The sequence below is a fragment of the Onychomys torridus genome, chromosome 7, assembly GCF_903995425.1.
Source record: "Onychomys torridus chromosome 7, mOncTor1.1, whole genome shotgun sequence".
NCBI classification, from domain to species: Eukaryota; Metazoa; Chordata; class Mammalia; order Rodentia; family Cricetidae; genus Onychomys; species Onychomys torridus.
The window spans coordinates 27,083,902-27,359,842 of NC_050449.1; the positions used below are offsets into that span (position 1 = coordinate 27,083,902).

Genomic DNA, 275,941 nt, shown 5'->3' on the forward strand with positions numbered 1-275,941 from the left:
AAAATTAAAAAAAAAAAATCACAAATGATACCTTGCTCTGGCAGTGACTTTGCTGGGGATAAATGGATATTTATTTCTTCCTTGACATTCTGGATCCTTCTCTCTCACTTGGACTACAAATATTCTGTCTGTGGGATGACACTTCATGTATTACCCATGAACTAATAAAAAATTTACACATACTCCCTAACTCCATGCAGATATAGGTTAGATACAGCAGTGATCACTTTAAATATTCTTACATTTCTGGTGGTTTTCAAACACTAAAAATGTTTCACAGCAACAGATATCAGAAATACAACTTCCTTTTGGTATCAACAATATTTTGGCACTAAAAAAAATTAAAACTTCTGCTATACATTGAAAATTTATGACCTCTTTTCCCCCTATAATTCATGTGTTGAAACCTTAATCCCTAATGTGTGGCTATTTGGAGATGGGCCTTTTGGGAGGTGACTAAGTCTAAATGAGGAGTTCTCATGCATAAGAGTAATACTCCATATAAAAAAGACCCCAGAGATCTGTTTGGTACCTGGAAACGTGTGTGTGTGTGTGTGTGTGTGTGTGTGTGTGTGTGTGTGTGTGTGTGTGTGTGAGAGAGAGAGTACAGTGGTCCCCCACCCCACCCCCATGAATCAGGAACGGACAGTGAGTTCTTCCTACACCAAATCTAATGCACGTCCGTCCTCTAGAACTGTGAACACTGTGTTTATGTTTGTAAGTCACCCAGCCCGCAATTGTTTGTTGCATCTTTTCAAGTGGACTAAGACATCCACCTGCTCGGAAGGGCTGTGGACAGGTTGGTAACTGAGATGGGAGGGAGGAGGATCTGTTTCCATTAGAACCCCTCACAGTTGCTGACCCCATTTATCAGTTGTTACAATGTTACAGTTGCTCATGGCACAGGTGCAGACCAGTGGAAACACTGGATTAGCAGCCGAGATGACAAAAATACCTGTTTGTTGTAGGCCACAATTTAGCTGAATGTCTGTGAGCTAGCTGAGAACTTTAAATCTGGGCATTGCAGGAATTAAATGCCAGTCCTCCTCCAGCGAGTGCTTGTAAGGACAAAAGAGCTCTGGACCAGCTTTTGGAATGTGAAATGAACTGCTGTGTGAGATTCTGAGGGCATAAGACTGAGCTAAAGTGTTGGAGCTTTGTATAGGAAACCAATCTCTTCAGAGGGCTAACTAGGGCCTGGAGAAATGGCTCAGGACTGAAAACCACTTGCTCTCACAGAAGACACAGGTGCATACATGTCAGGCAGATCATATGGCAGTAGGCTCATAACTGCCTTTAACTTGAGTTTCAGGGGGTCCTATTCCCTCTTCGGACGTCTCTGGGTACTAGCACACATTTGATACATGTACATACATACAAGTGTATACACACATACACATAAATAATTTTTTTCCAAAGGGGTGAATGAACAGTGGGAGTATCCTGTTCTTACAGAAACTGGGCAGGCATGTATGCCTCCTTGTTTTTCCTAATAGTACTTTGTATATTTGAAAACGTATGTGAGAACTTTCTAGTTGATTATTTATAAACACACCTAGTTTTTCTCATTTCTTTCTCTATGCTTGGGCCACTAATGCCAAGTCTTCTTCACTCTTTTCTGTTAGAAGGCACCAGGAAATTTATATAAGTATATATATCTTATTTCACTAATCGTCACTGTTTCTGTTTTGAATGTTGATAGGGGAATGATACAATATTTAAAAAAAAGAAAACAGAACATCAGCTTTCATGAATTTTTATATCACCTTCTAAAATTTTGTCTTTTTGTTCATAACAAATAATTAATCTTATTTTTCCCTGGATAGCATGGAAGACAGATTACAGGACCATTTGAAGACATAAAAATCCATGGACACCCAAATCCCTTATTTAAAGGACACAGTATTTATGTGCATATCCTCTTAATAGCCTTTAAATCATATCTAGATAGTATATAATACCAAATGCAAAGATAAACACTATGTAATTAGTTGTTATAATACATTATTAGGTAAAAATGACAATAAAAGTATCTGTATATGTTCAAGAAAGACACAGTTATTTATTTTTATTTATGTGTATGGATGTGTGTGTGTATGTAAATGTATTCTATGTGTGTGCAGGTGTCTGAAGAGGCCAGAAGGGCATCAGATTCTTGGGAGCTAGAATTATAGGCAGTTGTGAGTCCCCCAAAATGAGTGCTGGGCACCCAACCTGGGTCATCCACAGGAACAGCAATTGCTCTTAACCTCTGGCTATGTCTCCTCCCTACAATTTAAAAGTTTCTGAGTATTTTCAGTTATGGTTGGAGGAATCTACAAATGTATATCTATGTTGTAACAGTTTGTCTATGCAACAGGCAAATCAGTATATATATATATATATATATATATATATATATATATATATCAATGTTTTTTATAATGTAGGATGCAAGTATAAAAAGTTGGAAATCAGTGTTCAGAACTCATCTCCTTTTCTTCAGGTAGACCAGGTAGACAAGCTCCTTTAAGGAGTTTCTAGAGTTGCTAATACTGTGAGAGTCCCTGCAACAACAAGGGCTTTTTCTAGCCTTACTCATCTCCATTATAAAATAGAGGAACAAACTTCCTAACAGTGAAGCCACCTGAAGCAAGCTTCTCTAGTGGGCAAAAAATAGAGCTGGAAAGTCTACACAAAACTATCCTGTGGGGCTTGAATGAAGCTAGACCCCTTGTTCTCCATTGCAGTAGGCCACCTTTTCGGGTAGAGGAGAGTCAAGTATACCGGGCAAGGTCCTGGAGAGGGCTGCTGCTGTAGTTCCTTGGGTACAGTTTACCCATGACCCTGTCTCCCGCTTACAAATGCCTTAGAAAATGTTGAAAACATCCTCAGCAACAGTTTCAAACCTTGCTGATACTGTGCCTTCCACTGTGCTGCAGTGTGTGTGTTTGGAAATTTATTGATGGTATAAGAAACAAGTAGGCAGTTTTTCCTTGGGGCCAATGAGGTACCACAGTGGATAAAAGTGTGATGTGCAAGCCTGATAACCTGAGTTTGATTCCTAGGATCCATGCAAAAAAACCTGGCATGGAGGTGTGCACCTAATAGAGCTGCAGGGAAGCTTGTGGATCAGCTTGTGGATCAGCTAACATGAAGTCCACAGGGTGTTAGAAATATGAAGATAGATTCTGCCTTAAAAAAACAAGGTGAAAGGAGAGAATCAACTCATGAAGGTTGTCCTCTGACACCTGTGTGATAGCATATGTGTACACACACACACACACACACACCAACAGTAATAAAGATAATTTCCCTGTGGGAAAGCCTTTGATCTGGCAGTTAATAAGAAAACAATGTCTTCAGTTCTGAGAGGAGAAGAAGGCACAATTTATTTCAAATTATTTTACAACATAGTCTTCATTGGACAGTTGTCAGCTTAACACTTAACATAGTTTAAAAAGTCACGATTACTTGAAAAATTATATATACTTTTTCATCTAAAAATATATTGCATATATGGAGTAGGAGAAGCCCTCGTGTCCACGAGGCAGAGTTTGTTCTTTTCGGGTTATTGCGTCTCTGTTATTTACAAACATTTCTAAAGCAGATCTAAACACATCTTTTCTTTTGCCCGGGCATTCCTGTTAAATAACTGTACCACGGCTTTTCTTCGTAAGAACACAGTGACTTTAAACGCCCTGTTTCTTTTCATCAATAGTCACATTATGCTTATTAAAAAAAAAACCCAGCTATAAAAACGTACAAATAGCCCAAATGTACAGATTGACAAAAGATGTACAAATTATATTTAAAAAAATAACAATGATTGATTTGATAGTAAAACTGCATTTGTGACCGAGGTCAACTCGTTTATTTACTCTTTTTAATTTTTAATTATTCATTTTTAATACTGTGAGATATAGGAAAATAACTCTGCATAATTTATACAGTAAGTTGCCTTCTGATTGGTTGCCTGTGGTCAGGTGGTCCAACAAGCGCACAGCGCTTGCAAATCTGAGTTTAGAGATCCCTATGACTTCTCAAAGTTCTGGGACTCACTGTCACTACAAAAATAGTTATTTAATCCTCTGTCCTTCAGGAGTGTCTGTGTCTGTGTCAAACCCTCTCACTTCATATTCTGACTCTTTCTGGAGAGAATGCTTAGCCAAGTGCATATTGCCCATTGAGAGGGATTTTTGTGATACCCATGGCTTCTTAAATACACACATACACACATATCTTTCTTTTAAATTCCAGTTGGGCGAAAACTTCACTGGCCTCAAAGCCAGTGTTCCAGTTGCCATCCGCTGAATTAAGTCCTCCTAAGATAAGATTATAAACATCCTGACTTGATTTTCACTAAGTCTCAAACTAGACCGTTACTGGTCAAGTCCGTGATTCCTATGGAATCCTACAATGAGACCCGTGTGTTGATAAGAAAATGCTTTGGTCATAAAAAATACCAAGAAAATTTATACTTCTTTCTCAGAACCATGGTATAACCATTCCAGTAACCTAAATATTTAACTCATTAGATGATAGGAGGTTGAGAATCCAAACTGGTGTACTGGCCCATGGAATGATTCACTTTTTTTTTCAGGTAGAGGAAGCAAAAGTTTTTTTTTTTTTAACATAAAAATAATCATTTAAAAGAACAAATGCAAAAATCTCATCCAAAAGAAAGAATGTCCAGTTTTCTTGTCTGTTCTGGGCCACTTATGTCCTTTAGAGTCCAGAGTATCCAGGAAAAGCGAGGGCTTGAACTCCAGCCAGAAGGTCACTGGTGTTAAGTTTTAGTAGTAGCTGCCTAAGTGTGAAGGCACATGGGTGTTAGGATGGCGGGGGACACTAGGGTTGGGGTAGATCCCGGCAGTCGGAGAGGTCCAGTATTGTGATGCTGCTCCAAAGAAGCTGGAGGAGGTGACAGGCATGGAGGATGGGTGGGGAGGGACAAAGTTCACCTTCTGTTGATGGGTGTGGTAGGAAGGCATGTAGGAGATATCAGAAGGGTACTTGTACATGGATGACTCGGTTGGATGTGGCTGCAGGGCCTGGGCAATGCCGTGGAAGTCAAATTTGTAGGCATACCTTTTGCCATGCACTTTGGTCATAATGTTTTTATCATAGTAATATCGGAGTGCCCTGCTCAGCTTGTCATAATTCATGTTGGGCTTGCTCTTCCGCTCTCCCCAGCGCCTGGCCACCTCATCGGGGTCCGTCATTTTGAACTCCCCGTTGGTCCCCTCCCAGGTGATACAGCTGGCATTGGCACTGTCAGACAGTAGCTCCAGGAGGAACTGCCACAGCTGGATCTGCCCACTTCCTGCAGGCAGTGAGGAAACAGAAGAGAACGGTCTCAGTCCTGCTTAAACATGGCAATTTTCATCCTTCCTAAGAAACCCTTTATTTCCTCTTATGTCAGAATCATGGGGGCAACCCTGTCCTTTAGAAAACAGAAATAGACACATAAGAGTGGTACACATTTACAGGGCATAGGATGAGAGTTTGGCATGTGTACACAGTGACCGATGATGAAAGTGTGGTAATTAGCATGCTCATCATTTCAAATGCTGGATCATCATTAAAGATCCTCTTATCCAGCTAGTTTGAAAGGTACAATAAATACTGTGAACTCTACTGCTTGCCACTGGGATTAGCTTATTAAGCAAGGTTAGATCTTAAGACAAATGGGCACAAAGGTTGGTAATGAAGTGTTGGCTTTGTCTGTTTGAGTAAGCTGTTATGACTCAGGGAAGCCAAGTCCACTCATCCTTTTGTTAAGATTATTGACTCTTTCCTTCTACCTAGCCCAGAATCACTATCTAATATCTACTTAGTATCAAAGTCCCTCAAACCACTTTCCTGTCAGCCTTAAAGAGTGTCCAGCATCCCAGAACCCCTTGGATGTGGCTGTGGGGAGTAGCAGGGAGAGGGTATCTCATGGACTTAAGGGTTCACTAAGTGGACTGTCTTCCAGCAGAGTTCTAGTGAGTGGATTTTAGTGTTAAGTTCTGCACCAAAGAATGTGAGTAGAGGTAAAAGTAACGGGAAGGGATGCTGGATAGTCTTTATCTTTTGGACAAGAATGGTTATAAAGAGCAGGGAAGAGGCCCGTCCACAGCTTGTGTTTCCTGGAGTGTGGCAGGGGCAGTAGGCATGTAGGCCTGGATGTTGATGCCTCCAACTCCCAATTTCCAAGAACACATTTGAGAGTTATTTTTAATAGCAAATCCTTAACACATTGTCGAGTTCACTTGATGTGCAACTCTTTAGGGACACATTTCTTTTGAAATGACCAGATAACTGCAGAACTCAAACCAAAACACACAAGCGCCATATGAGGAGTAACTGGGAGCATCTGTCCTCACTGCAACATCTACTTGGGTCATTGACCACGAACATAAACATCTGTGCAGAGGTGCAGTGTGAATACCTTTGTTCTCCAGAAGCACCTGTAGTCAGTGGACACCGCTACCCACTAACAAGTGCCGGACTGCTGTCTGTGCACAACTGAACATTTGACTAAGGAAGCATGGACAGCTTCCCAGACAGGTCTGGACTTAGGACTAAGATTGCTGTGACCTTACAGATACAGAGAATATTCTGGAAAGAAAGGGTTGCCAGCCAAGGTTAACTCACCAGGGTTGGCTAGGCGGCTGCTGGTTGGGCCCAGGATCTGATAGGGATCTAAGGAAACAACAAGAGAAGAAGTCCGTTTCACTTCTTATCAAACAAATTGACAGCAGCATCACAATGAAGAAACCTCAACAGTTCCCACTTTATCTGAGGGTCATAGGCAAGCTTGATCAAAGACCTTGGTCACAGTTCCGGCCGAATCATATGGAATAGAAACAGCACCATTTCTTCACATTTGGTTTCTAAACTTTTAGATTATGTTGTTGTTACCCCTTCCCCAATCACCCACAGGTTTGCAAAGGAGCTGGCTAATATTCTGTCACATAGTGAATAAACTGAAGGATTGTTTATTAAAAGGTCCCAAGGTGATGACTAACTGGTAATACTCTTTCTAATGCTGAAGACATTACATGTCTGAGTTTTCTGATGGACCATAAATACCACCCGGCAGCCTGGGTTTTAGTCCCAGCTACGTCATGAACTCAATCATGTTTTGGACAACCTCTGGGTATCAGTTTTCTCAGCTAAGAAGGGTGGGTTGGGATCCTGGCCACAGTTCCCTTCTACCAAAACACTCTGTGATTTTAAGCTTGGAAATGTCAGCCCTAACCAGAATTTGTATTTTAGCTATGAAATAACTTTTTTCCAGTTATAATTGTAATTATTAACAAATTAATGTAGCTTCTTCTTAAAAATTTAAATTAACTCAAACTTTCTTAAAGCCTTTTAGTCCCCCTTCCTTTTTATTAACTTTTAATATTTATTTAAACAACATTGAAATAGTTTGGGCAGATGATATTGGATTTTTTTCCCCCCGGAACTTTTAAATGTGCTCCACCTGACTTAGTTTTAACTTGAATTTCACCTTTTATTCACTTTCTGTATCTGGGGTGGAATGTTTGCCCTTCCCAAAGCAAATGGCTTGTTCAGATCTGAGCAATGGCTGTCTTCAGATCTATGAAGGGCCTTTGTGTGGACCTTTCCCCAGAAGACAAGGTGGCCAGAGGGGAAGCTGAACAGAGGATGCTGGCTTAGAAAAGAACTGAGCCAAGGTAGGCTTGTCAACTTTCTGTTCATTGTAAGCATGCAAGCACAGGGGTGGGGGTGGCATGCCACAGGAGGTCATGCTGTAGAGGGTATTATAGATTGCACTCTCTACATCATTTCAGCAGTAAGAGTCTCTAGGTTCACGGCTTCAAAGTTCCTCTGCCTTAACTGCTAAGAAGATCCATCCTTAGGTGAGGACATCTCTAAAGTACGGTTTAGTGAAGTGTAAAAGGCTTGGACGGGAAGCGGGGACTCTGGAGCTTCAGCTCCACTTGTCTTTTAACAATTCCTTTGCCCACCTGGGCCTCTGCTCCCTTCTTCTACAAAATAAGGCATCAGGCCATTTCAGCTCGAAGTCCCTTTTCTGTCTGATATTTAACAAATATTTTCCTGGGTCCAGTACTTGCTACTTCATTCCAGATACTTCATTAGAAAGAAGAGACAATGTGGGAAGCAGAGTTGCCCCTTGGTATACATAGGGCATTGGTCCTAAGTCCCATCAAGGCTGTTAAAATCTGTGGCTGCTCAAGTTCTTTACAGACAACAGGGTATTTGGATATAATCTACGCATATCCTTCCATGTTCTTTAAATCATCCCTAGATTACCAATAGCATACAAATGCTATTGTATTGTGTTGTTGAAGGAATAATGAAAGACTGCAAGTCTGTATCCATTCAGTGCAGATGCAAATCCTTTCCTGAGTGTTATCGGTCGGTCTGTGGTTGGTTAGATCCCTAGACATAGAACCCACAGATGTGGAGGGTCTACTGAACACTGTCTCACTCCTCCATTGACTGTGGAATCCACAGTTGCATAGCACACAAGGGAAAGGCTGCACATCTGAGCCAGGTACCTGGCTGGGGCCGTTGCTCAGCATTCTTGCCCATGGTCTGTGCTCCTCCAAGGGGAGGACCTGTGGAGAAGAAGGCAAAGGTGATGAGTGGAGATTCCTCATGGGCAGGAAATGTTCTTGTCTTATTCCCCTAGAAGGAGGGCACGTAACTGCTGTCTACCCACTCTCTCATTGACTCATGAGTTCATTTTATTGTGAATACTTACCATGTTGCTATGTTGGCACTGGTCTCCAGGCAGGAAATTTAGCAACAGAGTTATATATTTTAATAGGAGAGACAACATGAAACAATACCTGCTGATTTGGGGTTGTAAAGTTCATTTGAAAAGTGGGACCTTGACCTGGGAGAGTGGATAAAACTGTTTGCTGGAGAAGCATGGGGACATGAGTCCAGATCCTGAGCATCCACATAAAAAAGTGTGGTGTGGCTGCACACATGCCAGCCTCGCTGGGAAACGGTGAGCTCCAGGTTTAGAGAGAAACCTTGTCTCAAGGGACAAGACAGAGCGACGGACCAATGTCTTCCTTTGGTCTCCATGTGCATGCACGGGTATGTGCCCACACATGCTCCCCCCCTCAATGCCCACACGTGTGTCCTCCCAATGAACACACATGTGTCTCCCCATGCAAACAGATAAGTTTAAAAAAAAAAAACACAACAGGATCTACATAGGCATCTCTCCTGAGGAAGTGACATTTGAGCAAAGATGACCTATTTTCTGTGATTCTGCATTTTGTGAGGGCCCCTCCATGGTGTCTCACACATGCCCTCTCCATTCCTCTCTGGCTTCCCCATTTTGAATGTGTGCTGCTTTTGTGTGGTCTGTGGCTGTCTTCCTCACACCACTCTGTCTTCCCATTGACACATTATTCTGTTGAGTACTTCAGTGACTTGTTTCGACTGAAGAGTTAAGGTCTGTTCACAGCACCATTCACAGGCCCTTTCTTACCTTTTGTCCACCACACATCCTAAACTCCAAGAGTCTGGAGTTCTCACTGCCAGACATGCTACCATGGTCTTCTCTGACCTCCACCTCTCCGGGCTCACCTGTCTTCTCTCGCTCCCTAGACTTAATCCTGGCCTGTCCTTGTAGCACTAACTCAAATGGTAGCAGGTGCACAGGCATTGCTTATGCTGATTAAAAATGTTGTGTGTGTACCTGATTTCTCTCCTCTGCCTAACTCTCTGGTCTGTGCCTGGCTCATTTTTGAGAGTCCCCCAGAGCCACATGCTGTATGCAGAATGAACAAATAATACACACTCATAAATGAGATGGACCCTGGTTATCACTTGTACAATTGCAGCCTCATTATCAAAATAATTTGCTTTATGTCCCTTCCATTTCCCAGCAGTTTTACTTCTTGGAGACAGTAATATGGACACATTGGTGGAGGAGTGACTCATTCTCTTTCATCACCCCTTGATGGAAGATACGGGGTGGGTTTCAACAAACCATCACCTCATCACTGTAGGACAAACTAATGTTTGTGACACACAGCATCTCCTCATACGTGCCAGTCTCTCTAACTGGGGTTAGGAACATTGGCATGACTAAGCCCTGTCAAGTGGAGAATCCAAGTCCTAGAGATTCACTGTCCCGTCTGAAATAACAAAATCTGGCCAGTCATTTATCTTTTATAAATCAACTTGTCCCAAGAAACCTTCAAACTTTATAAGTTCTAAAACCAAGCCAAATGCAGCAAAACAAACCTCAAAAGTATGAATCGCCCCTGAAAATTCATATTGATATCTAATCCAGACAGCATGGAGACAAATGCTTGTTCCTAGTGAGTGTCTCACAACCCTGTTCCCCCTTCCCAACTTCCGGCTTCCAGAACATATTGCTGTCTCAAAGAATGGTCGCTATTTACTTACTTTTGTTGAGGCTAGAGTTCATATTATTGCTCCATCCTCCTCTCCTGACTGAGTCATAAGAAGGATCTGTTGAGAAATAACAAATGGGGGCACGTTAGCTTTGTTTGGCAATATGAAGATGCTCTCTTGGTGATCAGAGGAGGTTAAAATTATTTCAGCAATAGTTAGCTAAGCACCACTAAATTCCCAAAGTATCCTATTCCCTGAGGGCTGTGGGGTAGGGTGATGGAAACACATTAACTCTAATTTTGGGATTGTCTCATCGGGGAGGTGAAGCAGTAGGAAGGATCCTGAACTTGAAGTTGGAGGATTGGCTCAAATTCTGTCCCTGTCACTATTTGTTGTGAGTTGTGGGATGGATCATAAGACTTCCCCGATCCTTGTCTTTATAGAAGGAAATTTTGTATGAACTGTCTACCTTATAGGGTTATGCTAATGATCAAGCGAGAATACCTGTGAGCTACCTTGTAAGGTTTTCTAAAAATATAAACTACCATAAAGTAAGGGGGAAACACCTATTCAAAGATGACTAGCAAGGGTCTTGGTCAGCTCTGAAGAGCTGCGGAGTGGTGTCTGGATGAAAGGTCCCCTGGGCAGAGCATCTCAAAGTCCAGGCCTATGATACTCCCTACAAGGCCAACTCAAGCATCACCTCCTGGCACCGGTGCTGTGGGATGACAGTCAGAGGTGTGCCCATACTGTAGGCTGTCCAAGGCCTCCCAGACATTTCTGTAGGCAGGAAAGAGCTTCGTCTGATAACCACACAGAAAGAGGAAAGGCCAGAGAGATGGTTGGAACTAAGGCTGAACAAGGAATGAGCAGACAGAGATGTTCCAGCTAGGCAGGCTGGTACTATATGGACCCTGAACTTTGTGGTACTCAACTTTTCTGTTTCCACAATCATGTTCAGAAACTGCTTAAGCAACTGTCTAGAAATGGTCCTCATTTCCTTTTGCATTGTGTGACTACCATTGAGACATGGTACAGACCCACCAGAAGGGTAATGATACAGAATTATGACTCTCAAAGTCTTTCCCTGAACAACAAAGGAACCATAAAAACCGTCTGAATAGACGGAACACAAACCTCATCAAACAACTGTCTCATGGGGTGCAGCAGAAACCATCGCCATTGGGCTGTTCTGAGCCTCCAAAAAATTAGAATAACAGCCAGAGAATGGATGGATGGATGGATGGATAGATGGATGGATGGATGGATGGATGGATGAACGGATGGATGGATGCATACATGTATGCATTCATCTGATTGCCTGGCTTCACTATTACTGGTTAAGATGAACCAAAAGACAGGAAGTGTCCTTGTGGAAAAATCCATGTGCACACGCACATTCCTCATGGCTCTGGAAAAGTCAGTTCAGTTTTTAAAATTATAGTCTTTAGCAATTGGCACAAAAAGCAAAACAGAGCGCAGGGCGGGGGTGCGGCCGGAGAGGGAGACAGGGAACAGGACAAGGAGTCACAGCTCAACTCCTTTAAGTTGTATGTTTTTATTTTTGACCTATTTTTCCTTTATTTCCTGAAAACAGACTCTTCTTGCTTAAAAACAAGCAAATGGTAAGCCAAGAAGCAATGGTTATGAGCTTGGAATGAGGTTGATGACTTTATGGACACTTTTTGAAGGGGTCTGTGGAGCCCCACAGAGTGCATGTAGCTTTAAGATAAGCCACAGGCAAGGGGAGAGTCAACTAAGTTTTTCTTTGGTCAGGAACAGGTTGCTAGTTTGGCCTCCCATCACTGGTCACTGATTTGGGACCAACTTTCTGTACTGTGTTATGTACATGAAATGCCATACAAAACAAGGTCCTTACATTTAGACATGACGCAGTCCCCAAGATAGTCAGGTTTTGCCATGTGCCAAAGACATTGCTGAGATGTCAGTGACTTACTGGAGACTAAGGAGGAAAAGGTAAGTAGCATTGGGGGCCTGTAGGACTTGAGTGGGACCTAACTGGAGGATAGAGAGTGAGCCATGCTGCCAGGAACAGAGATGGGTGGTGTGGTGCTCTGGCAATGCTGGCATAGAGGGATGTAGAGGGAGAGAAGAAAAGGACCAGGGTTGAGTGGCCATTCAAGACCTTGTGGGAGCTAAAGCTAGCATCTTTGTGGCCTTCATGATTAAGACAATAGGGCCAGAGGAGGTTCCCAGTGTGTAGCAACTCCAAGAAGGCCAAGTGTGAAGGACTCATGCATCCCAGATGCTGTGGGGAAAGCACAGAGGACCTAAGGGGGTGGAAGCCATTCTCGCAGGACAGAACAGAAAGTAGAATTGAAAGTGATGAATGTAAGTGTCTGTTTTAGGGTTGCTACTGCTGCAATGAAACACCATGACCAAAACCACCTGGGGAGGAAAGGGTTTATTTCAGCTTACATTTCCAGGTAATAGTACATCACTGAAAGTCAGGACAGGAACTCAGACAGGGCAGGAACCTGGAGGCAGAAGCTGATGTAGAGGCTATGGAGAGGGTACTGCTTACTGGCTTGTTCAAAATGGCTTGCTCAGCCTGCTTTCTTATAGAACCCAGGACCACCAGCCCAGGGGTGGCACCACCCATAGTGGCTGGACCTCCCTCATGGATCACTAATTAAGAAAATACTTTACAGCTGGATATTAAATAGGCATTTTCTCAACCCAGAGTCCCTTCTTTTAGATGACTCTAGCTTGTGTCAAGTTGACATAAAACTAGCCAGCACAGTATGTGAAAAGGAGGGGACCCCATTAAGTTCCAGGAATTGGTGTATGACATCTGAAGTCTGAGGCACCCCTAAGATGTCTTAAAGTTCCCAACTTACACCTGTCTCAGAAAGCACTTCTATAACTGTTCAGAACAGTTGCTTAGGACTCAGTTACCATTGACTTCTTGTTATCTTTCCTTCTATTATTTTATTCTGGCTCTCAGGACAGAGCAGGTGTATGAAAGTTCCAGAAGGTAGGAATGAATTTCCTAGGTAGTCACCAGATTCTTTGGTAGCTAAGTGTTTTGAAGTTGGAGTTTGAGGAAGAGTGTGACAGCCCATCTTTGCTAAGATTCAGCAGACCCCAGGGGCGGAGGAGGCTGAACTTCATAGGCAGATGCTCCCACAAGTATATCTTGTGTCAAAGGCTAGCAAGTCATCCACCCATTCAGCCCTCCCATGGGTGAAAATAGAAGTGTTGTAGACAGAGGCTGTTCCACAATCAGTCTGTGCAGTGTTCTTATTTTGAAGTTCACAGAGCAATAAATGGCCAATGCCATCAGCAGGCATCTTCAGCCAACGTGTGGCCCATTCAGTGGAATTAGACATGGAAAACATGGACTTCCTTCATATTAGTCTTCTTGTTCCTCTCTACATACATGGAAATCCTTTCTCTGGCCCCTAAGTCTGAAAAGCACAGCCAATGCCTACTTACTGTACAATCTAGTGAGTACATCATGAAGGGGCTGGGATGCAGGAGACAACTCTGTCATGTAAGACTGAATTAAAACCAGTGTTTGAGAATGAAGTCTCAAGGCGGGAAAGGCCAAAGCCAAGGTCGTCTATCTGCCTTGCACATTTGAAGACTAGAGAGCCTTGGAGCTGAAATGAAACGTTCAAGTCAACACAGCACAGGGACCAGCATGACCCACATTAAAGAAATATCACCAGTCCTAAGACCTGCACCATTGCCACACATATGAAAAGTACTCGGAGCAGAAACATGCCGACCAGTTTGTCAAATGCACCCCTTTCTGCTCCTCTCCATCCTTCTCACCCTCCTTTCCCATTTTCTTACCTATTACCTCATCATTCATTAATTCGTGTTACAGTCCTCACAGGCGGACTGCTTTTATGGTTTGGAGTATGCGACAACACTGAGAACAGTGCCTCGCATATGGTGAGTACACAAAAAATACACTTGGAACACATGAATGACTGGATAGACAATGTCTTCTCCTTGTTAAATACACACAAACCCTGCTGTCATCCACCTGCAGAAAAGAATCCAAGACTCTTACCCTCCTGAACTAGGTCTCTAGCTACTTTAGGCCTGTGGTGTGGGATTATACACTAGGTCAACACTGTCTGGGCAGCGGTCCACCTATTTTGAAGTGGAAGCTGAAAGCATGATCCTTCAGGGAGGTCAGGAGCTGGGTACCGCTCATTTATGTGCCTGGATCAGCAGGAGATAGCACACAGGATGGTGGTCCCTTAAGGTTGTATCATCTTGTGATGCCATCACCACCAAAGTACATTCTGATGTTTATACAGGTATAAAAATAACCTGAAATGATATTTATCAGAACTGGTCCCATTGTTAAACAGGATAATGTCATCACTAAAATGAGGGATTGTTTTTCTCCTACTAAATGTCCCCCAAGTGAAAACTTAGTAATGTGGTCAGCTCTAGCACCAGACACATGGACAGACATATCTGCAACCAACGTGGAAAAGCTGGAGCAGGGGGCAAGCGTGCTGCACAAATTCCTACAAACACCCTGGCTCCAGAGCCTGATGCTGCCTGGTGATGGCCAGGGTCAGCCTGTGCACCCACAGGCTGTGGTGGCTCCGAGCAGCTGAGTGCACACATACCGACACTCCACATGTGGTGTATGGCGTCTGCCTCTTGACAGCTTGCTTTGGAGAAGAAAAGTTTGGGATGGCCAAAACTCAGTGTCAAAAATGTGGCAGTTCAGGCCAGCGCCCAAGGTGACACTCTCAGGCCTTCTCTGTAGTGGCAGATGGCTTTATCAGCAGAAAATTATGGCCCGATTCTGACAAACTCTCTTTCTACTCCAGGGAAGGCTGACACCCGCTGGCTTTACGGAGTACTAAGATGACAAATCCTATTGTGATCCCTTTACTGAGCAACCACCAGTGGGCTTTGCCTACGGTTTCTGGTTTCAGGCAGTCCTGAGGTCAGTTTTCGCCAAAGCAAAGAGACCTGGGCCTCATGCCGGGGGTTCTGGACTTTGCCAGCCATTGTGGATAATTTAGCTTCCCATCTATGGCGCCCTGAACAGTTTCTCCATTATGCAATGCTCAGTGTGGCTTAATGCGACACTAAATGGCCTCTTAGATTCCAAGACAGCCTCCCAGGGTAGAGTAATATGAGCTGTGAGCTCTGCTGGAAGGGGAAGGCTTTTGCTGGCTGTGACCATGGCATAGACACACCAGTGTTAAATCAGCCCTGGAAATATGGCATTCATCTCTGGAAAGACCTTGTTTTCTACTCTGATGCCTTCAGTCAACTGTCTGAGGCCCAGGTGCATCAGCCTCGACACAGCTCTTGATTTTGTTGTGACATCATCCTTCAGCCATCAGCAGCACACAGAAGCCTCTCTTTTGGTCCCTTACTACCCTGGGCCCTGCTCTCCATGACTTGGTGGAAAAAGATGCACTTTCCTTGAAACTTCTCATTGAATTTCTGGGTTTTTTTGTTGGGCAGGCTGGCAGCCTGTGCTATTTGTGCTTGGAAAACCTGGGTCTGCTTGCCAATCAATCTTTCATGGTACTCAGTGAACCCAGTAGGTAAAGCTTGGTCTTTGTTTGGGGGCAGTCAGATGTATTAGGGCATGTGTCTTTCACTGTGACTTTCTCAGCTGATTTTCTGTTTGAGGTCCTGTGCTTCTAGTAGGTTCTATCTCCGTAGATGTGGCTTTTCTGACCACTGACCTGACTGGGATTCTCTGCTTTGGGCTCCTTTGGGCTGAACCCCTTCTGCAAAAGCCAACTCTGCTTCCTGAATCCCTAGTTCACAACTCTGGACCAGCATCTCATCTGCAGTCATTTCTATGATGGCCCTGTTTACATCAGTCATGAGTTGCTCTTGTCTGACCTGCTGGCCTGAATCCTACTTTAAATACAGGGCAAAAGTCACTAACCCAGAAAATGGGCAGTCTAAGCAGAGTTTGGGGCTTTGTCCTGGTGATGCCCTTTCTTGCTAGAGTCTCATGGTGATTTCAGCTGCTACACATGACCCTGGGATCAAGTAGAGTCTAATTCCAACTCTGTCTTATTCATCTTAGTCCTTTGGTTGTGTTATTCTGTCTTTTTGAACTTCAACTTTTGCTTCTCTGAAAAGCAGAATAATAAGCCTGATGGTGGTGGCACACACCTTTAATTAGAGTACTCAGGAGTCAGAGGCAGGGGAATCTCTGGTCCATAGAATGAGTTCTAGGACAGACAGGGCTACACAGAGAACCCTTGTCTGATGGTGGTGATGGTCAGGAAAGCAAGATAACAAATGCCTTAGAAACTTGCTAAGAGGGTCATCCATGTTTTCCATAAACAGGAATTTTAAAATGTATATGACACATAGTATGTTCCATCTTGCTTTTCCCTCTACAGTAAAAGGAGGCCACACAGCTCATTCAGGAAGGCCTTGAGAAGGAGCAGGAGCCCAAGAGTCCCAAAGGGCCAGCTCTACTCTGGGGCCCTTGGACAGAGATTCCAAGATGTGAGTTTCTTCCAAAGGAGGAGATGGATCAGCTGGAACCCTGGTTTGAGAAACACGGTCTCAGAAGACAGAGAGGAGCAGTGGCGAGGCATGGCCGGCCTTTGTTTCCTCCATGACTGTGGACTGCTCAGGTTCCTGTTTAACTGGTCCTGAGGCTCAGGATGAGTCTCCACATCATTTAATCCATTCTCTAAGGCTCACTCAGCCTCCCCTCCCATGGCATATTTGTTCCACAGAGCTACAGAAGATCTTGGCATCCCCCAAAACTGCAGGAGGAAGGAATTAAAAAGGGGAGTCTTTGCTCTAGCTTGGAACTCATAGACGCAAGAGAAAACATCCTGGTTCACATTTCCTTTTCTCAAAGATATTGTCCTGGAATCCAAACAGCCCCTGAGACTCAGGACCAGTCCCGCTGCATAGAGCACAATGGAGGTAGTGTTTAAGGTAGTCTATGTGCGGAAGGAAAAGAAGACACAAGAGGAAAATGCTGGAAAGAAATGGTGGCTTTGAAATATGAAAAGTTTGACGACGTAAGAGCTGGTTCTGGGCACAGCCTTGCCACCATCCCACAAGGCTCCCTGTAGAGCCTGGGTCCTCCTTTCTGTCTGCCCTGTGGGCTTTCTCTCCAAATGGCACAGATGTCTGAATGGACTATTTATTTTGATAAGGCCTCAAAGTGGGGCGTGGGGGCACATGCAGAAACGGAATTCAGATTAACTAGATGAATTGGGTGTTTGCCAAAATTCCCCTCCACACTGGGTTGTGTAGACACAACTAAATTCATACTTCTTTGGTCCGATGGACCTCAGGATTAAGAGCATTCTAGCCAGGAAAAAGGAAAATGTAACGGCTCACTTAGGTAATGCAGCGTTGTTTACGTTTGGCCCCCTGGCCCTGCAGACAGAGAGCGCACTTTGCCGACAAGATGTCCTCCTTTGCCATGAGCATGGAATCCTACATCTGCCTCACAGTTCAACTTTTTCATACCTTTCTTCCAAGTCCTTCAGGTCATGACTCACTGGTCACTTGTTTCATGTTTACTGTTCTTGTGTGCTCAGCTGACCAGTGTCATTCTTAAGTATGACACCTTGCTGGCTAGGTGATCTTCTCTGCAGTAGAGGGACTGGATCTTAGTCACCTTTGTCCCTGCCTGCCCCACCCCTGTACTAGCTTATTGGATTGGGCAGACACATCCCACTACATAGTCATTCATTCAACAAAGTTTTACTGAATGCCTGCTCTGTTGCCAGACACATTTATGTGCCTAGAACACAACATTGGCTAGGCAAACACCCTTCCTCTGTGGAAGTTAATTCAAAACAAATAGTAAACTGTGCAGTAGACTAGAAGGTGCTGAATGGGATGGAGCAAAGCAAGCTGGGAGAGGGAGTAGGCAGGGCTGGGTACGAGGGCCTCACTGAAAACATATAATTTGAGCAAAGATTTGGACCGTCTGACGTGATTTAAATGGAGCTCTCTGTAGCACCATCGTTTCCCTCTGACAAGCACTTGGATTGTCCTGGGTTGAGAGCAAAGACGTTCAGGACAGTCAGCTCCTTTTTGTCAGTTCACATCTAGTGGGAGCTGCTTGATGCTGGAGGACAGTAAGATCCAAAGCTCTACAGGGTCTTTCCACTGTTTGGATGAGGGTCAGAAAAGGGTGAGCAGGCCCAGTAGTTAAACAGCCAGCTGATTTCTGCTTATTTAGACTCGGGCCCATTCCCCAATCTGTGACTTAAGACGGTCTATTCAATGTTTCCTGAGACTGGCCTTCTGACAGACAGCTGAAAAGCTGAAATGGTTTCCAGGGAAGGACTTACCTTTGGAGTCATCATGGGGGAGGTGGACAGGTGCAGTCAAACTAAAGGAAACTACTTTGCTTTGCTCTGGCCTGGCAGGTGAGTAGGCCATGTCGAACCTGGAAACTTACTCCTGAGTTTCTGAGAAAAGGTCCCAGTTTTGGTAGCAGAATATGGTCCCACTCTATCACAGAATGGGAGGCCCTATTTCAGACTTCGAGGGCCCCCAGACATGATCTAAGCCAGACATGCAAATGAGTGTAGGACTCAAGGTCCAAAGCTGGGAGACAGCATATGTGGCCACGTAAGAATTTTAATAGAAATTGAAAATATGACTCAGAGTATCAGAACTGACTTTCTTTAAACTGATCTAAGCTATTGGGCAGGACTGGTGAATAACTATGTGGGAAAGCCAAAGCTTTTTAAGTTTGCAGATTTTTCAAAACTATACAAGAACAGTTTTTTGTCTCTTTGGCAAAATGATAACAGAATCTTACCAAGCACTGGACTGTGTTGGAGCGTCATTTAATGCTTTAAAGATATTTTTTTGGGGAAACAACCTCACTGTTTCCAAAGAGTAAAACCATTCACTGCAAAGGAAAGAACTCAGGATTTGGAGGTTCCCACTCTGTACCCCAATCCCCATCTCATCATCCATGTGCTGTGTGAACCTTGGCAAGTGACTTCACCTCTCTGACCTCAGTTCATGAAAGGTATATTCTTGTGGAAAACAACTGATTAGTTGTAAAATTCAGACTTCCTAAGAGCTAACAGTATATTTAATCCTCACAAAGATCTTTGGAGAACAGAAGAGATCATGAATACAAAGAGGCTTCACATACTCCAAAGTATCCTACAGAATTCTAGTTAGTTATATTCCAGTTAGTGTTTGGGTGTGTGTGTACACATGCATGTGTATGTGCTGGTCCGCTCACCTTGGTGTGTACATGTGGAGGCCACAGGTAGGCTTTGAGTACACGCCTCTATTGTTCTCTACATTATAATTATCGTTCAGTAGTAAGAGCGTTGCTGTTTTGAGAGGAGGTCCTTCACTGGCCTTCTGACAGACAGCTGAAGAGCTGAAGTGCTTTCCCGGGAAGGACTTACCTTTGGAGTCATCATGAGGAGGGGGACAGGTGAAGTCGAACTAAAGGAAACTACTTTGCTTTGCTCTGGCCTGGCAGGTGAGTAGGCCATATCAAACCTGGAAGCTTACCCCTGAGTTTCTGAGAAAATGGTCCCAGTTTTGGTAGCAGAATATGGTCCCACTCTATCATGGAACGGGAGGCCTGTTCACAGAATCTGAGGTTCACTGTTTTGGTCAGTGTCTGACTGGCCAGTGACCCCTCAGTTCTCAGCTCTCTTTATTCCCAGGCTGGAATTACAGATACCTGCCACCTGGCCTGTGTTTGTTTTTTTGAATGTGAGTACTTGGGACCTGAACTCAGGTCCTCATCTTTGTGCAGCACGTTACACAGGGAGCCATTTCCCCGGACCCTCCTTTTAGGTGTTATTCATAGGAGAGAAGGAATTCATTTTTCTTATGCTAGCTAAGCTAATTTCTTCTGGTTCTTTCTCTAGTGGAGGAAGACTGAGTAAATATTTAACTCAACTGAAAAAGATTAGCATTTCTTTCCCAGTGAATCCATCAATTGTCGATGTTATTTACTGAAAATCTACAGGGTGGGAGGAAAGAATACCGGGCAAAACTCACAATTAAAGATGACAAGGTAATCTGTAATTAGGTCCAGAAATAGCTTATGGATATGGGACTCAGGGAAGAGACTCAGTTTGTAGAGGCAAGGTAAACACACTCTGAGCCAGGTATGATTGATTTGGGCTTTGAAGATTTGTTGGATTTTGACATATAAGTAATTATCCTACTTAATGTTATTATTCTCTCTTTAGCTTATGCCTGACAGGAATTCAAACAGCACTGAAGAGACAGAAGAAGCCTCTCAGTCTTCACTCGTGGGATCTGCTGATCCCCGAGAGAGAGGAAAAGCTCCTCACACTTCTATTCCAGCCCCAGAGTTTCTTCCTCAGAGACTTTACCTTCTTTCCATGGGGTTTCTTCAGGAGAAATGCGCTTTGTGATCTTAAATGAAGGCTTCTCCGAAGAGAGGAAGCTGTTACATCTGTAAACATGCTCAGGAAAGGTTTTCATATGAAAATTACAAACTATGCTACTTAAAGTGCTTGTTAACCAGGAGATGGATTTTTTTCATCTGGCTCAGGAGGAGCTTCTCTGACTCCATTTCTCTTTTTCCTCTCCATATGGAGAAAAAGATCTATTCCTTTCTGTGTGTGGATAGATAGATAGATGATATACAGATAGATATTAGATAGAAAGAAGCATGCAGAGAGTTAGGGTTTTTGTAAGTATAGTCTTTTCTTTGTACTTGAGGGGACTGGTTTCAGAGTCTCTATTACACACCAAGACCCACAGATAGTCAAATTCTTTATTTTGGTTATGAGCCTAGCCTTTAATGGCTGAGCCATCTCTCCACCCTGCAAATTTTTTATAAAATGATGCCGTACTATAATAGAACCCGTGCTTTTCCTCCCATAGACTGCCAGTCATTTCTGGATCACTTACAATGCCTCACAACTTGGGTACCACCTCCATGCATGCATACTGCTGTATAAGTAAAGCGCAATAACTCATTGTACCACTGGAGGAGTATCTAAGATCACTTATAATACCTAACACAATGTAACTCATTGCTATCCTGTGTTGTTTAGGGAATATCAGTAAACTCATTTGTTCAATAGGTTGCACTTTCATCCATCAACAGTTGGTTGAAGCTGCCAGTGTCAGAGCCCTGGATGTGAAAGGCTAGCTGCACTTTCCGGTGGCCCCTGCCCCTAAACAAGTCTCCTGTCCTGGAATATCTAAATCAGTATATTGGACAAAACACATGCCTCTGGCTACTCTGTGCAGAGATTGCCACCAGCGGGCATCGAAACCATTTGTTGACAGTCTTCCTTTTCTTGACCTTTCTCCTTCAAACAGCCAATGGGCCCACTTGTAGTTTCCATCACAAACCAGACCACATGGTGAAGGTGTTAATCAACTAAGGTCAATTTCATTCTGACTTTCAGCTTCATTGTGTGGAGTGAGACAGATCTCAAAGTCAAAGAGGAATTGGGTAGAGACATCAGGACTAATAATATAGGAACTGCCAGGCCAGTCAAGCCTAGCAAGAAAATTTGTGTCAGGGGTGGAGCTTCAGCCTCAGAGCACCACAGTCAGAAGGCCCCTGCCCGCCCAGGTGGGAGAAGCAGGAGGAAGCTGAGTCAGGATTGGAAAGCTACCCAGGATGTCATTACCCACAAATACTCTCCCACAACCTTGTACCTTTGCCCTTCTACCTTCAAGTGTTTACAGGAATCGTGTTCCTTTATCAAAATGCACCAGGGCACACACATTCCCTGTCCTGTCACCATTATTAGCATTGCAGGATATATGGGCATCAGCAGCCTCCTTTATTTCTCCAGGAAGGATCTAAGAACAGCTCTGGTAGGCATAAAAGCCAAGACAGGCACAAGGAAGGCAGGCTGGTCTAAATGAGAACTTCTGAGGAGTCAGAATGGTCAGAGGGGGGTGGTGTCTCTTGGCTCAGGGACAAGAAGTAAGCCCTGTGGTGTAAACCAAGAAGGTACAGTTGTCATTAAGTGTAGGGATAACATATGGGCTCTTACAGTGAGGGTGGACAGTAGTGCAGGTACAATGGAAGCCTCCAGTTCTAAGGACCCATCACTCAGCCCCAACTTCCTTCCTATGTTCCCCAACACAGGTAGGCTCAAAGGCATGGAGGGAGCTTAGGTGAAGTAGCATCCTGGCGGGTCTTGCTGATGTGCACCTCATCCAAGGAGAGCATTACAACAACCTGACTTCCTGGACTACTGTCCATGTCCCACTCTCATTTTTCAGATTAAATTGATATTAATTGATAGGTAATGATGTTATTCAATATAATGCATCTTTTACTAAAGCTCATTGTCTTTTCATTTCTCTTGAGTGTAATATTCAGCTCAAAAGGCTGTAGGTATCATTATGTAAATTATAAAGTGTGGGCTCTGAAGGTGAGGGCAGAGTGGGGATAATGCTGCAGAAACAGTGGAAGGTTCCAGTTCTAAGGGCTCAGCTACAGAAAGATTTGTGAGACAAACTAATACACCTCTTGAACACAGATAAAATTGAGAAGTTATAGACCATTGCAAGAATCAGTAAAGTCATATGGATTTAATAAGCAGACAACATCAGCTTCCTGAAGGAAATGGGTCTTCTGGCATCCTGTGATGGTTAATAATGTCAAGTTGACATGATCAAGGAGATATCACAGGCCAGGCCTGTGAGGAACTACCTTGATTCAGTTGATTGAGATAGAAGTGGGTGGCGCCATTCCCTAGGTTTGGATCCTGGACTGGACTGAAAAGAGAAAGGTAGCTGAGCAGACCCATCCTTATTCTCTGCTTCCTGACTGGGGGTGCAACGTGACCAGTTGTCCAAGCTCCTACCTCCAGGACTGTCCCACCATGACAGATACTAAAGTGTGATCCCAAAGAAGCCCTTTCTTCCTCAAGTTGTTTTTGTCAAGGCATCTAATCACTGCACCAACAGTAACTGAGACATAGTTGAATGGGAATGCAAGAGGAAATTTTAGAACCTGTCCTCTACCCTGGCTGGGGGAAGGGGATGTGAGAACAGATCTGCCTCGCTTCAAATGAGCATGGTGGGCTTCTCATATATAAAATGGGATTAGTGATAGTATTAAGTTAATACGGTTTTATGCCATAGATAGAAAAGTTGCTGCACAAGAAGGTATTTAATAAATCCGTGTTATAATTGTTGTAAAGGGGAGAGTATAAAAAAGATAGAAACAGGAAAGTTGAGGAGAAGAAGAAAAGCATTTTTCCTGGAGGGCCACTTTTTCTTGGCTCCCTTCTGAGCGGCCATGCTTGGAGCGGGGTTAGTTGATAAAACAGCATGTAGCATCTGGGCCCAAAGGATGAAAGGCCACTAGTCCATTTGCACATTGAGACTTCCTCCCTTTTTGCTGTGGGATGGGATGGATCACAGCTTCAGAGTGGATCACATGAAGTGGAAGTCAAGGTTATGTGAGAGGAGGGGAGGAGAGGGGAGGGGAGGGAAGAGGGAAGAGGGGGGGAGAGGGAGGGGTGAAGAGGAGAGGGAAGGGGAGGGGAGGAGAGGGGTGGAGAGGAGAGAGGTGGAGAGGAGAGGGGTGGAGAGGGGAGGAGAGGGGAGGGGAGGGGAGGAGAGGGAAGAGGGAAGGGGGGGGGGAGAGGGGTGGAGAGGAGAGGGGTGGAGAGGGGAGGAGAGGGGAGGGGAGGAAAAGGGAAGGGAGGAGAGGGAAGGGTGGAGAGGGGAGGGGTGAAGAGGAGATGGGTAGAGAGGGGAGGGTGGAGAAGAAAGGAGAGGGGTGGAGAGGAGAGGGGAGGGGAGGGAAGAAGGAAGGGAGGGGTGGAGAGGGGAGGGGTAAAGAGGGGAGGGGTGAAGAGGAGAGGGGTAGAGAGGGGAGGAGAGGGAAGGGTGGAGAGGAGAGGAGAGGAGAGGGGAGGGGAGGGGAGGGGTGGAGAGGAGAGGGGTGGGGAAGAGAGGAGAGGAGAAGAGGGGAGAGGGTACACCCCACAGTTCCCACAGGAGACAAATCCAAACAACTGGCTGCCAATGATCCTAGGGGGGTGGTGAAGGCCTACTCTTCACCTGCCTGTCCAATGGTTCCTGTCTCTAGCATGCTTTAGTCACCGGAGAGGAAAAACATCCTCTGGAATCTGTCGAGCACTAAGTTGAAAAAACAAACAGTAGATACAACAAAACACCTGGAAAAGGGGGCAGAGGAGACTAGAACAGGTAAAGTCATGGGGCTCAGGCCTCTGAAGGTACAAGTGGGGTAGGCTGGGAAAGCAATCCAAACCTTGATTAAAGACATACTAGGTAGAAATCCATTCAGACCCGAGTGAGTAAACGTGTTCTAGGTGGCAAAACTGTCCCGCCTCTGAGCTCCACAGCTTTCCAGAGGTGCTGGCATGCAAACCTGCATGGGCCCCACAGTGATGAATCTGGATTTCAAATATGAACACACTGGACGAGCAGGTGACTGCTGTGCAGTTTCTCATAATAAATGTCAGCATTCCAAAGGACCCAGCATGGCCTTGCTTCCAGGGACCGCAGGGTTCCTCTGAACTCTAAGCAGTCACCTCTCACATGCCAGCCCGCAGCTCAAGGTTGACATGAATGTGTATGTGAGTCCCTTCCTTGGTAAGTGGAATAGTGAGATACTCAAATTTATGCTGAGGACCATGGTCAGTGGGGGATAGTTGTATGTGTGTTACAAAGAAATTCACATAAGAATAATGTATATTAGGGCCTGGAGAGATGGCTCAGCAGTTAAGAGCACTGGCTGCTCTTCCAGAGGACCCGGGTTCAATTCCCAGCACCCACACGGCAGCTCACAGCTATCTGTAATTCAAGTTTCAGTGGATCTGACTCCCTTACAAAGACATGCAGGTCTAACACCAATATATATGTATTAAAAAAAGAATAACATGTACATACTCAACACCAGGACAAAGCCACCCCCTGCCTCACCAGCCCAAATGTACCTACTTCTCATGAGGGGGAGGGGGCTGGGGCGGATACTTCAGATTTTTTGCTCATTAGCCTGGAACAAATTTACACTTGTCTTAGGAAACATAGAAACTGTTTCCAGTAATTTGGAGAAACTGTGTGCTCCTCACCGTATGGCCACACGTGTGCAATAACAGAGCACACAGCACACCCGTGGAAGGGAATAACAGTTCTTTTACTTAGAGAAAGGAAGGATAATGGTTACTTAGAAAGTGTCCCAGACAAGCTGTCAAATTGAATTCAGAGAGTTGGAGTCTGACTCCAGGGCCGGGCTGGCTGGCTGAACTCCCCTGAGATTGGGGTTTCCTGCCTGCCAGGGCTTAGAGACAACGATTCTTTGTTTCCAGTCTCTCTCTCTCTCTCTCTCTCTCTCTCTCTCTCTCTCTCTCTCTCTCTCCCCTGTCTCTCAAAAATAAATAAACAAAAACAAAAATAAAAAAGCCAACACATCTCTGAAAGAGGGTCAGATAGGAAACAGACAAAACATCAACTCTGGAATTTCAAAGAAAACAGTTTTAAAAAAAAACGGAGAGAAAGCTACTGTTTACCCATAATAACCATATCACAAATCTTACCTCTGGACCAAAAAAAAAAAAAAAAAAAAAAAAAGAGCTAGGAAATACACATCTGCACCCTCACCCACACACCAGCATTCTCTCTCTCTCTCTCTCTCTCTCTCTCTCTCTCTCTCACACACACACACACACACACACACACACACACACACACACACACACACCTCATGCCCATGGTTTCTATGCTTACTTACCCTCCCCACGCATAAACTCACAATTTGAATGCTGGGCTTCCCAGAGTGTGGATCTAATAGCACATCATCCTCATCCACTGTATGTGTGTGATGAACAAAGACTCTCTACTCATTTAGATTTTCCCCATCCATACAAAACTTACCTGCATCTTTAAAGTCATGGAAACTTCCTAAGATATGTCAAAGAGAAAAGTCTAATGAAGCCTGCCTCCATTACTCTGCCTGCACATTATGAATCCATGGTTTATCTCAGTTCGGCCTGACCCTACCCCTGGGCCTGAGAATTTGTGAGCCAAGCTCCTGGTTCCTGTTTCCGGTTCCATACCTGAGCTCTGGTCTCACCATGAAATGCCTGAGTACACTGTCTCCCAGGTCTGTGGAAGCCACTACTAGAGACTTACCCAGGGATCCCTCCCTCACACATGTCACCCACTGACACTTCGTTCATTTGTTTAGGGACTTAACCTTTTTTAAAAATACAACCTAGCACACCCAGGGCCCCATGGGACAGTGCCGACGCAAATACCCCAGACTCATAACTACATCATTTCTATAGCTAGCTCCAGCTCTTCCAGAGGCCTCCATATTTCACCAAAACATCTCCAATGATAACATCCAGAACACCTCTGGGGAGGCTGTGTGCAGGGGGCAGCAGGAAGACTTTCTGAGGCCATACTATTTATCTCTCATGTTTGGTTGATGTTTGAATGGCATCTCTTGGCTATCATATTCCCATCATTCAGGAAGGTATACTGTACGGAACAAAGTCTCCAAAAGTGAAGGAGTCAACGAATGACTGGGAGAGGAGAGAAGGCATTTGAGTCCGCTCCTCACTAAGGTACTGACCATCTACATCATTTTCATGAGTATACAGGGTCAGCAAGATGGCTTGATGGGTGAAGGCACTTGCTGCTAAGCCTGAAGATCTGAGTTCAAATCTTAGAACTTACATGGCAGAAGGAACTAACTCCATTTGGGTTGTCTCCGACCTCCACATTCAAGCTATAGCACATGTAAACAACCATACCACACACAAAATAAATTAGTGTAATTAAAACATTAAAATAAAAAAAATAATCTTATACAGGTTGAATCTCTCATACAAAATGCTTGTGGTCAGAGGTGTTTCTGATCATGGACTTTTTAGGTTAGTGTGTGACTTTGGCTGGGCCCACATAATTTTATGGCCTCCGATTTCTTGCCATCTAAAAGGTATCCAGTGGCTTTTCAGTTGTAGTACTTCTTAACTTTTGGTTCCTTTCTTACTCTCAGAGATCTTGAATGTGGCACTCGACTTTGATTTGTAGATATGGTCTTATGGCATTTCTTGGCATTTCATAGGAAATTTTTGAGCAACTCAACTGTCTTGGCTATGGTAGAGGCTGCACAGTGCTGTATACCCCATTAGAGCACAATGTCTGCATATCAGTAGCAGCTGGTGACCCTCAAATATATTGGAACATTTCCCCAACAATAATGTTAATTACTATTATAATTTTTCTCATAAATCATAATAATGTACGGTTATTAATATAATTTTATCAAGCGTTTTTGGCACGTCAGACATCATGCTGGCTTATGAGGGCATGGCAATTATCCTCATTTTATACATGAGGAAATGGAGTGTTGTGGCTTAATCGGAAATGTCTCCCACAGGCTCATGTTTTGGATGCTTGCTCCCTAGTGGGTGGTATGATTTCGTGGAAATCTTTAAGACATAGAGTCTGGCTGGAGGAAGTGGATCCCTAGGGGTAGACCATTGAAGGGTATAGCTTAACACTCCATCTCTGTCTAGCTCTTGGCCTCCTGGCCTCCTGGTCCACCACCATGTGAATGCCTGCTACCACATGTCCTCCTCATCGTCATCACACATCCCTACGCCCATGGTTTCTTCACCATGATGCATGGAAGCCTCTCTCAAACCACAAAGTTTCTAAGTTTCCCTGTGGAGTTGTTTCTGCTGGGTATTGACAACAATGCAAATACCACAGTGAGACAGAAAAGAGCAAACCCTTGCCCACAGTCGAACTGTAGTCTCATCAGTGTAACACTGGAATAGGAGGTGGGTGTCTACCTCAGCTGAACAGAAAACATTTGTCAACAAATGCTTCAGATGCCGAGATTAAAATGTGGGAAGCAGCCCCCAAGGGAGCACAGAAAACCTATGCTGGGTTGATTCTTATTCTGTCCCCACACAGGGGTGTCATCTAAGGAAGGCTATGAGCTCTTGGCCTTATTGCCCTTATCTGCAGAATGGGGACAGAAGATAACAGACCTGCAGTCTCATAGCGATGGTGTGAGGCACAAATGGATAATGGATGTGAAAACGTTTGGTAAATACTAAAAGGCTACAGAGAAGGATTGCTCTTCCATGCTGGGCCCTTGTCCTTGATGTTCTTGAGAGGAGACGCTCTCTTAAGCATGGTCCATAAATATTAGTTGAGCATTCTGCGTATGGGACACAGAGGTGATTTAGTCCCTCTCTTCTCAATCCTTGGCAAGTAAGAAGAAAGATTTTTTTTTTAATCCATCAGTCAAGGTAACGGCCAGTGATGGAGCCTTCTGCAGACCATCCAACCTTGGCAGCCAGGGCTGTGTTGGTGGTTTTCAGTTTACACATTGGGCATCAGGTCTCAAAGGTTCCAGGTGGGGGCTAGAAGCTCAGCGCTCCTCCAGTCCTTGGCAGCCAGGAGTTAAGGAACAAGGAGCTCAATATCCTCTGCCTTTTGGAGAGCTAGAGGTATTTAGGCAGATGCAGGATAAGGGTTAAGGAAATGAGGACTTAGGCATGCAGAGGGGCTTGAAGACAGTGGCTCACTCTTGCCCATGGTGAGGCCAGTGGGGACACAGCAGGGGACCCTGCGGCAGGAGCTGCCCAGAGAAACAAAGAGGAGCTGGGACCTTAGACCTACAACCTAGGATCTGCAGTCCCATTCTGGATTGCTGCATGCAGGACAGGGAAAGGGAGAGAGGAGACAAGCTTGGCTCTAGAATGCTTGCATGGGAAGGCCACTTAGCTTCTAAATCTTCATTGTTCTCCCATAAACTCAAGTTAGCAACACCTGATCTTCCCTTAGAGGGCCCAATGAGGACACAGAAGCAGGGGGCTTCCGGGATGTGAAATGATATACTCATACTCGATGTCAGTAACAGTTATGACATCATCAGTGGTGAGAGTCCTTTCACTCACCTATGCTTACAATCAATATATCCACAGGTCTTTGTCTAGGATGACCTGGGGACAGGCAAGGTCAGAAGGAGCCAGAAAGACCTGGAGTGGCCCTGAGATGTTGTGCTGGTTACTCTCCTTCTGTACTGTGAAACAGGGTTTGTCAAGCTAGGTAGCAGGCCAGGAGAAGCCTGGAGAACTTAAGGGGAAAAAAATTCTTGGGCCTTGTAGGCACCCAGTAGAGATTTGGAATTAACCCATTGTATTTGGGCCAGACATCAGTATTTGTTTTCATTTTTGCATTTACATTTTTTGAATAAAAGTTACCACTTGGACCACTTTTAAGTGTGGAACTCAGTGGCACTCTGCACACTCAGAGGCGGTGGGTGAGGTTGTCACCAGCTCCCGTCTCCAGTGCCCTTTCTACCTTCAGGCAACCCAAGTCCTTCTCCCTGCCTGCAGTCTCGGGGGGGGGGGTCAGCCCTCATCCCATCCGGTGGGTGCCAGGGCTCCAGTGAGGGGAGTCAAGTCATAGAGGACCTGTCCCAGGACATGAGTGTGTTACAAACTCTACAAGGGACTGACTCTCTGTGCAGTCAGGACCAAGGGGTCTGGCCAAGGGGGCGCTGTGTATGAACTCATTTCTGGAAAGAGAAGAGGGATGTAGCTGGAGGCAGCAGAGAAACCTACAGGGACAGAGAGAAATGTTGCAAAAATTTGAATTTCTGCACCAAATTACATTTAGGAAAAGACAGCCAGAAGGAAAAGACTGTATTTCTGAGGAGGAACTTTGGCAATGAGTGTCATTAAATTATACATATTTTTACAAATACATAATGTTCATGTACATACTCTGGGAGCTCAGCGTGATATTACAAAGTATATATGCAATGTGTGACAACCAAGTCAAACACACTGGCGTATCCTTCACTTCATAAATTTAATCCCTGGGGCTAGGGAGATGGCTCACTTGGTAAGGTGCCCGTGGATCAAGCATGGAAATCCGAATTTGGATCCCTGGCACCCATTATTAGCCTGCTGCTGTGTGGGTCTGTGATCCCAAAGCTGAGGAGGTAGGGGTGGGGAGAGTTCTGGGGTTTACTAGACAGCCAGCAGAGCTCAATGGATGAGTTCCAGGTTCAGTGAGAGACTATGTCTCAAAAAATCAGAGTGGGAAGCAACCAAGGGAAACTCCTGATGTCAGTCTCTAGTCTCCACACGCGTTTGTACAGATGCATCCACACACACACATGCACACATCCTTAAACACGCAGTCACACACATGCAATTGTTTTTATTGGTGATATCCAAAATCCTCCTACTGGCTGTTTTGAAAGAGCGAATCAGCTGTTGTAAACCAGTTTTCCTACTGTGCTCTAGAAGCTTTCCCTGGGTTCCAACCACACCACTGTCTCCACCAGCCACGTCCTCTCTCATTCCACTCATGTCCTTCCCAGCCTCTAGGAACAGCCACATCTCTCTCCTGTGACAGAGACTTTTAGTGAAAAGGGGACTTTCTTACTATACACCTAGGAGCTACCAAGCCCTCCAGGGAGCCACTTTCCTCTTGCCCCACCTTTCTTTACAGAGTGGAAACAATAACAGCCAATTCTCAGAAAGGTGCAAAGCTAAAAAGCAAAGTATGCGCACATGCCTGGCACACTCCAAAAACCTGCAAAAGGGACAGTCATGGCTGCTGCGGAAGTGGGTCGCCATAACTTCTGTCCTCGTTTATTTTTTAAGTACATTAAATTTGGCAGCTAAAGGCAGAGAATGCTCAACAGTTCCATCTGGGTTCATCCGAGACTCTCAACATGTCTCAAGACCTAAAGATCTGTGGAAGTCAATTTTTGAAATATCACCGTACTTTTCTGCATAAAATAACCCTTCGATATCTGCAGTCAGTTTTCCAGGAGATGCGCTAAAAGGATGATCATGCCGTTCTGAACTAAAACAGCATTCTGGCTGCTAAGTACCAGGAAGACACACTGACAGACATCATCTCCTCTTTCCTTTGTGCCTGATGCCAGCCAGCACCTGCCCTCTGCGGAGCTGGGAGCAGAGGCACTCATGGGCACACGCCCAGCTCTGATTTGAGTGCTGTGTGTGCCTCTTATTTAAAAAAAAAAAAAAAAAAAAGACGGAGTCAAGGTGGCATTGATGCCTTCTATTTCTTTTTCCATTTAATATTAAAAAAATAAAGATAGCTATTAGTGAAGGAGAGAGGCAGGGAGGTGGGAAGAGGGTGAAAGGGAGAGGGGAGTTTGTTAGCTTTGTATTGCTAATGTACTTTGTTTTGTGGCAGGCTGGGTTGTTCAGCCAGACTACCTCGAAAGGCGGAGGCAGCCGCTTAAGTGGAGAGCTTTCCTGGGGACAAAAGACGCACCTGCAAGGCACAGGCTTAATCGTCTCTAGAGGCCAGGGCCGAGGCTGGGAGATAAATGCCCCGCACCACCTGAATGGGCAGCCGGTCCGTTTGCCTGGATGCTCCAGTCAATTCATTTCAGAAGAGGGTTGCTGCCCAGTAGGAGCTGGCGGCTCCTGCTTGCAGCCTGAATGAGGCAGCAGCGAGACAAATGCACTCTCCACACAAAAGGGCCAGCGGAGGAGGGGCTCGGGCTGGCAGGTAGAGGGCAGAGGGCTGGGGCTGCGCCAGACTTCTCAGCAGGAAGGAGTTGGTTAGCAACACATTTCAATGTCGCTAAGCCAGTTTTTCTGCCTAAACCTGTATTTTAACCCACTATGAACAAATAGCCTATTGGCTTTATCCAGCCCAACATCTCATTGGTTTATTCTGATGGTACCAGCATGCTGTACACTAAGTCCTAATTCAGTAGTTCAAAAGCTTGCCTTCCCTTCCCTTTCCTTCCCTCGTGTTCTTCCCTCCTGTTTCTTCCTCTCCTCTCTTTAACTCTTCCTCCTTGGTCGTTCCTCCTTGCTGTCCTTCTCTTTCTCCCTCTCTTCAGGGCCACCTGCCCTTCTTTCTTTCCAAGCCTGCAAGCTGTGCCTCCATCCTCAGCCATCTCAGAAGCCAAGAGCTCTAGAGTCAGCCCCTGACCCTCCTTACAACTCTGCACCTCACCTGAGTCTGTGGACCTGGATGTGATGAAGCCAAGTGACTGGACCTCACTGGATTTGTCATGAAAACAAATATTCTCTGCTACGGACATGTGGGACATGATGTTACATACAGGAGGTCGTCAGGCTTGTAGACAGAGTGGGCAGAGCTTAGCTCTCATGATGACCAAGTATCTGATTTGGACAATGAGTGACCAAACAAGACTAGGTGGGTAATAGAGCAGGAAGGAAGGAAAAAGAAAAACACCTAAAAGCAGAATCATTATGTTGTATAATCCTGCCATTAAAGGTCCTGGTCATAATCAAGTCATTCACTGTTAGCAGCAAACACAGAGTCCTGTGTGATTGAAGGTGTGATCTGGAGTGAGACATGTGGGGATGTTTGGGTCTCTGTTCCTTCCCTACTCCATGAGAATTTGGAACCTAATGTTGTCTTTCCAGAGAAGAACCTGCAGCGGTGCTGAACCCTTTTGTCTCTGTCCAATTTTGTAATGCGTATAGGTCAAGAAAGACTGGGACTGGAGAGTGTCCAGGAAGAGAGATGCCTGACAGACTAGTACCATCCTGCCAGCTGTACTCCAAAGATTTCATCCGGGGACTGCCCCTCCTCCACTGCTGTGGGGAAGATTGCTTTTCACTCTTTCTTTGGTTTCTAGTAATTATTTGCTTTCATTTTTCTCCATTAATTAAGCAGATATCATAAACTAGTCATCCATTTAAATGCTAAAATCAGACAGTATCTGGTCCAATTCTACAATATTATAATCTCATAAATAAATGAGTGTGCTCCCCGTGTGTGTGTGTGTGTGTGTGTGTGTGTGTGTGTGTGTGATATGCTGGTTCAAACCCAAGGCTTCACCCATTCTGAACAAGCATTCTACCAACAAGCATGAGCTCCAGCCCCTGCTGACTATGAAATGCTACTTTAACGTTCACGAAAACCATTTTTTTGAGATAGTTTTCTTTCTTTTTGACCAAAACTAGATGAAATCAAATGAACAGTTTGATGAAACCAACCCAAACTAGACTATACCAACCTATACTAGACCAAATCTTCAAACTACTACTTGAAACATGAATTGACAAAGATAAAAGTTTTTCAGAAGAAACCCCTCAAAATGAAACTTTACAAGGTAGACAGACACACAATCTATTATCTTCACCAGTAGAGCCCCCAAGTGCCAGCTTGGAAAGTTAGCAGAGCCCATTGTTCTCAAGAGGGAACACCCTTTTCTTTCAGGGGTGATGTCTTTAAATTATGTCCTTGTGGTGTTTTTATGAGAGACTTCAAAGCTTCTCTTGTAGTTTTGAAACTTGTGGCAGAAGGAGGGAAAACATCTTTTAGATTTTTTTCTAACTTTTGTGTACTAGAAAAATAGTTTCCTGAGCAAGCAGTTGGTGTCCAGACCTGGCATTTTCCACCTGTCTGAACAGTATGAAGCTGTGCTGTGTCTGGTAGTAGAGGGAGTCTGGGTGTACGAGGGGCAGACTTACCTTCCTTGACACTCAGCCGTGAGGACTGGTCTGTGTGGGAGGTTGTATTGTAGGCCAGCAGTGAACCTGAAATAAAAGTAAAAACTAAATGTCATGCTCCAGTTTAGATCTAGGATGTTCCCCAAAGGTCTGTGTGTTAAAGCCAGGGTTCCCAGCATGTTGGTATTAAGTAGAGGAAACTTTAGAGATGGGGCTGAGTCGGAGACCTACTGATTGTTGAGTGGAACCCCACTTCTGGGGTGGTGATGCTGTAACAGGAACTTTCCCCCAGTGTCAAGGACAGCAGAACTCAACGTACTCACAGAGTGGCACATTGACTCTTCAGGCATCTTAGAGTGTTGATGTATGGCCTTCTAATGTGAAGCTCTGGTGTAAACATCTCTGCATCAGGCACCAGTGAAACCATTCAGAATGGATAGTTGGTTTTTGGTTGTCATTGCATGTAAAACACATGCTCCCTTCTTTTCCAAAACTAGATTTGTCCCTTTGTTTAAAGTGAACCCAAGAGTTTTTATTTTGTAAAATGGAGGCATTTTGGGGATTCTTCACATGATTCTCCTGGGGACATTTTGAAAAGCCATCAAAACTAGGGCTGGGATCTGCTTTTACAAAGGACACCATGAGCTTAACACATGTGTTTGAGGCTAAGAAAGCCTTTCTAAAACAACTCTTTTCCCTGGGGCATGTGGCTAAGGGGACTAAGGGGAAGCCAGGCTGGAAATGGTTTGATGGTTTGTCAGTTGGTCTCTTCTTAGCCTTCAGTCAAGGAGGCTCAGGAGCAGAGTGGTGTGAGCTCTGCCCCTCCCCCCACTATGAATGAGTGTTCCGGTTGAGCATCCATAGAAAATATGGGTCCTACCAGGGCAACCAAGGACTCCTCCTGGGACATAAGACTCCTGTCTTAGGTACCTATCCTTTCTAGCGCTGTAATAGTTCCCAGATGAGAATCAGAAGGAGATAGACGGATGACATTTAGAGATTACTGTATGCTGAAGTGCAGATATGTGGATAGAATTTTTTTCTAAGTGACACATCTGCCCCAATGCAGATGCAACATTCAGTTTTCAAGTACACCAGTGAACAAGCAACAGATTCATTTGAGTTTAAGCTATCATACTTCAAAGTGACAAGTTCATCTGAGTACAGGTCTATCAGCATAGCTCCTCTGGGTCACGTGACCCTCATCTGTGCTGGGCGAAGAGTTACACCTACTGAATGGGGATTGTGGCTGTGGGGTTTCTATAAAACCAAGCCTGGATGGTGTGCAGCACAGAGCCTCACTTGTTTTCAGCATTCAGTCGAAGCTAACAGTTATCATGACTGCTTTTAGTTACAGAGAATGGAAACCCTTTACACAAGAGCTTGCGGGCACTGGCCTTGCCGTCTGGAATTCCAGCTAGGAATGGGTTCTGCCGCAATGAGAAATAATCCTCCGTGACTGGACAGAGCTTCAGAAATGGAACCAAACGTTCCAAGAGAATACCCAAAACCTCTCAGGGGTAAGACCAAGAATGTCTGTACCTCTGTCCCAGGCACTTTCTCCCTTGGGCAGAAACTCACTGCTACAGCAAATAAAGAAAAATGATGGTCTCTGAGCAGTGAGTCATTAGTACGAAGTTAGGCCAGAGACGGGGCTCAGATAAACCATATTTATTAAATTTCCCCATGGTCAGAGTTCCTCTCTGAGCACACGTGAAGCCACAGGAAACTCCCAGAATGCCAAGAGAAAGGGTTGCCTGACCTCCACAAAGCCTGCATGAAATACATATTTCATGGTAACCTAGGGGAGAGATTTTGCCCCAAGACTGTCTTGGTTCAAGTTTCACTGAAGGAGAGGAAACCTCCATGGGGGAGGGGTTGGCCTCTCCCCAGGGGTACAAGTTTTCTTTTCACTGGTTTTTATTTTACCAGGTCCTCAGGCTACCAAGGAGGCACCCTGCATACTTTGTTTTAAAGGCAATTTGTCCAGTTGCTGGAAAGTCCTTCCTGGAGTCTGGCCTCCAGTTTGGTGGCTTCGGGTTTTTTCTTCCTGCTTTGAGGATCTGAGCAAGCAGTCTTAGTACTCCTGAGTCCTGTGGAGTTTCCCCAATACCACTAGCCCTAGTCAATGGCTAGATAGGGCAGTGCTCCTGAACCACATCTGCACTGCCAGGCACTCGTGTGTGTGTGTGTGTGTGTGTGTGTGTGTGTGTGTGTGAGAGAGAGAGAGAGAGAGAGAGAGAGAGAGAGAGAGAGAGAGAGAGAGATCTGGGGCCAGCTGATTAGGCCAGGCTGGCTGGCCAGCAAGGGGGGGGGGGGGGGGAGGGTGCAGATATCCACCTGTCTCCACTTCTGCAGAGCTGGGCCAACAAGGGTATCCTGTCATCACTGGCTTTTCTATATGGGTTCTGGGATCCCAATCAGGTCTTCAGGCTAGCATGGCAGGTGCTGTCTCGACTAAGCCATCTCCACATTCTCCCATACACCATCACTTAGTCCTTGTAGGAGCCTTGCAAAGCCAGGCATAGTCTCCTTCCACCGCTGGGACCAGCATTCAGAGAAGTGAAGCCAGAGGCTTAGGGTCACACAGCCAGAGGTGCAGGAGACAGGATGACTGACTGGCTGCTCTGTAAGACCTGCCCTCAGTCCAGAAGCTGCAGCAGCCTCCAGGTTGAATCAGCATAGCTAAGACAGGCAAGAAAGTGTGTGTGCTTATTCCAACACTCCAGAGGCTAAGGCAAGAGGGTCATTGAAAGTGCAGTAGCTGAGATTCACAGAGAGACTGTCTCAGAAAGATAGCAATCAACCAATCAATCAATCAATCAAAAACCAACAAAATAAATAGAGAAATGAAGCTGGTAAAGATGGAAGGGAGGGAGGGAGGGAGGGAGGAGGGAGGGAGGAGGGAGGGAGAGAGGAGGGAGGGAGGGAGGGAGAGAGGAGGGAGGGAGGGAGGGAGAGAGGAGGGAGGGAGGGAGGGAGGGAGACAAACGGTACTGGAAGGCAGATGCAGGTACCTTGAGGCTAGTTGTACATTGAAGTTTTCGTAACTCCCTGCATGGTATGCTTTCATTTAAACTGTGGTCCACTCAGGTATTTCTGTCTGTGTGACAGGATACACACATATGCATGTATAAGTATCTGTTTGAGGTAGATCATTGAATCTACTCTGAGAAAAAAGATAAATAATAGGATAAATGGGTAGATCATTGAATCTCTAAAAAAAGGGGGGGGGAAGATATAAAAATGACAAAAGGTAGATTATTGGATCTATTATGAAAAGAAAAAAGAGAGAATACGGATATGATAAGATAAAAAGGGAGATGATTGAATCTACTTTTTAAAGGGAACTACTTGTTTTAAATAGTATAAGTAATAAATTTTTTGTCTGAGTTTATCAAATGTTACTGGACTGGACAGTGTTAATATATAAATAATGGAATTTTTTGTCTGAATTTGTCAAATGTTAATGGATTGGACATTGTTATATATTAATGGAGTTTTCTGTCTGAATCTGTCAAATGTTAATAGACTAGACATCGCTAATGTAATTCTTGACTGTTTATATTGTATATACTTATTGGATATAGTTTTCCTTGTATTAGTTATAAGCTTTTTTAATTTTAGACAAAAAAGGGGGAAATGTGGTGATATTGTGTTCCCCAAAATATTGTGCACCCTAATAAACTTATCTGTGGTCAGAGAACAGAACAGCCACTAGATATAGAGGCCAGAAAATGGTGGCACACATGCCTTTAATCCTATCACTTGGGAGGCAGAGATCCAGATGGATCTCTGTGAGTTTAAAGCCACACTGGAAACAACCAGGCATGGTGACTCACGCCTTTAATCCCAGGAAGTGATGGCAGGGGGCAAAGATGTATATAAGGTGTGAGGACCAGGAACTAGAGCTGGTTAAGCTTTCAGGCTTTCGAGAAGCAGTTCATCTGAGACCCATTTGGGTGAGGACTCAGAGGCTTCTAGTCTGAGGAAACAGGATCAGCTGAGAAACTGGCGAGGTGAGGTAGCTATGGATTGTTTTGCTTCTCTGATCTTCCAGAGTTCACCCCAATACCTGGCTCCAGGTTTGTTTTTATTCATAAGAACTTTGAAGAATCATGCTACATCTGTTGATTTGAGACACATTTGCTCTAAAATGCTTGAAGCTGGAGCTGCTGGGAGTGAAGTGTCCTTCCAAGGCAAGAGCCTGAGGACAAGACTAATTTTGTTTTTCCCTCTTCCTTCTCCCCACTCCTTTTCTACCATTCCTTCTCCTCCTCTTCTTCCTCCTCTTTTTTCTTCATTGAGACAGGTTCTCCTGTATCCCAGGCTGGCTTGACATTTGTGATATAGCTCATAATATTCTTAAATTTCTGATCCTCTGGCTTCCACCTCTCAAGCGCTAGAGGTTACAGACACTGGCCACCACACCCAGTTTATAGGGTGCACAGGATCGAACCCAGAGTGTCCTGCATACTAGGTAAACACTCATCCACCTAAGCTACAACCTCAGCCCAACAAGGGCATTTTCCATTCGGGTCCATTCTAAACTGGACTTCTGAGATCTGAAAGGAAGCAGGTAGGGGAAGATGGGAAGGGGCTTCGCAGGCGTGAGGCTCTTTGCTTCCTTCAGCTCTGTGGTCTCTCTAACTTGCTTTTCATCTGGGACACCTGGAGCAGTGGAGGCAAGGGACCCGGTGCAGATCCTTTGTCTCTGCCTCCTTCAGTGTTACTACAGAGCCCAGGAGCATCGACCTCCCCAAGCCCAGCCAGCAGATTCCTGGCTTCCTTTCTCTATGCTTCAGCCAGCAACAGCCCTGAATGAACACTGGGAAGACAGAGGAACGGAGTTGACTTCTATACATTGAATAACAGGTCAGCTTCTAGTGAGTCTGAGGCCACCAGCCCTTTATCTTGTTGGAGTCCTGCCTTCCTTTCCTGGCCAGAGCCAGCCAGAGGCTTAACACTTCCTCAACTTAATGACTGGGCCGTCACCTTTGCTGCCATCTGAGGTTGCAGGTGGGAATACCACAGAATGCAAAATGTGTTTTCCATTACGTTTAAATTAAAAATGGGAATCAAGATTAATACCTTTTCTGGGGTGTCCCTGTCACTTGATGTATTTCCTCCTCGGGGGCTGCCACTGTTTGAAAATGCGGTTTCTTAGTATGTTTCCCCGGTCAGACCCAGATGGCCATTTCACCCAGTTCTTTTGAGAACGAAAAGGGTCAACCACAAAACCCCCTTTCTTCTGCTCTGGCCCTTCAGCCCAAGAGCTTTTGGGCTCCTAAACAACCCCAAACTCCCCCCAGTGGCCCTGTGGCTGAACTGTCAGTTAGGGACAGCTGACCCTCTTTCCCCAAGGTCAGTCTCATTGCTCTTGGCCTGGGAGGAGACAGATCTCACTTGCCACATTCTTGGCTGTTAAACAGTGTCTCTGCCCAGTGGGCATGTCTGGAAGATTCTGGCGGAGCTGTGAATCACACCCAGAGTTTGGAGAAGAGAGGAGGTCAGCGTGAGAGAGGATGAGTTTAGTTTAATGGGCATCATTCCAGGAGGTTCCAGAGGAGTTTTGGAAAGCATATATCTGTTGGTACATTGACAAGTGGGAAGCTTTGTGGGGACGTTGGTTTGGCTCTCAAGGCAGAGGCTGGAGATGAGATTAGCCTGGGAGATGAGAAGGGAGCCAAATGGGGTGCAGGTTTGCCTATGTACACATCCTAATTCATACATGTTCAAGCATATTGCCCCAAAGTTGGCAGATCCTCTACAGCAGTGACCTTAGCTCAGGCTGAAAGCTTCAGTGCCCAAAATCTCAGAGGTCAGGATAGGGGCTTTGCATAAGCCAGATCCTTTGGACGGACTCCTGAGGCTGGTGTGCCTCAGTTGCTTTGACCATGAAACAGAGATCATAGTTGTGCCCATGGTGTCCACAAGAGGGTGTCCTTTCTATATGTAGTGAATGACACTTGGGCTGGTGCCTGCCTGAGCGGGTGTTCCCTCAGACATTTCAGCTTGACTCCAATAACTGTGGGTTCCCTAGTCAGTGCCAGCCCCTCCATCTTCCTCCTGATGTCACACAGGTGCTCCCTCTGGAACAGCTGAAATGCCCAGGCGTGAAGATCTGGTACGTTTTTAGGCTCATCCATCCTGCCAGTGTGGAGGGGCTCAGGATGCGATTATTTCCTCCTTATCATGGGAAACTTGTCTTTAATTTATAATTAAGCTTTGAAAACTTAAGGTATAGCTTTCTTCCTAGACAACAAGAATAGTCAACTGTTTCTTGTGAAAGCAGATTTGATGCCACAATGTCTGGCCCTACAAATGCGTCTTTCCCCATTGAACCAGCTCACTGGTCTGACTTCCAACAGTCCATGCTTTGGCTCCTCCCAGGTTCCTCTGCACTGACATCACTCTACTCTGTGTCCTCCATCTGTGGTAAGGGTCTCAGATCTTTTCCTTCTACCTCTTGCCAAAAGGGAGCAAAGTCTGAGTCCCAGCTGCTCCCCAACATGATGATGCCCAACCTTGGGCCAAGCCATGGCTTCTCTTATACATGAAACAGCCCTTGCAAATCAGTCTGGGAAAACCATAAGGGTTTGGAGGCATGTTGTCTAGCAGGAAAAATTTTCAGCCACCAGAGAGGTGACTGTGTCTGATAAATGGCCTCCTATACGGTCTATGCAGACAACTAGTACCGATAACCAGGGGGTTCTAGAGGCTGGAACCCCAAAGGAGAAGGTAGATTTAAAAAGAAAAGATAAACAAATCATAAAATTTCCATGTAGATCATTTTCAATCTAAATGCCTTGGATGATTATTACAATCTCTGTTATGTTTCAAGAAAATTTAAATTTAATACAGCTTTTATAATTTTTGGTTTGGTACACAGACATAGATTCCCGCTCAACTCTGTGTCACCAGCACATCTCTCTCCTGTTTCACCACAGTAACCAGCTTAGTACAAGAAGAGCTGTCCCTGCAGACCTACTACTGTTATCACCATCCTCTAGATCCAGGAAGTGTGCCCTGTGCCTGAAAGGCTTTCCACCTCTTCTCAACTCTGAAACCCTCTGACAGCAGGCCCCTGTCCGGAACTTGGCTGTATGGCGCCTTCCATGATGTTGACATGTATTCTTAGGAGGAGAGAAGCCACAGTTTTTCTTGCTCTGTTCTCTCCTCCAAACACCAGACTCTGCTCCCTGCTTCCTCTCCAGCTGCTCACGCCTTCACCGCCTCTTATCTGCCCAAGTCCAGTAAGCAGCCTCCCATGGATGATGGTGAGCACTGACTGATTCACTGTGTTCCTGGACCTTCTGAGCAGCAGCTATTTGTCTTATGTCTGTATTTGTGGCTCAGCTTCTTTGGTGACAGAAAGAAGAAGTGGACTGTTTATGGGTGGGTCAGAAATCCAGGCCTGGAGGTCACATGGTCTGAATGTGCTTCCCTCTCACAGAGTCCAAATATTTTTGAACATGTTCCTCACAGGCATCCACCATGAAAACCAATATTATTGGGTCTTCTGTGTGGAGCTCACTGAGGCCTCTGTCGTGTCTTTTTCCTTGAGGATCACTCAACCTCCTTCACAGTGGATGCTGGAGGAGCTTAGGAGTCAGGCTTGGCTGTGCTCTGTGGGGCTGGCCTCTGCTTCCCGTGTGCACACTCTCTCCCGTCTCCCCTGCTCCGTGTGGATCATGGCAGAACTCTGTTCAAAGAGCCTTTGTTTTTGTTTTTGTTCCCTTTCATCAAGCATTTAAAGGCTGAGGAATACAGATCGTTATTAAACTAGTCATCCCAAAGTCAGAGAAGACTAGGTAGAAAACGGCCCTCTTTTAAAATTGTTATTTCTTGGACTGACCTCATATTGCAGCAACTCAGACATGAGGTCATGGCTGTGGAGCTAGCATACCCTCCCTCAGCATTACCAGCTGCCTTTGAGAGGTGGCTGGATAGTGCAGAGGAACCAGTGGAAACTTCCAAATGCATTTATTTTTATTTTGAGTTTTCCAACCAGCGTGTGTTGTCCCTGCTCTTCACAGCACTCTCTTACACTGAGACCATGGATTGCAACGATAGCCACTAAGCATGCAATGGAGATCCAACAGAGGGTAGACCCATGTGACCTTGACAAGGTTCCGATAGTAAGGATGCTGCTCCTTGTCATGTGTCTGGTATAATGTACCCATCTCCTTCCCCTGGGTTGGCTCTTGGGGACCTGGCAGGAGCTCCCCCATGCCCTGTGAGCACACGGTTCACTTACTTTCCCTGAGGTAGCTGAGATGTGACAGCAGTACTTCAGTGTTGTAGAGGGAGGTGGCTCGGAGGAAGTCCTCCTTGTTCATCTTACACAGCTCCTTGCCATCCATGTGTTGGAAGAAGGAGGTGTCGATCTCCATCAAGCCATATTCCTTTATGGCCCACTCCAGCCACTGTCGAACGTGCTCCTCTGTCCACAGTGTTGGGTCTGCAGAGGAGAGAGGCAAACTGTCAGCACGGACGCTGCCTCCAGCAGCCAGGCTACCTTTTACCATCCCTTCTCCATCTCCTGCTGTCTGCCTCTCTCCGATGTCCCCTCTCTCTCCCTGGACCTCTCTTTCCTCTTCCTCTCCCTTCTTCTCTCTCTCTCTCTGCTAGCTCCCCTCTTTTCTTCTTCCTCCCTTCCTCATCTGTTTTTCCCCTTCTTTCCCCCTAGTCACTGTATCTTTATTTTTCCCCTTGCCTTCTCCTCTTGTACCTCTCTCTTTTCTCCCCGTCCCTCGCCTCCCTCCCAGATGGTCCCCCACAGAACACCCCATCTGCCTCCATGGCATCTGGCAACGCCTGAACCGTTTAGCACTGGGAAAGGTTCTTAGCTGCCTCAACATATACCCTGACAGGATGCTAGTTAAAGATTTTGGAGGGCAATTGAACCCTTGGCCTGAGAAGTAGTGGAATCAAAATGAAAAGAAGCGATCCCACAGGCCCAGTGACCAACGTCTCTGGAAAGGGGAGCCGTCTGTATCTTAAGAATATTAGCGAGTGCAAGGAGGCAGGCACACTGATCCTTCAGATGCCTGTAGAAGAGGAAATATACACACGCATGCTTTTCCAGCAATTCCAGCTGGGCAGCTGGAAAACCCAATGATGTTACTATCCGACATAAATCTACTCTGGGTTTCCTCCTTGCAGGGCAGAGCTGTGTTAAGATTTCTAGCAGGCCATCCCTAAATATTTTTGGGATATTTGAATACTTAAAGATGATAAATGGTGCTATAGACAGAAGCCTCTTTAATTGTGAATGCACGTGAACAACACAGGAACAACACAGGAGCAACACAGGAACAACACAGGAGCAACACAGGAGCAACACAGGAACAACACAGGAGCAACACAGGAGCAACACAGGAACAACACAGGAACAACACAGGAACAACACAGGAACAACACAGGAACAAGGCCTCTGTTCTCACTTGCCTTTTTCCTTCCCTCTTTCTCATCACTTCCTGAAGTAGCTTCTCAGTCTAAGGTGGGAGATATTACAAGTGACAGGCTCCCACAGACATGGCGGCACGTACCAGTAACCCCAGCATTTGGGAAGCTGAGACCTGAGGGTTGTGCATTTGAGGCACCCTAGGCTACAGAGTCTCTCTCTCTCTCTCTCTCTCTCTCTCTCTCTCTCTCTCTCTCTCTCTCTCACACACACACACACACACACACACACACACACACACACATACACAAAGCACACAGATCCATCACCATGAAAATGTAGGCATCAAAGCACTAAGAAATGAGTTCATGCTGGTAGTTCAAGGAGCCTTGAACTCCTTGAACAAGGGGCTAGGGTGGATTTGGAGAGTCCTGAGAGGCTTCCTGGAGAAGAGATGGTATTTTATTGCAGGGAAGCTGGTAGCTCCCGACTTCTGCTTTTCTGCTTGGTCTGTTTCATTTAGCATGCTTATTTAGCAGGGAAATGTGCTCCTTTCTAACCAACTCACATTCCTCTCCTTCTAGAGCCCGCAGAAGCTCTAGGCACAAGAGGACTGGGGTCCAAATGGTCAGCAACAGCAGTGGGGAGGAAGCCAGGTGCTGTGATCTCTAGGGGTTATAAAGAAACCCTTGAGAGGTTGAGAGGGAGCACAGAAAAAAGCCTGGAGGTCACATGCCACAGCTCCTGTATGCATTCTGTCATACCAAGAATCCAGGATGTACCTACCTAGTGATGGCTCAACTGTGAGATCCCACCACAAGCCAGCTCTCTATGTGTCCCATTTTTTCTGTCAAGAGAATCTACAAAATGTGTTTTGTTTATACCCATTTTATAGATGGATAGGGAATCATGGAGGTTTTGCCTTAGGAACAACTGCTGGGGTTCCTATAGAACCCTTCAAAAGATGTCACATAGTTGAGGAAGCAGGTCTCCTGAGATCCCTCAGTCCTGTTTCATCAGGATCCAGCCTTGACTCATTTGGAACTGCAAAACCTTGGGCCAGAACCCAGAATTTCTCTGTCCCAAGCCTCCTTGGGTAAGTGTGTATTTGCTTTCTTCAGATAAACTTCTGGTTTAGTTTTTATCCCTTTACTTTTCAAATCAAGCAAGGGCTGTGGGCAAATGGAAATCTCAGAATTCTAAAGAAAGCTATCCCAGAGGGAGTTGGATGATGTAGCATATTATTTCATCCATAGTTTCTCCTAACTCCTTACTTGTAGAATCCGAGACTGCATATTCAATTTTATGCTCTATATTTTATTTATTTTATTATTTCCTTTTTTTGCTTTGGGATCTATCACAATGCTAATTCTCTCCTTCACCAGCACCATGAATTATAAATCTTCCACTCACGATCTTGCTAAACTCTTCCAAATGTATTTCCTGGACGATTTAGCCCTTGCTCCTTCCCTTTTCGATGTGGAAATGGTGATTAACTAGGGCCTTCATTTATACTTGTCTTAAAATCCCATCATAAATTCAATCGGTTCCTCCACTAATGTTTTATTGCCTTGATTTGTGGGCTTGCCCAGAGGAGACTTTCCCTTGTGTCCAGGATGCTGACCTGGAGGAAGCCAGACTGCGTAAGGGTAATGCCTACAGATCCAGCCAGTAAGAGAACAGCCGAGCAGGTCTGGGCTCATGAATTCATTGTGCCAAATGCTTTGAAACAGCTTGGTAAGAATTTATGCCATTTTCTTTTTTACTGCCATGGTTAAGTCAGTCCACCAAAGACCAACCTTTTGCCAATCCCCTTGAAAGCATTTCAACACAATTTAAAGAGAGTCAGCCAAGCAGTCCGGCCCTTCTTCCTTCTTCCCACAATGCCCTTCCTTACGACAACCAAAGCAAGATGGTTACAATAGCCTGGTTCTGAGGTAATCTCTAAGCTCCTGATGGTTCATCCCTCAAGAGTTCCTTCCTGTGCTGTGAAGTTGGAGCAGGAGATTTTGATAGCAAAGGCCTGCCTGGCCTTGTGGTATGGAGACATTTCCTACCATGTCTGTTTCAATATGATTTTATGCTCTGAAAGTATGGAGAAGACCCCCTGGGCTAGCCATCACCAGCTGATGTACTGGGTGTGGTGACAAAGCAGTTGGACGATATGATAACGCATCAGAGAAAGCTATTGGCATTATACTGGCACCTGCGGAACCCTGCTCAATGAAGCGCTTCTGGCTAGGCACAGGTGGCACACATCTGTAGTTAGTCCCAGGTCTCAGGAGGCAGGAGCAAGAGGACTGCTGCAAGGTCCTGCCTGGCTCACACAGTGAGTTCTAGGATAGCCTGTGCTACAACAGTGAACTCCTATTTCAAACAACCCAAACAAACAGACAGACAAATAAAACAGGTGACACCCTCCTTGCCATCAGCCCCTGTGTTGGAAGAAGATTCAGCCCAAGCAGCATTTCATTCTATGAACTGCAGAACAACACCCAGGAGCCCGTCTTTCTCTGCATTTATTCCAGCATCTTCTACGCCCTCTGCCATGTGGAATTTAGCCTAGAACTCAGAAACGTAGCTGCCACTCTAGGAGAGTACACACAACTTCCTATAGAAACAATCACCCATGACAGAGGAAGGCTATGCCTGTCACAAAATCATCCTTCAGACCAGTAGACAAATCCCTCCAAACTCCCTTGGAAACAGTTAATCATTCTAAGACACAACTGTGTCTACAGGTTTACAGATGGAGGGAGCCAGCCTCTCTGGTGAAGTTATTTCGGTTAGGTAAGTTTGAGCCCTTGCCTTGTAATTCAGTTTGTTCAGGCTCTGGACATTCTGCCCCTTCCACCTGGCACCCACCCTAAATTGGCAGTTTTTGAATTTCCTCCATGTCCAGGCAACAGAGTATACTGGGGGTGGCCCAGGTAGCATCCATCCAATAGACTGGAGAATTTAACAATAGACCCGCGCCCCTGTAACCAACAGCACCAATACCTAGGAAAAGGAGGCTATTTCTACATAATGACATAACTTGTGGCACACACATGGAGGCGTTCCATTTGTTAAATATAGTTATTTCTATTTTAAAACTGAAAGAGCTGGCTGTAATTTTGGGAAGGTGGAACCTAGTGGAGGCCAGGAAGCACATGCCTGAGGGAAGGGTGGACACGGAGAGCTGCACTCCTTACAGGAAGGAATGGTGGTGTGAGGCAGCCTTGCCTCCGCTCTCTGAGTAGGTTTCATCCTGGAGTACCAGGCCACTCATAGAAAATCTGCCTGGTCCTATGCCTGAGAGTGGGGCTTCTGGAATCTGCATGCCAGGGTTGTGGTGGCATTTGAGATCCTGCCTTGGATGGTAGCTAGGGAGTCAGGGAGGATGTGCAACGTTTCCTGGTTTGCATTCCTTGAAGACTAGGGAGCTGGGTAGGGTTTCCATGTTCCAAGGGACAGGCCTACCCTTCCACTACAGACCCCCTAGATAATGGAAATGTGGGCACTGGCCAGGCAGCTGGTTTCCAAGGTACCTGCAGGCACAATGACTCTCCGTTCGTTGGTGGTCATGTTGGGAGGAGGGGGGCCATTCTTCTCGTCCATGTAGCTATTATAGTTCATGGGGTTGGTGTCACCTCCGCCCACCAGCTTGTTGCACTTGCTGACACTGCAGTCCACAGGAGACTCCCTGGAGCGAGAGGAGACAAAGATAAACAAATGATCACTGTGGGAACATCTCACCCCAGCTTCAGCAGGGCTGGCCAGTCCCTTAGACACCCATGGGAGAGGGATGACAGTGACGATGAGCTCTTACTGCCCCCCTCCATGAAGAACCCAGCCTGACTCTGTCATAAGCACTGTGCCTCCTGGCTGAATGCATTTCAGGGTCCTGCAGCCCTCCCAGTCTGTCTGCAGGGTCCAGTTTCAGGCAAATTGCCAACTCCTTCCATGTTCACTAGTCATTTTCTTAAACAGGCCTTCACCACAGTCCTATAGCACTTTACGTCTTCCTCTGTTACAGGTCTGATCACAGCATGAGATGTGACCTGTCATTGACATTTGTTGAGACAGTGTCATCACTCAAGCTGGTCCAGTTATTTCTATTGCACACGTACCATGTTAGTGCATTTTTCATACACTGTTTGCTTTATCCGACTTTCCCAATAACCCTTGCAGATAGGTGGAGCAAGGGTTAAGGGTTACTACATCCCCTTTATGTTACCAGAATGGGAAGATGTGCTGACTGGCAGAACCATATAGTTAGTAAAGGTGGATATAGGACTCAGGTCCCCAGTGTTGATCTTCTCAATTAAAGTCCACGTACAGAAGAGCTGGGTGAAGCAAGGAAGAGGGATAGCACCCAGGACTGCCGTCCTGACCTGTAATGACTCTGGTAGCATTTAACAGCCCTGAACAGTAAGTTCACAACATGGACATGCGTAAGGGAGAAAGCACATTGCCCATCTTGGACTCAAACAACACAGCCCCGTTAGCATCTGATGTTTGCAGCATCTGGCACTGAGCCATGGGCTGAGGAGGTAGACTGACACACACCCTTGTGGTCAGCTGAGGCAGCTGAGTACACACAGAATACTCTACCCATCCCCAGTGACCATCAGCATAACATCATGGCACTCTCAGCATGCCAGGAGAGGTGCCATGCCGCCTTGCCCAGCTTTTCTCAGTCCTTCCAAGAAGCAGAACCAGAGCAGACTCCTAGAAGGTGCAGTGGGGGCTCTGGTATGGTAACACCAGGCAGCAAGCAGCATCCAGGCAGCCTGGGAGATGGCCAGTTCTCTTGAGAGTGCCAAACTTGGCCTTCAAACCAAGGAGATCAGACAACGTCTAGATTATAGTCTGCCAGCTTGGCATGCTAACCTTTCCCTAGCTCCCTAGCCTAACTGCAGTCTCCAGTCACTCTGCTGTCTGTCTTCTGCAATAGGCATGAACAGATTGAGAGCCCTTAAGGAGTGAGTGCTGGGGAGCCACCCATTCCCACAACCAGGAGAGCAGTCACCAGCCCAGGAGGAGGGGGAACAGTCCAGGACTCCTGAGAGTCAGGCAGAGTGGGGAGGCCGGAGCACATTCAATAAAGAAAATTAAATGAATTTGTTTCTTAATCTGAAAGGAAAAAAATATTGCAGATCACTTATCATGGCCGCGAGATAAATGCTCCACTGAGATATTAGAAGTCAGACGGTAATTTTTTCCTGATGTCTTACCGAGGAGAACATGGGCTGAAAATGAAAATAAGATGTATAACTTACACATGTTAGAATTTAAGGTTTTACTATTTGCCTACTGTTTTTCCAGGCAGAGAACCAAGAACCAGCCGTCAGAGTCCCAGATTGTTGAAGGTTTAATGTCCCCATGGCAGTCGGAGGGGAGGCGGTAGCATGTCGGGACTTTTCACCAGCGCTCGGCCCTTTGGCTTCTGCTATTGAACGACTTGGCGTGAGATGAAGCAGGCCCAGTCAGACCCGGGTGCCTGTGTCTAAGCTGCGCTGGCCCGAGCACTCTGCCCCACCCCCCAGGAAAACTATGCATGTGTGTGCATACACACTCACACGTCCATTTCATCACACACTGCACACATATACATAATGAAAATATTCAGACTCTAACTTTACTATATATGTACACACACACACACACACATACACACACAATTCGCTATACTCTACAAATTTTCCACACACATCACATACCCAATGCTAACTAACACACATGACATATCCACATACTTCATCACATATATACATTTTCATACATATGCACACATACATGCTACTTTGCACAGTACATGCACACGCACATATACCAATATCCATGCCCCATCATATACCTGTATACACAATATAAATGTGTACACATGCATTCTGTACACACATTCATACAGCCATACATACTCTATCATATACAACACATGTATACACTTTATTATATGCATGCACACAATCATAGGCTATCACACACATGTGATTAGATAAATGCACACCCTCCATCAGAGATATGCACGTATATGCTAACACACACACACACACACACACACACACACACACACACACACACATGCTGGAGCTCAGACCACCATAATCTTGTCTTCCCCAGATTCTTGTCAGATGAAAAACCATCCAAATGCCAGAGAAGCTTGGAGAATTAAGTTGGCCTGTAACCAAGATAGTGGGGTTTTCACGGGCTGGCAGGGGGTGGGACTGGGGATGGTGGACAGCACACACACATACACACACACACACACACACACACACACACACACACACACACACACACACACACACACACTTCCTATGCAGGGCTCCCAGAGCCAGTTAGCCAGATTCAGCGGCAGCAGAAGAGATGCCTATTTCTAGGCCTCCCTTCAATAATCTATGATTATGGGGGAGAAGAATTTTAAAATCTTTTTCATAGGAGTTGAGCTTTGGGATTTCTGTATTTAAAACTGGCTTCTTGCCAGGCAGAGGTTAGAACCTCAGAAGTGTCCAAATTAGTGGCCTTTATGGTTTGGAGCTGTGCACAGTGGGCAATGGGTGGCAAGGTTATCCCCACGTTGCAGAGAAAAAAAAGAGAGAGACACACAAAACAAAGCTTGCCTGGGAATGACCAATGACAAGGGTGCCCTGGGCACAGGCAGGAAGCAGGTGCAGAAGAGCAAGGCTCTCCTAGACTGCAGCAGCGTCTAGCTGACTGGTGAGTGGCACTCCATTCACTAGCTCACAGAAATCCTAGCTGCCACCCCTCCTCCAGCCTTCTTCTGGCTGTACCCTAGAGGCCTGTTACCTGCCTGGCTGCCCCTCCCTGGCCTTCTTTGGGAAAAGGCCCCTTTCTTGGTCCCAGAGAGTTGCCATCAAGGCCTGCAAAAGGCCTTTCTTAGAAAAAAGGCCTGACACCCACCCAAACCCTTTGCCTCCCCGCAGAGCTGGCCTGCAGTCCTACTCTGGTTCAGGGTGAGACAGAAGGAAACCGTACCTTCGGGCTTGCGCACTTGCCTGCCAGATTCTCCTCCATCCTCTGTGCCTCAGCCAGACGGCACAGCCATGGGCCTGGTGACCACTGCCTGTCCAGGTGAAGCCTAGCATAAAGGCTGCTCTTTAATGAGGCAGCTGGCGCCTGTGAAGAGGGCTTGAGGAAAACAAGAGAGAGGGGAGGCGGGAGCCCCGGAGGGGGAAGAGATTTGGCCATTCATTTTGCCCATACGGCTGCTGCTAATTTGTATTGAGACCTGTACTTAGAGCAAGCAAAGGGTTGGGGCCCACAGTCAGCTGACCGTACTGGGGCAGGTGACAAGAGGGCTTGAGGCTGCCACAACAGTGCAGGGAGGAAGTGATGGCTTGAGAGTGTAGCTCTGAGCATCTCCACCTCAGGCCTGGGGAAGGCCACAGACAGCGGGCCACAGCAGTATGACATAAACCTCTGAGGCAGAAGCTTCTATTCCTGTGTGTTTATTGAACACTGCTTTAAAAAGACTGCCAGTGATTCACAAAAGTGCCTTTAGCCTCTTAAGCAGTATAAAACAATGTGAAATCCTCAGAGGAGGGAAAGGGATCATAGACTTCCCATTTCACTCAGAGCTCTTGGACACATGGTATATCGTCAGATCACAGATCTGCTGACAGTCAAGGGGCACCCAATGCCCACAAAGCCTGCAGGGCTCCCTGGCCACATGGTTGCATTAGAGTCTCTCCGTGTGTCTTTCATGTAGCATGCACATTGCACACCTGAGGAATCTGGGCTGCTTTTAGGGTTTCTGTGAGATCCATGTTTGGAGGTGATTCATTGCTTTTGGTAAGGAAGTGTAATCTCAAGAGAAGAAACAAAAGCAACACCACACACAAAACCCCCACCACCCTGGCTTTCAACACAGGTGGTGTGTGGGTCCTACCTATCTCCCTGTGCAAGGTTTAGAATTTAGAAATGTAGGAAGGTGTCAGGGAGGCACAAGTGACAGAGTGAAGGAGGCTCATTTTTTGGGTGTGGAACAGGATTCTCGGGGTGTTCAGTGCCTCCTGATGATGCTGGCCAGTCCAAGATATGTCAGAGCAAGCGATGCTGACTTCCGATCCTGAGCGCCAGGTACCTAAAACTAGTTGTTAGGTTTTCTCCCTCTCAAACTGATAGTGTTTCCTTCAGGCACTATTTTCTCCAATTCCCATGGTTGAGATGGGATACAGCTGAGAGTTATTTGCAGACCACAGCTTGGATCAAGTTTCTGAAGTTTATATCCAACACAGAACCTATGGGCCAGGCTGTTTGGAGGGCAACCAGAGAACCAGATTCAACCACAACAGGAAGATGGGAAGGGAGACAGGGTAAGCCTCCCACAACTCAGGCAACCCAGACTATCTCTGATGCCTCAGATCTCAGTCCCTCTGCATGACCGTTTGACCCTGGTCCAGACAGCTTGCTGCTATGATGAAAGGCAAGAGGGTATTGCAGTTTGAGAGACACGGAGTACCTCCTTCCTCTCAAAGACACAAACATCTATGGAGCTTCCAATAAGCATGAAGAAGTAACCCAGAAACCCATAATTCTCAAAGAACATGGTAGGGATGCCCTGTGAATCACTGGGCAAAACATTCTGCCCCAGCACGGTTCAATCCAGGACCACGTGGTGACTCACAACCATCTATAACTCCAGTTCCAGGGGATCCGATGCCCTCTTCTGACCTCCACAGGCACCAGGCACGCACATGGTGCACATATACAAATGCAAACACTCATGCACATAAGTGAATAAATGAATCTAAGAAGGTGAAATGAATTGGAATAATAGAGTAAATGCATTGTTATATTAATATAGCCACAGATGATTGTTTCAGCAGAATCAACAGTCACCTAGATGCTCTGCATTTTATCACACTGAGACTTTGAAATATCCCTTGTGTGTAATTACGTCACAGCACATCTCAGTCCCAGTTTAGGCACAGTGTCAGCTCTCAGCAGCACGGGGCTAGTTAGTGAATACTGCATGAGAGCACCAGGGGACACAAACCTAACCCATAAGCCAAGAACCCCCAAGTTGTCTGCCCTGCTTTGTTTCCTTGTTTGAATTTTAGAAGAATTTCTACATCCTCCTCTACGTTTAAAAATGTACTTTGTATGCTCGTGCATGTATATATATACACATGTGTGGACATACATATGCCATGGCATGGGTATGGAAATCAGAGGACAACTCGAAGGAGTTGGTTCTCTCATTCTACCATGTACATTCTGGGGGATGGAACGCGGGTCTTCAGGTATGGTGGCAGGTACTTTTATCCACTAAACAATCTCACTGGCCTTCCCCTGCAGTTTGTATTACAATAAGTGGACTTTCTGAAAATTATCAAATCGTATACAAATCTTGGTACACACCAGAAATAGAAGGCATGACCCAAATGCTAAACATGCCACATGTTTTGGTCACAGGACACAAAGAAATAGAGCTAGAACTGAATTGAGAATTTCTTCCCTACTGGCTGGTATTTGTGGTGCTAGAAGGCTCTATGCATGCTCTTGGGGGAGAGCATGTATCAGTGCTCTCCTTCCGCTATAAATAATACTGACCTGTCAGGCACTATATACCCATTGATACAAGTGTCGCATGACTGTATGGTGGGTAACCAGCTACTCTGTGATTGGAAGCCTACTGCATCCCTTCTGGTACCATAAACCTGGTCAAAAGCCTGTGGCTTGTGGGATCATGAAACCAATAAGAACATAAGACTGTTGCTTCCCCACATGGACATGTTGTCAGATTTAAATATTTATGTTTATTTCCATAGACTAGGGTTACTCTCAGTCTAGAACAGAAAAGCTTTTTACAGAGAGTGACAGTTAGTGCAGAGACTCATACCTCATAAAATGCTGAGCTCTCAGCTTTAAGTGGGACATCTATTCACTGATAGAGAAAGACAGAGCCTTCAACATCCATTCACTGATAGAGGAGGTGCCCATGAGACACCGTCCCTTCTGGAGGAGATGTTGACTGTTAGTTGCTGCAGATGGGAGTGTTATTTCCTTCCTGGGAGACCAGTTGGCAAGAGGAAGGAATTCAGAGGGAAAGCAAATGGGATAATAGAGGATGATGGGGCTAAATATAGTCACAATACACTGCATATACATATGAAACTATAAATATTTAAAAAACATGCAACTAACCAAGCATTATTAATGGTGTTACTCAGAAAATAAGGGAAGTGTACTGTTCAGGATGGGTAATTTAAATGAGCTGTCATCTATGTATTCATCTAATTTCTTGCACTCTCTCTGTGTGTGTATATATGTGTGTGTGTGTGTGTGTGTGTGTGTGTGTGTGTGTGTGTGTGTGTATTGTGTGCATTTGTACATGCATGTGTTAATGTGCTACTGTGTATGCCTCTGGAGACCAAAGGACAACGTTGGGTGTCGTTCCTCAGGAGCCATTTACCTTTTTCCTTAACTCTAGACCTTGGACAGGTGGCCAAGGCTCCATTTCCTGGTTTTAGTTAATGGAATAGTAGTGTGGCAGGGTTGAGGGCTCTGGAAGGCAGCTCAGAGACAGCTGCAAAGAGGAACTCCCTCCCAGCAGCCCGGACAGCCTTGACCCTCCTTCTTCTCTCTCAGGACTAGTCTCCAGGACTCCCTTTCACAGTTAAGCCTCCTGGAGATGATACCTAAGCTCCAATTCCAGCCCCAAATCCTATTGGCTTTGGTTTTCAAACCCAGGAGACATTCTAATCTAGAGGCTGTACCACTTGTTCACAGAGGATCCTAAAGGACACAGTGACATCCTCCCCAAGGCACCGTCTCTCCCCACTTGCCTGTGGCTGCTGGCTACATCCACCTCCCAAATATTCAGACTCAGCAGCCCAGTTCTTTTCTCCTACCTGCTTTGCCTCGACTTTAATTAAGCCTAAGCTCTTGTAATTGCCCCTCCGATATGCCCTCCATGAGTTTCTCCTGGGTTTCTGTAACCATTGCTGTTACCCTGCCCCAGAACTTTGACTTCTAATCTGGGCTATTTTAGTAGCTTCTTACTCTTTCTTCCTCTCCTGTCCCCAGGCCTTGCAGACAATGATTGTCACCTTATCAGCCTTGACTCATGGCTCTGATGCTGTTCGGTGTCCTGTCAGTACTGAAGGTCAGCCTCAGCCTATGGAATAGGCTCCTTTCTTACCCTACCAACCAAGGTCTTGTCTTTTAAATTTTCATGTCCTTTTGCTTCAGGCTGAGTGGATTACCTGGGAATCCATTGGGAATTATCAGGTAATGAATAATGCTAAAGTGTTCCCCTTTGGGTCTCTGTGTATAGCTGGTCACTGACACTGTTGGGCACTTTGGAGTCACAGACACTATCCTGGGTCCTTTCCCTATGGTTAGCACACTCACTGAACCTGCTAAAAAGCAGGTTTTCTGGCTCTGGCTTAGACAAGATGAAACTGGTACTCAGATGGATTTAGACAGTTTAGGCAAAATGTGGAGGCAGGCCCTGAAGCCTAGGCTCCATGTGCATGGTTTTGGGGTTCTCACTGTATTGCTCTCTCTATCCCTAGATTCTCCTCCCCAGATCAAATACGTGAAGGTGTACCTGGCCCAAACACCTTTCCCAAGGCCCTTCCCACACACTTCCCACATACGAGGCTCATTTCCTGCACACCGTCCATCTTTCTCACCACATCTCTATTTCTACTTGAAGAATGGTTGGGTCATCTTTGCTGTAGCGAGTCCCACCCAGGGAGGTTACACATCCTCAGTGGCAGAGGAAGGGCACCTTGCTGCTCAGTTATTTCCCCAGAGGGGCTGGATCTGGGCCAGAGCCTGACACCAAACACACATTCCTGAGTGTCTGCAATGGGGTCTTGGGGACTGACCCCAACTTGGCTTCTGTGGGCTACACCTGGACCCTGAGAGCCAGGTGGGCTTCCTGATCCTATTGAACTCACAGCCTTCAGTTCTGTAGACCTCACTTGCCACAACTGACTAGAAAATGACACACACTCCCAGCTCAGCCCAGAGTGCCATCTGCTACTTTGTGCAGATCTGTTTGCCAGGGTAGCCCTAGGAATAATTGTGTTTGCGCTTCCCCAGCCTCATTAAGATCAGCTCTGGCAGACTTACCTCGATCCATTCATGTGGTCATACTCCCGCTTGACGTTGACCCTCACTGGCTGGTTGATCCACTCCTGCTGTGGTGGCAGGGGGTTGATTTTGTGGGGCTGCCCGTAGTCAGGACTCCCCGAAGCAGTCATGTCTGCCTTGGGGAGATGGGCTGCCGCTCCGTATGCTGAATCGAAGAGGGACTGGTCGTCACTCACCACCGACAGAGCCTCCTGCAAGCATGGGGAAGAGACAAAGTTCAGTGACACTTGTCACTCAGGCTAATGGCACCCCTACTTTAAGATGTCACAGTGACATGGGGCTGCCCAGTCAGGAAGTTGCAATTGTCCATGTTTAATCGATTCACAGTGTTAGGGGCAGGCTTACACTTGTGTAACTTTAAAGAATTCATTCTAGGTTGACCCTGGGAAGACAGACATCTGAGCAGTGCAATGGAAGAACCCTAGAAATAATGGGTGCTCTTGCTGAGTGTGCAGACTAGGAGTCTCCTAAAGGAGATGGGAGGCTGAACACAGTGGTGGAACAGATGGCCCAGGGGCTGGTTCTGGTTCCAGACATAAGCAGCACATTTTACTAGCTGTGTGGGGTAGTCAAGCTGCTAGTGGAGATGAAAATGAGCACTTTTTCCCCATGAATGAGGCTGTGGAGAGTCTCAAGAGAGGTGGTCTAGATCTGTTCCACACAAGGAATCGGGGAACACAGAACTTCAGCTAGGTCAATTTCAGTGTCCTCATAGATAAGCGAGAATATCTCCTTTCCTGAAAGAACACAGTGGAATGCTGAGGGCTGGCTATCAGGTGTGAGTATGTCCTGTAGGATCTTAGTGATGATGGTTCAGCCCGATAATTCAGGAGGAAGCTCAGATATATAGAAGAGGCGGCCAGTGTGAAGTCTCCATAAGAGAGTGTGCTCCTCCAGTTCACACTGTCCCATCTCCTGCTTCAGGTGAGGCTTTTGGTAGTGGGTTGAGGCAACCGTACTCTTCCGAGACTGTGTGCTGATCAAAGCATAGGGATAAGATCCCCCATCACTCCAAATCACGTTTAGCCACAGGGATGCAAGGCCATGGTCTGGAGTACAACATTCACCAGAGCCAAGAAAGGCACAAACAAAAGCTGATTATGTTCCAGCAGAAATGGTAGCCATCTATAATTGCCTCATGATCTGCACATTCTATTACATGCAATCCAGTTGTGAAAGAAAGAGAGGATAATATATGGGAAATAGTTATAGCAACATCAAGCATAGAGCAATACTCCAGAGATACTAGCAATGATGACCATTAGTATTCAGATAAAGGTTCTGCTGGGTTCTTGTTCCATGCTAAATTCTTCTCCCTCTTAAGTTCACATGTCAAAGCCCTAACTGACCCCCTTAGATTGTAATTCTACTTGGGCATGAGGCCTTTGAGGATATGATAAAGTTGAAAAGAGAATGTGAAGGTGGGCTCTAAGCCCAATAGACTCTCTCATTATAAGACATTTGGACACACAAAGGCCCCAAGGAAGGCTGTGTGCCGAGGACTGACCATACAAGAGATGTAGGGAAAATTACTATCTGCACAGCACAGCGAAGCCTCAGAGAAAGCCTGCTGCCGCTCTGGCCTTGAATTTCCAGTTTTCAGAACTGTGAGCAAATACATGTATGTTGTTCAAGCCACTCAGCTTGTAGTGTGTTGCTATGGCAACCCTCCCTTTACTTAAGAACAGAATAATAGATGATGAGACCTTTTTAAGTCTTCAGATTTGCCCACTTTCCCCACATAATTCAATCTCTGCCTGGAAGGTGTTCTCTAAGACAAACACCCTTGGTATGTCTGGTTGTCCTTTGTGCAGACCTAACGTATGCTGGGACTCTTGTGTTCCACCTGCTACCCCTCTATAATGTTCAGGTGAAGGCTGTGGCTCTGGAGACTTTTTGTATTTTGGTTATTAGATCCTCTCTTCATTTCAGTTAAGGATCTGCTCTGGCTTCGTGTCCCAAACAAATTTAAACTTCTACCTGGGCACCTAAGGTATAGCTCCAAGTTGAAGAAAATGTACTTATGGCCTTTCAGAGGGCTGAGCATGGATCTTTGACATGACTTGGGTGCCACCCAAGGTGCCTCAGTCTCCTTTTGACAACAAAATTTGCAGACTACTCCCCAGCTCTGTTGTAGGAAGAGATGCTATCTAAGCAGGTGTCTGCTGTGGGGAGCAGTCTACACCCTGGTCAATCACTCCTTAGTCTTGGGAGTTCCAGCAGAATCCTGGAGATCTTGGAGGCAGAAGCTGACATGGGGATGCTCAGGTGAAGAGCAGATGGTCCCTGTCATTACTGCCATAAAAACAGGGAGGTCAAAAGCAGGAAAAGGCAGGATTGCTGAGTCCAAGGGGACGGACACACAGATGGTGTGACCTGGACACACAGCCAAGAGGTTGCACTAGGGAACCAATGGGGGAGCGAAGGCTTGGTAGGCAGGACTTTCAGACACTTCTTAAGGAAGTGAGCTGTGCAGGAAATAAGACACACCTTCCCCCACATCAGGAGTCAGGGCGCAAGAGCAGAAAGGGCACCAAACCAGTTTGAATTCATTTTAGATTAAAAATTTCCTTTAAAATACAGCTTCAATCAAAGGCGACTTTAGTCTAGAGGCAATGTCACAGGAAGAGAGTGAGTGCCCTGATTCACCCCCAAATGCCCCATACTTCTAACCCCTGTGCCCAGCCAGGTACATACAGATCTGTCTTCTCTCACAGTGCTTTTACCCTCTCTCCTCCCCCATCCCCAGTGCCGATTATCCAGTTCCTCCCAAAGGCTGTGACTACGGCTTGTACCCAGACAGTCTTCCTCCAAGAACTTACTATATTTCTACCATGGAAAATCTATGCTCAATCTCTTACTTTTCAAGAACTCTGCCTTGCCCTATATGTCATACCATTTGTGATTTCTCACTACAGCCTCTGTAGTTCCAACGGCTTTCAATGGGGCCTTTTGTACTCAATGTAAACCTTCCTGAAAATGTCCTGAGTTTCTGAGCTTTAAACATAAACTGAAACACAGACAGACACACAGAAGCACAGACACGCACAGACACACAGATACTCCACATGTACGTGTGCACACACATACTTGGAGGACTGATTCTATTTACAGTCATTGACAGACAAAGGGTTTTCTCCCCATAGCAGTGTGGAGAACAGACTCTATAGATGAATGAGGTTAGAAAGAGAGAGAATGAAGGAAAAAGGTTTGTTTCCTGTCTGGCTTTTGGACTGAATCTGAAAATCTGGAAGTTGCCAACAGCAATACAGTAAAATATTTGGGAAGATGGATTGCCAAACAAGCTGATTCAGGGCCAACATGAAAAATTACAGTTGTGTAGGACATTCTTGCCATGTCTGCAAGGAAACAGCATTCCTTTGTCTCTCAAGCCAGAGACCATGCCCTCAGTGCCCTGCCACTTCCATGAGGGACAGTGACAGCGAGGAGCCCTCTCCAAACGGCTTTGGGGATAATGGGCATCGGTGATGGAGATGGGAGACAGGGAGAGTGCAAAGAAAGGAATTGGTGCTGGGTGACGGTGGCAGACCTTTGTGTTACAACTGGAGATGGACAGGAGTCAATGGGTAATGAGATGTGGGAGCAGGTACCAAGGTGCAGCAGCTGCAGCAAGCAGGTTAAGAGTACGGTGCCAGGGCATTTCCATTCTCCCTTGTAGCCCTGCCTCATCAGCAGATGACGCTACTTACTGTGCTCTCTAGAAAGATCTTTAGTTGGACTTTAAAGCTTTTAATGTTTAAACTCAAAACTCTTACATGTACTTCAAACTCTTTAAAGAAATAAGCATCATGCTGTGGTGAGATGCTGGGAACCCCTATCTTTGGTCCAGCAGAATGGATATAATAAGAACATCAGTGGAGGAGTTCACTAACATTTGGGGGGAGTTCACCACCATTCTTGGTTTCTAATGAATTTGCTTCTCCTATGGACTTGGGACAATGATGATTACATTCAGAAAAGAATGTATTCTTGGAAAGACTTGTTGGGTCCGTCCATGTTGCTTAAAAATGGGTTCTCTACCCTGTGTGATGCTGAGCTCTGAGATTTCTTATCACCCCAATAGTGGTCACTAGAAGGAAGCCCCGGACAGGCTCAGGAGCTGGTTCCTTAGATGCAATTTTGCGTTCTATAGTCAGGATGGACTGGTACCTCGGTTCCAGAGCTGTAGACCCAGAAGGTGGCATCTGCTCCCTGCTCCAAGCTGCTAAGTGCTCTAGAACACTGGAAGCTTTTGGTGTCCCCTTCCCCTAGAGTTCTTTCAGAGGTACTGCTGAGGTAGTGGGCTGAGCTCTGAGCCAAAGCAGTGGAGTAGCAGATAGCCTGCTTTTGCCCAGAGAAACTCCCTTCCTACAATCCCTTGGTTCAGGGAGCCAGCAAATGTGTAGCACCAATGACTGATACATATGCTCTGATGAAGACTGCCTTCCTTACCTAGTATGGATAAAATAAGTTCCTATAAGACTTCTAATAAACCTAGTCTTAAATTAGAAAAATAAATAGAATCAGAAGACAATAAGCAAAGCTCTTACAAATTGCAAAATTATGTTTACATAAAACACCTAATTCAGTCCTCCCAGCAATATAATGAGAGCTGTATCTATTTTAACCTCTTTTTTAATTCAGGTAATAAAATGGATATTCCAAGAAGTGAAGTGACTTCTGAGGATGATGTGGGATTTCAACCCAGGACTTCTGCTTGGGCACATAAGCACAGCCACTCCCTGGTTCCTTGGTGAGAACCTTTGTTTGTCCAGTTAGACAATTGGACCTTCGAAAGTGACTTTTATAACTTCAGTCTTTGGAGTCAGAGAAGGTCTAAATACCAATCCACGTGTCATTGCTGTTCCTTGAGTTCTCGGTGGCATGTCTTTATACTGTAGGAAACTTGTTTTCTCACCTGTAGCTTGGGGGTTTCAACAAGTTCTACACGGTAGGTTGTAAACGAAAACAAAATGACATAATCTGAGTAAACTGCCTAATTATTTCTTCAGTGTTCTTGGAACACTGTAAATGCTTACACACTTAGTTTTAAAGCTGGTACCAAGAGATGGCCAGAGAATATTTGCAATGGAGATAGGGTAGGCAGATGGAGCCTGAGCAATGCCTCCTTCTCCCCTGTGTGTTTCCTCAAAAAACTGATAGCTCAAGGAGAGAGGCCAATTTTCTTGGTGTCTTTTTTATTTTAAAGTCTTGGACAACCATCCTTTTTCTGACCTTTGACATCAAAGCCCTGAATGTGGCCTTGGGACACTGGGCTTGCAGTAGCTGCACTTGGGCTTCTAGGATCAGCCACAGCACTCACTCCCCTGGATCTCCAGCTTGCAGATGGGACATTTTGAAAGTGCCAAGCCTCCATGACCATGTGAGATCATTCTCCCAATAAGCCTTTCTTATATTTTTGTACATTTATAATCTACCCATCAATCCATCGCTCCCATTGGTCCTGCTTCTCTGGAAATCCTAATTCAGGTGGACAGCTGGCTCCAGAGTCTCAGGCAAAATTCCTGCCCAAACAATGCAGACTACGCCAGGTCTTGGAGATGCTGTCATCTATTCCAGGAAATAGGTGGTATTTTATATATTCACCTATATACTCCCTATATAACCTCAAAATCCCTTCTGTTTTTCTTTGACCACAGTCTGTCTGAAACCTACATTAGCCCTCAATGTACCTTTCAGTACTGGGCATTTTGTCCCCACTTGGAGAAGCATTCTCTGACGCTTTCAGGTGGGACAGTCCCCCTATGAAGCTGCCATCATCCTGTATCCCCAAAAGGTGCTTCATACCAGACTGCTACAGTCACAAACCATCACAGCCCATGGGCTCAGGAGCTTATTTACTTTCTGATTATTACATTTAAACCCAGAGGTGACATGACAATGTCCCATTCACATCTTCCCTCCTGTACCTAGAGTGGCATCTGGTACTAAGTACATGTCTCTGAATGAGTCATTGAGAGAGAGAGTGGACTGATGAATGAGAAATCATTTGACTGTTATTGACCACCTTTCATCTAACTGTACCTTTTCAGTTGTTCCAACTCCATGTAGGAATTAGGATGGGAGTGCCACGAGAGCATGCACATTTTGTCTGGTTACCAGGGTGGCCTCGGAATCCTGACAGGGCCCAGCATGTTAAGAATTCAATGCATGCTTGTTGGATGAGTGGACTCAGTAGAAGGTATTTGAGGGAAGCTCAGCAGCCTGTTTGAGAGGCAAGCAGCTAAATCCAAACCTTATGTAACTCCTTGACCACAGATGGCCATTTTCCAAGTGCTGTCCACAATTCTTATGCTATCGTTTATATCCCTTAAGAAGAAAAATCTACATGAAGAAATCAGGCGGTCTTTTGGGATGGGGTGTGGACCTCTGCTTTGTCCTCTTCCTACCTCATTGGTGCTCTCTGGAGTAAAGGACTTGATCGTCTAAAGGTCTAATTCTAAACAAATCTTTCTTTCCTTCTTGCCATGATGGTCTTTTGCTTCTCTAATAGCACCTGCCCTTCTGAACAGTGCCCTCTCTCTGTGTGTCTGTCTCTATTTGTCTGTCTCTGTCTCTCTCTCTCTGTCTCTGTCCCTCTGTTTCTCTCTGTCTCTCTATCTCTCCCTTGTCTCTGTCTCTGACTGGCTCGGGCCCTATCATGTTCATGCCCCACCTCTCACAATGCTGACCAGGAAGCTCCTGGAAAACTCTGCTTTGGCTCTGGCTGAGGCAAAGGAGAAGGAGGCACCCTATGAACCCCAGCACAGATGTTGGAAAAACTCTCACTAAGTCTTGCATGCTCCGGAGCCATTGGAAGTAAGGACTGGCACCCTGTTTTTTGTTTGTCTATAAACTGGCATGAAGCAAAAGGTCCTGTTTCAAAGATTAAAGATCTGGCAGGTTGGCCATAATTGTTACAGTCTGAAACAAGCATAGACTGATCTTCTAAACACTTTGTTTCCCTAATCTGCATTTCCATTCCTCCTTCCAAGTGAAGGGTGTTGTTACCTTGGAGGCTCTGCCTTCTCCATCTCTCCAGCCTGAGGTCAGGCCTCTGGGTGGCAAAGACAAGGCTCTTTCAATAGCTTCACAGCCAGGAGAGGGGGTATCCATGGCCAAAGCAACAGAGAGGGTGGTGCTAGCACATGCTTGCACTCACACTGTTTACACAGCACAGACTCACTGAATACCAGAAGGAGCCATGCAGGCATTTGATTCACTAGTAAAATGTCACTTATTTTGGAATTTGTCACATATATTCACATACACGTGCTCATCTATGTATACATACACACATTTATTCCTCTTACATTCACAAATGTACCTTCTAACTTTTGTTTTCCCTAGTTAAGTCACTGGTTGCTTTCCATGTCAGTTGAATGATGGAGGTCATGGACAGAGTATTGTCATAGGATGAATGATGAGCCAAGTCCGTCCGTCCCCAAACAGCTTAGTGGAAGGAGACACGGAAAAGTCTGTACAGAGGCAAGGAAAGATACCCAGAGTGCCAGGAGGTCTCCACACTCTATTCAGGACCATTCCAAAGAAATTTTCATTACACATCATCCTATGATCAGGAGGACTGAGATAAGATTCACAGTTCCCTGTGCTGAAGAGAAATTCCAGATGCCTTTCCCATTTTTATCTACGTTAAGCTGAGTTCCCATTTCTAAGGGAGAGAAGGGCATAAGACATGGGGCAAAGAGGCAGTAATTTCCCACCAACTCATCCCTCTCCTTCCCATGTCCCACTTTGGATCTTGTAATGGAGCTTTCAGTGGCTGATGAACTTTGCTGGAGGTGAAGGGGAAAATGGAATGTCAAATTCCCTGTTGCTACCCCTGTTCAGTAGGTCCACAGAGCTGATCCCCAACTGGTGCTCTGCAAAGCTAATCTCTGGCATATCCGCTACTCAGGGTCATGGTGGGGGAACACAGGAGGTTTGGCATTTTATTGCATTCTTTGCATAATGACATGAATTTCCTTTTCTTGTCAACCCGAGGGCATGCAAAATGCTGACAACTCTCTTAGGAGCAGAGCTGCCTTTCTTTGCTTTGGGAACTGCTCTGCATCAGGAGAAACACCAGCCTGCAGTGGAACTCTCCAACGCACAGTGAAGTTCCAGAGGGGGACCTGCTGTGCTCTAGGGCAAGCCTTCTGTTTCCCTCTCCTCGTTAGTGACTAGCCATGTGCCCACTCCTTGCCCATTATTTCCCTCCCTAGAGGCCCAAAGGGGAGGGGAATAAAAAGATAATTTAATGGGGAAGAGGATAAGGATGAAGTGGGAAACACCTGTCAGCCACCCACACCCATGCTAGTATGCCTCAGTGTTATTTTACCCCAAAATGGCCATATCAATATGTCCAGTCTTGTCTCTTCCATGAAGAGCCAGAGTCTACTTTTTCCTCTTCTATTAGCAGTCTATCAGCTACTTTTCTCACTTCTGTAATCAAAATAGCTGACAAGAAGCAAATTAAAAGGAAAAGGGTTTATTCTGACTTAGAGTTTGAGGTGATCCCATTCATCATGGTGGGGAAGGTATGGTGGCTGAAAAATGAGGTGGCTGGTCACATGGCACTCCTGGTAAGGACGCAAAGAAAGACAAATGCTAATGTTCAGGTTGCTTGGTCCTCTGGGATCCCAGCCCATGGGATGGTGCCACCCACATTCAAGTAGATCTTCCTTTATCAGTTAAACCTTTCTGGAAACATCCTCACCGACAGACAGACCCAGAGACGCATTTCCATGGAGACTCTACATCAACCAAATGACATGACAATGAAGATTAACCATTACACCCCTGGAGCCAGAAGGAACTTAGTGGCATCAGAGAAGTGGTCTTGCTTAACCTCAGAGACTAGATGATAAACAGCAATAATACTTCCACCCCCTTCGCATTCGTCCTGGGGAGTTATCACCACGCTACAAGGACAGCCAAAGTGGTTCAAGAATCTGTGGGGAAAGGACTCTATACCTAAACAGTGAGGTGTTGAGGTCACCAGCCACCAGCCAGAATGGGCCTCCAGACTGGAAGTGACAATGAGCCATTAAATAGAGTGTGTGGAGCTCCTGAGCACTGTAGCTGATTTGGCACTCATTTTTTATGTAGCCATGGTGACTGGAAATGTTCTACAGCTAATTGGTGTATAGATAAACCATACTCAGAGAATATAGGGGGTGATTGAGTATCCTTTTACTGTGGCTTTTGACACAGCAGAAATTAGCACCATGACTGACAGGATGGAGAAACTGAGGCACAGAGAATAAATAACCATTCTAGGTTCGTACAGTGAAAGGGAATCAATGTTGGGATAAGCTCCCCCAATGACTGTGTTGTAGAGCAGCTCTTCATCAGGTAGGATGCAGCGGTGGCTGTTGCTCAGAAGAACGGTGCTCACATAAGATGGTGCATCCCTGGGTTTATCTCCAGTACCATGAAGCAAAGCACCAAACAGACAAGGACCACATCTTTAGACTAGATGGGTTAAAGAGCTAGGTGTGGTGGCTCACACCTGCATCCCGACACTTGGACCCTAAGGTTAGTAGGACCCAAAATTCGAGGAGCCAGCCTAGCTTACTTAGTGAGATCTGTCTTTAAAAAGTACAACTAGAATAGGTATCATTTGATTATATTTCCAAGAGACTTTTGCAACCACGGCCGTTTAAGATGTGATGTGGGATTCTCAAGGAACACAAGGAAAAGGAACCCAAGGCTTAGGGGACACATGACTTGTCTGAGGTTCCTCAACTCTGGAATTCCTGCTCTAGTTCCAGACCATAGGGATCATAGGCTCTTCAGCCATTTCCAATGTGCCCTCTCTTATCCCAGGCTGCACACACCGCTGGACCCTTCTCAGAGCCTTGGGAAGCCTGGCTTGCCTTGAGTAACTTTCTTGCTCCCTCCTCCCCTGCTTCAGAGACCTTTCTCTTCAGCCATGGTTTGAACGAGTCTCCTGTAGTTCTTGCCTGCAGGAATGGATCATTGTCACTATCATAGGGGAAGATTAGTCACAAGGGCACCCAGTTCAGGTCCCTCTTCCTCACAAGTACTTCTCTCTCTCTCTCTCTCTCTCTCTCTCTCTCTCTCTCTCTCTCTCTCTCTCTTGTCTTCTACTCCTGTTCTCCGCCCTCTCATTTTTTTTCCTTTCTGTCTCTCACCATGTGAGAATAGTATAAGAAGCCCTCGCCAGAGATGAGGTGATATAATATATTTTCCAGTTTGCAGAACCCATGAGCCAAATAAAGATCTTTTAATTAGAATTGCCAACTTGTGGTGTTATGCTAGAACAGCACAAAACACACAAAGACACCCTCCCTATCTCAAATTGCTCCTTCTGCAGTGGATGGCCCAAAGAAAGCTGGTCCACTGAGACTCTGGTGACAGTGAGATTTCTTGTAGATGAAAGGATTGTTCGGATTAATAAATTAAGATGGGTGTAAGTGGGTTTGGAGGACAGGATCTCTGAGACCTCTCAGAGCACACCACACAGTGGGACCCAGAGCCCAGGCCATCGACTAACTGTGCCTCCCATTAGATGCTTCTCCAGGGCTGTCATGGGTGGGTGTGTGCCTTTGCCTGTTCACGTTGCGTTTCCACCATCACTTTTTTGACTGTAACCACATTTAAAGGGCATTTCGAAAGATCAAAGGTGAGCTTTCCTCCCACAGAGGAGATAATACTGCTGAAAAGAAAAAAGTGCTGAATGTGGGAACTCACAGGAAGGGGGAGACAAGGCTTTTCTGTGTTCCAAGAAGAGAATATTACACACTACGGTTTTACTTTCTGTCCCCTGCCCCACTCTGTCTGTCTGTCTCTATCTCTCTGTCCCTACCTCCCTCTATCCCTCCCCCTCTCTTTATCTCCCTCTCTCTGTTGTATGTATGTGTGTTGATGTGTGTACATATGTGGAGGTCAAAGGTTGCCATCAGGTATCGTCCTTGTTCATCCTCATTTTTTAAAATATTTTTTTCATATAATATATTTTAATCATATTACCCCCCCCCCAGTTTTTTGGTCTGGCACTCACCAATGTGGAAAGACTGGGTAGCTAGTGAGCTCCAGGAATCTTCCTCCTCTCTAGACTTAGGGCTCTAGACCACATGCTTCCTCATCTGGTTTTTACGTGGGTGCTGGCGAACTGAACTTGGGTCCTCATGCTGGCAAAGCAATCTGGTATTGACTAAGCTATCTTCCTAGTCCCTGCCTTCTATTTCATCTCAATGACTCTGACTATATTGAAATCTGCTTTTTCTAGAGGACAGTGGAGACAGGGTTCTTGGTAAAGATCTGTGGAGCTAATATCCTCCCATCTGACCACCTGGGACTAGTCTCTTGAGATAACAAAGTGGAGGTGACCTAAAGTGAACCCCATGTTGTCACAGGACTGGGTAGAGTGGAGGTAGACTGTTGACTGAGTGCAATTAAGAGCTTTGCAGGTCTTCCCTATTCTGCCAGATCTGATACCAGGCTGGGTTAAAAAACTCTGAGTGCCACAGGAGGAGCTGGTGGTAAAAGGGTATGCTCAGGTAGGAGCAGAACCAGGGGCCATAGGTCAGTCCAGCTCAGGTGAGCTGCCCTTGGGAGGCTACCGAGACACAGCAGAAGACATGGTTTCTATTTGGCGGTGAGACTCTGTTCTGCCTGATTTCTGCAGGTGGCAGTGCCGGTCACATGAAATACTGGAGTGCTGGTTGTCACCATCCAAACTCATGCTGAAACTTGACCCCAAGTTTGAATGGCTTTTGGAGGCAAGGGGTCTGAGGAGCAGTCTGGAGTACATGAGGCCTTGAGGTGGGGCCGTTGTGATTGGGTTAACGATTTTTATCCGTAGAGGAAGAGAGACTCAAGTCAGGGAGCTTGCTCTGTCTCATTAGGATGCCCACACCAACTCATAACTGCAGAGCTCCCAGCAGCGAGAAGGTTCTCAGCAGATCCCAGTGGATGCTGATAGCATGCTCTCTGGTGCAAAAGCCTCTAGCACCATGAGGAAAGTAAACCTCTATTGTTTATAAATCACCCAGTCCTGGTTTTTAGTCATAGCTGTGGAAAAGACTAAGACATGTTCCCCCAGTTGAGCCCTACACTCTCAGTCCCATCCCAGAGAACTGAGAATCTTCTAGAACTTTGCTCCAAAACCAAGGGCAGTGTTTGGGTGCCTGTGTCAACTGGGCACCATAGATGTGAATGTGTCCCTGACCTGGAGAATAGTCTTCTGACACCAGAGGTAGGCTGAGGATGGGGAAAGTGAGCCAGGTGCAGCTTATCTCCTGCATAGCAGCCCTGTCCATGCTTGCTATCGTCAAGGTTAAGGAGAAGGAGCAAGGAAGTATGTTCTGTATTCCTCTCCTGGTTTTGTTGACTGTTGTTTTTAAAATGTATTCTAACAAAAGGTACCAGCTACCAGCTGGATCAGTGTAGAACTGTATTGGCTGAGGGGCTTTGGGCAGGTTACCTGTTCTCTTGGTTTCTGGACATTGTGAGCTATCTTCATGTACTTCCATGATGTCAAATGCTCCGATTTCCCTGACCATACAAAACTGAAACTCAGAAGAGAGACTGCAGAGCTTCTCATATCATAGAGTTTGAATTTCTCTGACCTTGGAGACAACAGAGCAGCCTCGAGCCAGGAGAGAAGTCCTGAGCTTCTCTGCCCCTTCCCTTGAGAGTCAGGCCTTTAAGAAGTCACCCTGAGGCTTAGTTGGTAAAAGTTTTACCTGGAAACTGGACCAGAACCTCCACCAAGGCCTGAAGAGGTAACTGAAGACCCCGAATGACTATAGAAGGAGATGAGAAGGCCATGAAAATCAATTGGAAAGCCTGCTCCCTCCCCAGGGGCAGTCAGATGCTTGTCCTTAAGGGAAGTGACATTCTTTCTGCCAGTTTGCCTAAGCATTGGGGAGAGGAAAAGCCATAGGTGGCTGGTGCCCTGGGGTATTTCTTTGACTCCTGGGGTTATAGGAGTTTTTTGTTTGTTTGTTTTCTTTCTCATATACTGATTCTGAATCACCTCCCTGAAGAGAAGGGCAATACCAGCTTCTCTCTTCTGCTTTTCCCTCAGTTGCTTGAGCACTTCCCAGCATCTGGTTGATATACAACCTATTATTCTGATGAATACAAACTGCAGAGAATGATGGGAAAGGCAGAGACAGGTTCTTGCTCACCCAACACTTCTCTCATAGACTGACGTCTTGCCTTCTGTACTTTAAGCATGTTTCCGGAAGCCTTGACCATTACTCTCCATCCCTGCCTGGTCCTCTCTTTCAAAGCCAGCCACATCCCATGGCTGTTCCTAATGCAAAGCCACTGAGTGCTCTTGCCAAACAACAATTTGTCTTTTTCTTAGAAGCCACAACCTGATCCTCCAGTTTTCTCATGTGACAGTTACCATGGCAAGCAGAGTCCACAGAATCACCAGAAGCCCTGGAGGAGAAACACACAGATGGCGTCCCTCTGCTCTCATCCCTCCCTCCACCAACCCTTGAGGAACCACCTACAACAGCAATTCTCAACCTGTTGGTCTTAACCCCAACCAGGGTGGCATATCAGATATTTACAGTGCCATTTATAACAGTGGCAAAACTATAGTCATGAAGTAGCAATGGAATAATTTTATGGTTGGGGGCCACCACAACATGAAGAACTGTATTAAAGGGTCACAACGTTAGGAAGCCTGAGAACCACTGATCTAGAAGGCAGAGGCAGCCCCATGACGCAAGGCCTCCTGCTCACATTAACTTATAGGGAGGTCCAAGCCAATAGGCTCAGCTGGTACTGTTCTAGGAGACTGCCATTTCAACTTGATGGGCAGAGCATGCATAACACCAGAGACTCCATGTTACTTCATTTCCTCCTGAGGTGTGGAGATGAGAGATCCCTGAAGCCACTTCCCAGGTCTTCATGGCTGTTTCCTCTCTATGATTCACGACTGGGAGGCAGGCTTGGTGACCTCATGCCCATCAAGTGGGGAGGCAGCTCAGCCTTGAGTCCTGAGGGTGCAGTATTTCTAGCTAGCACATCTGGATGAACCATTCTATCCAAGGTGTTTAGTTTTTCTGTGGCCCCGGGGCATATGGTTACCATATTGTTACGGCAACATGTGGCCAAAACCTTGTGGATGGGAGGAAGGGAAGGAGGTGGTGTCTGAGAGGGCCATTTTCTGGACTGGCTCAACAGCTCAGGGCCTCTGCCCGTCTCCTGTGTTGTTTGTCCTGGACCTTTTTAGCATCCTCTGTGCCTTCTCCCATCTGCCTTCACTCCTGCCCTGTGGCTCCCCTTCTTCTCCTCCTGTTTCTTTTGCATCCTGATGTCCAGTTTGAGACTCTCTCTTCTCACAGGCCAGACCTCCCTGCCCCTTTGCTGTCACTTGTCACCTTTAGATGAACGTCTGACACATTGTTTGCTCTTTGGGTACTTGTGAGTACTAAGGTAGATCCAGCCTTCCCCTCATATAGCTGCCTTCTCCATCCCCTCTGCCGACTCAGAGCCCACCCACTCACAAACTGCTCATCTCCTCTTGAAAGCTTCCCTGCCCACGACATGCCACTGTACTAACCTCTCACATGGCCTGGGGGCTGCCACATGCTAGACTTCCACCAACAATTTGGTGCTTTATCACTGCATGTCACACTCTTTTCCTTTTTTGTTAATCTCCAAGTTGTGTTTTTCATTGTGGGATTTCATGCACTTCCATTCTACCTCACTATCTAGATCGAAAGTGCTCCAGGGATAGATTTTGTTTACACTTTTCTAACACACATCATTACCACTTACTACCTATGGGCCTTGCTCTGTCATCCATAAAATGGGCACAATTTTAGATGATAGGAGATCATCTAAAGGACTGTCTTGAGTTAAGGTGTCTAAAGGGTCCTTGCTGTCCTGGCTGCTAGAGTGGACAGCCCAATTGCTGTCTCAAATGTTGCCCACAGGGCCAGACAGTCAGAATCTGAATTCTGCACCTACTGGATGAAAATTCTGTGACCGTATACAAGTTCTTTAATCTGTCTGTGCCTGGGTTTCCTTTTTGGTAAAATAAGTTTAGTATGTTACCAAAGAGTAATATCTAGTAATAGTTTCCTAACTCTTGTGTGTCACACTGTAAGCACACAATCTTACTGTGCTTTGTGAGTCCTGCTATGGGAAAAACACCTGATCTGTCTGGGTTCACTTCTTGACCTATAACATTAAAAGACCAAGGTTTTCAAACTTGCTCCCAAGGTTTTGAAGCCAAAGTCTGTTAGTGTAGTGATCCTACAACCCAGTTTGCCTGGAGCATTCCACTTCATGCCTGCTGGTCTCGAAAATGCTTTGTATCACTGCCCCCTTTAACTCTCAACATTACATCTCAACTGAGATGACATGTTGTATAGCCATTCAGTCTACTTGCAAACATGGCTATTTCTGTGCGTGTCAGCTCTGTGAGTGCATCAGCAGCCATCCTTGCTCTCTACTCCAGAGGGAAGGTAAGGGGAACCGAGGACAGCCTGGTGTGTACAAGAGAAGCCAAGTGTCCTCTCATCATGGGGCTCAGACATCATCTCCGGTGCACAGCTGGTCTCTCAGCTGGCAGCCACCCTCAAAGCTGTCACCCACTGAGTTGGCCTTCATCCTTGTTTTACTCAAGTGCCAAACCTATTCAGTCTGGCACCAGGGCCTCCTGTCTCTCGGCATCCATCTATAGGAAAAGCAGATATTTTGTGAACAGGCCCTGCCATGGCTCGCCAATGAAAACACCAAAGTAGGACTGTGTGGAGGGACCATTTTTGTCAGCCTCAATAAAGTTGTTTGAACAGCTACTCTGGTTGAAACTCGCTGATGGGTCCTAGGGACTTGCGACTGGTCTAGTTACTCCACAGAAGGCACTGAGTGTTCTCCTCTTGGAAACTTCTAGAGTTAGCAGCCTTGCCCAGCAGAAGCCATACCTGTCTGTCAGTCTCAAGGACAGGTGTTATGGTAGCAGTGAGGCTCTCGACACTTCACATTCCAAAGTTTTATGGGAATTAATTACAAGATGAAGATGAGGCGGCCAAGCCTCATTAAAAGTTTCTTAGCTCTTTTGCCCTGCTCTGACTTCTGTCACTTTGGCTCCCGATGTCAAAGGCTAACATATTCTCATATTGCCACTGCTGCTTAGTTTCTACATGCTTGCCATCTCCCATACTTAGGATGCTCTTGCTGATTTCTCAGAGAAGACCAGTCAATGGTAGCAATTTTCTCAAAGGTGGGAGCAAACTCCCCATGGGGTACTATATGTTCTTTTTCCTTCTAATCCTTAGCCAAGAAAGGTTGGACAAACTTCTGTTTATTAGCTCTGGGTCTTCTAGAGATTATATTTGTTGATCTTTCCCGGAATCTGTGTCATGTTTTAGATGTTATCAAGACTTCTCCAGCCATTCAAGCAGACATGGCATCTCAGAGAACAACCAGATAGTTGACCCTCAGCCTCAGGAGAAGGTGGCAAAGTGTGAGGTAAAGGGACTACCAAGGAGGGGGATTCCAGAGGACAAGAAAGCAACAAGCCGAGCAGGAATGTGAATGTGAACACTTCACTGATCAAGGGACTTTCCTGGTCACAAATAGCTAACAAGGGCCTTGGGTGAGTATGTCATCTCACCCTCTACAATATACATGGCAGAGAGAGTTGGATCTTCATGGCTTGACTATTTCTTCCCAAAGTTCACGTGTTGACAACATACGACCCATGGTATCTGGAGGAGAATCTTCCGGGGAGTGATTACAATGGATTCAGGAGAGCAGAGCACCAATGGCTTTACAAGAAAAAGGAGAGACCCACCTCAGCACACTTTATGGCTCCCCATGTGATGCCCTCTTCCATACTATGATCTATCAAGATGGCTTTTCCCAGATGCAAGGCTCTTAGATTTACCAACCCTCAGAACTATAAGAGACAAACATTTCTTCTTCATAAATTATTTCATCTGTGTCATTTTGTTAGCAATAGAACATGGACTAAGACAGGCTAAGGCTTACCATTATCAAAGGCTTATCTCTAAGGCACTTCTATGAAATAAAGTGCTGTGGCTCTGGGCTCAAGGGATTTAGAAGGTAAGACCCCACAGTCATGTGGCACTGGGTTCTGATGGGCTGGTGACTGGAGCCCTAAAGCTGGAGTCTTAGTGGTCTGAATAAATATAGTTGACACTAGAGACTGTGGCTTGGGGCTGTAGGTAGTATAACACACGATGGTGCTTCTTAAAGGTGAAGCCTTTAGGAAAGCAGCAGCTTTGACTTGTTCGGCTTGGGAACCGGCAGGCCATGTCTGGTAGTACTTCCTTTCTCCTTTTGGGTTAACAATGCTTGCTAGAAAACAGTATCTGTGCTGCTGCACATCCTCTCTTCCTCCGTCTTCACCTGCTGTCCTTTTCAGTGACCTCATCCGACTCCATCCTTAGATGTTGCCCCAACATCACCTAGGTAACCACCCCACACATGCCCAGCTCTAGCAAGTGCAGGATGCTCTAGGCTGCCCTGACCCTCTGGAAAGAAGACTATGTAGTACTAACTCCCAAGATCCAGCCATCAACATTGATTTAACAGGGGAAAGATCCATCTAAAAAATTGATCTTCTCCTGGAACTCAAAGGGATGACTGGACCAGAGTCCAGTGGTAATAGAGGGGGGTGGGGGCTTCTCCCTCCCTCTCATGGCAGATTAGCCCATGCTCAATGCTTTAAATTTAAGTGAATGTTTAAGTGTCTGCCTTTGATATTCATGTAGAGAATGATGTGGGTTAAGTGAGAGAAGAGGGTTTAGTGTGTGAGGGGAACTAGAGCAGGTTGTTCTAGAAGATGAGGCTGAGCATGTTTATGCTCTTTGATGGCCCAACAGTGACCAAGGACTTCGCTGATCTAATATGTGGATTTTCATGGACTCTGACTTTTGAAATCACCAATAAATAACTGAATGAATGAATGAATAAAACAAACAAACAAACAAATAAATAAAGGGAAGGCCAAAGGAAGAATCACATAGGTAGCTCAGGTGCTGTCTCTGGGTGCCACTGTTTGCTGTGACGTAGGAGAATCTCTCTCAGTCCCATTCAGGGTGCTCCCAAGCTCTACGGAGCACCCCTTGCATTCTAGAGCCAGAAAAACGTGATCATTCTCTGTCCACTCATTCACATGTATACATTCCTAATTAGAAGGATTCCCCACCCTGGTTTTCTACTTTCCAGTACTATGAAATCCACACACATTCAGTGGAAACCACACTTTGAGTTTTGATCTTTTCCAGGGCTAGGGGTTTGGGGTACAATCCTCTCTAAAGATGCTGACAGCAGCAGGGAGCCATAGCTACCAGAAAGCCACATGATAGCTGGCTTTTCTTCTCTACTACACACAGGTCTTGGAAGGTTGGTCCTTGCATGTATAGGATACAGACAAGAAGTCAAAGTTGGTGACAAGGAGGCATCTGGTCCTTTATAATATCAGGGTAAGAGAGTCAAGACTCATGCTCCCTTATAGGTAGGGGTGAGAGGCCCAGCCAGAGTGGCTGGCTGTGGTTCAACCAAGGCCCTCTGTTCTGCAGCAAGAGGAAAATCCTGTCAGAATGGCTTAACGATCTTCTAATATTCCCATGCAATTAAGGCCACATCTGTCTCCCAGGCCCCTGCACTCCTTTGCAAGCCCACAGACAGGAACCAAACAGTCTGTCTTGTCGATCTGGAAGGTAACAAAGAGCTCCATTCATAACTGGAGGCACTTTCACCATTTTTTTTTCAAAGTAAAATAGAGTTTTCACTTTGAGAGTAACCTGTGTGGCAAGAAAGCGAAGGATTTTTCCCCCCTAATAAATCAAATTCAACAGCCTAATAAAATGCTGGCTCCCCTTCCCCCATCCTCCCCTTCCCCCTCCCATCCCCTGTTGCACTCTGCCAGCAATCCTGGGACTAGAGAGGAGTGGGCGAGCCAAGGAGACAGGGGAATGTGAGCAGAGAGTGGAGGGAACTTCAGGTTCAGGACTAGAATTTCTGAGGATGAGACTGTGTGTGTGTGTGTGTGGTGGGGGTATGTAAGAAGTAGGAGTGGGGGCACAGAGTGGGTAGACAGCTTGCCTTTCCCTCCCCTACTTTACCTACTTTTGGAGTTTGCTTCCTCTGCCCATCCCCAAACGTAAAGCCAAGCCCCTGCATCTTTCTTCCCCACCCCCAAGGGGGCAAGTGACCCCAGTTGGAAACCTGGTTGGGGAGACGTGGGGTAAGGAAGGGCTCTTGGGCTACACCTGTAGCTGGAAACCCAGCATGAGCTGGTGCATCTCTCAGAGCAAGGCTGTGAGCTCTCCCCTGCCTTTGAAGCCTCCAGAGAGTGAGTTTGCAGGAGATAAATGCTGATAAGCAGTTGAGCTGGTGCTTACCCGCAGAAAACACAATCTTTTGAGGTTCTTTCTGCACTTGCTGGCAGGGGATACACTCTATCAGAAAACATCAGGAAAAATACAAAACCCAGCGGCACTGGCTGCTGCCTTTTTCTTTTGTTTTGTTTCAGTTTGCACACTGGAGAGCCCCTCACAGATACTGTCTGTCATACAGGACTTGAAAGCAGATTACTGCCAAGGCTTTGCTTTATTTTTTTATTGTTGTTATTTTTGTGATGTGTGTGTGTGTGTGTGTGTGTGTGTGTGTGTGTGTTTTGTTTGTTTTGTTTTTGTTTTTTGTTTTGGTATGGACATCAGTGGATGAAATATTTTCAATCCTGGACCTAAAAAAGAATAAAAGAGCCAAACATTGATAACAATTATATCAATGTTGTTGTTCAAAGCGCTTTTACAGTCTTGGCATTATCTGACCCTCAGGACAACTCTCTAATGCAGGCTGGACAGATGGTTTACAAGTGTCAGAGTTAGGATGTATAACATCCTCAATGCTCTACATCTTGAAGTGGGGTGCCAGGAGTACAAACCAGAACTTTCCAGCTATCAAGATGGGTTCTGCTCATTCTCTCCCATGCAGAGGCTCAGCAATTAGATTACTAGAAGTGAGAGTGGCCTTGAACTTCAGGGGACCACCTGGAAGCATTTGGGAAGCCTCGGCGGCAGTGGATGGAGTCTCTCTGAGCTTTGCATCTTTCAGTAATGAACTTCAGCTGCCCTGTATTTCAATGCACTAGCTCCATGTTATTTCTTGGGGTAGGCTATTAGTAAGAAGCAGATGCTGAAGAGGTCTGCACTAGTGGAAAGAGTCTGTAGCTCTGCCTTCTGATCAACTATGGGCTTTTGAACAAGCATCATTCCTCAGAATTTCATGTTTTCTTTCTGTAATGAAAGCTATGTCACCTAGTCAGGAGAATGTTTGGGAAAGGGAGGAAAGGAAGAGAGTGTCTGATCCCCTGTGAGAGAATTTCTAAATGAATCCTCTGAAAATTGAGCTACGATAACATCAAGCTTCATGTAAAGGGTGCCACTATTGAAGACTAAGATGAGAAGACCAGTGGTAGAGCTTGGGTATCCTCGCCCATCCCTCCCAGTTCCAGTGTTGCTGACGTGGGAGCCTGACTCAAAGAACCATTGCTGGCTCTATAGATCCATAAAGATGATAGGTGATTTCCAGGCCAGTTTTGATGAAACAGAAAGATCCCGATGGCTGAGTCCTCAATTGTATATAAAATACATGTCAGGAACCCATTGCATTTAGATAGAGTAGACAGTAAACTTCACCAGCATGGGGGCCAAAGGGCCTGGGACTGGCCTGAATGAAAGTTTCTGGAGGTAAGAATGTGATTTATGGTTCAAGGGAGTCATCTTAAGCTCCTCAATATACCCTTGGCAGAGGCCCGTAGCAGCTCGGAAAAGATGGGACTCATGATGAGTCAACAAGGCTTTCCCTCACTCTCTCTGAATCTTTTACAGGAATATATTTATGTGTTCCTTATTTTTTTCAATTTATTTTATGAGTGGAGAGATGGCTCACTCAGTCAGTCAAGCTTAGGATTCTGAGTTTAAACCCACAGAAGCCATTATGAGCTGGACATGGTCATGTACATCTATTCCCCTAGGGCAGGGGCAAAGGGGCAGAGACAGATGGGTCCCCAGAGGTCACTGGCCAATCACTGAGTGCTACATTCAGTGAGAGACACTCTCTTAAAAAAAAGGTATGGTACAATCAAATAAGTAAGACATAGGACATTGACCTCCAGCCTTCCCATGCACCCATATGTGTGAGATGCATCCACCATACACTGTGTATGCACTCGAGCACACACACACACCACATGCATGTGCAAGTGTGCACACATGTGTGCCTGCACATGCACACATACAAATTTAAAAAATAAATTTAAAAGATGGAAAAAATGCTCATAGATATGTTCATGCTTTGGGAGAAAGGATTAAGTTCTCACAGATGGATTATTTAAGTTCCTGTATTTCTTTCCGGTGGTACTTGGCATCACATCTGGAACTTCATTTGTACTACACCACTGAGCTACATCCCCAGCCCTTGGTGTTCACTTTACTTTGGGTACTTTGGCCAGTTTCCTTGCTTTACTATTTGTTTCGGTTTTTTTGAGAAGGGTCTCCCTGTGTTGCTCAGGTTGATCCACCTCATATGCTCAAGTCATCTTCCCACTGAAGTCCCCCAACTGACTGGGACTACAGGTGTGTGCTACCACATCTGGCTCACTGAACTTCTCAGATTTTGATGGAAGAGGAAAACATCATGCTGCCCAAAGTGTGTGATCTGGCCTAGGGGAGGTTATCTATGGAGAAAGGCAACACCAGTTCTTTGGTAAAGCCTTCCTTTGGGCTCCATACTTTCATCAGTGGCCAGTGGAGGTGGTTGTGTTCATTTTTTTTTCAGGGGAGGCAAAGAATGTGAACATTTCACAGATGAGAGGGTGGAGTCAAGCAGGCACCCAGGCCTCTTCTCTCAAACTCTCAAACCCCACCATGCTCTGTAGGATCTCATTTAGACCAGACTGGCCTCAGGCTCACTACATGGTCAGGAATGACCTTGAATTTCAGATCTCCTTGTCTTCTGCCTCTACCTCCTGAGTGCTGGAATTACAGGCCGGAACCACCACAGCTGGTGTTTGTAGTGCAGTGCTCAGAATGGAACCCAAAGCTTTATGTGAGCTAGACACACAATCCACAATATGAGCAGAACTCCAGGCCTCTTGTCTCCCTCTATTCTTTGTTAGCTGTCTTTCCCCAGACCCCCATCCAGCCCACATGCCACCATCTCTGAGTATCTTTGTGGATACAGCAAACTCAGCCTGGAAAGGGATTTTATGAGTTCAGGTCCCCTTAAGAGTTAAATCTAATGTAAAAATATGTCTCTTGAGTTTCAAAAGGTAACCAGCCTTCTCTACTTACACAAACCTAGACTTTTGGAGAATGTCTAGATAGGGAGACAGCCTTGTCCTGGGCTTGGTAAGTATGCTTCCTTTGGGGCACCAGCTGCAGGGAAGTGTGGAGGGATGGGGATCCTCCTGTTTATGAGTCCCCACTTGCAAACACAGATACAAATAACAGTGTATTTTGAAAGCTACCAAAAACTGTGCTATAAATATTCAACTTATGCAAATGTTCTTATAACAGAAAGTATGCACACAGACAACACAACAGCCATCTACCCTTCTAGCATCTGAGACCCAGTTTCCTACTGATATATCGCATAAACAACATGTACAGAGTACTTGTCCTGGGAAGCTAATAAACAACAGAGTTTACCGGCATCCTGTAGCTATGTCTGGTTTGAGATTCTTTTTTTTTTTTTAAAATCTATCCTTGGCATGTACCTGGCAAGTCTGCACTGGGTATAATTCCAGAAATCTTTCCAAGTTCCTATATTCTCAACCAATGTTGCCCACGAGACAAACACTGACTTGGGCTATCAAGTCACCAGGTAAAATTGCAGGTGTGAGAAGCCCACTGTCAGTACGCTTTCCGGGTATGACCTCTAGGCAAGCCAAAGCCATATTGCTCCTACTAGCACTCAAAGTTATAGCTCACTAGTACACATTTCCCATCCAGGAGAAGCTTTGCAAGGTCCCGGAGTAAGGAGTACCGCCGGCTCTATTTCTAGTGAGTTCTGACTACCATGTATACTTTTCAATGAGCATGTACAACTTGTCAGAAAAAAAAAAATACAATGTGCTTGACTATGTGGGCAGGGAGCTGGGGACCCAGGGAGTGGCTCTGTGTTCTGCTCTAGTAGCTTGCATTTCCTGTTTAGTGGGGTTAGGTGAAAAGTTTAAACAGGAAAGACTCATTGCCACCCTGGACAGCCAGCTTCAGTGATGATGTTCAGGGAACCTCTGCCCATGTTTGATATCCCACAGGGAGGGTTGAGCATCAGAATATAGGACCAACCACTCCAAATTCCAGGTGTCCGCTTTAAGTTTGTCCTCATCTTCCTTCAAAATTAGATGAAACTACTTCCCAGAGACTCAGACTCTTGAAGGATCATGTGAAAAACTTCTCATTGTTAAGACAATTTTGTCTCAGAATTTTGAACATCCCAGAGGACTTGCTGTCTAAGGTGAAAGAGGCTCAAAAAGATCTGGGGGATTTATAAAAAACAAAAAATTACACATCCTCTCTAAATGCTCACCCTAGTCATTTAGCTACCAGGAGTCTGGGTCACAAAGAGTATTAAAGTTTCCTTATGTGTTTGCCTTCTTGCCAAGATGCCCAGCAACTTAGTTAATCGTGGTGACTATTTCTCTAACATTGAGCTGAAGCTTTAAGGATTTCCACAAACTCCACAGTCTCAAAGCTCTTCTGAGTTGAGAGTCAGCTTTCTAAAGAGTTGAGCTGAATGTGCCCCCAGGAAGTATAGTGCTTTCTCAGATGTCTCCCACCTTTAAACTGATGTGTTCACCTTGAATCTTTCAATGCTAAGGCTAGTCACCATTACCTGTGTGTGACTGTAGAGGAAGTTAGCTTCCCAGGGAGGAACCAGAATGAGTCTGGCCTGTGTGACTCCTGCTTGTAGTCTCAGCCTCTCTCTCTTTTAATGGCAATGGCAGAAGATGTAGTCTCTATATTTACTTCTTTCTACCCTGTTCTGATAGCAATAATAACAAGTGAAATTTGTGAGCTACTTCAGTCTTCAAGACTGACCTTAATAGGAGCCTCCCTGCACCTATAAATATAATCACTCTAGTAAACCAGAGATGTCGATAGGTATATTCCCCACCCCTACTTGCCAGTGAAGAAACAAAGTTTCTGACAGGCTAAGGATCTCATTCAAGGTCAAGAGCTGGTAATGGAATAGGAGAAATACAGCACTCTGGACTCCAGATATCAGCCCTTTCCCATGGGGGCCAGACGTTCTCTGATGCATTCTTGGTCCACCAGAGGCCATGAATACGGCAACGCTTTCACATGGTTGTTACTTTTCTTTCTCTTTTGATCTTACCACTTTGGTTAGGGTAGGCAGTTTTAAGGCAAGATCTTTATCTTCCCGTTACTTGCTGTTTGAACTTGTATCGGGCTCATTAGGGGTCCAGAGACTTTTGCTGATTGATGGCATGCAGTGGACATGAGCCTGCTGGCTTTGACATTTTCAAACTGCACACTTCCTTCAGTGACAGCGTGCCAAAGCAATGGGCCTCACTGCCATTTTCTCAAAACCAGGAAATGAAACTGGCCACCAAGAGCAAGTGACCACAAGCCAGGGCATTGGTGCAAACCAAGCAAAACATGGTGTCGGCAGCCTAGGTCACAAGGAAGAGCGCATCTCATTTGCGCTTCGTCTTTAAAGAAATGATCCAGCCCTGCTTCTCATCCTGGCTCTATCAAAACCTCCCTCCCGGCACTCCTAAGCACATTTAATTGTGCACAATCTTCAACCTACGCCGTTCCTTTTGTTCTAACCAAGGGCCTTGCATCTGCACAAGCCGGACCAATTCTAATCACTTGGGCTGAATGTTCTGCCTCTGAGGCAGGGCTCTTTAATGTGCTGCAGAACACAGCTCTTCTCACGGTTATCTAGTTCTGTCTCTCTTCCACCCCAGCCATCCCTGCCATACGACTGTCTTTAAACCAAGTCAAATCTCTGGCAATGGTTTTAAGAGTTTTCTCCATGTGTGGCTACAGAGGTGTTTTCGGTGTGCTTTGAAAAGCTTCTTGCATCTCAAGCAGCCAACCCCAGTCACCATCATGTGCTCTGTCACCCTTCTCAGTGTGCTGATGGCAGGCCAGATAGAAGAAGCATGTGGGAGCTGACTCGTTTCTGGAAAGAGCCATTTTATTTTTAGCCTTTGTTCATTCTGATGATAGATCACGATGAGAGAGGGACAGGGAGGGATATGAACACACACACACACACACACACACACACACACACACACACACACACACAGAGAGAGAGAGAGAGAGAGAGAGAGAGAGAGAGAGAGAGAGAGAGAGAGAGATCTTGAATGTTTTTTTTTCTGGGCACCTTTCATCCCTTCCCTTTGAAAGAAAAGGAGGTGGACAAAAGAAATTTAGACAAACATAGATAAGGGTATCAGACAAAAAGCCTATTGATCTTGGACTTGCATAACTTCGGGGATTTTTATTGCATAGCATCTTATACCACCACCATCTTCCCACCAGCTATATACAAAAGTCGTCTTTGTAGTTTGCCTAGTGACACCCAATAAATTCAGATCGGAATCACTGATTATTATTACCATTATTTTTCATCTAGTCTGAATCAATAATTTGGCCATGTTCACTCAGGGTAACAAAATTAAAGGAACTGGAGAAAACTCCCAAACAACAAAGCCCCTCAAACGATTGAACCATGAAGAACCACTGAGGCAACATGTGTCACCATTGTCCCACCAGCATCCCAAAGCCTGTCCCCTAGGCTGACAGCATGGACGTCACTTAAGGTATTGTTTTCAAATGCAAAATTCTGGAATATTATAGACTGAGTGACTTAGACACTTGGGTCCAGGAGAAGAAGAATCAAAACCTTTTTGCTCCCAAATGGGTTGTGCAGGTGGAAGTTTCAGAGCTACTGGGTAAGTGGTAGTGCTCAGGGGCAAAGCATTCAAACTGAGTAGGAAGATGCTGGTGACCATGTGGTCACCTGTCTTCTCTTTGAGCAATAAATAACAACACAGGCATTCGCCTAGCCATACATCCTACAAAGGCCAACGTAAAGAGATCTCTTCTTCAGAATCCCCTTTTACATAAAGGTCTTTCAAATGTCCTCAGTCACATTTGGAAGCAACATCACAGTTTCTCAGAAACCACTGTGACAAGTCATTAATGAACTCTACCTGCCCAGGTCTCATTTTTAATCTCTTTGCTTGTTGTAAATCTCTCTAACTATTAGGAATAGGAAGCGTGGTCTGCCAAACCGGCATCACAAACCCAGAAGATCACTGGATTTTCCTTTTTGCCGGTTAATCGATTCTTAGAATCATAACTTGCTTTGGTTATGTGCTGGAAGCGATGAAGCATATTCCTCCCTTCACCTAAAGCATCTATCTGTGAATGTCTTGTGTTCAGAGGGACTTTTCTGAAACCTCCAACCTAAATTACACCCAGCCTGCTTCTCAGACTTCCTAATGCCTATCACATTTAGAAATATGTATTTCTGTGTCTCTCTACTATTAGACTGAACTCTCTGAAGGCAGAACCATCCCTGGAATCATGCCTAACTGATAGTCAGCACTCTGTAACTCTTTATCCTATGGATGAATCACACAGTGTTTATGTTGTCAATCCTCAGGTGCTGTCCACATTCTTGAGACAGGGTCTCTCACTTTGTAGGTCCCAGACATCTATCTGTCTCTGCCTCACTGACACTGGTATCACACTCACATGCCACCATACTTGACTTCTTTGTGACAGTTATAGATATGGATCCCAAGTCCTTGTGCTTGCGAGGGAAGCACTTTACTGACTGAAAAATGAGTTGACGTGATATAGACAATGATTCTGTTTGGGCATCAGGATTTCCTGAAAAGCTTGTTCAGAATACATGGTTCTGGTTGGGCATAATGCTCAGTGGTAGAGCGCTTGCCTCGACTACTCAAGGCCCTGAGTTTTTTGCTCAGTGTTGGAGAAAACCAAACTTCCGCATTGTTCTACCTGACATCTCAGATCTTCTAAGAGAGAAAGAGGGGAGATCAGGAATACTGTGCTAGTGGCAGGCTGAGAAAGAGAATTGCTTGCCTTCTGGACAAGCCCCTGTATTAGTGAGTGTCTCTATGTCACCATTCAGTAAGTGGAAGTCCCACTTGCCACCTACCCTTTTCTACTCCAAAATTACACTGTGAGATGTCTACTGAAACATTTTGAAATCCCAAGATGAGAGGAGATACTGAAGTAAAAAACACAGTTGCTATTTCTAGCATGACGGGTTTCTAGCACATGTCTGTGAACTTCAGTTTTGCCAAGCGATTTTTCACATAACTTCACTATGGGAGCTGTCTCTTGAGCCTGCCCTTTGAATACAAAATTAAGATGACTGTTCACTTTGTTAACTACACTTTCCTACTTGACCTTTTGTTTTGTGGTGGAAACTTTACACAAGCAGACAGTTGAGGTGCACAGGCTGGCCCCCTTCTATATCTATCTGCAGCCAGGCAATTTGTGTGCAGGGAAGGGGCTGGCACACTTGTGACCCTCACAATTAGCTTTCAGGACTCCCTCCCCTCCAGGGAAGCACAAGCATCAGTTGTGTGCAGTACAGGAAGCAGAGGGCACGGGCTAATGTGCATGTCACCATGTGGCTTATGGTCACAGTCTAACCCTACCTTCAAGCCTGCACAAGCTGCAAGAGCAACAGGAAATGGCCAGGGGTATATATAGCCACATTGTGTTTATCCAAAGGTGCTGTTTTGTACAGATTATGATGCGCGTCTTACATTGGAAAGGACTCGGCATCCTCTCCCCCCCCCCCCCCGCCCCAAAGACCTCATTCCCCCAGAAACACTTGTAAAATGAATTCCACCCCTTAAGAGGGAAGAGGGTCACTGCACCCCCTTGGCTTCTTCGTTTTCATGTGACAGGACTTGGCAACTTTCGTCTGCAAGGGATTTCTGGATACACTCAGAAGAGGTTCTCAGGGGAAGAGAACGGCAATACGAAAAGGCAGGATGAGCCTCTCGACACAGCACTCCTGGAAAAACCATTCATTCCACAAACTGAGTCCCCCCCACACCCCCCAAAGCATTAATTAGATTTTACTTTTCTCTGCTGCATTCCCCTGACAAATAATTTATGTACCCCTTCGTGGTGTATCTGCTATACAACCCTTGGTCTGGCTGCTCCAAGATCCTACCATAGACAGAGGGAACAGAAAATCCATGGGAATTGAGACCTCGGTGGCCCAGAACCTTACACTTCCTTTGTTCTCAAGGACACCACCAGAAGCAAAGGAAAAGCTGTGTCCTCTGAGTCGGATCTGTCTCAAGGGCAGAGCCCCTCTTTGCCTCTGTGTAAGCCAGTGACTCAGTCAGCACCCTCCAATCTGATGCATGTCCTCTATATTGGCACATGGCTTCAGCTAAACTGGTTTTCTCTTTACCCAGCCCTCCTCTCTACTCAATAAGCCCAGAAACAAATCTTAGGAATGGTGCCCATGTAAGTGGACATCCAAGGTCTGGTCTGTGCATGCATACTGGGCAACCAGACAACTCAAGAATCCTCTGAGATTTGCCTTTTCTCAGGACTATAGGATTGTGGGGATGAAATGAGAGACTGAGCAGAGGCCATTAGGTAGTACAGTGCCCACACAGCAAGTACTCACTGCATGTTCATTGTTTTGGAGTCAGTGATGAAGAAGTCCTGTGGAGAATGCATCTGGATTTCAACTTGTCTATACCCTAAATTTTCTCATACTAACTTGGTTGGCGGACTCCTCTTGCTAGGTGTTAGGTTGGTATATTTCTGTACAGAGTAATCTCTGATACAGCACCACTTAATAAATGGGGCTTCTAAAATTTTTTTGCTGGGTTGGGGATTTAGCTCAGTGGTAGAATGCTTGCCTACCAAGCACAAGGCCCTGGGTTCGATCCTCAGCTCAAAAAAGAATTCTTTGCTTTTCCTACTCTAAAAAGACATAGGATGCATTTTGAAAAAACAGGCAAGCTCTAAGCACAAACATCCTGGAGAACAAAATTGAAACATTTCCTACCTTCTAAGTTCTGCTGTCCATTGCCAAACTGAAAAGCAGAGTTGAATGCCTCTGTTTGAACACTTTAAGAAACAGGGTGAAGTGGTAGTGGGAGGCAGACAGCTCAGAGGATAAAGTGCTTACTTTGTGAATATGAGGACTGCGTTCAAACCTGGTGCCCATGTAAAAGCCAGGAGTGACGGTGATCGCCTGTGTGGAATCAGGCAGATCTGTGGCTCTGGGGAGCCAGTTACACTAGTAGCCAAGCTCCAGGTTCAATGAGAAAGCATGTCTCAGAAACTGAGGTGGAGCATGACACAGGTAAGATTCCAGATGCTAACCTCTGGTTAGCACACCTGCACACATGTGCAAGCACCACACAGATACACATGCACAAAGAAAACAAGACACAAAAGTGGTACTAGATAAAGACTTCTGCCTAGTGCATGTTGTACCTGGTACAAGAAAGCCAAAGGCAGGAAAAGGAGACCTAGGCTTTTCTGAGCCCCATGTGCATTTTGGAACCTCTGGATGGCCTTGCATCTTCCACGGGAAGCTCACACCTTGCAGTGGCCTCCACCCTGATCTCCTTCTCCCTCCCCTACTCATGTACTGACTCCCAGGTCATTGTTCAGTCTTATTTCTGAAAGTTGAGCACGCAGTGGCAAGGCCCAAGGCCTGCGGCTGTGTGTGCCTGAGATTAAGATTTTATCTGTTCTCTGACAATGTGCAGAGGAAATCCTGTTCCTAAACTCGGGGCTATGAGAGCAGAGTAGCCAGCAGTTCCTCCCTCCCACCTGGGAGACAGATCGGGACACCTGACCTGCCAGGAACATGGCTCATTGTTTATACATAGAACAAGCTCCTTTCCGGTCCTTAGGTTAGTCAACCTTTCTCCTACCTTTTTTTTCTCTTTCTTTCTGAACTGTAGAGCCTAACAGTGTCTTAGCAGAGCTGGTTCGGGGTCCTAATGTCCTGGCAGATAAGGTTCGCTGTGGAGGAAACTCGTTGTACTGTCTAGTAGGATTTAGCAGGGCTCTTTTCCACTGTCCATGAGCCCGGAGGTTCACAGGCAGCCTTGTCCTCATGCATGGATCCCAAGTGGCTCTCAAGCACTAAGGGAAGTCCATGATGCTGAAGGGTGTGTTCTGTTCTCTGGTGGCTGGAGAAGAGGTTGTGGGAAGTTGTAGGTTCCTATCATTTCCTTTATCCTTGGGGCTTGGTGGTCAGCTAGTCTAACAGGCAAGCTCCTGTTGACTATTGGGGGACTAACAGAAGGTTTGTGTGGCTTGTCATATCTCTGTCATAAGGTAGGCCATGCTGGCTAACTTGGTAAAGCGTGTTGGTGTAAAGGGTCAGTGAAGACACGTGCTTTCCCATGCTTGAAGGAAGATATCCCAACACAGAACTGCCTGGGTGTTTACCCCAACTCTGCTTTTCCTATCACTTCCTTTACTGCTGAGCTGGAGCAGAACTGGTCGTCAGCTCGTTCACCAGTGTGCCCAGGACTCTGAACAAGAAAGAGGAGGTGTAGTACATGTTGTGGGTGGGGAGGCCTTTATTCCCACAGAAGCCACAGCAGTTACAGAAGAAACGATGTGAGCAAAATGTCAGTGTGAACACCCAGAGCACTGCACAGCAACCAGTGAGAGAGAGAGAGAGAGAGAGAGAGAGAGAGCAGAAAGAACAGTCTATAGAGTTGGCATGGCCCTGGCACCTTCACCTATACAGCAAGGGAGCACAGAGGACTGCTAAAACCTCTGGCATTCCACTCTTCCGAAGCTGAATGAAGACTTGTAATTGAATTGATGAAGCCCTACTCTTTCTGCTACAGCAGGAAAGGGAAATAGGAAGTGGGATGCCTGGACAGCTCACCTGTGCCCGCCCAGGTGGGGCTCAGCCATAGCTGCCTCATTTGCAGGGACAAGTGGGTGAGGAGCAACGTTATTTACGTGGAGAAGTCTGTTGGTAAACCCTAAGATTCCATTGCACTCATTCCAGCCTGCCCTTCTTCTTCATCTTAAAACTGAGCTCTGTGGAGGGCTTATTCGAGTACCACTTCTTTTGTTTTGTCTTGTTTTGTTTTAGCTCATGAGGAAAATGAACTTGCTCATCAGTCTGGAACTGGAGTGAGAGGAAGTAGGTCCTGAGAGGGAAGCTTTACTTCTGCCCAGCACAGGACAGAGGAGAAAGTTGGAATGCCTCATCTCCCTTCCCTTCAACTCCTTGACCTGCTACAGAAACAAAGCCAAGGAAGCCTGGGCTGAGAGAGTAGGAGCCCAACCTGCTCTGGGGTGAGCTGCAGCTTCAGGGATAGGAACCACTTGATGCAGGGGTGCATGGACCCAAGAGAACCCAGAGAGCATCTCTTCCCAGCTCCACACCGAAGGACATCATACCAGTAGCCTGACATCCGCCACAAAGGAACCCTTTGCACCATGGAAATAGGTGAACATTACATTAATCCAGACAGTGGGCTGGTAAGCATTTATAAGCACCTGTGGCTGGAAATTCGTTTCCTGTTCATGACACCCACTGTGGAGCCGTTCTCTGAATCTAGGTAGCAAGGGCGCAGTCCGGAGCAGGCTAGCCTCTGAGGCTGATATTTACCTCTAGAGACAAGCATGAGTTAGACCCAGCTTTGAGCTGTGTGCAGATCTTTGCTGACTTCATCGGAGGAACACATTGAGATGGGAACTGGTGTGCTGAACTCAATATCTAGGCTTTCTGGAGCCACACACTCTTCCTTTTGAGGGTTGGAAGCTGTTTGTCCAGTCCCTGACCTAGAAAATCTATTGTCCCAGCCACCACACATTCAGGAACTGCTCTTCATCAGGCAAGGAACTAAATGCTTTGCATCAGTTATATCCTCCAATTACATCCTCACCAGAGCCTTATGAAATAATTTCCTCATTTTACAGTTCAGGGAGGTGAGGCCTATGAGGTTGACCAGATTATAAGTGGCACAGCTTAGAGATGAACTCAGACTTGACTCACTCCAGGGTGTGCTCGGTCCAAAGCCTGTGGTCTTGCCCCTATACCATCCTTCTGCTGTCAATATGGAACAAGACTCTCCCTTGAATATCTACCCCAGCCCGTTGATACTAAATCTGAAGAGGACTGTCCAGTGGGGCACAGCTCCCGGTGCTACCGTGTAGCCACAGCACCCTTCCCAAAGACACCCCACCTCCCCCACAGTACACACTTCCTCTTCCCTCTGCCCCAGCCATGGTCCCTCCCCTTCTTCAACCTCTACTCAGGACTTACTTCCTCCTTGAAGCTTTCTCTCATTAACCCACCCAGGGTTGATCAATTCACTCACTTTGCTTTTATCCTAATACTTAAATTCAAATTCACGCCAGATTGCTTTTGTCTTTTTTTTGTTGTTTTTGTTTTTTTGTTTTTTGTTTTTGTTTTTGTTTTTTAACTGTTGGAATGCATTTTCATCTTCCTTAATCTGTACCTCCTACTAAAGTCTTGCAAGATCTGTGTACAAAGTCACCTGGCTAGGGCTGTGTCTGTCTGTAGGCTTCCTATTTAGAGCAGGGGAGCTCTTGCTAGTCAGATGACTCAAGTATCTGTTTTGTTCTTGCTAAAGATGCCCCTAGCATAAAGAATAAACAGAAGGAGAAATGGCCCAGGCCCAGGAATCTCCAGCCTTCATATTAGAAGAAACCCCTCAGGACTTCTTTGGTCCACCTTGGGTACATGTAAGATCGGTTCTTTCTAAGAGGGTCTTCCCCATTGCATTTCCCCTTCCCTACTCCCTCAGACTGATTTGGGAGTTGAAATGCATGATGGGGTAGCAGTTTCGGATGGGGTCTGGGAAGGCATCTTTAAGTCTAATTGAAGGTGTTTTAGAGGGATAAATGTGTAGGTGAGTACAGTGGGCGTTGGTGGGGGAGAGGAGAGGTCTGACCTGGGAGTGAGATGGCAGTTATCTCCATCAGGCATGGTTCAGAAGCCCCAGGTGATTTAGGTGGGGAGGCCAGGCCTCTGAAGACAGCAGCAATGTGATAGTTACAGCTGTTCTGTTTTGCATCTGAGGAGCCAACTGTTTCAGAGGGCTCAGCCTGTGCCAGAGCCACCACCAAGAGTCTAATCTCCTGGCCAGACCTCCCCCTCCTCCTCCTCCCCCTCCTGCTTCTCCTCCCCCTCCCCCTCCCCCTTCTCCCCCTTCTGCTCCTCCTCCCCCTCCTCCTCCTCCCCCAACTCCTTCTCCTGCTCCTCCTCTTCCTCCTCTTCCCGGATATCCTCCCTACTCACCCATGCCTAGACTGTGGAATTATTCCTCTCCACCCTAAAGACCCAACTTAGATGCCATGTTGCCTCCTTCTGTGTCCTGAACGTTAGCAGGATCCCCTCCCTGCCATGTGGACTGCCACTTTTAGACTGGCACACGGTTTTCACAAGACAGAGTTTGTGGTTTCAGGTTTTTTCCTTCATAAGTTTGCAGCTGCTAGTTTTGAAACCACCGGCCCTGAGGCAATTCAGTCAAAGAGAGAGAAGGAGGGAGGGGAAGAGAGAAAGAGAGTGAGCAAATAATGGGGATGATAAGATGTCTTTTTAAGCAGCATTTCTTCCATCCCGAAGGTCTCTGCAGCAGCCTAGCTTGGGAAGGTGAGACACCATACTTGATGGCAGTGCCCTACCTCTCTGCCAGGCCTCAGATGGTGAAAGGCTCCTGAGCACACTTAAGACCTGTGGATCAGAGTGTCTTCAGTGAAACGAGTAACAGGTGATATATAAAAAGCCAGGCCCTTCCTTTCTGGTCTGAAATGTCCCACAGCTTCCAGGTTCCTTGAATGTGTGTGTATGGGAGGGTATAACCCACATGTGTGTTCATGGGACAGGAGAAGGGAAAGGGTGCCCCCGGAAGACCCTGACTGATTTTGCGCATGACACAGTGATCCTGTTGGAGCCTGCCTAGTGAGTCATTTGCATATACAACCATGAGTAGTTAGCTGAACACAGACTTGAGGTAAGAACAGAAACCAGAAACAAACCCAATCCAGAAAAATAACAATTCGTATTCAGGTCTCCCCTCCCCCTCCCACGTTGCCTACATTTGTGGCCATTCATTGTAGTTTTTAGATGAGCCATGAGAACACTCAGAGCTGTAGCCTGGTATCACACCCTAGGCATGGCATAGAGGATTGTCAGCAGACAGACCCCTGTAGGCCTATGCAGGGTGGCATTGGTGTGCATTTATTTTCTGGCATTCTGACTTGAACCCATAGTTGTCTGTACCTGGAAATAGCACTTTTGCCGTTGGTGAGACTGGTGATATTTCCAGGGAAAGGAAAGGAGAACAGAGAAGGTGGATCCTCCAATCGGGCCTGAGAGGATGGGTGGAGCCATCCATCTCCACTTCCCTTGCATGTCCCCTAGAATCACCACCCCCATTCCAATCTCCTGTCACTTATCCATGCTCGTGTTTCCCTCCCCATTACTCACCACCCATCTCTCCCAAGTTTACTGGAGGCTCCTGAGGGCTTGAGACAGGTTATTCTTTGCATGTGCCAACCTTGTAGCTACCTGATACAGTGAGCGCTCTGTACGGAGTAGGTGCCCTTTGGTGCTTATTTATCTGAACTGCACATGAGGTTGGTTTCCTCTTATCAACAAAACACACACTAATTTTCCTGTCACACATCACAGATGCAAATTCTCTATGGCCTATGTGAAAGGCTCTTTGGGATCAGGCCACAACCTATTACCCCACCTCCCCACCAAGTGTTCCATACTTAGGTCACTCTCACTGACATGGACTACCCTTTCCTTGTTCCTGCTTCCATATTTGCTGATCCCTCTCCTCAGTGCCGACTGTCCTGCACATCCTAGGTAATTTACAACACCAGTTTCATGGGTGCTTCTTCTGAAGACCATCCTTACCCCTGGCCCCTCCCTAGATAGGCGTCCATTCCTTCGATGGCCTCTTGTGATGCTTCCCCACACTATTATGAACACACTTGCTGCTTTCAGCATGATGATTGCCCATTTTCTGCAAGAAATGAATCCATCAAAGGCCAGGAGAAAGTCTCATGCTCAATTGGCATTGCCAGTGTTGCCCACTTCATAGAAACAGCAGGGGCTCAATCGACATTTAATGATGAGAGTACTGAAAGATGCATTCTGTTACCTACTCCAGATCTCAAGAAGGGAATTTATGAACTTTCTTTCCCACTCTGGACCACATGGCCACCTCCTATGGCACAGCATATTTATGGCATCAGGAAAGCATTTAATTTTTTTTCCCATTTATGAAACATCTCTACCCTTGTTCCATACATTCCTGTTCTTGGGCAGCCAGGTTGGCAGAGGCCTCAGATCATGACCTGCAGATGTTGAAGCCTTGGGGGATTCCCTTTTCTTCTGGATTATTTCCAGTGGCCCTGATTTCACTTCCTGAGCCTCACTTGCTCAGTTTTCCCACCGTTCCACTGTTATTGTGGATTTGTAGATAGATGCCTTGGTGATCTGGCCTAAATGTTTGTGTCCCCCTCCAAATTTATGCTAAATACTAACCCTCGGTGTTATGGTATTAGGAGGGGAAATTTTGAAAGAATTATTTGATGGGAAGAAGGCCCTCATTAACAGAATGAGGGCTAAAAAGAATCTTAGGTAGTGTGCTTTATTTGCATTATGTGAAGATACAGGGGCACCAGTAGTCTAAAGTCAGGAGGAGGTGGGTTTTACCAGAACCTGACACTGCTGGTACCCTAACTGTAGACTCCCAGCCTCCAGAACTGTGAGAAACAATGTTCATTGTTTATAAGCCACTTGATCTAGGATGCTTTGTTAGAGCAACCTGAACTAAGACATGGATATAGTTCTCCTCCTGATTCTTTGGAAATCTCCCCTCTCCATGGTTTCTAGTACTTGGTATAGAAGAAGAACACAGAGTCAGTGATTGTGTCTGACATCCCTAATGACACTGCCTTTCTGCATGTAGACATTCATCTCTCCTCCTGCTATGGGATTTTACTAGTGACCTGTCCCTCTGCTGACATGTAGCTCCTCTGCTAGCAGTACGAGTTACCATCTCAAAGATTACAATGCTTTTTAAGAAATACTTTTAAAGATTTGTTTATTTATTCTTATGTGTATGAGTGTTTTGCCTGCATGTAGGTATGTACACCACATATGTGCCTGGTGCCTGTGGAGGTCAGAAGAGGGTGTTCAACTTCCTGGAACTGGAGTTGCAGATGGATGTAAGACACCATGAAGGTGCTGCAAACTGAAACCAGGTCCTCTGCAAGAGCAACAAACACACTTAACTGCTGAGATGTTTCCCAGACCCTACAATTCTTGTTATGAAGTAAATCTCTGATCATTTATACATTTTTGACCACAGAGTTACACTTCCCTGTGGAAGCCATGCAAATCTCTTGGCTCAAAAACTGCTAAAAAAAAATTGGACAATTTCTCTTAGGAAGGAAGACCTATATTCCCTAGAATCTAAGCAAACATCTCCCCTTGGAGTTTGCTGGCATCCTGGCTGCATAAGGCCTCTTTGGTATGAGGTCACCATACTGTCCTGCTTCCCAACTGAGCCCCTTTCTCTTGCCCTCCCCCTTCTCTGGCTCAGATGTCTCAGAGGCATACTCTTGACCAGGTCAGTATCTTCCTCTGTTTTTTCCCCTCTGCTCTTCCATCCCATGTCATCACGTACCACAGAGCCTTCCTAGGTGAAGAGCAGATATTAAATGTCATAATCTGTCAAATATCATGCAGTCCTTTCAGGGATGACTTGAGTTTCCTGGATGCTCAAAGGAAGGAGCCCATGGTGTGGTTTCAGGCAGATGGGAGCTGGTGATGGACTCTAGGCAATGGGTCTTTCAGGGCATCTTATTATACCTGGCATGTCTACATCAGACACAGTAGGGTAGGGAAGCTCTGACTCTACACCCTGTTAGTAGGGCTTTCATCACTTCGGGGGACTTATTCCTGAGACAGGAAGGCAAAGACAGATGACGGGCCGGCCCTTCAGTGGGTAATGTTTGGCTTGAGCCAACTGGTTTAAAGTGCAGCATTTAGAAAGTCACCTAAATGGGAGCAGGAGAGATGGCTCATCAGTTAAGAGCATGTGCGCATCTTCCAGAGATCAAGTTCTATTCTAGCATCCACATCAAGTGGTCACGACTGTTTGTAACTCTAGATCCAGAGGATCTGTCACCCTGTTCTGGCCTTGACGACACTCACACAGACAGACAGACAGACAGACACACACACACACTTGAAAAGAAAGCCACCCAAATGCCCTTCTTCCCAAACACAAGCTTTCAGAGAGCCAGGGGCCTGAGAGTTTCAGATTCATTTCCATCAACATGTTTGGTTAATGCAGCTGAGCATCTAACCCCATTTTCTTAGAAACAGGAAATCCCAGTGTGCTGAGAGTAAACAGATCCCAGCCCCAAAAGGTTTGAGTTCCTTTAGGAACTCCCTGACCACAAGAGTCTAGGGAGCTGAGTACTGGGGCTAGGCATGCTCGGCCGCCCATAACTGATCTTGTTATATGGAGTGGCTCTCACTCCAGCTTGGCAGCTGAACCGCCGGCCTGAACCTTTCTGGTAGTAATTTGAGACCCAAAGCAAAGGGTGTCAAGCGTCTTTGATAACTCGGCAGGCATTTCCCCTATGAACCATTATAGATTCTTCCATTCTGGTTGCTTTTCTCTTCATTCTTTTTATTTCCCACGGAAGCAGAGGTGCAAACCATATCTATCTTACCCTCCATTCCATCCTCATGTTCTAGTACAGTGTGAAGTACAGGGGGCCCTGAGAAAGAATCAGGAATGAATGGAAGCCCTGATGAAGAGTTAAAGGCTAGAGTAGAGGATGGCAAGAAGCCCCCGGGCTTAGTCAGCCTTCCTGCAGGTTAAGCACACAGCATTGTCAGCCTTAAGGAACTCTCAGAGAATTCCATGCACAATCTCAGACCTGCTTCCCTGGGAATCCAGGTTCTGCAAGGGTTACTAGGAGCTGTTCCAGCCTCTCTGGGGTAGTTGGGCACTGCAGGTTAGACAGGCTGGAAGAGAATTTGGGGCTGCCTTCCCTAGTGGAGGGGGAAGGGTTGGGGAACCTGAGGGGTTTCTGCTGCACAGAGGTCTTGCTGGCCGGTTCACTAGACAAAGAGCCCTCAGAAAACTACCTTCCTAGCCTTGCCACACACAGAGAAGGCAGAGAGGCCTGGCCTCTCTCTGACAAGGAGCCTGCTGACCCGGTTGGTGGGAGGGGCAGAAGAGCTGCAGACAGCAGCCCTGAGATGAGAAGAGTTTTTCAAGAGTCGCTGTACACGGTTTGTGAGCCTGAGGAGGACAAGCAAAGATCAAGTCTTCTGTAGTTAGGAGTTGCTCTCTGCAGGCATGTGTTGATCAAACAGCCTGTGAAGAGGCCTCCTGGTAGCAGGCGTTTTAGAGATGCTGGGTCTTAATGCTATCAGATCAGGTCCAGCAGGCTGGCCCACAGTCTGCTCTCAGCCCAGCTTCCATCTGGGCTGCATTAAGAGGCACAAGGAGGTGAACTTAGGCCCAGTCTGCCTCTTCCAGGGTTGCTGGTTTTATGACTCAAGGAGGACTTTGTGACTTCTATAACATTACCTTTTCTGCAGTTCACCAGACTGTTTTTTAGAGCCTACACTGAATATTAAAACAAAATGTCAAGATGTCTAGCTTGGTTGCACCATACTATTTTAGGTCCAGAAGCCAGAACAGCCAAGACAACACATGCCACTCAACAGTCCACGGAAATGTAACTTCTCATGGAGTGATTGCCTAGTATGTGAAAGGCCTGGGTTCCCCAGGCAATACAAAAGAAAAACAAAACAAAACCTCAGAGCTTTTATCTATTAACTTAATAGTTTAAGGGTACAACTATCAGATGTAGTGACATGGCATAATATTCAGTGATACAGGAAAAATGTGCATAATTTAATAAGAAGAAAACATGAGATTTCAAAGTAGTTGGTTCTGAATATATTAAAATTAGACATGTATGTATATATATTTGCATTAAGGAGATAGGAAGGAAATAAACCAAAACATTAATAGATTGTTATCTGGGATTTTTTTTCTGCTGTGGTTTTGTTTGCTTTTCAAATTGTATACAACATTTTATGCAATCAGTGAGATTGTATTTTGGAAGTAATTATTTCTTAAAAACTTCTTTAAAATAAACAACACAATTAATGGGTTGGTTTATTTGTTTTTAAGTAAGCCACTCCAGCATACCCAGAGTGAACTTCCTTAAGGACTGTTGGGAGCAGCTTGAGCCAGGGGGCTCAGAGAATTTCACCTCTTTCTCTCCTTGCTCCTCACAGCTCTTGCTCATTTCATATGGGGACTGCTGGGGACTCTGTTGAAGCACCTGGCTTTCCAGCTCTCCTGTCAGCCCAGCATTATTCCCAGGGAACTAGGGCCAGCGCAGATGGGATTCGGCCAAGTTTATGTAAATCTTGATTGTCACTCAGTACAGAGGGAGGCCATACCACTGTTTTGATGTCAGCAGCTTCTAAAGGCCACAGTATCAGAGACTGGCAGCCAGAGATCCCTAAGGGGACATATTCAGCCTACAAATAAACTAACAAATATTTAATATAGGCAAATATAATAGTATGTATAGGAAAGTGTGTATACTTGCACATATGTACATATGCACATACACGAGAAAATAGAGCACACACAACACTTGGCCTTCATAATGCCACGAGCCAGGATATGTTCTTCCCCTAACTGATGAAGAACCAACACTCTGAGATATTAAGTCACATGCTAGAAGTGACAGAACCAGCATCTCAGTGCTGTCCCAAAGGTCTCCGAGCCTTCAAAGCAGAGTGCCATTCTCCCTACAACAGCAACGCAGACAGGCTGCTATGATAGTAGTGAGATCTACAGCGCCATAATTACTGGGTTCAACTCGGTTTCCAGAATAACCATGACAAAATTTGTGGAAATGTTCTCAACAGCTCTCTACTTCCAGGTTCTGCGATCAGAAACGGAAGTTTCAAAATACCGAAAGTCCGTTTATGTTGAACACACTGGTTAAGCTAAAAGCAGGAAGTTCAAGAAAGCCTGATCTCATGAGGTTTTTCAGCCCGATTTGGATCCACATCTGCGCTTCTGGATTTTCCACTGAGTCTCCCCCTCAGCTGCTCCTCTCCGAGTCTCCACTGTGGAGGAGCTGGGTATGGATAAATAAATGCGGTCTGTTGCCATTCACTGACATCCACCCAGCTAGTGGCCAGTTGCAAGGTAGTAAGCTGGACTAACAACACAGAGAGAAACCATGCAAATCTGAAAAATATGGAAGTTTCTTTTCAGAAGGGCAAAACAAAGCAAACAAAAGCACTAAACAATAAGTCATCAGAAGAATGGCCTCTGTTCTTGCCTCCAGGTGCAGGAAATGAGTGGGGATCCTGCCACCCCCTCCTTCCCCGCACAGACCTGGTCTTCCCGCTAGTCATATTCTGGCAGCTGAGGGAAAGGGAAGGACATGGTATTCCAGTGGGCTGGAGATGCCAGCTTTTGTGGCCGCCTCAGAAGAGGCTAGAGAATAATTTCTGCACTACCTTGCCCACAGCTTGAGCAACTGTGGAAGATGAAGGATTTGCTCAGGCTGCACAATCCATGCGTGGCCGGGGCTAGAACAGCAACTCAAGTGCATTCCATCAGGTGGCCTCCTTTGTCCAGCCACAGCATCTCAGCATCTCAGCATCCATAGACACGACAGAACTCTCCAAGTACACGTTAGCTATTTTAGGTTTATGTATTTCACTGTGGCTGGTGCAATGCTTAATTGGATCTTTCTCCATTGCAAATACAGAGTCTTCTGGGGACCTCGTCTGCGAGGTCTCCCAGGCAAGAAGACCCCAAGGCTCCCTTGTACACTGCTCTTGAATCCCCAGCACCACTTTAGAAGTCAATAGGAACATCTGGAGGACTTTTGGACAACAAGCAGGTGCAGCTGGGCTCCTCTGCTCATGAGCTAGATCTCTTTCTTTGGAAGCTCAATTTCTAATCAGCCACACCCAGTTGAAACCACTCAGGAGAGGCAATAGACCGCATCCTAGGGCACCCTCTTGTCAGCTTGAGGAGGTGAGGCCCACATGGGTTACTACTGTCTCACTTTGTCAACCTGTTCAGATGGAGGGAGGGCAGAGGGGCTGGGACATGACACAGACAGCAGCCCAAAGGCCTTGAGTCAACCATTTAACCTCTCCAAGCCTTGGCTTCAGCATCAGAAAGCAATCGTAGTAAGAAGCCCCTCAAAGACCAGCTAAAGAAGCAAAAGGAATCTTCCTCAGCTGCCCAGCACAACCCACTGCTATCTCCCACCTCACTCTTCCCTTGGAGGTAAACTCCAGTGGCTTTAATCTAAGTGTCCTGGAAGTTACATACCTAAGAAACCTGAGAACTTCTAGAGTTAGGAAGAACAAGTCCCCTACCTGTGAGGTACACTTTTTAAAAGACTTTTTCACTTAGCAAACACTAAGTATAAAATAATAATAAATATTAGTAACTGGGGGTTGGGGTGGGGGGGACCAGACCACTGTTGATCTGCCATTTCCAGGTCCAGGGACCTGTTCCTTAGCCACATCACAGGTGTTCATTCCTGACTGTGTGTTTGGCTTTGGGGTACACTTGGAGCAAGGGGTGAAGAGGGTAGTCTCTTGGGTGGCTCGAAGCTGAAGTGGGAGGAAACAGGGCCTTTCATGTGGTGGAACTGGGCCTTCTTTGAGGAGCTGTTTGCTTCCCGGAAACCAAGTCATGGGTAGAAGCAGAAACCTCGATGCATCTTCCCACCTTGGAAAATTACACAGTGCACCTCTTTGCTTGGCTGATGCCTTCCAGAAGGGTGCCTAGCTGCAGTGCTGAAGCTGCCTATCCTACCCCTTCAGAATGAAAAACAACAGTGTGGCTGTGCCCACAGTGAGCCCATGCCCACAGTGGGCTCTCACCCTGTCCTCTTTCTCCTCCCTGCCCTGGAAAAAGCACACACGATGGTAAACAAGTCATTAGATTCAAGATCCTGCCCAATTTAGACGCTTTGTCTCCATTTTCTCCAGAGTAAACCCTTGGTCACACCCACCCCAAACCCAGCTAAGACCAGAAGGAATGCAAGGCCCTGTGGCCAGGCTAACCACAGTTGACCCAGAGATGCCCAGGGTTGGACATTCTCCTGGGCTGGGAGAGTAGAGCTGGGAGGCTGGAGTTTGCCATCCTGGCCCAGAGGGTGTTCAACCCCCACCCTTCAGTTTTTAGTCCTGGAATTGCCTTCCTAAACTCTCGAGACTGAAAACTCCACACCCTTTGAAGTCTGGCAAGAAAGGCCCAAGATCTCCCTTATTCCCGTGCTTCCGCACAGGCAGGCTTCTAGAAAACAGAGGTTGGAGAAAATGAAAATCAATGCCAAATCCTAACCAGACAGAAGAGAACTGCTGCTCTCCACGGCCCCCACCTCCAGCTCTGGCATGATGGGCTGGGGAAATGGGCCCCTCTCCTGCCGCTGAGGATCTGTTTATTTTGCACTCCATAAAGGGAAACCAGGCCCTTTCTGACATTTTGGCTTGGAGGGGGGCGGGGCGAGAAGAGGTCCTGAATTTAAAGTCAAAACCAGATCAACTTCTCTAAACCTCCCGGAGCTTTTGCTATGAGTCCTAAATGGGCTGCATTGTGCCAATCAGGTTTGCAAGTCAACCAACTATGAGCCTCCATTTCTAACAGACTGCCTCTCAAACCCTCTGTACACCATCAACTACAGTGACCCTTTTCTACCTCCCAACCATGCAAATGTTCCCCAGATGGCACTCCCAAGCAGTCCGCTGGTCCTTTCTTGTCCCACTCTACCCCCAGCCAACCTTGCCTTTTCTTTCCTCCACGGCTTATTCCCCAGCCTTATGCCTATGTGGACAGTGGGTTCTTTTGAACAATAAACTGGAGAATTTCCTTTGTCCTGGAAATGTGCCACTTGCTATCCATGCTATCCTTATCAGCAGACCACAGTGCAGCAAGGGGAGGTCCCAGTGTGCTCAGGACACATGGGATATCAGTGCAAAATGTTTTCTTCACTTTGTCCCCCCAGCCTTGAATTCAAAGCATGACCTTTACGGGTGGAATTCAATCAGGTCATCTCTCAGATTCCCTAGTGGGGAAATGAAAGTGGCACCGGCCAAACCTATTGTTTCCCCAGCAAGGCAGCAGAAGTGCTGTTTTCTCACTAGATCATGCAGCAGAAGTAGGTGGGATAGGGGAGAGGGGAGGTAAAGAGACCCTCGAGATTTCTTAAGATACTGTTCATAAAACATGACCAGGGTCCTGGCACTCATGAGGCTTCCATAGCAACCTTTCAGCAAATGACACAACTCAGCTCCAGTCCTTCTCAGTGGAGTTCACTGCTTTTAGTGTAAGTCATTTTCTACTTGAACAGTTATGAAAATAGTTTTTCCTCCTTGCTTTAAACACCAAAAGAGCAATACATTTAGGAAAAGGGGTGAAGGAATGTGGAAACACCAGAAGGCCAGAAGAATTGCAAAAATAAACTCTCACTAATGTTAAAAGTCATGTATTCCAAGGCAGGAATAATTAATAGTATATGTTTCATCACTTGGCAACTCTGAGCTCTTATTCTGAAAAGCTCAAACTGTTTCACACATATTGTGAGCAAAGATTTTTGGATTGGATAGACCCTACTAGCTGCAAACTCTTTGGTCAGTCACTTGAGTTTTGTGAACCTCAGCTCCTCTCATTGGGAAAGTGGATATCATAGATGGAATCCATACAGCCTTGATGAAAGGGTAGTGCAAGAAGGCTTCTGTGTACTCAATACCACACTACCATCAGCCACCACACTACCATCAGCACCACACCAACATCAGCTCCACACCAACATCAGCTCTTCACCAACATCAGCACCACACCAACATCAGTTCCACACAACATCAGCACCACACCAACCTCAGCTCTACACAACATCAGCTCCACACCAATATCAGCTCCACACAACATCAGCACCACACCAACATCAGTTCCACACAACATCAGCACCACACCAACATCAGCAGCAGCAGCAGCAGCACTGCTGAGTCTTTCTGCCAATGTTGATTTAAATAATACTGAGGTAAAGGGCACAGAAATTCTAGAAAGACCTTGAAAGCCAATGCCATCTTGTGCTTCTTTCGACTTTTAGGTCAGAGAGCTTCCTCTGAAATTCTAGAAAATACCATATAGAGATAGCGTGCTTCATGCTTGCTTAGAAGGCTTTTTTTTTTTTTTTTTGATCTTGCAAAATTCTTTTACTGCCATCTTCATTACGACATCACTTTGAGGTGAATTATCATTGACAGAATCTCCATGATCTGCCGTTGAGGAAGCCTAAGACAGGGCAGATCCAGGCCCCCTCAGAGAGTGGCTCTTGTCAAAGCCAGTGAGTGAATGTTCTAGAACTCTGGCTGCCCCGGAAAATCCTGACTTTATCAGTGAGGAGTTACAGCAAGCTAAAACACGGTTGGCATCTTCCAAGGTAGAAGTCAGTTTTCCAGAGCTATCCTATCTCTGAAGTTTCCCAATGGGCTGCATATTAATTAGAAGGGTATTAACTGGTCATATTAGATGCAAAACTCCAGTATGAAACACCTTCAAGGATAATTGTCTTTTCATAATATTCTTCATCATTCTCTCCTTTCTTTTATCAAATATGAAAGTGGCTATGAGAATGACTTGTGGCCACACAGATAGTGCCTAGAAGGACCATGGGTAGAATGACTAAGCTTCTGAGGCCTAATTTAGCAGGGTTTGGAGTAGCCATAGAGTGAACCAAGTATTTCATCTATCCTCTCGTTCACAAAGACTTATCAAAAGCCTCTTCTCTGTCATACTTATTCCCGCTTATCATTCAGGGTTCAGCACAAATGTTACTTCCTTAGGGAAGCCTTTGACCTCTGAGTCTAGGTTAGGTCCCCATGTCAGACTCTCTGAGGCACTCCACAGTTCCCCTTTCACACAGAACCCTTTGGACTAAATACCTGCTTGCTCAGCTGGAGCTTAATTTCTGCCAAAGCAGGAAACACAGCTATCTTTTTTACTACTGCACCTTGGTCACTGGCACATGGAAACTATTCAGTTAATACATAAAGATATGCCATGTGCTTATGACACAAAGAAACACTGGCAAAGCCCAGGCCCTCACAGAGCTCAGAGCAAGCCTTACAAAGCACCATTCAGACCCTGAAAACAAGGCAGCACCTTCACCTTATGTAACATGTGATCTGAAAAAGACAGAGGGAAAGCATTTCAAGGCGGGAAATGTTATGAAAACGCACAGCTATAGGGCCACTATATATTCTACAGTTAACCAGGATGAGGCCACTGAACACTGGGCACTTACTGTGGCCTGTGGGCAGGTGTGCATTTTATTCTTCCTGGAGGGTGGTTTTAGTATGAATCAGGACCACAGCAGTCTACCACCCTAAAAAATTGTTAGGTAGTTAGACCTCAGGGGAACTCAACCTCATTTTCTTGGAAGAGTCTGTCTATTTCCGTTTTAAACAACCCAGTTCACAAGTTGGCAATGCAGTGACAGACACAGAACTGACCTCCACAATGACGTGGTCCCAAAGATGTACAACCCAAAGGCCGCCATAGGTCTCATCATGGGAGAGAACTTAATAATGAGGCCAGATGTTCCCAGGAGAAGGATGGAGTACTGATTCTGATGATGATTCCAAAGCTATGGTTGGTAGAGCGTGTCATTTATGATGCCATTAGCCATGGGACAGGACAGGAAGGCAGGAGATAAGTTGTTTTACCTCTTGGGATACTGAGAATACACATCTGTGGAATTGAGGCACCACAAAACAAAACAGGTTCAGAAAGCATGCTCTGGAGCGAAACTGGCTTTCCTGGACCATCCAGCTAGTTATTTGCCAAATTAAGTTACTTTGTTGACGTTTATAGTTAAGGAGACGCTCTCTTACAAAGAGTCACAGAGATGTGGGGACTAAAGAAACAAACCATCTGTTAAGAGTCCAGAGCCCTACCTAATTGGAAATCATGTTTTCATGGTGGCAGAAAGCAGAAAGCATTTGAGCTGAAAACAACTTTAAGAAGAATTTGGGTCCATGCCAATATTTTCCAAAGTGGAAATTGAAGTCACAATGTTGTATAAGGGCTCCTCTTTGGTCAACCTTATTTTTCTAAGAGGGTATATATCATGGCCCATATTGTTCTTTAACAAATCCAGTACACACATTCAATCATGGCTTGTAAATATCCTTTTGGTAAAATTCTATTGCCTCCCTTATCATAGAAGGGAAAAAATGTAAGTATTACAATCTTAGTGGTCAGCACAGATTAGGCTGTTGAAGCCAGGTCAGCATGAATGATAACCTGGCAACAATGAACATCAATTGCCTTTCACCTGACTTTGAAATTCACCATAGAGTAATGGAGGGAGTTGGGCATGGTAGCTCATGACTGTAATGGGAGACAGATGAAAGAACCAAGATGTCAAGGTCAACGTTACTACATAGTGTGGTTGAGGCCAGTCTTGCTACAGGAGACTGTCTCAGAAAGCAAACCAAACAAAGACAGCAGTAACTAAAGGATTAATGGATGCCCTGGTCTCCGTGCACACAAAAAACTCACTGCTCATAAAAAGAACACATGTAAGAAGATCCTTCCGACTCAACCCAGAGTTTAAGATGATGGTTTGGACAATAGTTTTATTGTTATTATATAAAATTAAATTAAATTGGATTCAAAAGTGCTTACTCAAGTTGAGTGTGGTGGCATACGCCTACAATTTCAACACTGGACAGGCTGAGGCAAGAGATAACCAACAGTTCAAGGCTGTTCTGGGCTCTGTGGCAAAAAAAACTACTTCTGTCTCCAAAAAAAAAAAATCCTTCTTTGCACTAGGGACATCTTCCATCTCAGTATAGCCACTCTCACTGACATATTGGCCAGTGAAGAAAAGAACATTTTCTTTCTAGAGAAGGTTCATTTGGACAACCATGATAAAGACAATTGTCTTAATCTTCCACTCGCCTTGGCCTCTGAGATAGGGCAAGAATGCTCAGAATTACTGATGAAGTTTCTCAAATCTCTTCCTTTAAAATGTAGTTAGTCCCTTTAATCCCAGAGCACAGCAGGCAGTTGGATATCTGTGAGTTTGAGGCCAGCCTGGTCTAGATAGCAAGTTCCAGGCCATCCAGGGCAACAGGTGAGACCTAGCTCTATCTACCTTCCCTTCTCTAACAGATGTATCCAGCAGCCATATCTCTAGGGAAGTTTCTCAACCATGAATAACTTAAAATAGATGTGTTTGATTTTCTACAGCACCCCCAAAAGAATATTGCTCTCTGTTGTAAGCTGACTGCTGACTGTCACTCATGGACTTAAGTTTTGAATGCTCATTTTCCCAGCTGATTGTGATGTTTGGGGAAGATACAGAAATTTTGGAAGGTGCATGATGGTTCAAAGAAGTAGGTCACTAGGGACAGGTCTTCAAAAGCTAAAGCCTGGTTTCCTGGTCCACTGTGAAGCAAGGAGGTATCACCACACATTTCCAATGACAAGAACTCTACCATGTTTCCCTCCAGGATAGAATGAAACTCTCTTAAGCTGTGAGCCAAAGAATTCTTTGCCCCTATAAGTCTGTTCTATCAAGTATTTGACCACCACAACACAGAACTAACAAATATAACCCCTTTACCCAAGTAAAATCCAAGAATAGATTTCCTGAAAATACCATAAAGCAATATGTTAGCTATCTGAACATTTATAAATGTCTGGGCACAACATAGGTCATGGTAAAGATTCAGGATATTGTGCTTTGTCCAGAAACTGTCTACAATCAAATCTTACAACACAGTTGGTACCAAGAAACAGATGAATTCTGAAAGGCTACCTTTGCTTTCATCAGGTGATGTGACTTTTTTAGTTTTACAATTTGAAGTGTGTGTGTGTGTGTGTGTGTGTGTGTGTGTGTGTGTGTGTGTGTGTATGAATTATGATATTTGGTAATCTCTTTCCCTTTGCTTTCAGGTTTTGGGAGAAAATGAAAAATGCTCATTCAATGAAGCATATACATTTGTAGAATAACATTTGTTTTTTGGAGAGAGAGGCAGCAGGCTGATCTTGCTGTAATAATAGTCTCTAACGATTAAGGGACATAGTGTCTGAACCACACAATGTCCCACCACATGGACTTTGCAATGCCATTTCAGTTGGTTGGGAATGAAATCAACGCATGTCCTAATTCAGCCTACCCAGAAAGAGGACCCAGGAATTCTTCATCTCAATCCTAAATATATGCATAGTGCTTAAAGCGGAAAGATATAACTTCCTTTTCCATCTTTTCATTAATTCAGTGCAGGTAAGATAGGGGCAAATTTTCTCCTTCTTCACACTAATTATGATTACATCACCATATCTGGTAGCTGAGAGCAACCCCAAGACAGATGCAACCTTCTTAAAGTGCTAAGAAGTCTGTGAGAGTAGAGAAGCCCTCCTTGGGCTCGTTGGGTGAGGGCCACCATGATTCCCACATTAACCCCAACAGAGGGCCATCTTCATGGTGGATTGCTTCTTTTGTTCAGCATTTCCTCCCCTCACTGTGCCTATTGGTAGCATCAGAGTTGAAGACAGACCATGTCAACCTAGTTCATGTTCACATCTTCTGACCAAGGGAGTCCATGCTGCAGCAGACATTCTTCTCTCCAGAAGAGAAAGGCAAAACCCAGAGCTGACGGGTTGTCATGCTAGGTTCCTCATAAATTGACCAACATCTGCCCCAGGCCATAGAAAAAGACAAACAAGAAAGCAAGCAAGGAAGGAAGAAAGAAAGAAAGAAAGAAAGAAAGAAAGAAAGAAAGAAAGAAAGAAAGAAAGAAAGAAAGGAGAAAATAGGGTTGGGGAAACACCAAACAAATAGCAGAAGAGATGCCCTAGGTGAATGAGGCAAGGCACCCAGAAAGCATCTGGCTGGCCAAATGGGAATTTCAAAAACTATGACCAGAGAATGCTGTGGAAAGGTCATGAGTTTTATAGGTGAGGATGTGCTGGCTATATAAAGGCAGACATAAACTTGAAAACAATGGACCTACGCAGCACAGGTTGGACGGACGGTTTCTCTAATGGTCTTCACTCTTTTGTTTGTTTGACATGAGTCTCTTTATCAACATCACAAGCCTGGAATTCCTGAGACCACAGTCACATCCTGCCATCTCTTTATGCTTTTTACGTAAAAACCCCATTGATGGAGTTGGGAGTTTCATGACCAAAACAATAGCCGGAAACAAGGGAGGGAAAAGAGGAATAAGGGGTGTTTGATCTGTGGGGTGCATTGCTAGAGACAAAGTCTGTGTGAGCAAAGAGATATGAATAAGTAGCAAATTGGCAAATGCAACTATTTTTTGGAAATCTTAGTGCCAGAAAGAAAAAAAAAAAAAAAAAGCAACGTTTGTTATCTGTTACATTTAAACACTGACCAGAAGGAGAATAAACCAAAATGGTATAACTTCCACAATCCTTTCCATTTATAAAATACTTTTTCTTTGTTTTCTTTTCTTTTATCTTCTTGGACACAAGAGCTTGCTATGTAGCTCATCCTGGCCTGGAACATAGCTGTCCTACCCCAGTCTCCCCAGTGCTGGGATTAAAGGTATGTACCACTATGATCAACAATTACAAAGTACCTTTTCTTTGTGTATCTTTTGCGTGGGACACTTAATAAGGCAGGTGGAAAGTGCTATTATGTTATTATTATCATCATTATCTTTCTTATTTTGCAGCTAGGAGAGGAGAGAGAAGTTAGTATCCAGACTGTGATTATACAACTGAAAATGAGTGGGATTGAATTTAGGTATTCAAGCTTAAAACTTTAAAAACATCTCTTTCAGTGTGTGTGTGTGTGTGTGTGTGTGTGTGTGTGTGTGTGTGTGTGTGTGTGTGTAGATGTGTTCATGACATGGAATGATTGTCGAAATCAGAGAACAAGCTCAGAGGTTGATCCTTACCTTCCACCTTCCCTTAGACAGGGTCTCCTGTTGTTTGTTCCGTTGTACGACAGACTAGCTGGCTATGAGCTTCTGCAGACTTGCTCTTGTCTCAGTCTCCCACATCACTACAGAAATGCTGGGATTACTGACATGTGCTCTTGTAGGCAGCTTTATATGGAATCTGAGGGTTTGAATTCCAGTCCTCATGTTTGGATAGCAAACACTTTATTCACAGACTCATCTCCCCAGCCTCAGACTTCAAACTTTCAAAAAAAAAAATCCTTTTGCCACCACCATGATATCTGGTAAAACACTACCACAACCCTCTGCCAACTTCACTAAGAATTTGCATCACCTTTCTTAGGCAAGAAGTAACTCAACCGCACACAGCGTTGTTTTCGCATTGCATGGTGTGAACCCGAAGTTACATTTTCAAACTTCAACTGACAGAATATGTGTAGGGAGTTCCTCACAATAATGAGAAGTAGACAGGTTCTCTCTCTCTCTTTCTGAAGACTCCAACTGAGGCTCCAATGTTCCAATGTTACCAGTGACAACATGAATAATCCCCAAATTAGTGACCCAGTAGTTATTCAAACTGGAGTTATTAATTAATTAATTAATGCTTTTCTTCAAGAAACCTGGAGCATCTCAGTACTCTAGACTGTTACCAAATCTACAGGGTAAGAAGCACATACTGCTATTCTTTTGTGTGGACAGTAAAGACGAGGTTAAGAAAGACAGAATAGCATGCCCAGTGCCACCCAGACAGCCTAAGCAAGACCAGGCATATAACTTGGATGACTCAAACCTGGGACTCACTTAAGTTTTTTAAAGGGAAGACACATAGACTCTGGAAACTTCTATGGGAGCTAGAGAGCTAGTACGGAGGTGTACCTAGACAGGCTTCCATCAATGTTTCTAATGACCAAGAAGGAGATGGAGAATGAGGCTTTGTGGTGATTATAGACCTCTAATTCCCTCTAATCAGAAGGAATTTTAAAAATGAATTAAAAATTAATATCACAAAATAGCCAGTCTACCTATTATTCCCTCCCTCTCAGATGAGGTTGCCTACCTAAATGAGTGTTCATAGGCTCCAGCAGAATGAAGTAGGAGACACTCATGTGTCTTACAACACTCTCTTCTCCCTTCCAGAAAAGTCTGAGCTCTGAGGCTCCACTAGACCTTATTGTCAGGCATCCACTTCTGCCCTTCCCTTATTTTTCCAGTTCATCTCTGAGACAGTTCTCTCTCCACACTCCATAAATGCTCTTGTGTTGCGCACAGTTATAAAATAGCCTTTCCTGTTTCCAATTATTTTGTAACAATTAAGCATGCAAATGTGGGAGCAACATTTAATAAACTTCTATGGACATTTAGGAGGAAAGAAAGAATGAGCCAACAAAAATCAGAATCATCAAAGGACTCTTACAAAACCAGTATTTTGAGCCTTTAATTGAAAATGAATCAGAAACAGGCGTGTGAAATTTCCCATGAAATACACATAGGGTTTTTAAAAAAATTCAGAGGGTGCTCTGGGAAGAGAAGAGTCTGGGTCAAACCCAGTCCACACTGATGGGAAGAAAGAGATTAATTGCAAAGAACTCAAGCGGGCCCCACTGCCTGTGAATGGCTGGTCTACAAGACTCTCTGGAGGCAAGGGCAGGGAGATTGGGTGGGGGACAGGACACACTGTGGTGATTCCTTCACTACAGTGCAGACCTGGAAAATCTATACAGATCTGTTAATCTCCAGAAGGAACAGCTTAGCAGCCCAGAGCAGCAAACCCAAACCACAGGGTCCATTCCCAAAGCACTCTGGGAAAGATGGTCTGCATGCCCTTTCCCTGAAGCAGAGAAGCCAGCTGTTCCTCTTATATTTTCTTCTGGAAAAAAAGGAAGCACAGATGTCCATAAAGCCTTGGACTCTATAGGGGTGTCCTAAAGCTTCTCTTTGAGTGAGACTTAATCTGGAATCTGTGGTCCCTGTTATGGAGAAAGACAAAGCCATATCTAAGCAGGTCTTTATCAACAGACTGTGTCAGGGCTGAAGGGAAATTTGTAAGAGAAAGCCAGGGTCTTTTTTCTAGAATGCCTGACAGTAACAGACCTGGGTTAAAAGCTGGAGGCAGACTACAGTGTCTGGAAACCAATAATACACACTGATGACTCTAGTCTATTCCTTCCCCTTGGCACCACCAACACTGGCTACCCAAGCACAGATGTGCACCTTTGCCCATACTCTTTCCAGGTAGTATCTGAATTATTTTCTTTGAAGGACATTCTTTAACCCATTTTTTTCTAGAGCTGTTAACATGAAGAACTGGGCTAAAAGAATTCAGTAACGCCGGGCGGTGGTGGCGCATACCTTTAATCCCAGCACTTGGGAGGCAGAGCCAGGTGGATCTCTGTGAGTTCGAGGCCAGCCTGGGCTACCAAGTGAATTCCAGGAAAGGTGCAAAGCTACACAGAGAAACCCTGTCTCAAAAAACCAAAAAAAAAAAAAAAAAAAAAAAAAAAAAAAAAAGAATTCAGTATCACTTAACCACAATGAATTGCTCTTTTAGAGATGCCCATGCCAAAGAGTACATGCCAGTGTTATTATTTTCCTATTCTAAATTGGTGTGTCAGGGCTAAAGGGAATTTTATAAGAGGACGCAGGGGTCATCATGAACAAAGAGTCCACCTTAGTAATGTGATTACTTAGCTGTTCAAGTGGCTCCTACATCCTTTTCAATTCCCTAGCTGGAGTATGACAATGGTCAGGAAAGGAACTGAATCAGGGCTCAAAGTCCTTGTGAGTTCAGTGAAGCCCCAGTACCTTCACTCTGGGAAACACATTTATTATGGGATGCATCCTTTTGGGGATCCAGATCCTTAATCGATGCTGATGGTATACTTGCCCGCTTCTCACCTCAGACTTGAAACCTAGTCTGTCTTTTCTATCCAATGCCCTCTTACTCTGCCAGAGTCTGGAAGAGAGGCATGTTAACTGGACTCTATGTGATAGTTGCCTTCAGATGCATGACAGGCGTACTAACAGTTGCCTTAATTTTCCATTTTTTAAAAAAGTGAAACCAAAAACTACAAGGAGGATCTCTTCAGCTGGCTCACTGAGTCCGGATAATCTCACACGGGTCTCCTCACATGCTAGCAGAATGTTGTGGGGAAAAATGTAAAGCATTTAGCCTTACGCATGGAGAATTAAACTTTAAAATAATAGATGCTTCAGTGCTAAATTATGTTTGCTCCCAAGGATCCTTAGAGCTATGGTTTTCTTTGTTCTGCCAAAGGAAAAAGGAAATATATCAGGAAGCTGGGCCAGTCCACAGGAAGTCTCATTTGGGCTGATAAAAGGAACTGATGTGCAGTGGCTTTGGATGCAGTTATAAGTCAATCTGCCTTGAAATAACAAGAAACGCTGTTCAAGAGAAACTGGAGCCTGAAGTCAGCCTTGCTCAGCCGTTTCCTTTAGCATTGCAGAACACTCCCCTCTCTGTGTTCTCATAACTGCCCAAATCCGTCCTTTTATTTCAAGTTTATGCATAGTTTTGTGAGCATGGGAGTGAAGGAGGATGAAGAGGAGAGCAGGAGGTAGGAGAGGAGGAGGACAAAAGAGCCAACAAAGGAGGCAGAAGACGAAGCCTTGTCAAGTCCGAGTACCTGCCTATTTTCTGTAGAGAAACCTACCTTGATTCACCTCTTTTGCTCATTATGGGAAAATAGAGCCTGGCAATTTCACAGTCCGTCTCTCACTCGCCTGCCGGTACACCTGCTCACAAAGCTGGGCCGGCTTTTTCCTGGATGCATGGGGCTTAAGTCTTCATGCATAATTGGTGGTGGAGTATGAGCAATTTAATGACTCCGACCAGCATGGGCTGTGTGCTCAGGAGTCATGGCAAGTAGAAACAGCACCACCTATGCATTCCTCACAGGGTGGGTTAAAGCTGAACCTTGTGCTGCAGTCAGGAAGAGTGCAAATTCTATGCTTGTCCAGGTTAGCGAGCGATTTCTAAACTTGAACAATTGAGCAAAACCCTGGCTAAAAACAAATAGTAAATAAACAATGGCAAATGCTTGCTTTGTAGTTCAGTGGCAAAGCACTTGCCTAGAGCAGGTGCCGAGCCTGAGACTCAACCTCCAACACCAGGAGGAGAAACAAAGAAGGAAGCAGAGTCAGACTTTGAATTCCAAACTACGTGGAGGTGAATCTGTTTGGTGATTTTTCACAATGACTGGGCTCCATAAGCTTTGGAGGCAATCAGGATTGGGAACACCATATTGTTCCCCCATGAATGTACGACCTGAATGTACGACCTTGAATAAGCTACTCAATTGTTCCAAGATGGAAAGTATACATGCATCACAGGATTGAAACAAGGACCAAAGTAAGTGTGTCTTAAAGGCCAGAAATTAGTGCCTAAAGGCAGGTTAATAAATAGATTGTTTTTTTTATGACTCTGCTCATCCAAGTATTTATGCCCCTTCGATGGAAAATAAATAATACATCCAATCTGAGGTAAGGACAAGCAGAAAAGAGGCCTTAGTTGGGACACTGGGTCCACACACATGGCCAGTGATACTACTTCACACCAAATTGGGGCCTTCTGGGCAGATTATGTTTGCCCATAGCACAGCACCACTTCCTGTTTTAAGAAGCAGAAAAAAAAAAAATTAAAAGCCTTCCAAAAAAACTCATTAAGAGGCTCAACATTCTTCTTAGACATCAAATAAGTCCTCAAAAATATTGTTTTTTTAAGAGTTAAGTGTAAATGAATAAAAACCAGACAAATTCAATTTCCCTTCAATTAAACAGGATTTTTAAAAAAAGAAGTCTAGAGTAAAGGCTTTTGGAACCAAATATGTTTTTGGGTTTCAAACAAGACTGAAGTTTTGGTAGTCTAAGACCCAGTGCAGAGTTGGGCCCTATTCTTGGATGGTGTCAACACACAACGCTCAACACTATTGCACCATGAATTGCAAGTGAAGACAACTGGGCTCCCAGAAACTCACAAAGCACCTTGTCATAGCTCAGCGGTGGCTGGTCTTGAGCGTCACCAGGTAGCACAACTTAATCTTGAGATGTTAGAGCAGCCGTACTGGACCAGAAAGAAGGTCAAGGAGTTCAGCCATCTACACTCCAAAATCAGACATGGGAGTACATAACCTGGACAGAATGGACTTGGGACTGAAAGAGAATGCTACCAATGCAGCTCAGTTTACATGCAAAAAGATGAGAGAAAGAAATGTCATGTGAGTAGCAGAAGCTGGGGGACTTGCCCAAGATGCAATAGGTGCTTCGAGGTACAGCCAGGGCTAGAAATGCTATGTGCAAATCCTCAGCCACACTATTTCACAAAAAGTGGTCTCCAGTCTCTGGAACCCATGCATTTTGGTTAGAAGGGTTTCAATAAATCTATTTCCAACAGACCATTTTCATTTTTGCTTATTTTAAAGTATAAAAATAATTTATACTAATTATTACAGAATAAGATGCTCCCTGAATTTATGATGTGAAAGACAGACATCTACTCTTCCATATTCAAAGGTACCTGGTTGTAACTTGTATATACTTCTAGAAATTATTTGGACATAATAAGATCATACATACATGTGCTTAAATTTCTTTCATAAATGGGCCATGCAGTTTGTAGTTTTTATTTTTATATGTGACAACATTCCATTGAGAGCTTTCTAGATCAGTGTCCATAAGAATTATCTTATTTCATTTAACATTGGTATGGCATCCTCTTGTATATATCTTCCCTAATTATATACCTAGTACTTTATTGATAATAAACCAATAAGTTTTCATTTTTCATATAAAGATGCTGCTATAAACATCTTGTGTATGCATCTTTAATATCTGAATAAATACAGATAAAGGTAAGACAGTCACCCTTTCTACCATGGCACATCATTACTTTCCCTTTATCTTTATTGTCCACTTAGGTCATAACCATAAGGATCCCATTCTTCGTGTAAAGATCTTTATGAAAGCACAGGCTTGAGATTCTAAGTTGATTGTTCATTTGTGTTTCTTCTTCTAGTGTCTTTGTCCATTTCCCATCAAGTAGTCTTTTTTAAAATTGATCTGTAAGTAATCATTGTGTCTGATATTAAGTATGAAAAATGGTCTTTGAGAGTTCTCATTTATCTTTTGAGTTTGCTTGCTTGTTTGGTGGTATGTGTGAACGCTGGCCATGTCACTGAGTCACAAAGCAGTCCTATCTTTTTACTTAATTGTTGTATTTGTCTCCATATTAATAGACACATTGAAGACCTGGAGAAAGAGAGAAGGAATTTCTTTGGCTCAAGCTCTGTAATTCCAAAAATGTCTACATAAAGGACTAGTATCACCTGGGATGGAGGGGCTGTGGAGCTCTACACTGTTGTCGCCTTGAGACACTGTGCCTAATGTCTCCATAACATTAAGCTAAGTATAAATAGTACCCCCGAGTGGGCATAGCCTTCTTTGGAATCATGGATCATCAGAACTCAAAACAAGGAAATAGAGAAACTTCTACCCTCTAGAGATCTGAAGTAGTGAAGACATCTTGTTTTCATTGATGGAGGCAGATCATCTCTAGACCACTGAGGCTTCTAGTACGATTCAACTTGGGTGAATGAATAAATGATTGAGTACAAATTAAATGATAAATGTCTAAATGCAAAATGGCTCTACAGACATATACATTTCAATCCAAATATATGCTTCTGTGTGAATTATAACAATCAATATAAAGACAAGTTAGAAGCTGAATAATTTTTAATATTAACCTATTTGTTTTCACCTTTTTGCTGTAAGAATGGTAGTTTACAATTGTTCACTTTCAGACTGGGCTCCTTTACACATAAAATCAGTAAATACTTGCATATTCAGAATGATCAAATCTGCATCTGGAGTGATAGATTCGAGTAGATATGTGAAAGCCACACATGTCTAGAAAATCAAGGTTAAAGCTCCCTTGGCACCCATAATTCAGGACTCTTGCATGTGTGCACTAAAATGTGGCATAAGGTCTTTCATGACCTTGGATGCAAAGCTTGGAGTGAGTAATGGGCCTGCTCTTGGGAAATCATTCCACAGGACTCAAGTCTGTGTCTTCCTTGAGGATTTGAAAACTTTCATACAATGAGATTTTGATCATAAAGTAAATGGCAGGTATGTTGTTCCCTAAAGATAGGAAATATCTTAAAGACTTCAGGCATGAAGAATTTTGAAGCTGCTATAAAGTTGGTCTGAAGTACTGAAAGTACACTCCACCTCCTGTCTCAGATCCTACTGGGATGAGGGACACAACTCTCTGAATCTTGGTTTGATTGGATGAAATGTCAGCGCTACTAATGGAGGCAATGGGCCAGACCTCCACATGAGAGACTGTCACACTTTTCTGAATTTCCACAGAAGTTTGATTTGAGTCTCAGGGAAACAACCTTCCCTCTTTCATGGTCTCTGTTACCATCTGCTGACTCATTCTTAAAAAGACCTGAAGTCACCTAGGATAGACCTCCCAATTAAAAAGATAGCTCATGGAGAGATTCCCCAGAACACTGGGCAAAAAGTCATATTTGTGGGAGCAAATGCAACAATGTTTTAAAACATTTTTTTCATAGTTTGGGGGATCCAATTGAGTCCTCTGCATACTTGCATACTTGGCACATGCTTAACTACTGAACCAAATTCACAGCACTTGGTTCTTTGAAATTGGGTCTTGGCACATAGCTCAGTCTGACTTTGAAATCACTATGTGTGCTAGACTGTCCTACAGGTGCTCCTGTCTCTACATTCTAAGTGTTGAGAGTGCAGGAATGTGTAATGCCTCACTCTTGTGTAATCACATGTTTATCTGACCCAAAGAAATGGAATTGTCCCTTCCTCCCTTCCTCGGTGCCTGCTTCGCCAGCTGCATCTCACAGAATTGCCTTTTGCCTCAAACTCTTCACTCACTGTCTAGTCCTGATGGCTCACAAGAAGCTTCTAGTAGAGTTTCTGACAAGCCACTGTCATCCCCGTCAACTCAGAAAAAGGATGACAGCAGGAAGAATACAACACAGTCATTAAGGGATTTGTACAGCTGTATAGACTATCATAACGTTTTAAAAAATGATTATTTCTTCCTGTATATTTTATAAGACCTAAATTTTTTTATCACAATATTTAAGGCATTCCATATTCTACTTTTATTTCATCTTTCCACTTCCTCCCCAATGCGTTACCTCTCCAAAGCCTTTGACTATATTATTACACACAAGTCTATTCATACCTCAAGGCCACCTTCCACATCCACTTATGTCAAGAAGTAGCATGGCTGGTGTGTGCAGAAGAGGAAAGGCATTTTGCAATCTGAAAGGGTGGGCTTGAAAAACCCCTGCTCTGCCACATATTAGCTGTAATCCTGGGCAAGTAGCTTTGCCTCTCTGAACTTCCATCCGTTCTGTGTGAAATGTAGCTATGATGGTATAAGCTCCCGTAGGGGTGCAGTGAGGATGGATGCCAAGAGAGCATGTGAAAGTGCTTTGCCAGGACTAAGAAACTACACATGTAACCCTTTTCATCACATCTTTGTGTGTGTGTGTGTGTGTGTGTGTGTGTGTGTGTGTGCGTGCGCGCGCGCACTTCAGGTTGTTCTTTCCTTGCACAGGCTGCCATGACACCCGACAATCCCATGGGCACATACAGCTCATCTTCTAATTGAGGATCCCAGGCAGGTCAACAGTCCTGCTGTTGTTGCATTGATATGGTTGGTCAGCATACAGTGTCCACTTTCCACAGAAAACTGTTATTCTAGAGATTGCTATACGTCAAAGATACTAGGCTGAGGGGGTGACCACAAGAGGAATGGATGGTGATTCCTTTTATTACCTCAGGAGAAACAACCCAAAGTGTATTACTAAGTGGTATCATTTAGTAATACCATCTGTTAATGAAATGATACACGAATGGCATGAACATGGCAGACAAGAAATAAACAGAAAATGAAACAGGGTGTAGTCTTCTGCAGAGAAAAACACCTGTGGAACTCTGAGATGACTAATAAAATGTATTATAGCTAGATAGGATGGTGCATTCCTGGAATCCCAGCATCCAGAGGTGGAAGCAGAATGCTCAGAAGTTCAGCATCATCCTTAAGTACATGGTGCGTTTGAGGCTAGCCAAGGATACACAGACTTCCCCCAAACAAACCAAAGCATGCTGGGGAAATGGCTCGGTGGGTAAAGTGCTTGCCACACAACTTTGAAGACCTGAGTTTGAATGCCCAGAGTTACATAAAGCCAGACAGAAGTAACATGTCTCTACTTCCAGTGATTCTATTGGGAGATGGGAGATGTGAACAGGAGATTCTTTGGAAGATCCTGAGCCATCTGGACTGCTGTACACAGCAGCTAACAGCAAGGAGACCCTATCTCAAACAAGGTGGGAAGTGAGTATCAATGCTCTAGGTCATCCCATTATCTTCATGTGAGTGCCCATGCTTATACACACATCGTACACACACACACACACACACACACACACACACACACACACACACATACACGAACAACAGTAGAATAAAAAAAAGATAGACAGGATCTTAATTCAGTCTTCAAAAATTCATATTATTCAAAACAAAAATATTCTATGCCAACATTATTCAGTCAGTCATCTAAATGAAATAAAGCAGTAGACTTCCCATTCTAAGTCCAAAAAGATAAATGGTCTAAACTAAAAGGCGACATATTAACCTTTAAGTTGAATAAAACTTTAGTTTGTGGATATTTTTCTGAGGTTTAAAGTGGAATAAAGGAGAGTTTATTATTGTGAACATTTTGCCAAGATTTTGTCCTTTGTTTTTACTGGGAAAGAATGGGGTTAATGCTATGTTTCTAGGGAGAGGGGGTGATTTCATCCAAACAGTTTTTAAAACCAATACCAACTTAACTGCTTAACCTTGAACTAAAGAAGACATTGAAAATTTAAATTGTATTTAACCGGGTTGTTACTAAAGGCCATTTGCTTCACTGTTTAGAAGACAGATACATTAGGTATGTCCTAATATATCTGGGAGTGTTTTATTTAAAGAGACAAAAATTCATTTTTTACACCTATCCACTGTCCTTAGAGGGACCTGTTGGTTATTTAAATAATGGTACACTTTAGGTAGTTTCTTGATAATGGAAACTTTGTTCGTGTTGCCTACAGTCAAACAGATTCATTTTGGAAAATAGTTGTGTTTTCCAAACCTATCGAAAATTTTGGACATTGTAGCTTTTTGTTGTTGTTGTTGTTGGTAGTGGTGCTGTGTGTGTGTGTGTGTGTGTGTGTGTGTGTGTGTGTGTGTGTGTGCAGATGTAATTCAAGATAGGAGGAATATATCTGTCATTAAAATATTGGAGCATCATTAGTTTAAGGTGTCAGGTATTTCATGATTTCTCTTTTTACGGTTCTCTTTCGGCAGTATTGTATCATTTTAACTGATGTAACAAGTGATATTGTCATGGTCTCATGGTGAGAGCATTGCCCTGTGTCTTAGGAACCCCGAATTCTCACTTTGTTCCCTGTGATTGTGGACTTTCCTCAGACCCCGGTTTTCCTTGAGGTAGAGCTGAGAGTGTTAGGATGAATGTCCTCCAAAGCTTTCAAGTTGCAAACCTATGAATTTGCACAGTAAGAGAAGAAAGCTTTTTAGTGGCAATAGTTCACTTGGTCGTCACCTCAGAGAACAATCATGTGCTTGTGGGGACAGACAAAATGACCATCTAGTTTGCCTGGAATCCTTGTGAATCTAGGTGCTATTGAGGAGGAGTGGTGGGGGAGTGAGATGCCCACGTGGAGGGCAGAAGCCAAAGTTGCCCTCTTTGATGTGCTCCTCCCTTGACTGCCTCTTCCTAGGGCTCCTTCCCGAGTTTCTCTGCCCTGAGAGCAGCAGCCTGCCCTCAGTGAGGCATATGGCTCTTCTCTGGTCCACAGATTCCAGTGGTAAGCCCAACTTCACTCTTTCCTCTACCATCATTTAGTGGTTGTGCAGAAGGGCTACCTCGACTCTTTATCAGCAGTGTTCTTCCTGGCTCTCCTGCCTGGTGCGGCACCATCACAGGCCAGCCCTAGTCACATTAGTTTCTACGTACATCTACCACCTTCCCTAGAGACATCCAATCGCTGTTTATCCAAAGACATAAAGTAGAGCCTCCGACATGAGAGGTACATCACCAATACAGATCCAAGTCATGAAATATGTACGGGTAATGATAAATTCAAACCTATGTCCTACTGTTGTGACCAACAAATCTCTACAAGTTCTAACCCAAGATGAAGTTCAATGAATATGCATCCACCTAAAGTACCAGATTTTATCTCATCCTTACTGCGACTTATCTAAAGAAGTTGCTGGAGACCTACTTTGCAGATGAGAAAACTGAGACTCAGGAGAATTTGGCTAGAACATGCACAGTAAGTGGTAGAAATGAGGATGAACCTAGGCTTTCTCTGAGACCTTCTTTCCTTCCTTTCCTTATTTCCCAATTTCATGCACATGTCTAACTCTTCTCTAGTTGATTCCCAATCTTTGATGGAACACTTCACATTCATACTTGTACAGATGGCATCAATCTGATCAAAGGAAGCCTGCCTAGAACTGAGATGGGGTTTTGAAACCAGGTCATTTCTTCAAGCAGCAAGCAGTATCACGTGCTTTCCAACACTGATAATATCACTGTGGGGAGAAGGGGTGGGGTAGGGTGTTGTTTAGCATGGCAGGTTAACTTGTCTATAGCTAAAGATGAGCAAACCAGATTATGAGGCTCTCCATATGAGTTCTCCCAAGAGCCATTCTTGGATAAGTAGAGAACATAATTTGGAGGGGCAACATGAGCAGAAGTTTCTAGCCCCAAAGGGTTCTGTGAGTGAACAAAACTGGGGCCTACTGTAAAGAAAGCCAGGCTTCCCTGGTATCCTCAACCATGTACATCCTTGGGCACCAAGACCCATGGGCATTTTTCAAATTTCGAGGAAGATGCATGCAGGTGCATCAAATCACATCATACAATCACTCTAAGCTGATTTTTTTTTTCCAGGCTAATCAAACTGGCAAGTCAACAGCCTGAGTTTGTGTCTACAAATTAGATCCTATCTCTAGGATCTCTAGTGTCTTCTGATCTCTGTCAGTATAGGGCAGAATAGCTGTCCAGTGTACCCATAGTTGGAAACACTAGTGTAAGGCAGTCCCATGGGATTTTTATGAAGAGTATGAAGCCCAAAGAGGGTAAAGAGCTGTGAACTTGTACAGCAAGTTGGTTGGCCTTTCTTTCAATTCAGTATCTTTCAGTATTTATTACCAAGCTTAGCATTAAACCATTGTGTAAGTGGAGCCTGCGAGCCCCCAAATCCAAAGGTTGCATGTAAACAGTAGTCCCATGGAATCTATAGAGCTAAATGCCATAGGCTACACTAAAAATCCAATACTCCAGAACCTTGGCATACAGAGGAGTTGGAAAGGAAAGAGATTGACCTGTAGTGGCTGTGGAGTCAAGTCATCCAGGTGAGAGACAAAGTGTTCCTTGGGAAGCTTTGGAGGGGCTCATGGGCTCCCATCACTCATCCTAAAAGAGCCCTTACTCCCATCTTTGGTACAAAGTGCCAAGCCCCTGGTCTAATGTTGCTCTCTATGCCTGCCATGCCCATTCCAATGTGTGCATAAAGCGAGGTTAACACATCCTGGGTGCAAAGACCACAGCTTCCTCCAAGACTCAGGGTCTGATCACTGTAGAGACATTGCTTCACTTCTCTTCAGAGTGTCCACACCAAGCCTCTGCAGCCATATTGCTACCCTTGTGGATCCAAGGGGAGTCTTGGGGGGAGAGTAGGAAGTGTTCTGAATGGGGATGTGAAGCTTCTGTGAGGACCATCTGGTTACTGAACCTGGGGATGTAGGCACTTGCATGAACTCACCAACAGGAAGCAGGGAAAGGAAAGGGGTGAAAAGGCCCAGTGACGTCCACTCTCAGGTCTCTGAGTAGTCCTGTCACCCACCCACTCAAGTCAAACTTGATAAACTCGTGGCTATTAGCTTGTCTTAAAAACCCAACCCGTTACAATCAGCTATCTCATCTCTGTTTTCAAGATCTTTCACTTGGTGCCTTTTACCTACATCAGCATGTTTCATGACAGATGGGGGGGGGGGCGAGAACTTAGAAAATAAAAACACTTTGACCCCACCCAGAAGATAAGAATCTGTTGAATTCTCTAAGCCCAACACCTTAACCTCCCCTTAGGAGGTTAAGCCATGGGTAGGAAGTCGATTCCTCCAGGTTTTGGGGAGTGGCGGGCTCTGCCAGTCCCTACCTCACCAGCCTGATAGTTTTTCCAGACCAACTCCTGCTCGGTGTTGTATGGCAGCCTTGAAGCTAAACGTCTGGTCTCATTCATTCTCCTAAGTCCTCTAAGGCTAGTCACGTAAGGGGGTGTCCCTCCTCTCCGCTCCTGGCCCTACTTCCCCCTTTCAGAGGGAGCAGTCAGCCCTTCTGAAGCGTGACAGGGAACCCAGACTCACGGGTCTCCTGGGCTGCACTTTGCAACCTAAACCCAGGCGGGGCGGCGCAGATTGGGGGTGGAATCGGCAAGACAGCCCCAGGCCACAGGCTCAGAACCAGCCACCGCAGGCGGATGGCTGTGAAGGAGTTTAATTCTCACTGAGAGGACAGCTCCTGGAACCCTTACTCTGAAGCTGGCGCATGCACAGCGGAGAGATCTGGGGTGCAGGGGAGCGGCCGAGCCAGGAGATTCCCAGCCCCTGAAGCAGCTAGGCGGGCCGTTAGCTCCCGGCAGCCAGCGTCGGCAGAGCGCGGGGCAGCAGCAGTGTAAGGGGAAGAGAAACCCAGTCTGGCTGACATGTAAACAGGGGCTTCCATTTGGACCCGCCGGCTCTGCCGGCTCCTCAGACACACTCCCTTACACCCCTCTCTTCCCGCAGCAAATCTTTAACTGGCCCTGAGGATCGGGGGACCCCAGCCGGCGGCCAACGCTGCCCCAGCCAGAGCTGCTCTCTCGGCCTCTGGCAAGAGGAAGCTGGCGGCCAGACGAGTGCCCGGCGCCGGGGCCAGGGCGCCCGGGTGCCGGGTGTGAGCAAACCGGGCGATCTCCCGCCCTAGACTCTGGTCCGCGCCCCGGCTCCCCAGGTTTCAGCTGCCGGATCTTGCTGCCCCGCGTGCGGCGCGGTGGGAGCCTGCGGGACTCCTCGGTAGAGCAAGGAGTGAGGGGCAGATCGCCCTCGGCGGGAAGGCTGGCTGGCCTCCTCGGAAAGGGGAGACTAGCCACCCGGAGGAGACGGCGCAAGCCGGGGCCACGGAAGGAAGGGTGAGCGGCCACGTCTTCCGGGACCCCGGCGCCCAGCCCTCCCGCAGCCCTGGTCGGCCCGAGCCCCGAGCCCACTGCCCCGCTGCTTACCTTAATAGTCCCGTCCATTTGGCCAAGTCTGCAGCCGAGCCCCCCAATATTCCACACATTGACCCGGTTACAGCCTGACCTCGTAGCCCCTTCAGATTAGCACGGTGCGGCCTCTCTGGCGCCCTGGGCCCTCCCTGAGTGCCCCCTGCGAGCGCCCTGCCCTCGCTCCCCTGTGCACGTTTGTTGTTGTAGCGGATCGAAAAAGAGACAGTTAACCGGATGAAACTTTTTTTCAGCTAATTTTGGGAAGTGACTTCACTTTGCGATCGGGGAGGAAGTCCTATCTCTCTCTCTCTCTCTCTCTCTCTCTCTCTCTCTCTCTCTCTCTCTCTCTCTCCCCTCGCCCTCTCCTCTCTTCTCTGCTCTCTCTTGTCTTCCCTCCCCCACACCCCCTCTTCCTCTCTTCGCCTAGCCCTGCTTTTCGCTTCACTCGCTATATAAATATACGCGGTGATGCCCAGATACATTCATGCACTGCGCACACAGGATACTTGCTCCTGGGAGATAAGAGTGGGCCAGGAACAATGACGGGGTCTACGCCCAGTGTCCGCGCCCTGATTCCTGCAGTCTGCAACTCCCCCACCACCTTCCCCCCCAAAATCCAAAGCCAAACGCCTCTGGCCTCTTTCCTTTCCCCTGGGCCTTTGGCCGAAGGTGGCCCTCCTGACTCACTCACTTTCCGTTTCTTCCCACAGATACATTCATTAATGCTTTTTCCAGCCGGACTCAAAACTTTTCGGGGATGGGAGGAAGAAGGCGGGAGTTTGCTAGGAAAGGGGATAACCTGGCGCTGACCGCCAGAGGAGATCTGGACACAGATCAAGGCAAAGTGACTATTTTTAAAAGGAAGAGAGAGAGAGAGAGAGAGAGAGAGAGAGAGAGAGAGAGAGAGAGAGAGAGAGAGAGAAAGGAAGGGAGAAAAAGAAGGAAGAGAGGGAAAGAAGGAAGGAAGGAAGGAAGGAAGGAAGGGAGGAAGGAAGAAAGGAAGGAAAGAAAAGCACCCGAAAAAACTTTTAGCATCCGTGCACTGGATTCCGGAGCGGCTCGCGCGGAATCTGGGTCCTGCGGACCTGACCTGTCAAGGGTGTGACTCAACACCTCAAGCATTGTTAGGAGAGAGGCGCCCATGCTTCTGCCAGCCTCTACCCCTGGCTCCCCATGCCTGCTAAGGGGTGGACCAGGCGCACCCTAGGCCACTTATCCACGTCTTTTGGTGTTTAATCCTCTAACTTGTGTAGACCCGACCGCCAAGCCTCAGCTCAGCTTCCAGCTCTGCCCTTCAATACCATCGCAGCCCCCAAAGAACAGACAGACATTGGGGCAAGCATGCCCTCCACACTACTTAGCGGGACCAGGGAGCGCGGCACCCCGCGGCTCAGCACTGACCCAATCTTCTCAGATGAGACAGGGTCTGAGCTGGGGACTGTCATCCCCACCCAGCGGCGTGGCCCGTTTTACCCCTCGGGCTCTCTCCGAGATCTCCCGCCTCCCCTGCTGGACCCAGGAGCGCTCTAGTTAAGGCTGCCTCTTGGGTACCGGCGCTTGCGGCCTGACTCCCTTCTCCCCGAACTCCAAAAGAGGTTACCTTATCCACGCTCTTCAGATCACGCTGTGGACTTTCTCACTTTTATTTAAGAGTCCTCCCGGGAAAAGAGGGGGGGAAAAATCCAGAGCAGATCCGAATAAATTGGAAAAAAAAAAATTCAAATGGGTGTCCACGGCGGCAAAAAGGTGACTTATTAATTCTTTATTTCTTCAGGAGCAATTGCTCTTGCTCGTCTCCCTCCCTCCCCCTCCCCCTATCCAAATTAGTCTCATCAATTCAGCTCCAATTTGGGGTTCGAATACAGACATGGGTCTGAACGTGACCAGACCTGGAGTGGCGGTGCAGCCTGCCAGCAATTGAGACTCGGTTTACTGTGGGGGGTGGGGTGGGGGCCGGGCCCACTCCCCCTCCTCCTGTCTGCTTCTCAATCCAGGGGTCTGCTCCGGGGCTCCCCTGGGACCGCCACATCTGGTTACCGCTAGCGGGGTCAGTCCCCCCCCTTTGCCTGGGGCCACCAGTTCTGGAGTTCAATTAAAAGAAATCATGCTTAACCCTTTCCTGCCTGCGGCCGGGCCGCCCGCCCTCCTGCTCTTCCCTTCAGCGTTTCCACATGCTTTCCAGAGAGGAAAGAGGTTAAAGGGAAAGGAAGAATGAATTACATCCTTTCAAACCCCAAATTGTTTCCTTTTCAGCCCAGACTCTACAGACATTCAAACGACACCATAGCTTTCAGGAGGGTGCACCCAAGCCATACCATGCCTCTCTCTGCCCCAAAGGACTGTTTACTTTGCCATGAGGTCCTCCTTCCAAGTACTGGACAGTCACAGAGGCCACTAACATCCACCCCACATGTATTGACTTACCCAACCCCTGCCCCCTTAGAAAGCACCAAGTAGCAGACAATCATCAGGTTTTTCTTTCCAACTTCTCTTAATCTGGCAAATGACAGTCATCTTCACTACACTGACCACCCATCGCTGGAATAACTCTTAACTTCATTGAGCCCAATTTCTTCTCTCATTAGAGGGGTTCAAAGAGAGTCCAGATCAAGATGAAGACTTGAATCGCCGTCTTAGCTGGAGAACTAAAGAGTACTTTTTGTCTCTGTCTACAAAACTGACACTATAACAATTTCACGATGGAGGGGGGGAGGCTAAACAACCCTGCCCCTCCCCCCTGCATAGATAGACATAGGCACCATTACTGTCTTTTTCTATTTACCGCCAACGCGCCCCCCCATTGGAACCTACTGTCCATTCACAGGGGTCTCCACCCAGAATAAGGCACAGTCCCCCAGTTTTGAGCAGATTTGGGATAGAATGTCAGATTCCTTCCATCCCATGTTGCTGCACTGGTGGGCAAGTTTGCCCACTTATGTAACTCTGGGTTTGGTGCTCCACTCTATCCTCCTGGTTCTTTTTTAAATCCCGAAGGGGGGGAAAGCCCTAACCAAACACAACAGTAAACAAGTCTGCCCTGTTTAATGTGGTTACCACCAGACATCTGGAAAGATGGTTTGATCCTGGCAGCTCACATTGTTTTCATGAGCAGCCAAAGAGAATATTTTGAATGTTTGCATTGAGACAAATTGATAGAGAGCCTGCGGTGAGGCCCTGCTGCAAATGAAAACTGTCTTGAGCTGGGAGAGGGCAGGTCCCTCCCCTTCTCTCACTTCTCACTCCCCTTCCCTTTCCTCGCCCTTTCCCCCACCCCCCTCCTTTTCTGGCTCTCTGCGCCTCTCCTCCGTCCTCTTCCCTGTCTACTAGTCTAGCTCCGGGAATGGCAGCCCCTGGCCACACAGTGGTGCACGCCCTCTGGCGCTCCAAGGACTGTGGACTTCACTGTTTCTCCGACTGGGCCTGGCTGGGGGCTAGGAGCCGCTATGGTACCACAGCTGCTCTTCCACCAACTCGTTCTTGACTTTCAAGTCAGGAGAAGCTCATAGCCAAAGAAGCCAGGCTAAACAATTTTTTTTAAAGCCACCAAGTCGGGGGGCGTGGGGGGGGGGAATCAACAACAAAATGTCCTGTTGCGCATTTCTAAGTTGTATAGAAGACGCGCACACATGTGAGTGAATATTTAGGAAGCATTTGAATTTGGAGAATTTTCATTAAAACATTGATGAGACGCCTTGCTTTGCACCATACACACTTGACAATTTCAAAGATGCGGAAGTCCTGCTTCCCCAGGGAGGGGAACGGCCGACAAAACGTGTCTTGGCTCCTTCAATGTCAGCCCTTTTGACCGGGTCAAGACTTTCCAGACGCAAGCTTCCCGGGCTCCTTTTAGTCCCTGCCTGGAACGGGAGTGGAAGGACGGGACAATCGGAGCCCGATCCCTGAGGTGCCTCCGGACCCTGTGACAGCAGGGTCATTTGAAGCTCCTTAAAGATGCCAGGTCTGGCAAATCGTCTCCGGCTGAGCCGTCCTCCAGCGCTCTCTCTTCCCCAACCAGTTCAGAGGGTATCTAGCTGGCAAAGATGGAGGGGGGTGGCTGGGGAAGGGGGGGGGGGAAGGGGTGGGCAGGCGAGCGCCAAAACTCCAGACTGCACAACTGCAGCTTCAAGTGTCTGGCCTCTCGCTCGAGGCCATAATTAATTTGAGATTTATTTTTATTGGAGAACTCGAGTCTCGTCTGACCTTAGCAAAACAAGGCAGCTTGAGCCGCCCCTGGATGCGCTTGAATGCTGGGGACTATTTCTGCAGGAAGGCTCTGCAGGCGCGCCTGCTTTGAATTTGTTGCTCAGACTTCATCCACTCACAGATTGAAGGAAGATTTAGAGCCTCTGCTCACCCTGCCCACTCCCCACGCTCATTCTTGCCTTAGCACCGGCCCAGTTCAAAACGCTACGTGGGAGGCCGCAGCGTCTGCAGAGCCACGCGGGGGGCCAGGCCGGGAGGGTCTTGGAGACCCGAGCCCCAGGCAGTTGGAAGCCGAACCCCCAGACCACTCGGCGTCATTGAGGAAACCCCCAAGGGAGTCAGAAGCTGACCAGAGAGCGCAGGCTGACAGGAGGTTGAGACCAGCCGGTGTGTCTCGACCCTCATCCAGTGGCGGCGCCCTGATGGAGACTATGGAGGTCGCGGGTGGGTTCAGCTTCTGGAATCTCAGCCAACCCGACCTCCCAGTAGTCCCATACAATATCCACTCCAAATATATCCACCATTGTCCTTGAAGCGCAACTTCAGAACCTGCATGCCCGATACTTATGGTCAGTGTCTCTGCGCAGGTTCAGGACCCAGCAGTTTCCCATTGTCTGAGAGTAAAGGGGGAAGACGATGTCTCCCCGAGAAAGCAGCTTGGGCAGAACTTGCAGGCTGGTAGGCTGGAGAGCAGAAGAAAACAGCGGAGAACAGAAAGAAGAGAGCTCTGTCAGGAGTGGGCAGGTGTGTGTAGGGATCGGATCTCCAGGATATGACCCATCCCTAGGTGGAATACATATTCCACGTTCTTCCAGCATTATGCGGTCATTGGGAAGAGTCACTGTACTGGGTCTTCTGGTCCCTTCTCCATCCATCTCTCTACCCGGATGCCATGTTTGAAAATTCAGGCTGGACCACCCAGCTCCCCGGTTTCTTAACTTTTCTGAGCCAGGATCCCTCTCTGCACACGGACCTCTGCACAATGCATCTCAAAGGGCTAGTGTCTATGTCTTGAACTTGCCCCTTACGAACTACCACATTAATCTCTCCGTGCAAAACAGATGCCTCTCTGGGTCATTATTAATTGTATAGTACAATTACAGTGCTTGCAACAGGGCCTGGCAGAAGGAGGGAGTTGTCAATGTAATCGTAGCTAGGCATCTAGGACTGCTTACAGGGTTCTGTAGGTCACCCTCTGAGGCCTCAGTCTGCAGTAAGCAGCATCCAGAGACTGGGTGGAGAGGGCCCCTTGTCCCCTAGGGCAGGACTCAGCTCCTGGTTCCTGTGGCCAGGTCACCTGGGCTCCCTTGTTTGTCAACAACCCTGAGCTGGTGCAGACAGGGAACAGCAGGGGCTTGGCAGTTTGTGCCCCTCTGGCAAATGGTTGGTAAAGGAAACCTGCAGAACAGACCAAAGATTGTCCCCGCCGTGCAGAGACCTTTCACCATCATCAATGTGCTTCTTTGTGCAACAATACAAACTTTGTGGCTGCTGAAAAATCCATTTTCCTCCTTGAAAAGAGCTCCTGCGGCGGCAAGCGGCTCCTGTGGCAACCCGCAGCTCTCACAGGGGCTCTTTGCCCACCCCAGGCTGGTTTGCTACTCTGTCCTGGACCAGTTTGCTTTCTCCATGACCCTTAACCTTGGGTCAGACCCTGGGTTTCCCCTTTGCCCTTTTGGGGAGTTATTATCTCTGAGATTCTGGGTCCTGGTGTGTGAGCTGGAAGGAGGCTGCAGCCCGGATCAGAGTCATTTAGGACCCTGGATGCAAAGCTGGACGAGATCTTAGCTTGGCTTCTTCTCTGCTGGGGAGATGAGAGTAGAAGCAGCTCCATGTGTAAAGCCAGAGAGCAGGGCCCTGCCTCCTCCAGTCTGATCTCATAGTTTTCTGTGGCGCCTCTTAGGAGAGCCGTCCATCCATTTCTGCAAGGGCTAATTACTGACATGATGTCATTCCAGTTTCTCCTCCACCCCTCCCATCACCCTGGGGCAATCCTTCTGGACCCTTCCTGAAGTGAACATCACTGCTCTTGACTGCAGGTAGAAGGTGAGAAGGTGCTCTCCACTGCCAACAAGTTTCTGAGCAGTGCTAGGGTGTTAGACATTGCTCCTTGGTCCTGACAGAGAGGCCCATGCTCTGCCTTCCCCCTTTCAAAAGCAGGAGAAGGCTGAGTCTGGGTGTGCTGGCAGGACGTTTGGGATAGGACTTGTGAATGAAGAAAGAAACCCAGTCCTAAAGGAGGTACCTTTGCAACCTTGGTGGGTCTTTCCTCCTCCACCCAGTTCTTGGCTGTGCAGAGTGAGGTCCAGTCTCTACCCAGGGAAGGCCGTTCAGTGTACATTCTCCGCCCCACCCACCAGAGGATTTTCCCTAAACGTGTAACCCAGATGTCCCAGTCTGGGTTTGTTTACATTCTTGGGAATGGTTGTGGAATGGGAAAACAACCTCTTGGATGAGCTGTCAAATATAGCAATCTGAGCTTTTGAGAGGTAGGCAGGCTTAGGTGGGCTTGAGGGCTGAGTGGGCCCATCCAGTTAAAGTAAAATTGTGCTCATATGCCTGTACATAGCCACACACATGCCCACATGCACTTATCCATGCACACTGAGCAGGCAATATAAATCTTCACAATCCACACCCTTAAAGCAGGGCACTCATTGTGTGACAGGTACACACTGAACCACGCAGGTTTGATTCTGTTTGCACACCCTCCAGTAGACTCACTCAGTCTCCCAAAAGTGAGATCCTGATCACAGAATAGCCAAGGACTTCCTTCCCTTCCACCTCTGGCCCCCTTTTTTTCTGAATGAAGGAGGACCAGATCAAAGGCCTGGAGCAGAGGTGGGGGAGAGTTGTGTGGGGGTAATTACCTGTTCAAAGATGCTGTCTTGTCTTACCTTGACGTAAGATGATGTGTCAGGGACTGTCTGAAACATCTTGTGCTAAAGAGGAAAGATCCTCAAGGCTCCAGTAGCAACCTGAGTAGGAGAAATTTGAGTCACTAAAAAGCAGAGCAAAGGTGAGGACATGATGACCCAAACAGAAAAGGCTGTGGGATATGGAGGGCTTATATCTGTCTGGTCCTTTGGAAAGTCTCTGCACTCAGGTCTTCAGGCCAGGAGATGGCAAGGACTGAATCAGCTCTTACTCTCTCTAAAGTATAAACCAGACACTACTGCTTTCTCAAGAGCTTGGGTGGCTTCACAGGTGAGGCATTCTGGTTAGAGGACAGAGAGAGTCCTCAGGAAGGGGAGAGTGCCCTTTTCAAGCTGGCGGTCTCCAGAGAACAGGCCACAAGAGTCACTAATAGGCCCTGGGGCAGGGACTTTCTTCTTGGCTCTCCCAGCACCCTACCACTAAAGCCAGGCAAGTGGAACTCTTCCCATCCAGGGTATTGATGTCTTAGAGAGGAAGACTTGGGTCCTGAGGAGGTGGTTTATAAGGTCAAAATGCATGGGTTGGAGAAGCAAAGCCACCTTGGGTGTCAGGTGCGGCCTGAGAAGGTCTGTCCTCGGCTTTGATTAAGGCTGGAGCTGTCTCCTTCTCCCTCGCTCTTTTCCTTCTCTGAAACCATCTTTAACAAGCTGCAATCCTGCAGCTTCTCCAGCAGCCAATGTGTTTCTGATAAAGCACCTTTTCTCCCTACTAACAAATTCCAGCTTTTTTGACTCCTGAAGCCATAACACACACACACACACACACACACACACACACACACACACACACTCACTAGTTCAATGACTAGGTATGTATTCTCTGGTGCATGCTTTTCCTTCGCTGATGATTCAGACCCCAGACCCCGGCACTGTTTTTTTTTTTTTTTCTCTCTCTCACAATTTTCTCTGAAACCCAGTGCCGGTTTGCAAGTAGAGTGAGAGGTAGAAAATGAATGAATGGGAGAAGAAACAGCCTAGAGAGCCCTGTATGTTGTGATTGCTACCAGGGCAGTGGGGGAGGGGAGGAGAGAGGGAGGGAGGGAGAGAGGAAGGGAGGGCGGGAGGGAGAGAGCGAAGGAAAGGGCAGTATAGGGAGAGATAGAAAGACACACAGAGAGAAGAGATCCCGCACCCACTCACCTTTAAGGAAACCTTGCAAGCTAAGCCCGGGAGCCCCAGGATGTCCCGACTGTGGACTCGATGGTATTCTATGCCCCAGCTCCGAGGACTTTGACAATGAGGAATTAAACCGGGTAGGCACCTATAGTTAAAAGTTCAGACCACAGTCTCGGTCCAGGCACATCTTGAGCTTCTGGTGGAGTCACCAGAGTTTGTGTGAGCAAGCCAAGCGCAGCAGCGTTCCTCGCCTGCCTGCCGGAGGCTCTGTGCGTCCCACTACCTCTTCCTCGGGCTTTTCCCTCTTGTAATTTGATTTCCGTGTTCTTATCAATATTTCAACTGCTGTCTGACGAGCTGTCCTGAAAAGACAGCCACCCATCTGCCCCCAGTTGCCTTTCCAGAAACCTCCCTATGTTACCAGGAAACCTCTAGGAATACTGAGAAACCACAGAGGCATCACACACAGACGCACAGCTGAACTCTTCTGGGAAAGTTTGAACTTACTACTGCGTAAATAATCGCTTTCCAGACTTGGCATTCCTGTAGTCCTCATTCAGTCCCATTCAGACTCTTTTTTTCCCCTGCTTGCCACTTACCTGACCCCCTCTGGAATACACTTCTAACCACCTTCTTTCTTAGCTATCTTTAAGAGCTGGGTAAGACACAGCCACACAGAGACACCTTTTTGCCTGAGTTTTGATTTGAGGTGCTCAGGCATTGAAAGGCCCTCATTAACAAGTTGTTTTGGCCTCAGTTTGTGCTTTCTTGGGATTTAAAATGTTACTCATTTCTTCTCTTCTCCTAGTAGAAGGATCTTGGATGGGGCTCAGGTTTCAGAGACCATGGTCAGGTCGGATCCCCGGCCCCCCACTAGGGCATTCTCCCCAAGGCTGCCTGTCAATACTGTTCAGTTGCCTTTGTGTGTCAGGGTGGGCAGATTTCACACCTTTGCCCTCTGCTGGAGTCTCCAGAGGAACTGCTCACCAGACCTGCCTTGGGGAACAGAATAGTGAGCCTTAGATTTTAATTTAGGTGTCTGAGCAGAGACAGAGGTGACCGAGAACAGAGGTGGAAGTGTATCAGTTTGTAAAAGTAAGCAGACAGCTTCACACGCTTGCTTGCCGACTGCTGTTGCTTCTTCTTTTTCCCCTTGGAGTGCCGAGAATCCTGGATACTTTGGGTCTGGACCCTTCGACAAAACTAGCTTAGTTTCATTCCTCTCCATTCCCTGCTTTCCCTCAACTGGCTCTGGAAATTTCTAACCGAAAGGTAATTGACAGAATTGCATTTCAGGAGAAAGCAGACTTATCTGTCCAGATCTGCCCACGTGGGGGGCTCTGCTTAGGACTGGAGGGCGCTATTCATTATTTCCTTTTCAACAATATCCCGATTTTCTCTCCTGTCCCTCCCCCAAAGCGCCACATATTGAAACATTTTGCTCCTTAATAAGAGCAGACCCAAGAGCTAGAAGGTGAAAGGCCAGCCTGGGACCGTGACTGGAGCTGCCCGGGCTCTTTGCCCACAACCATGTTACCCCTCCCAGCACATTCCTGACCACAGCTTAGGAAAACAAGGCTGCTGAGGAGTGGAGGGGGCTAACGGTCCAGAGCCACAGTCCCTGGAATTCTGCTCTCTGGATTCTTGGGGAGATGTCTTCTTTCCCGAACGCCAGCACACTCTTTCAAACAATGGATAATAAAAATGGCTGTGTACATGTGCATCCTGTATTTGAAAGATAAACTGTCTTTCACAAAGTGGAGAGAGAGGTCTGAAGGGCTCAGCTAGAGCAGGGGGAAGTGAGACAAAACAAATTGTTCAGTGCCTCCCCATTGCCACTCTGATCCTCCCTCCCTCCCTCCCTCCCTCCCTCCCTCCCTCCCTATTCTATTTATTTATCTAGGTTTTGCAGTATTCGTGGTAGAGATTGAACCTAGGGCTAGGTGAGTGCTCTACTACAGAGCTCTACAATAGGCCCTCTTTTCACTTTTAATCTTGAGAAAGGGTCTCATTAAGTTGTCCAGGCCAGCCTTGAACTTGAGATCCTCCAATCTAAGCCTCCCAAGATCACAGGTTTGCATTACCAGGCTCTGACTTTTTGGAGGGTGTGGGGAGACTTCTAAGGGAGACTTTCCTCCAAGCCAGTGGTTCTCAACCTTCCTAATGCTGCAACCCTTTAATATAGTTCCTCATGTTGTGGTGACCCCTCAACCATAAAATTACTTTTGTTGCTACTTCATAACTATAGTTTTGCTACTGTTGTGAATTGTAATGTAAATATCTGGTATGTAACCTGTAAAAGGGTGATTGATCCCTCCAGAGGGGCTGCACCCCACAAGTTGAGAACCACTGCTCTCAGCTCCTCCTTCTTTGTGTTTTCACAGTAGCCAGGCCATATTCATTTGCAAAAATATCTCTTGGATGTTTTCCTCCTCACTCACTCACGAGCTCCTTGAAGACAGACACAGAAGTAATTTTGTTCAAAGATGAATACATGCTGTCCACACAAATGCCAACAGATATAGGGGAAAAGCAACAATTACCTTTACCCAATTATCTTTCTCCTTACCAGTTACTGAAGAGAAGACTGGAAAATAACCCAGAACACTACATTTATCTTGACAGTAAAGTTTTACCAAAGTGGTTCTGGTTCATTGTCTGCCTTGCAGGGAGAGCACCTGGCATCACTTGCTTCATTTACACACAGGTGTGTTTAACCAGGGGCCTGCAATCGTCCCACTTATAAGCTGATAAAGATTGTACCTGATCCAGGCTCTGTAACAAAGCCTTGATGTTTGTGTCTTAGTTCCTACTTTTCCTGTGATTTCAGGAGCCAGAATAGATATTCATTCTCAGGGGTAGCAAACAACCAAATCTGTGGTCTAAGAAAATGTATGAGCAGAAAATGAATGGAATGCATTATAGAGTCCCTTTCAGATATAAACATGCACCTGAAGACTGGTGTATGTGATTGTGTATACACATGCAAGTGCATGTGTGTGTGTGTGTGTGTGTGTGTGTGTGTGTGTGTGTATGTGTGTGTACACAAATTTGTTGTAGCCACCAGAGGCTGAAGCAAGTGTGGAGGGTGAACAGAGAGGACTCATTAAAGCTAGCCTGTACCTCCAATGCTTTCCAATTCTCTCTTGACAGTTGGCCCCTGCCAAGCTGCTTCCCTAGCCTGTAGTAGACTTTCCACCCACTACCTAGAAAGCAACAGTGCCAGGGAGGCCAGGAGAGCATGGAAGAACTGAAGATTGCCCGTCAGGGGCAAGGAGAAGAAATCTGGGTGGTGGTACACTGTGGTTCATCCAGCAGTTCTGTGATTTTGAGCAAGACAACTAGGGCTCAGATTTCTTAACTGGCAAGTGATGCTGATGCACTCAGATGATCATGAAATGTGGTCCAATCTGAACACATTACATTCTGTGAAAATATTTAGCCAATGCAACTCTGTGAGAGTATTTAACCTGGAGAGGGGTTGGGATGGATGGCAAATCAGTGTTCTAAGGTCTTAGGAACTTTACACTCCAAGCTTGATTCTGCTCCTAATCCTGGTATTCTTGACTGAGTTGTGCTACTTCAAAATTTGTGTGGTGAATCCTTGGGACACTCACCTCAAATGATGCCAGAATGTGAAGGTCTTTAGTAGACAGGGCATTTAAAGAGGTCACACAGTAAAAAATAAAAACCAATAGGTGGGCTCTAATCCAACATGGTAAGAGCCTTTGTAATAAGAGGAAATTAGGACCCAATACAGACTGAACCCAGAAGAAAGACTTTGTGGAGATGCAGAAGGAAGCCAAGGAGAGAGGCTCGACCCACTAGATAGGTGATCTTGGGTTTCTACTCTCTAACACTGTAAGATAATCTATTACGGTTGTTATAAGCAACCCAGACCAGCATTTTGTATGGTAGACATACCAAAGATCATTGCATTTTGCCATGATTTGGTTTCTCCACGCAAGTCAAAGGGACTTGACAATGTTGACCTTTTGATTACCTTTTCTGGGACCTACTGCCATATCAGTACTGGCTTATTGTATACTGATATGATTTTTGTTCATTTATTTGCTATTTTTGTTCCATTGCTCTTTCCACCAAGAATAAAATCCAAATGCACATCAGTTTCAGTCTCTCTCATGTTTTTTTCCCCCTAACCTTCTCCTTATAATGATGGAGAAAGAGGGAAGTTACTTTTTGTTCTTTGAACACACATTTTCAGATTTTAAAAGGTATCCAGCAAGGAGGCACCCTCCTTATCTCCCATTTTCTGAGGCCTCTTGTGGCCCTTGACAGGCTGCAAGTGTACATTGAATTCCTGGATATTTCAGGGACAGAGAAGGAATGGGAAATCTGGAGAGGGAGATAAGGCCAGGAAATGGAGGCAAACACCAAAGCCAAGTCCAATGAAAGAGTGATTGAACAGGGGTCTCTTCATCCCAGATCATACGTGTGACCTGGTGGACCACTGATTCCCATTACACATGGCTTGCCCCGCCCTCCTCCCTGGCATGCTGATACATAGTCTCAGTGGAGGAAAGAGTCTTCCAAGGGGTAGTAGGGAGTGGATGGGGCATAGGGTCTGTATGTGAGCAGGTACAGCCGAGTGGGCTTCCCAAGGCTAGCAGACACCTGCTCAGCTTATCGTACAGGGTTTGCCAAGATGGACTATAAACAGTGAGAGTCACTGGAGAGTGCGCTGAGGCAAGAAAGCACTCCCAGGCCAAAGATTTTATCCACTGCATCACAGTCCTTCAATTCCTTAAGCAAGTTTCTCCTCTCAGTTCCTTTTCTAAATAGATATCAATTATTAATAATTAATTTTGTTAGATTTTTTTCTAGCTAAAATTCTCATAACTCTGTATCTCGTCTAACCTGTAGCTGTTTTTTTTTTTCCCCAGGTTGGTGGGATGCACTTTCCATGGCTGTCTCTGTATAAAATTGTGGAACTAATCTTTTTCAATCATTCCAGTATAATTCTAGAAAGAGCCGCTTTTTCTGACTGAAAGAAGCAGTTGGCTCACTCATTCATGTATGTGTGTTGGGGGGGAGGAGCAGTCTCAGTGGAAAGGTCCTGAGCATTATCGATTTGTTATCACAGAGAAGGTAAAGGATTGCAACGTCTATGTTATCTTTGCTTCATCAAGCTGGCCTTACTCAAGCCTGAAAAGGAAGAAAGAGAGCAGAATTAAAAGAAAGCACTAGGTTCAGGACCTCTTGTAGGAAAAATCTTGTCATTACTGAGAGGTCATTAGCAGCTTTCAAGGGTTCAAAGCTTAATTAGGTGGAGTGAGAGGTGGTTCACCCATTGTAGCTCTGATGTAGAGGATGGCTGCGTACATTGAAACTGGAACAGTGCCCCAAACCTTTAGACTGTATGCCACAGAACTACAGAACACACCCCCTGAAGCTACTCACAGTAACAGAGAGCAGAGCTATCCAAATATAGATGCTAGATTATTTGTCCCCATCCTTCTTCTTGAGTTCCACTGAGGCAAGGAGGTGGGGGGATAGTAAAAAGAAAAACCTGGATAGAAGCAAGCCAATGTCAATTATATTTAACATAGAAGTCTCTTTGATTTGTAGGAGTGAAGTTCGTTGGCTGAGAAGAGTAAGCTATATGAAACATCCCCGATACAAATGTTTGCGGACAGTCTTTGGAGAACTAGGTAAGGTCCCCTAGGTCCAATGTCCACCTTCCAGAAGGAAAAGAAGCCATGTGAATAGTCTCCTAATCAAACATTGATCTGCTATGCCATTGTTATTTATTCGGTGACCCCAACTTTAAAAGATGGGGATGGATGGGTGGGTGGGGTGGGTGGGGGCAATGGGCTCCAGGCAAGCATTGTCTCTCTTCTCTGTATTCCTTTATTGTATGTCCCAGCTGAGCTCTAAACAATGTGCCCAACTTAACACAATAAACACTGGGACTCACAGCCTTGAGAGTCCCTCAGAGGGAACCTGCTTTCCCCAGATAAGAGATCAAGCGTGGAAGGCATGCTTTCATTTTCTTGATGTATGTTTTTAAATCAGATTTTGTGAACTATGTGTCTCTTAGATTTTAGGGTGAGGGGAAGGGAGACATATTTTTTTTTAATCCAAATCCTGCTTCTTTTAAAATGATTGGGTGTGGGGGTTACACATTTGCTTTAAAATAGTGGGGACATGGGAAAGAAAAAAAGGGGAGAGAGATTAGATTTCACTCTATCCAACTCATAAACTACATCTCAGGGAGAGAGCCTTTCACAGTTGGTTATACCTTACCGAAAATGTCGGGAAGAAAACGGTGACTGTTGAATGATCTTGAAAGGACCCGCTCTTCAGTTATGTAAGCCCTGCCCTCATCTCTCATTCTCTCTCCATAAGCTCCTGCCTAAGAGTGAACTGGCTCCTATGGCTGCCTGAGCATGCTTGATCTTAAGTAGAGCCCCATCAACATGGCCTCTATTACATCAGCTGCCCACCTCTGCCAGCTGTCTTGTTCCTTAGGGGTCCACATCCTGTCCATTTAAACTGGTATTTTATCTAAATGGCCCCAAACCGTGAAACATCAGAACCAAGGGGGAGTGAAAACCTCAGAGGCCAGCGGACAAGGGCTGAAGAGAGGTTCTAGCTTCAAGCTTGGGGTACCTGACACCCCACTCTGTTTTCACACGCCCTCACCCCTTGCTGTTTCCTATGTCCAGTCAGGGTTGAGGGCCAGGTACCCTCAATTTGCTACGTCAGGGATAATCATGGTGAAAGTCCAGCAGTTGCTTGGAGGGGTTTCCTCCAGGGGAATGGTACAGGTGAATGATGGTCAGTTTTCAGCTGGGCGCTCCTTTCCATTTGGAACCAAACTGAAATTTGTCTTGTATTTCTAGAGGAGAGACGAGCCCTGGCTGTGGGGCCCAGAAGCCGGCCACATGATAAGCACTGTGATCTTGAGCGCTTATCTTTGCCTGTATCTGGCCTTCTTGCATTTATAAAGTAAATCGGGAAATCTCCCCACAACAGGCTTTCCTGTGGAGGCTGGCATTTCCTGCCCTCCCCAGTGGGGACAGGAATGGAAGGAACACAGGGCTGAAACTCAGGCCTTCTCATTTTAGCTCCCTTGTAACTGCTTAACTGCTGCAGGAAAAGTGGAAGTCACTGAGTAACACAATGCACTGGGGCTGGAGCTCTGAGACTGAGGTGTCCACATATCATCCTTACACAAAATAAGAACAAATGTGGTAAGTACTTGTTTGAACACACCACACCACACACACACACACACACACACACACACACACACACACACACACACACACCATATACTAACAACACAAAAGCACATTTTAGCATATTGTGAATGTATGTACGTATTACTCTGGGAAAATGGTTAGTGTTTATCAATGAAACTGATCTGCTATTGAAAAACTGCCATTAAATTGCTTAAAGTAAAATTATATACACTTAATACACTGAGGAAATAGCATAAATCCCAATGAAATAGTTTTTTTCTTTTTCTCCGGAGACAGGGTGCCATTATGTATCTCTGTCTGTATTGGAACTCACTATATAGATCAGGCTGGGCTCAAAACTCAGAGAGCTCTCCCTGTCTCTGTCTCCCAAGTGCTGGGATTAACTGTGTGTGCCACTATACCTGGCGTGGTTAAATATTTTTTTAATTATAATATATGTTGCTTTTGTAAAAGAAAAAGACCCTTCCCAGGTCTCACATTTATTCTAAGGTAGGTTTGATTCCAATGTTACTGAGTTTGCTATGGCAAGGTCACCTTCACAAAAAGGCACAGACTTTAATTCCATCAGAAGTCATGAGTTGGGACAGAGTGACCTCACTCTTCTATCATAACCCCTCACAAGACAGTCTGTGCCACTGGAGGGATGTGTCAGAAACTTGTGCCCAATTTCCAGATGACCTGAGTACCAAACGTAAACTGTTTCTTTGTTCTTGAAAATGATTTTAAATACACATTTCTTTACTAGGCATGGTGATCATTCTCACGACCTTTAGCTTGCTGAACACTGAGTGTCCCAAGGGAATCCCAAATCTGAGCATCAGCAGGGAGTTTATGGACAGCAGTGGAGCCCAGGGAGAGATCACTCAGCCTGTTTAATTTCTACTCCCCTGCTTCCTGGTTGAGTCGCTATTGACTCTCAAGCCAGATATGACTGTGCAGCTGTTTTCTGTGATGGGTGGTGGTAGAGGCTTCCCTAACAATGCTGATTCCCTGTTTTTCATTATGTCCGGCTCGTGTTTCATGCTTACAACTTTCAGTGCAAGTAAAGGAATAAACAGAGAAATTAGTGTCACCCCCTGTTTCCCTTCTTTACATCCTGGGAAGAAGAGTTGCAAAGACAGGACAGAGGATTCGCATACAGAATCAGAGGATTCTGAGTGACATCGTCTTGGTGAAGTGTGAGGGCTCAGTGTTGGTTCAAGGCTAGCCACTAAACTGCAAACTCTGAGCTGGGTTTCCACCTGTGCTCTAAGGTTCAGTCTAAAATCCCACCTTGCATCCAAGGGCTAGCTGTCTTTGGTTGCTGAAGTCTGTGAATTCTTCAGTCTTTCCTTCCTCTTCATGACTTTGATATTTTGGAGCATTTTGGGGGGAGTATGCTGAGAGATAACACCGTACAGGTGTTTGAATTTGTCTGGAGTTTATTTGTAATTAAACTGAAGTTCCATAATGTGGAAGGGCACCACTGAGATGAAGCCCCTTTTGTGGTACATCTAGCCAGGAGTGCAAGACACTGACCTGTCTTAATACTGTTTGTAGTGTTTGGCTTTGTGTTACTGTGTATAATGGGTAGGATAGTCACCCGACAAAGAGGAGCATGTAGCTCATGGTCTGGAAGCTTCAATCTCTAGTCATCCTTGCTTTGGGTCTCTAATAAGGGTGTTTAACAGCAGCAGTGGGAAATGGGCACAGTTGAACTAGGAAGCAGAGAGAGAGAGACAAGACTGAGAAAGTGACTTCAAGAGCACACCTCTAGTGACCAGAGACTCTTGCAAAGTCTTCTACCCCCACTAAAGGACCATAGCATCTCCTAGTTGTAGCACCCCAGGGGCCATACCTTTAACACATTAACTTCTGGGCAATGCTATTTGTATCCAAACTATAGCAGTAGTAATGCTAACCTTGATTTTTGGTCAAAAAGCTCCTGGCCAGAATTCTCTATTATAAACTCACTATTTTTGACAAGAGTTTCAAAGAGGATACTTAGCAATGGGCAAATACTTTTGTGGGGAGACAAATGCCTGTTTCTCCTTACTTTTTCTTTGGCTCATTGAGTTTAGCATTTGTTGGTAGGTTTTACATTGGGAAATAATTACTATGGTGTTTTAAGGGTAATTTCACTCATCTTCTCTACAATTGTTCATTGGAACACTTGTGTGTGGAAGACTTGTTCTGGACCAGGCATAATGATACACACTGTAATCCCAGTACTCAGTAGGTTAAGGCAGGAGGAGAAGAGTTCCAGGCCAGCTTGGGACCTCCTATCAACACCCAAACCACATAGAAACAACAGAGAATACTTTCCTCCTTTCTCCTTTACAAATTTGTTCAACTACCTGTTCCTATCTGCACAGAGTTACGTGACATAAAGCATTGTTTTTTTGGATTCCAATCCATTACTGTTGCCATTATGTTGTTCCTAATCTTGTCACTAGTGTTTGAGCTGAGCTGCTGACATCAATATTTAGCGTGACATAAATGGTTCAGTATTGAGGATATAAATTATGATCATATATTTTCTATGGGTTCTTAAGAGATTAAAAGTACTAGGTCTCCAAAGTGACACCTGAAAGTCCTATAATGGTGTATATGCACAGATACTAATTTGTCTATCATCTCTAATTATCTATCTATCTATCTATCTATCTATCTATCTATCTATCTATCTATTGGCAGAGAGACAGAGATCTGGTTTTTGCTGTCCTAGAACTCACTCTGTAGACCAGGCTGTCTTGGAATTCATAGAGATTTGTCTGCCTCTGCCTCCCAAGTGCTGGAATTGAAGGCATGCACCACCATATACTTTATTTATATCTGTTCTCCTCTTCTCTTTTCCTTTTAGGCTGGGACTCTCATAGGCCAAGCTGGCCTCAAACTCACTCTACCAACTGAGCTATGCCTCCAGCTCTAAATTCTCTTTGAAAAATAAAGATCTCTAGAAATGTAATTATATATTAAGGACTCAAAGTGGAATTGACTAATAGAGCTGTCAAGAGTCGCTGGCGATTGCTATTAACCTGACATCATAAGAAGCACAAACAGGCAATGTGTTTTGGTGGCCGAGGTCCGGCTTTGGTCAAACAGTTCTTGTTTTGTGGCACATCTCTGCTCTGCACTGCCCACAGGACTCTGGCCTAACTGCTTATCTGACATTCCCAAGCCTCCATTCTCCTGTCACAAAAGTGACAATTGGTGACAGCCACCACATCTAAGGACTATAGTAAAATCAAGTTTTATATATATAGAAGCCTGTAACATACTGGCTGGAACTCTACTATTAGTATTAGCCATATTAATAAACATTTACATTAAATGTCCCCAGGGTGCAATTCTCTTAATTAATGAAATATGGCTGCAACCAACTGTAAAGCATTTAGTTTTAGCTACACTTGTTGAAGTGTGCATCACCAGAAAAAAAAATTCAGTAAAAATAATCCTGAGTTATGTACATCAAAATCAGCCCCCACACAAGGGGTGTGTTCGTAAATTTTCATTTACCAGAAAAACCGACTGTATGAGTGATTGATTGCTGAGTCACTGTCCCGCAGAGGTAGGCAACATGATAAATAGTCTTGCCCCAGAGCTGAGTATTAATGCAAGAAAGCTTTTGGTTTGTGGGCACAAACACTTGGGCATGAGACAGGCATGAGTTGTGTTTGCCCTCCAGAATTCATCCAGCTGATAAACTGTCCTCTTTACTCACTTAAGAATGAGTAATATTAGCATAATGTTCACATCTTCATGACTTTTGCATGATTACAAGGAAAGCTGTCGTTTTTTATTGGCTCCAAATGTTCATGCTTTGGCCACAGAAAAGATCTCTGGCATGTTTGGAGCTGGAAAAAGGTGTCTTCAGCACCAGGCACATAGGACTGTCTGCCTCGGGATCCATGTGTGAGAGGGGGTGGAATGTGAGAAGAAACAAAAAACTGTTTGCATTCAGAGCATCTGAGTGCTCAGGAAGCATGGCCTTACACCCTGATTCATGCAAGAGTTTGTGCATTTCTTGACCAGGGAGCCGGATTTTCTGGGAGCTCAGGTCACTGAACAACATTTAAAGATTTAGGGCAGCGTAGACCAGAAGGGGTGGCACAGGCTCAGAGGCAGTTTAGAAAACATTTGCTCAGGTACCAACACAGCTGGAGACCTGGGGACCTGGATGAGCTCAAGGCATGCTGGGCTCTTTCCATGGTGGGTAAGTTTGAGTCTGTCTTCTCCAATTCCATTTCCTGCCTCTAACTGCCACAGCTTGATCACTGAGACTTAGCCAGCCGTGACTGCTGAGGGAAATAGGGGGAAAATTGAGCGGCAGCAATCATCTCCTCTCTAGACACAAGGAGGGCATAATGGGAGATGGCTGAGCCCTGAGCAGGGTCCATCATTCACTACCCCTACCCTGGGGCTTGAAGCCCTTCAGTGAAGACTTGGGAATGCTGTGAGCCTTGCAGGGAGCTCTTTCTGCACGTTAAGTCTTTTACTTTGCACTTAGGGATAGAGAAGGACAGAAGCAATTTGCAATCAAAGGACCAGTGTTTAAATTCTGGGGAGGGAGTCAATGAGTCAGGAAGGGTAGAAGCCAGTGTCTTTGCCCTAAGGGCTGTGCTGGCTAACAGGTTGTCCTATCTGGGCGTTTGCCTCTGCTTCTCGATTTATGAAAGTCATTTTTCTGTCTCTCCAGCCTCAGTTTTTCTCATCTTATGAATGGGACTATAATCTTGAGCGGAAAGTAGGATGAGATAGTTATGAATGGTAAAGTCCCAAAAAGTGCATCCCAGGTCCGGGTGCAGTGAGCCATTAAAACTTGATTTAAAAAAAAGAAAAAGAAAAACAACAATTCCCCAGTGGCTAAAAATACCCTGTTGACTCAGGCCTGTCTGCACCCCCTGATTTTTCAGTTTACGTGCAACAATTTGTGTTTTTCCATTTTCATTGGCTAGGGCTCTGTGTTTTGAAGGTAAGGTGTGGGGAGTCCTTCCGAAGTTCAGTGGGAGACAGGGAATCGGATACAGTTTTTCTCTTTGGAAGGAACTTTCATCCAGATTTAGAAAAAAAAAATGTTTAGGCTCCGCTTGCTACTGTAACCTCTAGTCCTCTGCCAAATGGCAACACAAGAAAGACAGCCTCCTTTTCAAGTTTCTGGTTAATAAAACAACACAAGGCAGGACAAATAAACAGAAACAGAAGGCTCGGGTTCACATAACTTAGTGTTCACATGAGTGGAGCGAGGCCCAGCCTCTGCTTGGACTGCAGATGATGCGTCCATTGGCCACTCTCCGTGAGGTGGACTTCGAAGGTTGAGGATCTGCACGTCTTCACACAGATGCAAGGAGGGCCTGGCAGAATGGTGCAGACCTATGGCCTGTATGTGGTGTGTGGGCGCTGTTTGCCTTGTCCTCCAGCTCTGGAGTCTGTGCTCATGAAAAAAAAGCTTAGCTGGTGCCTGAGTCTCCAGCCACAGCTACAGACATGCTGGTTGAGAGAGATTGTACTTGACTGGATAGGTGGTGGCGTGCCATTTGGGACAGTATGTATAGAAGAGAGGTGACCCATGACGTATGTTCATGACAAGATCAATCTCCTTTCCTTTTTGTGGCATCCCCTCTTAGGAATCACCTGTGAGTCAGGTGTGAACTTGGGGACTCTTTCTAGAAACTGGAGGTGAGGGGTGTGCAGGAGCTGGCTCTACTTAGCAGTATGGTGCAGGGTTCTGGAAGATTTATGGAATTCCTGCAGCTGCCCGGCCCCACACTTAGCTGTGGGACCTGGGAGGGGAGTTGAGTGTGAATGGAAGATCTAACCCTTGCTTCTACCCCTTCCGTTTTATCCCTGGATGGGGAAAGAACTCATCCCATCTCTGGATTTCGTGGGCTCCTCTCTGTTTTCTACAAGGGATCATGGAGGAAGTGGCTTTCATCAGAGGACTCCATGCAGACTCCGAGCATTTCCCAGCAGTCTCTTCTGGATGTGGAGAGGGGATTTCGTAGCTCTCCATCTCTGCTCTCAGGAGACATCTTCAGGCCATTATGAGATAGTAGCTGTGACCAGCTGCTGCTAAGCCCTGCGAACAAAGAGTAAATCCAACCCTTGAAGAAGGGATAGAGATTTATGATGTTCCAGAGGAGAAGCTGTTCACAAAAAGATGGGGAGCCGGCTTCCCTGCAGCGTGTTACATAACAAACTGAGGGTGTAGAGTGGTTTTATTTTACACGGAGCAAATGAGGAGAGGAGACGCATGGCAAGGTGTGGCTTGGGGACCTGTACCCTCAGGATTCGTTTGTGTGGAATTTGCATCTCGAGGTTCTCATGCCTTTTGCCTCTCTTTACCTTGAAGTGTGGCTTCTGCTATTTTTGATCAGATTCTCTAGGACCCCTCCTAGAGGAATATGGCTCCTGTAATTCTCCCAGAATCCCCCACTGGATCTCAATTCCTTAGTGAATGTTTTGTCAGACCATGAACAACTCAACAATCCAAAAGCTTGACAATGTCCTCAACTGGAAGTGGTCATTGAACCATATACCTCATATCCCTGCTAGGGGAGCGCTGTACCACTGAGCGGTATCCCAGCCCTAACAAACTTTAAAGTCCTAAACAGCTACAGGGTTTGGAGGCTGTCCATTGACAGAGCTCCCCATCTGTCCTCTACTGTGGGCTGGTGTGCAGCTCCTTCCTACGTTATTTGCTCTCGAGGGACTCTAGAGCCAGCCTCAGCTCCAGGCGTAAGTAAGATCTGGCAACCTCAATAGAACAAATATATTCCTCCCACAAACACTTGGCTCAGGAGTGGTTGTAATAATTGCTTTATAGTGGCTTTGACAAATAAGACAAGCTGTCGGCACCTTCCTCACTTCCCTGTGTATGTACGCGTGAGTGCACGCGTATATGTGTGTGTGTGTGTGTGTATGTGTGGTTGTGTGCACACATGCTTGCAAAGTGCGTGAGTGTTTGTGTGTCCACGCATGTGGAGGCCAGTGGTCAGTACAAGGTGTCTTTTTCAACTGCATTCTTTTTTGAGACAGGGTTTGTTTCTCACTGAACCTGGAACTCATCAATTCAGCTAGACTGACTGACCAATGAACTCCAGGGATCTGCCTGTCCCATCAGGCAGCACCAGGATACAGATGTACTCCATCATGCCTGGCTTTATAATGGGCATTGGGGATATGAACTCAGGTCCTCATGGTGGCTCAGCTGGTACTTTACCAACTGAATAATCTCCCCAGCCCCTTATCCTTGCTTTTTTAATAATAATAAAAAAAGAGAGTGCATGTGGCATGCATGTGCTCATGTGCATGTGTGTATGCCTGTGTATGCATGTGTACTGTGTACGTGTGTGTGTGTGTGTGTGTGTGTGTGTGTGTGTGTGTGTGTGCATGTTCACTGAAGTCAGAAGAGAGAAGAGGGGGTCAGAACTTTTGGAGTTTGAGTTGTAGGTATTTGTAGGATGCCAGGCTCACAACTTGGGTGCTGGCATCAGAACTCCACTCCTCAGGATTTCACAGCGAATACTCTCCACTCTTGAGTCTTCTCTCTACAACTTGTTTTCTTTTACTTTTAGGAAGAACAGTAAGTTGTCAACATCTCTCCTTCCTCCCCCTTATTCTGTCCCTCCTCCTTCCTGTCTCTTTCTCCTCCTTGCTTTTCACTGGTGGCTGTCCTCTGATCCTAAAGGAACCTTGAGAACCAGGTTGCTGTCCAGATAAAGGCAGATAGAGACTGAGTTCTCACTGCATGTCCTTGGAGTCTACCCAGCTTCTGTGTGAATCCAATTGAGGAGCAGATAAAACTCATAGTTGTCTGAGCTGTTTGATAGGAGGTGACAAAGTCAGTATGTATGAGTTAGAGCTCATAATAGACAGTTGGGAGAAACTGAAATCTTGCCTAGAGTCGGGCTGGGCTGTCAGGTACCAAGTGTGTGTCTGCTCCACCTTTGGCTCTTGAGTCCTGAGTGAGAGAAGTGTGGCAACTACCATGCATGTCACTCAGCCATGTGTGCGAGAACCAAGTGCAAAACATAGGACGATGTGTGGTCGCCATCATTTATCTGTTCCGTCCCTTAACCTTCTGTACTGAAAAATGACAACACAGGACAACCTTTCTGAGAGATGGTGATGCAGCAGGCTCCATGCTGATGCTGGGATGGCTTCACTCCCTTAATCGGTATTGCAACCCCACAAGCACGTAGTGACATGCTCAACTTCCAGAGGAGGATAGTAACACTTTCAGTGGTACTGCGGCTGACGAGTGGTGGCGCTTACTAAGAAATACTTCAGACACAACTGAGAATGATGCGAACTGCATGAGCACATGTTCAAGAAGCTGTCACTCCCACACCAGCTGCTGCTCACCTCTAGCTTTGTATCAGACTTGCTCCAAATAGAGCATCGCCACGCCCATGCACCCTTTTTTAGTTTTCCTCTACTGCTTCCTATTTCCCTTTCATGAGTAACCCCTGTACTTGCTTGACTGGTAGAAAGGAGACAGTTTGTGCTGGTGATGGTTTGTACCATACCTGCAAAAGTTCTGGCGTGTGTGTGTGTGTGTGTGTGTGTGTGTGTGTGTGTATGTGTGTGTGTGTGTGTATGTGTGTGTATGTGTGTATGTGTGTGTGTGTGTGTATGTGTGTATGTGTGTGTGTGTATGTGTGTGTGTATGTGTGTATGTGTGTGTGTGTATGTGTGTGTGTGTGTGTATGTGTGTATGTGTGTGTGTGTATATGTGTATGTGTGTGTGTATGTGTGTGTATGTGTGTATGTGTGTGTGTGTATGTGTGTATGTGTGTGTGTGTATGTGTGTGTGTGTATGTGTGTGTGTGTGTGTGTGTGTGTGTGTGTGTGTGTGTGTTGGATATTAGGTTCTGAGGTTGACACAGCTTCTGTGTAAGAAGCGTGCTCTCCTACCTGTCTAGACTAACACCTTTTGTCCCTCCATGTTTTTTATTTTCACACCAGGAGGTGATGTGCTGTTGGCATCTGATACTAGAGTCCAAGGTTGCTGCTGAATGTCCTCTTGTGCAAAGGATAGCATCTAACAGCCGAGAACTGAGCATCCCCAGACATTACTGGTGCTGAGGTAAACAAACTGTGGTTTAGACTTGCCAAAGACCAGGGTTGAGCTTTCCTTTGTAGACCTCTATCACTTGATCAGTGATAGAGTAGACTGTCCCGACCTAGAGTGCTGTGGGGGTCCTTGAGGATTCATAAAATGGAGCCCACACTGGGGCTCAGTCCTGAAGGCCAACTGTCTTTCTGCTGAAGGAGAAACTGGCTTACAAGTTGGGGAACTCTCACCCGAAAGAGTTGAGGTCAGCTGATATGCACCCCTTAACTAGATTGGGTTGTCTCCAGAGCTCTGTGGTGAGCTGCAGGTAAAATATGGCCCTAAAGACTCACCCCTTTCCTCCTTACCCTCTCAGGTGTCTTATTGCTGAGATTTCAACAGTTGCCAGATCTCACCCAGGACACCTTTATTCCTGCTGTCATTCCCTCTACCTTTTAGGAAGCAACCTTTGCGTTCATCTCAGGGGCTCTCTGACACACGTTGTACCCTCTTACATGCTTAGATTTCCGTGTCTCATTCCCAGGAACTTGGGATAAAGTTTACATAATAGAATGTTGAAATGTATTCTCTTTGATTCCTCCTGGTGTAGATGCCACATTCCCCAATGCTATACGCTGCTTCTGAGTGTTGAGGAGGGAGTCAAGACGCATAAGAAAGAAAGAAAGATAAAGTCACAAAGATGACCATGCCAAGATCTTATTTCATTACATCGGAGATTTCATAGATTTTTCTCCTCCAACTCTTTGGAGTTAGGAAGGAGATGGGGTGGTAGAGAATGGTTTTATAGGTTTAACCAGATGTTAGAGACATCTGGCAAGTGAATGTTCATTTTTTTTTAAAGAATTTTTGGTTATTATGCTCATAGGATGGAGAGTGGGAGTTGAAAGTTTGCTTTTCTAGTGACCCCGAGACTGCATGGCTTTGGGGTTAAGGATTAAAGGCACACTCTCCCCACTCTGTGCCTCTATGCCATTATTCCCTGGTTCTGATCAAATGAGGAATCCTAAACTATATATTACAGAGTACTTACTGAATGACAGGCACTGTGCTAGGCTAACTGTCATATTTTCTTCCTTTGCCTCTGCCCCCCACCCCACCCTGGTTTTGGAATCATTACTCATTTAAGAGAAGTTTTTCAGTGCTTCTAAAAAGAATGCTGTTCCTTCTCCCTGGTATCTGAGTGGATATCCTGCTTTAGACTTAAACATATTGTTCCCACATTTAGGAGTTTTCCTGTTACCAACTCCAGTGTGATGCTTTTGTTGCGATGTGCTTGTTTTCCATGTAGTGCTGATGTTGTGTCTTATGTTATACACACCCAAGAGCTCAATTTTCTTAGAGAAGTTGCTAGGTTAATGGTGTCAGTTATGCCTGTGAAAGCTGTCACATAATATCACATTCCCACTCCAAACTCACTGCCTGGGACCTGCTTCAGGCTCCAGATGTGTGGATGAATAGATACATTTGAAGAAAGCATTATGTTTTCTTGGGAAGCGGCTCTTGTATGTGAATCTCTGCCTCATGAAAGGCAGCCTGGTGAAAAAAAGAGACAGTATTCAATGCTCCAGGAAAGGAGATCCTGAGCCAAGTGGGGTACTGCATAAGTGCAATCCAAGCACTTTGGAGGCTGAGGCAGGAGAATCCCAAGTTGAGACCAGCCTGAGCTACATAAATAATGCCATGAGAATATGTTCAGCATGAGGATTTGCAGATTGACAGAGCAGGTGTGAATGGAATCTCATCCCTTTCAATATTCTGTGACCAGCACCCAAAGTTCATTTATTATGAACAGGTTCCTGATAGTTCTCGCTGACCTATAGGTAGTTTGGGGAGACTTTTTACAGTGTTCTAGAGGTTGTTTGCAGTAGGAGAGTGAAGAAAAAATAGAAGATAAATGTTAAGAGGGAAACATTTACCACAGTAAAGTTGAGTAAGAGTTAGCGAGAAACAAAAATAACTAAATTTTAGGAGGCTAGGAAAGATTGTGATTTGGTATCCATACATGGGCAACCTAGATGGAGTCTAGAAGACTCTGAGAGATGTAAACCCAAAACTCTGTTCTCTCGCCTTCTAGACCATTCCAGTTTTTGCAGTGGAGAGAAACCTGGAATTGGTAGCATAGAAGCTGGAAAGATAAGGGTCTGTCACTGGTGACCTGAGCAAGCCACTGCCCTGTAAGGCTCTCCCCTCATCTGGTTCTAGAGGATCTGCCTCATTGTTTGAACATTATTTTGGATTTGGCACAGCTTAGAATATGTAGCTGGTGGACTGCTTTGGCCATGGTTGGCTCTCTGTATTCAGGTGACCAGCAGGTGTGACATCTTGTTTTTGTTAACCAATGGGCAGGAGTTGGTTAGTCAGGAGGCCCTCAGTTTCAGAGCAGGGAGAGCAAGAGCAAGAGAGAGAAGACACTGTTTTCTGGACGTTTCCCTGCACAGTGGTAGGTGTATATCCCCTCAACTCTTAGAAAAGGAAGGTTTCGTGGAAGGAATATACACAATCAACTTCTAACATAGAGAGGTTTTTGTTGTTGTTGTTGTTATGGTGTTTCTTCAAATGTTAAAAAAGAGTATTTTGTGAATGATTTGCAACAAAGAGAACGCTGACAATGTAGAATCCCGACTTTCACTCACTGTTTAGATAGCACTACCCCTTGGGGGTCCACCAAATACTTTTGACTCTATAAAGTTTCCATTGTTTCATTTAGTCAGAAAATTCTGCCAGCTAATATTTTACTAAGCCTGAAAAATTTTTAACTAGCCCTTTCCATATCTATCAAGTTCAAAGAGACAGTATAGTTCATATATCAAGTGTCCATAAAGTTTAGCCCCAGAAACGAGGATTGCGTTTCCTATATTCGTTAGAATTATTTTCTTTGTGCAGTGGATGGCTTATTTCAGGCCCGTGGGCATAGCTGTTATTGTGTGGTGAGCTTCATTCATATGCTATGCCTAGGTGACTCCAGCATCCTTACGTGCTCGACAATCTAAGATGAAAGCGTTAGACTAAGGTAGACTTCAGGTATCTGGGCGTCTGTTTAATGCAGTCTCTCTCTATAACGCTTATTTCTCGTGCTGGGTATCAAAGGAAAAAAAAATGAAAAGTCGGCCCTGTCCTCTTAAAAATACGTCAAGGGCCCCCAACTCTTTAACAACACAGGAAATGTCAAATATTATATGGATATAAATAACTCAGTAAAACAGGGTTACAAGAACATCTGGATTTGCACAGTTCCACGTACTCGGCTGGCTCAGAGATATCCCAGTAATACTATCCAGTCATTGGGCTGTGTGAGACTGGGGGGCACAGCAGGGAATTTGAGTGTCGGTGGAAACTGGGCTTGTCAAAAGGTCTGAGTTGTTATCTGTCTAATCCATCCTAATCTGTTCGGTCATTTGCTCTGGGGGCTCTTAAGAGAGGAACGCTGGCCCTCTCTGGAAGCCAGTCTCTTAGACAGATACCCATGGGACCTCAAGGTTAGAGATGGAGGGCAGAAGGTTAACGGCCTGAAGGAGCAAGCTGCCCCAATGATAACTAGAGAGATCATTTTTAAAAGGGACGTCTCAATTTTCCAAGAACTTCCAGGTCTCTTTGGGCTCTGATGTTCTGGAGGCCATCTGCAGGGGAAATGGAGGCCTGCGTCTGCTTTGTTCTGGCCAGCCTGCCTCTTGTTTGATAGGCTTTATTCTTTGGTTCTTTACCTCACTCCACTGACCAACATTCTCCAGTGGAGAATTTTCCTTTGACTTTTAAGGTCTGGTTTCCTTGGGTTTTGGGCAAACTACCACAGGGGGGAAGTAAGTTGTGCACTTCAGACTAATTGGTGTTTATTTCACTTACATCAACTTAAAAAGCAAGTAAAAGCCCCAAACACACACATGCACGCACGCATGAACACATGCACGCACGCAGCTACTCACACAGGATTGTTGAGGTTTATGGTTTTCCTCTACATCTTAATTATAAGATTCAACATTATTAAGAACGATAAAGAGAGACATCATCTGTGTAAAAAGGGAGCAGAGAGAAACAGGTACATTGTGGTGATATTGTTTTCTCCAATAGATCATGCACCCTAATAAATATATCTGGGGTCGGAGAACAGAACAGCCACTAGACCGAAATAGAGGCCAGAAAATGGTGGCACTCACACCTTTAATCCTAGCCTTCTGGAGGCAGAGATCCATCCAGATCTCTGTGAGTTCAAAGCCACACTGGGAACAGCCAGGCATGGTGACTCACGCTTTTAATTCCAGGAAGTGATGGCAGGAAGCAAAAAGGTATATAAGGTGTGAAGACCAAGAACTAGAGCCTGGTTAAACTTTTAGGCTTTTAGCAGCAGTTAGCTGAGATTCATTCTAGATGAGGACTCAGAGACTTCCAATCTGAGGAAACAGGATCAGCTGAGGAGTTGCCAAGGTGAGGTGGCTGTGGCTTGTTCTGCCTCTCTGATCTTCCAGCTTCATCCCAATACCTGGCTCTGGGTTTGTTCTTATTTAATAAGACCGTTTAGAATTTTGTGCTACAGTACACAGCTGTATCTTAGATCCCCTGAGCTCATTGAAAACTCACATTTGCACTTGTTTTCTCTGTGGATATTGATGATTATTGTGCACCAAGCACCATGGTGGGTGAGTCTCCAAACCTCATCTGGTCTTTGAGTGGGTTAGAATCTAGTGGAGTTTCACTACATGCCAAAAGGCAATGAAAGGCACCACCATGCTGTATGATACAATAGAGTGCAATCTTTATTATAAAGTAAGATGAACCATTTGAAATTATTTCATAAAAACAAATGCACTTGAATATCTCTTGCCATCTTTGGCATCTCTATTTATATCTCTCTACTTCCTTAACAGTGTTCTTTTTAAACTATTATTTTTTAAATCTTTTTAGTAATTTGCCTTCATAGCTTATTTTATTTTTAAAATACGGTTTTGGTTAAAATAGAAATACATCAATTTTTCCCTCTCCTTTCTCCCTTGAACCCCTCCTATGCCCCACTCTCAAACTGATAACCTCTATTATTGCTACTTACACGTGAATGTGTGCACAAATGTGTAAAAACAACCTTCTGAGTGTGTTTTTAGTTGTTTGTGTGTGTGCAGTTTTAGAACTGACCATTCTGCATTGAATGGGCAATAAACAGGATCTTCTCTGGGTGAGGCTAATTCCCCCTCACTCTACAGTAACCAGGTGCCCATTGTTCTTTGTCTAGAGGTGGGACAGGACCCGTGAAATTATCCCTCTTCCATGTGAAGATGACAATGGTTGTCATTCCAGTATTGTTTATTCAGCCATTCCTGGGAGAGGCATTTGACAGCAGACATCCTGGGATTCTGGCTTCTACAGTCTGTCCCCCCACCCCCATCTTCCACTATGCTCCCTGAGCTGTAGATACAGGAGCTGTGATGTAGGTGCTTCTGTTGGGGCTGGGCTCCCACGTCTGTTCACCTCTGCCTTGTAGCCAGTTGTGTTTTCTGCAAAGGTCTCCATTGGCTGTAAGCAGAAGCTTCTTTGATGACAGGTGGTAACTACACATACCTTTGGGGAGAAGGAGAAAATTAGACTATTGTAAGGAATTATGTGGTCCAAAGAAGTAGAGGTAGTGGATTCTTTTCTAAGGTTCATGACCTCACTAGGCCTGGGAAGCTGGCTAAGTTTCTATTGCCTTGCATTATTTCCCTCCTCTTGAGTGGGTTTTAAGAGTAACCAAACAACTGTGGTTACCAAGAACTTGTGAGTACCACCTATTGCATCCTTATGGATACTTTCTTCTTTTTCTGTTTCTTTTTTTTTCTCTTTTTGACAGAGTCTCACTGTGTAGACCTGGCTGGCCTGGAACTTGTTATGTAGACTAGGCTGGCTTCAAACTCACAGAGTTACTGTTAATCCCAAAAATGGGAGGGAAAAGACCACTGACCCAAATTGTCAGGGCCAAATTAATTAAAGCCAGCTTTTTTATTCATGTCAGAGGTCAGTATTGGATGTGAGAATAACAAAGGTTTTATAGCTCAGGGGTAGGGGGTTTCCAAATGGGGGCAAATACAAGGGTTACAGGAACATAGTATAACAGGTGGTTAGAACATGGTAACCCCAACAGGTAGTCTATAACAAGGTAACCATGGGTAGTCATGTGACCTTTTGAAACAAAGGTAGAGTTGGAAGATAGTTACAAACAACTTTTTGAAACAAAGATATGATTGCCATTCCTGGAGCAGGCAGTACAGAATCATTTAGAGTTAAAGTTACAGGTAGGGCAGCCCAGTCCTTGAGAAAAATAGGTTTAATCATAAACAGGAATGAACCTAGTTTGTCTTTACTATGAGATACCTTTTAAGCCTAAGATGGAGGCAGGTTGGTTCTTCACCACCTGACTTTGCTTCTCAAGTACTGGGACTAGAGACTTGCAATGCCATCACACCCAGTTGCAACAGTATTCTCCTTGCTAAGACAAAAACATCTTATGGAAGGAAGGGTTCATTTTGACTTATTCTCATCATGAAGGTGTATGGTAGCAGAAGCAAGAGGCAGCTGGCCATTGCATCCACAGTCAGGAAGCAGATGTGATTTTCTGATGCTCTTTGCTTTCTCCTTTCTATTCAGTCTAAAACACTACTAGCCCATGGGATGGGACGGTGGTGAATCTTCTCACCTCAACCTTATCTAGAAAATTCTTGTCTCTTAGTGATAATGTATCCTGTCATGTTCATGGCATTGACCGTCACAAGAGTGTTTCTGGAAGTTATTGGATCCTTGGTTAAAATGATTGCACATAAGGAGGTCCAGAGCTCAACACCTGAATGGCATCACTCTTCACCACCAGGAAGCGAATGGCAGCACCACATCAGGAAGTAGCGGCAGTCCAGCACAGGAAGTGGCAGTACCACATCAGGAAGTAGCAGCAGTCCAGCACAGGAAGTGGCAGCACCACTTCAGGAAGTGGTAGTGTTACACCTAGCCCATTGTTATGCACCATGAGGAAGGAGAGAGATGACACTTACAGGTTCCAAAGATTTTAATAATTCACCACATAAGCAGGTCACTGATGGATCAGGGCTGCAGGACTGTCATGATATTAATGGTTATATAAAGTACTAACTAATTCTAGAAAAAGCTAGCTTCATCTAGCTTCCTGTACATGATTTTGGGATTGAGACTCTATTAAGCAGGAATTAAGTTTTTATACTCTTGATGTATTTAACAGATTGTGGTCCTTTAACCTCTTTGAGATCTGCTGCATATGACATTTAAAATATTTAAAATGTTTAAGTTTTCTGCAGTGAAAAATGGCCATTCCTAACAGCGAAATTTGAAGTCTCCAAAAGGAGGATGGGGCCCCACAATGACAGTGTCACCTAGACTGTGGTAATGCCCTAAGCTGACAAACACCACCCAAAGATTGGCTTTGAACTACAAACTGCTCAGGACATTTTCAAGGTGGTTAGCTGAGATGGTCCTGCCTCACAGACTAGTCAAGATTTGAGATAAGCCCGGTACTTTCCCATTACACAGAACCTGCAATAAATGATGCAGCTAGCTCTTTCAGGACTTGACAATTATCCCAATTTTCACAGCGTCCCTTAAAGATGCCATCTCCCCCCAGACAACAGGAAGTGATTTTAAGAACAGGATGCCCAAGATCCCAAGAGGTGGGGTGGGTGGTTTCTGGTCATTCAGTGGTTTATGGATATTTATCATCATTTAGGCAGGGTTCGTTACAACTTGTTTTTGGTAATGGTCAGGAAAAAAGCTGAACAAAGGGGATTAGATTCAGGGATCTCATTCTGAAAAGAAAAAGGAGGGACATAGAAATGATAGGATAAAAGAATAGATTATTAAAAATCTATTTTTAAATAAAAAAGCAGCTGCTAGTCTTAAATATTTTACATTGGTATGGGTTTTTGCATACTGATACAAATTTGAGGTTATTTTTGTTATACTGTATATATGTATCTACTCTTGTTTAATATATTTTTGTATATTGATACAAGTTTAAGGTTTTGTTAGAACATACTGTACATATGTTTCTACTCAGGTATTATACCTATGCAGTTCATTTAACAATGTAATGTAAATTTCTAGACCTTGAAAGTTATTATTATGAACTACTTAAGTAAACAGAGAAATACAGGTTAGCAGTTAGTCACCTATTACACTCGAACTTGTAGTCATGTTAGGCATGTTTTCAAGGCCAAACAGGTTTTAGATAGACAGGTGGTCTTCAAACACTTCAGAGATCTACAGAATATGGTATTAAGTTGTTTTAACAATATAAGGTTTTTAATGACAATGAGACATGTCTGCTCCTGGCATCACTAATCTACTTCAAAAAAGCTGATGGACATCAAAGCCCCTCTATATGATGTTTACTTTCTTTATGGCAAAAGCTAGCCATTTAGGCAAAGAAACTTCCCTTGCCTCAGTTGCTGACAGTATGCTGTTTAAATTGGACTATTAGGATCCAAAAATAAGCAACTGCCAAACTTTGCCAAGACAAGGTATCCCTTCAAAATTCCTTGCTTCTCAAAAATGTCTGTCAGATAGACTAGGCCTGTAGACCAAAGATGGATGCCCCAGTGTTACAAAGGAACTTTGGGTGACTATCCAGGCAGCCAGATGTCCCTGTCATTAGATAACATTTCAACCTTCTGGGGTCTTTGATGGAGTCAAAGACTAGATAGACATAGTTAAAGTTTTCCTTAGTGATGATAAAAGGTAAATTATGTATAAAACTTTAGACTCACCAAGATAGGATAGATAATGTAGTATTTTCTCTAATTTTGCCAAATACAAATCAACTGAATATTGTAACTGTAACTCTTACCTGATAACTGTTTTTGTTGTATATAGTTTTACTATGTTGAAGTTAAACCTTCCGTTTTATTTAGACAAAAAGAGGGAAATGCTGTGGAATAATTCTTCTGCACACTGTCAAAATGTGTTGCTCACATAATAAGAAAAAGCTGATTGTCTGATTTAGCTAGGCAGGATTTTTGGGGCAGAGAGAATGCTGAGAAGAAGAAGGCAGAGTCAGAGGAGTCCTAGGAGACGCAGAGGGAGCAAGACATGCTGGAGGACAGGTAAAGCCATGAACCATGTGGCAATACAAAGATTAACAAAAATGGATTAATTTAAGTTGAAGAGCTAGTTACTAAGAAGCCTGAGCGATATGCCTGACCATTTATAATTAATATTAAGCCACTTTGTGGTTATTTGGGAGCAGCTTCAAAGACACAGAGAAACTTCGCTTACAAATGGTGCCTAACATGGGGCTTGAACCCATGACCCTGAGATTAAGAGTCTCCCTCTGAGCAGGGGAGAAAGTGGGGTTTCTAAACACAAAAATCACACACATTTCCTGCCAAGATACAGTTACAATTTTTGCCAATGAGGATTAAGAGATTAGGGGCTTCCTTAAGTGTTCCATTATTTGTCAATTGATATACAATGCAAACCTTTCAGGCCAACCAATCAGATTCATTTGTTCCTTCTGTTAGGAACAGCCATAATATTTCTAGAGAACTAGGGAGGAGGTGGATAAGCCACTGGAAAGTTCTCAGCTCCACCTAGGGCTTGGGAACCTGAACTTTATTTCACTCTGCAGATAAAACGGAGTCTAAAGTCAAAATGCAGTACTTAGGCCAAGGTGCTTTTGGCTGCTCCTTTCAGCAATGAGGCTGATTTCTTCCTTTCAAAGCAGGTAGAAAGACTGAGTTGATGTGAAAGAAATCTCTTCATTGAGGTGATGAAGGTCTTGCAAGGTTGCTGAGGGCCCCAAAGTACTGCCTTTAAAGTACATATTTTGTGTTCTTCCTCAAATGACCATATTCTTACTATTCCTTACTTAACTGATTAATTCAACTGTTATGAATTAAACTCTGGCAAAAAAATTTCCAGATGGTGTGATTGGTTATTTTTTTTCTACTGGGGATGAAACCCAGGGCCTTCCACATGCTAAGAATAGTTCTGCTCATAAGTCACACCCCCAACCTCAACCACTGTGTATCCAGAGTGCTCTATAAGTCCTAGGGTCTGGGCAAGGACTGTCCTTGCTTTCAAGTCAGATAGGGAAAGTCCAGCAAATAACAACAAAAACATAACATACAAGCATTATGGGGGCCATGTTAGGGGTGAGAGGCAAGATAAAGATTTGGGTAGAATGCAAAACCCCCAATGTGATGTATTAGAAATTATTAATAAACCAGAGTAAGATTCATACGGAATATTCACAAGTCTGGTAGCATTTTGCATACAAACCTCTCCTGACTGGCTCTCGGTCTTATGTTCATTGGCCACTATGCCTGTTTTCTCTCATGTACACTCTATAGATTCGACCTCAAAGTGGTCTTGACACAGTAGTCTTACTGTAGACTGAATAGGCTGTGTGGCGAGTTCTCCAGCATGTGGAGAAAGTTTCTTAGGCTTGGATGATGGCAGGAGCCAGTTGTCCCACCCTCAGCCACAACTAGCCCATCCATGGACCAACTACTCCCCACTGAGGTCACTTCCCGATCTGCTTGCTTTGCTGTGATTACACTCTGGCCCTTCCATCTCATGCTATTCCAGGGACCTGATGGAACAAACGGTACGTACGCAGGCACCTTCAGGATTGTTAGCCTGGCCCGTACACTCCAGGAAATTCGAGCTGACAGAAGCTCCTGCCTTCTGCTGTTGCAGAAGTGGCTTAGTGGTGCAAGATGCCACCAGCCCAGAGCCCTTGGCTGAGCTGGAGGTCTGCAACCTCCTCCCCAGAGATGGAAGTGCCCGGGGGCTGAGCGCCTTGGCAGCCATGACAGTAAACACTCAGGTGAGGTATTTTCCGTCTAAGAAGCCCTCATTACATTGTCAAATAGGACCGCAATGTGAAGATGAATCAGAGATGGACGCTTGTTGAGCTGGGATAGAGTGGGGAATTGTTTCACACTGAGGTAAACGTCTCTGCTGCTGAGATGCCAGGCAGTGTTTTCACAGAAGGAAGAGCAGAGAGGGTAAAACATGGAGGCTTTGGATGCTTCCTGGCGCTTCCTAGGCCCCTCACAGGGAGCAAAGAGGCCTCGGTGGTAACAGCAGCCCTTCACCCTGTGCAGAGTTCTCCCTCCACCTCTGTTCAGAACCTTCTTCCTCATGCTGGAGCCCTGACTGCTTCTTTCTCACATCCTCCCTCTGTAGACTCCTTGACAAATACTCTTGCTTCTGCTGTCTGTTAATTTAAGGAATTTTTTCTTTAAAAAGTTTTCCCCTCTACAGCAATGGTGACTGAACTCAGGCCCTCACGTTTGTCAGGCAAATGGCCCAACACTAAGCCATATTCCCATATATCTCCAGCCCTTTTGTTACCTTTTATATTTTTAGTTAGGCTTTTCGTTTTGTTTTAAAGATAGGGTCTCACAATGTATCCCAAGTAGGCCTTGAACTTGTGACCCTCCTGTCTCTGACACCCAAAATGCTGGGGTGACAAATTTTTGCCAGTAAGCCTAGCTTAAAATAACTTTCAAAAACTTTTCTAGGTAGAGTAAATCTAACATTAGTTATTTAGTCCTGAGGATGCTCAAAAAGCTGTGTATATACCAGTACTACTGAGCAGTGACCTGGGATCTTATATCGTGGTTATATACCTCTAGAGGACTATGCCAGGGTCTTTCTGGCAGAGAATATTTGCATTTTAGACAGTTTAGAGCTAGTGTTTGGAAAATGAATCTTCTTTTTTTAATTTAAGTCAATATTGGGGATTGAACTTCGAGCCCAATGCACGTTAGGCAAGGGCACTGTCACTGAGCTACAATCCCAGCCCAAAGTCAATGGTTTCCTTCCTTCCCCTTCTTCCTTCCATTTTAGCAAATTGGTGATTGAATCTAGGACCTCAGGTGTGCAAGGCAACCATCCTATCTCTGTTCTACAATACCAGCCCCATGATCCCTCCCTCCCTTTTTAACCACTGACTTCTAATCTTACTTTGCATCGGTAGAGTGCATTTCTCCCACAGAACTCCTAATTGCTTCTTTTCTTTGTTCCCTATTTGTGCCTCTGGTGGTGTTGTGAGTGGACATCAGGAAACTTTCTCCATTGCTCTTCCGCCTGATTCTTGGAGTCAGGGTCTCTCAATCAAACCCAGAGCTCACTGGATACTCTCACAAGCCAGCTTGCTCCATGGAGCCCCTGTCTACTTCCCAGGCATCTCCCCCATCAAGGCCCTCCTGATTTTTTTTTAATGGTAAGCTCTTTTCTGTAGCTTTGCACTTCTGAGACAGAATCTTAACATGTAGCCCCAGCTGGCCACAAATTCACAGACATCAGCCTGTCCCTGCCTCCTGAGCATTGGAACTAAAGGCGTCTGCCAGCAAGCACAGCAGCTTTGGATTTTGAAGTTACCTCTGTGGGGACTCTGTTCCTCCACTTAGATCCCAGCTCTGGGGTGCAACTTTAGATGTCCCTTTAGTGTCTTCAGAACCCCTTCTGATGCAGCAGCCTCCTCCAGCTACAGTGATTGGCTCACATATGGTCACGTGTACTAAGCTGATGCAATCTGAGTGGATACCGGTGTCTTCTCTCCTGTGCAGTAAGGGTGAGGCCCCTGGAACCACCGCAGCTATTTTGTGTTTATGAGAAAAGTTAATCTGAGGAAGAAGTAAAAGACCAAAATGGACAGGAAAAAGAAGAGATTTGCAGGAAAAGAACTCAGATTGGTCACGCTTCACCTCATCAGTGGTGTTAGCCCCTGTCTGGTGCTGTGTCAATCACTCTGCCTCCGGTTGTCTGTACCCGATAACACAAAGAATTATTGACCAATATAACTTCTTTCTTAATAGAAGATTAATGTCTTTTCCTTGTACATAACTCATAACAGCCTTAAACACGAAGATGAAAATAAAAATCAGCACAATTTTGACAAACAGGATGATAATAGCCATGAATACTTTGGTGTTCCTTTCACATTTTTCTTGAGCAGGAGGTATAAATTAAGATCTATTTTACCGAATACTTTTATTGTGTGAAATTTCATGTGTCCCCGTGGGATCATTAAAAATGATTTCTAAAATGACATTGTATTTTGGCCATTGACCAGTCATAGCTGGTATGACTCCTTTGCAGTCTGTTTTATGTCCGGTGTATTACTTTGTAATCTCTCTCAGTTTTACTCCTTGGGGTGGAGTTCTTTTTCTTTTTTTCTGTTGTTGTTTGTTCTTCTTCTTCTCCTCCTCCTCCTTCCTCTTCCTCCTTCCCCCTCTTCCTCCTCCTCTTCCTCCTCCTTCTTGATAGAGTCTTACTCTGTAGCCCTGGCTGGGCTGGCATGGAGGGAAGGGAAGATTACCCTGCAGGACTACACTGATATAGTTAGGCAGCTAGTGCCTGCAGGAGCCTGTGAGGTAGGGGAGACCCTTCTCTGCAGAGAGAAAGTTATGTGTGAAGAAAAACTTTAAGGTCACTCTGGTTGGAATTCACAAAGAAATGGTAGGAGATGGGAGAGAAGGCAGGACAACCCCAGAAGAGAACCTTAGAGGTCACAGTAAGAACTTGGGATTTTTTTTTTTTTTTAAGATAAAGAGAAGCCAAAGAGTTTTATTCTAGAGAGGGAATAGTAAAGGTGTCAGGTCTGCAAAGCTTGAGAGGCCAGCAGACTGGTGGGAGGGTGGGGGACTTCAGCAGCCTGGCTGTGGCTGGTGCTCATGGAGGTGGACAGATGGGCCTGAAGGACACCAAGGAGGCTCTTAGCAGGGTTGAATGTGGACTAATGTGAGAGAGGGTCCTCTTAATGCCCATCTCTGCTCATGGATGGATGCTGTGCACCCAGGGAAAGGATCATGGGAGGCCCAGGGATAGGGCATGAAGTGTGGATATAGACTGTGTGGCCAGGAGATCATGAGGAAGTCTTAGCTAGAGAGGTACATTTGGAGCTTTTCCAGAATAGATAGAACCCACAGTCACAGCCCAAAGGAGGGAGAGGAAGAGGAATCTAACTGCCCTTCACAGAAGGTCCAGGAGAGCACCCACATCTACTGACCAGCTGGAGATGGTGATGGACACCCACAGGGACATCAGAGAAGAGAAAAGGCCAAACTGTGGTGTCACTACACCCAACCCAAAGAAAGGGAGCCCTCTGAAAACAAGAGTTAGAAGTGTCCAGTGCGGGTGGGGTCTGCTAAGGTTAGGAGAAAAATGTCCATCAGATTTTGTGGCATTTGAGCCTTCAATTTAGTAAGGACTATTGTATAGGCACAATTTCCAATTGTGGTGTAAGAAGGGCTGTGGAGACAGGTTTGATGGGAAGCGTCTAAGAATTTTGCTGGGAGAGAGAACAGTGAGCAAATCATTCTTAATTCTGTCCACTATTTTTCTGTGAGAATTGTTAGAATTATCCCAATGTCAGTGGCCAGACCAATGATACTGGAGTAGCTCCCAGCATTAGATATATTGAAGTAATTCATACAGTTTCCAGGTGATATCAATATATAACTGCAAACCATCAGGGGATAGGGAACTGAATCATACACAAATACAGTCACATCTTAGTATCCTGGAGGGCTGGTTCAGGCCCTCCGTGGATGCTAAGACCTTTGAATACAGGCCTTTATGAAGTGGGGTGGTATTTGCATGTGAACATCCTTCCATACACTTCAAATCATCTCTAGACTATGTATGAGACCCAAATGTAATGATCAACATTATACTATACTGCTTAAAGAATTGTGATGAGGAAAAAACAAAAACAAAAACAAAAAAACAAAAACATAAAAAAAAACAAACCTCTCCACACATTCAGTATACATGCAACTTTCTTTTTAAATATTTTTGCTCAATGGTTGATCAACTCCACAGATGCAGAAGCCAGAGATGTGGTGGGCAGACTGTATGTTTTAAGGACTAGAGAGGTTTGCGCACTGTTGACAAGAAGAATCTATGTGACAGTGAAGAGCAGGCATGGTTGATTCTGTAAAATCCGGAGAAGATAATATTCAAAGTATGGTTCAGGAGGGGAACATCTCCTTTTAAACTCACCCATTGGCTGTTTTACATCTTTGAAAATACTTTTTAAAAAAGGTGCTGTCCTTTAATAATCCAAAGTGAAGAATAAAGTTGCTTTAAAAATATTTATTTCTTTTTATTTAGGTTTGTGTTTCTGTGTGAGTTTATGTGCACCATGTACATGCAGATACCTGCAGACGCCAGAAGGTGTCGGATCTCCTAGAACTGGAGAAACAAGCTGGGACCCTCTGAAAGACAGAAGGGTTCCTAACAGTCATGCCATCTCTCAAGCCTAAAGCTGCCCTTTTAAAAGAATTAAGTAACTTACTTAAAGACAGACTCTCGCTCTGCAGTCTAGACTGGTCTGGAACTCACTATGGTGCCCAGGCTAGCCTCCAATGCACAGCAATCCCCTTGCCTCAGCACCTCAAACCCTGGTATGGCAGGCATGCACTACCATGCTTGGCTACCTACTGCTGCCTTTGGAAGCAATTCCTACAGAGGCCGTGGCATTTGAGTCTTGTTACTTGGCCACCTCCCTCTTTCTGAATTTTTGATCCAGGTGGTAGCTGGACACTACTGTTTACCCTCTGCATTATCACTGTTAAAACCACTTCTGACATTGCAGCTCATGTACCAGCGGTGGAAACAACCACTCAGGTGAAGTTTCACAGGCAGTTTCTGGAGGCACTTCCTGCCTGCTCCCTGACTCCAGGCTTCCTCATTCTTGGGCTGGGCAACCCCACCCCCCCCATCTCGTGGTAGGTTACTCTGCCTCCTCAACCCTTGTATAACTGAAGGTGTTTTCCTGTCACCACATTTGGAAGACAGCACCGATGAGCACATGCTTGTCTGACTTCAGTGTTTTATTTCTAAAAATTGCTCTGCCAATATTCCTCTCTGGCCCAGTGTAGGTAACACAGTTTCCTACCTGTGTGCCTATTGGGCCTTTCCCTGTCAGCCTTAATGTTTACAGCGGCTTTCCAGAATGAGGCACTTTGTTGTCGACTGTATCTGGGGTGAGGATAGTTTTGGTCTCAGTCCGGTCTCCTGAGGTGGGGTTCCAGGTCTTCCTCCTGTTTCAGCTTGTCTGGTTTGTTCTCAGGCTCACCATTGTTTAGATACAAGGCCTGCATTTGTAACCCCCAGCTCTAAAAAGTGTTCTGTGTTTTCACCATGGCCTCCTTCTGGAAGAACTTCAGTGTTTATTCTTCAATGTCCCCTTGCTTTTTCTGTAATTTCAGTTCTATTTTCCTCCCTTGTTCAATGTTACTCTGCTACTGTATCTTTTATTCCATTGAAATAACTCACTGTCTTACTTAGTTCTTTTCCATCTCTCCACCCCCTCTTCCCCCTTCCTCCTTCTCTCCCTCTTTCATCTCTTCTGGCATTCAGCTGACATCATTATCATTCTTTTAGTCTGTGGCTATCTGCCCCTACCACCATCAGGTCCATGGGCCACTAAACAAGATGCCGGCCAGTATACACAGTGTGTGGGCTGCCTATGTGCACTCTGTGTGTCCTTGGATGACTTGAATTCCCTCTGCTCTCATCAGACACACATCAGGCTCATGCACACCGAGATAATTCCAGCATCTGGGGGTTCTTACCTGACTTGTCTCTGGCAGAGGGTGTCTCTGTCTTGCCTTTGATGCTTTCCCTTTCTGGGAGGCAATGTACCCACTTTGTCCACGTTTACTTGAGATTTCCAGATGGCTGCTTGACCACAGAACTGTGTGAATTAGAGGCTGCGGTGATGGTCCTGATCCTGCATCCCAAAGCAGAGCAGAGTGGGAACAGGTTGCCGGTTTGCCTTGTCCCCACATCCTTGACGGCTTCTTTGATTCAAGTTCAGTGGGGCGTCCTTTCAGATTCTGTCAAAACTATTAAAACTTGGGCCCTGTGAATGCTTGTCTTTTCCCATCTTAACGAGAATGTTAAGGAGCAGAAGTTTTAGATAGCTAAGATCCAGGCCTGAGGCAGTTTCTGGGTCACATTTTACAATGGGTGTGGTGGTGCCATAGAAGCAAATCCTAACCTAGGCAAGGGAGAGCGTCTAGCACAGATGAGGAAGGGTGATCAGGACAGCATGCAGTAGGTGCTTTGTGGGTGTGTGACCCTCCCATTGCTGCCCTCCCCTTGGACTGGATGTTGCTTTTTGCTATCCTTGGAAGGGTTCTTACAAGCCCAATCTCCTTTCATCCTTAGTTACACAGATCTCTTTCTTTGAACTATGCTGGGATTACCTACATCCCCTGAGATGGTCCCATTCCTTCTGATAGTGTTTAATCAGCTTACAAGTCAATGCTGTGGGGCTGATGACATGGTGGCGCACACATTAAAAGAACACACATTTGAATATTCATAGAGTATGAAAGTTGAAGGGGCATGGGGGGGAGAAATAGAGGGGGAGGGAAAAGAGAGGGTCATAGGGAGAATGACAAAATTGTGTATTTCCTCTCATATGCTGAGAAATAAAGGTACGCAACATATGTGTACACACATGCATATACATGATGTGAATACAGAAGAGTGACTAATTGGGAAGAAGAATGGGAGCATAGAGAGAGGTAGAGAAGGCACTAGGGAGAGCAGTTAGTGTTCATGTGATCGAGGTACAATGATGAATATGTTTATGAAAATGTCATGATGAAATTCATTATTTTATATACTATATTGGTTATTTTTCCACATTGCTATGATAAAAATAGCTTGACCATCACAACTTGATGGAGAAAGGGTTTATTTGGCTCAGTTAGAGGATGTAGGCCACCATGGTGGGGAGCTGTAGAGGCAGGAACTGAAGGTACCTGGCCATGTTGCCTCTGCCATCAGGAAGAAGGGAGTGGATGGATGCTGGTACTCAGCTCCCTTTCCTTTGTCCTTTTTTATTCAGACCAGGACTCCAGTTCATGGAATGGTGCTCCTCATAGTTAAGATGGGTCTTCCTACCTTAACCTGATTTAGATAATCTACCATAGGTATGCCCAGAAATTTGTCCTGTAGATAATTCCAGATCTTGTCAGGTTGCTGATATAAACAATCCTGTATGCTGATTAAACATTTAACTTAAAAAAAATTCACACTTGACCTTTCTTCCTAGCAGAGACCAGAGGAGTACTGTATACCACTAATGTGTTTCTTCACTAATAATTGAGTTTGTGCTAATAAGGCAGATCTTGGAGGGTGGAGTTAGTTGCTGGAGGAACCAGGCCTGTGATTGAGATGGAAACTCTCAGCTTCATCCCTGACTCCTGAAGAGTGGAGGAGGGGCTGGAGGTTGAGTTTGATTAACAATGACAATAACTTAATTCATCATGCCCATGAGGTAAAACTTTCATGGCAACCCTGATCTATGGCGCTTAGAGAACCTTCAGGTTGTCACCGAGCACCTGTCTGTGTGCTGGGAGAGAGGTACCTGAACATTACCAACACAGACTCAGGGCCCTTTGGTGAGTCTCACCCTATTTAGCCTTCACCTGAGCACTCATTGGTATCCTTCAAACCTCCTAACAATGGCTGACAAGAGACAGACTTTCAGTTCTAGGACCCATTCTTGCAAATTATGAAGCTAGTGAAGGGGTTCTTAGGAACCCTTGATTGCTAGCCTGTTGGTAGGAAGTGTGGCAGGCCCATATTCAGATTTTGGGATCTTTTCATAGATATAATGTGATAGTTTGAGGACAGGCCCTAGTCAAAACACAAAATTCATTAATGTTCTACATATACATACACAGGTAGTATCAAGATATTTTGTGTAATTTAAAAATAATTTTGTGCATGAAACCCAGTTTTGTGTGTGAGTTTTCCACTTGGGGTGCCGTTTAAGCTTACAAACAGTTTGGGATGAGAGCTTGGACATTGGAGTGGTCAACCTGTGTTCATTTTTTCCTTTGCTGTGCACTGGAAAGTGCCAGTCCAGCACAACCTTGGCAAGAGCGGAAACTTTTAAATAGTGGGGAAAATCTGAATGGCTGGGGTGTCTTCGCTGCACTTTCCGTCTGTGAAGTTTTCCTCACTTGTCCATTGCAAAGTGTGGTGGATGATGATGATGATGATGATGATGATGATGACGGCGACGATGATGATAACTTAGAGCAGGAAGGTTTTGGAGCAAGCCGAGCCTAGATCAACACTCCGTGAATTCCTGGAGGCATACCATGACTCCTCCTCATTCTGTGTCTTCAGGTCTGAGATAGATATATATATATATATGAAAGAACTCTCCACCTCAGTCATTCTTGGACAGGAGTGCATTTGCTCACAGAGTAGAGAGGGAACTGTCATAGGGACCCTTTGTAAGGGGTTGTGGGGGGAGATTCATTAGGTTTTAGTGACATTGTCTATCATCTTCCTGTTGAGTGTGTAAAAGGGAGTGGAGGAGGAGTCTTACACATTAAACACCAATGTTCCTCTTTACAATGTCAGCAGGAAAGATCCCAGCATCAGGGTCCCCATTTCTGCCCGGTCACGATGTTTCTTATAATCTGAGCATCCTTTGGTGTTCCTGTTTGTTTTAGCTTATGGCCAACCAGGAACCACCAAGGGGTTTATGGGGCATAAGTTTATCTTCTAAAACAGCCTTTCCTTTCCTAGGCTTCCTCACAAGCTTCCTGTTTCCATCAGAACCAACATGCCCCACAAAGGCTTTCCTGGGTTCACTAGGTGCGAGTGAAGAGATAGGTGGCAGAGCGTACCCCCACAGGCCGCTTTCTTCCTCCCTTTCTTTTCTTCCTTCCAGTTTCATCCTTATCTCTCAGCTACATCCCCACTTGTCCCGAATCCTTAGACTTCCTCTTCAAGTTCCAAACTAGGATTCCAGAGAGCTTGAGGCATCCATGTCCTTTACAAGGGACAGACACCTTCCTGGGTTGATGTTATCATTGAATACGGTGGTTATTCTGTTGTTTTGTTTTTTAAAGCCGGGGGAAGTAAATAGCTCCAAAGCCTGCTCTCTCTTATCAAAGAGACCTGCTGTCAGAAGAGCTTGATAGTTGACGATTCATAGTGGAGACAAAGCATTAAACAAGTTTTGACTTTGTGTTTGTTTGTTTATGTGATGCTGGGGACCAAACTCAGGGCCCTTTACACGCTAGGTCCTTAGCTCTTGGGATCTTAACTGTTGGACAAGATGGAAAGCATTAGTTAAATGTTTCTGTGTCCCCATGCAATGCACGTCTCATGAAAGCTGTGTAATTTTCAGAACTAAGACATTTGAAAACTGAGAAAAGATGTCCTTGGATGTCTTGTATGAAGTTAGCCACCAGAACTATGTCTTTCTGTCTGTCAGTCCGTCCATCCATCCATCCATCCATCCATCCATCCATCCATCCATAATGGTCTGTTGGTTTTTCTAATTTATCTACGACATCTATTCGTTATTTAGCATGGGGGGGGGCTATGAGTACACATCATTTCCAGGGGACACTGTTTCTATTTTCGGGGCACTCAAGAGTAAGTGTGCACAGAACTCAAGATAGCAGGAAGGCTGAGCACACAATCCTGAATTTCAGGAAAATGTGACAGGAGAGCAGAGGCATACAAAAACTTTTCTGGTGACAATTTCCCAGGACATTTGAGCTGAGCGGGAACCGGAAGGTTGAATCTAGGCTTTCTAAGTAGACATAGTAGGGTGATGGTGGGGTGGGGTGGGGGTGGCGGGTTACATCCAAACTGTGGGAGAGCCTGACAGGACTTGAGGAGAGGAAGCAGCTCCTTGTGTGGTGACTGCAGCATGCACATGAGACATAAGAAGGCCACAGGGTGTCACTGTCCCAGGGTGCGGTTGGGGAGTCATTGAAGTCACCGAGGCACTAAGTGTAAGAGGGAGCATCTCATCTCTGTGAAAATCAGATCGTTACTGTGATATGATGCTCACAGTTCCCCAGTGAGATCTAAATTTCATAGGATAGAGAAATGCAGAGGAAGGAGCGAAAGCCAGGTGTCACAGGCAGGGGTGGGGCAAGCCTTGGGGAGTTCCGACTTTTCCTTTGATCTGGGTGTTTTGAGGAATGAAAAGCCTGTGAGGAGCCTCTCATTCCAGTTCCGGTGGTGTGCACACACTCATCCAACAGAGAAAACAGGACAAGCAGGGCCCTCGTTTTGTTATGCAAGTCAACATAGCAAGTGAACCCAGGGGCCAATAACTTGAGTCTAATTTTCTTGTGTGGATTTGACAGGGATTGGATTAAGCTCAACTTGTCAAAGCCTCCTTTCTCACGTGATTGCCTCTTTGGGACTGATCCCTTTGGAAGAGAAGGGGAAAGAGAGGAGGAAGCTACCAGATTCTTAAAGACCATTGGTTTCTGCCGGAGGGGTACAGACATTAATCTGTGTGTGGCCAGTTCTTATTAGAGCAGAGTTCTTGAGTATCACAGAAGAGTTGTGTATGGTGGCCCATGCCTTTAACTCCAGCACCAGGAGGATGGAGGTAGCAGAATAAACCAGAAGAAAGGGAGAGAGAGGGCGGCTCCTGTTGTCTTTGTCTCTGAGAGGGACACTCCAGCCACCTGGGGGGGAAAGCCTAGCTCAGTCAGGAGCCATCTCTGTGCTTTTGGTCGGTCCTGCCAAACTCTATTATCTGTTTGCTTTTACATTTCAATGGTGTCTAACTCATGGGCTCAGGGGCAGAGACAAGGAAAGGCAGCAGCTTAGATGTGGCTTCAGGGTCTCAGGTCTCCGTGATGGAATTGGAGGCTGCAGTTGGAGCATGTGGCCAGTAGGGGGCAGACTCCTGGAGGGTCCTGCACAGTGTAGCTCTTACGCAGTTAACACTTGCAGAAAGAAAGGACCCTGGAGGCTAATGCAAGGCTGCATTCTGTGGACAGCGCATAAATAATGCTGGTGGTAAATTCAGGAGATCCAAATTAGGGTGGTCTGGGTTCTTCCAGGGTGGATTTTCTACTTATAGTGATAACGGAACAGTAGCGTTTGGATTCTCACACATCTTCAGGCAAAAGCTGGACCCATTTGCTCTAGGTTGACTCAGTTTAGTTTCTTGGAATGTATTCCCCTGTCTTTGTTGTTAATAAACTCTTTCCAGTGTTAGCATTTGTATTTCAAGATCTGCCACATGTCTGCCATATTCCTTACACTACAGACCCAACAGGGCTCTTATTCAGGGCAGCAGGCAGGGTTGACCTGACCTTGTGTGTTACAGAGACATCCCTCCTTATCCTTGTACACTACAGACGGCAAGTACCCCACCCCGCTCCCAATGCTTCAAACCCCAGGCACCTCATTTGCTGAACTCAGAGCCTGGTCTCATACCTTTCCTCCTCACAAAAAAAGACAATGGCTGCAGAGAGAGGTGGGGGTTAAACCCCCAGCACAGAGGCAACCACGACAGCCTTTTTGTTTGAGAAAATTCCGTTCGATCTTGAATCCTAGTGCAGTCTGGGCATAAAAATAACTTGTTCCAAAATGTGTGTCTTTAAAGTCAGCTACACCGAGCCATGCTGCTAACGCCAAGACACTGGTCATTGCCTGTGACCTCTATCCCTCCCAATTTGACCTCTGGTCCTTTCAACTTCTTTATTTTACTGTGTGGGCAAGGCGCAGTGTGATCTATGACATGCATGCAAAAGTCAGGGGCCAACTGGTGGGATTTGTTCTACCCTTGTGTGGGTCCTCAAGACCAGATGCAGGTCATCAGGCTTGGTGGCAAGTATCTCTTTATTGAGACATTTTGAACTTTTAACCTCCTGCCTTCCTCTGCTGCTCTCTTGTCTCTTCTCATCCCCCCACCCCCACCCTGACACACACCCACTCTCAGAACCTGCTAGAGTTCAGATCTTGGATGTCACTCAAAGGTCCTTTTGTTAAAGGTTTGGGTACTCATCCTTTGTGTTACTGGGAGGTGATACAACTTTTGGGGGTGGAGTCAAGTGGAAGGAATCCCAATCACTAGGGGAGTCTCCTTGAAGGAGACATTCAGGCCCTCACTCCTGCCTGCCTGCATCTCTCTCTCTCTGCTTCCTGGCTGTGTGGAGTGAATGTTGGAAGCCTTGTTCCAACATGCCCTTCATTGACTCACAGGGTCCCAGAGCAACAGACCACTGACTATGCACTGAGATCTCCCAACTGTGAGACAAAATGAATTGCACTCTTTAAATCGATTGTGTTGATTGTTTGTCACAGTGGCGGAATGTCAATACAGAATCTTCTTCACACCTTTCATCCATCTCTGCCTCTTTGGAGGACACTTGCCATGGTTAACTTCCTGTATCAAGTTGACTAGGATGTAGCGTGGTCAGACTCCAATCTAGATGGTGCAGTGCAAATAGATTTTAGTCCGGAAGAACACTTTCGTCAGTAGCACATCACCTTTCATAACAGGTGGGTGGGAGGGGCCATCTAATCGGGAAAGCCTCATCTCAGGAGAAGATTCTGAGGTCAATCCCTGGGGAAACAAAGAATTCTGCCTCCACACTCAAGATGATGAACCACAACCCCACCGCTACCACAAGCACATCACAAGCTGCATTTCCTCACTAGCTAAGAACCTGCATTTATCTTGAACCTTCCTTTACTACTTGGTTGTGTAAGCCTGGCAGAGCTTTATCTGTCGGACTTGCCCTGCCTTATCAGCTCTGCTCCCAGGCTTGGTCTCCCCCTGCAAGGACCCTGCAGCCTGGATTCCCACTGAGACTTCCTTCCCAGCACTCAGTGTCCTACCCCACTGGCCTCTCCTACTGTCCCAGCTGAGTGGTTCGCTGCAGCTGCTCTGGCATCTTACAGACGCATGTGAGCCCCTGGCTTCTCCACTTTCTTTTGGCTACCAACCTGCTCCAGTCCAATCTTCCCCTTATCCTTCATTCTACAGACAATGGCCTGGATGGCACTGCCAACCCTTGATTCTGTACGTCCATCTTTCTCAACTGCTCTGAAGCAAGCCCCCCAGACGTGTGTGTGTGTGTGTGTGTGTGTGTGTGTGTGTGTGTGTGTGTGGTCCCACACCTTAGAAAGCCTGGTTTTCCACCATGTTGACTGTTTTCAAAATGATTTTCTAAGGCTACAGTTTTATTACTGAAGCACCTGGTTTTCTACCTCGGCTGGTGCTCAGGGCTTCTCATCAGCTCCTTTCCTTCACTTTTTTTTTAGCCAGTCTTTTAGCCCATGGCCTTATAGTGTTGCTTATTCCCATTTTTTTTTGGGGGGGGCGAGTAAGACTCTCTGGATTGTCTTTCAGGTGCTTATATGTCTCCATCCTTCCTTGCTTCCTTCCTACTCAGCTCCTAACAGGAGGACCTTCAGTCTTTCTAACAAGCATCTTTGAGGCTGGACCCCTCAAGGACCATTTTCTCCTTCTTCCCAGAAAGAGGGCTGTCAGCACCTTTGCTTTCAGCCTGCCCCTGGGCTGCCAGGCCAGCATTTGAGAGACCTGAGGGACCGGGAGCCCAGGGAAGTCATGTTTCCTCACCTGAAGCCCCTGCAGGTACTGGGAAATTGTGAGGCCAGGGGGCCACGTGCTTGTGAGAGAGTCAGATAATGTTTAAGGGGTACAGGGCCAGCTTGAGAGGCTCTGAGCTTCATCTAACTTCCCAGGTATAGATCAGTTCAGCTGCTGAGACTTGGAGGATGCTACTGCTTTCCTGTTGGCCCTCGAGGCTGAATGGACTGTTTTCTTTGTGCTCTCACTGTCTGTCCAGGTGTTAGGAGCCTGAGCAGCCCCAGAGTAGCCCAGAGCAGTCCTTGTAGGCTTAAGGATTTGCCAGAGTCTTCTATAGCCAGACTTCATATGAGCTAGAACACGGGCTGCTGTTTCCATTTGGGGACCTTATCTTTATGGACATTTGGAAACAACAAAGATGTTAGAAGGAGGTCTGATGTAGTGGATAGCCATCCCAGCATTGGCCTGGAAGTTCCAACCCCCATTGAGGCTTCGGTAATGGTCACGCCCACAAGGCAGGGCGGAGGAGGAAGTGGAAGACCAAAGGATCGGGAGGAGGGCTCTCTCTTGGTTCGGGGACCCTGGACCCTGGAGGTAGACCGAGCAGAGTTCTCCAGAGAACACCGCCGGACTGCGCTATACTTTTGCCAGACCCTGCAACCTACCCCTTCATTGTAAGTTACCCCACAAAATAAACCTCCCTTTTAACTACGTGGAGTGGCCTTAATAATTTCACCAATAGTCTGAAGATCTGACACTTGTCATTTCTTCTCTGGCTCAGTTGATGATCACAGGGGTGACAAGCTGATGAATATTAGCTGCCCTTAAAAACTTTATGTGCTTTAGAAGAGAACTGAATGGTAATATTTTTAAAATTCGGTTTCCTTTTTTCTTTTTCTTTCCTTTCTTTCTTTTTTTAGGCTTTAGATGAATAATCTTTACAGGCCTCCTTAGACAGCCCCTGAAGTCATAACTTCACCTGAACGTCTTCGGTCATGAATGTATCTCAACAGAGAAGCCAAGTCTCCTTGGGAAGGACCTGCCTTGCTTCCTTGGTGAGGGTGCTAGAGGCCCTCCTCACTCTAGTGTTCCTTATTCTCCGAAAAGGAGAGGTCTCAAGTCACCAATAGGAGGAGCCTCAACAGGGCAGACAGGACCTTCCCATCCCAGGGCGCTCTCACCGCCCCCACCTTCAGCCAATCCCTGTGGGAGGATGTCCTCCCCGACCTCTGCACCCTCTCTGCCTCAGTGTTTCTCCGGAACAGCTCACACAGCGCCTCCTCTGCCAAGGTGCTGGTGCCTCTCTTCGGCGCCCTACTCTGCCGTGATGACACCCTCTAGCCCACATGATACCCCCTTGTGCCAGGCTCTCTCCTGCACCCATCTCTGAGTGTCTCGGGGAACGGGTTGGTGTCTGCCCATCTCTGTCCCTAGAGGCTCCTAGACAAAAGGCTTGGAGACCAGGAAGGTTTCTCTGAACTCATGGTAGTCCAGACGAAGTACTCAGGGCAGAAGGGACTGGGAGAGGCTGTCTTTCTTCTGACCTCAGCCTGTTAACATCTCAGGACAAGCAGGCAGTTGGCTACAATGTACCACCTGCATCCGGCCAGCAGGTGTCTCTGCAAAGCTGAGTTCGTTTCTCTGTGCTACCGTCAAGGGATGGAGCGGCCTCTGGCTGAAAGGATTCTCATGCTCCTGAACTGCAGTTGTGGGAAGTCTCTGTCTGAAGAAAAATGCCCTTTGAACGTGGCTTTCCTCTGCAAGGAGTGTTTCAGGTCCTCTATCCACAGAGAAGATGGTATCTGGGCTTTGTCTCAAACTTTACTTTCCCTTTTCTTAAAAAGGCACGATGCCTAGAGGGATTCACTTTTTAAGTCGCATGCATATAGCACATCTAGTTAGAGAGTGCTTTCTGAACTGACTTTCCCATCCTACTTCTGTAGGTAAATATCAACAATAAGGATTTAGGAGAAATAAATTAAGAATATTAAGAATTTGTAGTCAGAGTAAATTGATTAAAAAAACACCCCTCAGTGGTTTTATACGCTTGTAAACTGTCCAAATCTAGTTGACTGGTTTCTCTCATCACCAACATGACATTTAATTTCCATATCTTTTCCTCTCAATGAGAAATCGTCATCCACTTGCCAGATGGCATTATCAAAACAAGAACAAGTATTGGAGGGGGGTTGAGAAGCAGGAAACTTTGCATAGTTAGTTGATGGGAATGCAGAGTGGTCCAGTTACCATGGCAACCTAAGACTACCAGGTGACCCAGGGAATCTGTTTGGGGCTTTCCCCAGATGGCCTGACAACAGCGTGTTGAAGGGATGCTCACACTCTCCTGGGTTTTGCCGTATCATCAACAGTGGCTCAGGGGTGAAAATATCCTAAACATCTTTTGACAGCTAAGTGGAGAAATCAAATGTGGTAGAGACTTACAATGAAATATGGTTTACCCTTAGCAATGAAGGAAGTCTAACTGTATGAGACAGCACAGACGAACCTGAGGACTTGCCTTTTATGGGTATGGCCTACCAAGAATGAGACTCTAACCTGAGTTCCTATTAACTGAGGATTTATGCTGGGCCAGCCACACTTTCTTCTTTGCTCTCCCAGCAAAGATGCATTTGTCAGTGAGCCTGGGGCCCGGTGTGCAGTCTTGTTGGGTCTCCAGGCCATGTCACCTGAGCTCAAACCTGGCTTTGACAATTACCAGTTGGAGTACTTCTTAACTCACTGGGGGCTGATTTCTTGTTGTTACAAAGTAGATAATAATGCAACATAAATCTGTGAGGATTAAACGGTTTGGTGCATCTGAGAACAAAGCTTCAAGTCGGCAAGGAAAAAGAAAAAAGAAAAAGGACAGCCCTTTCCCCGAAAGACCTGGCTCTGTGTACTCTCTAGCCAGGCCTGGGAGACTTTATCTTCAGTAACTGGGTGTGTTGCTATAGTTCTCTATGAAACAGCTATCTACAGCAGTTACATGGTTTAGGTCATTGGGAGCAACTGTGGACTTTATTATTTGAAGTGGGGTCATGGAACCAATTTCATAATGACAGTGAAGAATGGCCATACCTTGTATTTTATATTAGGGAAAGAGGGAAATTGAGTCAAAGAGGTTAAGTAACATGCCTGTGCTGTATTTGAGTTCGAGGCTGTATCCCTGAACCCAGCTCTTCTAGGTGGTGTGGCAGGTACACCCATATCAGCAGTGTGAATGGACTGGATTAGTGATGCCGCAGCAGGGAGTGGGCCCTGCCTAGATGGGGTCTTGTGTTGTCTGGTCAGGCCAATTCCTATTGTCCTGTACCCCTCCTTGCTGGCCTTTAGGGGGCACCATTGAGCCATGTTCTTCAAGTTGCAGGATGAAGGACTCCACAGTACCATTTGAAATTTCACAGGATGAAAAGACAAACTAAAAAGGCTGAAACCCTAACTGCTAAGACTTTTATCTTTATGGCAAAACAGATCTCAAAAACAAACTCGCTCTACTGCAGGAACCAGAGGACTTCTCAGAAGTCAAGGTTATTGGAACCTGTGTTTTTTTTCTTTGCTTTGCTCAACATACTTTATAGAGAAAGTTACAAAACTGTCTTAAAACAAAACAAAAAAGCAGCAGAGAGACACACAGCAACTCTGAAGACAGTGCCAAGTGCAGGCTGAGGCCTTAACCTTGTCAGGGAAGGTGTCTTAGAGCTTGTCTTTCAATGACAGGAGAAAAAAAGTGTTTAACTCTGCTTAACCCTAAGAGGGCTGGAGCCACTAGAGAGCATAGAGGCCTGGGAAATGGTCAGGACTATTTTTCCTTCACCTACTTGCCAAAGCTGAGGTTCTAAATTGAATGTCTCCTCTAGCAGCTTTCAACATGAAAGGCCAACTGTCTCACTGAGCCAGCCTGCACCCACCTGGGACATTGCCACATCCACTTTAGGGTCCTTAAGATGACTCTGTACTCGCATCCTTCTCAGTGAGCCTCCTGGGTTGGGCTTAAAATTTTCTCGAAGAATCCACAGAGCTCCACAATTGCCCTTTGTCTGTGCACAATGGTGAGTAATGTTCTCACTGTCACTGTCTTGTCTCAGGAGAGTAGGAGGCACACCCTGATCTACAGAGAATGCTTCTAGGGGCCAGGGTATACTTTAGTGATGGGAGAGTGCTTGCCTAGCACACAAGAGGCCTTGAGTTCTATCCTTAGTACAAAAGGTGGAGAGAAGAGAGAGAGAGAGAGAGAGAGAGAGAGAGAGAGAGAGAGAGAGAGAGAGGAGAGAAGGGAGGAAAGGAAGGGAGGGAGGGAGGGAGGGAGGGAGGGAGGGAGGAAAGGGAAGGAAAGAAGGTAAATAAGAAAACAGGAGAAGAGAGAGTGTATCTAATCTCACTATTTCTGGGAACCACCTAGCCATCTCTGAATTAAAGAAACTCCATTTAGCTTCCCTACCAATCTTGTGAACATCTTGTTTAACAGGGTACAGGGCAGGTAAAGTGGCTTAAATGCTATATATCTACCACATCTACTAATGTGGCTGTGTTGAGGCTCCGGCCCTTGCAATTCAAGTCCATGACTTTTTAAATAGCTGGATTGTTAACTTTCTGAGCCGTGACCAGGGCTAAAAATCAAATACATGTGACTTAACCAGTTCATCATTCTCAATCTCTCTCTCTCTCTCTCTCTCTCTCTCTCTCTCTCTCTCTCTCTCTTTCCTTTGCAGGGCAGAGATGCTGCTCCATGTCCAGCTCTGGTACCTTCTCCCACTCTCCCAAGTTTACCCTTATCAATAGGGTCTTTGTTTCTGGCAAAATAACCATGCCCCATCTGGCAGAACATGAGGAGCACCAGGTCTTCTGAGTCTTCACAAGGGTCCTCTATCCTGGGTCCCCCATCCTGGACTTAAGCTTCCTAGCTTCATGGTCAACATTCACCTTCTGCAGCTCTGGTCTAAGTTACTCATTACTGAGAGATGGTTAATGTGGCCTCTGATGTCTTAATGAGATCCAGTTGATAGCCCCTTACTTGGGGGGGGGGGGGGGAGAGAGAGAGAGAGAGAGAGAGAGAGAGAGAGAGAGAGAGAGAGAGAGAGAGAGAGAGACAGGGAGACAGAGAGAGAGAGAGAGATCAGAGGAAGAGATGTAGGATTGAGTGGCTTTTTTCAGTTTGACCTAGGGTGGGCTCTGGACGCGAGCAAATGGGCTCTGAGACCACCCACGGTGAAATGGGTGGGAAGAAGTGTGTTCTGATCCATCGGCTCCTGACACTGGCTTCAAAAACAACACAGACCCTCCCTGGTCTACCTGCATAAGCTTTGTATCAGCTACACACCCCACAGATACTTGGATGACCTCAGGGCAGCCTTCTGCTGCAAAGGTGATGGGAGAATCAGACTTCTCTATACGAGGCATAATTTTGTCTGTTTCCAGGGAACCACTGCAGAAATGCCTTTAAAAGGATTTCAAGAATAACAACAATACAATAAAAAAAAATCAGCCATTTAACCTCTTTTTTTCTTTAAATGCCACGCCCCTGTGCATTTTTTAAATCAACAGATACAGTCAACAGTCTGCAGGCTTTGGCTGGGGCTTTCCTCTTTCATTCTTTCTGAGATGTGTTTCTGCCTTACATTTAACAAGAAATTTCACACCTCCCTTGGAGTTTGTCACACCCATGAAGGCTGAGCTAAACCCCACTGGAGGCTTCAGAGAGCTCTAGAAGGTGTCAACAAGTAAGATCCTGAGGACTGAAGTCCTGGGAATCTTCCACAATCCTATGGGAGTCCAAGCACATCCAGCAGAACCCCCAACAGGCCATCCTCCATGAGTGGGGACACAGAACGGAGGTCACACTGGCAGACAGCTTTCTTTCTACATCACCATGTTTCACCCAGTGTCAGGTGATACAGAATCCATGGCTGTAGAGAACACTGCTTATGGCCTCCATGCATGAGCATGGAGTAGTGGTTGCTGAGATGGCTCAAGAGGGCAGGAGCTGGGTGGAGAGAATTGAATAGGTCTGGAATATTAAAGGATGTATAGGCAAGACCCTCCTCCTTAGCTCTCTTCTTCCTTCCTCCCTCCTTGCCCTCTCTCCCTCCCACTTTTACATCCTATTGTTTACATCCGGATGGCTTGTGTACCCTCTTTGCCCATAGTGGGTATAGTCCCCTCTGCTCTCCCCAATCTTTCCAGTCAGGATTGAGGGGGCTGGCCAGCTTCTTGTGGTGCCCATTCTTATTTTTATTTTTTATTTTTTATTTTTTGGTTTTTTCGAGACAGGGTTTCTCTGTGTAGCTTTGTGCCTTTCCTGGATCTCGCTCGGTAGACCAGGCTGGCCTCAAACTCACAGAAATCCGCCTGGCACTGCCTCCTGAGTGCTGGGATTAAAGGTGTGAGCCACCACCACCCAGCTGTGATGTCCATTCTTCACAGGACAAGAGTGAAGCCATTCCCCAAGTTAGCAAGAGAAGTGATTTTTTTTTTAAACCTCCAGAGTGGGCAGGAGTTCAGCATTAATTTGACTCGTGTGCCCATAAGGCCTGGTTGAGCTCACAGATTCCTTTCATGTCCCAGCCGTCAGGGAGCAGGTGGAGCCACAGGAGGCCCTAGCTTTTACACCAACAGTAAGCCAGGATGGGTAGTGGGGCATAGTGGGGTGTGGGTGGGCCTGACAGACCACATTGCCTCTTTTCTGCATATAACATCTGCTGGGCTCCAGCCCTGGCAACCAGCCCACTGGCCTAACAATTCATGCCTCTAATTGTGCCTTCCTTTCATTTTATTTAGTAACTGCACTCAGCCCAGGAAACTCTGGCTTCCAACCCTGAGTGTTTTGACTCAGGGACTGAGCTGTCTGATTTCTTGGACAAACACAATCTTGAGGAGTTTTTCTCTTTACACAATGGCTAGGATCTGGGAATGCCATGGCTTCCCATTCAGACCTTGTGTGCCCCCCCCCCACATTCCTCCACCCCTTCCTTCAGACGTCAAACTACTTAAAATAAATATTCCCTTTGGTTTTGGGGGCCTTTCCTCTGGATTAGTCACCTTTGCCTCTGGGTTAAAGGGCAGCCTGAGCAAAGTCCAGCCTTGTAGCTGCCTGGAAGGACCAGGAAGGGAGGCTGCCTCTGACCCCTGTTTAGATTTGGGGGGTTTGGGTATCTGGTAGGGCTTTGAGGATTCCGCGCCGCCGTTGTCAGGCGGTATCTTTGACCTGTAGGTTTCCTTACTTGGAGTGGCCACAGACTGCCTCTTTTCTGCAGCCTCCACCCTACGCAGTGTCCCCTCCAGCTCTCTCAGGCCACTTCCTTAGGCAAACGGATCATGTCTGGCTCCCCTCCACCTGCTGAGAACTTCTCAAGTCCAACCTCACTGCTCCGCAAGGCCAACTGGGTCCTCTACCATATAGTGGGAGCTGCCTCTGTCAGCTCCTTCTCATCACTTCCCTTACATGCTTTTCTCTGTGCCTGCCCACCATTAGGCTTTGCCTCAGCCTAGCAGGCCTCCTGCCCACTCACTGTTGGACTCCTGTGTACACCAAAAACCCATTTCACATTTTACCACGAGACCCTCCTACACAGTCTCTCCTTCATGAGGTCTCTACATAGCACGTACTGCATTACGCCCCACAGCTCACAACTTTCCCGGCCATCCAAAGAGCAACCCGCTCACCCTTGTAATTTTTCCACCTGAGTACATCACTAACTCCCCTCACTTCCTTTTCTTCTTCTCTTCCTTCTTTTTCCTCCCTTTTGGTAGCTAATATGATCTTTCAAACCTGTTTCTAGCCTGCTACTCTAGAAAAGGGAAATGGTTTGCATATTAATCTTTGCATGATCGGATACCTGCAAGTTATGTCTGTTATCTCATTTAAATATTTTATGTAAAGTCTTGTGACTTAAATGTCATTTCTCATTTTCACATGAGAAAAGCTGAGAATGACGCTGAATTGAAATAAATGCCAAGGCTTAGCTACATTGTCTCTCCAACGACCCAATTGCATTGTTCTCTCCAACACCCCAAACCCAGGCTTTGTTGGATTGTCCCATAGTCAGAGTCTGGGACCCGGTGTAGGAACAGGGCTGAGATGCCTGGGACAAGCCTGGCTCTAAAGCCAGCTTTTCTGTTACTGTGGCTGATATTTTTGAGATGCAAGGGGGCACGACAACAGGTGGTCCCCAGGGACCACCATCAAGAACAACAGCTCCGTAACAAACCACCTACCTTCATTAGTGATTCACACCCTTCTCTACTTTCGCCTAGCTCATGCTCAGATGTGTTGTGCTTTCCTTATTACAGAAAGTCATCCCTGGGTGAGTGGAAAGGTGCTGCAAACAGAGCTGGAAGAGAGGAGAATGGGGTGTAGGGGGGGGGTAAACATAAGTGCAAAGTAGTGTATTATAGGATGAAACAAGAAAGAGCCAAGTGGAGTGGGTATTGAGTGAATGCCCAAATGCTGGGATCCCCATGACGTGATAACTCTGGAGTACTCTCAGCAGCCTGCTGTGGGCCCCCTGCCCTCTGCTGCTCTGGACTTCATTCTCCTTTCATCCAGAAATAGATCCACTGGGCTCACTGCCAGTGAGTGGTTATTAAAGTATCTACTGTGTAGGGGGCAACGAGGTGGCACAGAATTGTAAACCTGGGTCCTTTCTTAAGAAGCGGTGGCCAGGAAGGTATAAATATAAGCTGGGTATTCTTTATCCAACCAACATTCTTGGGCCTAGAAGTATTTTAGAATTTTGATGGGGGTGGTATCTTAAAATATTTGCATACACATAATGAAATAGTTTGGGAATGGGACCTGAAGCCAAACATGAAACTCATTTATGTTTTATATGCACATTGTACACACAGCCTGAAGTTATTTTAGACATTGTCTTAAGTGATTTTTATGACTGAAACAAGATATCGTGATGTGGGATTTTCTTCTTGTAGAATCATGTTAGTGTTCAAAAAATGGATTCTGGAGCACTTTGGATGTTGGAGTTGTGGATTGGGATGTTCAACTTGTCATAGATTCCTGCACTGACTCAGTGACTTGCTGAGTGTCTGGGCGAAGATGGAGAAAGGCCACTAAAGCAACAGAAGGTCAAGCGGTGAAGGGTGCTGCTGCCTAGGGATGCTGCTGCACAGTGAATGTCCACGGGGAACCTGTGGAGGTGTGTGTGCTAATTTGTGTGAATGGGCCAAAAGCTTGGATCATCCCCAACACAAAAGCCAGATCCAAGCTCTCTCCCCTTTATCCACACATGTTGCAGTAACTTTACTCCCACTGTTATATTAGGGCACCTTGGCCTAGCAGATAGCTTCTATTTATGAAGAAGACATGCGGATGATGATCTTGAAAGTGGGTCTTGTCTAGAAAACCCAGTGTATGTTGCTGCCCCATTACAATGGGAGTTCATCTCAAGCATAGGACCTGTAATGAGCTGGCCCTCTCACAGGACTTTCTTTGAAACTCAATGGGGAATAGGCAACAGCCAGCTTACTTCTTTCTGGCTCAGCAACACCTCTTTAGGTCTGACTTTTTTTTTTAACTGAAGAAGAGCTACTGGAAGTGGGCACCCTAAGAGTTCAGTAAATGTCAGACCTACTTTGAGTTGGACTCCATTGATCATCTTCTCTCCATAAGCTGCTACTTTAACCAGAGTATCTCAATGTTTATTGGGGGTCTCCTGGAATCAGTGTCAATTCTGAACCAGTATCCAATAGACTCAAGAAAGTCTTATTATTTTCCCCTTTCCCCAGTGGACAATTACCCTTGTAAAAGGCCATAGGACCTTCTAGGGAAGGCTTGGAGAAAGGCCAATAGTAAAACTCTTAGGTATTTTAGCAAAGTTCGTCCTTGGGGCACCCAACTTTCCTTCCATTATAGGGATTCTGGGTCTGCAAACTGTCTCAAGTCTGGAAATTGGTTCATGAGCTGAGTTTACCTTTTGCCACAATCCAATGTAGACTTTCTTTCATTTGTTTGAGATATTTTCAGCTTATATGGATAAAAAAAAATACAGTAGGCTTCTTATCAATTGCATACCTGGAGACACCATGATTAATTAGTCAGTACCAGAGGTCAATATGAGTCATTCACCATAAAATTCACTTTGCCTGTGATGTCCATTATGGGTTAGGCCATTATGGACATTGCTTTGTCTATGCTGCCTGGTACAATAGCAAGGATCACCTTCCCTTTGGTGATTCAATGCTCCCACCTGGCCCCTACTACCTGGGGGCCCAATTAAACCAATTTGTCCTATTTGTCCAATTGAGAGGCAACATCTCCAACCCTAATGTCTGGCACAGGGAAAAGGGTGACAAAGCTCTTCAAATGAGCTGATGCCCTCTCCCCATTTTGTGTCTTATAGGACTCATGAAGGGCATGTCTTCTAGGCTTTCCCATTGTGGAGGATTAGGTTTACATAGTGTACCCACTCTAACAATGCAATTTTCCCTAGCCTTAAAATCCCTTCATCAACACTAAGCCAAGGGATATGAGGTATCTTCAACTCCTTTTCAGTAGGCCATCTTTTGCCGATGCTACAGCCAACCATCAAACAAACTTTTGACACTTTGTTAAACTGTGCAAGCTTCCACATTAAACCTGGAATCTCTGCTCAGTGGGCCAGCATTAATTAACTCAGCCTGATCCAGTTTTATGTTCCTTCTACCATTACTCACACCCTTCAAATTCATTCCCTCACAGATTCCTAGACTTCTGCTTGAATGAATTTGCAAAATCATTAAGCTCTTTAGTAGTGTATCATACCTCCTCATAGACTATACCTCTCCTTTTGATCTCCCTTCTAGGAGCCTGCTTAACCTTAAGTCTGGTTACTGGTCTAGAGACAACTGTTGGTGATTCTGAGGGACATCAGTATTGTCTTTCTGGCATTTCCTTCAGGGAAAGTCACTGATGGTTTAGCAGACAATGAAGAATTAATTTCCTTAAAGGTGGAAAGGCAATATTTCAAGGAGTATGAGTGTGAGTAAATCTTCTGCTTTAGGTGGAGACACTACTTTCTCAGATGAGATACACTCTTGGGAATTTGAGAATTCAAAGTTCTCAGCCTCAGTAGAATCCTCTCAGCTAGTATTAATAGTTTCCTTATTTTTCATAAATTATCAAAAATTTAATATACAGAGTCACCCAGATTTCTTGCCTTTCACAATTGCTGAATCAGAGTAATCAAATGCATTTGTCTCCTTAAGTTTGTGAAGTAGTTCACACCATGGGTGTTCAGTACTCCCCAAGTTTCTAGGAGAGGCTTCAGTAACTGGAGAGGCTTTGGTAACTGTAGATGCTGACAAACTGAGAGGCTTATTCCAAATACTTAAGAGATTTATTCTCATACTTCTGTTGCTCTAGAACTACTTCTGGTACCAAAATCTCCTCTCTTCCAGCACCAGGACTGGCCTCTGCTTTGCAATCTCCTCTGACACATGTTGACTGCCTGACTGACTGTCAAGTATCCCATTTGGGAAAGTTGCTCTGTCTTGCCTGGTTTGGCCCAGTCAGGCAGGAGTCAAGAAAGATTGTTCTTAAAGCCCACTGCATCCCAGAATGCATTCCCAATGCTCTACACACCTCTTTTCTTCAAAACAGGAATTTGCCCTAGACCTGTGTAAATTAGCCCCAGAACCTTTAATATTAGATTTGCTGTAATCTCAGAAAGTTGGATTGAGGCACTGGGATAAATCAGTGTGGTAGAGCACTGAATCCCATGTGTGAGGCCCTAGGCTCCATCTTCAGCACTGTCCTTCAAATACTGGTGCTTTTATGCTTGATACTTGCTTTTTCTCTTGGTTTCTAGATTTCTCCTCTACCTTGGATTCAGACTCAAGCTCCTTGGTGAGACCTTTAAGAAATGAGAGTGATGAGCTCTGGAATCCTGAACCATCTCAAGGGTTTTAAAAGCATATCTGTGGGTGGGCAGTTGTCTAATGTGGTTAGAATAAAAGGTCTGGTCTCAAGTTCAGGAGTCTTCTTGGGTTGCTTTGTTTGTTCATTGTTGAGGGATATTTGATCACACTGCGAAACTCTGAGACTATGTTAATAAAATTAACCTTGGATCAGAGCAGCTGAGAAACAACGAACCTCCCTTTTTGGCCAAAGAACCAGGAAGAAAAGCGTCTCTCCAACTCATCCCAAACCAAAAAGACCACCAATCTTTAAGTCCTTCCCTATTCCTCCATGTGTGTCACTTTATGTATATTACTGGGTCCTCTGACCTCTCGATGGCTAATTCTTATCAGCTAGTCGATGGCTTGGCCTCCTGATCCAATGTTAATTTTGTTAACAGTCTTGGAGTTTCACAATGTGATCAAATATCCCAAAACAGCTCATCTTTGTTTTCTGTGAGTTGGCTGATGTGCCTCAGAGCCCAATTGATCCATTCACTACTTCATCAAGTGTGAAAACATTATAAAAATAAGATTTCTGCTCTTGAGGATGGATGAATTTGTCTTGATTCTAAGTTTTTACTCTTATTCTGGGGTAGGTAAAGATGTAATGGTCTGTGCCCAGAGAGCTAGCTATGCCTGACTGTCCCCATCAACATAAGGACATCCTTTGTGGGACCAGCCTGCACCCTTGGCTGGGTTGATACAGCCCAGCACAGAACCCTAACTAGCATAACGAGAACTGTTCTTGTCTCTGTCTGGGCCACATTCCCTTCTTCTTTTCTAAACTCTGATTCTCTGATCTCTGTCTTTTCTCTAAATCTGAATTCCTCTCTCTGTAGATAAGGCCCTTTCTACTGACAGAGGGTGAATATTAAATAAATGTGGCCCCTGTGCCATTATTGATAAGATATTCTTCCCACTTCCTTATCCCATTTGATTATCAGCTGCTAAGAATATGGAAGGGAACCCAAAGATGGAGTCAGTAGTTGGGAAGAAAGAAAATTTTAAATCAAGGCCCAACAAACCCAAGAAAGGGAAGAAATGGGAGGGGCTCACACTTGGCCTCATCAGTCTGCCATCTAAGAGCTAGGCTTCTTAGTCCTCAGGTATTTGGGGGGCCTTCTTTCTTGCAGATCTTTGCTACCATCCTATTTGCCCCAAGGCATCCCAGGGCATGCTTCCTTGGGCACATACACTTGGCATTTTCTTGAGGCAGGGCTGGTACATCCCTCTTGCAGAGCTTGGAGGCAGGCATATGATATGGCCTTGCCTGCAGCTTCCTCCCTGAGAGAAGTTAAGAAAGTTTACAGCCTTGCCTGGGGACATTTGCTGAAATCATGTTTTCAGAGACAAGTAAAATCTGATGCAACATGAACCGACCACCAAGCTGTGAGACCATAGGTTCTCAGGCTCAGAGACCCTATGGGAAATCTACTATAGGGCCCCACAGCCTGGGAAAGTGGCCCAGAGGTTTTATGGAGTGACTAATATCCTACAGGGATCATATGGGTCCCTGGACTTGCAACAGGGTCATCAGAGCAGACCCTGTCTGAGCAACACTCCTGGGAATGTTCATGTCCATCTGGAGGAAACTAGTCACTGAGCTACATTTCAAGACGTCTCCATCCCAGCTCTCACCCCAGCCGGTGATTTACACATCATTTCATATTTTCTGTTAAGAAACCCCAAAGCATCTAAAAAGCAGTCAACAGCATGGGACAAGGAGAAACAGGGAATTGCTGTAGAGAAAATAAGGTAGAACATGAGGCAGAAAAGGTAGAGGAGGAAGAGCAGGGGAAGGGGGCCTTAGGATGCTGGCTCTTCAAGGGTCACAGTTCCAAACTCTTCCTGCCACTTAAGGTCCCTGGCAGGCAGTGGTGTACTTAGATGATGACAGGTGCCTTCTGCCCTGACAGCTTCTTCTCCCTTGTTCCACGGAGCCATGCAGGAACAACTGTCTGGTTTTTGTTGTCCATGAGGTAAAAGATCCCCAAACCTCCACTCCCTCCATGCTACTCAAACCCTGAGCCCCACAGTGCCAGCCTGGGTCCCCAGTGAGTGGTGAATAGGCACATCACTGAGATCTGGTTCTTCTCCTGCACAGGCTGCAGCTGCAAGGACTCTAGAAATGGAGGGATTCAATGAAGTTGAAATGTCTGAACCCACAGGATGCCTCAGCGCATTAACTCTAGCCATGGTGGCCATGTGACTCCATCAACCACGTGAGCTTTAGTTTCTACCCATGTCAGTGCCAGTGAGGGTCGGGCCAGTTGTTTTGCATGTGGTCCTTGGTCCATTCATTAACTTCTGGCATGATCATAATCTGGCTCCTTTTGTAAACACTCCTTTCATTAAGTGGTTTGTCCAAGACAATAAGGCTAGAACCCAAGGCTCCAGATCCCAACCCAGGGCTGTTTAGAAAAGCATGTGTTCCTGCTTCATCAGGCCCTCCTCCCAGTCTCAGCATAGGAACAACAGTGGTATGATGCCTTTTCTCCTGACATGGACTCTACTGAGGATATAAAATGGGTACAAGAAGGCTGAGCAACCTCTTGTTTCTTGAGGATCAGCTACAGCAGCTGGCTTTCCTCACTGAAACCCTCTGGGTTGTAACAGCAGAAGGCTGGGCTAGGCATGGAGAAGAAGGAAGAAAGCCCAGAGGAGGAACTGGCAGGTAACATTGTCCCTAGCAGGTCTGGCTGAATGTTGATAAGCCATCTTCAATGATGTCCCTGAAACTGTCCGCCCTTGCTTCCTCTTAAAGTAGTGACTCAGGAATATGTTCAAATCCTCACGATGGCACAGGGGCTAAATATGACCCTGAAATGTAGCCCAAAACTGGGTGTGGTGATGCCTGCTTGCAATCCTAGTATTCCAAGGCTGAGGGAGGCAGATTACTGTGAGTTCAAGGCCAGCCTGAACTGCATAGTGAGTTTCAGGCCAGCCCAGGTTATAGAGTGAGGCTCTGTCCCCAAAACACAACACTGGCAACAACAATGACAACCAATGAACCCCCAAAACAGTCCAAAAAGACTTTGTGGTGAGTAACAAGTGGAATATAGCGAGTCAAAAGCAAGGAGCCTAGAAACACGGATGCTGTGGCTGTGGCAGGTGAGGGACAGAAAGAAGGATGGAAGCTGGACAGGAGGCACACACAGGAACAGAGATGAAGCTGCAAGCATGACGTTAGCATTTAACATGGCCAAACCACTGGGCTGCTGAATGCTTCTCTCAAGGTCACAGGCTGTTCTCTATCTACACCTAACTGAGCACGTCCCCACACTTAACATTATACTGTTTCTCCCCAGAGATGCCGCAGCTGTCTTTAGGTATCAGTTCTGTGCTGGTGACCTTCAGCTCTGACTCTGATCTCTGGTCCACAGTTAGTCCATGTTTCATGTTGCCATTGGCAGTGACTTTCCAGCATTGCCCCGAGGAGACCTGGAGCTCCGAGTGTGGGCATGAGGCCTAAGAGCTGATGCTCACCCCACCCCCTTCTTCAAAATAGCTGCAGCTTCTTCCTGATTAGTTCTGTATGAGCTTTCCTCCTCATCTTTTATGGGGAAACATTTCTGCTGCTTAGTAAGTTTGGTGGGGCCTGGGGTACAGCTGAGTGATAGTGCATTGGCCTAATAGGCACAAGGCCCTGGGTTCCATCCCTGCATGTGCTGGGAGGAGGATGTTGTTGGCCACTGACTTTGAGATGAAAACATCTTCAGGAAAATGTAAACCATCCTAAGTTAAATGCGCCCCACCCCAGTCCTTTCTCTCTCTAGCTGGTACGAGGAAATCTTCTCAGGCCTTCAAATGTAGGGACATGAGTCTGCCAACACGCGCCACTCATTCTGCTGCCTGGGAAATGCCTCTTGAGGCCTTGGGGCTCTCCTGGGTCTGGAATGCTGGGGACTCGTTTTCCTCCAAGGTTGGCTGGCACCACTGCACAAAGCTTCCTTCCTGCCTCTATTGCTTGTTTCCCATCTGCAAAGGGATCAGCAGTGGCTCACTCCTGGCCTCACCTGGAAGTCCTCTGACCCCAGTTCTGGGATCCCTGGTCCAATTTCTCCCAGGGCTGACCTACTCCTTACCATCTGGCTGCAGATCTTCCTGGATCATCTCTTGCTCTTCTAGCTTTACCTGGGAATGTTTTTACTCTTTGAAATTATTCCAAGCTTGCTCATCCTCATGAGTTCCTCCGGCTGAACTTTTTGTGTTTCTTTTTTCCAGAGACCCCTAAGCCCATTCTCTTTTCTGGGTACTGGCTCTTTTTTTCAGTCTGTGAGGCATAGTTTAGCACAGGTTATCCAATGACTAGTCAGAGCCTGGCCTTTGCCTTAGGTATTCACTAAGACCACTGATGAGTGCCCAGGCCATCAAAGAAACAATGAAAGTTCCCAGCTACCGAGCCCCATGAACCCTGCCCTGGGTCAGAATGCTTAGGATCAGAATAAGGTCAGGTTCTCAGACTCATCTCATCGACCCTTTGCTACATCACCCTTCTTCCTAAGGTACCCCTGGCCTCCCAGGCTCACAATAGCCTGGTCCTAAGCCACAGGTCTCAGGCAGGCACAGTCTTGATGTCACATGTGTGTGTGTTTGCTATTGCTTTGGCTTACTCTCGGCTTCCAGGGTGATTTTCAACTAATGTCTTTGCAGGGAATGTTGTACGAATCTTAGAAGGTCTTACTACTACTACTACTACTACTAAAAAACAAAACAAAACAAAACAAAAAAAACCAAACAAACAACAACAACAAAAAAAACCTCAGGGCCAGGTATTGGGGTGAATGCTGAATGATCAGAGAAACAGAACAAGCCATAGCCACCTCACCTTGCCAGTTTCTCAGCTGATCCTATTTCTTCAGACTGGAAACCTGTGTCCTCATCCAGAATGAATCTCAGCTGAACTGTTGCCCAAAAGCCTAAAAGCTTAACCAGCTCTAGTTCCTGGTTTTCACACCTTATATAACTTTCTGCTTTCTATCATCACTTCCTGGGATTAAAGGCTCACTTCCTGGGATTAAAGGCGTGAGTCACCATGCCTGGCTGTTTCCAGTGTGGCTTTAAACTCACAGAGATCCAGATGGATCTCTGCCTCCCAAGTGATAGGATTAAAGGTGTGTGTGCCACCATTTTCTGGCCTCTATATCTAGTGGCTGTTCTGTCCTCTGACCCAAGATAAGTTTATTAGGGTACACAATATTTTGGGGAACACAATATCATCACAAGGGAACACTCTTTCCCACCAATTTTGACAGGGTCATTCTCCCAAATCCTCAAAGTCGCTTCTTAAGAGATGCCCTCCGTAACTGCTCGATCATACTAGGAGCTTCTGCTATGGTCTCAAAGAATGCCATGCATTCCTTTCTAGAGTTCATCACAACAGCAATCAGGTGGCTAGTCCCTGGTAGGCTATGTGACAGTTCACACAGGAACATGGCTGGCTCTTTTGCAGTACTTTATGCTGTCCCTGTAGTTCTGTAGTATCTGGCTTGCAGCAGAATGTAGGACTGCTGACTAAGGACAGAGGTATGTGGAATTAGATGTGGGAGTCAGGACTACATAGGATTTTGTCTTCAGCATCATCTGCTGGAGTCTTGACTTTGCTATTCATGGCAGCCTTTTATTTGGTCTTGAGTCAAGGACGAAATTGGAGATGACATCCCTGTACTGTGGTGTTTGCGTACAGTCCTCGCAATAAAAAGCAATCTCTGGCTAAAATTCTCCATTTTTACACTATTCAGGGCACAACCCCTTCTCCACACCCCAACTGTTTCCTCCCCCCACCAGGCTGGCAGAGATTAGAACCAGTGGATGAATACCAAGACAGGGCCTCTGCTGGCTCTACATGCATGTTATCTCTGGGCCAGATTGAAAGGAGAATCAGGACAGGATAGATGCTTCTATCGGAGCTCTGAACTCATGAAGATTGGGTGAGAGTGCAGTAGAGATGTACAGTGATCATCCATACTGGGTGTCAGCTTTGTATATGCATTTTCCATCCATCCATCTATCCATCCATCCATCCATCCATCCATCCATCCATCCATATGTACATACATACATACATGTGTAAATACATATGTCATCTATCCACCCATCCATCTATTCATCTGTCTATTCATCCATCCATTCATCTGTCCATCCATCCATCCATCCACTCATCCATCTATCCTTCTATCTACTCATCCATCCATCCACCCATCCACCCATCCATCCACCCATCCACCCATCCATCCATCCATCCACCATCCATCCATCCATCCATCCATCCATCCATCCACCCACCCACCTACCCACCCACTCATCCATCCATCCATCCATCCATCCATCCATCCATCCATCCACCCATCCATCCATCCATCCATCCATCCACCCATCCATCCATAAAAACACAATGTCTCTGAGTGCATCAGGGCCAGAAGTAACATGATTCCTCTGCTCACGGAGCCCACAGACTAATGGGGACTCAGATACCAAAGGGGTCCATCAACCATGAACTGCATAAGGATTGGCCAGCCGCCAAAGGAACAACCAAGGCTCCTGGCAATGGAACCCCATGTTTCCTGCCTTGGGCCGGGAGGCTTAGGACCAGAATGAGGCCAGGTTCCCAGACCTATCTCACGTCCCACCTGTAGTTGCTGGATGTTATTTCTAAGCCACGTTGTTCCTTTCCTCCTGGCTGTTTTCTGTGTCCTAGCTTCTTCCTTTCCCAGGTCCTTGCCTACCCTTGCTCTCTAGCGATCACCATAGCAGAAAGCCTAGAAATATGCTTCCAGTCTTTCTTCCCTAATGAGAGTTCTGGAGTTCCAGGCTCTGGGTCACTTCCCAAACCATCAGAGTTCACAGACTTGGAGGGTTAGAAAAGAACTTAGAGCAGCCCCCCACTGTTGTTTAGTGTTCGCTTTGTCTCTCTGTCTCTGTCTCTCTCATCTATCATCATCCCTTGTTTTTCCCTCCAGAGTGATTTTCCTAGTCAGGGGCTTGAGAACAGGAGGAAAGAGAAGCCCCCTGTCCTTTCCTCCAGGCTCACAGAAAGGCTTTGCTTCCTACAGGCCAGTCTGATCTGCCACAGGCCCTGTGGCTTTCTCTTCATCCTCCCCTGCTTTTGTCTTGGCTTTCTTTGTTCTGTCAGACTCCTGAGAGAAGGAAGTAGGCAATTTATTTCCTTTCTTCAGGTGGAGAGAACCTTGAAACATCTGGACTGAGTGTTCTGATACACAGGATACAGTTTTGCTTGCTTCTCTCCACTCTTTCTGGATGTAATGTGAACAAGACATTTGCATGTAATGTTTGGGTATTCTTTCTCCCCAGACATCAAGGAGCTAGCTGTATTCAGTGGCTACCTGTGTTAGCGAGCCCAGGGATGCTGTGGAAACAGTATGCGCTGGGAACGATTCATTGCTGAGGCATTTTATTAGCTGCAATCATGGGAAAGTTGCTGCCTCATTTTGAGACTCGATTTCTTATTCATCAAGGAGAGAGGACAAAATAATGCTTTTGCTGATTGCTCCTGTTTTGAGAGTTGAATCCATTAAAGTATCTAAAACTTGGGAAACAGTGTCGAAGCTTTACTCCTTGTTTTACTGACCATGTCAGTCCTAAGCCCCTGGTCTTCAGTTCTGAGAAGTGTATGGCGGCTGGGGCCTGTGTCCTGGGGTGCAGAGGTACAGCAGCCACGGATGGGTAGCTCTTCATAGTCTTGATCCCTCCCTGCCTGGGGTGGGAAGTGATCTATGCCTTCAACCAGGCCCTCTCCACAGGAGCTGGGGCAGACATTAAAGCCCATCCTAGTCAGGAACTGGGCCTGCTGTGCAGAGCATCTGGATGCTCTCAGATCTCTGCCCCGACCCTTCTGCTTGTCTTGTAGGATCACTTATCAGCCTGGGCAGATGAGGCTCTGCCTTCCTCTCCCACCTTCCTACCCATAAACACTGGAGCCCAGGACCAGGCAGCTACTTCCAGTCCTGCAGATGAGCTTCCAGGCAGGCTCTCTCCTTCCTCAACCTCCTCACTACACATGCTGTAGTCAAATGGGGAGCTCTGGTCTGGCTCTCACTGATCTTGGCTCCCTAAATGTTCAGATGAGCCACACATCCCAATCAGAAGGAAATTAAGACATGTTTCAAGGGCATACAGAAAGGACTGTCCTCACACTCTGGTCCCCCAGTTATTCATTCCAAACTCTCCCCTGCTGTAAAACCCCATATTTTAGCGTTTTCACCCACTTTCAGAAGTTAGATGCATCCTTGTGCCCTTTATGTTGATCCCTCTGAGAATTTGCAGCTTGAGTCTGCTTGTAGATAGTGTTCTCCGACAGGGAACTGTTCTCCAACAGTCTTTACTGCTGTGTCCCAGGAGGGACTCCAGGCAGAGATTTCTGGCTAGGGGTGGGGAGGGCCCTTTCAGCCCAAGAGAGCCTTTCAGGAGATGAAGGCTTCTGGCATCCCTTTGAATCACTCTCTAACAGGGTGCCAATACTCAATTCTTAGGGTTCCCCCTGCTCCTGCCTCAATGGAGATTGAACCCAGGGCCTTATACATTCTAGGCAAGTTCTCTACCACTGAGCTACATTTCCAGAATTCTTTTTTTTTTCTTTTTAAAATTATTTAGAAGGTGGAAAGATGGTTCTGATGAGAAAGTACTTCAGAAGACTTGGTTCCCAGCACCCACAGGGTAGGTTGATACTTACCTCTGGCTTCAGGGGGTCAGATGACATCTTCTGACCTCAGTGTAAAACACACACACACACACACACACACACACACACACACACACACACACACACACACACACACACACAGAGAGGGGGGGTGTAAAACACATATACAAAATAAAATAAATTTAAAAGTCTTACATTATTTTTTTATTTATTATTTATTTGTTCATTTGTGAGGAAGAGTCTCACTAAGTTGCCTGGTCTTACCTTAAACTCACTCTGTAGTAGGCATGCCTTGACCTTGAAAGTCTCTGCCTCAGTTTCCTAAGCAGTTGGGAATGCAGGCTGGCCACCAGACTCAGTCCTCCTCACTGGAGCTCTCTCACCCTCTTAAAGAGCAGCATGTTTGTCCTGCTCTTTCTCACTCATGTCTTTCTCAGAGATCTCAGCCTGGCTCAGAACTTAAGAGGCATTTCTGATGTGTCAAGCTCACGCCTCTAACTCCAGCCCAAACTCCCTTGTGACTCCAGACACTCAGGAGCAGACTCAGAAAACAGGCGCATTGGGATCACATGTCCAAGCCACACAACCTTGTTTTTCCTCATCTCTCACACCGTGGTCTTGCTTCCTCACTTCTGGTTCCCAAGACTCCTCTCGAGTCCCGCTTGACTTTTCTGTACCTGTAGTCCTCATAATAACAGCAAGTTCTGTCAGTTGCCTGGCTGTGTTCCTAGGTGAAGTCAACGCTTGTAGGTTTCTCCCTCCTAAGCCACCTCTCTGTGTCATCTGGACCTCCACAACGGCTTCTTCTCCAGCCCGCCCTACTCTGTGCTTGCTTTCCTGTCACAGAAGCCAGAGTGAATGGACTTTGACTCTTTCCTTCTGTCTTTTCTGGAAATGTCCCTCCTCAAAGGGCTTGTTCTGCCTGTCCCTCCCCCAGTATGCCCACCTCTTCATCCCTCCTCTGTAGCCCATAATGACACCTGCACAATTTCATATACTCTCAGCTTGCGCTCTCTTTTCTTCCCTCACCAGGACAGGGACTTTTTGAGTCTCAGAGTTCGGTATGACACCACAGATGCTCTGTAGTGAGACCACCTGTTGATAGACAACCCTGTTCTGGTCAGCTTCGACTGTCAACTTGACAAAACTTAGAGTATTCTGGGAAGAAACTCTCTATTGAGGGATTGTCTAGCTCAGACCAGTCTGTGTGTGTGTGTGTGTGTGTGTGTGTGTGTGTGTGTGTGTGTGTGTGTGGTCTTGATTGTTAATTGATTAGGAGGGCCCAGCCAGCCATGGGTGGTACCAACCTTAGGCAGGTGGTTCTGAATCATAAAGCTAGTTAAGTATAAGCTAGCCAGTGAACTAGGTAGCAAGCAGCATCCTACATGGCCCCTGTTGTATTTATTTGGCTGTGAAGAAAGTTCCTTGGTTGGAGGTATTGCTGTGTGGAAGAGCACAGACTGCCCTGAGTTCCTGCCTTGAGGTCCCAATGATGATTGTGATCTGGAACATCCCTCCCTACAGTTGCTTTCAGGGAGGATGTTTTATCACAGAAACAGAGAGGAAACTGAACAGACCCCATTCTCAGTTGTGGGTCAGATGTCATGTTTTAAGGAAACACTGGGTATAGTCTAGACTTCACTTTCCTAGGTGATCACAGTTTATTGTCTGTGTCCACATTACCTTGACTGATCCCCTCATCTATGATGTTTGCTTTTAGGCTTATTTTGGGGGTCTTTGTAGGACCTCACATAGCCTACAAGGAACAGACGTGATATAAATATCAGTCCAGTACATGGGAATCATATTTTGTTTATGTCTTATTTGATCATCACAGTTGTTCTATGAAACAACTTTTACTGAAATATTCACTTTGCTGTTATTGAAATTATTCAGATATCAGAGGGTTTGATTTGCTCCCAAGTTCAGAGTTAGATGGAGAAGCCTAGATAACCATGTCTGACTAAATGTGAGTGTGTGTGTGAATGTGTGTGGATAGGGTTGTCTCTCTGTGTGTTTGTGTGTGTGTAGTGTGTGTGTGTGTGTGTGTGTGTGTGTGTGTGTGTGTGTGTGTAGGGGTGAAATTCAGGAAGATCTGCTTTCCTTCCCTGGCCATCTGTGTCTGCCTCCTCTCTTTACTTAGGCCTAAGCCAGTCAAATTCAGCATTACTACAAAGACTATGTTAAGGTTTCCTCATTCTCTTGGGGGCCTCTGGAGGTCTCAGTGCCTGGTCTTTGGCAATCCCAGGCTTGCCCATGGCCCCAGTCAGCCTGATAAAATCACTTGAAGCACATGCCCTCACATAAACATAAATACTGCACACATGTGTGCCTGAGCCACTTCTGAGTGTGATCCGCTGGGTCTAGACCATGCCGGCTCCTGCTGCCCTGGCCTGGCTCACATTTGCAAGCTCACCACAGATCCCCTTCCCTTCCCTTCCCTCCTCTCCACAGCAGGTTTCTGCCTGCACCGTACAGAGAGGGGCCCGAGCTTCTCACAACACAGGAAGGGTGAAAGGTGCACTTAAGAAGTTTCTAGTGAGCAGTGGGGCACATCCAGAGGTGGCATGCTGGAGCTCAAGGGAAAGGACAGCTGGGAAAAGATGGTGCCTGTTCAGAGCCTGTGTCCTGGGTGCTCTACTTTATCCCACGGGGCACCAAGAACAGATGTGAGTGCTTCCCAGGTAGCCCCATGCCATCAGCAGCCACCTCTGCTTTCTGAAGTACAGAGCACAGAAACTACAGTGGGGCTGGCTCGGGATGGAACAGAGAGACACCTGGGGTTAGACAGTGTGACCAAGCTGACATCTTTTGACTATTAGTCAGTCTTGTTGTAATGCATGGTCTGATATGTAATGCCTCAGGGCTGATCTTTCATATCCCTGGGTAGGCAGAGTGAGAGCCGGAGTGCAATGAAATGGAAACACCTTTGAAAATGATTACCTAGGAATCCTCTCACCTCAGCTATAACACTAAACACAACTGTTCCAGCTTGCAGGACTTCCTGCTTTTTGCTGGTGGCAGACCGGCTTCGCTGTGGGCAGCGAGACACTGGAGTAAGCTCTGACTCTGAAAGCCTGAAAGGGTAGCTCCAAGAGACTGAGTGGAAGGCCTCCGAGTGAGCCAGGAGATGTAAGTGACCCTGAAATTACTCACGACTACACCCCAGCTACACACTGCCACCCAAACACCTAGGCACGTGTAAGTGTGCACACACATGATACACTTAATTTGCACCAGGCAATCCTTAAAGCAGCCCATTTAGTCCTGCTGCCTGGGTGCAGATCTACCAGTAGGCCTTGTGTTTCTCTTTTTTAAAAAAGTGACAAGTGTGTGTGCAGAGATGATTTCACAAAAAAAGCTGAAAAGTCGGGGGACTGTGTGCTATTTGCTCAAGCAGTGGGTGCAGGTGTGTCCGGGCTGTGGGTCTCAGGCAGCTCTGCACGGTTCCTTCTGGCATTGGTAGTGTCATGGGAGAGTTTTACAAATGTGGTGGGATGATGTCTGCCCCTGAGCTGGCTGTTGGATTGGTTGAGTAAACTATATAATATATATAATATATATTTGTCTGTATCATTAAGCTATTTTCATTAAGCTATTATCGTTAAGCATTATAAGACAGACTACACCATCGGTGGGTGGCTGCAGGAAGTGGAAGAGAAAAGGAGAGAGTAGAAGGGAGGGAAGGAGGAAAACAAGAGGGAGAAAATGAGCCACATCATGCCCGAATCAGCCTTCGCTTGGCTATGTCCAGGGCAAGAGCGCGCGCGCGCGCGCGCGCGCGCACACACACACACACACACACACACACACACACACACAAGAAAACACTACTGCTGCTTCTCATTCTGTTCCTGCACTCACTGACTGGGGCGTAAGCACTTCACTACGTCCACAGATGGTCCGCTGTCCATTGGCATACCATCAGACAACACCTGAGGACTGACATGAACCATGGAAACCAGTTTCTACCCCAAACTACCAGGGCTGCTCTATGCAAATGAAAGAGAGCATTCAGAAGTGCAGAGAGCTACATCTTGGGCAGGGCCGAGCCTACAAAACCCACCCCCAGCAGCTCTGTTTTCCTGGCTTCCGCTATGCCCACCGGCCCATCTCCAGCCTGAGCCAGCCCTGATGGCAGAACCTTGTTTGCTGTGACATTGAACCACTTGCTTCTTTAAAGGCTTGAGGAGGCACACGCTGCTCATAAACTGTGTGTGTGCTTTGGTCTGAGTGACACAGCTCTTTTTCCCTGGTGGTGGTGACTCTGACTCTTGGCACTAGGAAGTTGCCTTGAGGTTTTGGCCTCTTCTTTAAGTCCACTCCCCCAACTAAAATCCTAACCTAGAGTAAAGGAACATTCTAGGTTATCTTTCCTCCTTGGGGGCGGGATCCAGCTTTCTGGATGCAGCCGTCCCATTCCCAGACCTGACTGTATCTTGCATAGTGGGTCATGCTAAGGTTGAGCTTTGCTCCCTCATTCCCCCTCAGCTGGCCTTGGGCGCCAAGCTACTCCTGAGACACTTGGAGTCTGCTGTTGAGTTGAGTTAGCCCCTCTGCTTGGCAACACACTCTGTATCACACCAGGTCTCAGTTCCTTCTTCCTCCTTGTACCATCTGCCCTAGGATCATGACACCAACATTTGTTCATATGACAGCAGTCAGCAACAGCAGACAGACACAGAGGAAAAGTCTCACCAGGATTCTTGGTACTTGGAGGTGTAGCCGAGGGAGAACCTGTAGGACCCAGAACCTGGTGTCTGCAAGCTCCTCCTGGACTAGCACAGGCTACTGCAGATTCCCACATTTTGTGCCACATGAAGAAATGGGTTTCAGTGCACAACACAGACAGAGTGTAGAACCAAAGGCAACCACATAGCAGATAACCGCCACCCCACCCTCCACCCCACACGCCTGGATGTCCCTGCCAGTCTAGTATGAGGCATTTACCAGTCTCTGGTCCCTGACTTCTGGAGCTGCATAAACCACAGGGCCCCAGGTTGCAGGTGGTGATTTGCATAGTTGGCATCTCCTCTCCCAGGAGGTTAGGCCTATCTAAGTTTCTTTTCTGTACGGGGGGGGGGGGGGGGGTGAACAGTGTCTTTAAAAAGAAAGAAAAACAAGGCGAGCAACAGTGGTGCCTGGACCCGGGCAGTAAGGTGTTCCAAAGCCTCTGTGGCTATTTCTGGCCCCATTGTCGTCTGGGTTGCAGAGGAAGGCCTCCTGGCAATTCTTTGCTTGAAAGACAGAAACAGAACATTGTTCCTGACGGCTTTGATTTAATGGCCAAAAACAGTTATAGGAAACTGTTGAGCAGATGTTCTATGAAACTCCGAAAAGCCTGGGTCTTTGAGAAGGGCTATTTTTAGACAAATGCTTCCTACCATTGGGGGCTTCAGTGCTTACAAAAGGGGATGTAAAAGCAGAGAAAATGTGGGAGGGAGGGAGAGAGGGAGAAAGGGAGGGAAGGAGGGGGGAAGCAGGGGGAGGGAGAGGAGAGGAGAGAGAGAGAGAGAGAGAGAGAGAGAGAGAGAGAGAGAGAGAGAGAGAGAGAAGTTTGTGCTTTGGAGCCTTTGAATATTTTGACAATCACAGTTTACTTTTCTGTCCATCTTCCAATGGTTTGCTGGGTGCTAGGGAATCTACATTACTTCCTCATTCTTTACCTCCGGCTCCAGCTCCAGGAACAGGCCGTGAGGCTGGTTTTCTGACCACTTCACTTTCTCACCTCCCTTTACCCAAACACATATTTTCACATTTCCATCTGTCTCTTCCATCTATTTCACTCTAATCATTTATTTCACACTCAACTGTGAGTGTCCCCTCCTCCAGGAAGCCTTCCTGTACTGTCTGGGACAAACTGGCCCTCTTTTTCCATCCTGCAGTGAACTTGGTCATGGCTGTCCTGCCTCTGTGCCTGTCCCTCTACACAGGCTGGAAGCTCTTGGAGGCTGTGGACGCTTGCTGCTCTTGCTACTTAGCACTTGTCAGTGCAATTGTGAGCACAGAGACAATGTATGTAAGTGTGGGTGTGTGAACATGTGAACAAGGGAATGAGCAAGCGAGGAGATTCCTTGGGTGAGCATTCCCAAGCTTCACCTACTACGGCACAAATGTATCCTTCTGTTACAGCTCTTCAAATCAAAACCAAATTTTTACTATGCTTAAGGTAATAGACCAGTGATTATAGCAAGGTTTGCTATTTCCAGGAAGCTGGGGCTTTGGGACAGTCCTTTGGAGAGCTGGCATGTGGACACTTTCTGATGCAGAGGTCATCTATTTTTTGTGTGTTTCTGTTTTGAGACAGAGTATCTCTGGGTAACCCTGGCTGTCCTGGAACTTGCTTTGTAGACCAGGCTGGCCTCATACTCATTGAAATATGCCTGCCTCTTCCACTGCCTCTCAAGAGCTGGGATTAAAGGCGTGTGCCATCATTGCCTAGCCTATCTTTTAGTTCTGAGTGTTTTCTTCATTCCACTGAGGACAATACTTTTCTGGAATTGGAGAGAGGGCAGACCTTCCAGAGAGCACTGGGTATGTGGTGAGTGGGGCCCCAGCACATTTCATTTGCTGCTGCTGCTGCTGCTGCTGCTGCTGCTGCTGCTGCTGGGGCCACATCAGGTTGCAACAAGAGGACGTGAAGCTGCCCAGCTGAAGACTGACTACTGACGTCATAGTCGAGGGAGCAGAGCAAGTCCAGGAAAGACCGATTTCCTTCTCTTGGCTCTCCTTCATGGTCTCCAGAACTTGACAAGTTCTCCCAAGCACTTTCCAGAGAGACCCTTTTCCGGCTGAGGTTAGGGACGATCTGATACATGGAAGAAGGGTCATCCTGGCCCTCAGAGGGGGCCAGTGGCCATGTTACTGCACTCTGGACAGGAGCGTCTGAGCTTCCTAGAAGCTGAATCCAAACAGAGCTTGCCTTTGGGTTTGTGGTCTTTTAGTGAATGTTTCCATCTTTTTTAATTTCCGTAGAGGCATTAAAACACACTGCACAAGCATACACACACACACACACACACACACACACACACACACACACACACACACAATGCTGTAGAAACTGTGCACTAAAAATAGTCAAGAAACCATGCTTACTTTAGTGGAAAACAGTGTTGTTGTTTGTTTTGTTTTTTAAATAGGGTCTCATGTAGCCCAGGCTGATCTCCAACTTGCTCTGTAGCTAAGGATGGTCTTGAAATCATGATCTTCCTGCTTCTACCTGCTGAGAGTGCTAAATGCTAGGACGATGGGCATGCATGAGCACACCTGCTTTTTGTGGCACTGGAGTTCAAACCTAAGGCTCTGTTCATGTTCAATGGTCACCTGGGCTCCATCCCAGCCAGGGCTCTGTGCCTGCTAGGTCAGCCCTCTGTCAACTGGGCTCTATCCCAGCCAGGGAAACTCTTTGTCAAAGCACAGAATGTAAAAACAAACAAACAAACAAACAAACAAACAAAAACCCTGCTTGCTATAGGAGCAACGTCTTCTTAGAGCACCCACAACTCTAAGTGCTGAGCTTTGTTATCTTTGTTTTTGTTTTACAGAGGAAGGCTTTGCATTGGTCAGAGAGGTTGAGTTACTCGCTCAGAATCACCTGACTCCAGAGGCCAAGTTCGAAAGACTTCAATCCCCCTTGCTATTTCCAGGGATTTTTGTTTGCTTGCTTTGTCTTTCTGGTGCTGGGGATGGAACCCAGGGCCCTGTCCGCACTAGGCAAGCGCTCACCACTGAGCTTTCCTTTCCGTCTTTGCACGGTTGGGGTTGCATTTGCGCCCTAGCTCGTTCACCTTTTCCAGACCTTAGATTTCTCATTTTGACCATAATATCTGCAGACCAAGACAGAGACACCCAAGGTAGGCACCTCAGAGTGAGTGACAGGGGTGAGGACGGCCGGAGGCTGAGCAGTGGTGTTTTAGAGACATGAGCAACAGCAAGGTAGTTACCCCTTTATCTGTGGTTTTGCTTCCCATAATTTCAGTTACCTATGGTCAACCACAGTCGAAAGATATAAATGGAAAATTCTAGAAATAAAAAAAATTGTGAGTTATAAGTAATTGTATTATAGAGTATATTCTTGTAACCGCTCTATTTTAATCATTAGTTACTGCTGTTAATCTCTTATTAATTTATAAACAGAACTCCACCTCAGGGATGTAGGTATGGACCACCATACTATACACATAGGACTCTACAATGTCTGCCTGTGAGACAGCTAAGGATAGTTGGTCTTACAATGTACTGTGGAGATTTTTTTTTTTGGGGTCCAGAACAAGTAGCCTTTTGAAAGTTACTTTGTTTTCTTCCTTCCCAGTCTGCTGTCTGCGAGCCATCAGCACAGACCTCAGCAAGTACTTGATACACACTTCTGTGTGTCAGCTGGGATGGTTATGCTGCGGTGGCAGGTGCCAAACCTCAGTGTCATGCAGTCGGTGACACGGTGACACTTCTTACCCTTGCTGTGTGAACACTGTAGTCGGCCAGGGGTGTGTTGGGGGGGGGGGGAGGGGAGGGCTTTGCAACCTAGGACCAGGCTGAGAAGCAGCTATCACCCAGCTGAAAGTGCCAGAGGATAAAAATCGCAATGGCTGAAATTCCTCAGCTTCTGCCAGAAGTGACCCTGCCTGAATCCCATCCGTGAAAGCAAGTCCTCTGCCTGTGGCCTTCTCCCAAGTTCAGGGCAAGGAAGGAAGATCTGACTGTACACTCTGATTGGTAAAGAACAGGAATGTCTGTTGATAATGTCTCATGAGTTTAATGTTGGGTTAAGTATTATTGAATAAATGATTTTGAATCTGAATCTTGCCTTCATGAAACTTTCTATGTCAATGGGACGCATCATATCTGAAATGGTTGGAGAACACTATGAGGTGGTGTAGGGTCCTTCCTGTACCTTGCCAAACCACAGAGGAGGGGCAGTTGGATTTCAGGTGGTTCTTGCAGTCTCAAGAAGGCAAATAAATAGGACAAGACCTGGAAAACACGGCCTAAGTAGTGTGAGATTTAAACAGAAAGAGCAACCACAGAGCTTACAAGATAAAAAGTATCCCTATACTTGATGGCTTTCGTTACCTTAACGTGCTGTCATCGGACTCTCTGCGAGCCTCCTTTAAAAGTTCGTATCAGCTTGTTTCTTCCTCTGATAAACTACAAGCATTTAAAACACAGAATCTGACTTTATCTTTCATTGTCGGTTCTTATCTTGTATCTGGGGCACAGAAGGGTGTGTGGCTTGTTGTTTGGATGAGCTAATCCTGCCGAGCTATCTTGAAACAGGGTCTATAGGAGCAAAGTGCACCCAGACCCGGAGACCACCCACAGAAGCATCTTTAGCCCAGGACTCAGGAGCACTCATCAGGGAGGGCCCTAACACTCCTGCTCTTTCCCCACCAACCAGCCGCTCTGACCCACCCTCACAGTATACCTTCTCTTCCTTGGACATCTTCCTTCAGATATCTTTTGCTGGATTATCCCATGATGGAAAGGTCCTAGTCATCTAAAACAGCAATTGCTTGCCCAAGTACACTTCCCAAATGACATCTTGTCCAGCATGGCCAACAATTCTAAAAGATGTGAGCATTTAATGCTTGGAGACCTCTGTGCTCTGGGGTTCTCCAGTCTACTGCTGGTGGTCACACTATGGAAAGAGACCCTCTCAGAGCTTAACAAATCCACCAGCACTGGTGGGCTAGGACACCGGTGTTTTGACTTAGGTCTTCTGTTCTGGACTCATAGATGCAAGTTTCCATTTAACTTGTTGATGAATTTCACATTTTATTTGACCTTGTATTTGCCCTTATTATTGAGACAATATTTAAAGCAAGACAAAAACAACCAAAGGACACCAAAAATAACATGGTTTCTATGGCAAGAGGTGAGCAACTCTACAGTCAACACAAAACAGGAGCTCCCTTAGAAACCTCAGCTCACCAAGAACATTTAACTTCAGTAAATGACATGTGCACCACATGGGTGGGGCTTGGAGTCCCAGGTGAAGCAGGCCAGATCTTCAGACTGGCATGATGAGGTAATCACTGAGTGGATGTTGTCATCATTTTATAGGCATCTGAAGTCAAATCCAGCTCAACTCAAAGCTGTATTTCTGAGCTTCAGGCTTGTTATCTGTGAGGCAGGGTAAGAATTAACAGTGTGTTTGTCCAAAATATCAAAAACAAGACTGAAAATGCTGGATGAACTGTCCACAAATGTCACATCCATGGGAGGGGCATCTAAGAGAGTCTTCCTACCTCCAAACCCCACACAGGAAAGGGTATTTATCCAAGGACACTGACTCAGGCATCGTAGCTTAGCCGCCATTTGGGGTTTTGGTGGGGAAGAGGTGAAGATAGAGGTTAAGAGAGAAGATGGGAATGGGGACCACAGAGGTACATAGAGAGGGTCAGTGGAGACCCCATGGAAGGCGAGGGAAGAAGACAAATGCATCTCCGAAATATGAGCTTGATTAAAATCATCTATAAGTATGGCCTCTCACTTCTCTCTAAAAGCAATGTTCTCCAAAAATAAACTAAAGGCAGAAATCAGCCTACCATGTGGTCAAGGAGATGAGTTCAAGGTCAGACTGGCTTGAATCTAGATGAGTTAGTCATTTACTGCAATGCTGCCTTGGGAAAATTATTTAACCTTGTGTTACTTCACTTTTGAAATGAAACCATAATGAAAACGAACACCATGTCACCTTTTATGGGTTAAGTCACATAATCGGTATCAAGTATTTCATTCCATATCTGACAAGCCATACTGTTGGTTCTTTCCGTAATCAACAGTGTAGTCACTGGTAGGGAAGTGGTTCTTGCATTTGTGTTGAAATCCAAATTTACTGTCCGATGAGGCTTCCTCCATACTAATCGATTTGGGAATCCTTGCCTCATTTTTTCTTTCCCTCTTCCCTAACAGATGTAGGCTTCTTTTCAAACACTCTTAATTAATTAAGCATTTCATTGGACAGTTCTGAAACGATGGCCAGGATCAAAAAAGAAAGGGGGAATTAAGTTGCCCGAGAGGAGCTCAGTGAATCAGGACCAGTTTAAGAACCTCACAAGCTGAAATCATTGTGTTTACTTTTACTGGCCCTGTGAAACATAAAGTAGAAATAGGCCAGCCTCCAGGGTCTTATTAGGGCTGTCACAATTGGAAAACCTCTGCTTCCTGATGCTCAGTGAGGTCCCACACAACCTTGTATGGAAGTGGGAGCCCTGCTTCCACTGTTCCTCTGTGGCATTGTTACAACTGGAATCATAATTAGCTAAGACAAGGCCCTGTTTCCTGTTTTTTTGAAGCCATGTTTGCTGTAACCTAGGATAAATAAACTCCAAAGCAACCCTTAGACCAGGAAGCACTCTTAGGACCCATATCCTGTCCTGGAGGAGAGATAGTATCCGATGAGCTCATGGGCCTCTATGTCCTAAGTGCTGTGGCAGCTGCCATTCAAATAATGCAGGAGCCTCCCAACAGCGGGCTATACAAGGAGTGGAAGACAGAAGGTCCAGTTGCCTTTGCTCAATTTTCATCTCTATCAGCACAGGAAAATGAGATAGGTATCAAAGCATCCTTGTTTACTCTGCTCATATGGAGATGGAAATTAGAAATAAGGGGAAATTTGAACCTCTGTGTCACAACAACAAAACACAAAGCTACATGCTGTAATATAAAATAAACACAAAACATCAACTCTAAAAATAAGCCCTTTTTCAGTGACATTTTAGAACTGCCTAGAAGCACTGAAGTCCATGACCTCATTGAGTTCTTGGAGAGGCCTCAGTAGGATTGAGGTAACATTAAGTCTCTATGTAAAGGTGGCAAACATTAGGACCTTAAAACAGAACCAGGCCTCTTGTTTGGTGTGGAACAGAGTCAAACAGAGCTGGGCACACCAGCCACACACAAAGTTCTCCCTTTGGATCCTAGCTTCTAGCCAAGTGGCTACAATCGCCATTGTTTGGTCAAAGATGGACCCCTATTTATCCTTGTGGTCTCTGGAGAAGACCCTAAAGTTAGAATGCCAATGAGTAAAACCAGGTATTGTTTGTGCAGGCTGGCTATGGTCCAGATCAATCCATTTGAACTTCAATTGCATCATTTATTAAATGGGAAAATATACAGCTTGCCATAAATTAATCAGCAGGACAAAACAGTTGAAAATGCAAGTGATTTGAGCCTAGAAAAACTCCATATGTGTGTGAAGCAGTTCATCTCTCTCCTTTCCTATCTGACTCTCTGATCTCCACTCAAACTTCTTGGCTTGCCTGGACTGTAGAAATTTCTCTCCTAAACTTCATTTGGCTTCAGGTTGACTTGGAAGGACAGGGTTGGCATTGAGAGTGTACATCCAATCCCTGGATGTGGGTGGCATTGGATAGAGCCAGTTGAATCATGACATCTTTGGCTCTCTTTCTTTGTTCCCAAGTACCTCTTGGGGACCATTTTTTCCACCTCTTTTCCAGTTTATGGAGGATGGAGAGGAGCTGAGCAGAGGTTGCCCCTGTCCTTAACCTGACCACAGGGTGTCCAGTTATGTGGTCATCTATCTTATCCCTTGCCTCTTGGGAGGGGAAGGGACCAGGGCAGATTTGAAAACCATTTCCACAAAACTGATTCTACAAGTTGACAAGAAGACTGTGCTCAGCCTTTCAGACAGGATTTTCGGAAGAACAAAGACCTGATTCATAACAACTCGTTGACTGCTTTATTTGTGATTTTTCTCCCTTAATATCATAAATGCAGGCAACAGGAATGCGGGCTTCCCAGATGAAGAGTTACACAAATCATTTTTGTTTTCCATTTTCTCAATATTTCCTGTCCACCCCCACCTCCAACCCAACATACCACATCACTACAAGGAGAGGAACTGGAACTGCTTTTGTCTGGGAAAGGGGGAACCCTGCATGTGGAGAGAGAGAAAGTTTGCAGGATGCTGTGGCCCACCATCCTCCACTGGTGCCTCTCCTCCCTGAGCCTGATGCCAGAGGATGGGTGGGCACCCGGAGCCTGGCAACACATCTTTGCACTAGGAAGGATGAGGCTGGATCTGCAGACATCTGCAAAGGAAGCTCCCCATCCTGCACCCCGCCCTACCTGGTTGTTTGTGAGGTGGCTGTGAGCTGCGTAGGCGGACAGCCACAGAGTATGCAGCCAGTCAGCAATTTCTGAGAAGATTTGGAAATTTGATTTGGCTACGGAAAGTGTTGGAGTGACTGACATAACAACCATACAGTTACTTAAATGTTTGGCACATTCGCTTGCATGTCATAAATGCGTGCGAACCGCGTGGCCTGCTTTTCAACGACCCGTTCAAGAAGGCTGAGAATGACTCCTGGAGAAAGTTTCCTGTACCCTTGAAACTCTGAGCAGAGAAGCAAAACGTAACAGGCAAGAATGCCACAACAGGATGCGAAGACTGGTGTGTAGAAATATATTAAAATGTGTGTGTGTGTGTGTGTGTGTGTGTGTGTGTGTGTGTGTGCGCGCGCGCGCGCGTGCGCGCGCGCGCGGTGGCTCACACATGTAATCTCAGAACTCTAAAAGTAGAGGCAGGAGGATCTGGAGTCATCCTCAGCTATATAGTAAGTTGGAGGCTATCCCTAGCTATGGAATACAAATACACTGTCTCAAAAATAAAACAACAAAACCCAAACCCAAACCCCAAATCAAACTCCAAACATTTTTGTGTCCCTAAACTTTGAAGTTGCCATTCACCGCTTCCAATTCCAGTGGCAAACTCTTCTGTTTTATAATTTACAGAGAGCTTCTCATGGTCTTCTTAAAATTATAGCAGAAAAGGAAAATCAAATTTTCTTTTCTGGAAATTTGGTGTTCTGAATGATTTCATCTCGACACAATGATATTGTCGGGAAAATCACTGTGGTTCGGTACCTTCTGTACAAATGACCTCTTCTGATAAAAATAGACTGGGGAACTAGAGAAAATGTTTAGCAGTTAGAGCCTGCTCTCGAACCTGGTTTGGCTCCCAGAACCCACATGCTGTTCATATCTGTTCACTTCAGTTCCAGGTGATCCTATGCCCTCCCCTGGCTACTGTGGCTCCTGACCGCACAGGATGCATATAAGCTCATGTACACATATGCATATATACACAAATTAAAATAATATTTCTTTGTTAAAAAATTAAAAAGTAAAAGAAAGAAATGAGGAGAGGGATGAAAGAAGGGAAGAAGGGAAGAAAGAAGAAATTTTAGATAATAAAGTCAGAACAAAATGCTAGAAAAATAGGTGAGTGAACATTGCTAGTTCTACACTTGGTTACACACCCAGAGGTCTCCATTTAAACTATATTTATTTTCACTGTAGCTCTCATTATAACTTTGAGTAATATGCTTTAATTTTTATTTATTCACTCACTGTAATTACACAATAAGTCTAAGTTCATGCCAATGTAAAACAAATAAATTAGCAATATTCTATTTCTCTACCTTTTTACATATATCTACTAATATTATCAAGGTTGTTTTATTTTTTTTAGATACAATTAAGTCATTTATGCTCTATCTGTAGATTTATTCGAAAAGTTGAAATTTGTGTTAAGATGATGTGTTCATATTAAGTTAATTAACTATAGATCTAAATTGTGTACCCAAACTTAACAGAATGAGGCATGATTGTGGGCCACTGAAACTATGGGCCACTGAAAATTATTCCAAGTTTTAAGGTCAGATTGAGTCTCTGTCTTCCATATTGTGATGGTTAAATTCAGACTAAATTCTACCCATGAAACTCTGTTTCAGCCTTTTGTGTTCCCTGGAGTTTGTAGTTGCTTCAGAATAGAATGCTTTCAGCTTTCATCCAACTTTTAACTTACTTGTAACAGGTTTTCTATCTTTTTTCCCCATTCAGATGCTCTAATTGGAAATGATTTCTTTATTCATCTAGCTGTATTATTCATCTAGCTGAATAATTCCCAGAGTTTTATAGATCTCACCCTTGATTTGATTTTCATTTCATTAAAGTACATCTTTTTTCCCCCCCGGAGAGATTTTGCTGGAGGTAAACATTTATGTGGGATGTGTGTGTGTGTGTGTGTGTGTGTGTGTGTGTGTGTCTGAAAATATTTTTTCATTCTGTTTCACTTGATTGATAGTTAAAGTATGGAATTCCAGGGTTGAAATAATTTTTCTTTAAGATTTTTAAGATCTGGCTTTATTACCTTCTAGTCCTGACAATCCAGAGCCTGGTGTCAGTCTTATTCACGTTGATATCCCATTTTCTTTCTGAAAGGTTTTTGTGTCTTCTCTTAAGTTTAGATGAAATTTCGAGTGAATTTATTCAGTTTTCTTCTAGCATTTTCTCCCTTTCTGTGAACTAAGAGGTAAATGTGGGATATCTTACTCTGATCTTTTGCCTCTTAACATATTATTTCACATTCTATAACTTTGTACACATTTGCTTTTTGTTCTAAGAGGCTTCATTGACCTTTTTTTATTCACTTGTGTTATTGAACTTTTATTGGGCCATCTCAGTTTTTAGCTTTAACAATTAATTCACCTATCAGTCGTTCTCTTTGTATGGTGGTTTGAATAGAAATGGCCACCATAGACTCACTCATGTGTTTAAGTGCTTGACCCATAGGGAGTGGCACTACTAGGAGGCGTGGCCTTTTTGGAGGAGGTGTGGCCTTGTTGGAGGAAGTGTATCATTGTGGAGGAGGGCTTTGAGATCTTATATGCTCAAGCTAGGTCTACTGCCACAATCGCCGGTGGATCAAGATGTAGAACTCTCAGCTCTTTCTCCAGTACCATGTCTGCCTACATTCTGCCCTGTTTCCCACCATGACAATAATGGACTAAACCTCTGAAACTGTAGGCCAGCCCCAATGATATATCCTCCTTTACAAGAGTTGCCGTGATCATGATGTCTTTTCACAGCCATAGAAACCCTAAGTCACTTAATGAATGTCTTCTGGGTCTGGGGATACAGCAAAGAATAAAGCCAAGCCTACATATGTTCTTTTCTTCTAATACTGGGGAGCCAAACAATAAAGAGCTGAATAAGTGACAACATAGAATCTCATGTAATGATATCTTCTGTGTAGGAAAATAAAGCAGGTAGGGTGGGAATGCTGAGAATGAGCATGAGTAGAAAAAACTCCTGTTCAAGAGCAGAGAATCTCTGGCTTGGGTAGAGACCAAACATTTCAGTTGGGCTGGTTCAATCACTGTAGCAAAGGGACTACCCCTGGGAAGGAGGCACATTTCAAGCCATGTTTAAAGAGACAGGCAGAATAATTAGCCCTTTAATAGATATTGTACTTTCCCTTCCCTGGACCCCTGGGGCAGCAGCTTACAGATCACAAGGGTCCTAAGTCTGCTGCTATCCTGAATGCTTCAGAAACGATCCTTTTCTTCTTTCAGCCTCTTTTTAAAGCATGTTTTCTTCAACTCTTTGGACTTCCCCCCAACTTTGGGCTTCCTTCCCCTTTCTCTAAAGCGTTCTCTCCACCACCATGAGGCTACCTGTCAGCTAAGTGTCTGACCTTCATTCCAGCTTGAACAGCATGGCCTTTTCCTTTCTTTCCTCTAGGCAGCAGCTGAGGTTTTACAGCTTGCCAGCCCTAGCTTATTTTTCTCTTTAGCTCTAATAAAATTGCCTTTGTGTTTTCATTTGACTCCACTCTTAACCCATTTTATTAACGAGACTAGGAAGACCCAAAGGAGCCCCGATTTCCCCTGTATCAAGGATGGGTGGTTTTATCCTGTCTGAGGTAGTCAGGTGTGATAGTTTAAATGTAATTGCCCCTCACCCCGAGCCCATAATCTCATAGGGAGCGGCACTATTAAGAGGTATGGCTTTGTTGGAGTGGGTATGGCCTTGTTGGAGGAAGCAGATCACTAGGGGGGCAGGTTTTGAGGTTTCCTGTGCTCAGGATACCGCCCAATGTGTCAGTCAACTTCCTGTTGCTTGCAAGATGTAGGACTCTCAGCTGTTCTCCAACATCATGTCTGCCTGCACAATGCCATGCTTCCATTTGCACTTAACCTTGAAGGTTCTCAAATAAAGCAAAATGTGCACTTTTCTAATGTGCACATAATTGTATATAACATGTTTGTATTCTTGACCAAATAAATTATACTTAGAATTTCTAGAGGACCACACATCAGGTGAAATTATGGAGATGCAAAGGTAAGTAAGGCAAAATTTCTGCCCTGAATATGAAGGAATAAGTCATGAGCATGGCAGTAATCATAGGTCTAATTTGTACATACCTGGGATAGGAACTGGGAATGTAAATAGTCAATTCACAGAGATGCTAATATTATATCCACTGAAGGATGAGGACAAGTATAGAGGAGGAGAAGAGTGAAGGCTGAATATAAGTTGGTTATGGTGACACTATCCATGGTGAGCTGGTCCATTTGTATCAATCCACAATTAACACAGTTCTACTGAGGCAGCCACAGTTGCAGCAATAAGATACTATAACAGGCAAGGAGACAAGGCAGGCTTCATGAGAGAGATAATGAACAACATCTCCAATGGCTTTCATGTACAAACTGCTTCACATTGAGTAAATTCTCTATCTCCATGATCTCACTTTAATTTTCAACATCTTAACTGAGAAGAGATCTTTCGCTGAGAGCAGAGGCAGTGGAGAGGGCATGGCATACTGCTTGATCTGATATTGCTGTGTTTGGCAACACTGCTGGGGATAGAACATAGTCAGTCAGGAACTGCCTCTTAAGAGATGTCCATTGTTTGGTGCCCCCATTCTCTGGAATCCCACTTGCTGATATGTGGGAATCAGCATCACCAAAGATAAGGAGATGTGCTGGGGCTGTGTCCCTTGTACACTCGCGACTTCTCACCAAAATTGCAAGTCCCCAAACTGGGTGGAATTGATGATAAAAGCAAGATAGCAGAAGCCTGTCTGTATCTTCTTCATGAATATGCTCCAGAAGAGTATCTGGTGGAATGCATTAGCATTTTTTGAGACTGTCAGACTTCAGAGATATGCAACTCAAAACCTGTGCCTAATCTCCAGATCTGTGTTGAATGTCCCATGAATAGCTTAGGTTGCCTGGGACTTGAGGGAATCCATATTCTCAGCCATGGGCATGGTTTCCCAGGAACTCAGCAGTGCAGAAATTGCACATTGGAGCTTCAGGCAACCCAACATATTGTTCTATCATTCCACAAACTAGAACACCAGACTCCAGGAATTCTTACACATCTAAACAGCAGGCAAGTGGAGTCCCCCGTTCATTTTCAGAGTCTAGGGTGGAAAGCATGGTCTCTCCCCATATCTCTTGTGATGGGGAACACAATCTTAGCTGGTTCTTTGAAAAGAGAAAAGATGGACTTTTCTGCTCCAAAGGAAACAAGGTGTGCTTTTAAGTCTTCCTAGCTTCTCTCTGCTGAAGTATGCAAGAAGAAAGAGATTTATTAGGAACTCCAGAGTCAGTTTTTCACCTTGGAGGCATAGAGCCTGACATCAGGAACACACACAGGGCCACCTGCTTGGTCTCTGAGCTGCAGAGTGGAACTTTCACTTCCAGAGGGAGAAAGGTGCCCAGTGTACAGTGGTGGAAGCACCCAGTCACCCACCTTCCCAGAAGAAGATAAAAGGCATCACATTCCATTGTTTCAGAGAGAAGGAAGTGGGGAATATTAAAGGCAAGCAAATCAAAGGAAGAAGTGAAATAGGAAATCCCTCTCATATGGAGCTCACAGAGCAAGCAAGGAGGGGCAGTTCATATGACTGATGTATCAGTAGTCTCCAATTTGGAAACTTTCTAGAAATTGACTCTGTAATCCTTTACTTCACACATAGCAAATTAATCAGAGAGACCTCACCTCTAACATATACCTGGTTAGTTAAAGTACTAGTTGACACCAATCCTGTAGTAGAACTTTTCCTGTGTCCCACTTGGCCTGAGGTCAGGACAAATCTCTCTCACCCACCAGTCCCATAGCCATTCAGATCCAAGTAAACACACAGAGGCTTACATTATTTACGAACTGTAATAGCCATTTGCTCAGGCTTATTACTAACTAGCTCTTACAATGTGATTTAACCCATATTTCTTATTTATGTTTAGCCACGCGGCTTGGTACCTTTTCTCAGTTCTGCCTTCACATCTTGCTCCCTCTGTATCTGGCTGGCAACTTCGGACTCAGCCTTCCTCTTTCCAGAATTCTCCTTGTTTTCTTATTCTGCCAATCAGCCTTTTATTTATCAACCAATTGGAGCAACACATTCACAGCATACAGAGTGACATCATTTGTGATCTACAAGTGTCAGGATGGCATGATGTTACTGGAGGAGTTAGTTTGACAAAGCACTGTTCTGATCTCAGTTTCTTGCTTTGAGGCAGATATGTGACAATTTTTTAGACAGATATTTAAAAATAATACTGTGGAAGGCTGGCTTTATAATTAAGATTTGTGACTAAGAAAAGTTACCCTAAAATACCACCTTCAGTGTGATCTGCTTTATTTAATGCAACGTAAACTGCTAATTCCCATGGGAAAGATCAGAAGGAAATAAACATCTAATGCCATTTTCAATGCCATTTCTAGATGAGGGAGGAGAGATTCATTGACTCTTCTTGTCTTTCCATTTTCTAGTTTTCCAGTTTCTAAATAATTGACAAATTTTATTTTTAGTTTCTAACAGAATAAATTGAAGAAAAAAGTAGAAGACCAAGTTGCTTTTGGATTTGAGACTAGAATCCTTGGATCTGAGGTTCTAGCTCTGTGGTTGATAAATTGTGCACCCCAATAAACTTATCTGGGGTCAGAGAACAGAACAGCCACTAGATATAGAGGCCAGAAAATGGTGGCACTCACACCTTTAATCCTAGCATTCCAGAGGCAGAAATACATCTGGATCTCTGTGAGTTCAAGGCCACACAGGAAACAGCCAGGCATGGTAACAAGAGCCTTTAATCCCAGGAAATGATGGCAGGAAGCAGAAAGGTATAAAAGGCGGGAAAACCAGGAACTAGTTGGTTAAGATTTTAGGCTTTGAGCAGCACAGTTCAGCTGAGACCCATTTAGATGAGGACACAGAGACTTTCAGTCTGTAGAAACAGGATCAGATGAGGAATATGGCAAGGTAAGGTAGCTGTGGCTTGTTCTACTCTGCTCTTCCAGCATTCAACCCAATACCTGGCTCCGGGTTTGTTTTATTAATAAGAAATTTTAAGATTCATACTACATAGCTCAGCAGCTTATCTAGCATGTCCAAAGCCCTAGGTTCCACCTCTCTATCCCCAGCATTACCAAAGAAGAACTCATTGACTTGCAGTCTTGGAAAGTGATATTTAATGTCAACACAGAATCTTCTCCCTGACGGTGCTTGCCTTTGGATCACTTTGTGGCAGACCCTCTCCAGAATCCTCTCTATCTTTGACCCATCAGAATATTGAGCCCACTTAGGACAATAAGAAGCAATACTTGTAATTTTTTTTTAACCTTTACTCTCTGTCTTAGTTAGGGTTTCTATTGCTGTGAAGAGACACCATGACCACAACAACTCTTATAAAGAAAAACATTCAATTGGGGTAATTCACTTACAGTTTCAGAGATTCTGTCCATTGTCATCATGGCTTGTAGGCAGATGTGGTGCTGGAGCTAAGAGTGCTACATCTTGCAGGCAACAGAAAGTTGACTGACTGTCACACTGAGGGAATCTTGAGCAAAAGAGACCTGAAAGCCTTCCTGACAATGATACACTTCTTCCAACATGGCCCAATGGCCTAATAGTGCCACTCCCTTTGTGGGCCATTTTCTTTCTAACCACAACACACTTCTTGTATCTTTTTGCCCTTTCTTCAGAAGTATCTACTATCCAAATACTCATTATTTCAAGTGTAGGCTTTTGTGTTAACTTATTTTGTTTAGTATGACAGAGAGATCGGGAAGAACAGAAGGGGGGAGAGAGAGAGAGAAGAGAGAGAGAGAGAGAGAGAGAGAGAGAGAGAGAGAGAGAACGTGGGTGTGGAGATCAGAGTACTACTTTCAGGATGAGTTCTCTCCTTCCACCTACCATGGCTTCTGGACTCCAACTCAGACTTGCACAGTAAGCTCTTTCACCCCTGAGCCATTTTATAGACCTCTACACACACACACCCTATTTTTTTAAAGCTGCCAAAACAAGTCAAAAGTGCCAGACAGCATTGTGCTGTGTCTCCGCCAGGGATGAGCTGGGATATGAAATGAAAGAAGTTGCCGGATTAGCTCAGTGTCTTCAGATAAAGAGACTAATGGTCCATAGTCATGAGCTGTTCCCAGAGAATAAGGTCAGCATCTTTGATGGCTTCAGATGCTTTCTGACTGTTACAAGACTTGAATTCAAAGCTGTGTGACTTTCCTTAGTTGATGTTAAAGTGCTCTTGGGGCAGATGTGCTGGTAAACTGCTGGCTTTTATAGCCAAAGCCTTACTTTCCATATTCTGTCCTAGTCTGGAGTCAGGAGAAGATACTCTTGCTATCCATCTGCTCCTTGTGCAGAATGCTCTGTAGCCAGTAGTGAATCATTACTGGAGTAACACAGTTCAGGCAGCCTTTAGACCTCGAACTCATGGGAAACAAACTCAAAAGTGAAGCCATGCTCTCCTAACTTAGACAATTCTGTAGCAAGCACCAAGGCAAAGGCTAATGTGTGACACGGGAAGTTCAGCCCCTCCTTCAGATAATGTTGGGCTTTTATCTGTGCAGATCACTGTGTTCAGTACTATGATCTTCATAAAGGGACACCAGAATGGAGTCTCTTAGCCAAGTTTGTGGGTGGTGAAGAAGTTATCTGTCTCAACAGACAGCCAACTAAAACTGTGGAATGTGGGGAAGTCATTCTGTCTACCTCCCTTCAAGGAGCATGTTAATGAAGCAAAACAAAATGACTTGGAAGGACTTGCTTCCAATGGAGATTATACAGCCCCAAAATCTGGATTAAACTGGAAACCATGGTTTCTTTTGTGTTACTCCTCCTCAAGGAGAAATAAAATGGGGGATATATCTAGACAAAGTCTCAAAGAGTCAGAGAATACCAGACCAGATGGAGACCAAGTTACCCAGATAATAACCCCAAAGAGTGGTGACTCATTCTGTCTGTTTACACAGCCTGAATTTTCTGGTCAATTGTCATCTCTTCACTTTGTGCTACATAAAAGGTAAATCATTCTCCTGACAGGTTTATTTTTGTGTTGATTGGGGAAAATGGTTCATTGTGCAACAGTTTTATGGTGTCTACCAGAGATGACAGGAGCAGCCAGGGTTTGGTATTACATTATGCGACACCAGCAGAAGCAATGAAAAGATCAAAGAACTAAGCCTGGGGCCCCAGGTGCAGCTCAGTGTGAGAATATTTGCTTAGTACAGACAAGACCCAGGTTTGATTCCCAGCACCACAAAAAGTTAAGAAATAATTAGACAAGTTAGGCTCTATACATCCAACATCCAAGTACTCATTTATCTCTTTATCCATTTGAACTGCCCTTCTGTCCTTCATCTAGCTGTTTACCACTCACTTATAGATTTATCCATCCATCCACTCACTCATTTCATCCACTCACTTACCTGTCCGTCCGTCCATCCATCCATCCATCCATCCATCCATCCACCCACTCTTTGTGGTACATTGGTGCTACTTCTGCTCTCTGGTCTATGGGGCCTGAAATATCCAGGGAAATCCACTGCTTTTGGTGAAAAAATGGGAGGTTGGCTCCAACAACAGATCAGTTTAATTAGAATTTTTCTTTTTCTTTTTTTTGTTTTTGTTTTTTCAAGACAAGGTTTCTCTGTGTAGGTTTGGAGCTTGCTCTGTAGTCCAGGCTGGCCTTGAACTCATAGACATCTGCTGATCTCTGCCTCCCGAGTGCTGGGATTAAAGGCATGTGCCACTACTACCTGGCGAATTTTGCTTTTTCAGTGTGGTCAGTTAGCCAGTGATACTCCTCCAGCCTCATCCAAAGTGGTCAGTAGGCAGTGGACACTCATTCTCGAATATAGGCTGACCATTTAACATTGAAGATATGTGACACCCTTATCAGCTTTCTCCTGATCAATGCTCTCTCTAAGTCTGTTTACTTACTTGAGTAGTGATCAGGTTGCAAACCCCCAAGGATGCCTTCCATCCTCAGACTTTTGGCTACAGCAGTTCTTGGTCATGGTGTTCCTGCTGAGAGGCAACTTTTCTGAGATGATACTAAGTTAGCCCATGGGAGGAGATGCCCAAGGCACAAAGCTCAGGCCATCGCTTCTTGAGGACTCTGGAGAAAGGAGAGCCCAGAGTGTTCCCAGAATCCCTTGCAGCCTCCCACCAGAGAGAGAAAGTTGAGGATAATTTTTATCTACCACAAACTAGGGAGTGTATTCATGGTAGTGCCCCACCCCCCAACGAAAGGAGAATGCTAGCAAAAACCAAAGAGTTGGTCCTATTTTGGTGTCTTGGGAAGATCTGATTTTGAGATTAGGCTCAGGTTGCAATCGGTGGACTGTATCTGAAAGGAAAAGGAAGGAAGTTTACATTCCCCTGTGTGAGCTACCAAACTGTAGCTCTCTGCTACACTCAGCAGGACACTCTGTCTAGCAAGCACCTCCTAATTATCTTCCTAGGCACCCCACCAGCCTCTCCTGCTCTGATGAGCAGTCCAGCATTCAGCCATGAGGCAGTCAGTCCCCTGGCTTTCTCTGATATACAAGGGGTCTTCAGGAATGGAGTAAGAAGCCAAGTCGGGTTCAGCTATAATGCCAGTCATTAGCTACAACCTTCCTTTGGGCATTGGTTTAAATACATTGTGCTTATGGATTTTACTAACTTTTGCAATAATCTCCTGGGTGTGTTGTCTAATTATTTCATTACATATAAGGAAAAGGAAGATGAGCAATTATAAATAAAGTGCCCATGGTAACATAGAAAAGACAAGGCTAGGATTTGACTAGTGAAGTTTGGCTTTAACTGTGTTCTAGACTCCTGTGCTATAATGTAATCTTCATCAGGTGGAGACTCTTGGCTTCAAATCCATAGATGCTACAGCCATAGGTTCATCTTGTCACTGAGAGCAAAACTGTCCTGCGAGTTAGACTGATGGTGTGAAAAAGTGAGAGATATTCTGAGGGAGAAGAGACAAGCAGGGCAGAAGTACAGGGAAAGAAATGGTGGCCAGCGAAGGAGCAGTAAAGTAGTGAGTGGTGAGAGACAGGGCTGGGGTGGGGTACTAGATAGCCAGCTCTCACCCGTTGTTCTGCCTCTGAATCTGTGGGTTCCAAAGACTGCTCTACAGCCAGGATAGAAGTGGTGTAAGAAGCCTCAACAAACATTATCCGAAGTGCTCTGTAGGAGACTCATCTGGGGCCCTGTTTCCACCCTATTTCATATTGCAGAAAGGAAGTTCAAAACAGAAATTTGGTGCAGGAAAGAAGGGTGCAATGCATTACCAGCTCCTGGAGGACAATGCCAAGAAGTCCATTTTCGCCTTAGATAGACTTTCTGGCACATGTAGAAGGAAGAAAGCCTGGGTGCCAGATGTGAGCATGCACATGTGTGCCACCTCAGTTCCATCTGGGGCTCAGGACAGGGCCTTGGCTTTTGATCATGTGAAGGAGAGCGATTCATTACAAAGTACAGGATAAGAGGTTCCAGAGCCCGGGTGTGACTAGACAAAGGTTCTCTGCTCCTCTCTTTCCTTTCATCTTATCCTCCTGTGGCCTCTTCGATATTTGGCAACAACTGTGCCTATAATGGAGTCTGGATTTTTACCTCTCCTGTTTTGATATTCTGTTCAGGTGTTGTTTCCCTATGTAAAGGGAATCTTCTAAAGTATCAGAAGGGGCATCACTCCCGCCACTGAAATGAATGGGAAGAAATCATATAATATACAAAGCGCAGTAAGTCATTAATGTTTTGCTTGGGGTTTCCATAAATATAATGGTGTTCTTTGTTTCAAACTTAGCTCTCTATGTGCAGAGTGCCATAAAAACAAACAAACAAACAACAACAACAACAACAACAAAAAAACCACTGTAAGTTGCTGGGACAGAACTCCTAAGTTTTAGGGCTTGGGGTAGAAATGAGAGGTTGGTGGTGAAGGGCTGAAGGTCCTCACCACACATTATGTCCAGGAATCTACTGCCTTCTCTTCTTTAGGAGATACTTACTTTCACAGTAGCTTGATATGATGAGAAAGGGGAAAGGCTTCTTCACAGCGGGAACCATCACAGCTTGGAGGCCATTGCACTGGAAATTCATATAGGCACTCCTGTGTCTGAACTCTACTGACACCCGTCATTTAGGCTAACCTACAAACACGGCTGAGAAGCAAGCAGCTCTTCTGCTTTTGCATAGTTCTCTATGGTGACTAGCTTTAATTGTCAACTTGATGCAAGATAGACTCACCTAGGAAGAGAGTCTCAGGGAGGGATTACCTCGATCAGATTGGCTGCTGGGCATGCCTGTGAGGGAAGTTTTAAAAATTGGATTAATTGAGAAGACTCACCCTGAATGTAGGTGGCACCATTTCATGGGCTGGGCCCAGAGCCACATGTATGAATGAAAAGGCTAGCTGAGCAGTAACATGCATGCACTCGTGTCTCTGGACTCTTGACTACAGATGTGATGTGACCAGATGCTTCAAGTTTCTTGCTATAACTTCTCTGCACAGGGATTGCCACTTGGAATTGTGAGCTAAATCTTGTCCCCTTGAGGCTGTTTTTTTGTCAGGGAGCCACCTCTATGGAATGGAGAGCTTGTGTTCCTTGCCATTATTCCATACTCTTCTGGATTTCAGGTATGAGCCATCCCACCCAGTGTATGCAGTTTTAGGTTTGAACCCAGGACATCCTATGTGTTAGGCAAGCACTCCACTAACTGAACCACCTCCCTAGCCTCAGTTTATAACTTCTTCTTCTGGAGGATTATTTTCCTTTGCTCTGGGTCATCTGTGTGATCACAGCACTTACTCCTGTTATGGTTTATTTAATACAAATTGAGACAGAGTAATTGTTTTTTATTGTAGCATAAATTATGCTATCATAACGTCTTAGAAAACTGTGTGGAAGCCAGAGGTTGATTTCAGATGTCTTCCTCAATTGTTCTCCATCTCATTTTTTTGGACATATGTATATCTCTCTATTATATGTCTCACTTCTCACAACAGTGTAATCTTGTTCTATTTTTCATGTCTGCAAGAGTGCCTGGTGCAGACACTTATTAAACTAAACAGAGTGAACCAGTACCAAGGAACCAGATTTCTTCCAAGCCATGTTCATTCACAGGAAGGCACTTGATTCAAGACCATCTAAGCTGCTTTTCTCTGAACCTGGAGCTTGTCCATGCAGCTCAACTGACTGCATTTCCCTGAACCCAGAGCTTGTCCATGCTGTGTGATTGGCGAGCCAGACCTTCCTGTCTCTACCTCCCCAGCGCTAAGTCTTTAGGCACATGACGTCATACCCAGCTTTCCTGTGGGTACCTGGGATTGAACTCAGATCTTTCTGCTTGCACAGAAAGTACTCTCCAGAGGTGAGAGTCCAGCTTCATTATTCTTTTCTTTTGCATGGAAATGTATATCCTATGCTGTATTTCTAAAGATATGGTCTGAAATAAACCTTTTTGCTTTCCTGGACATTCATTTTCAAAGGCTTCTTCTTTACCATTTGGATTTCTGTTCTGGTCTCTTCTGTACTATGGTAAGCTGCAGAAGAGGAGGGCCCTAAGCTCCTAAAGGTGACTGTTTATGAACTCTATTATACAGGTGCAGGACAAAAAGCCCCTCAATTACACCACACACTTTGATAGAGCATAAATCGATATCTATTTTTTTCCCCCAGTTATCTTGTACACATAGTGGTTACCATTGTAAATAGCTGTGATGGATTTAATTGACCATGCACTGTTTAAGCTGGGCAGCATGCCTGAACTGACTGGGTTTTGGGGGGACAGGCTGCTGTTTCTTAGCTTCATAGACTTCTCTCCCAGCTTACATTACACTTTCTGGAGATGGCTGGTTTGTGTGTCTCTTCCCACAGCAGTGCGGTCTGGTTGGATTCCCAGTGCTGAGAACACTGCCTGGTGCAGACGTTAATTAAACTAAACTGAGTGAGCCAATAGCAAAGCACGGCTTTCATCCAAGTCATGTTAAGACACAGGAGGGGAACATGAGCACTAAATGCTGTTTTAGCCACAAGCTTATAGGAACTGTGCTACCAACATTGAACGATGAAGGGTAAACGGCGTGGTGTTCTGAATGACTGAATGGTTTTAGGTCTTTATGGACTTACAAGTGGAGTATGTGTGTCTTCATTAAGCAGGAAAGGAAGCACTTGTGCAAATCTTGACTCATCCATTACTCAATATAAATGGAATCTCAGGGCAAAAGTCTTGGAACTGCAGGCAGATACAGACTTTTCTAATGTTTCCCTATTTATAGAAAATGAGATTGCACTGTGACATTCTTATCATCGTGCCTGTAAGTGAAGAAAAGTTGCTGTGTATGTTTGCCTAGAGTCGCTTCAAGGCTTTCATATTGCTCATATTTTCTCAAAATAATATGTTAATATTTCTGCCTTTTAATCTCTGCATCATAGAAAAAACAAATCCACCAATGTTCACCTATGCCAGAAATCACCTGAAGCCATCTGAGCCACCAATGCTCTTCTGAGGCAAAGGTCACCAGGAAACAGGTTTGGGCAAAGAGACACTTTAGCTTTACTTTTCAGAAAACGCAACTTCCTGTTTGGCCATCTCCCCTCCACACACAGTCAGGGCAATGTGACAACATTTACATTAATCCAGGTTGGAGAGTGGAGGCTGGTGAGATCATCTGATATGATGTGGGTGGGCCCAGATCATCTTATTTTGTGAAGGAATGCACTGTGATGTACACATATGTTTATCAGCACATGCCCAATATAAACAATGCACACTTCACACATCAGGTTAATAAAGAGCAACAAGAAACCTAAGCAGGTGAGTGAGTGACAGAGATCCTGCTGGAGACATTTCCCGGAGTGATTTTACAGCACCCTGTCTCTCTTGTTTCATGCCTAGGTCAACACAATTCCACTGAGAAAGTCAAGCCACGTGGGGCAGAAGTAGTCACATATCTAGCAGAGCCCCAATCTAGTGTACCCCAATGAACTAGCTCCCTCTTTTTGGCTTGCCTCCCTCCCCATTTTACCCCTGGCTCAGTTATATTTATTTGAAGCATCACTTGAAGGATAAAAATAGTCAGGTATGATTTGGTGCTGCCACAGACAGTGACAATATTTGCTCCGCTTTAGACCACAGCACCTGCCCTTTTGACCGCTGCCCTAGTTCCAGAGGCTGACTGAAGACCGCCTCTTCGGCTTCCCTAGCTTGACCACACCTCCCATTTCAGGAGGCAGCTCTATTAGGAGTATTATGGTCTCTGCATCCTCTTTAGCCCGGGAGCCAAGGATTCGGGCAGGTAGTAGCTGGAAAGAGCGGCAGCCCTTCGGTGAAGCTCACTTCATTCCTCACCCATCATCTCTCCGGCAAAGTAGTAAGTGAGCGCTGAGTTTCTGTTGAAAACTTTCATTCCATTTTTTCCTCTCCTTCCCCATATTTTATGAATTAAAGGGCAAAAAGGGAAACTTTTAATATACAGCAGGTTTCTCTTCCTCTTTTTACATCTCTCACTATGCACCTATTCCATTGTTTAACAGTATTTTTTTCAAAATTGCTTCCCGACCTCATTAGACAAGTTGAAAATCAAGACTCTTGTTATCCCCCGTCCCCAAAGGCAAAACCACTCACATTGTAGATCCTTGCAAATGACACTTCGCAATTTTTTTGTGAATATCCTTTGCAGACCCTTCTGGAGAAATAAAACTGCAGTTGCACTTAGAAAATTTTCTTTTCTTTCTTCTCCCTTAGTGAAAGTCTACTGTTTTGTCTCCCTCCCCCGCCCTCTTACCAGCGACTTAATGAAGGGCTTTCATAGAGAGTAAATCGCTACCGTCAAGATCTTCTGAAGGCAAGCCAGCCTATTGGGTCGTTTCTTCCACCTTGTGACTTACGTTCTGCAAGAGCCCAACAATTCTTGGCAAGACCCTGTAGGTTGATGGTTGTGGGGGTGTCTCTAGGTTAGAGGGGCTTTCTCTCCTGCACTGAGGGGTTGGGCCCCTGCTCCCCAGAGAGACTCGAGTTGGGACGGTAATTCCACTTTGCACGCGCCTTTTTGTTACTCTAAGAATATCTGCTATCACCTTTCAAAGCAGACTTTTCTGTGCGCGAACTGTACAAAGATGCTGGGTGGCGGGAGATTGTGACATTCCATTGTAAGGCTCCTTTTTGTTTAATCCCACGCTGTTTTCCTTCCTACTTTGTGTCGCTGCATGGAACTAACTGGGTGGGAAACAACAGGAAATTCAGATCCTGAAACGTACCTCTGGCCGCTCCGTTTGATTTGTAAAATTACAGACACTTTAACTCTTTCATCAGCTGGGGTCTGGATTACGTCAGCACCTTTTTTTATCTAGTGAGAAGCCCCTTTGGTAGTCAGGCTCCCATCACTCTATTCCTCCAGTTTACCTGCTGTTCAGAACCCAGGTCAGGGAGAGCTGTAAGGGGGTTAATTCGTGAGAAGTGCTTTGAAGATGAAAAGGTCTTTTCATGTGTTAGGGATTGCAGTTATTAATATTAATATTTGAAGGATCACGTTACTTTTAATTGTAAATCGACAACCTCCATACTTACCGATCAGTAGTGGAGTAACAGCCTCTTCCGCCCTGGATCCACTGCTGGGGACTCGGGATGCACGTCTGATTACCACGGGGCTGTTCCCCTCACAAGGCACCTTACACCCAGGTGCTAGTTGCCAGAGGTGCTGGGAAGGGCTAGAGCAGTCTGGGGAGTTGGGGGAATGCTCCAGCACCTGGAGTCTGGTGACCTTGGGTTCTCTACTGAGCCCACGCTTCTAATTGCCTATTTAAATTCCTAAGGATGGTGGAGTTCAGAGAGCAGAAGGGTTAGAGCTGAATTTTGAAAGGAGGAAAGTGGATAAGCCCTTGGACTCAATGGGAGTCAGTATTTGTAACTGAGGAGAGGTTACTGAATGAAAGTGGGGTGCTTTATTTTCTTAAAAATACAAGTGATTGTTTGTTGATGTCCCACGTAGTCTACAAAGAAGGGAGACTCTAAGTAAGTAGTATAGATCTTTGAAAAAAAATAAATAAAAGAGCCAACAGGGCCAAGCTGGGCTAAGGCGGTGGGGACAGGTACTCAGCACAGATTTCTGCCTGTGATTGTAGACAGCCTCAGTGTGTGGGCGATTTTCTCTGGTTCTCCTGAACCTGGTCATTATACAACATACATATGTATATATATTTGACAGTTTCATACATTTCTATACAGAACTGCAGTCATCCTTATCTCCTTCTTCCTTTCCTTTGGGAATATATCTCAACACCACCATCCTTGTACTTTCATGCCTTCTTTTTGGTGTGGGCCTTGTGACTTTATTTAGTAGTGAACAGACACACAGCCCCTGACGGCGATCCTTTTTTAATTGCCTACTCAAATTCCTCAGTGGTTCATATTAAGAGGCAGAAGAGACAGGTATATGCCAAAAGTTAGGGCTCCCTTCCTCCCTCCCTCCCTCCCTCCCTCCCTCCCTCCCTCCCTCCCTCCCTCCTTCTGCTCCCTTGTGTCCCTTCCTCTTTCCTCCCTCTTTCTTCTTCATGGAAATTTAAAGCATTTAGTGTATGAGTGACACTGAAATATGAGGAACCAATTTAATGGCATTTAAGGCGACACTTGTTTCTTTAATCCTAGGGAAACGTATATCTGAGCTCCTCCTAGGCTTCCTTAACTCTGCTGAGGATGTAGCTTTACAGGACTTTTTTGAACTTAGCCAACTCCCTCATTTGAGGAGATTTTTTTCACCTAAGAGAGAGGTGCAATCAATTTGCTGAGCAAGTGCTCAGCATGTTCCAAAAGGTGCTCTGCATGGACCCCCTTCATTTAAATCACCAGGGTGAGCTCTTGGTGGGACCAGATCAGAACCAAGGGAATGAGAACACAGGGCTTGGGCTCCTATCACAAAAATCGGAAACTCTAAGACACACAGAAGCGGCCTGGGTTTTGCTGGCTATCTGGGAGGGTAATGTGGATCAGGCATACTTTTCAAAAATGCATCCATAAATTAATTACTCCTGGCCGAGAAGACACTGACTCTGGAGAGAACTGCATGTCTGGAAGGCCTGAGTGAGTAAAGCATCCCACTAAGCCCAGCTTCTGCTTTATGCCCTGCCTTGTTTAGAGAGGACTGCAGAAGGTATGCATACATATTTTCAATTTTATATAATTCCTTTTAGAAAGCAATATTTTGCTGGAAAAAAAGGGTTGAAAATAACAGACAATACAATTTCCAATGGTGTGATACATTCCATGAATATTTTCTGAGTTAAAGAGACACAAAACAAAATTGTATCTCGAGCAGAGTGGGGGAGAGAGAAGGATGCTTAAGATTATTTTTTTTTTCTCCATAGAGCAGAAGAAGGTGAATTTCATGTACCCATGGTGTAGGTGTGGTTCCAGCACCTCCACAGAAAGCTGGGTCAGCACTGCTTGATTGGAGTTAAGAAGGGAACTTTCAGCCAATCAGAAGTCTAACCTTCATGGGGAAATACAATTTTCTATTTTATTGGCTTTTCTTTAAAAACAATTCTAGGAGCACAAACATTTGAAAAAATTGTTCAAAGAGTTTCTAAAAGCATTTGAAACTTTTAAAAATTGGGACAAGTCATTCTTCAAAATCATCTTTTGGTGCCTCTGGATGAAGGACTTTAAAGGATTCCTACTAATGTGGAGGGATATATTACCATTCTGCATCTCCTGTAGGAAGGTCTTCCTACATTCCCTGCCCTGGAATTCCCTGTCTTAAAGGATCCTGAGGACTTCAGTTTCTTGAGGTTTTCTTGGGGAAGATAGAAGTTCTGGCCATCCTTTAGCATAGGAGACTCAGCCTTTCTTGTACATTTTTCTTTGGCCAGGTGTGCCTTGCACCTAAGACATGCAGACTTGTGCTCAGCTGTGGCAGGAGTCTTTGCTTCTCTTTTCCAGGTGCTCTGCTTCCTAGGTAGCCATCTTAGTAAAAATGCTTCCAAGTGTAATCAGGTGAGCCCAGCCCTGCTCCTGAGTGAGGTCTTGAGACCTGTAGCATCATCCATCCTCACATGGTCAGGGTAGGGGTCTGGAGCTGCTTTGTAACCAGAACTGTGAGATTAGGATTCATGTGTGATTAATAGTTTGGATGCCCCTGCCTCAAATCAAAAGCAACAACAGCTACAAAAATGGAAGTCCCAGACAAACAGGAACCCTTGCAATGCTTTTCAGAGCAGCCAATTAACTTCCCTGTATTTATAGCCAGTTGATGTAAGTGTTACTCCACAAAAGGTATAGATATAGATATAGATATAGATATAGATATAGATATAGATATAGATATAGATGTAGATTCAACTCAGGAAGCTACAATAGTTTCTGCTTTTTATGAGAGTATCTGTAGTCTTTCCAAGAGCTTTCTTGGAGCTGTAAAAATATGCTAGCTTCTTGGTTGTATAACAATGGTGCAGGGAGCCTAGCATTCACTGAAAACCATGGCTCTTTTGTCTTGCAAAAATTCTTGACTAAGGATATTCATAAAAGGCGTTAGTTTCTTGGATGGCTTAAATGTCAGTTTTTATAAAAAGAGATGAAGATTTCTACCATAAGGTTCTAGTTGTCCATCTCCCCTTCTTTCTCGCCTTTCTTTTTTTCAGACAAGGCCTCACTATGTACCCCTGGCTTGCCTGGAACTCACAGAGATCTACCTGCCTCTGCATCCCAGGATTAAAGATATGCATCAGTACATCTACTTCTTAAATAAGTAACCTCGGCTACCTCGAGCTGTGAAAATAATACTAATATAATAATTATACTAAAACCCATCTTTCCTATGAACAGTAATTGGCAGGTGCTGCTGATAAAATAGCAATACAATAATTTATTGACCACTTTTTACTAGGTATAAGGAATGCAGCTAAATAGCTTTATTTTGTATACCCCTCGTCAACAACCCTCAAAGGGTTGGTATTCTTGTCTTCATTTTGTAGTTGAAGAAACTAAGACTGTGAAGCTAAAAAATCCTGTCATGACAACCCCCTCAGGATGGATAGTCAAGTCCACTCAGCCCTCTGTGAAGCTCTTCATGACACATCAGCTCTGTGGCCTTAGTTTATTGAAGCAAAAATGAGATGGTTTGATTAAATTTTTTTTTCCGGAGTCCAAAATTCACTGGCTCTGAGAAACCACTCTTAGCAGCAGACTGCCAGCAAGCTGTTTAGCATTACACTGGGAAATTGGAACCTTAGAATTTGGGCAATAAAACAAATGAAACCCCACCATGAAAATCACAATTAGGCATAGTCCAAGAAGTTGCTCGCCAGATTTGAGAGATCCATGTCAGCTGGTGTCTTTTAATTCCATTTTAGAGGCGAAATGTTAAAACTATCCAGCCCCCTTTGATTCCCGAGTCTTGCTATTTATGACCTCTCTTGTTCTGTTGAGATCTTCTGACAAGCAAGAACCCGATTTCAATTCTAGATTGTAAATGCCACATGCTATGGGTTGAAATGAAATTATTTAAGACTCCAGGCTCTGGAAGAATTTCTTTAGCGGCAAACATTGGGTGAGAGTTGACATTTTTGTCTTATAATTCTTCTTTGGGTCTAACTTAGCCAAGGATCTGTTTGACCCTGACCTCTAAGACATCTGTGATTGAGAAGAAAGAAATGCTTAGCATCATTCTTCCAGATTCTTCATTTTGGTTTCCATGTTTGAAGTCTAAAACAATCTTAATCAGTCGTCACCACCATCTAACTTGGCCACAGCGCTGCAGTACACCTGGAGGTCAAGTGTGTTCATTTGTTGCTTGTCAGGGTCATACACAGGACAGAAGGACAATATCATCAGTGCACTTTTCTTCTTACCAAGGGCCACTTTTCTTATGACATGCTCCTCCATACTAGCTGAGTAACTAGAAGGAGCAGACTGCCAGTTTCTGATGTTTTTCAGAGACTACAGTGTCACTGTCCTAGTTGAATTTGGAGGCTGTTGGAGCTCAGAAGAACCTTTGTGTCTATCGTTGACAATGCATTCTGACAGCATGATGGCTAGGGGGTTTTCTATCCAGGATGAGGTGCCTAAATCATCTATGAAGCGCTCCTTCTTCCCACCTCCATAATGTACAAGAGTGAAGCCACCATTAAAAAATACTTTCTTTGGCCGGGTGGTTGTGGTACACACCTTTAATCCCAGCACTCAGGAGGCAGAGCCAGGCGGATCTCTGTGAGTTCAAGGCCAGCTTGATCTACAGAGCAAGATCCAGGAAAGACACAAAGCTACACAGAGAAACTTTGTCTCAAAACAAAACAAAACAAAACAAAACAAAATCAAAAAACCAAAACAACAACAAAAAAAAACCTTTCTTTTTAAATTATTTACATGTATGGGTGGGGCAGGAGCCTGTGGAGGGCAGTGGAGGGGTCAGATACCTTGGGGGTGAGTTACAGGAGGTTGTGAGGTACCCAATATGGGTGCTAAGAACTAAACACAGGTCCTCTGTGACAGGCATGTTAACTTTTAACCACTAAGCCATCTCTGTAACTCCCTTACCACCTTTTAGCCCTTAGACATTAGTGACCTATGTCCCTAGGAAGAGCAAAAGAATATATGCTTATAAAGTCATAATGGCATGAGCCCATTTTAGTATTGTAAGGAAGACTGGTTATATACATTCATATAGGACTTGAAAATGCTAAGCTTAATTCTAAATTTCAGAGACAGAAGAATAGGAGATGGGTATGAGTCCTTTTCTTTAAGGAAGGGCTAGGGATGATTAGCAGTAAAGCTGAAAGAGGACACGCTGATGACACTGTAGTAGTTGCTTCTTCTGAGGTTTGTGAAAGAGCCACCTGCTAGGTGGGCGGCTGTTGAAGACACAGAAGGAGAGGGCAGCACACACAAGTCAGAACGTTGCCTTTATTGGTCAATGCCACTATTTAAAGGATACTTACCACTGTGAGTTTCTGCAATCCTTGCTGGGGAGAGTGAGGGTCACTCAGTCTTAGTGAGGCAGAAAGACGGCCCCCAGTTCTAATCATTCACTCACAGTCAGTCTCTGTCTCTCAGGGGTTCTCAACCTTCCTAACACTGTGACTCTTTAGTACAGTTCCTCAAGTTGTGGTGACCCCCTAACCATAAAATTATTTTTGTTGCCACTTCATAACTGTCATTTTGCTACTGTTATGAATCATGATGTAAATACCCATGTTTTCTGATGGTCTTAGGTGACCCCTGTGCAAAGGTTGTTTGATCATTCACAGGGGTTGTGATCCATAGGTTGAGATACTGCTGCTTTACAGCAATGTTTCCTAGGAGCACAGTAAGGAATGATTCAATATTTAATATGAGCTCTCTTAAAGCATTTAGAAAACTGGCCTTGGTAGCTTTGTTATACTAACAGATCAGGAATATACCTTCTAAAATGACCAGAGAAATACTGTGGACCATGTGTGGGAATTAGGATATGATTGTGGGAGACAGACAAAATTATGTGATACATTAATTAGATTGGAGACAAATACAATATTATCTGTAGTCAACACTTTAAGTTGTCCTTTGATTCTATTTTTATTGTTGACCCCTTCTGTGTTGTATTTATGAAGCCCAAGGTCACTGTTGTGAGTGGACACCTTCCATAACATGTGGTGACATAGTTCTATCCTAAGAGATCTGCACCCTTCTGGGTATGTTCTGGCATGTTCCTTTACACAGTCAACTAATGCAGGTTACATGATTGGTGTGCACCATCTTAAAAGACATGGTCTCTCTTTCGGGCAGCCCATAACTCTAGGAGAGAGGATGGTAGAGTATCATACTTTTTTGCATTTTATTGTCACTTACAAGAGGAAAATCAGGGTAACCACAGAGCTCAGGACATGTTTATTATGGCATAGTCAGACCCCTGTTTTCGTCCAAATAGTCAAACATGGAGAATATTCAGGAAAACATTACATCAACTTTGAACATGTACAGACTTCTTTTCCTTGTCACTATTGGCTAGCCTGGGCTGCATAGGGAGCTCCTGGCTAGTCTGGGCTATTTGAAAAGACACAGTCTTAAAAAAAATAATATTTTAACAGTAGCAATATAGTTGTGGCTAATTATATAAAATGGAGTGTAGAATATTTGTATGTGTTTACAATCTTAAACTTCAGGAGACAGAGCAATACTTGTGGACACATAATGCCAACAGCATAATGTTAAATATCAATGAGAAAAGCAGATTATAAAACAGCATATTCAGACTATAGCATGAAGGTGACTGTCTGGGGATGGTGGGGTTGCATGGGACTTTATTTTTTAGATCCATTTGAGGCTTTTCTGAATTGTTTTTCCCACATTCAGGTACTTATTTGTTGATTAAGAAAACAACAGTATCAACTATAAAATAACACAGAGCGGTCCAAAAGAACCATCTCTCTAAACAAACATAAAAATGACAGTTGATTTCTAAATATACATAATGGATAACAAAGGACAACTTTTAAAATCCAGTTTTCAAAAATCAAATGATTCGCTGGCATTCAGAAAAATATCTTTAAAAATTAAAAAAAAAAGTCACCAATTTCAAGACTTTCTATTGTGAATTTAAAGTATTTTATAGAAGAATGATTTCAGAATATGGGGGGTTTAAAAAAACATTTGTAATAAATACACATTATTATGTTAACCATTTGGAGAGATTATTTATTTATTATTTAGTTTGAAATAGTAGTTCACTCTGTAGCCCAGGCTGGCCATTAACTCCCTATGTTCCTGCCTCACTCTTTTGAGAGCCAGAATTTTAAGTGCATACCACTATGCCTGGGAAGTAGGAAAAAAAAATCAAGTGTGGTTTACTGGGATAGTTGCTTAAAGGCATAGGTTTGCTTTAAGGGCAGATCATATATAATTAAAAGCCCTTGACTGGTGTCCCATTATCTACTGATGGAATCAAGAGGACAGAATTGTGTGAACTGGATTCAGCCTGATGAAGGCTTATCTCTTCAGGGTCCCTAGTCTTCTGCTGCTTCTCCCTCCCTCACCCCTCTTGCCTGCTAATCTCTTTGCTGTGTGCATCATTGCCCCTTGACCTGGGTGAGAAGGGATGTGGGCTGGCAGGCCACTGGACCAGGTGGAAGTTGAAATGACCACAAAGACAGAAACTCTCTAGAAATCAAAGGAAAACTAGTTTTCAAGGAGTGAATTGGATAAGAGACATTCCCGTAGGCCAAACTGTTGACTGTTTCTTCTTTCCTCTGCCTATAGCTTACTTGGTCCCTAAGGTCCAGGATGAAGAAGGCAGAGAAGCGAAGGGAAAGGGTGAAGCCCTCGTGTCCGGTCTAACGGGGCGGTGGACAGGGTGGTCTCAGACTTCCTCTTCATCTAAAAGGAAGTAACATGAACCAAAGGCTGTGTATAGGTTCTCTCTAATCCTTAGCAGTTATTTGCATGTCAGTCACGTGGTGAGACTCAGCAGGAACTGGGGATGGATTAAGCTCTGCTTTGGAAAGTTTGAATTCTAGTGAAGTTGAGCTGAGAGGGAAGACAGCAAAGTGTGGTGTGGCTGCTCACACAGGGCAGTGGGAAGAGGTTTCCCACATAAGGTGACGTGAGATAGTGATGTGAGCATAGCGAAGCAGATTTTGTTTAGAGATGGACGACATGGGCACACTCATTTCGGGTGGTCTTCATCCAGATCTGCAGTCTAGGCAGAGCCTCTGATTTGTAAAACAAATGCGTTCACAGTTGATTCATCTCTCCTATTCTCAGGCTTAGGAGAGTTGTTTGGCCATCCACCCACTCATCCACTAAAAACATTTGAGTTTCTGTCATGCCTACCTTCAACGAGTTCAAGATTGAGTGGGAGAGATAAACAGAAACAGATGTTGGTAGAGCCTGTGATAAGTGTAAACAATAGGAAGATATACACTGGAGACGGTTGGAAAGGAGTAGCTACCCCCTGCTGGGGTGAAGAGTGGCAGAGGGAGAGGTGAGGGCTTGGGGTCTGACACAAGCCTAGAAGCTTCTGGAGACATGGGGCTCACAGGAACTGGAGGACAGAGGGCATTTCCAGCAACACTGCCACCGAAGAAGGACAAGAGAGGAACTGAGTTACACAGTGGAAGATGTGGAGTATACAGCAGGGCTCTGTGGGCTGAGGACATGGTGGGGGTGTGGAAGGTTGGGAGTATGGCTTAGTACTCTCACTTTGGAAGCACCCATTCTGCTCATTGAGCCATGCTAGTTTCATTGAGGAAAAATTAATTTGGCTCTGTATGATCTTCTGTTCCCACATGTTCCCATCATCTCTCCACTGAGACAGGTCTCAGGGCTGTTTCTCAGCTGGAGAGTAAGGCTTAAAATCACACAGTTGTTTTCTATTTAGGTAATACACATGTGCAAGGCCAAGATAAAAAGTCCAAGTCCAGCTGATGTTCAAGAAGTTGTCATGTGGGAGGGAGTTCCTGCTGGCCAAAAAGCCAAGGGGAAGAAGAACTCACACACCCACAGACACACAGACATAGACATACACACACACACACACACACACAAAGACACACACACAGGCACACACAAGCACACACACAGATACACACAGGCACACATAGGCACACACAAGCACACACACAGATACACACAGACACACACAGGCACAGACAGACACACATACAGATACACACAGACACACACAGGCACACACAGACACACATACACAGGCACACACACAGACACACACAGAGTCATAGACACACAGAGACATAGACACACACACACACACACACACACACACACACACACACACACACACACCCCTTTTGCATCTTCAGAAAGGATTAGATCTCTAGCAGCTGTTCTGTGTCACAATCTACAAGTTGGAAAAGAGGCAGGTTCTTTTCTTCTTTCTCCAAAAAAATAATAAAGCAGCAATCTCTTTCTGTCCCAGAGTTATTTCCTGCAATGAGAGCCCTTGAGATCCCTGGCAACTCCCTCTTTTTAGTTTCCTCCCTGGGCAAAGGGCTTTTCCCCAAGGGAAGTGTCATTCATGCTGTGGAGAGTATGGTCCAGCCCAGAATGCACCAGATGTTCGGCCAGAGGTTTCCTCCCTCTCTCCGTCAACTGGAAGAGAAAACATGTTTCCACTGGACCTTTTTCCAAGTGTGTTGCTATGAACGGGAGTGTTGTCTGGCTGGCAGACAGAAACTCTTGTCTTTGAGCTGGTCTCTGGCACATTCCTGCCAATGCGTAAAGTTCTTTCTCTTGGGAATATGTAAGTAAACTGGACATGCAGAAGGGTGAAGATCCTTTACTGCTGTGAGAGTCTAAATGATTCACAGGACCATTGGTCACACCTTCCTCTGCAATCTTCCATGATTCCCTTTTCTGTGTGCCCTATAGAAGCAACCACTACTTACTTTTTCCATATTTTTGGCAAACTACTGATCACAATATGATATAGTTGCATGTGAATCTGTCTACTTCTCCACTTCTGAAGCCATAGAACTTCTTTCCCAGCTTTCTTCTCCTGAGCTTGTTAGAAGGTAAAGGGCCAGGAGGTCAGGAATCTGTGTTTGTTTACTAGTATGTCTCAAGGGCCCAGCACATTGCTTCATACATAGGAGGCTTAGAGTAATTACTGAAGGAATAAATAGATTCTGCCTTCTGTAATGTTGTGAGCTGGAGAACAGGCCTGTAGGGACACAGGATCTGTAGTGCTTTTTGGAGGGACACCAGAAGGCTGAATGGCTCCTGTAAAGTAGCATCCATGATGCTTGGACATTTCCAGCATGAAGGTATAAACCATCCTGCAGGACCTTGGAGGGCTGGCCAGCTTTTCCTCAGGGACTCTCATCATGGTAAGCCATTTTCAGTGTGGCATAGTCAATGCAGCTTTTAGGTCTCATCCTTGTATATATCAGTGCATGTTGATGGTGATTTGTTAAGGCATTTAAAGTCAATTTTTCAGATTAAAACGAAAACAAAATCTAGTAGGAGAATATGCTTCAGTGAGGGAGGGGCCATTGAGTATCTGGACACTATTCATCCCACACCTGGTTGGGACAGGCCCATGATGATCCGTATTGTCTGGATCTAAGTCTCAGAGACTTAGACATGGAGCTGCTACTAATTTTAGCAAAATAGTTGAATGGACAAGAGGTGATAGACAGGTGAAAACAGTGTTTGTTTGTTTGTTTGGGGAGGGGAGTTAATATATTTTGGACTTTCTTGTACATTGAGAAGGAAAGACATCTTTTCAAAAATTTATTTATTTATTCATTCCATGTGTTTTTTACATCATGTACTTTGATTCCATTCATTTTCCTGTCCCTTCCCATCCACTTTCTGCCCCCTGCACAACCCCCAAATAAAACAAAATTTAAGAGAAAAAGGAAAAATAAAATAGAATTCAAAAAGGGAAAAACTTAAAAATCTCATCCATTGACTATCAGGCACTATCAAGATAGTGAATTAGAATTGCAAACTGAACATAAAACCCATATCTGTACTTTTTAATGTTTTCTTGAAATAGGTTGATTGAACACACACAGGAATGAAAGGGCAAGGGCAGACAGGAACTGGAAAGCAGCTCAGATGAAATGTCACTTCCTAACAATAGGAATTTGGCCTCTGAATGATAGGCCTAGAAATGTAATCTTCTCAATCATTCAAGAGAGGCATATTTTTATGTGTCGTATTGAATTTGTGAAAGTGTGTGAACTTTTGCACTCTGGAGAGCACTCAACTCAACAGAAATGCTTGATAGATCAACGATCTTGGTGTCTGGCAGCTTGCTGGAAAATCCCTCTAAGTTAGAACGTTCCAGGAGCATTCTTCACATTCAGACTTCCAATACAGATAATAGAGTTCATCAAGAATTTCGGCCCTTTGCTTGATATCCGATGTATTTGTCCAGTCTATTTTACCAGGCTTCTGTCGGTCTCTGTGCCTGGGGCTGGAGGCTCTTCCCAGAAGCATTTTCCTTTCTTTTCTCTAATACAGTCTCTCTAAATTCTTCTGTCAACAACTTATTTACTCCATATGAGATTCTTGCTTTATGTCAGGTCTGGATGGGGTTGGGGACATGTGAACCATGGATGGAGATCTTATTTAAAAAGACACACAAGACTTGGTTCCTGTCCAGAGATACTGTCAAAGGGATGTTTTCTAGAACCTGTCACTCTGCACACCACAGACATGATCTGTGACCCATGCTGTCTGGCTGTGGCTAGGTATTGTCCCACCATATCCCTGGGTGAGGTTAACTAACTTTCTGAATTATTTACTTTTCTACATCACAAAGAAGTGAACAAGTTGGCCCCTGGGGAGATGCCCAGGTCTAATATTTTGATGTCTTTCAGGGGTTAATGTCCTCACACCCATGTACAGCCAGAGGCTCAGCCAATGTTTTCTTCTGCACAGGTGTAGAGAACAGAATGAGCTACTATATGGATTCCACCATGGGCAACCCCACTGCATACTCTGCACCATGTCCTGCAGTGCTGGTGAGTGCTGGTCTCTTCCCTGCCTCCTTCCCTTACCCACTCAGCCTCTATGCATTTCTTCCTGCCCTCGGAGACATGCGGAAGCCAGGGATTCAGCTTTGGACTTCTCAGAGGAGTTCCATTGTGAGGCTATCTGTGTTTTATATACCAATATAAAGTAGAAATCCTGGATTTGTTGAAGGTTTGTAGTTTCAGAGAATGTAACTCCTTCTAAGGAGATATTGCATGATGCCTAGAGACATGTTGGGCTGTCTAATTTTGGGAAGTGCTACCATCACTTAGTTAGGAGAGTCCAGGGATGTAGCTAAGTTCCTATAATACTCCAACAGCTCCACAGTAAAGATATGAAGCTCTTAAAGTCCGTTCTCCTTCAGTGGAGTATGCTGGTCCAGAACAACCTCACATTTGAAGGCAGATCCTACTATGTGCCCAGAACACCCTTAAGCTGGGCAGATTTACTTTGGGAGACAATGTTCCTATTCCAGGGAGCTCCATTTAACATTTGTCTTAATAGACCAATAAGCAAGCTTTCAAAATTGTTTTCTAGTTCTGAAAGATTACCATGCAGCCTCAATGTTAAACTAGAAGTCACATTGGCATTCTCTGGTCCCTTGCTGTACTGGAATCTCAACCACAGCTGTTAAAGCTCTGCCTCTCTCAGGTAACAGCCCATTGGTGAGGAACTCATATTCTCTGCCTCAGGGCCAATCTGTCAAAAGCAGAGCATGAGTCTTCTGGTTTGTTAGGTTAGCTCCTCGGGAAACTGTAATGAAGGATGTGATGTCACAGCCAGGAGGTAAAGAAACAACGCTTTTGGAAGCTGTCTGGCTTTTGTGTGGGAGGGGTTCAGCTTCCAGGTACTTACATGGGTGGTGTGTGGGACCCTTTTATCTGACCGAGGAAGTGCTCTTTCCTGTTATGCTATTCTGGCTAGTCTTGTGGGCTCTGGAAGTCCCTCTAGTGCTGGTCATTGGCCCTCTCGTGCGTCATACTTCTTTACATGCTGTTCTGCTGGCCTACCTGGAGAAGGGCAGGCATGAGAGAGCAAAACTGATTATAGTTTTAACTAAACATGACCTAGGTTGTGACTACCTTCCTGACAAGGAGGATGTGTGGAGGAGGCTGTCAGGAATTACTGACCTTATTTGGGGATCATGTGGACAGGCTACTAGGAAGCACCTTGATCTGTACAGAAAATAGAGATAATAACTGCCTGCTCACCTCTTCTCAGGGCTGCAGGCTTTGGGACACATAGCAATATGCCCAGGACCAAGGATGGATGCCCTAGGGTACTGTACCACACAGAATGCGCTGGTGCCCATGAGGTTAAATGGAACACGCAATCAGAATTTCTTTTGATAAGACTCTGTGTTTAGCGGACATCTCTGTCTGTTTGAGGGTAGAGTGACCACATTGAAAAGTCCCCACGCTTTCACCATAGTTCAAAAACACTTTTAAAAAATATAAATATGCTGTCTTTATTTTCCAAATGACAACATACAAAGAAATTGTCCCACAAAACTAAAAGCAAACAAGCTCGTGAATGTATCGTGTAAATGAGTTCTAGGCTGGCAAGATGGCTCTGTGAGTAGAGGAACTTGATGTGCAAGCTTGATGACTTGATAGGTTTCCAGAATCCACATAAAAGTGGAAGAAAAACTGACTCCATAAGGTTGTTGTTTGACCTCCATACATGCCTCCACACACGTCACCCATACTTTAGAATGTTTCTAAGTTTTATAAATCATCTTGCCTTTGCCTGACACCTGTCGTGTTATGCAGAGTAAAGCAATATGAGACCAGGGCTACCTCATACATGTGATCACTGAAGGGTCCAGAAGATTGAAATGTGCCTGAATGTATTCTAGATGTCAGCTTGACAGGGACCTGAGAGACACTGTCAGCCACTGGCTGGCTCAGACATCTGTTTCATGAGTCCTAGAGTGTGCTAATGGACTGTGTGCTTGCCTCATTGAGTGTTTAAATGGTGATGCCAGAGATCAGCATCCCAGCCACCATGTTCAGCGATTTACAGTTCCAATATAAGTCCCAAGTGACAGTCCTCACACAAGCTGGCTCAGAGTTTTGGTTATTTTAAAGAATGTGTGTGTGTGTACATGAGTGCACGTGCCCATGTTGGATCCCCTGGAGGTGAAGTTATTAGGAGGTTGTGAGTCATTTGATGTGGGCGATGGGAGCTGAAACTGGGTCTTATGCAGGAGTAATATGTGCTCATAAATGGCAATCCTTCTTCCCTGCCCCCCATCGCAGAGGTTCTGAGATAAACTGAATCCTCTCACAAGGACATATGAAGTCCTCCTTCCTTCCTTCCTTCCTTCCTTCCTTCCTTCCTTCCTTCCTTCCTCCCTCCCTCCCTCCCTCCCTCTCTTCCTTACTTCCTTCCTTTCTCTCTTTTACATTCTTTTATATAGTGCTGATGATTGAACCTAAACATCAAACATGCTAGTAATTGTCCTACTTCTGAGTGACACACCTCTAACCAGTCCTCTTTTTAATTTTTTAAAAAATCTGAGACAGAATTCCCTGTTGGGAATTAATCTTCCCATACTACTCTTTAATTTTCTGTGTAGCCTGGGCAGACCTTGAACTTGTGATCGTCCAGCTTCACCTTATCATGTAGCTGAAATTACACGTCTCTGCCACCCCAGCCTGTCTTTATTTGTATATTCTATTTTTCCCTTACATTATGATTGATTGATTAACAGACTATATATATATATATTCTTGTTTCTGTCTTCAGATACTCTGGCTAACAGAAGAGGAACCCATTTTCCTCTTGCCCTATTTATAGCAGGTATTAGATAGAGCTTATAATCCCAGGGCAGGTAGTTGCAGGATGCACCTGGATTATATTCCTTTTTGCTGCTAAAACACAATTCTTGAGACTGTGTGATTTGTAAACAAACACACAAAGCAATAACAAAAGACATTTATTAGGCTCTGTTTCAGGGTCTGGTAAGCCAAAGAACACCAGGCTGTACCTAGTAAAGACCTTTTTGCTGTATTCTAAAGATTATGGAATCATTTTAGGATGTGGTGTGGAGAGAGTGAGGTCAGGAAGCCACTGGAACTCAGCCTTTCTTATCAGAATCTGCTCCTGCAATAATAGCACCCACCTGCTCAGGAGAGCAGCACCTTTGTGGTTCCACTCTACGGCTTATCCTAACAGTGATGAAACTCTCACTTGGGCTTTAGAGGATAATTCAAATGATAGGAGCATTGCAGATGATCACTGTGGCAAATAGTTGAGCATTGGAGGCAGAAAGACCTCATCTGTTAGTCCTTAAGCAGTGAAGGCGAGCAAACTATGAATGCTGTGATCCACAGCATTCTTGCCTACACAAAAGGTGAATATAATCTCCCATGAAGGTCACAGAGCTGCTTCTATGGGGACACTCTTATCAAATGCCTCCATGAAGATGAGCTCAGTTAATTCCATTTTTCTACCACTCACCATGTCTTTTCTTCCTATTCTGGGTTCCTAAGTTGTGTTAAGATTCTTGGTGGTGGGAGAAATAGAGAAAGAAGATTTTCACTCTTCTCTACAGGGGTGTTGTCAGAACAAGATGGAGCTACTTGGGTACAGGTGTCGACATTCTTGTTGGGAAATCTTGCTTCATGCTCCCCTGCATGAGAAAGAGCCCTCTTGCCACCAGATCAAAATTCTCTTGTCATGGGTTGGTGGTTTACAGCTCCATTGTGTAATCAGACTTGCTTCTCTTATCTAGAGTAGTTTAGATTAATTGGGCCTCTTTGGGCAGCCAATTCTTTTCTCAGAGAGGGCACTGGCTGTTGCTATCCTCACGACTCATGCTTAAGGAGTCCAGCCTTTGGATGCATTCACGGAGTAATCATGTGCTGTCCGTATTCTGTTTGTATCTGTGCTTGATACTGTGAAGCCATTATAGGTACCACCCCAGCTCTATGGGGATCTTGCAGCATTGTAGTTAATGCTTTGTTTAGAAAAGTGGGATCACTGAAAAGAAATGCAGAATCACAGTAGAAGCCATAAAAAGCTTTCCCTTTTTCTTTTTTCTTGTGGGTGATGATAGCTCTATCACTGATGAAATTATTTTGAAAGTATAATAGAGTACTTATATATGTATATGTGTGTTTATCTATGTATCTATCATCTATCTTTCTTTCTCTCTCATCCTCCCTCCCTCCTCCTTCCTTCCTTCCTTCCCTCCTTCCTTCCTTCCTTCCTTCCTTCCTTCCTTCCTTCCTTCCTTTTTAGCATTTTAGAGAATGGGGCATTTTTGAGCTATTAGGGTCAGTCAATATAAACTAAATAATTTCAGAGTCAGGACACAAATTGGATGTTACAACATCAGAAAATAAAGGCCCACTGTGGTTAAATGAATTGTCCAACTGTAATACCAGCAAAGCATAGATGGACCCAAATCTCTTTTCAAATCTGTCTTTGTTGCTATCACTTAATTTATGAGACCAGGAAACTTATACAGATAAGAGTTATTGCTACAGTTCTAGAAGTTTAGAAGATTTAAGATCAAGGCATTGATCGGTTCTGGGTCTTGTGAGGTCTCAGTGTCTCCTTTCAAGATGGTGCCTCAGTGCTGTGTCTTCTAAAGGGGATGAATGCTCTGTTCCCACATGACTGACTAATGGGAGGGACTGAACCTACTTCCTTAAGCCCTCTTGCAAGGGGTCTTATACCATGACTTTCTCACCTCCTGGATGCCTCACCTTTTAATGTTATCACATTGGTGAATAAGTCTCAAATGTAGGTTTGGGGAAACATATTCGATTATAGCAAGTCTTTAGTATTGTATTTATTTTATTAATTTTTTTTGAGTCAGGGTCTGGAAATCACTTTGTAGACCAGACTGGCCTCAAACTCATGAAGATCAGCCAGCCTCTACCTCTTGAGTGCTATTATTTAAGATGTGTGCCCTATTTATTTTTCAAAAAGTTATTTATTGGCATACGAAAACTTAGAACCGACATTTTCCCCCCAGTCTATCTGGTTGTTTATTTGTCTTGGAAAGGGAATGTGGTAAGTACTTCATTTTTATTTAATACTTTTAAATTCATTTTACATACCAATGGAAGATCCCTTGACCAACCCCACCCTCATCCCCTCCTCCAAAAGGGTAAGGCCTCCCATGGGGAGTCAGCAAAGCCTGGTACATTCAGTTGAGACAGGACCAAACCTCTCTCCTCTGCATCAAGGCTGAACAAGGTGTTCCACCATAGGTAATGGACTCCAGAAAGCCAGCTCATGCACCAGGGATAGATTCTGATCACACTGCCAGGGTCCCTCAAACAGACCACAAGCTACACAACTGTCTTCGGTATGCAGAGGGCCTAGTCTGGTCCCATGCAGGTTCCACAGCTGTTGGTCTAAAGTTCATGAGTTCCTACAAGCTTGTAGATTTCCCCAGCATGATCTTTACCCCTCTTGCTCATATAATCCCTCTTCCCTCTCTTCGACTGGACTCTGGGAGCCTAGTGCTTGGCTGTGGATCTCTGCATCTGCTTCTGTCAGTCACTGGATGAAGGCTCTAGCTTCTCTGGAGCTGTGGGTTGTAGTCCGATTACCCCTTGCTTTACATCAAGTATTCACTTATGAGTGACTACATACCATGTTTGTCCTTCTGAGTCTGGGTTACCTCACTCAGGATGATCTTTTCTACTTCTATCCATTTGCCTGCAGATTTCATGATGTCATTGGGTTTTTTTTCCAGCTGAGTAATACTCCATTGTGTATATATACCGCATTTTCTTTATCCATTCTTTGATTGAGGGGCATCTAGGTTGTTTCCAGGTTCTGGCTAATAAAAATAATGCTGCTATGAACATAGTTGAGCAAGTGTCCTTGTGGTATGATTGGGCATCCCTTGGGTATATGCCCAAGAATGGTATCATTTGGTCTTGAGATAGATTGATTTCCAATTTTTTCCTTTTTTTTTTTTTTTTTTTTTTTTGAGATAGGGTTTCTTGTGAAGTAGTCTTGGCTATCCTAGAGCTTACTCTATAAACCAGGCTGGCCTTGAACTCACAGAGATCCACCTGTTTCTGCCTGCTGAGTGCTGGGATTAAAGGCGTGTGCCACCACCGCCTAGAACAGACTTTTACTCATGTACTTACATACCTTGTTTATGAAATATTGGCCTCCCCTGATCTAGGAAGGAGTCAGAACTCCATTATATAGATTGCCGAGAAAACTGCTGAACTGGCAGGTTCTCCTGACTGGATTCTCCCCCAAAGGCTCCAAGTCAGCATTATTGTGTACTTCACATCATGAGGTACCTGAAACTGTCATCCCATGGGGGTGTCATTGTGAGTTTAAAGGCTTCTGGATGAGTGAGTGACAACTTAGAGATCCTGGGAGTTCAAAACTGACCAATGGCATTCATCTCACCCAAAGGTTCTCAACAAGACAGTAATGTCTTCAGACTCTCAGGGCCTTTTCATGTGCCACACTATCCATGCCCCTTGGCTGGGTCTCAGTGAGTGTCTGATGTGAGTGGAGGCCCTTGTGTTGTTGGTTGGTACATAGATTTCCAGTGGTCTGCAGGGAAGCCAAAAGCTGGTCCACATGAAGAACACATTAGACATTCTCTTCCTCAGCTCTCCTTCTGCTTCTTCTCTGTTCTCAGAAACCTGCGGAGGGTCAAGTCTGCCTTTTCACCAAGGCCCAAGCCTATCACTCTCATTGTTTTAGAAAGAATTTCCTGGCCTTGGGTCTAAAATTAAAATTGCCCCTTGGGATGTTGCTATTTTGTATGTTCCTGCCTCTCCTGGTGGCCGTACCCACCTCTGTCCCTCCTCCTTCACAGTCTCACTCAGGAGAGCTCAGAAGACTTTGGCTGTGCCTCCCTTCCCACCTCTCAATAGAGCAGGACAAGTGTGCCCAAGAATCAGCTCTATGTCCCTGCACCCTTCTGAGGCCAAACCCGGCCTGATCAGAGCTCCTCCTTAGCCTTGGCCGAAGAAGAGTTCTGGTCAACATGCTTGGCGGTCAGTGGAAAGCGATGCTGCCGCATGCTGCATCTCCCAGGGCTGAGAGACTCCAGAATCCATTAGAAGTCTTTGCTTAGGCACAACAGTGTTTTATCCTCTTTACCACCTGAGATCCCAGTAACTGCTTAACCACAGGAACTGCCTAAGCTTCACCCTTTTCTTCTGGAGAGTGGGTAATATGGGAGGAAAACCCTGAGCGTGGCTTTGGGAAGCATGAGGACACAGTGTGAACGTGACAGGGACACTGTCTGTGGTGAACTCACATTCTGACTCTGACAACTTTTGGTCCAATAGGCTTTTTTTGTCTGTCCCATGGGGCTGTTGATCTGATGAAGATTGCCAGTTACAAGGTCAGGAGAAGGAATGTGTTCAGGTCAGCAAAATGGAGAGTAAGAGTTGGCAAGGAACTTGCAGATCGGCAAGCTATCCTCCTCCGGAAGCAAAAGCTTAAGGAGGTCAAGTAACAGGCCAGAGGTTACACAGCTCTGTGGCCGTGGAACAGGACTTATACACAAGTTTCCTGCTTTATAGGCCTCTGTGTTCCTGGTAGAGTGTATGCGTGTCTGTGACATTCCCAGAACATAATACAGTCATCCTAGATGACAAATCACAATGTCCATCCTGCCCAGTGCTGACTCCACTGTAATTCTGCACTGAAAAACATCTTGAAGTGTTTCTTGTGCCTTCTGTGTTTATGGCTTGAGGCTAAACCTTAGGCTTCGGTAGCCAAGCAAAGGAAAGGCAGTGTTTCTGTGCAGACACAAGAGAAGGAGAGGGAGGAGGGAGTTAATGGGCAAACACCTGCAACCTGAAGGCTTGCTTGGTTGAAGCTGGAAAGGGACTGGAAGAATAGCTCACACACTATCTATCACAGATACACTGACTCCATATGTTTGTGATTTGATAGTATAAAAATACCCCCTTAGTCTCTCTTCCAATTTTGGGGGGCTTTGGGAGACTATGAACAAGTAGAATGGCTCTGGGATGTAGCCAGACTAAAAGGGGAGGGGAAATACTGGCTCTGGAGACAGCTGCCTGCAGTGCAGAAGGAACAGTAACTGCAAAGGTGCTGGCCTTGGCACTGATGCATGAGCGGTGGAGCAGAGAGAGGGCACAGACAAGAGAACTCTTCACTGTGAGAAGAGGGGATGTGGTCCTCTGAGAAGATGGCTAGTGCATCCAGTCCACCCTTAAAGCAGAGCAGCGACAAAGCTGTGTCTCTGGTCTACTGGGTCTCAGAACTAGGTAGGTGGGATGTTTAGGTTGCAGGCTCCTGGGTGCTCTCCCATAATGCCTCTCTGAAGTGATGCTTACTGAGTTGTTCTGATAGAGCATGGCAGAGACTTCAAGTGACTATCATTCATTGGCTACATTGTCCCCACTCTTTCTTAGTGGATGCTTAGAGACTACCACTGGTGCTTAAAGTTCTGCTGTTGGCCACCACAACTTCATACACTTACTGTTTTTTCTTCTATACTATCAACTGTTACATCTTTGTTTTTTTACCCTTATTTTTCCTGACATTACAGACCTGTGCAGCTGAACTATCCTCTATAGGCTCATATTTTAGAGGCTTGGTCCCCAGCTTGTGTTATGATTTTGAAAGCCCTTGCACCTTCAGGGGGTGGGGCCTGGATGGCACAAGAAGTCACTAAGAGTGGTCCTGGAACATCCCTATTGCAACCTATGTTCTCCTTGGTCAGCTGTTGTAGAACAAGTCACTGTGGCACACTACTGTGCCACAGACTAAGCTGCCTGACTTTGCCTTCCTGGCATGATGGACTGAGGCTTTGTGAAATTTCAAGGCCAAGTAAAATTGTCTTCCCTTGAGCTGTTTCTATCAGGTATGTTGTTCCAGTGAGAAGAAAAACAACAGGCACCAGAACCTTATTTTATCAGTTTCCTTTTTGCTTCACCTGCCCATTTCCTTGGAATCTGTGCTCAAACCATGTTCTTTATGCAATCACATCTAACTTCATTCTTTCCGGTCTTAGGAAACTGCTCTACCAAGATCCTCTGCCTTAACATGAACCCAAGTGACCGTGTCTTCCACCCTCCTTACATGTGCCATTCAGCTCAGCGTTTTCGCTGTACGAGAACAAGCACTCTGTGTTTCTTAGACTTCCTTTTCTTTTTCTTTTTTTTTTTCTTTCATTGCCTTATTGAAAAACATTGTACTGATTCTTCTTTTAGACCACTGTATGGCTGTTTCCACCTTCTCCTCTGTGATGACATGAGACTAGGTCTTTCTTCATAGCTAGATTAGGCAAGATTAATGAGGCTTCATGTGAGGTGGGTACTCAAAGTCAGCAATGAATCTGGAGACTATCTTAAGACAATTGAAAATCATAATTGAGGTAAAATTCATTATGAAGATAAACATTTAGTTTAAATAATTCTAAAATAAAGTGAAGTCTGGGTCAGTAGTACAGATTGATGTTCTTGCCTCAGCTCAGTGTAGCTTGACAGGATTCTTACTGACTGTTCACCTTTTCACCTTCTTCTCCTGCCTGGTCCATCCAACTAGCACCATCAAGTGAGTCTCTCCAGAATGTATTGAGTTAATGAGTCACACACACAACCTCCAAGTTCTGGTATTCATGGCTTACTTCTAGCCTGTACCTCAGTTCTAATCATCCGTGCTTAGCGTATCCCACTATAGGGTGCCCAAGCCAATGTTTTTCTACAAGGTTCGTCCCCACCCACTAGCAGTCTCCAGCTTTCTCTGACCTGCCTGAACCTCTTTTCATTCCTCCTTCTGTGGTTGGGTCTGTCTTGAACTGTAGCCCTGCCCTCTTCCTTACCCTCTGATTGCACGGCCATTGACCAGTGCTCAATGTCAGTCAACCTACAGTTCTCATCTTCGTCTGCCTTCTCTCGAGAGTCTTCTCTGCTGCTTTTCCCTTTCCCCTACAAACTGGTCCTTAGTGCTGCTGTCACACCCTCTCACTAGAACTTCCTGTTTGCTTTTCTGAGTGCTCCTGTTGTGTGACCAAACTTTTGCCGGGGAGACAAAGCACATGTCTACTTACCCTAGATAGACACCCATGACAGACAAAAGTATGGATACCCCCAAAGTCCAACTTGGCGAACCAATGAGTGTTATTGAAATTACTTACAGGAGTATGGGTGAAGGGTTACTTACAGGATCAGAAATGACTCAAAGACAGCTGCAGCTGCATCTCCAAAGCTCACAATGCTGGGAACCTGGAGCATACTGCACAGCCTGCAGGCAGGTAAACAAGCATAAGTGTCCCTACCAAGTTGCTCTAAACCTCTTCCAGTGAGCTTGGCTGGTTTCTGCTTCTTCCAGGCAGCTAGTCTGTTCTCAGAGTCTTCTTTGCAGCTCAACCTTGCTCTGCTGACAAAGACTCTCTCAGCTTTTATTGCTTAATCTGGCAGGGAGAGGCCTAGTGAATCTGGTCAGTTTCAGGGACTTCCTGAAGATAATTTGGGTAGTTTAACTTTCCTGCTTTAGCAGCTTCTCTGCAGAATGAAATATTTATTTCAGTCTAGGAGGAAACGGTTACACAACAGCTCCTCAGGGTATGGTTCATTTCTTAGTCTTGTTATACTTTGAGCATCCCATATAATATAGCCTAAGTGTACCATGCATATTAGTTCCATGACTTCACCTTGGCATAATTTATCAAATACTTACTATGGAATATACATACATATTATTGAATTAGTTTGCCAAGGCAGAGTCTTGCTCTGTAGCACAGGCTAGGCTAAAACTAGTCATTCTCCTGCCTCCTCCTCCTAAGCATTGGGATTACAAATAAGTGTCAGCTGGGTGGTGGTGGTGCACACATAATTCCCATCACTTGGGAGGCAGAGGCAGGCAGATCTCTGTGAGTTCAAGGCTAGCCTGGGCTACAGAGTAAGTTCCAGGACATCCAGGACTGTTCCACAGAAAAACACTGTCTTGAAAAACCAAAACCAAAACCAAAACCAAAACAAACAAAACAAAAAAACCAAAACCAAAACAAACCAAAAACAAACAAACAAAAAACCCCAAAAAACAAAATAACAACAACAAAAACCTAAGAAGTGTCAATATGCCCGGCTTCTAACAACCAGTTTTGGGCCACATAGCTTCCCACTGTATATGTAGTAGAAGAAGCAGCTGAAAGTCAAACAGATCAGGGCTAGATTTCTGTCTCCATCCTTTTATAAGCAGAGTGGCCTCTGGCAATTTGCTTTCCTTCTAGAAGTGTCAGTTTGTTCTTCTGTAAAATGGAGATAAGGGTGGTGGGGATTCAAAGGGGCCATACTTGTAGGATGGGTAGTGTGCCAGCTGGCACTGGCAGGTGTGTGATGAATGTCAGTTCCTATGGGCAACCACATGGGGATGAGCAAGTGAGAAACCGCCAGATGCTTTTCTGAAGCAGAGCTGGGTGTGTTGCTCAAACCTCTCACAGATGCATCTCCTTTTGCAGCCAATAAAGGAAGGTGCAGGTGAAGAACCTTTCTGTGCAGCAGCTTATTTGAGGTGGTTCCCTTTAAACAATGAGAAAGGGCTGTACCACCCACATTCCGAAGACCCACCAATACCCTGCTTCTTCTCAACTGGGACAGTTTCGTAATGAATGGAGGCTGTTGATGTGGTTCTGTTGAGTAATAAGGCCATTCTTATACTCTACGAAATGGCTATCAAGTAGATTCGTGAAATGTCTAATAAGCAGGCAGGTGTTTAGAATACAGAACTGTGAAAGGCTTCTCAGAAGCGGGTGCCAGCAGAGATACTTGTGGTCAATAGCAGATACACTCACTCTGAAAAGCAGAGTTCTCTGGCTTGATTGCAGGCAGTCACAGAAGGAGTGTGTCTGAGGAACAGTTTCTTTTCTTCTTTTTTGGTTGCATGTGTTTGTGTGTGGGGGGGGGCATGTGTGCATGAGTGTATATTATCCCGAATGTTGGTGCATGCATGTGTATATGTTCTCCTGCATGTTGATGCATGCATGTGTGTGGAAGGCAGAGATGATTGGGGTTGGGCAGCTTCCTCCATCATTCTCCACTCTGTTTACTGAGGTGGCAGGGTCTCTCTCTGAATCGGAGCTCACCAATTCACCTAGTTTGGCTAGTCAGCTTCCAGAAGGACCTCCTGCTTTTACTTCTAGAGCTCTCGGATCACAAGTGTGTTGTAGAATATTGTTTTAAGGTGTGTTACACTTGTGTATGCTCTGGAACAACTTTTATTTAATGATGCAAGGATGTGTTGCATTCCTTCCTGTTGCATTTGTTGAACTCTGTGAAGGTGGGTTACTGTGCCTGCCTAAAACACCCAATGGTCTAATAAAGAGCTGAAGGGCCAAAAGTGAGGCGGGAGAAAGGATAGGTGGGGTTGGCAGGCAGACAGGATAAATAGAAGGAGAAGAACATTAGAAAGGAAGAGAAGAAGCATTTATTTATTGTACGTGTGTGGTGTGGTGGATGTCCACATTCTCATGCTAAGGCATGCATGTGGAAGTGAGAAGACAGCATTCTGGAATGGATTCTGCCTACTCTCTGGGACCTGGGGATTGAACTCAAGTCTTTAGGCTTGGCAGCAAGTGCCTTTCTTTATTTGGTGAACCTTCTTTATCTCCCCCAGTTTCTTTTTATTTTTTGTGAAATTTTAATTTTTTTGAGATTATAATATAATTACAACATTTCTCCCTCCAAACCCTCCCATATGCCCCACATATTCCCCCTTGCTTTCCTTCAGATTTATGGCCTCCTCTTTTTTCATTAATTGTTATTTCATGCACATATATATGTTTATGCATATATATTCCTAAATATAACCTGTTCAACATGTGTAACGTGACTTGTATGTATATGTGTTTCCAAGCACTGGATAACTAATTGGTGTGCTCTTCCCTGGGGAGCCCACCTCTCCTGCTCCCAGCTTTCCTCAGTCGCCTGTAGCTCTTTATGGTGGGTTGTGGCCTTATGCCCTTCCTTCCCCTGTCCAGTGTGTCATGGCCATTGCTGTCATTCTTGTGAAGTTCACAGTTGCTTTTTAAGAATAAAAACAGAAAAAAAAAGAATAAAAATAGACCATCCTTTTTACAGAAAACTTCATTTTAATTTAAAGACTTTATTTTGAGACACAATCTCTTTAAGTGACTTGAACTTTCTATATAACCAGGCAGCCTTCAAAACTGCCATGTCTCTGCTTCTGCCTCCTGGAGCTCAGACGGATCTTGAACTCACTCTTCTCCTGCTCCAGTCTCCTGAATAACTGATGCTATAGGCTTGTGCCACCAGGCCCAGCTGTCTCTTAGGTTAAAATAACACCAACCTTGTACTGATGGCAAAGTTTTATATAGAGTACTCATTACATGTGTTTCATAAGTACATAATTTTTTCAACACATTTTATATTTAGTTTTGCTTTATATGTAATTTTCTTATATATTTTTAGAGTTAATTTTTTATTTTATGTGTATGGGTGTTGGCTTACATGTATGTCTGTATGCCACATGTGTGCTTAGTACCCAAGGAAGCCAGAAGAGGGCACTGGATCCCCTGGAACTGGAATTACAGGAGGTTGTGAGGGGCCATGAGGGTGCCGTGAATTGAATCCAGGTCCTTTGGAAGAACAACTGCTCTTAACCACTGAGCCATCTCTCCAGCCCCTCAACTCTCCTACTTTATAAGGTTTAGATTAAGGGACAGACCTGCACTCCCATGAGTAAGTGGTGTAGCCTGGGTTTGAATTTATATATACTAGAATTCATCTGACTTCAAGGGATAGATAGGCTTTTAAATACTATGAAATGTGATTTTCTTCATAGCATGTTTGGTTTTCTCACAGTGTGTATTTTGTGAATTTAATAAAGCTAGTTAAGGAGGTGGCATAAATCTCCAAATACTACAGGAAATAGACTGTTCTTAACCAGCAAAATATGTCATCAAAACCTACCCCTACCAATTAATAATGAATGAAATGGATCTTATGGTAGAGATACATTCTTTGCTTTTTCCTGTGCCATGTATTTATCACTGTTCTATGACACTGGGTTGTCTTGTAACAACATTCTCTTATGATGTTTTTATAGAGGGAGATAATACTGGTAGAAAAAGCCCAGATTGTGTAAGGCTGAGATGGTCAATATTCTGCCCTGCTGTTCACTGTGAACAGGTTTTTGAAGGTTGTAAAATCTGGTTCTCAAATGTGTGAAGGTATGGGTGGAAATAAATAATGTCATAGTCTAACTCAGTAAGTAGTTCCTCTCATTCCCTGTGATTTTGGAAGGCAAAGGATGTGGGTATGAATGTCTGGTTTTGACTGACAGTTTATTTCTGCATATCTGTAATTGAATGGTGTGGAGTAATATAAATATATAAGAGGATTGAATTATAGAGGATGTTCTCCTAATACATGCTCTTGTATTTTCACTGCTCACAGAGGCAGGGGCCCATTAACACTTTTGAAGAACCTCGAATGACCTGTGGATTCCAGTCCAGCTATCATCAGCAAAGACCTCTTTACCTACTCTGGGATGAAGCTGCTACTCAGGAAGTTCCGACTGGCCTTGAACACTGTGGCTCAGGTAGGAACATAAACAAAAGCTGGGAATGCGGAGAGAGTTGAAGGGAAGGGAAATCTGCTGAGGGCTACTTCTCTGAACTACTGCCTCCATGGCTTCCATGGGTACAGATGTTATTGTTCTCTCGTGGAAAGCCCCGTGTCTTCTCGCTAACTTTGCGCTACTTTACTGTCCAACAGGAAGGTGAAATTACCAACAGGCCCAAGAGGGGTAGCTTTGGTCTGTTTGGTCAACAGTTTTGTGCCTTCTGGGCATGTTCCTGTTGCTTCTCCCTTTAGGATGGTTGTTGACAAGCACATTTTGCCATCATAAAGGCAGAGGAACCTTCTTTCAGGCTGAAACGCCTTTTGTTCATCATGGATCTCTTCCCTCTCCCACTTCCTTGCTCACCAACCTTCTGTGCGGGCAGCTTTCCTGCTCCCGCGTTCCTGACTTGCTGCCTACAGGACCAACCAAGGCAGCCCCAGGTTGTGTTCTATTTTCAGGGCTCACTTCTGTTTCTTTTCAATTCTATTAGTCTTTGTTTACTTATTGGCATTTGAAGAAAATACTGAATGTAAAACTTGAATTTGGGGGTCTGAAATTTCATTGTTCTTGAGACTGTGCTATAATGACATATATAAAATATAATGTATGATATATATACATGCAAAATTATTCCAAATCTATCAGAATTTTTTGTCAGGATAAATTCTTAGCATAAGAAATATCATTGTGCCTGCATACTAAAATACGTAGTTCTCCAGAATTTGAGAAGTGAAGCTATGAGATTGGGGATAATTTGTGGAAACTAAGTGGAATTCTTTGTTGTGGTGGCTGTTCAGTATCCTTCTGACTTATTATATGTGATTTGTAAAATACTGGGAAAAAATCCTAAATATCTGCTCTGTTGCCCATGCTTCATCCTGCAGCAGAAATGAACAGAGACAGAGCACAGTGCTTGTTCTGAGCAGGGGTGTGCTGTGGTAGGCGGTGCGTGCTGTGGTGGGTGGGGAAGTATGGGAGGCTCCTCCTAGTTCCGGTCTTTATCTCTAGAACAGAATGGCATCAACATTCTTCTGACTCAGTGGACAGTGAGATTTGAAGTAGTCTTTGACACTCCATAGGGCTGTGGCTGTAATAACATTTATGCTATCATTTTCCAGTTGGTATCTTAGTCCCTTTAAGTGTTAAAAGCATAGATGCAAACATTTCAGCCATGCTTCCATTCCACAAGGTTTGGAAGATTCTGCACCTATACACAGGTTAGACTTCAAGACTTAAGATGTAGAGACATGCAAAAAATGAGTTACTAAAATTCCAAACTAGTTGGGCGGTGGTGGGAGCATTTGGGAGGCAGAGACAGGCAAATCTCCAGGTTTGAGGCCAACCTGGTCTACATAATGAGTTCCAGAGTAGCCAGGTTTACACAGGGAACTCTGTTTTGAAAAACAAAACAAAATAAAAAATCCAAACAAATTAGATTTCATCTGTCTAAGCAGAAGACCCACATAGTCATGCCTGGCTTTGTACAATTCTTGAGTAGTATTAATGCCACAAGCCTTAGGGATTTTAAATCTACTAAATGCAGCTAATATTAAAGTTATGTGCCTTAAACTTTTGTTCTAATGGTACCTCTGCTTGCTACATGTTGAATCTTACTGGTCACTGAGGCTCTTTACACCCTTGGCCATAATCCCAAGGTGAGAATATATGTTCCAAAGAAAGAGACATAGCCTTCCTCTTTCTTAATTGAGAAGTTCATAATTGGCCAGAAGGGATGATATTTTATTGTCTTTCTTGCCAAGATTTCCATGAGTTAAAAAGTTTTTGTTTCAGAGCATGCAAGAAAATTTTTGTAAAATATATGAATGGCAACTCAGGATGTTCCTAGCTTTAAAGTGCCAAGAATTGTTAGTGGTGTGATGCAGGGTTCATTCCATAGCTGAGGGCTGTAACGCAGAGGCTGAGGTTGCCTAGACTTGTGGCTTTGGGGTGGGACTGGGAGATTGGAGGGAATAATAACCATTCTTAGAACAGCCTGACATGCTTCCCACTGCAGCTTGGAATGATAGAGTACTTCCATGGGGTCTGGCTCCCTACCAGTTGGTGGCAATCTGCTTATAACTATAGGTGGTCGCTCCCACTTCCTCAGGCTCCCTCTGATGGAAAGATCTGGCAAGAACCTTGAGCCTTCCTTGTCTGCCCTTTGCCTTGTGAGCCGTCCAGATGAAGAAGCTGCTGTGGGAATTCTCTCTGGGCTGTGGTCCAGTTCTCCTCAGTGATGGGTTGGAAGGCTATTGTGAGGTTATAAAGAAGGGAGATGAAGACACAGATGAAGGAATGATTTCTCCAGCTGCGGCATATTTTTTTTTTTTTATGGAGATGTGCTGAATAAAAAGAAAAAGAAAGGGAGAGAAATACTTTAGTTTTTTTTTTTTCTTCATTTTCTTTCATCCTATTTATAACTTCAGTTTCCTTCCCCTCCTCCGACTCATAGCTACTTCCCACCCCTGCTCTGCCTCACGTCTGTGAGCTCAGAAGGGATGAATGGACTTCTTTTCCAAGGATTACACGTCTGTCAGTGACTGGAATACTGACAGGAGGGGCCAACCCTGAACACCCAGGCTCCCTCATAGTGGCCTTCCTCAGAGTATTGTTTCCATTCATTCATGAGGGGCAGACACTGAGGAGGAGGAGGAGGAGGAGGAGGAGGAGGAGAGGAATGGAAGGACTGAAGGCAAGAGAGAATAAAACTGAACTAAGTCATGAATAGGGAAAGCCTCACCAATAAGGGGAAGGGAGACTCAGCAACTAGAAAAGTTAGGAATAGGTAAAAGGGATAGAGGAAGAAAATGGGGGTGTGTAGAACTGACAGATAACAGAGGGAGAGAGTAATGGAAAGAGAAGATGAAAGATGACCAAGAAGGAACCAAGGAGTAGGAAGTCCAGAAAATGACGAGAGAAGAAGGAGAGGAGAGAGAGCGTGAAAGAGAAAAAAATACACGATTCTGAGGACATTAACTACAGCTAAAAAGGGAAGCCACATTTGCATGCAATTGCCTGTGCAGCTGTACATTGCTTCACAATGATCTTGCAGTCATCATTTTCTTTCATTTTTTGCCTCCTCCTCCCTCTGCCACGGCCCCCTCCTCGCTATCAGCCTGGAGCCATTATGGAGAGCCAATGGGGGCTGAGGGCTGGTGTTGTGCATGAATGAATGGGCCCTTTCTGTTTCAGCTTCTCGCCATCCTTCTGTCAGGGAACCGTGTGAATCAATGGAGCTCCTTAACAAGCCAGGGCTGTAATGTCTGTTACTGTTTATAGTCTGCCTAGAGTGTAGCCCACTGACTCTGCCCCTTTTCTGTTCCCTTCCTCTGTTCTGTCTTTCAGCTTCAGCACCTCCCTCTCCATCATCCTAACAAGAATCATTGTGTAGGTCAGGCTCCTGTTCTGTCTCTAAGAGCTCACTAACATGTTGCTGTCATGAGCCCTTAGGGCCAGTTCCTGCTCATAGCCCTGTTGAGAAGTGGCAGGGTAGATACAAGGCATTCTCAGATGAAAAGGTAAGCCTGGAAATGGAGCCCAGCCCTGTCTGGAGTCAGCCAATGCTTGTTTTGTATTGGGAACCAGAAATCAGAGACCCCACTCCACATTGAGACAACACGACCATAGTTCATCCATAGCTGCCAGCTGTCCAGATGTGGTTTTAGCTTCTCAGTTAATAATCATCATGAGTGTCCAAAGCATGTATCAGAAAGCATGGTGCTCTAACCCCCTTCCAGAGTGACATCATTGTTTTTTCATTTCAGGGATTGTTTTTCAAATGCAGGGATGGTATTGCTCTTGAATTAGCTCAGTTTATAAAAGTGGCATTTTGATCAGTGTCCACTCAAGTCAAATACTTGCTTAAGCTGGGAGGCAGTGCACAGTCACAGAGCATAGAAAAGAATTAATTTCATTCTCATCACCATGGTCCTTGTTTTCTTTCCCTTTGTATAATGTAATTTGGCACATTTTGTTTGCTGAGTGCAGTAAAAACCTTCATCTACCCTCATGCACAGGATGCTGCTGCTTCTCATCTGTCTTGAGAAAGAATAGAGATGGTCCAAGAGTAAGGACCCCAGGCTTGCTTCTATCTATCTATCTATCTATCTATCTATCTATCTATCTATTTACCTATCTATTTATTTATTTATTTGGGTTTTCGAGACAGGGTCTCTTTGTATAGGAACCCAGGCTCTTAAAGGAAATAGATTCGATTTATAGTAGGTCTTTCTCATTGTGTGACCTTGGGCAACTTGATTTTGACTCTCCAGTTTCCTCATATGCCAGGGAGATTCTTAAAGAATGGTCCACAGGTGGTGGCAGCAGCAGCAGCAGAATAAGAGGAGGAGGAGAAGGAAGAGGAAGAGGAGGAGGAGGAGGAGGAGGAGGAGGAAGAGGAGAATCTTAGATATAGAAAATTCAACTCTTGCTCTAGACTCACTGAACTTGAAACTCTGGAATCTGCTAACTCACAGGTTTTAAAGGTATACTCCAGGGTTAGGGCTGAGAAATGTTTGTTTCTAATACATTTCTAGGAGATGCACCCCATATTGCTGCTGGAACCCTAGGGATCACACTCTGAGAAACACCCAGTTCATATCTATGAAGCTTGAAGCATGTCAGCAAACTGTAAACATGATGTGCATCCTTGCTATTGTAAATCATTGCCTTAAAATGCCTTTTGACTCACTGTCCTGTAAAATACATTTTGGAAATCAAAAATGCCTAAGAGTTGAGTCAGAAAGTGACCCACTGAGAGGTTGAACTCCTTGAACCATCAGTGGTACATGGTGGATCCCAATGACAGATGGGGAAAGAGAAGACAAAGTCCTTGCCTGCAAGCAACTTCTTTTTTAAATTGTGTGTGTGTGTGTGTGTGTGTGTGTGTGTGTGTGTGTGTGTTACATTTTTTGTGACAGAGTAAATGGTTCCCATATGAAATAGCACATTTACATATGACACAGGCTAGGCAATATGGGGATGTGACTTTGAATTTCACTATTTAAAATTTCTAAAACCAATTTAGAAGAATGTCTCTCCCAAATAAACTTTAGATGTTCGTGTGGGAGACATGTTGAGAGGCCAGGTTCATGGTCTCTCTTGGGGCTTTGTCATCTGGCCCAGCGGCTGGGAGGGATCAAACCTGGGCAGTGTTTGGAAAGAGCCATCGTCGGCCAGGTGGGATGTTTCAGCAGGAAAACCAGAGCCTCCAGTTTGGCTTTCAAGTGTTGAGAGTGTTGAAGAAAAGCCAACAAGACTTCAATGGCGATTCACCTTGCCCTGAAATGTTTATGCTCATGGCAGGTTTGTTCTTTCAGCTGACTGTGCATGATGGCTGCCGGGCTTAAAAACGCGCGTCTTAAACTCCATCTGCTGCACATAGCTGATCTGTCTTTCTTCAGGACACATTTTTCTTTTCTAGAGCACTGCTTTAGGTTCTTTGTTCTTCCAAACAATTCTGAGCCCGTGGGTCTGTGAGTATCCTGGATGTTGTAACATTGGCTATTACAATATTGGGCTAATCTGTCCCAGACAGAATGCTGGGCTGTTCCTGTCAGAGGAGACTTATGGTAGTCTACAGGGAGGCAAACAAGGAATCCTTCACAGCCCCCCATCCTCAACATTTTATTGAATTTTCTTGTTTTCCAACTCAATGTGGAACACTCTAAACTTTCAAAAGGTAGTTCTTTGCAACTAGTTTGTTTTTTGCTATTATTACTCTTTTAAAATATTTATCCACTTATTTTTGAGACACAGTCTCTATGTAGCCCTGGCTGGCCTGGAACAGGTTAGGTGGCCTAACACTAGAGTGTCTTCCTCTTTTCAGCAAATAGGGTCTGACCACTAAGGGGCATGGACACCTTGGTTTCCCGGATTCTGGTTTGACCGCTGTGCTATCTGGGAAGGGGCTCCCTATAGTGCCGTCACAAGTTTCATCCTCCACAGAAGACCATACTCAGGGCCTCACTGCCCTGAGTAGGTTACTGCAGAGGATGGCGCCCAGGGAAGCTAGAGGCTGCACAGTCTTGTCACATGACCCGCCCCATTACATCTCTGAGGGGTTTTAACTGCAATAAGAGGAAGCAGGTGAGCCTAGCCCCAAGTCCACTTACCACAGTCACCTCCATGTCGCCATCACCTTCGGCTTTTTCATATCAAGGCATCTGTGTGTGCCTGTGCCTTTTCTCTGCAACTAAAGGTGGTCCTCTGGCCAGCTGGGGGTACCTGCTGCTGCCCTGTTGACCAGAGCTCTACTGCCCAGCTTAGACTCCCACCTCCTGCTTCCTTGACACCTTCGAGTCTGTGCGATTTCACTTTCAGATTCCTTGACCCTGTTGTGTAACGGTCTGAATCTAAATCAAACTGTGTTGTCCAGGCAGAGTGTTCAGCCTGGTGTGGTAGAGAGAGCAAGAACACAGCATCATGTCCTGGAGTGGGGCTCCAGTCTTTAACAGATGGGTCCTTACCCTTATTTTTGAGTTCTCATGCTGGTTCCATAGTGCAAGACATAAAAGGCCATGGCCTATAGCCAATAAATGGCACCCTTGCCATCCAGCATAGTGTGGATTTAAAGAGAAAGGAGGTTCCTGACTCTGACCTAATGAGTCTTATTACTTTCTCATTGTCCAAGGCACGCCCTACCCTTGAGCTCCCTCCTTCCTCCTTCTCTTTCTCTCTGCCCCCTCCCTCCTTCCCTCCCTCTCTTTTCTCTCACTCTATATCATATATCACCTATATTACATCTGCCAACATTACCCTTCACTATAACTCATTTCACCAGCAGAAAGAGAGGGACACCTGGGAAGAAGAACCCAGAGCGGTTAGGGATTGGTGCTCCCTGGAATGATGTAAGAAGAGATGGTGGTGATGGTGGTGGTGGAGGTGGTGGTGGTGGTGGAGGTGGTGGTGGGTGAATCCCTTCTACAGATGCTGGCAAAGGAAGGAGACCCAGGTGCAGAAAGACCCCCTGTCATCTTGGCAGGGTTAGTAGAGTGACAATTAGCACACACGCACGCTTTTGGCCTGACCACCTGATAGATACATTCCTTGTTTCTCAAAAAAGTCAAGGAAGTAACAGCATTGTACTGGAACTCCCAGGAGGCTCTGGGGGTGGGGTGGGGGAGAAGTTCTCTTAACTTTTTCAAACCGCAAATGTTTAGTCCGAGTTGGGAAAAGGTCCCCGGGGCACTGAGTTCTTATTGGATCCTAGCAGTTTGACCCCTCTTCTGGAACAGGGGCGGGGGCGGGGTGGCCACTGCTGGCTGGCGTCGCCTGCTCGTCTCCTCACTGTTCCCCAGGGCCGGCTGCTAGCGGGCGCTGCGGACCTCAGTGAATGCAAGTGGTCGGGTGGGTGGATGATGTGAGAGGGCTGGAGCCGAGCTGAGCCGAGAAGGGGTGTGAGAGCCGAGGGGGTGGAGACGGCCCGGCAGGGACAGCCTGTGGTGCTCACGTCTGGCCGGGAGAGACTCTGTCTCCAGATGTTCAGTGTGTTTATAGCTGCCAGAGCAAGAGACCAGCTCCCTCGTTAAGAAGTTGCTTTCCCGAGCTGCAGCTTCTGCAGCTGGAGGCTGCGCCCTCCCTCCCCCCAGGCTGGTCCCTCACCCCGACCCCGCCTTCCTCCTCTGCAATCCTCCCAAAATACACGAGCACACAAAAAGAAAAACACCAGCAGATTTTTTATTTCAGAGAGTAAACACTTGGGCCGTGGGGGTCTGGAGGTTATGGGAAAAGAGGAAACCATCCAGCTAATCAGGCAGCACACACTTCCCCCGCTGAAATAAAACAGAAATCTTTGCTCCACAGGGCTGCCGGGTTAACCCCGGCACTGCCAGTCAGGCAGCGCCCCAGCTGCCCGCCCCGAAGTGGGGAGTCCAGGCCTAGGCTTGGCAGCTGCAATGCTGAGTCTGGGAGGGGAGAGGCGTGGACGGCCTGGCCTGTCTGCTGTCCCCTTGGTTTGTGGTGGCACATCTGCTTAAGAAATAAACGGTTGGAACAGATGAGATTTTGCACTTAGATTTGTTTGCAAGAGGCTAGTGGAAGTTTTAGATAGGTGGGAGAGGAAACAGGGTCACCACTCCCTGCCCAGAGTCCTTGCAGTTTAGAAAGAAACCGAGCCTGACTTCCAGGGACAGGCTCTTTTGCCCCTCATGTAACCTGTGGGCAAACCATGGAACCTTTCTGAACTTGAGTGTCCTAATTTCTAATATCAGAGTGTCAACCCTGCAGAATTACTGTGAGACAGGAGAAAACACACAAACGAACAAGCAGACTGAATGTGGGAATGACCAAGGGCCAGCAGGGATGCACGATTTTATAGATTTCTACGCGTGCAAGGGCGGCCAGCCACACTGTCCGCCCCGCTTGCCCCCGCCCACACCGCCCCCCATTCCTTCCTTTCTCCCTTCTCCTACCTTCTCTCCATTCCTCTCCCTCTTTCCCTTCACCTAATTCTTTCCCTACTAAGGGCCTTCAGAGTCTCTGTTCCTTCATGTGCCCCCTTGCTGTCTGTCCAGAGAACATAAATATCCCATGGGGCAGAAGTCAGGGGTCAAACAGGAGGCCTAATTGCACTATGGGAGAGATTACCTCTCCCCTGATGTGTGGGCAGCCTTTGGCCCTGAGAGTTTGCCCCTGTGCACGGCCTCTGCCTTTCAGTTCAGCCACTGCCCAATCTCACTGTCTGGAGGGTTGGTCCTCTCTTCTCTGCATCACTGTGTATTTTTATAGGGATCTGCTCTTCCTATTCCTGAACATCCTATTGAGACTTACGGCCTTTGAAGACTTGCTTATCAATAAAACAGATTTCCACACCCTCTATTCATCCTTTCAGGTGGGATTTAAACCCCAACCTCCAAAGCTACTTCCTTTGCAAGTCAGGACCCTTGTCGACTTTGTCAAGTAGTGCTTGAAAGCAGAAACATCCATGATTTAAGCACGTACAGAAGCAGGTCCTAAGTGCCTGGGCCTTTTACTCTATGTCCTGCTTGTACACCATCAACCCTGACAACATTCTGCCAAGCATCGGGCCTGCTGATTGTCACAGAATGGGTTTTGTTTTTGTTTTTGTTTTTGTTATTTTGTTAGAACTGAGTTTTAAGAAAGCATGATCTTGCTAAAAATATTACATGCAAGGATTTTGCTATCCCCTGCTTCTCCCCGTGATCTGAGAATCCAGAGAAGTTAGGATGCTCTGCTCTGAAGCCAGGGGAGAGATTCCATTGTGTCCTCCTGCAGCAGATAGAGAGCACAAATGGCCCTCTCTCTTGCTTCACAGCAATGAATGTACTGGTGTCAACTTCCTTCCTACAAATCCCTTTCCACTGCTCTCGTAGACTCCCCAGAGATTGTATTTAAATCTGGAAGTTGTTTCCATCCCATTGTCTTGGAGATAAGAATCATGGCCTTGCCCAATGTCCAGGCACATCTCTCTGCTTTAGTTTGTGCTACTCAGAATACCTCTGTGAACTTCTGGAATCTGCTTCTGGAAAACTCTCTGGTGGGCCCTAGCTTTTGCCCACAACCTTCACCTCATGCAGCAAGAGAAAGTGTGGTGGTAACAGTGCCTGGGATATTCTCCTCATTGAGTCAAAGTACATGGAGGCAGCAGTGGCAGGTGAACTGCCCGGTGTGGCTCAATCCCAGCCAGCTGCCCCTGACTAGGCATTGTCCTCTGGAGTCTTAACCCTTCATGTCGGATCTCTCACTCCTCTTGAAGCTGCCGACTGGGGTCTATTGCTACAACTGGGGTCATTTAGACAACTCATAATTTTCAGATCTCTACAACCCAGAGAGAGATGGAGTCCAGATTTCCCTACATGGGCCCTGCTATGTTGGCCTTCCTGGTCCCATCCTAGTATTTCCAACACTCATCAGTATGTTTGATGGACATTGCAAGTGGAACAAGACTTAGGGATGGTTGAGGATCCTTGGCCAAGTATTTTTTTAATTAATTAATTAATGATTAATCTTACATGCACTGATGTTTTGTTTGCATGTTTGTCTGTGTGAGGGTGTCAGATCCCCTGGAGCAGGTGTGATAGACATTATGAGCTGCCATGTGGGTGCTGAGGATTGAACCCGGGTCCTCTGGAAGAACCATCACTGCTCTTCACTGCTGAGCCAGCTCTCCAGCCTCAAGTATTGGATTTGTATAATGAACATTACCAGCTTTGTCTGCAATCAGATATGCCTGAAGACTATTCTGCAAAGTCCAGGGGAGATAAGAGAGAACCAAAAAGATACTTCATTCATTTCAAACAGACCTTTTGAGCATGGAGGCATTTCATCATTATTTCTTAACTGAAAATTCTGAGTTTAAATTTCCTGAACAGTAAACCCAGTATATCATGACAGAAACCTTGGTGGCTTTTTGTTTGTTTGTTTTTAAAATTTTGATTCTTATTTTTTGACACAGTTGCAGAGCATGTTGAGTTTCTGGGCATATTTGCTTCTATGTTACTTTATTCTTGAAGGAAAGTGTCAGATATGCTGATACTTCTTTCTTCTCTGGGGAAACAAGAGTCTGAATAATCTAATTCTAGAATGTTCGAGAGAATGCCTTTTCTAGAGTGGTGTGAGAGGGAGTTGCGGCTGTTCTTTATGCCTTCAGTGTGTTCAGGCTCCTGTATCTGTGTCTGTCCCCTTTGCCACGTTCCTGGCAGGATGGTGTCATTCCCATTGAACAGAATGGAAAACTGAGCTGTAATTCTAGGAGGAAGAAGGGAGGGAGGGATGGAGGAGATAAAGGAGGGAGAGATAGGAAAATTAAGCTCAATGTGCTCTATGGTCCAGTCTCTCAATCACTGTATAAATGTTGTCTGCCCAGATAGTTTCTGTTTTCACTCCTCCTTGTCACCTCCTGCTTGGTGATCGGGTCACTGTCCTACCCAGATAAGACAATGTAAGCTTTCCTACAAACCAGAGACCCGTGACAATCCCAGAACAGGGGAATGAACCACTGTGAATGTTTTTGGACCTCCACTTGGGTTTCTTTTGCTCCAACATTGATTATTTTGAGGGCATGAATAAACCCAGTAATTTGCAAGGCTTGTGTGGAGAGTGGGCTTCCCTTTGTTGCGATTCAGCTGGAGTTGAGAGGATTTTCTTCTTCTTCTTCACCTAAATATCCCATTCCCCTTCACTTCTCACCCTGGACTCCTTGCCCCACCCGACCCCACCTTGAGTCAGCTCTGTGAGCAGACGAAAGAGACCCCACATAAGACTAAAGTACTCAAAGTTTCTGAAAGGTTATACCCTTGAAGCCGTCCACAGTGTCCGTAGCACGTGCTGAAGTTTACACAGAATGTTCAGACCTGAATAAAGAGACTAATTGTGGGGAAGCTGCTTTTCAGCACACAGGATGGGCTGTTCCCTGTGGGTTTTACTATCAAAAGGCTTTTAAAAGTGCAGTGTAGCCATTGTTGAATATTTCACAATGAATTAAATACCATTTCTCTCCTTGCAGCTGTTCCGTGTGAGTGAGCGTGGAGTGATTTTTTTCCTCTCCCCTCCTGGCAGAAGATGTCTGCTGTATAAATGCAAACACTGGGGTAATGAGATTATTTGTGTGTGAATTCTTTAGGAAAAGCATTTCTTTATTTTAAACTCAATGTGGTGGAGGGCTGCAGCTCTAGAGCTGGGAGCTGGAGGGAGCGCCTGGCAAAGAATAGAATTGACATCTGAGAGCAGAGCTGGGGGAAGGCAGGCAGGGAGAAGGGCTAGGCTCTGGATTCAGCACACTTGCCTCATTCCCCAGGGCTGCCAGCGGCTCTCAGCCATCCTGAGTGGGTGATGGAGGAGGGAAATTCCATTTTTTTTCTCAGTAAACAATCACTTTCCCATCTGCTCTTTCAGGATTCCTTTCTGATCTTACAGGTTTTTAATGAATTTGATGGAATAATTTTGCTTTGCTCTCTTATTTTTATTTCAAGGCTTTTCCCCAAGGTTTTTTTTTTTTTTTCTTAAATTATAAAATACACAGGGAAGGAGAAAGGCCGTTCTAACATCTAATATGCTTTCTGCAATGCAGATATGTTCAACCTGTGTCTTGTGCCATTCACGCTGTACCTGGTGCTATGGTTTGGGTGTAGTTTGAGAATGTTTCTGAAGTTCCACAGGCTGGCACCAGGGCCCCCTTCTGAGAGAGAGAGAGAGAGAGAGAGAGAGAGAGAGAGAGAGAGAGAGAGAGAGAGAGAGAGAGAGAGAGAGCGCTCTAGGGCGTAGTCATTTGATCCTTAGTTGGTATTATCTTGTTCTCAGGAGACTGTTGTTACTCTAGGTACCTCCCAATGGAGAACAACTCCCTGGATTCTCTTTTTCCTGTCTTGCCACATGACCCTCCTCCCTGCCCCTGGAGGTCTCCCCCCTTCCCCACTGTTATCTTGTTTTCTATGGGGACCTCACCAGAGCAGAGTGAAGGTTGGTGGCTCCCCTTCAGCTCTGGCGCTGTCTACTATATAAACCTCTTCCCTTTACCTCCTTAGCTAGCTTCCAGGACTTTGTTACAACACAAACAGAATAAGACACCAAATATCCACAGATCTTCCTTTGTTTATCTTTCCAGTTTTAAAAATTTTTACGTGCCTTTGCCAGAAATTGAGCTCAAGTAGTCAGTGAGTTGGAACTGAGCAAAATCAATTAAAGTTAACTATGAGTATAAGTTTAATTCTTCTTAAAATGGCATCGGGAAAAGATGGTATTAAAGGGGGGGGGGATTTACACTAGATTAGAGGAAGTGGAATTTTGAAACTAGTTATTAAAGGAGTTTGTGAGTTACTTCCTTTCAAATATCTTTTAAGAATATCATTTTTTTCAAAAGGGAGTTGAAATAAGGTTTTAGTATTATTTATCTGGTTCTATTACACAAGATGTAAACTTTTAAAAGGGAATTTGATGGGGTGTGTTAGGAAACTCAAGTGCAAAGAACAGGCCAGGTACAAAGGAAAGCCACGGAGTCCAAATTGCTCTTTTTATTCTGCTTCCATGGAAAAAGGAAACACGGGCTAGTTGTGTTGCTTATGGAAAGGACCTGGTAAGTCTGGAGCTGAATGCTTGCTCTGGGGCTCTGCACCTTTTCTATCGCTGGTCACTGACTGCTTGGACTTCCAGATGGCAAGTCCGGGTTCCACGGAATAGCGGGCAGATGGAGGACAATACTTTCCCATCTCTATAACCCAAGCACAAGTTTGGAAGGCAAGAGTAGGGAGAGCCCATGCTGGTTAGTTGTTTCTAAAAGGATCTTTGTCCTCTGCCTGGCTGTGGCTTATTAGTTTTCATACCCAGATGCGCCGTGTATGGTTCCCCTTTTAAAGTAGTCACTATGATCTTTTGGAAGATGATTTACAAATTAAAGAATATTAGGAAAAGTAATCTAGTCATCCCATCTGAGCTCTAACACATGGAGATGTTTTCCTAAGTGTTTTTCTGTGAATAATCACCTGGATTACACACAGGCCCCTGGGTCACAGTCAGTCTTGTTACTTGTTCTCTGCCTCAATGTTGTAATCTCTAATCTACTGGTTTTTTTCTTGGTGAATTCACCATTAGAAAACGGGCAGTTTCTGACTCTCTCCTTCAATTTAAACCTGTGTGTCAGTTCCGGCTCTTTTTGTTTCTTAGTTACAGAAAACTGGTTCAAGCTTAAGAAGGAATTTACCGACTTCCTTGTGGGAAGTTCAGCAGAAGGAGGAGCTGGGAGAACCCCTTCTCTATCCATGCATATTTGCATGGATTTGTCCTAAGGTGAGGGGGCTACAGAGTGAGGTGATTCTCTCCAAAGACTTCAGGGTCTTTGACATGATCTGATAGGGAGCTCAGACAGACATAAGCCCTCTGGGCAGTGTCTCATGAGCTCTGGAGCGGAGGGGATGATGGAGCAATGTGTGTGCTGCAAAAGGGTGGACCGGCACACTAGGACTCTCAGTGGAACCTCCAAGTGAAATTCGAGTGAGGGTCCAGGGAGGGTCTGTGGAGCAGTCACCCCTCCAAACTTGGACAGCCTGGCTCTCGAAGGGCTTGTTTTAGTGGTGTTTAGAATAGTGGTCACTGGGGCTCTGCTTTATGTATCCTAGACCATTGTTATTCTTTTCTTCCTACCTTGTGTTGATTTTCACTGCCCTGGCCTAGTCTGTGGCCCCCGCCCCACCCTGGCCCTTTTGCCTGCCTTCAAGGATGTGCTCAGCTTCCCCAACCCCCACACCCTGCCTCCCAACCTGAATGAGATAGTCCATTCCTGGGTCTGCTGCCCCTCACTTCATTAGTGTTCCTTATGTTTATAAAGCCAGAAGATAATATTTTTAGGTTCCATTTGGAGTTCCCCAGGCAGCCTCTCTCTAAGCCACTTAGGAAGTTTAGAAAAGAAGGTCATGGAAATGTTAGACTTTTTTTCCACTGAACTTTGGTTAAGTAAATGGTCTTAAGATGATGTTCATAGACCCCACTGGGAAGGTTTTTATAGATGATGAGAAATTCTTTCTCCTTTTATTTCTCTTGCCTTTGCCTCTGGAAAACTGAAGTTGTTTTATTTGTCAAATAATCAGTTGAAATAAGCTTACTGAGCGATATGTACTATATAATTAACTCCTTTAAAATGCATGTTTAAAAATTATTTATTATTTTTATTTTATGTGCATTCATATTTTGCCAGCACTGTGACTGTGTGAAGGTGTTGGAATCCCTGACTGGAGTGACAGGCAGTTGTGAGCTGCCATATGGGTGCTGGGAATTGAACCTGGGTCCAGTGCTTTTTTTTTTTTTTTTTTTTTTTTTAGTATAGCTATAGTAGTGTGCAATTGACATTCACAATTGAACTTTAGAACACGTTTGTGCGTTTAAAAAGACATTCTAGGTCATTAACAGCCAGCATTCCTCATCTTTTCCACTGTTGGCCAGTAGTAACTGCTTTGATTTCTGTCTTTGTGAGTCTCACCTTGAGTACTTATAAATATAGGCATACAATATGTGGCCCTTTGTGACTAGCTTCTTTCCCTTAATATGTCTAAAAGCTTATCCATGTTACAGGATGAATCAGTATTTCATCCCTTTTTAATCATTAACATTTCTTTTAAATGGCTGTGCTACATTTTATTTGCCATCCTTTGGTAGACATTTCGGTAGTTTCCACTTTGTGGCTACCATAAATAATACTACTGTGAACATTCATGTGCAAATTTTTGCATGAACATGTTTTCATCTCTCTTGGGTATAGACACGGGGAAGAATTTCTCAGTCATCTCTGTTTAACTATTTATGGGATGGACAAACTATTAGCTATATTGGCTGCCCATTTTCCATTCCCATCAGGTGTATGTGAGCATTCCACCTTCCCTGTATTCTCAACAATACCTGTTTTCATCTGTCTTTTGGATTATACCCTTCCTAGTGAGTGTGAAGAAATATTTCCTGGTGGGTTTGCTTTGTATTTCCTTAAGATTAATAACACTGAGCATATTTAAATGTGCTTATTGGACACTTGTGCAACTTTTGTGAAGAATTGTCTATTCAAATCCTTGATCTGCTTTTCTACTGGGTTATCTTTTGGACTGTTGAATATTAAGAGTTCTCAATGTGGTAGCCTAGATGCAAGTCTTTCACTGGCAACATAATTTGCAAGTGTCTCTTCCCATAATGTCAGTGACTCTTTGTCTTTCCTGATGTTACAACTTGTGACACATAACAAAAAAGAACTTTAGTTTTGATATAACCCAATTCACCTATTCATATGTGTTGTGAAAAGTTGTGAGGTTAGTTAGTTAGTTCTATTGTCCCTGCAGAGTTGTGCTGATTTAGTTCCTCCATTTAAGTCTCTTAATATTTTGAATTAGTTTTAGTGTGCCATGTAAATAAATGATTGGATTTTTTTTTTAAGCATACACTTAATCTGTTTATCTTATTCTATCATTTTCCCATTACTGGGCTATTCTTGTGCACAGAGATTTTAAATAAATAGCCTACCTACATTTATGAACTGTTTTCTTGATTTAGGGTGCACATTATTATTTGAATTAAGTGCCTCTAAAGACTGCTCTTTCTGATAGTTGAATATTTTTAGGATATCAGGATGCTTGAGTTCAAAGATGTGTGTGAGTAGGTATGTTTGTTATGTAGCCTGAAAGGAAAAACAAAAAAAACAAAACAAAAACAAAAAACAAAAAAAAACCCCAACCTATCATCTATTATTTACATCGAACCAGAAATAGTTAAAATTTTACATATACTACCCTATTTGGATTTCACCCCAAATTCTGTGAGTTATAACTAATTCCATTTTACAGCTGAGTAAGTTGATTTTTACATAGTTGAAGTAATTTTTCATAAATTACACTGACTTTAAATGTCAGACTCTCAGCTGGGGCTCAGGTCAGCCTCATTCTCCATAACCTAGTGGTGAGTGATGGAGAATCACATTAAATGAGAAAGCAGCATGAAGAAAATGGTAGGAAGGATTTGTGAGGAAGTTACAACCTGCAAATCTAGCTATGTACATGGTTATCCATTCCTACATCTCTAAATTAGTGCCCTCCGCTCACCTCCTGTGTTACAGTGAAACCCCAAACACACAGTATTTCATCTCAAAACTCCCTCAGCTTCTTTGAAGGCAACAAAGCCAGCAGACTGTTGAAGTATAATTTCTTTGTATTTTTTTAATGGATCAGTCAATAAATCTTATTGAAGGAGGTTTCATATGGTTTATAGAAATGTATTGATATTTCTTTAATTTTCTTGGTTTGTCTTTGATAAATTTTGAAGAAAGTCACCAACAGTTTCCTTGATAAATTTTAAAGAAAGTCACCAACAGTTATCTGATAAACATCCTGGACCTTCAAGTTAATCACAGACAAGAAGGTTAATACAATTAGTACATTTAATCTGGGCATTTGAAGGAATAAACCCCAAGTCTAAGGAAAGTGGAAATGTCTCTTATTGAAGTTGTCCATATATAGCAAACTTGAAATTGCTCCCCAAGTCCCTTTCCCATGTTGCCCCCCTTTCTTTCTTGCAGATAACCTGGCTTTGGTGGGGAATTGGGATGTGTAGCATCACAACAATGAAGTGTCTCCCAGGATACAGTGCTTGTGTGTTTTTAACTCCAGTTTCAGTTACTATGAAATTTCTACTGGAACACATGAACTACTGAGTCCCCAAATCACGTAAAAATCAACAAAACAACTAGTAATGCAAGTTGTGTGGCCAGCAGCTCCTGTGTGCAAGGCTTGCCAGTGTTTTCTTGCTCTAGCTTTAGGAGATACACTATAGAGGCCAACACTGGATGAAGAGGTTGAACCCATGTCATTTTCCCTCTCCCCTCAGTTCCAGTGGGAAGGGACCTGAGTCCTCACTCTGCTTCCCTTAATCTGCAGCTGGGAGTTCATTCCTCCCCTGGTTCATTCTTGAGCTGAGGCAGATACATCCCGTGGAACTTCACTGGTTCCACCTCCCAAGGCCGACTCCACTTATTCTTAGGAAAGGGTGGGTAGGAATTGTGGGTCGATAAGCTCCTCATCTGCCACCCCAAGTCCTCTTCCCTTCCCTATATACCTTTTATTGGTGGGAAAATGATAACATGTGTAACAGAAATCCACAGGATGATGGCAAATCATGACAGGAGAAAATCACAGTGAACGGTCTCAGAGTGGGTAGATGAGATATAGGGACAGTTGAAAGAGTTGAGCTAATATGTGTCTTCAGTATTTTGCACAGCTGTCTTGGATCAGAGTTATACAAAAGATAGGAAAGAGTGTCTCACCCTGACAGATGCTACATATGGAGTGCCTGGGATGCTTCTCCTTCTCTTGGGTATCTCAGAGATGCTGTGCAATGAAGTGAATGGAAATGCTCTCTGTGTTAGACCAGGCACCGTGACTTCAATCAAAGGAAAGACGAGATGCCTATTCATATTTAGTACTGAGGTATCATCCATAAAGTATTTAGCACGATCCAAACTCTGAACATAGCATGAGCATTTCCTAGTTAGGGATCCTGTTTGTGGAATTATATGGCCAGCTTAATCTGAAGCATTGCTTAAGTAACCTGCTAACTAGAATGTACTGACAAGAACTGTCAGCCCATTGTTCCTTCTAGCAAATTCTGAGCACTTCTTCCTCCTAATGAGAGGTGTCTTGTGTGTCTTGATTTATCTGATATGCCTTTTAACATTGCTCAAAACTTCAGCTATTTTCAGAAAACAGGTATTTCTAGCTCACATAGCAAATGCTAGTCTCTAACACCTTATGTGATAATGTGTTAATCTGATGTACTTAATTCTTGTATCCAATAACTCTGACAGTGCACACTTGCACTATATATTTCTTCTGAACTTTTTGACCCTTTGATTAAAACTCATTGCTCACATGCACATGTTATTCTGTTTTGATCAATACAATGGCACTCATATTTATACTCACTTATAACAATTCTCATTTAACCATGATTACTGGTTTTCTTTTTTAATAGCAGTTCACTTATGTAGTGCAGGTTCTTTAATACAGCCTTGATAAATTAGCAGGTGTGACTTTTCCAGGCTCAATCCTCAGTGGCAGTTTTATATTCATACCAAGACTATCTTGAGGAGACAAATCTATAGGAAAATGAAGACCTCTTTGTGTGTATTTCTTGTCACAGTTTCAGCGTGTCTAAGAGGTCTTGGATTAGTTTTCCTTACGGCACTCTCTGAGGATGGAAGGTGCTCCGGTGTGGTAGAGGAAGGTGATAAAAGAGCTCATTGCCAGCCAGAGTGTGCTCTGAAGCATTCAGTCCATTATGTTCATCACAAAGTGGGCATTCTGCTTTAGTGCACAGGCAGCTTGTGTGAACAAAGGACTGCCAGGCAAATGGCGGTGCCTCCTCCCTTAGTCTCGGGTCAGAGGTTACAAACTTTTTTTACTATTATTATTTATTATCTGAGTGTTCATGGTTATCTATATGAACATTTCCATAAATATTAGAAAGCATGCATCTTTAGGAGCTCAGACTCTGATTATAGGTAGCAAGCAAAGAAAATGACTATACATGGCATCATGCATAGAGCCCAAGTCATAGGATGGCTTCTGCTTCAAAGCTCTTTTGTTAGAGATGAGACTCCTTTAATTATTTTGGCTGCTTTTGAATTTGAGGGATTTGACAGTTCGAAAATCTACCTTACAAAGAACTTTACTTTCTCTTCTATTGAGTTTGACCTCCATTACTATTTCTTGGGAGATATATATAGTATATGGGGTTGCTTTATAGAGTAGTCATCTGCTCACTTCTATGGGGCATCTAAGAGGATGAATAAATAGTCTTCCTTCTCCTCCCCTCCTCCTCCTTCTTTTTCTTCTGTTTTGAGATGTCTCTCTCTCTCTCTCTCCCTCCCTCCCCCCTCTCTTTCTCCCTTCTCTCTCTCTCTCTCTCTCTCTCTCTCTCTCTCTCTCTCATTATTTAGTATGTGTGTGTATGGGTACACATGTGCCACAGTGAGTGGGTGGAAGACAGAGGACAACTTGGAGAAGTTGGTTCTGTCTTTTTCTTGTGTGGGATCTTGGAATCATACTCAGGTCATGTGGCTTGTCAGCAAGTACCCTCAGCTACTGAGACATCTCACTGATTCTATCATTAATCTCTGGGCAGCCCTCCTTACCTGAGCCTGCCATGTGTTGTGATCACACCTGGTGTGACTTTTCTTAAAAACTGTTGGAAGGAAAGATTTTTTTTTTTTTTTTTGAGTCCACAAAAGCAAGAAAGAAGCTTTAAGCACAGGAGCTGTCAGGGAAAATCCAGTGATAGAGCCATGCAGTAGAACTGGAAATGGCTAGCCTGGTCTCCTTCCTGTTTTTATTTGAGAAATTGAATATGAGGGAAGGGAGACACAGAGACAGACAGACAGACACACAGACACACACACACACACACACACACACACACACACAGAGACAGACAGAGAGACAGAGAGACAGAGAGACAGAGAGACAGAGAGATAGACAGAAATAGATAGATAGACAGAGACAGAGAGAGACAGAGACCGAATGAGTACTGACAATTTCAAATATGAATGAAAAAAAGACATAAAAAGGAAAGGCAAGGACATGACCGCCCCTAGGTATGGTGGAGAATGGATTTTACTGTGTGTATGTGGGAGAGCATAGTCAGAGGCAGGAATATCTGGGAGAGTCCAGAGTGGACATGACCAGACTAAGCCTAGCCATGTGGAGAGAGGGGGAGGGGAACAGAGAGGGGAGATGGAGGAACCATATGCATCAGCCAGGAGGCCAAAAGACAAATAGGCAAGTAACCAAAATGTCTGGACTATACAGGGAAGAGCATCTAGGGGAAGGCAGCTCACTGCCCCTGGGCTGGAGAGTTTAGGGAAGAGGGCAGGAATGCCAGCCATACCCTGTAACAGGCAAGGACTGAGGGATGCTAAGAGAACCTGGGGGCCAGGTCTGCTTTGATATGTAAATAGGCACCTCAGCCATTTGTCCTGGGTTTGAAAGGTAACAAAGCAGGGAGACCCATGCTGTAAAATACCAGTTCTCTTTTCTCAGCATAAAGACTAACTGTAGTGATGTCGAATCAGTAGTAAAGTGAAATAGCCACCTCAGACCATATTCAACATAAAATAGTTTCATTCATTCCTTAGTTATTTCTTTATTCAGTTACGCCTTTTTCCAACCTTTATTAGGCATTTGATATGTACAAGTCATTGTGTTTCCTTCAGTTGGAAGGGGCGGTGGCTCAGAGCATCTTCAGTAAGGTAACAATTGCTCCATCAGAAGCCTGCATGGACACATTTGAAAGCTGCCTGTCCTAAGATTCCCAGAGGAGGAAATGAAAAAGTACATAAAAGTGTATAATCCTAGATTCCGAGAAGTCCAGGGTTGCTAGCTAGAAAGCAGGAGACTTCTATGGGAAAGAGGGAGAAATGAGACTGAGCAGAAGACAGGGTGAAATTTGGGCCTCCACTTGGATCTTATCTGCCTGGCTGTACACAGTTTTGGAGTGCTTCTTCATTTCTACACTATGTTTAACAAGAGCTGGTAGGAACATTTGTTTGTATCCCAGCTTTCCTGTGTATTAAGGCCTTTCTTGGAAGGCTGTGCTTGCCTTTTACATAGGTTCGAGGCCTCCCAGTACACAGGGACAGCCACTCAAGGCTCTTCGAGTGCATCTCCCTTTGGCCCTTGTCAAAGTTTTTCATCAATGCTTCACTCAGGTGGCTGAGATGTGGGTAGATGCCCCCCCCCCCCCCCCCCCCGAAACCACAATGTCCTGGAAACTTTCACCTTCCTGGAGGTTGTTTTCAAAAGAATGTCAGTTTGGTCTATGCTGTCAAGTTAGGAATGCTAGAGTGTGAGCTGTGAGCAAAATGAATGAATTCTTTGGTATTGATAAGTGTGGCTTTTGGCTATAGCTACTTGGTCATGTGGGGGTTGGGGCTTCTGAGAAGCAGAAGATTGGATTGTCTATCTGTAGGCTTTTGCAGAAGTTTCTGGCTGAGAGAAGCTAATCAGGAGACCTGCATGGGGAGAGAGGCGTGTTATTTAATTAGCTTTACAATGGGCTGACTTGAAGGCACGTGGTGGGTTTAATAGAGGGAGATAGATGTCCTTTTTTGCGGGGCTAATTGTTGGGAAAGAGCAGGGTCTTTGTTGAAGCCCAGCATGAGAGCTCTGATCTCTTGCAGCCCGGGGCTGCCCCTACTTATAATTTTAGACAGAGCTATTCACGGCTGCTCTGCAGAGAAAAGAAGAACAAGAAGTGTATTGTGTGTGCCGGATCAGTGCCCAAACCTCCCCAAAGTCATTGGGAAGGAAGAGAGGAAAGAAAAGGCAAGCCAGAGGACTCTGCCATGTGCCTTTTGGAGTATTTCCCCATCGTTTATTTACTGTGGCTTTTGGACAGGGCAAAGCTACACGTTTACCAACTTGGAGCTAAGGTGGGATGAGTTACCCAAACACCCCCAGAAATACCAATTAACTCTGCTTTCCCAACAATAAGGCATTGGTCTTGCCAAGATGGAGTAGGCAAGTTAGGTGGTGATGTCAGTCCCATACCGCCAGCCTTGTTGGCAAGGCGCCAGGCAGGGGTAGTGTCCAAAATGCAAATTGTGTAGCTGAAGCCCCCTCAATAGAAAATCTGTGTTGGTAGAGGGAGTTCTTGGAGCAGTGATGGTTCAGAATGGCAGGCCAAAGAGTAGAGTATCGTAGCATTTCCTAGGATTCTTTGCAGTAACTTGTCCACACAGTTGACCATCTCCAGCAAGTCAAATGTCATCGCACATCCAGATGGCAAGTCCAGCTTTTAAGGGGGCTATATCCACCCATAATTTTGTCACTGACATGAGTTTGAGGTGAGTTTTGATGAATTCCCGCACAAATGGGAAGTTGAGTAAAAGGTAGGGCCAGCTGCTTGAAGAAAATACAATGTCCTTCAAGTTGCGTGACATCATAGCATCAAATCTTCTACCCGAGAGAAGAGGACCCGGTTTTGGAGAAAGCTCTGAGAGTATGAACTCATTTTTGCTCTTGAGTGGTAGTCCTGCTATGAGCATGTGACTAGAATTTCCTCGGCAGTGTCTCACATCTCCATAATGGGAATCGATCCCCTTTCATCTGTGAGGGAATGGTATCGAGGATTTGTGTGATTTACTTGCTTAGCATTATCTTTATCCCTGTGTCTGATGTTAATGGCTCACACCATGAGGGACGCCAGTGTCTAATCTGCTTGTGAAGAAAACAATGTTCAGTGGTTTGGATTAGCATTCTTGAAAAGTCTGTGCTCACTACATCAAAAGTCACAAATCTGGTGGGGGTAGAGCCTAGTGGGGTGGGTTGGGTGGGGTGAGACGGGATCTCATGTAGCCCAAGCAGTCCTCACTCTTGCCATGTAACCAAGTGTCTCAGTTTCTTTCCTGTTTGTGTGATAAGGCAACTCAAGGATGCAAGGGTCTGCTTTTTTTCTCTCATAGTTCAAGGCAAAGTTTGTCATGCGGGGCAAGGGAAGGCAGTGGGAAATTAAGTCAGCTGCTCACATAGCATCCACTGCTCAGGGAGCAGGGGTGAAGAATGCTTACTGCAGCTCAGCTCCTATGCAGTCCAGGAACCCTGCCAGGAAATGGCACCACCTCCTGCCCACAGTGGATGGATTCGCCCACCCCTCTGAAGGAAATCTAGATGGTTTCCCAAAGGCGTGCCCAGAGGCCCATCTCCCTGGTAATTCTGGATTCTGTCTTGTTAACAACTAATGTTAACAGTTACACCACAGGTGACTTTCAAGCTCCCTACACTTCATCCTCCATCTCTCAAATGTCAGCAGGTTTATACTGCCACTCTAGGGTCAATTCTGATTTCTAAAGGTGGTAAGAGCAGCTAAAAGTCATTGAATACTCATTCTCCATCACACACCATATAAAAAAACGCACTCGACACATTTGTATCATACTCAACTCTGAATCCGGTACTTTTCTCGTCTCCATTGACAGATGAAGGAATTGAGGCTTTCTGAGGCCAAAAGACAAGTGGATGGTGAGTAGCAGAGCTCATACCCCAGCTCTAGACTATACACTGCTCAGGCTTGTCACTTACACTCTGCTCCATTACCTCCTAGATGTTTTTGGAGTTTAATGGTATGTGCCACACAGGGAGGACAAAGCCCGAGAGTTGTGCTTGGCAAAACGCTGCCAAGTGTTCTCAGTGTTTGGGAGCAAGGGCATCTTTTGGAATAGCCTCCTTACCTCTACAAAGCAGTTCAAAGAAAGTTCTCCAAGGGAGAAAACATTATTAACTCTAAAATATAGCCATCTACGTGAAGCACTGGGTCTTTCCTGGATGTGGAATTTCTGTTGCCACCCATCTGATCTCTCAGAGCTGTGGGATTCCCTGAAAAAAAAAGTCTACATTCTTTTTGAGATTTTTCAAAAAAAAAAAAAAATCTCAACATTATTTAGAATTTTTAATTCCTGGAAAGGGATCTCTCCTGGGAACCTGCCACATGAGAGCTGCCTGCCTTTTGTTCTTTCCCCCCAGACAGCTGCCAGCTCCCCACCCAGCTGTGCTCCTCCCCTTTCCAATGGGTCCCTCGGGGTGCTTCCCACCCAAGGCCCCTTTGTGAAGGAGTCTTTCGGGCTGGTTTCCCAATCTGGGAGAACACGTGTTTCAGATCCCAGGCTTTTCGAAAAGCGGTTCCATTAAGAAGGGACTTCTAGATGGTTTCTTCTTTATTTGCCACCTCTCCTTTCCTGAGTTATCATTTCAAGCCAGAAGCTCTTGAGCACATGTGGTTCACAGGCCTGAAGGTGTCCAAGGCATCCTTGTATGTCATCCGTGTGGGCTTTCCTTCTCTCCTTGCCACTGTCTCCGAGGAGGAAGGAGTTTTAGTGCGTGGGAGCCAATCCCGCGAGGCAGTGGAGAGAGCCTGCGTCATTGCAAATGCTCTCTCCACCTCATTCCATCGCGAGGTTGAGGCATGGTGGGGAGGAAGCACAGCTGGTTCCTTGCAGACTGAACCAGACTTCACATCTCTCTTTGAGCCTCTAGCATGTAGCATTGAGTGTGAACTGCAATCCCAGAGAAGCAGACAGATTCCTTCTTGAGGCTGACTTTTATCTGACTTTCAACCTTACAGGGGTTCCCTATTTGGTGATACTTGCAGGGAGGGGTGGAAAATATGAGTACTTACGCTGTTAGACTGGACACCCTAAAATTGTTTTTCCAGATTATGTCCCTGTGTGTTCATTGAACTTAGATTCTAGTCATACTTCCCAGGAATGTACACCCCCCCCACACACACACACCACCTAGATTTGAAGCAGCATGAGAATTCAGCAGGTGCTATGTGCTCTAATTCCTCTGTTATTAGTGTTGAGACTGATAAAGCTGGAATTCCTATTAATTCATAACGAAACCATAATGGGTCTTAAGGAAGGATGCTTAGTGTAAGCAAAATATCTGTGGGTGACTGTAGGAATGTACTCAAAATGTGTTTACTGCTTACTACCATGTTCCCAAGTATGACTCATGGGAGTTTTTTAGTCCTGGAAAAAGCTGAAAACTAGTGAGTGTTTGTTCACAATCCCAGTCACAGCCCATGGATTTCTTGGTTTTCATGGCTAGATTTTCTATTATTATATCTTGATTACCACACTCATAGATACGAAAGATGCAGCAAGTATGATTCTATCACCGCAAGAGACGTTAGCCACCTATACCTGTCCCCGTGTGCTTGGCAGGCACCTGCAGCTCAGTGCTCAGTGACTTCCCTGTCTTTCCCCTTCCAGTCCTGCTCAACTCAACCCTCCCACCATCATCCTCCAGCTTGTACGCTCCACTCACCCATTCACTCCTGCAGGGGTACTGTATAGTAAACAGATTCACTTGAGAATGCAGTGCTCCCTGTGAGCTGTGTGTTACTCTCTTTTCCTAAAGGCATACCAGCTTAAGTTCATTGCATGCATTTTTCTTTTCTCACAAACAACATGGATAGCAGCCACTATATCGCTAGCCTTTATGGTGGTCAGTGAAATGGAAGATCCAGTTTGAGAAAGGGTTTCTAAGCAGAGTCTGAGAAATGAGCAGCGTGCTGTGTAAGATGTTCAGACCAACAATAAAATACTTGGCTTGCCGTGTGGTGAGCCAAAGGCTCTTCTCCACAAACAACTACATGTGTGACTGCATGGATGAAAAAGCAAATGAATATACTGATCTTGCCAACATTTTAAGTGGCTGGCTGCATGCAAGGATAAGCAGAGCAAGCCGTATAAATTAGAAAAAAAAAGCTGGAAGGACATTTTTGGCTCGAAAAGAGTTGTTTAGTTCTTTAATGTAAACGTTGGGCAACTTTGTCTCATTTCTAGGCAAAACAAAACTAGTAAATGAGTTTTTTTTCCGTAAGGATTAATATTTGAGACATTAAAAAATTGCCTGTTTATTAATGAAATATGGTTATTTCTTGAGCTCCAACTGTATTCAGCTCCATGACATAGGATATAATAAACACAGAGGAGACAGACATGCATATTTCAACACATACCAAGCAGGCACTCAGGCTGCTGAAGGCAAAAACGATGCCTCCTAGGGAGGAGACAGAGCTTTTATGAAGGAAATCCTTTCTTATGGCAAATATCTTTGAGCGAAAAGAAACCCTGAGAAATATCCCATACATATGAACATGGCCAGCCCTGCCATCGTCCGTGACTCCCTAAGATCCTGCCACCTGAATTCTACCCTGAATCCTTTCAGCATGAGGCTCTCTCTCAGGGCTCTCTCTCCTACTTCCATGGCTGTTGGCCATGTGAGATGCTTAAGTTGGCTTCCTGAACGTCCTGGATTCGTTATCAGGTCCTAATTTCATCATGGATTCTTGGGGACTCAAGACTCAGAAAAAGGAGGACCAAAAAGCATTGTGACTTTGACTTGCCTCCTGCCCTCCATTGTTTCCAGAAGAGACCCCTTCTGTTTTTTTATTATCTCCCCCTGGCAGGGCTGTTTCTTCTAGCACTATCTACTTCCTTTGTTTGACTCCCAGTTCTAAAAACAGATCAGATAAATAAATCCATCACTTCATCTCTGCTCCTTCATCTCCAAAGAGGTACATGTAAGCCCTTCCGGTGGACTGACTTCAGTTTAAAAACTGAAAGTGAGCTGGGGGAGGGGGCAAGATTTTACTGTGGAATTATTTGAATGTCAAATTCGAGCCATGCCTACAGAAAAGTCGGTCTTGAAGTTTGGATTGTCTTTATAACCTAAAAGAAAACCTGGGTAAGATCAGGAGAAGGTTGCCCTTTCTGTCAGAATGAAACCACCTGAAGCCCCAGGGGTAGGATGGAATCCTGTTGTCACGGGGTAAAAACCTGTTGCTAGGGGCTTCCGCCATGCTATTCAAGAATGTGGTTCTCCTGTAGTCTGTGCCAATGCCCTCATCCCTCCATCTCTTCACTAGTCCAATTTAGAACAACTTAAATTGAGATCCAAATTATAAGATCCCTGCGGGTTTATAGGGCAGTCACATTCTACATTCTACATTCCTCTGCTCCAGAAAACAGCAGCAGTCCTGAGAAAGACATTCAGTGAGATTAAGGAGAAACACAGTGCCCCTGGGGGTGAAGAAGGCCCCCAAGCTCTGTAGTTTTGATTGGCAGCTCCTCTCCTTTTTCTGTCTGTGCCAAGTCTGATTTGCTGTGAGAAGAATACGTGATGTCTAAACTGATGGATTTTAACATGTCGCTTGGTCTGTGGATTAGGCCAATCCAGCCCACATTGTTGGGGCTGCAGATGCAGTTGAATGGCTCATAATTATAGCCTCAGAGACTGCAGACAGCAAGAGAGCCAAGCCAGACCCCCTTCTCCTCACAGCCCATGCCAAGTTGTCTCCCACAGGGAATGAGGGCGCTTACTTGGCAATGTACGTGCCCAAGACAGCACAGCATCTTCCTGGCTTTCTGGAAACAGAGCCTGGTCACCTACCTGTCCGGATGCACATGGGGTTGGGCTTTGTGTGGTAAGGGTAAGCTCATTTTTCTCCCTTGCTCACTAGGAGGGCTGTACTTGGAAGTCACTAACAGCACTCCATCTCAGACTGCTTGGTGATGCAGGTCTGAGGTTTTGCCTCCAGGATGATCTAGAAGAGTTCCTTTCCACTCACCTCCAGAACAAATCCAAATCCACAGTTTTTCTTCCTCACTCGGTGCTGGAAATTCTCAAGCAAGGCCAGGCAGTTCTCTGTTCAAGAACCATGGAAGGGGCTTAGATTTTAAAATTCAACATGATAGTTGTCTGAACTCTCTCTGGCAACAGTTCAGTTGACTGAGGGTCTGGCCTACTCCACAGAGATGTCCAAAGAGAAAGATTTAAAGTGATTTCTCACATATTGTCCCTTACTCCAGACCCTGCAGACAATGGTAATTCTTTTACGTTAATTGAACACTTTCCTACTCTAGATATTCTGCTAAAGCTTTGCACACGTGGCCTCATTTAATCATACAGACAGTCTTAAAAGGTGGGTGCTATTATTTTCCCTGCTTCAAACATCCAGAACCTGAGTTTCAGGATTAAGTGATTTACCTATGACCATTTAGCAGATTAAGTTGGTTGAGTTAAAAATCTGAATCTCACTTCTGAATCCATACTGCTCACTATCTCTGTTTATTACAGAGTTTTCTGGGCCGAATAGGCCCTCAAGTCTTCCCACCCTCCTCCCCTTTTCCCCAGCAACTGCAGCTCTCTTATGGTCCATTGTTGATTGTACTCCCCAACAATAGCTAATGAGTCTGTTACATGCTAGGAAGATCCAGGGGTGGTTTTATTCCCTGAAGCAGAGATGAGGTTGTGACACTACAAAAGGTTAAGTGGCTGTGGTAAGGTCACAGAGCCAGCCTGCAGTCAGCCACACCACCTTCTGAGGCCCTGGCTTAGTTACTAAACTGACCCTAAGGCCTTTTGGAATTACAGTTTAATTAACAGTTATTTTAATTTCCTCCCATCTCCAATTTTCCATTTTATTGCTGCTCAATAGTAGATATCGAAGCCCTGGGCCTTTCATTTTCTTTTCTTTCCTCTTACCCCTGTGCTTTGCACTAAATAGAAACTGACTGGTATAGAGTGAAGTTTCTGACGTGTTTTTCAGGGTATGACAGTGCCTGTTGGCTTTTCTCAGACTGAGAGGAGACCACAAGTGCAGCTTAGACAGGTTGCTAACCGAGAGCCTGAGAGCTTGTTTTAAAAAAAAAAATCTTCCATTTATACCGGTAAGTCAGCATCTGTGAGTCATGAACTCGCTTGGGATCAGTCGTTAGTGGTCTGAACGTTTTTTGTGCTCCCTTCAGTGAGGCCTATTTTTAAAGGTTCAGAACGCAGAGAATTCTAGCAGACTTCTGCAGAGGAAGGTTATAGCTTCCAAAATTCTTTGAAATTAAATGCATTTTTATATACTTACTGAGTTTGGAGCAGGATTGAGGGAAGAACAAGGGGAAATTATTATTATTTTTTTGTTATATGCTCCTGTGGTGAGGAAATTCCTGTATAAAGGTGACTTCTGTCTTGATTCCATTCACACCTTTTTGGACTTGCTATCCCTATTCTCCAGAGTCCTAACCCTTGATCAGATGTAATTAGCTAGGGTCTAAGGATTTTTAAAGATACAAATCTGTTTTCTCCCCAGTAGGTAGCCAACTTAAAAGAGACATTACTTACCGCCGCCACCCACCCCCCAGCCAAGTCTTGAAATAGTGTGTTCAGGTATAAGAAAGCAGAACTCGTATTTGGCTGGTAGGTAAACTGAAACACTTGTGAACCAAAGTGAGCAAAGTCAGGGGCAGAGTTCTATTTTACCCTAAGGAACAAAGGGCAGCTCAGCTCCCAGGACAGAGTTACTGACACCTTCTAGGTCACTTTCACAAGCAGTGGTAAAGCAGAAGCCCAGAGTGACCAGAAAGCTGATAATTCTTCACTCAACAAATATTTACTGAGTGTAATGCCCTAGGCTTGGAGCAAAACATATGTTTTGATAAGTAAAATGCAGTAATGTTTTTTAAACTCCTAAAGAATGTTTTGGGAAATCTACCTGTGTTATAAAGAGAATACAAATTCCATTTGTCAAAGATTAATTAAGTGAGCTACTGTCTTGGTTGGATTACTAATGTCCCAAAGATGTAAAAATATCTTAACTGGCTTCCTCTCAGTGCTTCTCACCCTCCAGGAAATTTCAACTCGATTCAGGGCTCTTCACATGACCTCTGATGTTGCCAGCCTTTGCCCTCAATATCATCCCCAACCCACTTTCTAATGTGGAGACTTGAGCTTCTGCACTTGGGGCCAGGGTTAGGAACAGGAAGATCAACAAACGGAGGGGCTCTGTGGAAGGAACACATTCCCTCACTGCCTCCAGGGGGGAAACTGTTTACAGCTGGACCTCGGTGGGCTTCTTTAAGTGTCTCACATGCATGTGTGTAAGCAGTAGTGTAACTAGACACTAGTTTAGTGAAGGAAGAGACCTAGGGGAGGGGAGGGGAAGGAGCGATTCTGAGAAAGCTGCTTTTGCAAACAGAGTAAACTCTCCGGCATTTTCATTAAGGTTGAAGCAACAAAATGAAATCCCCCAAAGGACTGTTCATTTGGTCAGTTCTGCAGATGTCATAGGAAGGCAGGATCAGTTCAAGATTCTCTGCCTTGCTGCTTATTTCGGCGTGTGAATGTACAGTTCATTCATCAGCTGGCTCCCTCAGCTTTTCCCAGGATCCGAAGGGTCTGTTCTTGTCATCTGGAGGCCAGTATTGTTTTCTCATACCTTGCAGAAACACAGCTGGACTGCAACAGTCTTTGTTCTTTCAAAAACAAAAACAAAAAAACCATGAGGATTATCACATACACATATTTTTCTCTGGTGACCAAAGAAGGGTGGAGCCTGGAGGTTGGACCAGGACCCAGAGATTGACACTCTATTGCTATTTCTTGCCCCATTTGCTTTGAGAACCCTGTATACTGTGGAAGCCCAAAGGGGGCAAAACAAACAAATAAACAAACAACAACAAAACAAAACGTGCTTAGATGAAAGTTAGCAGGTGTGAAGTTTCCTAGAGCAGAAGTCAGAGT

The 275,941-nt window shown here is 45.1% G+C and overlaps 1 protein-coding gene and 1 long non-coding RNA gene across 2 annotated transcripts; one reads left to right on the forward strand and one right to left on the reverse strand.

The window, feature by feature from the left end:
• Positions 1 to 3,331: 3,331 nt before the first annotated feature.
• Positions 3,332 to 120,106, reverse strand: Fli1 (Fli-1 proto-oncogene, ETS transcription factor). Its single transcript, XM_036194345.1, has 9 exons — positions 119,803 to 120,106; positions 55,279 to 55,490; positions 46,713 to 46,867; positions 42,034 to 42,237; positions 33,795 to 33,860; positions 10,396 to 10,461; positions 8,520 to 8,579; positions 6,622 to 6,669; positions 3,332 to 5,305 (listed from the first exon to the last, which is right to left on the reverse strand). The coding sequence occupies exons 1-9, from the start codon at positions 119,818 to 119,820 to the stop codon at positions 4,776 to 4,778; spliced, it is 1,359 nt and encodes a 452-aa protein (XP_036050238.1). The 5' UTR covers positions 119,821 to 120,106; the 3' UTR covers positions 3,332 to 4,775.
• A 97,554-nt stretch (positions 120,107 to 217,660) lies between these two features.
• LOC118587716 lies at positions 217,661 to 245,356 on the forward strand. Its single transcript, XR_004945465.1, has 3 exons — positions 217,661 to 217,725; positions 230,730 to 230,812; positions 245,219 to 245,356. It is a non-coding gene; the product is annotated as an uncharacterized LOC118587716 (long non-coding RNA).
• The last annotated feature ends 30,585 nt before the right edge of the window (positions 245,357 to 275,941 follow it).

Coding starts and splice junctions, on each gene's coding strand:
- Fli1 (XM_036194345.1), bottom strand. Junction 42,238..46,712: donor GAGAGTCATTGTGCCTGCAG/GTACCTTGGAAA, acceptor TCTCCTCTGCAG/ACCCAACACTGTGGACAGAG. Junction 5,306..6,621: donor CAGCCGCCTAGCCAACCCTG/GTGAGTTAACCT, acceptor CACTGCCTGCAG/GAAGTGGGCAGATCCAGCTG.